Source organism: Rana temporaria, chromosome 8 (assembly GCF_905171775.1).
Source record: "Rana temporaria chromosome 8, aRanTem1.1, whole genome shotgun sequence".
In the NCBI taxonomy this organism is placed as follows: Eukaryota; Metazoa; Chordata; class Amphibia; order Anura; family Ranidae; genus Rana; species Rana temporaria.
In genome coordinates, this window is record NC_053496.1 from 174,613,955 (window position 1) to 174,856,538 (window position 242,584).

Below are 242,584 nucleotides of genomic sequence, written 5' to 3' on the forward strand. Positions count from 1 at the left end.
TCAGTGTATGAATGTCAGGTAGGTCAGTGTATGTATGTCAGGTAGGTCAGTGTATGTATGTTACTACCGTCAGTGTATGTATGCCATTACGGTCAGTGTGTCAGGCAGGTAAGTTCAGTGGTCAGCATTGATGGGCACTGGTAAACCAGGCAGCAACCAGCAAGTGAGCTTCCCCCCCCCCCCCCCCTCCGCCCCACAACCCAGCCAAAAACCTCACGCCACTGGTCATTTTGCCACGTAGCAACGCCCCTGATTGGGACACCTGCCTTTACACACGCATGAACTTTATTCAAGTGGCGATTCAGGGGGATTTGTGTTAGGAGGGGGATAGGAGAAGAGGACTTGTGCTAGGAGGGGATCTGGGGGGGGGGGGTTGTACTAGAAGAGGTGATATAGAGGGGGGAGGGGATTTGTGCTAGGAGGAGAATTTTTTTGGGGGAGGAGTTGTGCTAGTACGGGTGATTTGGGGGGGGGGGGTGTTGTACTAGGAGGGGATGGAGCATTTGAGCTAGATAAGGAGTGATTTTTTTTTTTTTTTGGGTGGAGGGGAGCATTTGTGCTAGGGGGAAGGAGGGGGTAAACGTATGTGCTGGGAGGTGGGATTTCAGCAGGGGGACGATTTGTACTGAGATTAGAGGGAATTTATTCTTAGGAGGTAATAATCATGCAGGATAATGCCAAGTTTTTTTTGGGGGGGGGGGGGGCATTTGCTGACACATAATGCTCATACATGTTGGGGGTGCGCAGTTTGGCATGCTTGCCCTGGGCTCTAGGTGACCTCGTCTCGGCACTGGTGGTATACTGTATATAATCTGTGTGAGTTAACAATAACGTCAGTTCCAGTTTGCACCTAAGCTAGTGTCCTCTAGTTCTTGGGTGCAAAGTTTGGCCATAATACCTGCCAGAAGCACCCAGGCTGGGTGCCCGGGCATTCCATCACAGTAATCAATTGTAACTATGCAATAATTCTGACTTTGTACTGTATTTTTCTTACATTTTCAAATAAAAAAATGTAAGTTGTAAAAAAAAAAAAAGAATTCAACAATAATGTTTAACTGTAAATAGTTGAGGGGAAAAGGGGAAGAAGGAGTTAAATAGGGTTGATTAAGGTAAATTAAGTCTTAATGAGGGGGTTAAATAAGAACACATTTTATTCAACAAAACCAACAACCTTTTTTTATCATATTGTTACTTGTCACATTGCATTTTCACATAGAGTTTGAAGCGCACTTCTTTGATCTGCAGATGAATGAAACGGAGTAAATGCAAAAGTAACAATGCTACTTTGTAGCTCTTTATCCAGCATCAGAAACATGTTTACAAACACTGTGCCAAACAGTCTGTGTTTGAAAGCATCAGCTATTACAGCTAATATATTTTGACACCTGGGAATTGCCGGAAGGTGCATGGTGGAGAGCGACAATGCAGCACAAGTTCAGAGAGTACTACACATGTTGGTTTGTAGTTTAGTTATGTTTGGGTAGGCGAGTTCACTATATTACCGAAAGTATTGGGACGCCAGCGTTTACACGCAGATTAAAGGGTCACTAAAGGCAGACATTTTTTTTTTTTTTTAAATAACAAACATGTTATACTTACCTCCACTGTGCAGCTCGTTTTGCACAGAGTGTCCCCTAACCCTGTCTTCTGGTTGTCCCTCGGCGGCTGTCTCGGCTCCTCCTCGCAAAAGCTTTCTACCTTCATGCGAGCGAGCATGGTGGAAAGCTTTTGCAAGCGCGCTCCCGCGATACAGCGGCGGGCATAGCCACCGACTGTATCACTCGGCCCCGCCCCCTGGTGCGCCGCGTCATCCGCTGTGATTGACAGCAGTGCCAGCCAATGGCTGCACTGCTATCATTCCGTCCAGCCTAGCCAATCAACGGCTAGGCTGGGAACCGAAGACGATCACATGGACGCGCACAGGAATATCGAGGGGTCAGGTAAGTAAAACGGGGGGGGGCAGTACCGTCGGGTTTTTTTTCACCTTAATGCATCCTAACATTTACCTTTACAACCCCTTTTACTTTAATGGCATCCCAGTCTTAATCTGTAGGGTTCAATATTGAGTTGGCCCACCTTTTGCAGGTCTAACAGCTTCAACTCTTCTGGGAAGGCTGTCCACAAGGTTTAGGAGTGTGTCTATGGGAATGTTTGACCATTCTTCCAGAAGTGCATTTGTGAGGTCAGACACTGATGTTGGACAAGAAGGCCTGGCTCACAGTCTCTGCTCTAATTCATCCCAAAGATGTTCTATCGGGTTGAGGTCAGTCAAGTCCCTTCACCCCAAACTCGCTCATCCATGTCTTTATGGACCTTGCTTTGTGCACTGGTGCGCAGTCATGTTGGAACAAGAAAGGGGCCGTCCCCAAACTGTTCCCACAGAGTTGGCAGCATGAAATTGTCTAAAATGTCTTGGTATGCCGACACCTTGAAAAACAGAACTAAGGGGCCAAGCTCAACCCCCGAAAAACAACCCCACATAATAATACTCCCTCCACCAAATGATTTGGACCCGTGAACAAAGCAAGGTCCATAAAGACAAGGAAGAGCGAGTTTGGGGTGAAGGATCTTGACTGGCCTGCACAGAGTTCTAACCTCCACCCGATTGAACATCTTTGGCCTAGTACACACGAGAGGATCGATCCGCGGAAACGGTCCGGAGGTCCGTTTCCGCGGATAAATCCTCTGGCGGATTTTGATCTCATGGTTGTACTAACCATGAGATTAAAATCCCCGCGGAATTCCCTCCGCGGTGACGTGTCGCGCCGTCGCCGCGATGATGACGCGGCGACGTGCGCGACGCTGTGATATAAGGACTTCCACGCATGCGTCGAATCATTACGACGCATGCGAGGGATGGATTCGGACGGATTGATCCGGTGAGTCTGTACAGACCAGCGGATCAATCCGTTGGACTGGATTCCAGCGGATCGATTTCTTAGCATGTTAAGAAATTTTGATCCGCTGGAAATCCATCGGCCCGAAAAATATCCGCGGATAAATATCCGCTGGATCGTACACACCAGGGGATCTATCCGCTGAAACCGGTCCGTGGATAAATTCCAGCGGATAGATCCTCTCGTGTGTACGGGGCCTTTGGGATGAATTAGAGGGGAGACTGCGAGCCAGACCTTCTCGCCCAACATCAGTGTCTGTGCATATAAAAGCGAGTTTCCCCATCGAAGTCAATGGAAACAAAAATATTTTGTTCCGCATTGACTTCAATGGCATGCAATACTGTGTGCGGCTAGAGGCGGGGGGGGGGGGGGTGCCGGAGAGCCTCAGAAACAGATGGAAAGGCCCAGGGACAGTTCGGCTGACCTCGCAAACCTCGGAAAGAGCCTTTCCGAGGTCAGCCGAGCTTTCCTCTGGCCTTTCAGTGCATTTCCGAACGGCGCCCCCCCCCCCCACCTCAGGCCAAACGCTGTACTGCACACTGCTTTGGCCTGAATCCTGCTCGTGTTGCGAGACAACATTCAGCAAACCGAGTTAGGATATTTTAAAAATACAGTGATCGTATTGTGAAACGCTCGTTAAACGTGTTACTCGCAATCCAAGGTTCCACTATAACTTGTTTTGTCTGTAAATTCCCATGGGAGTTGGTCTTTTTGTTTATGCAGCCATATGTAAGCTAGCTTCTGGAAAAGAAAAACGCATAAAAATGTGCATTATGCGTGTTTTTTGCATTTGTTTATTTTTTTTGCCCTTTTACAAGTACTTCCATTGTAATCTACTGGGGCCAAAATGAACGACTCTCTCTCAAAAGAAGCTCATCTACTTTTTTAAGCGTCAAGCTTCAAGCGATGCTGCTCTCAGGTGTGAACAAGGCACTATTGAATATAATGGACAAACCATTATAAGGCGTTGAGCTTTATAAAGCTTCTCGGAAAGCTTCAAATTGATCAGGTCCCTAAGGTAAGTCACTGCCAAGATGTACCTTGCTGCGTCTTGTAGTCCTATCATAGTCCTCTACAGCGGCTAATAAAGCTACTGCATCTCGTAGTCCTCCACAGCTGTGAATAAAGTCTCTGGGATTAGTGGAAAATGTACTACATTTCATAAATTGAGCTCCTTTTTATTCACAACATTTTCCACTAATCCTAGAGATTTTATTCACAGCTGTGGAGGACTACGAGACGCCTTCAAATGGGCCGCAGTTTTCATATTCTCCACAAGGTGGTGAACCCTTGTAGTCACAGGAACCTAAAGAGAGGAAATAATGTCTGGTACAGACAGGAAGTGATGTCACTTATAAATAGGAAGTTCCGGGTGAAAAGTACGTTTGGAGGAAGTAGAGAGGAGACAATGCTGGAGCTGGCAGAGGAGGTACTAAGATATTATTTTATATTTACACCCAGTAACCCTCCCGTCATGTCCGTCCTCTTCCTCCGTAGTCACTGTGATGTCTTTTATAGTTTATAGACCGGATACATCCTAAATATAGAGCCATTTATCCAACTGTCCATCCAGAGCCTCTGGTTTATAGACCTGATACATCCTAAATATTGAGCCATTTATCCAACTGTCCATGCAGAGCCTCTGGTTTATAGACCGGATACAGCCTAAATATAGAGCCTTTTATCCAACTGTCCATCCAGAGCCTCTGGTTTATAGACCTGATACATCCTAAATATTGAGCCATTTATCCAACTGTCCATGCAGAGCCTCTGGTTTATAGACCGGATACAGCCTAAATATAGAGCCTTTTATCCAACTGTCCATCCAGAGCCTCTGGTTTATAGACCGGATACAGCCTAAATATAGAGCCTTTTATCCCACTGTCCATCCAGAGCCTCTGGTTTATAGACCAGATACATCCTAAATATAGAGCCATTTATCCAACTGTCCATCCAGAGCCTCTGGTTTATAGACCGGATACATCCTAAATATAGAGCCATTTATCCAACTGTCCATCCAGAGCCTCTGGTTTATAGACCGGATATATCCTAAATATAGAACCATTTATCCAACTGTCCATCCAGAGCCTCTGGTTTATAGACCAGATACATCCTAAATATAGAGCCATTTATCCTGCTAAGAAACAAGTTTGTTTTTTGGAAACTTGGATTCTTTTTTTTATTCAAAGTTCTATTGGATTAATTAAACATACATCGATGTTACAAATGACTAATGATGTATATTAGGGTTGTCTCGATACCACTTTTTTGAGACCAAGTACAAGTACCAATACTTTTTTTCAAGTACTCGCCGATACCAATTATCGATACTTTTTTTTATAGTCATGTGACAGTGGCAGTATTTAAATTGTATTTTTTTTACAGTGATTTTCTTCTTTTTTTCTTTAAGTCCTCGGGGAAATGCTCGGTATCGGTACCGATACTAGTATCGGGACATCCCTAATGTATATAACATGACATCGCATTCGCAACCCATAAAAACTCAGTGAAGAAAAACATTGGCTGAGGTTCATGTACTCACTACATTGTGAGATCTTACTTATCATGACTGAAATGTACAGGCAGGAAGTGATGTAATTACCAGACAGGAAGTTTCCGGGTGAGAGGTGAGTCGGGAGGAAGTAGAGAGGAGACAATGTTTGAACTGGCAGCAGAGGAGGTAATAAGATCCTATTTTATATTTACACCCAGTAACCCCCCCCCCCCCCGTCATGTCCGCCCTCTTCCTCCATAGTCACTGTGATGTCTTTTATCTCTAACAGATACTACATATATATATATGCAGTGTATGTGTTTATGAAATGATTGTATGATATGTAGCGCCTGGGTATTTTATGGCAGTGGTCATCAACCCTGTCCTGCAGGGCCCACTAACAGGCCAGGTTTGCAAGATAACTGAAATACATCACAGCTGATATCATTTGCTCCTCAGTGATTGCAGTATTCTAGACTGCATCTCCCCAAGGTAATACATAAAACCTGGCCTGTTAGTGGGCCCTGCAGGACAGGGTTGATGACCACTGTTTTATGGTACTGGTGCTAGTTAAATTTATAGTGTAGTTAAACTCTGATCCAAATTGTTATGTACAAAACAGGGTCTCTGTCTCAGCTTGGCTGTTCTGTGGGCTCATTCTGTTGCGCTGGGGTGTTCTTCCAACCCCGGTGCTGCAGGTGGCAGCAGTGCAGTCAAGGTTTGGGTGCTCTTTCCCAGCAGCCAATCAGGAGGGTTTGGCCTGACTGGCTGGTCAGGGGTATTTATGAGGCAGACGCCATTTGGTTCTGGGTCTTCTTCTTCGAGTGTGGCACCCACCTTTCGGGTGATCACATCACGGCGCCCCAGCGTTTAGGCCTACCGGGGCGTGCGTGCCACGTGGTGTTCCTGGTTCCGGGTCCATGTTGGCCCAGAGCATCTGAACAGCGACGGGGACCCAGTGAGCTACTGGGTTCCCACCTTTGAGGATCTCAAGCTGTATTGCTGTTCGGTGGGGAGTACGTCTGAGGAGCGCCATTGAGAGGCTGGCGATCCAAAAGGGCCTTGACAAACCACCGGGGATCAAGGTAGCCGGACACTGAAGGATTGATCACCTGTCAGTCGGTACCTGGGCGACAAGTTGAAGGAGATCCAGGTGTAATTCATTTAAGGAGGATCATCTCCGTAACTACAAATCAGAGAGGTGCCTGTGGCAGAGGTGTCTTCCTGACGTTCACCAAGGAGGGTCTGTGGCAGAGACTTTATCCTACAAATGTTCGAGTGTCACTCCGGCAGTCAGGTCAGTGAGAGAGGCCTGTCCGGGTACGCTAAACCCACTCACATAGGAGTGGCGCAGGGAAAAGTGTTACGCTTGGGAGCAGGACTGTTTCCCTATTATTATTATTATTATTATACAGGATTTATATAGCGCCAACAGTTAACGCAGCGCTTTACAACATCAGGGAAGACATTATAGTTACAGTACAATTTAATACAGGAATGATCAGAGGGCCCTGCTCGTTAGAGCTTACAATCTAGAAGGGAGGGTGAAGTGGAACAAAGGGTAGTAGATGTGGGGGGTGATCAGGTGGGCAAAGTTAAAATACAGTTGTTAGATGTGGGTAGGATAGGCTTCTCTGAAGAGGAGGGTTTTCAGGGAAAGAGAAGGAGATAGACATCACGCCTGAATCTGCAGTTCTCCTTTCTTCTTCAACTTCACTTTCCTCACCACAAGTTTATTGTTTTTACCCGGCTGGGTAATAAAGAGCACAGCAAAGAGCACCTGTTGCGGACATTCCTTTACTTCTCCCAAATGCAATACGCATCATTCACCCCTAGGAATTCGGGGAAGCCATGAGGTAAATGTGCTACCGGAAACAACCAGCAGCTTCTCCGAGGGTAGTGCTACAGATATATACTTTATTTCTCACATTTCGTCAATGAGATAAAAAAAATATATACTTCTTAGAATTTTTTGGGATATGACTACCAAATATTAAGAAGATAAGGTAGAGAAAAAACTTTTCAATGCATATTTTGTATTTTATTCTTATTCTCCCTCCAGACCACCGTCCAGAGCACTGTGTTCATAACAGGCCTCCCCTCAGACTATCGTCCAGAGCACTGTGTGCATTACTGGCCTCCCCTCAGGCCACCGTTTAGAGCACAGGGTATGGGGCACATCAAGGTACTGGGCACAGGGTATGGGGCACATCAGGGTACTGGGCAGGGCACAGGGTACATCAGGGTACTAGGCATGGCAGGGTACTGGGCACATCAGGGTACTGGGAAAATCAGGGTACTGGGCAGGGCACAGGGTAATGGGCACAGCAGGGCACACTTTCCTTTCAGTTTCCTTTTAAATGCAGAGTAGCGCAGGAAGCAGCTCACATCTGTAATAAGTTCTTACTGTCCTCTCTCATGTTGCGCTGTTCCCGGCGGCTCCTCCTCTCGTCCATCTCACATGATGTCGCAAGCAGATACAGAGACAACGAGAGGAGAGGAGGGGAGGGGCCGCCGGGAACCTTGCGTCATGAGAGAGGACAGTAAGAACTTATTACAGCCGCTTATTACCCGCTGAGGACTGCTCTTCTCTCCGCCCCCGCCCACTCTCCGCCCCGCTCTCTCCGCCAGCCGCTCTCTTGTCAATAGAGAAGTATCGGACAGGGCATCTGCAGCATTTGCGTGAGTACAAGTACTCGCGCAAATGCTAGGTATCGATACCGATACTAGTATCAGTATCGGGACAACCCTACTGGTGACCATGGGTCAAGTCAGACACTGCATTGTGGTGTAGCACTACCCCCTGAAGGAGCTGCTGGTTTGTTTTGGTTACCTCTGTTTCTCCGCCGTCTAGAGTACTTATTGAGAGTTGTAGTAAATGGGATGTCCACACAACAGGTGTCTTTTCTGTGCTTTTATTACCCAGCTGGGTAAAAACTGTAGAACTTGGTGAAGAATAAAGAGATAGCAGAAATGGAGGATAACAGATTCAGGTGTATGTAGATGGGAAACAGTCCTGCTTCCAACGACAACTTCTGTTTCACCACTCTAGCTGGAGTGGGTATAGAGCATCCGGACAGGCCTCTCTCACCAACCTGGCAACCGGAATGTCACTCGGAACTTGGTGTTAAGTCTCTGCCACAGACCCTCCCAATGGTTGAAAATAATGGAGATAATAATGGTCCGGAATCCTCCTTAACAGATTCAGCATCCGGATCTCCTTCAGGTAGTTTTGGTTAGGTTACCGACTGATAGGCGACCACATCCAGCCTCTGAGTACCCGGTTTCCCTGGTCCCTGATAGATGGTCAGACCCCTCTTGGAACACCAGCCTCTCTTGGCACTCCTCAGGCAGACTCTCCACCGGACAGCTTCCTCCAACAGAACGGACAGCTCAGGACCTCATCAGATTGGGGACCCAGTCGATCACTGGGCACCAGCCGCAGATTAAATGCTCCGAGCCAACATGGTCCCGGAACCAGGAACACTGCGTACACCCCGGCCCGGAAGGCCATTTGTTTGGGTGCCGTGGTATGGCTACCCTAAAGGTGGGTGCCACACGGGAAGAAAACTCAAGAAAATGGCGTCTGCCCCATAAATACCCCTCCCCATCATGCACATGCAACACTCCTCCTGATAGGCTGCCGGGAAAAAGTATCCAAACCCTTGACTTCACTGCTGCCACCTCTTGGCCTGGGGTGGGACCAGCACCCCAGAAACGACAGCATGAAGCCACAGCACAGACAAAACTGGGACAGAAGCTCAAAATTTAAACAGATTAACCTGGTCAGAGTCACTTAACTCTCTGACTCCCTCTAAATTTACACTAGCACCGGTTCTGAAAAGTAACCAGGCGCTACAGTGGTTTAAAAAAATTCACTTGCAGAATGCAGACAAAAAATTTGACAGAAATATCAAATGTCAATTCCTATGAAAACTTGCCACAAGTCTTGTGTTATCATTGCCACCAATAAAACCGCAGAAGCTTCCAATATTATATTTGTTGAACTTGGCTCGACGTTTTAAACAATGTCGTTTTTCGGGTTGTAAAAAATGTGTGTGGGCTAAAACGACGTTAAAAACCCGCGCATGATCAGAAGCAAGTTATGAGACGGGAGCGCTCGTTCTGCTAAAACTAGCGTTCGTAATGGAGTAAGCACATTCATCACGCTGTAACAGACAGAAAAGCGCGAATCGTCTTCTACTAACACAAAATCAGCTAAAGGGTGACGTCATCCGAATGGAACTTCCCCTTTATAGTGCTGTCGTACGTGTTATACGTCACCGCGCTTTGCTAGAGCATTTTTTTAAAACGATCGTGTGTGATCAACGTCGTTTTAATGATGAAGTTGGAAAAAACGCAGTTTTTTCTACATGCCGAAAAATTATCGTGTGTACGCGGCATTAGCCTTAAAATTGAATGTCTAATCTTTCTTCCGTTGTTCTAATAAACAAGACCCCCAAAATGGTAATACAAGCAGAATGTACTATGTTGGAATGCTGTTCAGATAATTCTCAGTTTGTTATCCGTCTACAGAGAGGAGCGTCCTGTTTAGATCACATGACCACATCATCGAGGATGGACATAGACCCAAGTCCAATGACCAAGAGGATATTAAACCTCACCCTGGAGATCATCTTCCTGCTGACCGGAGAGGTGAGGAGGATTCTGGGAGGTCACATAACATTGTTTCTATCTCTTTTAATAAAACACAGACATTAATGGAGAGGTGCGTTGGGTTCTGAAACTCTTTATTGATGTATAACACAGAACTGCACTGTCGTTTTGAAGACTTTGCTTGAGAATAATAAAAAAGGGAGAAGTTACCAGGTGTTCCCAAGACTTAAGGAAAGTGCCATCACAGTACCTCCACTTCCATTCCTGACCCCTGAGAGAACCAACCAGAAGAAGATTCTAGAAGTCACCAAGAAGATCACTGAGCTGCTGACAGGAGAGGTGAGCGGTGCCGGGAATTCTGGGACATTATCCAGTAACAGACAAGGGATGTGTCTGGATGGTGACGGTATCATTGTGTGTGTCAGGTTCCTATAAGGTGTCAGGATGTCACTGTCTATTTCTCCATGGAGGAGTGGGAGTATTTAGAAGAACACGAGGATCTCTACAAGGACGTCATGATGGAGAGTCAGCCGCCCCTCACATCACCGGGTAAGAGGAGACTTTATTACATCTAGATAATGTTTAAACAAAGAAAGTATTCTTATTTTAATGTAGAAAATCCCACATATGAGCTGCAGATGAACAGGGAACTGCTCCTGCTCAGGCACACCGAATCTTCACAGGCACTTAAAGTCAGAAAACAGTCCGTAGCTTTGTCCTTTCTTGTGTCTTTGGCAAGATCCTTCCAGCACCTGAGCCCTGGCCTAAGGCAGGACACCCCCCCCCCCAGACTAGGGGGTACCCCTCAGTGCCACCAACAGCCTCCTCAACACTGCATCTCCATCTTCCACCCGACTGCCCCTGTTGACATGGCCCATGTCCATTTATGAGGTTATCTCAGTCTCCTGCCAGACCACTACTGGGGATTGGCTGAGGCCTCATAAATATGCATGGTAGCTCCTTCTAACGTTCGCCCTCTAATTCTAGAAGGTTCTCCAACCTTCCAGACATCACCTGGCGGCACCAGAGAACTGCCAAGATGAGTCATCCAGCCCTGGACTCCAATAACCCTGACCCAATTATAGACTCACAAATTGACAATGAAAATTGATCAATCACAGCTGATGATCGCGTGAACCAGGATGTGCCGGTAAACAGCTTTCCTTGGTTCACACTGACAGGGAGAGCCGATCTGCGGCTTTCCTTGTCAAAGGGGTGTTCTGTGCTGATAATCAGCACATTGATTGTCACATTTTGATGGGGGCTGTGCTGATAATCGGTGCCAAACACCTGCCAGCCTGTCCCTTTTTAAATGCCCATGAGTGCCTTATCAGTAATGCCTGTCAGTGTCACTCAGTAATGCCTGTCAGTAGCGCCTCATCAATGCTGCCTATCCAGTGCCACCTATCAGTGCCCATCTTTTCTTTTTCCGTTAAATTGTCTGTATTTTTTTGTTTATAGCGCAAAAACTAAAAACCGCAGAGGTGATCAAATACCACCAAAATAAATCTCTATTTGTAGGAAGAAAATTATAAAATTTTAGTTTGTGTGCAGCGTAGCATGACCGCGCAATTGTCATTCAAAGCGTGACAGCGCTGAATGCTAAAAATTGTCCTGGGCAGGAAGGGAGGAAAGTGCCTGGTATGGAAGTGGTTAAATATAGTGTTGTACAGTATATTATTATTTTATGACTACAAATACCATTCTGTCTGCACAATAACTTTTATTATAACATTGCTTTCTAACAGATGGGCACCATGTCCAGAACTCTTCGGGGGGAGATCTTCTTTTATTTCCAGATTGTAATGCAGACAATGATGACATTGCACAATGTTCTCCAGAAGTAAATCCCATTACTCAAACTATACACGAACCTTACCATTTGGAAACATCTATGGAGCCCTCTAAACCTGAAGAATCTTCTGATCAATCGTATACTGTTCCTTCAGACATCCATTTCAGTTTTGGCAATTCAGATACATCAACCGTTCCCCCTATTCCCAAGGAATTTTCTGGTCAGTCACATACTGCTACATCAGGTATTCCTCTGAGACCTCAAAGTTCACGTAGAGCATGCGATCCCTCAAATCCTGAAGAACCTTCTGGCCAACCGCATACTATTACGTCGGACATCCGTTTTAGTTCTGACCTATCGCATACTGTTATATCAGGTATTCCTCCGAGATCTCAAAGTTTACGTAGATCATCCGGTCCCTCAAATCCTGACGTATCTTCAGACCCATCACATACTGTTATATCAGGTATTATGAGATCTCAAAGTTCATGTAGAGCATCCGATCCCTCAAATCCTGACGTATCTTCTGACCCATCACATACTGTTATATCAGGTATTCCTCCGAGATCTCAAAGTTCACGTAGAGCATCCGATCCCTCAAATCCTGAAGAACCTTCTGGCCAACCACATACTATTACGTCGGACATCAGTTTTAGTTCTGACCTATCACATAATGTTATATCAGGTATTCATCTGAGACCTCAAAGTTCACGTAGAACATCTGATCCCTCAAATCCTGACGTATCTTTTGACCCATCACATACTGTTATATCAGGTATTATGAGATCTCAAAGTTCATGTAGAGAATCCGATCCCTCAAATTGTGAAGCATCTTCTGACCCATCACATACTGCTATATCAAGTATTCCTCTGAGATCTCAAAGTTCACTTAGAGCATCCGATCCCTCAAATCCTGAAGAACCTTCTGGCCAACCAAATACTATTACGTCGAACATCTGTTTTAGTTCTGACCTATCACATACTGTTCTATCAGGTATTCCTCCGAGATCTCAAAGTTCACCTAGAGCATCCGATCCCTCAAATCCTGACGTATCTTCTGATCCATCACATATTGTTCTATCAGGTATTCCTCCGAGATCTCAAAGTTCAGATACATCAATGGATTCCTCAAAACCTGAAGAACCTTCTAGCCAACCACATACTATTTCGTCAGACATCTGTTTTAGTTCTGATAGCCAGAGATCAACAGTCACATCTAATCCTATGGAATCTTCTCTAAGCCACGAAGGAGTTCGCATCGGGGAGAGTATCTACTCCTGTTTGGGGTGCGGGAAATCTTTTAATAGGAAATCTGAACTTCGCACACACCTTAGATCCCACACCAGTGTGACCTTCTCATGTTTACAGTGCGGGATATCTTTCACTGAGGAAAGCAAACATCTAAGCCACCAGAGACTTCATAACGGTTGGAATCCTTATTCATGCTCTGAGTGCGGGAAATCCTTTGCTAGGAAAGCGCACCTCGTTTTACACCAGAGGAGTCACAAGGGAGAAAGCAGCTATTCATGTTCGGTGTGCGGGAAAGGTTTTATGGAGAAAGTAAACCTTCTTAAACACAAGAGAAGTCACTCGGGGAAGCTTCCATTTTCATGTATAAACTGCGGGAAAGGTTTCTTTGATAAAGATGACCTTACTATACATAAGAGAGTTCATACGGGTGAGTACCCTTATTCGTGTTCAAAGTGTGGAATATGTTTTACAAGTATAAGATATTTCATTAGACATCAGAAAACACACACCTGCTGATACTGTGGAGCAATCTACGGCGACGTTTTACATGATAATTTGTCCAGTCCATAAAAAAACTGTATGATGAAAATTAATTTTTCAATCCAGTTAATTTCTAATAAAATAACAAAATTATATAAAATGTTTCTAGTTTATTTCTATTTCATGGACACTATACTTGTGATATTTGAAGTCTTGGCACATTGTCTGCGGTTCTTGGCACTCTTCCCGCACACCTTGAAGGGAGCAGGCATTCCTTTTTTGAATCAATTTACACATGCATTGTAGACAGCCTATAAACATCGGTGCTTTTCCTCTCCAGACCAATGAGGTGGTAGATCGTCAATATATTCTCAATTCACCACGACAGCAACCAGACTTCCCCATACAGGGACGGGACAAGGGGTGGGCAGGAGGGGAAGCTGCCCTTGGCAATGTGATGTGCGTGGGGGGCACCATGACATTGGGGAGGAGGAAGACTTGTGTTGAAAGGGGGAATTTGTGGGGCGACGGCGTAAGTATTGCTCTAGGAAAGCAAATTTGGGGGGGGGGGGGGGTGTTAAGAGTGGTGATTTAGGGAAACTTGTGTTGGTAGGGGGGATGAGGGGAAGAAGATTTGTGCTAGGAGGGGGGATTTGATGGGGCGACAGGGGGTAAGTATTGATCTAGGAGGAAAAATTTAGGGGATGAAGATTTGTGCTAGGAGGAGGGATTTGAGGGGGCATGTTAAGAGTGGGGATTTGTGTTGGATGGGGGGGAGAAGATTTGTGCTAGGCGGGGGGATTTGTGCTGGGAGGGGGAAATTTGAAGCAGAGGGCAGAAAATGTGTACTAGAAGGGGACATTTGATTTAGGAGATTGGGGAGGAGGGGATTTGTGTTGGAAGGGGGAATTTGTGGGGCGACAGGGGGTAAGTATTGCTCTAGGAGGGGAAATTTGGGGGGGGGGGGTGGTGGAAGAGTAGTGATTAAGGGGGACTTGTGTTGGTAGGGGGGATGAGGGGAAGAAAATTTGTGCTAGGAGGGGGATTTGAGGGGGCGTGTTAAGAGTGGCGATTTGTGTTGGATGGAGGGGAGAAGATTTGTGATAGGCGGGAGCATTTGTGCTGGGAGGGGGAAATTTGATGCGGGGGGGGAGGAAATGTGTTCTAGAAGGGGACATTTTAGGGGTAGAGGATCTGTGTTAGGAGGGGTGAGTGGGGGGGCAAAGATTTGTGTTGAGAGTGGGTATTTCAGCAGGGGGCAGATTTGTACCGGGGGAGGGGGGAATTTATGCTTACGGGAAAAGCATGCAGATTAGCGCTCAGTGTTTTTGTGGGAGAATTTTTGATGACAATGCTCATAAATCTTTGTGAGGGGTGGGGTGCAGTTCGGCATGTTCGCCCTGGGCTCTAGGTGACCTTGTCCCGGAACTGCCCCCATATTACTGCACGGGGAAACAGATGCCGAACAAACCATACATTTAGAATCATACCTGGGCTACTGAAATACAGATGTTGCGCCCTCCTGGTTAGGTTGCAAGGAAGATAGGCAAATTTAGTTCTGTTTGCTTCCTATGTAGTCAGTGAAGCAAGCAGCTGTTGAATGCTTTTGGCTGCTCTGGTTCTCACAGACTGCTGGTTTGATTGCTCTCCCCTGACTTCCAGAGGCTTCTGGAACATGCTGTAGAGGATTGGGCAAGGCAAATCTCAGCCTAAATATTTATGCTCCAGCCTCGTTCTGTAGGTTCGTAAAGATTCGTAATTTCGTAAGACACAAGTTTCCCGATCCGGACCCATTCGTATTTTCATAACAGTTTTATTTTCGTTTATACTGAATGATTCGTAAAATCTGTCTAATTTATTTTCGTTGATTCGTAATTTTGTTAATTTTCGTTAAATGGATTCGTAATTTTGTACTTTCGTAAATACATCGCGGCACGGTCATTCGCAATCTCGTATTTTCATTTTCAGGACGGGTGATCTGTCTATCAAAGACAAGGGGGAGGGACTATATATGACGAGGCGCGGCGGGGAACACATCAACTAGACGGCAGCGGGGGGGGGCTTGGCTTTCTATTTGGGGGGCACAAGGCTGCATTTAGGGACAAGGCTGCATTTGGGGACACAAGGCTGCATTTGGGGACATGGCTGCATTTGGGGACACATGGCTGCATTTAAAAAAAATATTTCTCTTATCGTCCATGGACGGACACAGCTCCTTAAATCTTGACAAGTGGGTTATGTTCCCTGTTTACAGGAGAGGACTAGGCAGAAACATGTTAAATAGTTAAATACATGTTACATTAACAGAGTTGAACAGCCCCGCCCAGGGGGCGGTCCCTCCAGACATAACCCTCCTCACTGCAGCTTGCAGCCTCAGTTTCGTTCTGCCTAGCAAAGGAGAAGGACGTATGGCTCCCTTTGGGCCCAGCGCCCTGAGGAGAAATTTTATTTTATTTTATTTTACTTTACTTTTTCTTGAAGAACTGTGTTTTTTCTTTTTTGTATTGGGCTTTCCTGTGAGGTAAAAAGCCCTGTGATGAGCACAGATGTTTATGATTATACTTCAGCAGACGCTGACTGATTGGTGACACCTGTAATGGTTTTGCTTTTTATGCTGTATCTGTGTCTTATCCTTAAATAAAACAGCCCTATGAGGCTTTTCCTGTTTAAACACAGGTCCCTGCAAAAGTTACCTCACGGTTCTTTTCCTCACAGGCAGCGCTGTGCAGTCTCCTCCTGAGGGAGTCCCCTGGTTACCCCTGGTCAGCGCAGCAAGTGGGTGAGAGGCCCTGAATAGGGCTCTAGGAGCTTTTGTCTATTTGTATGGACAGGTGTGCATATTATAATACACACTATATGTAAATATTGGAGTCAGTATCTGGCCTTCCCCACATGCTGGTGGTGGCAGCAGGTGTTAGCACCTGTGATTCCCACAGAGTTTTTATTGTTAGTCCTGGACACAGTTGTGCCAGGGTGGGGGTGGACTGCGGGCGGGCGGTAAAAGAGTGCCCCCTTCCCCCGTTATCCCCTGGGGAATGCTCTGTTATGGAGCCATGGACTAGGTACCTAGTTGAAAAAAAAAAAAAAAAAAAAAAAAAAAGGCAGAATAAGGCATTTATGGGTGCGCTTTTTACTGCTGCAAGGGACTCTCCTAAGCTGCATAGTGCAGCTGGGTTTCCGCTGAGGGCTCGGTCTTTTTTGGATCACACAAATCAGACCGCTGTGTAGGTTTTTTCCTTCTGTGCCCTTCTTTGATAATTTCTGAGATGCGGAATGAGAAAAGCCACTGAGGGCTTTTGTAGTCCCTCACCGCCGGGCGGGAACCCCTACTTGTATGGATCTGACTGATAGAAGATCCGAAGTACTGACCCGTTCCATGTTTACCATGCTGCGGCCTATTGTGGCCACTACACTGGGGTCTCAGTGGTCGCTGGCGCTATTTTTTGGGAGATTTTTCAATTACATTGAAGACTCCCATTGGCGCCCATTTTGTCGTAGCCACGCTATGGCGCAGCTTACATTGTGCTGGCCTTTTTCCTGTGGCCGCGTTCTGAACGCTCGGCGGCCATCTTGGAGTAGTCCTGACCCCTAGTGCTGTATACAACTCACAGAGTGAGCATTTTGCACCAGACAGTGGAGGAGCACCGACTCTCTCCTGAGGTTATTAGCCTAGCGGACCAGCTGGTCCAGGGCCTCATATAGGTCTGTGATGCTTCATTGAATGCTGCGCCCTTGTTATCCAGGGCGTCTGTTTCAGAATGGTTTTATGCACACGGTGGTGTAGTGCTTAACTCCATTACTTGGCAGCAAAAGAGTCATTGGTTCGAATCTGCACACTGACGCCAATCTGCACACTGACGCCAATCTGCCTGGAGCTTGCATTGTCGCTCCCTGTGTCTGTGTGGGTTTCCTCCGGGTACTCCGGTTTCCTCCAAAGACATGTGTGCATACACCTACATAATATACATACACACTATGTGTGTGTATTATTTAGGGGCAACCCTCCCAGGCCGTCAAAGGCCCAGCTGGGGGACTAATCTGTCCCTGGGTGCATAAGCCGATCACGCCGGCACCCAAATCCTGCCAATGTATATAGCCTTCCCTCCCTGTCTCTAGGTGGGAGGGGCGGCTTGCAGGTTCACAATTCAGTGAAACCTCCCTGCTCTCCGACTAGTGGGTCTGCGAGGTGGTCTCTTCGGAGTACTAGATAGGGTTTCCTCCTATCCACAGAACAAAGTTCTGTCCTTGTGTCTTCCCCTCCCGGCACGTCGGTCTGCCTTGGGCAGTGTGGGATTTGCTAAGCTGCAAGGTAATTTTACCTTTCCTGCAGGACGAGAGTTTTGGGGTTTTCTATGGGCCTCAGGCCCTAAATACCTTTGTGAACGTCGGGTAGTTCCGCATGGAATCCATTTGTTCGGTGGTAGCTGCGCTTCATCCGGGGGATGTCCTGACGTCCTCGGACATCAGGGACGCATACATGCATGTCCCGTTTTGCACATGTCACAGTGTTTTTTTCTGTGCTTCGTGATGAGAGAAGGGTCTCTGTCAGCCTGTGGCCCTCCCTTTTGATCTGGCGTCAGCACCATGGGTTTTCAGCTAGGAGCTCGCACTTATTTGAATTTTGTTGGGACAGCGAGGCTTTGCCTCATTGGCTACTTTGACGACTTTCTTCTGAGAGCAGCTTCTGTCTCCGACCTAGTGGATGGGTTATTCCCATTCAGACCCTCCGAAGATTCGGGTGGATGTTAAACGTTTAGGCCAGAAAGTGTAGCTCAGTGGCAGCAAGCCTGCCCTACATGTGTGCGACCCAGGGTTCAAATTATGGGCATGCTAGGTTCCGACTCAGCGTTGGAGTATCTAGTGTTGATCCAGACTCCTCAGTGGCAAAGGTCCTTCTTCCCCTGGAGAAATTGCAGACTCTTCAGTCTGCGGAGAAGGTATTGGCATCACGCAATCGGTCTTCTCTCCGGGCGCCTGCTGGTTCAGGGTCTGTGGGTAGCCTCCTTCAAGGTGGTACTGTATGCCCAGTTCCACACCCTGGTTTTCCAGTGGAACTACTGTCCAGGTGGTAAAAATCTCTTGTCTCTGAAATCATTAGATTCCTGTGCGCCACCTAGTCAGAGTCTCTCTGAGTTGGTGACAGAGATTCCCGACTCTTCGGTCCGGGAAGTTGTTCCTTCCTTCCAGTGGTCGGTGTTTACGACGAATGCCAGCTCACGGGTTGTGAACCTGGAGGTTCACAAAACTGGGGGGTCCAGTCGGCCCTGAGTCGCTGGACTTGCGTGGACCTATGACCACACCTCCTTGAATGTGTCTGGTCTCGGTAGCTACCCAGGGTCGGGCCTGGCTAGTGCCTGGTGGAAGACCGCCTGGGAATACCAGGTGCTGTCTACTGTTCATTGTCCTACTATTTTAGGCGATCAGGCTATGCTTCTCCTTGTGGTCGACCAATCTGGTTTCAGCCGGACAACGCCACGGCCGTGGCTTCAGTCTACCATCAGGTATGCCGGCAGGCAGACTACTGGAGTCGCCAGATGCTGGACCAGGGCGACTGGTCTTTGTGCTTGGGGTGTTTCGGCTCCCTTGCAGGAGGTGAGCCTCACATGGCATGGATCTCCTGGCAGCTTGTCTCCGCCGCAAGGGTGTCAGTTAGTGGCCAGGTCTAGTGATCTTGTACAGACGCGTCAGTCGCGCTGGTGGCCCTGTGTTGTCTGTATCGGTGATTTTTTGCCATTCCTCCATGGTAATTGCTTCCTCGGCCGCTCCACAGAGTGGATGCTGAGGAGATCCCGATGATTCTAATCACTCCAGATTAATCTCGGCGTCCTTGGTACGCTGATATCGGGCGCCTGGTAGCGGAGGCACCCTGGCGATTGCCAGGGCAGGAGGTTCCTGTCTCAAGGTCCCATACTTCCTCCTGTTGTACAGTCACTGACTTGCTTAACATGGTTATTGGAAGCCAGACTTTAGGTGACCAGGGTCTGTCTGACTCGGTCATCTCAACAGGGCACCGTAGTCTTCTTCCGGAGGATCTACCGTCGCACCTCTCTTGGTGCGAAGGGATGGAGTGACGTCCACGGGCGTACTTTCAATGTCCAGGGTCCTGCTGTTTTTAAAGCTTGGATTGGATCTAAAAATTGCTTAAAGCACCGTTTGGGGGCAGATTTCAGCCTTGGCTGTGTTCTTTTAGTGGCCTTTTTGCGGCCCGTTCCCTGGTGGGTCCCCTTTTTTTTGTGCGCAAGGGGTTTGTCATATACTTTCCCCTCTTGGCCCATCTCTTCCCCCATGAGTTTTGACTCTGGTGCTCTCGGTTCTTCAGGAACCTTCCTTTTGGAAACATCAGAGATTTTCTCTTGACACTATCTCAGAAGGTGGCCCCTTTAGTGGCCTTTACCTCTGTTAGAGGGGTTTCTGAGTTGGCGGTCTTGTCTTGCAAGCCGCCATGCTTGATCCCCCATAAGGATTAGGTGATGGTGCGCCCGCGACCTTCCCTTCTTCCGAAGGAGGTTTCGGCCTTTCATACTTTAGGCGTGGTACGCGCTTTGCGGGTATACCAGCCTACTACGGCTCCATTTCGGAGCTTCTGACTCTCTTTTGTGTCAGGTGTCTGGTCCACAAAAGGGCCTGGCGGTCTCGTCGACCACCATTTCTCGGTGGATCGGGCAGGCCGTCATACAGGCCTATGCTCCTAAGGGCGGGCCCCCCTTTCCGGTCACGGCACTTTCGACCAGGGCAATTGGTGCTTCCTGGGTTTTTTTTTTTTTTTTTTTTTTTTTTTTTTTTTTTCCGACATCATGCGTCGGTCTCACAGGTGTGCGAGGCGGCGATTTGCTCGTCCGTTCACGCTTTTTCCAGAATTTACATGGTTGCTGTGAGTGCATCTTATGATGTTTTTTTCAGCCGCTAGTTTTTGCCGGCGGCTGTTTAAAGTTGCACCTCCTCCGTTGAGGAGCTCTGCTTGTTTTGGGGTGAAGTTAAAATTGTTTTTACTGATATATTTCCCACCCCTCGTTTTTTGACACTGCTTGGGGACGTCCCACTTGTCAAGATTTAAGGAGCTGTGTCCGTCCATGGACGATAAGAGAAAATAGGATTTTTTGTACTCACCGTAAAATCCTTTTCTCTGAAGTCCATGGACGGACACAGCTCCCACCCCTCCTTTTTAGGTTTGTACTGCTTGTTACGAACTGAGGCTGCAAGCTGCAGTGAGGAGGGTTATGTCTGGAGGGACCGCCCCCTGGGCGGGGCTGTTCAACTCTGTTAATGTAACATGTATTTAACTATTTAACATGTTTCTGCCTAGTCCTCTCCTGTAAACAGGGAACATAACCCACTTGTCAAGATTTAAGGAGCTGTGTCCGTCCATGGACTTCAGAGAAAAGGATTTTACGGTGAGTACAAAAAATCCTATTATCGGTAATCGGCATCGACGAGTACATGAAAAAAAGTATCGGTACTTGTACTCGGTCCTAAAAAAGTGGTATCGGGACAACCCTAATTCCTACACAAGTTCCAAATCCAAAATCCACACCAAACCTTTAACCTGGAAATGCAAGGGGAGAGCGAGCATGCATCCCCCCCTACTGAATCATATCAGGCCACATTATCCTCAACGTGTATATGGTACTTTTCCCATTAGGGACCCCCTGGCAAAGTACCTTGTCCCCATGTTGATGAGGACAAGGGCCTTTCCCCCACATCTCTGGCCTAGTGGGTGTAGAGGACAAAGAACTTTGGACTAGATTCAGGTAGGGCGGCGCATTTGTACGGCGGCGTAGCGTATCGTATTTGCGCTACGCCGCCGTAAATCAGAGAGGCAAGTGCTGTATTCACAAAGCACTTGCCTCCTAAGTTACGGCGGCGTAGCGTAAATGGGGCCGGCGTAAGCGTGCCTAATTCAAATGAGTATGAGGGGGGCGTGTTTTATGTAAATGGGTGGTGACCCGACCTGATTGATGTTTTTTACGAACGGCGCATGCGCCGTCCGTGTACATATCCCAGTGTGCATTGCTCCAAAGTACGCCACAAGGACGTATTGGTTTCGACGTGAACGTAAATTACGTCCAGCCCTATTCGCGAACGACTTACGCAAACAACGTAAAAAATTAAAAATTTGATGCGGGAACGACGTCCATACTTAAACATTGCATACGCCTCATAGAAGCAGGAGCAACGTTACGCCGGAAAAGCCTTACGTAAACGACGTAAAAAAATTCCGCCGGGCGCACGTACGTTTGTGAATCGGCGTATCTAGGTAATTTGCATATTCTACGCCGAAAACTACGGAAGCTCCACCTAGTGACCAGCGTAAGTATGCACCCTAAGATACGACGACGGTGTAAGAGACTTACGCCAGTCGGATCTTAGCCTAATTCCGGCGTATCTTGCTTTCTGAATACAGAAAGAAGATATACCGGCGCAGCTTTGAATTTACGCGGCGTATCTATCTATAGATACGCCGGCGTAAATCAATACTGAATCTAGCCCTTTATTTAAAAAAAAAAATGCCCCCTGATGTAAACCCATGGCCAACAACGATGAACGAAGCCTGGTGACCCATTAGGACAATCCACTCCCGAAGGACTCTTTGACCCAACCTACTAAGCTCCTTTTCTCAGGGAGAAAGCCTTGCAACAACGTCGATGAACTCTACTTTGCTGTGCAAGAAAGATTATCAATTCCATTGTTTACTGGATTGTAAAAATGGATACTATTTGATAAAGAAATGTAAGAAATGAAAAGCAGCAGGTTAATTACATGTGTTTCTGTGCAGCACTACCAGATACTTTTGGCACGCATACATTATTACAATAGGAGTGGATTATGCTTTTGGGGTTATTAGCAATTTTTTTTTGTGCTGATTCAATTTTATTTATTTATTAATATTCGAATGATTTGATGTATAACCAACACGTTACATGTTACCCACTTGCGGACCGCCCGTCCACAATGTACTGCGGACGAGCAATGGCTAGTATTCTATACAGCCTAACGTAGGAATGTTCCACAAATTAAAGATGTAGTTATTGTAATCTCCACAAGGTGGTGATCTCGCTTATTATAAGGGGACCACACAGCCAGGAAGTGATGTCCGGTCCAAACAGGAAATGATGTCGGGTATAAAAAAGGAAGCTAAAGGTAAGAGGTTAACGGAGAGGAAGTAGAGAGGAGACATTGCTGGAACTGGCAGCAGAGGAGGTAATAAGATTTTATTTTATATTTACACCCAGTAACCCCCGTCACGTCCGTCCGTCCTCTTCCTCCATAGTCACTGTAATGGTATATATCCAGATACATCTTAAATTTAGAGATATTTATACAACCGTACATCCAGATATCCTGGTTTCTAAGTACATCCTAAATATAGAACCATTTATCCAACTTTTACTCAAGAGCCTCTGGTTTATATACCGGATACATCTTAAATATAGAACCATTTATCCAACTGTCCCTCCAGAGCCTCTGGTTTATGGACCGGATACATCCAAATATAGAACCATTTATTCAACTGTCCATCCAGAGCCTCTGGTTTATGGACCGGATACATCCAAATATAGAACCAATTATCCAATTGTCCATCCAGAGCCTCTGGTTTATAAACCACATACATCCTAAATATAGAACCATTTATCCAACTGTCCATCCAGTGCCTCTGGTTTATAGACCAGATACATCCTAAATATAGAACCATTTATCCAACTGTCAATCCAGAGCCTCTGGTTTATATACCACATACATCCTAAATATAGAACCATTTATCCAACTGTCGATCCAGAGCCTCTGGTTTATAGACAAGATACATCCTAAATATAGAACCATTTGTCCAACTGTCCATCCAGAGCCTCTGGTTTATAGACCAGGTGCATCCTAAATACAGTGGAACCTCGGATTGCGAGTAATGCGGTTAACGAGCGTTTCGCAATATGAGCCCTGTATTTTTGAAAATGGTAACTGGGTTTGCGAGTGTTGTCTCGCAAAACGAGCAAGATTCGGGACAAAGCGGTGTGCAGTACCGCTTTTGGCCTGAGGTGGGGGGCGTCGGAGCGGAGCAGAGCCGAACGTCGCCGATCGGAAATGCACAGAAAGGGCTGAGGACAGCTTGGCTGACGAAGGGAACAAAGTCTTTCCGAGGTTTGCCGAGGTCAGCCGAAGTGTCCTCGGGCCTTTTTGGACGTTTCTGAAGCTCTCCGGCGCCCCCCCCCGCCTCTGGCCACATGCGGTATTGCATGCCATTGAAGTCAATGTGGAACGATTTTTTTTTTGTTTCCATTGACTTCAATGGGGAAACTCGCTTTGATATGCGAGTACTTTGGATTACGAGTATTCTCCTGGAATGGATTATGCTCGTAAGCCGAGGTTCCACTGTATAGTGGAATTTATCCGACTGTCCATCCAGAGCCTTTGATTTATAGACCAGATATATCCTGAATTCAGAGCAATTTATAATACTTTTACCTCAGAACCTCTGGTTTATAGCTGTTACTACCTAAAATCTGTAAAAATCACAACATGATCTACTGACAATGGAAGAAGGCTCTGGAGATGTTATTCCAGTACAGTGGAGATTATTCTCAGTGTATCTGTCTACAGGGACGAGAGTTCCGTATAGATGATATGACCCCCTCAGAGAGGATGGAGGAGGACCGAAGTCAAATAACTGAGCGGATATTAAACCTCACCCTGGAGATCGTCTACCTGTTGAATGGAGAGGTAAGGCATATTCTGGGAGATCACATGACATCACTATTAAAAAAAACACAGACCTGACCAGAAAGGTTAGAAGGGTTTTGGAAAAAATTACTTTAATTTTATAGTTTGCATCTCTTACTATACAGGGTTATGAGGTAGTAAAGAAGACACACAGTGAACCATTGATCCTTGGAAGCAGTCTCAATGTATCATCTCCACCTCCATCCTTGACACACGGGAAAAACAATAAGCAGAAAATTCTGGAAATCACCCAGAAGATCATTGATCTGCTGACAGGAGAGGTGAGCGGTGCCGGGAATTCTGGGACATTATCCAGTAACAGACAAGGGATGTGTCTGGATGGTGACTGTATCATTGTGTGTGTCAGGTTCCTATAAGGTGTCAGGATGTCACTGTCTATTTCTCCATGGAGGAGTGGGAGTATTTAGAAGGACACAAGGATCTCTACAAGGACGTCATGATGGAGAATCAGCCGCCCCTCACATCACCGGGTAAGAGGAGACTTTATTGTAAAGGAGAGAGCAGTACGGAGGCTCCACCTAGATCCCCCATCATCTGATAAAGAAACAATGTATTCAGTCAGTGTGTGTGTTTCCTACAGATGGATCCAGTAATGGGAACCCACCAGAGAGATGTCCCTGTCCTCTGTATTCCCAGCTAACAGTGGGGCCCAAACTGTATGGTGGTGCTCATTATTGTAAAGGAGAGAGCAGTACAGAGAGTCCACCTAGATCCCCCATCATCTGATAAACACATAGAAACAATGTATTCGGTCAGTGTGTGTCTTTCCTACAGATGGATCCAGTGATGGGAACCCACCAGAGAGATGTCCCTGTCCTCTGTATTCCCGGGATTCCACACAGGAAGGTCACACCACCTCTCACCATCATCAGGTAGATGACGAGAACTCAAGAATGACTACTGTATGAGATAATACTCATCTATGTAGCCTGGTGGTCCTCACATTTAGATTTTTTATCATTCTGTTGGTTTAGTGCCAAGAACAGACATATATAAAAGTTGAGGTTAAAGAGGAAGAAGAGGAGATGTCTTTGATTCATCAGCAGTCTACGGAGGAAGTTGGGCTGATGGAAAAAATTAAACAGGAGGATCCTTCTTTATATATCAGCAAAGGTAAGTAATGAACACTAAATACAGAAACGACTCCTGTATATGGATTGATGACTGAGGATATGTCGATTTTCACATAGTCAGGTAAATAGATTTCTACAAAACATCATGATGGAGAATCAGCAGCCCCTAACATTATAATAATAGAGTAGACTTTATTGTAAAGGGAAAGCTGTACGGAGGCTCCACTTAGATAGACTTCACATGCAGAAACTAAAATGTAATTTGCATTCATCAATTTAACGCCATGATCTCCCAAAATGCGGAGGAACTACTGTATACCACATGAAAGGCCCATCTTCATTCTTCAGTATAACGTCATGTTCCCAACAAATGAGGAGGAGATACTGTACACCATATGAAAGGTCCATCTCCATTCCTCAATATAACATCATGTTCCCAACAAATGAGGAGGAGATGCTGTACACCATATGAAAAGTCCATCTGCATTCCTCAATATAACGGCATGTTCCCAACAAATGAGGAGGAGATACTGTACACCATATGAAAGGTCCATCTCCATTCCTCAATATAACGTCATGTTCCCAACAAATGAGGAGGAGATGCTGTACACCATATGAAAAGTCCATCTGCATTCCTCAATATAACGGCATGTTCCCAACAAATGAGGAGGAGATACTGTACACCATATGAAAGGTCCATCTCCATTCCTCAATATAACGTCATGTTCCCAACAAATGAGGAGGAGATGCTGTACACCATATGAAAAGTCCATCTGCATTCCTCAATATAACATCATGTTCCCAACAAATGAGGAGGAGATACTAAGATGGCTGGCTTAAATCAGGTTTGGTCTCCACCCAGAGACTGGCCACATTAATCACCTTGTAGGCGGACAGACAGACATGAAGAAGGCCATATGAAAGGTCCATCTCCATTCCTCAATATAACGGCATGTTCCCAACAAATGAGGAGGAGATACTGTACACCATATGAAAGGTCCATCTCCATTCCTCAATATAATGTCATGTTCCCAACAAATGAGGTGGAGATACTAAGATGGCTGGCTTAAATCAGGTTTGGTCTCCACCCAGAGACTGGCCACATTAATCACCTTGCAGGTGGACAGACAGACATGGAGAAGGCCATATGAAAGGTCCATCTCTATTCCTCAGCATAACGTCATGTTCCCAACAAATGAGGAGGAGATACTGTACAACATATGAAAGGTCCATCTCCATTCCTCAATATAACGTCATGTTCCCAACAAATGAGGAGGAGATACTGTACACCATATGAAAGGTCCATCTCCATTCCTCAGTATAATAATGTCATCAATGTAGACTGCTACTCAGTGTTGGTTTGGATGTCTTGTATACTTGTCCTGAGTTGTTAATATCGTCATGTATGATTGGTGAGGACAGAATGTAAAAAATATTTTTCTTTTTAATTTTACTTTTATTTCCTAACAGAAGAAGATCCTGGTGGTCGCACCTCGGAAGGAGATCTTCTTCTTTTATCTCCAGATTGTGATGCAGAAAATGACATTGCACAATATTCTCCAGGAGGAAACCTTCTCTCTCAGATTACCCCCCGCAGACCATATCATGTGGAGACATCAATGGATCTCTCTAATCCTGAGGAATCTACTGACCAATCACATTCTGTTACTTCAGACGTTATTATAACATCTCACAATGTAGATTCATCAACCAATCCATCTAATCCTGAGGAATCTTCTCTAAGTCATGAAGGAGTTCACACGGTTGACAGTTCTTTGTCATGTTTGGTGTGCGGGAAATCTTTTACGATCGAGTCTGAACTTCATAGACATCTCAGATCTCACGCCAGTCCGACCTTTTCATGTTCCGCGTGCGGGAAATCTTTCACAGAGGAAAGCAAACTTCTCATGCACCAGAAAAGTCACACAAATGAGCGTCCTTTCTCATGTTCAGACTGTGGGAAATGTTTTAAAGAGAAAGGGGAGCTTTTTATGCACCAGAAAGTTCACACAATTGAGCGCCCTTATTCATGTTTAGAGTGCGGGAAATGTTTTACTATGAAAAAGAAACTTCTTACACATCAGAGAATCCACACCGGTGAGCGCCTGTTTTCATGTACAGAGTGTGAAAAATGTTTCACTCAGAAAGGAGAACTTCTTAGGCATCAGAGAATTCACACGGGTGAGCGTCCTTATTCCTGCTCGGAGTGTGGGAAATGTTTCACTCAGAAGGGAGAGCTTTTTAGGCACCGGAGAATTCACACGGGTGAACGTCCTTATTCATGTTCAGAGTGCGGGAAATGTTTTACTCAGAAAGGACACCTTCTTTCACATCAAAGAATTCACACAGGCGAGCGCCCGTATTCATGTTCAGATTGCGGGAAATGTTTCACTGTGAAAGGAAGCCTTCTTAGACACCAGAAAAGTCACACAGGTGAGCCTACTTGTTCCAGTTCAGAGTCGGGGATATGTCTCACTGTGAAAGGAATGTTCCTTGCACCCCAGGAAACTTACACAGGCGATCGTCCTTATTCATGTCCAGAGTGCGGTAAATGTTTTACTAAAAAAGGAAACCTTCTTAGACACCAGAAAATTCACACTGGCGAGCGTCCTTTTTCATGTTCAGAGTGCGGGAAATGTTTCATTCAAAAAGAAAAACTTTGTATACACCAAAGAGCTCACACTGGTGAGCGTCCTTTTTCGTGTTCAGAGTGCGGGAAGTGTTTCCCTCAAAAAGGAAAACTACTTATGCATCAGATGATTCACACAGGCGAGCGTCCCATGTCGTGTTTCGAATGCGGTAAATGTTTTATTCAGAAAGAGGAGTATTTCGAACATAGGAGAATTCACACAGACAGAGTTCATGCTCTGAGTGCGGGAAATGTTTCTTAAATCAAGGAAATCTAATTAGAAATTTCAGGAAACACACCTGCCCCAGGCTGTTGACAAATGTACTGTGGCTTTATTAGGTTATATTATTCATTCTGTAGAACAAATGTATAATAATACATGCATTTAAAGGGCCACATCCCAGTTGGCTCATTCATCTGCTGACTTCTATTGTCCAGAAACATTAGATCCTCCTCCCTCTTCCGTTCTGTGAAGCCCTCCGAGGTTTGTTAGAGAACCTTAGTGAACAAACTGCATCATGAAGGCCAAGGAACACACCAGACAGGTCAGGGATAAAGTTGTGGAGAAGTATAAAGCAGGGTTAGGTTATAAAAATATATCCCAAGCTTTGAACATCTCACGAAGCTCTGTTCAATCCATCATCCGAAAATGAAAAGGCGTATGGCACAACTGCAAACCTACCAAGACTTGGCCGAACACCTAAACTGACCAGGCCGGGCAAGGAGATCATTAATCAGAAAATCAGCCAAGAGGCCCATGGTAACTCTGGAGGAGCTGCAGAGATCCACAGCTCAGGGGGGAGAATCTGTCCACAGGACAACTATTAGTCGTGCTCTCCACAAATCTTCCCTTTATGGAAGAGTGACAAGAAGAAAGATATTGGTGAAAGAAAGCCATAAGAAGTCCAGTTTGCAGTTTGGGAGAAGCCATGTGGGGGGGACACAGCAAACACGTGGAAGAAGGTGCTCTGGTCAGATGAGATCAAAATTAAATTTTTTGGCTTAAAAGCAAACCGCTATGTGTGGCGGAAAACGAACACTGCACATCACCCTGAACAAACCATCCCCACCGTGAAACATGGTGGTGGCAGCATCATGTTGAGGGGATACTTTTCTTCAGCAGGGACAGGGAAGCTGATCAGAGTTGATGGGAAGATGGATGGAGCCAAATACAGGACACTCTTAGAAGAAAACCTGTTAGGCCGCGTACACACGATCAGTCAAAACCGATGAAAACGAACTGAAGGACCGTTTCATCGGTCCAAACCGATCGTGTGTGGGCCCCATCGGTCAGTTATCCTTCGGTCAAAAAAAAGAGAACTTGCTTTAAAATTTGACCGAAGGACGCCTAACCGATGGGTCAAAACCGATTGTTAGTATGCAAAAGCATCGGTCAAAAGGCCGCGCATTCTCAGAATCAAGTCGACGCATGCTTGGAAGCATTGAACTTCATTTTTTTTAGCACGTCGTGTGTTTTATGTCACCGCGTTCTGACATGATCATTTTTTTAACCGATGGTGTGTAGGCACATCAGCAATCAGTCAGCTTCATCGCTTAACCGATGAAACGGTCCTTCAGTCCGTTTTCATCGGTTTTGACTGATCGTGTGTACAGGGCCTTAGAGTTTGCAAAAGACTTGAGATTGGGGCCGAGGTTCACCTACGACCTTAAACATACAGCCAGAGCTACAATGGAATGGTTTAGATCAAGGTCTATTCATGTGTTAGAATGGCCCAGTCACAGTCCAGACCTAAATCCCATTGAGAATCTGTGGCAAGACTTGAAAATTTGCTGTTCACAGACGCTCTCCATCCAATCTGACAGAGCTTGAAATATTTTACAAAGAAGAATGGGCAGAAATGTCCCTCTCTAGATGTGCAAAGCTGGTAGAGACATCCCCAAAAAGACTTGCAGCTGTAATTGCAGAGAAAGGGGGTTCTACAAAGTATTGACTCGGGGGGGAGGGGGGGGGGTTGAATATAAATGCACGCCACACTTTTCACATATTTATTTGTAGAACATGTTGAAAACCGTTAATCATTTTCCTTCCACTACACAATTATGTGCCACTTTGTGTTGGTCTATCACATAAAATCCCAATAAAATACATTTACGTTTTTGATTGTAACATGACAACATGTGAAACATTTCAAGGGGTATGAATACTTTTTCAAGGCTCTGTAAAATACATTGAAAATCTGGTAGGGAACTTTTGAAGCTCTTGTAATTGCCATGGTAGGAATTCAGACCCAGGAACGAGAGAACAGACATCTCACCACCTTTTAAGTGGTTGAACTCTCAAGCATCTACTAAACCCTTAAGCCAGCCATACATGGGTCGAATTCCAAATGAATTTTCCTTAGAAAATCATAATTAAGAACTTTCGTTTGAATTTCGCACCATTAGTGGGCCACAGCAATGGCCAATTTTCGTGTGGGCATCGAAGTTGAGTGATTGGACAATTTTTTGGAAAAAACAAACAAATTTCTAATCAATGATGGGAGAATCATGCGAGAAATGTAATAGAAAAAGAAATGTGCGTGACTCCTAGAAAAGAAAAGAAGATTCCCGTCCACAAAAATTATTTTCTGTAGCAAGATGAGGTGAAATTTGAAGGTTTGGTTTGTCTAATTTCGAAATCAATGGTAACACCATAGGATTACAAAATGCCCAAGATTTCTGATTTTCGCCCAAAAAAAAAGGTCGTTCAGAATTCGACCCTTGTTTGGTCTGAATAAGGCTCCATTCACACCAAATGCCGCATACACACGATCGGAAATTCCGACAAGAAAAGTCCGATGTGAGCTTTTTGTCGGATATTCCGACTGTGTGTATGTCCATGATTCTGTAATCACGGGCAAGATTCCGCCCTTGATTCCAGTACGCTCAGGCGTGAATGGAGCCTTACGGATCTCACCATTGGTCTGCATTGTCCATCTCACTGTCGGTCAATCTGATACCGATCTCCAATTCTCCGTTACTGGAGGCTATGAAACCAATTATTTTTTTATTGGTAACACCCACAACAGTCGTTAGATCCTCCTTCTACTGATATAGTGGGCAGTCTGTTTACTGTATTTTGTTTTAAAGCTGTCTTAGGCCGCGTACACACGGTCGGACAAAACCGATGAGAATGGACCGAGGTTCAGTTTCATCGGTCCAAACTGACCGTGTGTATAGCCCATCGGTCTGTTTTCCTTCGGTCCAAAATTTTAAAACATGCTTTAAAATCGAACCGATGGCCCGCTGCCCGATCGGTCCAAACCGATGGTTAGTACAGAAAGCATCGGTTCAAAACCCGCGCATGCTCAGAATCAAGTCGACGCATGCTTGGAAGCATTGAACTTCGTTTTATTCAGCACGTCATGTGTTTGACGTCACCGCTTTCTGACCCGATCGGTTTTTGAAACGATGGTGTGTATGCACATCAGGCCACTTCAGCGGTGAACCGATGGAAATGGCCCGTCGGACCATTCTAATCGGTTTGGAACGACCGTGTGTACGCGGCCTTAGAAGTCATCTACTACATGGTGAATAGGATGATGTTTCACCAGGATTTTTTTTTTTACGTCCTGTCAGCGCAACGCTCTAGTGAAAAAGCCCTCAGGCTTTCACACTGGAGATAAATAAGCGGCTCTTTAAGGGTGCTTTGCAGGCGCTATTTTTCGCTCAATAGCGCCTGAAAAGCGTCTCATTGTGAAAGCAACCTTATAGCGAAAAGTGGGGCTATCCAGCTCTTACACATTATTGATTGCTGTGAGGCTCCTGACCGGGTTCTAATTTGTGCAGGGCATTATGGGTCAGCAGCCACAAAGTCAAATGACATTCAATTAATTTACATTCTGGAAATCTGACAACACTAAAGGAGAACGTAGGATGCAGAATTCATATTCTCCACAAGGTGGTCATCTCTCTTACTGTTGTAGGAACAGGCAGACAGGAAGTGATGTCAGGTACAAACAGGAAGTGATGTAGGTACTGACAGGAAGTTATGGATCACATGATTTGGAGAGAAGACATTGTTGGAACTGGCAGCAGAGGAGGTAATAAGATATTTTATATTTACACCCAGTAACCCCCCCCCCCCCCCGTCATGTCCATCCTTGTCCCTCAAATTCACTGTTATGTGTTTTACCTCTGCAGATGTAACTACATAGAACTGTTATATCTGCACAGATACATTCTAAACTAAGAACCATTTATCCAACTGTCCATCCAGAGCCTCTGGTTTGTAGACCGGATACATCCTAAATATAGAGCCATTTATCCAACTGTCCATTAAGAGCCTCTGGTTTATAGACCAGATACATCCTAAATATAGAGCCATTTATCCAACTGTCCATCCAGAGCCTCTGGTTTATAGACCAGATACATCCTAAATATAGAACCATTTATCCAGCTGTCCATCCAGAGCCTCTGGTTTATAGACCAAATACGTCCTAAATATAGAGCCATTTATCCAACTGTCCATCCAGAGCCTCTGGTTTATAGAGCAGACACATCCTAAATATAGAGCCATTTATCCAACTGTCCATCCAGAGCCTCTGGTTTGTAGACCGGATACATCCTAAATATAGAGCCATTTATCCAACTGTCCATCCAGAGCCTCTGGTTTGTAGACCGGATATATCCTAAATATAGAGCCATTTATCCAACTGTCCATCCAGAGCCTCTGGTTTATAGACCAGATACATCCTAAATATAGAGCCATTTATCCAACTGTCCATCCAGAGCCTCTGGTTTATAGACCAGATACATAATAAATATAGAGCCATTTATCCAACTGTCCATCCAGAGCCTCTGGTTTATAGAGCAGACACATCCTAAATATAGAGCCATTTATCCAACTGTCCATCCAGAGCCTCTGGTTTGTAGACCGGATATATCCTAAATATAGAGCCATTTATCCAACTGTCCATCCAGAGCCTCTGGTCTATAGACCGGATACATCCTAAATATAGAGCCATTTATCTAACTGTCTATCCAAAGCCGCAAGTGTATAGTCCAGATGGGTTTTAAATAAAGCTGGTACATTGATCGGTGGTCTCGATTGACTTCCTTAGAGCAGGGATGGGCATGCGTTGATCGAATTTTAACCAGTGCCAGCTGAACCAACCTGAATTTCAATCCATTCATAGTAAGCTTTAGAGACTATTTATCTTTCTTGCATTCCTTCATCTCCGTTTTGTAATATGTTCAGAGTTATTTTGTTGAACGTGACTCTCAGGGTGATCTCCTCTCCATTCCCATTCTGCTTGACATCTGTCACTTCAACAAAGGTTCTAATCCCCCCTCCCCCATCCCCATCCAAACTTAACATAATATGTTCTTGCTGAATTTAGACTTTACATAAAATCTCGGTTTTTATCTTGAGTAAATAAGACCTCTAATCTGATATAACAAGCAATATCAACTCTGCAGACATTATTCATCCCAGTACAGTCCAGATAATTTTCAGTTTATTATCCGTCTACAGAGAGAAAGAGTCCCGTATAGATCACATGACCACATCAATGAGGATGACAGACAAAGACCAAAGTCACATGACAGAGAAGATATTAGACTTCACCCTGAAGATCATCTACCTGCTGACCGGAGAGGTGAGGAGGATTCTGGGAGGTCACATGACATCACTCTTATCTCTATTAATAAAACACAGACCTGACTGGAGAGGTGAGGAGGATTCTGGGAGGTCACATGACATCACTCGTATCTCTATTAATAAAACACAGACCTGACCGGAGCGGTGATAAGGATTCTGGGAGGTCACATGACATCACTCTTATCTCTATTAATAAAACACAGACCTGACCGGAGAGGTGAGGAGGATTCTGGGAGGTCACATGACATCACTCGTATCTCTATTAATAAAACACAGACCTGACCGGAGAGGTGAGGAGGATTCTGGGAGGTCACATGACATCACTCTTATCTCTATTAATAAAACACAGACCTGACCGGAGAGGTGAGGAGAATTCTGGGAGGTCACATGACATCCTGTATCTCTATTATTAAAAAATGTATCTGACCAGTGAGCTGAGGTGAATTCTGGTAATATTACACAATCATCTTAATATTCATTAAAAAAAGGGTTTACATTTATCAGGAGAAGATGATGTGACCTGATATGGAGGATATTCTTGGAATGTGACAACCTTGGTTTAGTAAGCATTCACATTTCTCTTGATGTCTCTCTATAGGGTTACACAGTAGTGAAGAAGACATCTGGTGAGTATGTGACCTCCAGTAGACATCACGGTGTATCAGAAGGACGGAGAGGATCCCCGAGACACATCACTGTCCCTTCATCTGTGTCCCTGACTACTTTATGTGACAAGAAGAAGATTCTAGAAGTCACCCAGAAGATGATTGATCTGCTGACAGGAGAGGTGAGCAGTGCCGGGAATTCTGGGACATTATCCAGTAACAGATAAGGGCAGGGCTCGACAAAATCCGGGCGCCCAGTGGCAATTGCGACAAGAAATAGCGACCTGGCGCCCGGGGAAGCTTAGGCCTGCAGAAGGCCGCAAAGCCGTTGCCTCAATTACCGGCTGGCGCGGGCCTGCCGCGATTGCGCGGCGGGGGAGGTGGGGGTGCACGGAGACACAGGATGGGGTATCCTGTGTCTCCGTGCGCCCCCACCTCCACCGCCGCGCCGGCCGGCAATTGAGGCAGCGGCTTTGCGGCCTTCTGCAGGCCTAAGCTTCCTTCTGTGATCTGGCGCCATCTTGTGGTGGCCGTTGGCATGACACGTAAAACAGCAATTCTATTGTGTTTTTCACTGTGTTTTCACTGCCATCTCCTTCCATCTAATTAGAGCCCCCAAACATTATATATCTTTTATTCTAACACCCTAGAGAATAAAATGGCGGTCGTTGCAATACTTTCTGTCACACCGTATTTGTGCAGCGGTCTTACAAGCGCACTTTTTTGGGGGAAAAAATACACTTTTTTTAATAAAAAAATAAGACAACAGTAAAGTTATCCCAATTTTTTTTTTATATTGTGAAAGATAATGCTACGCCGAGTAAATTGATACCCAACATGTCACGCTTCAAAATTGCGTCCGCTCGTGGAATGGCGACACACTTTTACCCTTTAAAATGTCCATAGGTGATGTTTAAAAAATTCTACAGGTTGCATGTTTTGAGTTACAGAGGAGGTCTAGGGCTAGAATTATTGCTCTCGCTCTACCATTCGCAGCAATACCTCACATGTGTTGTTTGAATACCGTTTACATATGCGAGCACTACTCGCGTATGCGTTCGCTCCTGCGCACAAGCTCGGCGGGACAGGGCACGTTTTCTGGCTCCTAACTTTTTTAGCTGGCTCCTAGATTCCAAGCAAATTTGTCAAACCCTGGACAAGGGATGTGTCTGGATGTTGACTGTATAATTGTGTGTGTCAGGTTCCTATAAGGTGTCAGGATGTCACTGTCTATTTCTCCATGGAGGAGTGGGAGTATTTAGAAGGACACAAGGATCTCTACAAGGACGTCATGATAGAGAGGACCTTGAATGATGAAAAATTTGGAAAAAAAATATTTTTCTTAAATGAGATGATATTGACTCTCACCCTGGAGATCGTCTACCTGCTGACCGGAGAGGTGAGGAGGATTCTGGGAGGTCACATGACATCACACTTATCTCTATTAATAAAACACAGACCTGACCGGAGAGGTGAGGAGGATTCTTATATGTTTATTGCTTTATATCACAGGACTGCGCTGTAGTCATGAAGACATCTCTTGAGAATATTACAAAGAGGAAAAATCACCATTCGTATACAAGGAGAAAAATACTTCACCCCATCGCTACGTCTCCACCAACCTCCCTGACTCTTGAGAGAAAGAGCAAGAAGAAGATTCTAGAAGTCACCAAGAAGATCACTGATCTGCTGACAGGAGAGGTGAGCGGTGCCGGGAATTCTGGGACATTATCCAGTAACAGACAAGGGATGTGTCTGGATGGTGACTGTATCATTGTGTGTGTCAGGTTCCTATAAGGTGTCAGGATGTCACTGTCTATTTCTCCATGGAGGAGTGGGAGTATTTAGAAGGACACGAGGATCTCTACAAGGACGTCATGATGGAGAATCAGCTGTCCCTCACATCACCGGGTAAGAGGAGACTTTGTTATAAAGGTACAGAGGGGCTTTTCTTTGATCATTTTGAGGCATTTTGGGTGACTTGCAGCAATTAAACTTTAGTAATGCAATCTACATCCAGTGATTTGGGTATTTTAAATGTTGGGTTCCTTACCATCAAAAAACAATGTTTTTTTTAGATCTGTGCCAATTATAGAAGTCTGCATTGTCTATGCTGACCCTGTCCAACATATAAAAATACATATCCTGTTGTAATAAATGCTTGAGAAGTGCTAACATAAAATTATCATCAAAGTACCATTAAGTTCAACCAATTTGTATTGACCACAGTTCCCAACAAATGCGGAGATACTGTACACCATATGAAAGGTCCATCTCCATTCCTCAATAACGTCATGTTCCCAACATATGAGGAGGAGATACTGAGATTGCAGGCTTGGCTGGCTTAAATCAGGTTTGGTCTCCACCCAGAAACTGCCCACATTAATCACCTTGCAGGTGGACAGACAGACATGGAGACGGCCATATGAAAGGTTCATCTTCATTCCTTAATATAACGTCATGTTCCCAACAAATGAGGAGGAGATACTGCACACCATATGAAAAGTCCATCTCCATTCCTCAATATAACGTCATGTTCATAACAAATGAGGAGGAGATACTGTACACCATATGAAAGGTCCATCTCCATTCCTCAATATAACGTCATGTTCCCAACATATGAGGAGGAGATACTGAGATTGCAGGCTTGGCTGGCTTAAATCAGGTTTGGTCTCCACCCAGAGACTGGCCACATTAATCACCTTGCAGGTGGACAGACAGACATGGAGACGGCCATATGAAAGGTCCATCTTCATTCCTCAATATAATGTCATGTTCCCAACAAATGAGGAGGAGATGCTGTACACCATATGAAAGGTCCATCTCCATTCCTCAATATAACGTCATGTTCCCAACAAATGAGTAGGTGATACAGTGGAACCTCGGATTACGAGCATAATCTGTTCCAGGAGAATGCTTGTAATCCAAAATTACTTGCATATCAAAAGCGAGTTTCCCCATTGAAGTCAATGTTAACGAAAATAATTTGTTCCGCCTTGACTTCAATGGGATGCAATACCGCATGCGGCCAGAGACGGGGGGCGCCGGTGAGCCTCAGAAACACCAAAAAAGGCCAGAGGACACTTCAGCTGGCCTTGGCAAACCTCAGAAAGACTTCCTACCTGAGATTTGCCAAGGTCAGCCGCGCTGTCCTCTGGGCCTTTCCATGCATTTCCGAACGGCGACGATTGACGTTCGGCTCTGGCGTCCCCCCTCAACCTCAGGCCAAAAGTTGTACTTCATAGTGCTTTGGCCTGAATTGTGCTTGTTTTGCGAGACGACACTAGCAAACCGAGTAACAATTTTTTAAAATACAGTGCTCGAAATGCTCGTTAACCGTGTTACTCCCAATCCAAGGTTCCACTGTACTGTACACTATATGAAAAGTCCATCTCCATTCCTCAATATAACGTCATGTTCCCAACAAATGAGGAGGAGATACTGTACAACATATGAAAGGTCCATCTCCATTCCTCAATATAACATCATGTTCCCAACAAATGAGGAGGAAATACTGAGATTGCAGGCTTGGCTGGCTTAAATCAGGTTTGGTCTCCACCCAGAGACTGGCCACATTAATCACCTTGCAGGTGGACAGACAGACATGGAGAAGGCCATATGAAAGGTCCATCTCCATTCCTCAATATAATGTCATGTGAGGGCAGAATGTGAAAAATAATTATTGTATTTTATTTTTGCTTTCTAACAGAAGAACGTCATGGTGGTAGATCTTTGGTGGGAGGTCTTTTTTTACCTCCCGATAATGAAGAAGAAAATGATGACCTCGCACATCATATAAACCACAGGTCATTTTATCCGAAGAACCCAAAGGAAACCCTCAATGCTGAGAAATCTTCTAACCAATCACACACAGTTACATCAAACATCCTTATAAGATCTCACAATACAAATTCATGGAGTGACCCAACTAAGGAAACTTCTCTAAGCCATGAAGTCCACACAGCTGAGAGATCATTGTCATGTTTGGTGTGCGGGAAATCTTTTAAGACTAATTCTGAACTTCATAGACATCTCAGATCTCACACCAGTGTGACATTTTCATGTTCAGAGTGCGGGAAATGTTTCCCAGAGAAAGAAGACCTTCACAAACACCTTAGGAGTCACATTGGCGAGCAGCCTTATTTATGCACAGTGTGCGGGAAACGTTTCGCTTCGAAACAAGTACTTTTAAGACATCAGAGAAGTCACACAAGTCGACGTTCTTATTCATGTTCTGAGTGTGCGAAATGTTTCTCTCTGAAAAAGAAACTTCTTACACATCAGAAAATTCACAGGGGTGAGCATCGATATTCATGTTCAGAGTGCGGGAAATCTTTTGTTCATAAAGGGAACCTTCATATACACCAGAGAATTCACACAGGGGAACGTCCTTATTTGTGTTCAGAGTGCGGGAAATGTTTTATTCATAGGGGAGACCTTCATAGACACCAGAGAGTTCACACGGGTGAGCGTCCTTATTCATGTTTAGAGTGCGGGAAATGTTTCACTCAGAAAAGATACTCTCTTACACATCAGAAAATTCACACAGGTGAGCATTCTTTTTCATGTTCAGAGTGCGGGAAATGTTTTATACTGAAAGGAGCACTTCTTAGACATCAGAGAGTTCACACAGGTGAGCGTCCCTTTTCATGTTCAGAGTGCGGGAAATGTTTCAGTCAGAAAGAACACCTTCGGGCGCACCAAATAATTCACACGTGTGAGCGTCCCTATTCAGGAGAGTGTCTTTATTCATGTACAGAGTGTGGGAAATATTTCCTTCAGAAAAGAGCGCTTCTTATACACCAGAGAATTCACACAGGAGAGCGTCCTTATTCATGTTCAGAGTGCGGGAAATGTTTTACTCAGAAAGGTGAGCTTACTAGACACCAGAAAATTCACACTGGTGAACATCCTTATTCATGTTCAGAGTGCGGGAAATGTTTCATTCAAAAAGCACACCTTCTTACTCACCAGAGAATTCACACGGGTGAGCGTCCATATTCATGTTCAGAGTGCGGGAAATGTTTCACTGTTAAAGCGAGCCTTCTTAAACACTCGAAAAGTCACGCAGGTGAAAGTTCAGCATTGGATAAATGTTTTGCTGTAAAAGGAGCAACGATTGGACAGCAGGGAAGTCACACAGGCGAGCGTCTTTATTCATGTTCAGAGTGCGGGAAACATTTCACTCGCAAAGGAAGCCTCCTTTATCACCAGAAAAGTCACAACGGTGAGCGTCCATATTCATGTTCAGAGTGTGGGAAATGTTTTATTAAAAAAGGGAGCCTTCTTACACACCAGAGAACTCACACAGGCGAGCGTCCTTATTCATGTTCAGAGTGCGGGAAGTGTTTCGCTCAAAAGGGAAACCTTCTGTTACACCAGAGAATTCACACAGGCGAGTGCCCTTTCTCATGTCCCGAGTGCGGGAAATGTTTCATGTGGAAAGCAGATCTTCTTTTACATCAGAGATTTCACACAGGTGAACATCCATATTCATGTTCAGAGTGCGGGAAATGTTTTAAACATCAAGGATTTCTAGTTAGACATCAGAAAAGACACACCTGCTGAATCTGATGTGAAATTTATCGTTACAAAAGAGTTTCCTGCAAAAGTGACAGTTTCAGTGTTTTGGAGGACCGGGGGTTGGCACTTTGATCTGTTGGCTTCACAGAATCTCCAATGGTGAAATCCGCCCGCTACATTTCCTGGTTCTCTTCGCTTGTTGTGCATCAGATGCCTGCGCCATAGGCGTGCGCTGCCAATCGCATTAGGGTGGGCACTCCAAAACTCAATCAAACATGCGTGTGGGTATATATATATATATATATATATATGTATACCGTATATAGAGAGACATACACTCTTTAAAGCAAACATTTTGAAATGTATAAAAACACTTTTTTAAATCTTTTAATGCATTTAATATCTTATGGAAGAGACAATTAGAGGGTGAAAGAGAGAGAGGAATGAGATAGAGAGGGAGGTGAGAGAAGGGGGGGGGGGGAGAGAAAGGGAGGTGGGAGAGGGGGGTTAGAGAGAGGGGGGTTAGAGAGAGAGGGAGGGGGGTTAGAGGGAGGTGGGAGAGGGGGTTAGAGAGGGAGGGGGTTAGAGGGAGGTGGGAGAGGGGGGTTAGGGAGAGGGGGGTTAGAGAGAGAGAGAGGGGGGTTAGAGAGAGGGAGGTGGGAGAGGGGGGTTAGAGAGAGAGGGGGGTTAGAGAGAGGGAGGTGGGAGAGGGGGGGTTAGAGAGGGAGGTGGGAGAGGGGGGTTATAGAGAGAGGGGAAGTGGGTTAGAGAGAGAGCGGAGAGGGGGGTTAGAGAGGGAGGTGGGAGAGAGGGGTTAGTTGGAGAGAGAGGGAGGTGGGAGAGGGAGGGGGGTTAGAGAGGGAGGTGGGAGAGGGGGGTTAGAGGGAGAGGGGGGTTAGAGAGGGAGAGGGGGGTTAGAGAGAGAGGGAGGTGGGAGAGGGGGGTTAGAGAGAGAGGGAGGTGGGAGAGGGGGGTTAGAGAGCGAGGGATGTGGGCTAGGGGGGTTAGAGGGAGAGAGGGAGGTGGGAGAGGGGGGTTAAAGAGAGAGGGAGGTGGGAGAGGGGGGTTAGAGAGAGAAGGAGGTGGGAGAGGGGGTTAGAGAGAGAGAGAGTGATTAATACTGGGCTATATATACCTGGATTTCAACTGCAGACATTGCATGTGAGCCAGGGTCCCAGGACATGTGCATCACCATGTACATACGTGTAAGTTGACCTGTGTAAACTCTACCAAGCTCATTATAGCCCTTTCTCCTCCCTTTGTTTGAACCTTGTTCTTACCTTTATTTATGCTCTGTTATACAGGTAGTAATGCTGCCTTTGAACCAGTGAACCGGTCACATAAGCTTCACCTGCCTGCTTACTATCTTACACTCACCAGAGAACGCTCTGTGCGTTCTCACCCTACAGGACTAACTGTCCTGGGACCCCCACTTCATTACCTTGATACGCTCCTTTTGGGTAACCAGGTAACATTTTATCCATCCCCACCACCCAATCACACACAACCCTGCCCTTCACATCCCCCCATTTTTTGCACCTTTTACCCTCTGACATATACTTCCATCACTAGGTCACTTCTAGGATTTTCCTTTGCGAACCCCCAATTGTTGGTTGCTCTAGGACTTTGCTGGGAGACCCAGACGCTGTGCCCATAGGTAGGCAACATGATCTTCAATCCCCTTACTTACTATGCCTTGGCCTACAGAGACGGTCCACCCGACATGTTTCCACTGGCCTTAGTTATAATTATATGTGTTTCTTGTTAATGATCCTTTTTCTTTGTACTCCACCTTGTAGATCGTCTCCTGACGAAGCGATTAATAAATCGCGAAACTAGTCGAGACCCGAGACTTTTTTTTTTCTCATGGCGCTTTTGGTCTACCCGTACCCACTCCTCCTTTCTGAAGGGATTGCACATCTGGTGACCTAATCGCTTTATATGTACTGTATTCTAAATGTATTGTCTGTTTTTTAAAAAAAAACTTTTTTTATGTTTACTATGTGAATAAATTGTTTTAAAACTACCCTTTTGCATCACTCTAGTTGAGTATAAACACTTTATTTTGTACCGGTATAGTCCTCCCCGCTTATACACTTCCTAAAGGTTTTCAGGGTTCTCTGGGGATTCCCTGAACCCGTCATTTATATCACTAGAGGGGTCACCAGCAGGAGGTCCCGATTCCTCTATATAGATCTTTATTATCACTAGAGGGATCACCAGCAGGAGGAAGGAGGTCCTGATTCCTCCATATAGATCTTTATATCACTAGAGGGGTCACCAGCAGGAGAAAGGAGGTCCTGATTCCTCTATATAGATCTTTATATCACTAGAGGGATCACCAGCAGGAGGAAGGAGGTCCTGATTCCTCTATATAGATCTTTATATCACTAGAGGGGTCACCAGCAGGAGGAAGGAGTTCCTGATTCCTCCATATAGATCTTTATATCACTAGAGGGATCACCAGCAGGAGGAAGGAGGTCCTGATCCCTCTATATAGATCTTTCTATCATTAGAGGGATCTCCAGCAGGAGGAAGGAGGTCCCGATTCCTCTATATAGATCTTTATATCATTAGAGGGGTCACCATCAGGAGGAAGAAGGTCCTGATTCCTCTATATATATCTTTATATCACTAGAGGGGTCACAAGCAGGAGGAAGGAGGTCCTGATTCCTCTATATAGATCTTTATATCACTAGAGGGATCTCCAGCAGGAGGAAGGAGGTTCTGATTCCTATATATAGATCTTTATATCACTAGAGGGGTCACCAGCAGGAGGAAGGAGGTCCTGATTCCTCTATATAGATCTTTATATCTCTAGAGGGATCACCAGCAGGAGGAAGGAGGTCCTGATTCCTCTATATAGATCTTTCTATCATTAGAGGGATCTCCAGCAGGAGGAAGAAGGTCCTGATTCCTCTATATAGATCTTTATATCTCTAGAGGGATCACCAGCAGGAGGAAGAAGGTCCTGATTCCTCTATATAGATCTTTATATCTCTAGAGGGATCACCAGCAGGAGGAAGGAGGTCCCGATTCCTCTATATAGATCTTTATATCACTAGAGGGGTCACCAGAAGGAGGTCCTGATCCCTCTATATAGATCTTTTATATCACTAGAGGGGTCACCAGCAGGAGGAAGGAGGTCCTGATCCCTCTATATAGATCTTTATATCACTAGAGGGGTCACCAGCAGGAGGAAGGAGGTCCTGATCCCTCTATATAGATCTTTATATCAGTAGAGGGGTCACCAGCAAGAGGAAGGAGGTCCTGATTCCTCTATATAGATCTTTATATCACTAGAGGGGTCACCAGAAGGAGGTCCTGATCCCTCTATATAGATCTTTTATATCACTAGAGGGGTCACCAGCAGGAGGAAGGAGGTCCTGATTCCTCTATATAGATATTTCTATCACTAGAGGAGTCACCAGCAGGAGGAAGGAGGTCCTGATTCCTCTATATAGATCTTTATATCACTATATATATAGTAAAAGACAAAACATAGATCAGCGGGCAAATGGAAGAAACACGACGTAGGTTGCAGTTCTTACACTCACCACAAGGTGGTGAGCTCACTTCGTGTAAATGGAGCGCAGAGACAGGAAGTGATGTCAAGTATAAAAACATATTCCAGGTGAGAGGTCAAATGGGAGGAAGTAGAACAAAGACATTGCAGGAACTGGCAGCAGAGGAGGTAATAAGATATTATTTTCTATTTATACCCAGTAACCCCCCCCCCCCCGTCATGTCCGTCCTTTTCCTCCGTAGTCACTGTGATGTCTTTTATCTTCAGGAGATTCTCACATAGAGACAGTTATACTGTAATAGACATCCTAAATATAGAACCATTTATCCAACTGTCCATCCAGAGCCTCTGGTTTATAGATCGGATACATCCTAAATATAGAGCCATTTATCCAACTGTCCATCCAGAGCCTCTGGTTTATAGACCGGATACATCCTAAATATAGAACTATTTATCCAACTGTCCATCCAGAGCCTCTGGTTTATAGACCGGATACATCCTAAATATAGAACCATTTATCCAACTGTCCATCCAGAGCCTCTGGTTTATAGACCGGATACATCCTAAATATGGAACCATTTATCCAACTGTCTATCTATGTCCCCACATAGGATTCCACTCACTTCTTGTTTTGTCTTGCACAGGTCAACTGAACAGTTAGGGGTATTCTGTCTAACAAGATGACAGGCAGAAAAACAACCTCCATAGAAGTTATAACCCTTCTCCTGGCTATCCAAGCCTAAAATAAGAAGTTTGCCTAGAGTTTGGCTTTACCTTCAATGGGACAGATGAATGCGGCCTGCAGTATGGAATATTAACCCATTTGGGATGTAAGAAGACTGTCGTTAGTCATCCCAGTACAGATCATTCTCCTCCAGAGAGAAGAGCCGGCTATAGATCATATGATGACCATAATGAGCATGGAGAAGAGGATATTGGACCTCACCCTGGATATCATCTACTTGCTGACAGGAGAGGTGAGGAGGATTCTGGGAGGTCACATGACATCACTCTTATCTCTATTAATAAAACACAGACCTGACCGGAGAGGTGAGGAGGATTCTGGGAGGTCACATGACATCACCCTTATCTCTATTAATAAAACACAGACCTGACCGGAGAGGTGAGGAGGATTCTGGGAGGTCACATGACATCACTCTTATCTCTATTAATAAAACACAGACCTGACCGGAGAGGTGAGGAGGATTCTGGGAGGTCACATGACATCACCCTTATCTCTATTAATAAAACACAGACCTGACCGGAGAGGTGAGGAGGATTCTGGGAGGTCACATGACATCACTCATATCTCTATTAATAAAACACAGACCTGACCGGAGAGGTGAGGAGGATTCTGGGAGGTCACATGACATCACTCTTATCTCTATTAATAAAACACAGACCTGACCGGAGAGGTGAGGAGGATTCTGGGAGGTCACATGACATCACTCTTATCTCTATTAATAAAACACAGACCTGACCGGAGAGGTGAGGAGGATTCTGGGAGGTCACATGACATCACTCTTATCTCTATTAATAAAACACAGACCTGACCGGAGAGGTGAGGAGGATTCTGGGAGGTCACATGACATCACTCTTATCTCTATTAATAAAACACAGACCTGACCGGAGAGGTGAAGAGGATTCTGGGAGGTCACATGACATCGCTCTTATCTCTATTAATAAAGCACAGACCTGACCGGAGAGGTGAGGAGGATTCTGGGAGGTCACATAACATCACTCTTATCTCTATTAATAAAACACAGAGCTGACCGGAGAGGTGAGGAGGATTCTGGGAGGTCACATGACATCACTCATATCTCTATTAATAAAACACAGACCTGACTGGAGAGCTGAGGAATATTCTGGGATCGTTGCTCAACCAACTCTCTATTTATGAAACATAGATCTGACTGTATTAGGTGAAGGTGATAGTTACATGACGTGACCTGATATGGGGGAGATTCTGGGGATATCACAGCCGGAACTTGGTAATCATTTACATTTCTCATGACATCTCTTGATAGGGTTACACAGTTGTGAAGAAGACATCTGGTGAGAATGTGACATCTGGCGGCCATCAGATAGGGAGCCATAGACACATCACTGAGAGAAACGGCGATGAGAAGATTCTAGAAGTCACCCAGAAGATGATGGAGCTTCTGACAGGAGAGGTGAGCGGTGTCGGGAATTCTGGGACATTATCCAGTAACAGACAAGGGGTGTGTCTGGATGGTGACTGTATCATTGTGTGTGTCAGGTTTCTATAAGGTGTCAGGATGTCACTGTCTATTTCTCCATGGAGGAGTGGGAGTATTTAGAAGGACACAAGGATCTCTACAAGGACGTCATGATGGAGAATCAACGGTCATTCAGTTATGTAAAAAAAGAAAACAATACATTTAGTTTGGAGGAGAAGATATTGAACCTCACACTGGAGATCATCCACCTGCTGACCGGAGAGGTGAGGAGGATTCTGGGAGGGTCAGATGACAGCACTCATTGCTATTAATAAAACACATTATGCTCATAATATTATATGTATTGTTTTATAATACAGGAGAGTGTGCTGGTCAAGAAGACATCTTTTGAGAATAATACAAATCACCACTTGGTCACAAAACTGAAAGAAAGTCAGAGCTCCGTCAACGTTCCTTCACTCCCCTTCCAAACCCTTAAACGAAAAACTAAGAAAAAGATTCTAGAAGTCACCAAGAAGATGATTGAGCTGCTGACAGGAGAGGTGAGCGGTGTCGGGAATTCTGGGACATTATCCAGTAACAGACAAGGGATGTGTCTGGATGGTGACTGTATCATTGTGTGTGTCAGGTTCCTATAAGGTGTCAGGATGTCACTGTCTATTTCTCCATGGAGGAGTGGGAGTATATAGAAGGACACAAGGATCTCTACAAGGACGTCATGATGGAGAATCAGCCGCCCCTCACATCACCGGGTAAGAGGAGACTTTATTGTAAAGGAGAGAGCAGTACGGAGGGTCCACCTAGATCCCCCATCATCTGACTCAATGATCTGACCGCCCTTACGCGTTGCGTCCAATCAAGCATTTATTGTCCATTGTTTATTAAGAGGTCTCTAAGCAGTGCTTTGTATTCAGTCAGTGTGTGTGTTTCCTACAGATGGATCCAGTAATGGGAACCCACCAGAGAGATGTCTCCGGCCTCTGTATTCCACACGAAAAGATCACAACTATGCAAAAAATAGTCAGGTAGAAACCTAATTTAAAGTTCATATACATTTTTTTTATTATAATTTGTAAATTTTCTAGATTTTTACAATTAATACTGTTTTTTATTATATATTCAGAATAAACGCCTAAACTATTGTGAAGTGATAATTAAAAAAGAGGTAAAAGAGGAGAATGAAGAGGTTGGAATTATGAAGGACATGGATTGTTTAGAAGGACACAAGGATCTCCGCAATGAGAATCAGCCGTCCCTTATATCACCGGGTAAGAAGAGAGAGCAGTACGGAGGGTCCAACTGGGTACACTGTTAACATTTTTAGCTTCTGTGAATATACAGTATGTTGTCTGACCAAAAGTTTGGGAAGTTTTGCTGCTAGGCCTTTTGGCTAAGATCAAGTGTAGTATCTGTTCTTATCAGTTGCCAGTAGGTGGTGCTATGCTAACCGTCCTGAGTACACGGCAAGGTGGAAAGCGATGGCGGTTGGCAGATGCTAAACCTGCTGGCGTGGAGGTGGAAGACTTCTGATTTGGACGGAGAAACACAAGGTCGAAGCTGAGGGGCCAGACCCCTGGCCTTTGGCCTGGATTTTGTGGTACCTACCCCAGTCAGTTTTTCGGGAGAGAACACTTGCTCCTTTTTTTGTTGGGGGGAGCAGTTAGTATTTCCCGAACGTGATTAGGAGGGAGTGATGGGAGTAGCCTGCTGAGGTAGGCTCTCCCCAATCTTTTAGAGCTCCTACCTTCCTGGCTGGGAAGGGTGCTGCTGGTCCAGGCTGTGGCCCGGGGTCCGTTGAAAAGCCTGTGGAGATAGTGCCCCTGGAGTGGCAGTCCAGGGGTGCCATACCTTGCACAAGTGTTTGAGAGGGCACTTACTTGTATGGCACCTTGACCATGTCTCCACAATCACCCTTTTCACACCTGCCTCTAGGGCCGGGCCTTTTGGCTGGGACCAGAGGAATTTGTGTTTCCTGGCCGGAGGGTCGGCCATCGTATTGCACGATGGTCACTTTCTACTCACATCTCCCACCTTCCTTCTCCCCCACTTTCTTTTTTATTTGACCCCGTGTGTGTCACTTTTGTCTTTTTTTGTTGGTGCACGTTTTTACAACTTGTGTGTGATTAGTAGGGTGCCAGTCCTCGGGCCAGACCTGAACGTCTTGGGAGTGGGTGGACATGGCCTTCTGGCTTAGTTCGCCTGCTCTCATGGGGTCTCCCTTCGGGGAGCCCCACCTGGGAGGGTTCTGTTTCGACAGACCCTCCAAGGAAGTTGGATTACTCTAGTCCCCATCTGGAGCCTAACGCCCCGGGGGATCAGGGTCGGGCCCTTCGTGAGGAGGGTCATTTGACGCAGCACCCGTTGCACGTTTTTGTGATTACACTCTTTATGTGTGTGCACATTTTTTCTGCACCGGGTGGAGTTTTTGGGTTGTGTTTTGCACGCCACAGGCTTTTCAATAGAAAAAAAGTTTGGGAAGATTAGCTGTGCTTTCTTTCCTCAGATTAGATGAAGGAATCATCTTTTCTTCATTATATTAATACTCATGGGATTAGGCAATATAATGGGTCTAGTGTAGCTTCACTGTGTCTTAAGCCCCATGTCTCTTAAGACAAGCAGGTCTATTGGTACTTGGTTGTCCCAAACTGTATACACAATGCTAGTTTCATTGACCAGGAAGCATAGGGGACTGAGCAATAGGTAAACAGAGTACCTGTAGTACCAGGGGTACAAATATCCACAGAGGATAACTGGGATTGGTCCCTCGGTAGGAACACGATCAGTGGAATTTGCAGATAGTAGGCTGTAACATGGCTAGAAAACAGGCAAAGAGTTGGTCCAGGCAGCAGACAGATATGTGGCCAGTAAACAGGTAAAGGGTCAGTCCAGGCAGCAGGCAATAACATGGCTAGAAAACAGGCAAAGTGTTGGTCCAGGCAGCAGACAGATATGTGGCCAGTAAACAGGTAAAGGGTCAGTCCAGGCAGCGGGCAATAACATGGCTAGAAAACAGGCAAAGAGTTGGTCCAGGCAGCAGACAGATATGTGGCCAGTAAACAGGTAAAGGGTCAGTCCAGACAGCAGGGCAAAATCATGGCTAGAAAACAGTCAAAGGGTTGATCCAGCAGGCAGGCAGGCAGATCCATATGAAAGGTCCATCTCCATTCCTCAATATAACGTCATGTTCTCAACAAATGAGGAGGAGATACTGTACACCATATGAAAGGTCCATCTCCATTCCTCAATATAACGTCATGTTCCCAACAAATGAGGAGGAGATACTGAGATTGCAGGCTTTTCTGGCTTAAATCAGGTTTGGTCTCCACCCAGAGACTGGCCACATTAATCACCTTGCAGGTGGACAGACAGACATTGAGAAGGCCATATGAAAGGTCCATCTCCATTCCTCAATTTAACGTCATGTTCCCAACAAATGAGGGGGGGATTCTGTACAACGTATTTTATTCTATATCAGATTTTTCTTAAATGACTGTTGACTTCAAGAAGTGACATTTTTTTTGCATTGATTACAATATTTCTTTCCATCAGATGGACGATATGTCCGGAATGTCGGGAATAACTCGGAAGAAGATCTTCTCCTATCACCATCTCCTAATACAGAAGATGACGGCATCACACAATGTTTTCCAGAATTAAACCCCATTTCTCCATCCACACCCCATGGACCGTGTCCTCTGGAGACATCAACCGATCCCTCCAATCCTGAAGAACCTCCCGACCAATCACGTACCGTTAAATCAGACGTTCATCTTATCTTTTGCAGTGCGGATACGTCTTCCAATCCATCTAATTCCCATGAATCTTCTGTCAGCCAAAAGGAAACTCCCACAGAGCAGAGTTCTTTGTCATGTTTAGTGTGCGGGATATGTTTTAAGGCGAAATCAGAACTTCTTCTGCATCTCAGATCTCACACCAGCGTGTCTTTTGCATGTTCTGAGTGCGGGAAATCTTTCACTGACAAAGGAGCACTTGTTATACACCAGAAAACTCACACAGGTGAGGAAAGTCCTTTCACGTGTTCGGAGTGCGGGAAATGTTTTACTGAGAAAAGTGAACTTTTTACACACCAGAGAACTCACAGGGGTGGGAACCCTTATTCCTGTACGGAGTGCGGCAAATGCTTTACTCGAAAAAGAAATCTTCGTATACACCTGAGAATTCACACGGGTGAGCGTCCTTTTTCATGCACAGAGTGCGGGAAATGTTTCAGTGATAAAGGAAGTCTTCTTAGACACCTAAGAATTCACACGGGTCAGCGTCCTTACTCATGTCCAGAGTGCGGGAAATACTTCAGTAAGAAAGGAGAACTCCTGAGCCATCACAGAATTCACACGGGTGAGCGTCCTTTTTCATGTTCAGAGTGCGGGAAATCTTTCACTCAGAAAGGAGGTCTTCAAAGACACCAGCGAAGTCACACGGGTGAACGTCCTTATTCATGTGTACAGTGCGGGAAATCTTTCACTCAGAAAATAAATCTTCTTAGACACCAGAAAAGTCACACAGGAGATCGTCCTTATTCATGTTCAGAGTGTGGGAAGTGTTTCATTCGGAAAGGACAACTTCTTATACACCAGAGAGTTCACACGGGTGAGCGTCCTTATTCATGTTTAGAGTGTGGGAAATGTTTTACTCAGAATGGAGAGTTTATTAGACACCAGCAAATTCACACAAAGCGTCCTTTTCTATGTTCAGAGTGCGGGAAATCTTACCCTGATGTAACTTCACTACTCGCACATCAGAGAATTCATGCGGGTGAGCATCCTTTCTCATGTTCAGAGTGCGGGAAATGTTATTCTCAGAAATCAGACCTTCTTGTACACCAGAGAATTCACACAGGTGAGCGACCTTATTCATGTCCAGAGTGCGGGAAATGTTTCACTCAGAGAGGAAGCCTTCTTAGACACCGGGGAAGTCACACCGGCGAGCGTCCTTTTTCATGTCCTGAGTGCGGAAAATACTTTACTAACAAAGAAGGCCTCATCAGACACCAAAGAAGTCACACAGGTGAACATCCTTTCTCATGTTCAGAGTGCGGGAAAAGTTTCAATCAAAGAGGAAACCTCCTTACACACCAGAGAAGCCACAAGGGCGAGCGTCCTTATTCGTGTTCAGAGTGTGGAAAATGCTTCACTCGCAAAGAAAAACTTCTTTCACACCATAGGATTCACACAGGGGATAATCTTTTTCCGTGCCCTGTGTGCGGGAAAACTTTCACGGAGAGGTTTGCACTTCTTAGACACCAGAAAAGTCACACGGGCGAGCGCCCTTTCTCGTGCGCAGAGTGCGGGAAATGTTACACTCGGAAAGCCGAACTTCTTATACACCAGAGAAGTCACACAGGCGAGCGCCCTTTTTCTTGCGCAGAGTGCGGTAGATGCTTCAGGCGGAAGAAAGAACTTATTAGACACCAGAGAATTCACACGGGCGAGTGCCCTTTTACCTGTTCAGAGTGCGGGAAGTCTTTCACTCAGAACGGAGACCTTCTTCGGCACCAGAAGATCCATACGGAAAAACGTCCACATTCGTGCTCGGAGTGCGGGAAATGTTTCTCTCAAAAGGGAGCGCTTGTTAAGCACCAGAGGATTCACTCGGGAGAGCGTCCTTTTTCGTGTTCGTTGTGCGAGAAATGTTTTACAAGTAAAGGAAACCTACTTAGACACCAGAGAACACATACCTGCTGATGATGCTCCATACATCCCACAACTCTATGGTATCGGTTTTGAAATGGGTCACGTGCCTCGAAGAGCGACATGAAGCCATTATTTCGTAGACACTTCAGTGGTGAGATCTTCTGCAGTTCCTAGTTCTCTTTCCACACATCCCGGGGTATCCCCATTCTTCTTCATACTATATTATCAAAAGTATTGGGACACCTGCCTTTACACGCACATGAACTTTAATGGCATCCCAGTCTTAGTCCGGAGGGTTCAATATTGCGTTGGCCCCCGCCCTTTGCAGCTATAACAGCTTCAACTCTTCTGGGAAGGCTGTCCACAAGGTTTAGGAGGGTGTCTATGGGAATATTTGACCATTCTTCCAGAAGAGCATTTGTGAGGCCAGGCACTGATTTTGGACAAGAAGGCCTGGCTCTACTCTAATTCTTCTCAAAGGTGTTCTATCGGGTTGAAGTCAGGACTCTGTGCAGGCCAGTCAAGTTCCTCCACCCCAAACTTGCTCATCCATGTCTTTATGGACCTTGCTTTGTGCCCTGGTCCAAACCATTTGGTGGAGGGGGGATTATGGTGTGGGGGTTGTTTTTCAGGGGTTGGGCTTGGCCCCTTAGTTCCAGTGAAGGGAACTCTTAAGGTGTCAGCATACCAAGACATTTTGGACAATTTCATGCTCCCAACTTTATGGGAACGGTTTGTTACCCTGTGGGTATGTGAAATGACAGTCTCAGCCAAGCCATGCCCTCAACGTGTTTTACTCCGCCCCGGCGCTTAAAGTGGATTTAAACCCACTTCTCATCTTTTCTAAACTACTGCCATAGTGCTGGTCTATAAGGATATACATGCCTCCTGCGTGTATCCTCACCTGTCAAATGCAATACTTTCTGTCGCACCGTTTTTGCGCACAAGCACACTTTTTTGGGAAAAAAATACACTTTTTTTAATTAAAAAAATAATACACCAGTAACGTTAGCCCAATTTTTTTTTTATACTGTGAAAGATAATGTTACGCCGAGTAAATTGACACGTTTCAAAAATTGCGTCCGCTCGTGGAATGGCGACAAACTTTTACCCTTTAAAATCTCCATAGGCGACGTTTAAAAAATTCCACAGGTTGCATGTTTTGAGTTACAGAGGAGGACTAGGGCTAGAATTATTGCTCTCGCTCTACCAATCGCGGCAATACCTCACATGTGTGGTTTGAACACAGTTTACACATGCGGGCGCCACTCGCGTATGCGTTCGCTTCTGTGCGCAAGCCTGATGGGGCACTTTTTTAGCTGGCTCCTAGATTCCAAGCAAATTTGTCAAGCCCTGCTCTAACGACTGGGTGCTATCTCTAACGACTGGATCCCATCTCTAACGACTGGATCCCATCTCTAACGACTGGATCCCATCTCTAACGACTGGGTGCTATCTCTAGCGACTGGATCCCATCTCTAGCGACTGGGTGCTATCTCTAACGACTGGATCCCATCTCTAACGACTGGATCCCATCTCTAACGACTGGATCCCATCTCTAACGACTGGATCCCATCTCTAACGACTGGGTGCTATCTCTAGCGACTGGATCCCATCTCTAGCGACTGGGTGCCATCTCTAACGACTGGATCCCATCTCTAACGACTGGATCCCATCTCTAACGACTGGATCCCATCTCTAACGACTGGATCCCAACTTTAACGACTGGATCCCAACTTTAACGACTGGATCCCAACTTTAACGACTGGGTGCTATCTCTAGTGATGGACAGTGGTTTTTCTTCGAGATACACCACACGTGAAATAATTTGGTGTCCTTTGTTACATTTTATCTTCGCAGTCTCTTACGATAAATATATGATGTTTTTAAAAGTTGGTCCTCACAGAATCATTGTAAACCTGCAGGAAGTCATAACACCCAATCAACTTACCTTTCCCAGAAAACCCTTTAGGTTGGTTGCTCTTTTGTTTGTCCTTCTCATGGCTCTGCTTTCCTGAAGGTGTCGACTCCTCAATGGTCCACTCGATACATAATTATTGAGTTGGTTGGATTTTGGACATTAGTATTTAAGTATTTAAGACTTGATATAAGTCAAGTCTTGATTTTATTTTGTGTCAATGAATTGTTCTGTAAAAGAATAAAAAGGCTCAATGTACGATATCCTGTTTCGACTCCCTTCTTTATAAGTGACCATAATTCTTAGATAATCGGTGATTGGAATGTGTTGTCCTCATAGAGAGTCATCCATTGGTATTTTATTAAAATACATATTTAAGGTCATAAATATATCAACAGCCAATTCTTGAATATCCCGGGGGGTGTCAAGGTGGTCCCTGTGAAGAGGTTGACATGTTTTGCAAGAAACCCTCACTTGGTTCTTTAAATATGTAAACAAGGAAGTGCCCTGACAGAGTGTGTGGCGAGGAGAGGCGATCAGCGACATCTCCTAGCAGGGGAGAACAGGGAAGGTAATTAGTGTACTGACTACAGGAAAGCTGCAGCAGTGCCACCAATCAGTGCCCATCAGTGACACAAATCAATGCCCATTACTGGTGCTAGTCAGTGCTGCCTTTTATTGCCTATCTGTGTTGCCCATCAATTCCCATCAGTGCTGCTTATCAATGCCCACCAGTGCCGCCTATCAGTGCCCATGAGTGCGGCATAATAGTGCCACCGCTCAGTGCTGCCTATCAGTGTGGCATAATAGTGCCGCCCATCAGTGCTGACGATCAGTGCCACCTCATTAGTGCTGCCTATCAGTGCAGCATAATAGTGCCTCATCAGTGCCTATTAGTGCAGCCTATCAGTGTGGCATATTAGTTCCTCCTCATCAGTGCCGCCTCATTAGCGCACATCAATGAAGGAGAAAAATTACTAATTTACAAAATAAACCAAGAAAGCTCTATTTGTGTGAAGAAAATGATTAACAACGTCATATGACTGCGCAATTGTCATTCAAAGTGTGACAGCGCTGAAAGCTAAAAAATGGCCTGGGCAGGAAGGATGGGGGAAGTGCCCGGTATTGAGGTGGTTAAACTGGGTGAGGAACAGCCAAACTCTGCTACTAAGGTGAGGTTGTGGAAGAAAGTTTGATGTCACAGGTCATACACCATGGCAAGACTGAGCACAGCAACAAATCACAAGGCAGTTATTCTGCATCAGCAAGGTTTCTCCCAGGCAAAGATGGAGGGGGTGAGTTGAGGAGTGGAGAGGTAGATCTGGGTGTGGTGGTATTGGAAGCCATGGGAGGTTATCAACTGGCCCAGGGAAGAGGTATAGAGAGATATTATATATATATATATATAATAATATGTGTAAAGCGCTGCGTAAACTGATGACACTATAGAAGTGCCCTTATTAAATAAATGCACTGCAAGGCAGCAAAGTACCAAAATACAGCATAGGCTGCAGTTTTTATGTTCTCCACAAGGTGGTGATCTTGGAAGCTACAGGCAGGAAGTGATGTCAGGAGCAGACAGGAAGCAAGGTCGGGTATAAAAGGGAAGTCTCGGGTGAGAAGTGAGACAAGTGTGAGGAAGTGAAGAGGAGACATTGCTGGAACTGGCAGCGAAGGAGGTAACAAGTTATTATTTTCTATTTACACCCAGTAACCGCCCGTCCTCTTCCTTCATAGTCACTGTGACGTTGTTTTTCTACAGTAGATGTCGATACACACATATATTTGGATGGGTACAATCTTGAGACAGATATGATCTAAATATAGAGCCAAGTTTGGACTGGAGACCTGTTGGATCGCAGGAGTCGTTTTCAGCCATGGAAGCCTCCATCTTGGCCTCTGTTTGATCTTCAACTGTCATGGTGCCACACATGTAGTCAGTTATGACACCAGCCATTTGGCGGTTTGACAGTTTAGTTGGGAGCACAAACAAATGTGACAGTTACATTCCTGGCACATGCCAGATATTTAACTTTTTTTTAAACTGTAAAATCGATGGGTTGAGTTCCACTTTATAAGGCGAGCGCCTGTGCCCGCCACCTTAGTATAGACCAGGGGTCTCCAAACTTTCTAATGAAAATGGACAGTTTACTGTCCTTCAGGGTTTAGGGGGGGGCGGATTGTGGGCAGTGAGAGTAGAAAATGCACTGGCATCAGTGCCCCATCATTGGTCTTAATAGGGGGAATATTGCCCCATAGTTGATATCAGTGAGAAGAAGAGTGTCCTGTTGATGGTGTCAGTGGTTGGAATGGTGCCCTATCATTGGTGTCAGTGAGAGGAATAGTGGCCATCATTGGTGTCAGTTGGTGGAATGGATCCCCATGGAATGGAGGAATAGATCCCCATTGTTGGTATCAGTGGTTGGAATGGTGCCCCATTGTTGGTGTCAGTGGTTGGAATGGTGCCCCATCATTGGTGTCAGTGAGAGGAATAGTGGCCATCATTGGTGTCAGTTGGTGGAATGGTGCGCCATCGTTGGTGTCAGTTGGTGGAATGGTGCGCCATCGTTGGTGTCAGTGAGAGGAATAGTGGCCATCGTTGGTGTCAGTTGGTGGAATGGTGCGCCATCGTTGGTGTCAGTTGGTGCAATGGATCCCCATGGAATGTAGGAATGGATCCCCATCGTTGGTGTCAGTGGTTGGAATGGTGCCCTATTGTTGGTGTCAGTGAGAGGAATAGTGGCCATCATTGGTGTCAGTTGGTGGAATGGTGCGCCATCGTTGGTGTCAGTTGGTGGAACGGATCCCCATGGAATGGAGGAATGGTGCCCCATCGTTGGTGTCCGTGGTTGGAATGGTGTCCCATCGTTGGTGTCAGTGGTTGGAATGGTGCCCCATTGTTGGTGTCAGTGGTTTGAATAGTGCCCCATCGTTGGAGTCATTTGGTGGAATGGTGCACCAAGGGCCAGATAAAGGTAAGCAAAGGGCCACATCCATATCAGAGACCACTGGTATAGACCCGCCGATCCCTCTTTCATAATAAATAGTCCAATATGGTGACCTAGTTAACCACAACATCTATAACACTCAGTAAATGTACAGCTACATATAGTATGTATGTACGTAAACCCCCACAACAAACTTCTCTCATCTGCTCCCTTCTAGTCTGTTGGCTATACCATTCATAGCGTTTTGTTATATCTGTTCAGTAATGTATAAATGTCCTTTCTCGGAAATTCCAGTGAGCCGACAACTTCCTGTGATCTCTGCCTGTGCTCCACCCTTATCAGTTCTAATGAACTACAGAGCTCCTCCCATCTATGTGATGGACAAGAGGAGAAAGGGAGGATCTGGTAGTCCTTTCTTCTGGTCCTGATTTAACGATATTGATGCCAATCTGCCTGGGCTCAGATTGGGGACAGTTTCTCGAAACTTGCTCAAAGTTTGGAAATGTTATTCTTGGGCCTCATGCAGATTAGATGTTTTTGATACTGCTCCTAGGGGCCTTTTTTTTTTTTGAGTGGGGGGTTGCCTATAAACTTCCCCTTATATGCTAGCCTATGTTTCCATGTACCCATAGGTGTTTAGAGGCAGCAAAAAAAAAAAACAGAGCCAGTGCTTCCAAGAGCAGCGGCACTTTGGCAAAAAAAAACAAACAAACATGTAAACGCACGTTAACGCTAATAATAACCAATTACCGTATTTATCAGGCTATAACGCGCCCCGGCGTATAGCGCGCACCCCTGAATTTGAAGAAGGATTCCTGCAAAAAAAAAAAAAATACTTAGTTTGGATGCCCCTCGTCGGTGTCTTGCGCGTCCATCGGCGGCCTCGTCTGGTCCGGCGTCCCGCGCTCTGTTCGAACCACTGCGCCGACATATATACCGAGCGGAGTACACTCGTGTATAGTCGGGCGGGCTCGGCTCCTCTCGCGTAAACGACGTACAGTACGCACACGACGTGACCGCGAGAGGAGCCGAGCCTGCTCGACTAAACCCGAGTGTACTGCGCTCGGTATATGTCGGCGCAGTGGTTCGAACAAAGCGCGGTATACGCCGATAAATACGGTATTCTAGCCAATAAAATGAATTCATGCGCAAGCTGTTGCCGCTACAGGCATTCCCCACAATGGTAAAGCCACCCTAGTGGCTGATTAGCTGCTCTCCCGTTTAAACAGGAAGCCGGAGATCCGATGCTGCTGCTGCTGGTGGGTTACCACAGAGCTGGCTGAGGACCGGATGTTCCCTGCCCATCTCTATGTCCCTGGGAGGCCGGAAGCGACGTCATGACATCACTTCCGGCTCTGGCAGATGTAAACTCTGCCATTTTTTTTTTCTAGACAGCTCAGATCAATTTTGTTTCTACCTTTTCAGGGTAGAGAAGATATCTGGGGTCTTATAGACCCCAGATATCTCCATAAAGAGGACTTGTCATGCTTTATTCTTAGTACAAGGGATGTTTTACATTTCTTTTGATGGGAATAAAAGTGATAAAGAAAAAATATATATATTTTTTTTAATTCGCTCCTATCCCCTTGCAGACGCATACGTAGGTCATTCCCACTTTTGTAAACAGTTTTTGCAACACACGTGTAGTATCACCGCGAATGTTAGAGCGAGGGCAATAAGACCCCCTCCCTGCTTTGGATTACGGGGGACCTTTTTGGAGGGGTCTGTTTGCTGTAGATGTCACCTTAGCTGTAGAACATCCTATAGCAAAAATGGGGAGAAACAAAAAAAAGAAATCCTGCAAAATGCATACCAGACACTTTTTTTTTTTGTGGAGACTTCCCCTCACTTCCTGTTCTGTCACACACTCGTCACCTGGACAGGAAGTGAAATCTCCCCCAATGGGGACACAGAAATCAAAACTGAACAGGGCTCCTAACTCTTCCCCTCTCTATCCAAACCAAAGTTTATCCCAGTACAGATCAGATAATTATCAGTTTATTATTCATCTACAGAAAGGAGAGTCCTATATGGATCACATCAATAGGAATGGACAAAGACCAAAATCACATGACTGAGAGGATATTGAACCTCACCCTGGAGATCATCTACCTGCTGACTGGAGAGGTGAGGAGGATTCTGGGAGATCGCATGACATCACTCTTATCTCTATATATAAAACGCAGAGCTGACCGGAGAGGTGAGGAGGATTCTGGGAGATCGCATGACATCCCTCTTCTCTCGATTAAGGAAGGAAGTAAAGCCTGTTAACCCCCCCAAGAATAAAAACCTGCAAGGCAAAGGCATAATGTGCTAGTATGACTAGCATACCAGCTCATTATGAATTACTTACCTTAGATCGAAGCTCCCAAAGCCGTCCTCGTCTCCCCCTATGGCTGAAGACCTCTCTCCTGGAGTTTACTTCCAGGTATCGCGGCTTCGCCACTGTGATTGGCCGGAGACACGATGACGTCGCACCCGCGCATGCGCACGGGAGCCACCAGTAACGGCACATGCTAGGGAAGAAACTGCACGGAGGTTTGTTTCTTCCCAGCGCATGTGCTGTTTACATTATCGGCGCACTACAGGTGAAATATATCCTAAATGGCGCACGTTTAGGAGATATTTCCACTACCTATAGGTAAGCCTAGAATTGAAAGTCAACAAAAGGGGTTTACAACAGACCTGACCGGAGAGGTGAGGAGGATTCTGGGAGGTCACATGACATCACTCTTATCTCTATTAATAAAACACAGACCTGACCGGAGAGGTGAGGAGGATTCTGGGAGGTCACATGACATCACTCTTATCCCTATTAATAAAACGCAGACCTGACCGGAGAGGTGAGGAGGATTCTGGGAGGTCACATGACATCACACTTATCTCTATTAATAAAACACAGAGCTGACCGGAGAGGTGAGGAGGATTCTGGGAGGTCACATGACATCACACTTATCTCTATTAATAAAACACAGACCTGACCGGAGAGGTGAGGAGGATTCTGGGAGGTCACATGACATCACACTTATCTCCTATTAATAAAACACAGAGCTGACCGGAGAGGTGAGGAGGATTCTGGGAGGTCACATAACATCACTCTTATCTCTATTAATAAAACACAGAGCTGACCGGAGAGGTGAGGAGGATTCTGGGAGGTCACATGACATCACTCTTATGTCTATTAATAAAACACAGAGCTGACCGGAGAGGTGAGGAGGATTCTGGGAGGTTACATGACATTACTCAGCCATTTTTCTATTTATGAAACAAAGTTCTGACTGTATTAGGTGAAGATGACAAATAAGATGACGTGACCTGATATGGGCGAGATTCTGGAGATATCACAACCTGAATTTAGTAATCGTTCACATTTCTCATGGCGTCTCTTGATAGGGTTACACAGTAGTGAGGAAGACATCTGGCAGCCATCAGATAGGGAGCCATAGACACATCACTGTCCTGTCTTCTGATATAAACAGCGATGAGAAGATTCTAGAGGTCACCAAGAAGATGATGGAGCTTCTGACAGGAGAGGTGAGCGGTGCCGGGAATTCTGGGACATTATCCAGTAACAGACAAGGGATGTGTCTGGATGGTGACTGTATCATTGTGTGTGTCAGGTTCCTATAAGGTGTCAGGATGTCACTGTCTATTTCTCCATGGAGGAGTGGGAGTATTTAGAAGGACACAAGGATCTCTACAAGGACGTCATGATGGAGAATCAGATGTTCAGCTATAAAAATCCAGGAAAAAATAAATCTTGCTTGAATGAGATGATACTGAAGCACACCATGAAGATCATCAACCTTTTGATCGGAGAGGTGAGGAGGACTTTGGGAGGGTCACATGAAAAGTTAATAGAACGCAAGGTGAGGTCAGGAGTATCCCGATATTATACTTGTTTTATATTACAGGAATGTACCATAGTTATGACATCATCTCTTGAAAATAATGTAACAAGGAGAAGTCACCGCTTGCTCAAAAGACTAAAAGAAAGACAGTGCCCCATCACAGTGCCTCCCCTTCCCGTCCTTAGTCTTGGGAAAATTAACAAATGTAACATCCAAGAAGTTACCACCAAGATCATTGGTCTGCTGACAGAAGAGGTGAGCGGTGCCGGGAATTCTGGGACATTATCCAGTAACAGACAAGGGATGTGTCTGGATGGTGACTGTATCATTGTGTGTGTCAGGTTCCTATAAGGTGTCAGGATGTCACTGTCTATTTCTCCATGGAGGAGTGGGAGTATTTAGAAGGACACAAGGATCTCTACAAGGACGTCATGATGGAGAATCAGCCGCCCCTCACATCACCGGGTAAGAGGAGACTTTATTGTAAAGGAGAGAGCAGTACGGAGGATCCACCTAGATCCCCCATCATCTGATAAACACATAGAAACAATGTACTAAGTCAGTGTGTGTGTTTCCTACAGATGGATCCAGTAATGGGAACCCACCAGAGAGATGTCCCCGTCCTCTGTATTTTCCAGCTAAAAGTGGGGCCCAAACTGTAGGGTGGTGCACATTATTGTAAAGGAGAGAGCAGTACGGAGGGTCCACCTGGATGAACTTTAAATGCAGAACATATTTATAGTTTCATTTTACTTCCATTATGTAACGACACCCCATCTATGAGAGGGTTAACGTCGTTTAGGATATTCCATTCCCGAACACCAAGGCAGCTACCAGACACTCCAATCGGGTGAACAAGAAACCCATACGAATAATTCTCCCCCAAATACGAGACGACACTCCGTGTTGAGGTTCAAGTAGGAATCACACTTTTTATTAAGGAATACAGACTCTTATATACAGAAAAAGAGGAGGTTCCTACAACCTGCTCATACTACTCCAGCAATACACCTGTGACCAGGAGCCCAATTTAACATGAGCTCATTAACTAATCCCTTAGACAGCATAGGTGACTTATAGGCATGACCTTTCAGGTCCTAGTCTTGCTGTCTCCTAGACTACAATACACATTATCCTACATATCAACACAGAACTCCTTCACACAATTACAGGGTCAAATAGCACAAGCAACAATGAAAGACCCTTAGCAGTTATCCTAGACCCATTTACATTATAACAGATAGACATAGGGTTGCCAACTCATCCCTTTAAAACAGAACACATATGAATTACACAGGTTCTGATGCTAATTTAATGCAAATAAGGCACCAAGTGAGTTTAATTACCTCCTTAATCGGCCACAGAACCTGTGTAATTAATATGTGTTCTGTTTTAAAGGGATGAGTTGGCAACCCTAGATAGACAGGTAGTTGCAGTTGATAAAATTAGCATCGTTAAGTAATAGATGGTCGGCCAGTTACATTGAACTTCCTGGAATGCCCAAATAAGGAGTTATAATTCCTGGGCATAGCCCTCACAGTGTACAGGGGATAACATCTTCATATTTCTTGAGAGAGATTGTTAATTAATATTACTACCCCATTTGAAATAATCCAAGATATATTTTCTCAGTCAGCCTATGCCCCCTAATGGACACAGGGTGATTTAGACGTAAGAGGTGCATGGGGAGCTGAAGCAGGGGTATCCCATACTTTCTAAGGGATTTTGGATTCCACGGGCCCTCCCATTACACATTATTATTAAGACATGTTGCTTCACCAAAGAGAAATCACCAGAGAGAATTGGCGCAGACCTTGCCACCATGCAGTAAGATTGAGACTTAATTATTAATGGCTGGCGAGTAATTTTGGAAAATCTGTTAAAGATGAAGCTAAAGGTGTTGTCTTTTCATTATTAAATTTTAAGGAGGTGGGGGGCAGTTTCAACAAGTCTATACTGTACACCATATGAAAGGTCCATCTCCATTCCTCAATATAACGTCATGTTCCCAACAAATGAGGAGGAGATACTGTACACCATATGAAAGGTCCATCTCCATTCCTCAATATAATGTCATGTTCCCAACAAATGAGAACTATAGTCACATGATCTATGTACAGTCATTTGGTTTGTAAATGATTGGTGTCTTGGTAATGCAAAATGATAATGAAAAGATTATTTTCAGTCTATAAGAACATCGTCAACGTATCTACGCCACCACAGCACATTTCCAAGAAATATTGTAGAGAGAGGTATTTAAAATCATATGGGAGACGGATAGAAAGTTAACTGCTGTACTTGCCACTCTACCCAACGTTCTATACACCATATGAAAGGTCCATCTCCAGTTCTCAATATAACGTCATGTTCCCAACAAATGAGGAGGAGATACTGTACACCATATGAAAGGTCCTTATTAGTGTTGCTCACGAATATTCGCATTGCGAATATTCGACTCGAATATAGCATATTCGAGAAATCGCGCTATATTTCGAATTTCGCGGTGAATATTCGCAATTCCGAATATTCGCATTTTTTCAATTTGATTTTTAAAACAGATCACATCCTATCGACGTCTAAAAGCATTGCTGGTATGATTAGAGACCCTGGGCCGAGTAGCTAAGCTGAGGCGATCCTTTTATGTTGCCAAATTGAAAAAAAAAAAATTGCGATTTTTCGCTATTGCGAATGCGAAAATGATTGCGAATTTTCGATAACTGTGGTAGGAGAACTCTGATTGTCTCTGATGCAAAAGGGGGGGGCTTTGTGTATGTGTATGTTATGAATATTTGTATGTTTGATATTATTATTTTTTGTAAGAAGGAAAAAATTGCGCATACCTTAAAAAAGGGGAGAATACAGCAGCAACTCAAAAATGTTATACAACATAAATTAATACAAGACAGAAAATGGAGTCGCTCTACAAGAATAAAAAATATGTCTAGTGACAAGACATGTGGGCAAATTATAAAATAAGCAAGTGCAAATAACTTGTGAAATACACAGTGAAACAAATATATAAAGAAATATAGTCCCAATAATAGAAAAATAATCTTTCATAAAAATGTCTTTGATATGTGAAGTGAAAAAAAGTCCAAAGCATGCAGCATGAACGTGTTCAATCTTTAAGGTGTTTGATTGACAAACGGCTGTGACAGATGGATAGAGTAAAGAATCACCACCAATGCAAAACACTTTTTATTTTCTATTGTAAAATATCAAGAATATTCTGAGCCAATCAGAGTGCTCCTTCCGCATTTGCCGAATATTCGCAATTATTTTGTATTGTAAAATATCAAGAATATTCTGAGCCAATCAGAGTGCTCCTTCTGCATTTGCCGAATATTCGCAATTATTTTGTATTGTAAAATATCACGAATATTCTGAGCCAATCAGAGCGCTCCTCCAGCATTTCTCGAAATTGCGCAATAAATATCGCATTCGCATGTTGCGATATTTCGATAAAATATCACGAATATTCTGAGCCAATCAGAGTGCTCCTACCGCAGTTATCAAAAAATCGCAATTATTTTCGCATTCGCAATAGCGAAAAATCGCAATCATTTACTTTCGATAAAATATCACGAATATTCGAATTTAGCGAATATATCTCGAATATTCGAATATATATTCGAGATATATCGCGAAATCGAATATGGCATATTCTGCTCAACACTAGTCCTTATCCATTCCTCAATATAACGTCATGTTCCCAACAAATGAGATACTGAGATTGCAGGCTTGGCAGGCTTAAATCAGGTTTGGTCTCCACCCAGAGACTGGCCACATTAATCACCTTGCAGGTGGACAGACAAACATAGAGAAAGCCATATGAAAAGTCCATCTTCATTCCCCAATATAACGTCATGTTCCCAACAAATGAGGAGGAGATACTGTACACCATATGAAAGGTCCATCTCCATTCCTCGCCATAACAAAGCAGTACACAATCGCGCTTACTCACATGGCAGGGCTTTGTAGACTGAAACATGAGCATAATACTGTATGTGGCTTCTGACTAAAATGTGAAAGTTCCATTCATTTTATTCCATAATTCCTTTTCACCAGGAGGACACTTTCTCCAGAATCCCTCGGAGGGACGTCACAATATATCTGCAGACAATAATGTGGAAGATGACGGTTTTGCACAATATTATGTAAATGCTGTTACTCCATATATACATCACAGACCTTACTGTTTGGAGGAATCAATGGATCCCTCTAATCCCGAGGAATCTTCTGCTCGATCACCTCATTGGACTCCAGACATCCACCTTCCATCTCACGGTGCAAATAGAGCACCAGACTCCTCCAATCCTAATCAATGGTCTTTCAGAAACAAAGTACTAAACACCGTTCAGAGTTCTTTGTCATGTTTGGAGTGTGGAAAATCTTTCAACTTGAAATCGGAACTTCAAATCCATCTTGGAGGTCACACCAAGGTGGCCTCTTCATCTTCAGAGTGTGGGAAGTCTTTCACCGAGAAAAGTGAACCTCTTCCACACCAGGAAAGTCCCGCTGACGAGAAGCCGTTTTCATGTACAGAGTGTGGAAAATGTTTTGTTCTAAAGAAAAATCTTCTTAAACACCAGAACACATGCCAGCATTCTTATTCATGTTCAGTGTGCGGGAAATGTTTCGCTGTCAAAGCAAAACTTCTTATCCATCATAGAATTCATACAGGTGAGCGTCCTTTTTCGTGTTCCGAGTGTGGGAAAGGTTTCGATTTCAAAACCCAACTTCTTGAGCACCAGAGAGTTCACACGGGTGAGCGTCCTTATTCTTGTTCCGAGTGCGGGAAAGGTTTCGCCGTCAAAGCAAAACTTCTTATCCATCATAGAAGTCACACAGGTGAACGTCCTTATTCTTGTTCCGAGTGCGGGAAAGGTTTCACCGTCAAAGCAAAACTTCGTATCCATCATAGAATTCACACGGGTGAGCGTCCTTTTTCGTGTTCAGAGTGCGGGAAAGGTTTTTCTCGGAACACAGAACTTCTTAGACATCAGATCGTTCACACCGGTGAAAATCCTTTTTCCTGCTCAGAGTGCGGGAAGTGTTTTAATGTGAAAGGAAACCTTGTTCAACACCAGAAGATTCACACAGCTGAGCATCCTTTTGCATGCTTGGAGTGCGGAGAAAGTTTCAACTGGAAAAAAAACCTCCTTCGACACCAGAAGAGTCACGCGGGAGAAATTCCCTTTGAATGTTCAGAGTGCGGACAGTGTTTCACCCGGAAGTTGAACCTTCTGAGGCACCAGAAAAAGCACACCGATGGAGGTCCTTTTTCATGTTCGGAGTGCGGGAAATGTTACCAACGTAAATGTAATCTAGTTAGACATCAGAAAACACACACACCTGCTGATGCTATTGACTAATGTATGGTAACCAATGAAATGTTGAGTTGTTCGATTTATAGAACAATTGTATAATAAAGCTGAGGTGAAGATGAGTGGGTTGTCTCCTTGCAGAGTCTATTGATGAGATGGTGGAAGTCGGCCATGACACTAAATGAGATCCTTATTCTTTAAATGTCCTCCACACATCCACTACTAGACATGTTTCGGTCCGAATTTGTGCTTGTTCAGAGATTTAGGATGTATCCGAAACTCCGAAATTCATTTTAATTTCGCTTTGTTATATTTGTTTCCTAACAAATTCCACATTTTCACGAACGGTTCCAGTTTGCATCAGTCGAAAAAAAAAAAAAAAAAACGATCGACTGATTCAAACACTGTCTGAAGAATAGTTGGTTGTTAACCGCTTAAGGACCGGGTCACGCATATATACGTCGACACCATGGGCGTCCGCTGAAATTTTTTCAGGGGGGGAGCTTCAGGAGCGGCGATACACAATCGCATTTAACCCTTTCTTCAAAAACTAGCGGCGGTTAAAAGCGCCTGAATACCGCAGGTAAAATGATGGTAAAGCGCCGCTTTTTAGCGGCGCTTTACCGATAATGCGGCCAGCTGGCAGTGTGAAATAGCTCTTCAGATAATTCAGCTTCACTCCATGCCCATATAAATATAGCCTAGAGAATGTACAGACCCCCCTTCAGCACAGACCCCTCCAGCACAGATGGACCGCCCCATTCAGCACAGACCCCTCCATTCAGCACAGATGGACCCCCCATTTCGCACAGACCACCCCTTCAGCACAGATGGAACCCCTTTAAGCACAGACCCCCCTTCAGCACATACCATCCTTCAGGATGGACCCCCCCCTTCAGTACAGACCCCCCTTCAGCACAGATGGACCCCCCCCCCCGCTTCAGTACAGACCCCCCCTTCAGCACAGATGGACCCACCATTCAGTACAAACCCTCTTCAGCACAGACGGACCCCCTACCTCCCCCATCCCATTCAGTACCTCAGATCAGCACGGTACAGGCAGCAGGTTCCCTCCCCCTGTTGACACACTGGAGGGGGAGGCAACTTCACTCTGCTCACTGTGCCTGTGTGACATCCAGCCCAGGGACTGCTCAGACAGCCCACGGCCGCGAGACTCTTCACGATTTTTTAGGGGGGGTCAATTGCCCCCCCTTGCCCTATGGAGTGAACGCCCATGGTCGACACAATGACTTCTGTCGGCAGATCGACGTGTATATATACATCCCCTTTAAGATGCAGTTGTGTGGGCACGCGCCCGCCGCAAACTCCGTGAGTCCAACCGCGGGTCCCACGGACTCTATGTCCGCAGGGATACCCGCGATCATCTCACGGAGAGGAAGAACAAGGAAATGCTAATGTGAACAAGCATTTCCCCATTCTTCCTAGTGACAGGACACTAATCTCCGCTCCCTGTAATCGGGAGCGGTGATCAGTGTCGTGTCACACATAGCCCTCACAGTTAGAATCACTCCCTACGACGCATTTAAAGCCATTGTTCCAGCTGCAATTTTTTTTTTTTTAAGTCAGCAGCTACAGTGTTTTAATAAGAACACTTACTTATCCTAGGCGCCCACGATGTCAGCCCCCGAGGCCAATCCCTCGATCGTGGCAGGTCCCGGCGCCGCCATCCTCACTAAGAGAAATTGGCAGTGGAGCCTTGCGGCTTCACTGCCCGTTTCCTACTGTGAATGCGCGAGTTGCGCAGCGTTTTCTGAATTGGCGGCTGTTCTCTGGGATACACACAGTTCCCAGAAGACGGTTCGCCCCATTCCCCAGCAGACAACGCGAGGAGGACAAGAATAAGACCAGCTGCGGACTAGGAAGAGGCAGATTAGGAAGATCTGCCTAGCAACCACAATTCCTGGTAAGTAAAAAAAAAATTTTTTTTTTTGGAGCATTTTTATGTATTTTTTAGGGTGAACCTCTGCTTTAACCCCTTCACTGCCAGTGTCATTTTTACAGTAATCAGTGCATTTTAATAACCCTGATCGCTGTATCAATGACAATGGTGTCAAAAGTGTCCGATGTGTCCGTGATAATGTCGCAGTCACAATAAAAATCGCTGATCGCCGCCATTACTAGTAAAATAATATATATATTAATAAAAATGCTATAAATCTATCCTCTATTTTGTAGACGCTATAACTTTTGGGCAAACCAATCAATAAACTCTTATTGCGATTTATTTTTTATTTTTACCAAAAATATGTAGAAGAATACGTATCGGCCTAAACTGAGGAAAAAATAAATAATTTTATGTTTTTGGGGGGATATTTATTATAGCAAAAAGTAAAAAATATTGATTTTTTTTCAAAATTGTCGCTCTATTTTTGTTTATAGCGCAAAAAATAAAAACGGCAGAGGTGATCAAATACCACCAAAAAAAAGCTATATTTGTGGGGGGAAAAAGGACGGCAATTTTGTTTGGGAGCCACATCGCACGAGCGCGCAATTGTCTGTTAAAGCGAGGCAGTGCCGAATCGCCAAAAATTGGCCAGGTCCTTTACCTGCCTAAAGGTCCGGGTCTTAAGTGGTTAATTTGCAGGGATTTCCTCTCACTTCCTGTTTGGCTATGGGACAGGAAGTCAGGGGAAATCTCCACAATAGAACACAGATGGTAAAAAATAATTGAATAGGGGTTCTAACCCTCCTTTACTCTATCCTAAATGAAAAACATTTTTTTTGTATTTACTAAGAATAACTATGACAGATACTAAATACATTAGTCTTGTGCTAACGATGATCAAACTATTTTTTATTTATTTTTTTAGCTGTCGGCATATGAATTATTATGCAGTGTTAGCTATACATTTTACATGAATGCACTTGGAATTCATGTTTCTGAATTTAAGAACTCTATCAAATATTTATTTGTTTTTAATGGTATGTTTTATGCTTACACTATACGAAAAATCAGGCAAAAATCGGTCGTTCAGACAGTTCGTTCGTTTTTCGTACAGTTAATGGGCACAAAATTGATAATCGTTGGGACGTTTCTGAGCCGAAAAAACGAAGGACAAGTTTGGAAATTTTCTGCCGAACGAACGATAAATCGGAAGGTTAATGTGTTTCCCGTCCGAACTTTCTGCACTAGGTATATGTAAAAAAAAAACTAACCAAATTTTTTTTATTTATGTCCACTGAACGATTTATCGGTCATTACATAATGGCACTATCGTTTGCGCTCACGACCGAATGTTCGTTTTTCGAAAGTTCGTTCGGAAGATTTTTCGTGGGTTGTATGGCCAGCATTAGTCATTGTTAAGCTAAAGTATAATGGGGTAGATTCAGGTACATTTGCGCATTTTTTACGGAGGCGCAGCGCACCGTTTTGCCGCGGCGCCTTCGTAAATTACCTGCGCTACGCTCGATTCACGGAGCAGTAGCTCCGTAAATTGCGTGGGCGCTCCTGAAAAATGTCCGGCGTAATTGTGCTTAATTTAAATGATCCCGTAGGGGGCGTGGATCATTTAAATTAGGCGCGTTCCCGCGCCGAGCGTAGTGCGCATGCTCCGTCGGGAAACTTTCCCGACGTGCATTGCGGTAAATGACGTCGCAAGGACGTCATTTGCTTCAAAGTGAACGTGAATGGCGTCCAGCGCCATTCACGATTCACTTACGCAAACGACGTAATTTTTCAAAAACGCGACGCGGGAACGACGGGTATATGTAGCATTGGCTGCACCTGCTAATAGCATGGGCAGCCTTACGCAAAAGCCGACGTACGCAAACGACGTAAATTGCGTACGCAGGGTGCGTGTACGGTTGTGAATCGGCGTTAGTATGCAATTTGCATACTCTACGCTGACCACAACGGGAACGCCACCTAGCGGCCTGCGTAAGAATGCAGCCTAAGATATGACGGCATAAGGAGCCTTATGCCAGTCATATCTTAGGCTGCAGTCGGCGTATCGAGGTTCCTGAATCAGGAGCATTCGATACGCCGGGGCAAGTAAGCAATTGCGCTGCGTAACTATGGTTACGCAGACGCAATTGCTCTCTGAATCTACCCCACTGTGTTTGCTTCATTATGTTGCATGTTTATTACATAGAGGTCAAACAATGAAAAAACAACATGAACTGCAGTTATAATGTTCCCCACAAGGTGGCAATGTAATCTACAATAGCTGGAACGCACACACACAGGAAGTGTTAGGGGCAGACAGGAAGTGATGTCAGGTACCAACAGGAAGTTCTGGTTGAGAGACGCGCTCAAAGAAAATAGAGAGGAGACATTGTTGGAACTGGCAGCAGAGGAGGTAATAAGATATTATTTTATATTTACACCCAGTAACCCCGTCATGTCCGTCCTCTTCCTCCATAGTCACTGCGATGTCTTTTATCTCCAGCAGATGATGACGTAGCTCCCAGCTGTCCCTGATTTTGAGGGACTGTCCCTGATTTGAAGCAATGTCCCTCTGTCCCTCATTCCTCCTCATTTGTCCCTCATGTTGCTCTGATCTACAGAGTTGTATATAAAATGCACTTTTTATCTTTCAAAAAGTGTTTCCCAGGGCTAAACCTTTCATCCAAATTCTAAATTGCTGCATTTGTACACTTTAAAAGCCAATATAAGGGAATAGTAATGGTAAAAAAAAGTCCTTGTGGATTTAATTATTTTTTTTTTGTTAATTCTCCTTTAAGGGGGTGTGTCCTATGCCTACATACATTTGTTAGTAGGTGTCCCTCATGCCCATCTCAAAATGTTGGGAGGTATGTGATGATATACACATATAGCCAGATTCACGTAGATTGGTGCATATTTGTGTCGGCGTAGCGCATCTCATATGCGCTACGCCGACGTAACTCTGAGAGACAAGTGCAGTATTCACAAAGCACTCGCTCCCTACGTTGCGCCAGCGTAACGTAAATTGGCCGGCGTAAGCCCCGCCTAATTCAAAGTAGGAAGGTAGTGGGCGTGATACATTTAAATTAACCGTGACCCCATGTAAATGAAGGGCCGAACGAACGGCGCATGCGCGCGCATGCTCAGAATCACATTGCAGGAGCTGCGGTGGCTCAACGCGATTGGCACTGCGCTGACAAGCCATTCACCTCTGCAGCTAGGGGTTCGGATCCCGGTCTCGGCTACATGTGAATTGAGTTTGGTGGTCTCAGCCCGGCTCCCAGTGGGTGTGCTATGCGAGGTAAGCCTGCGCTTAGTACGCCCACCCCCCTCCCACAAAAACCACCACACTTACACGCACTCGAAATTGGGTTAACATGCACGCACTTTGACCACGCGGTCTCTAAAAAAGAGAGGCGAAGGACTAACGGGGCTGGTTGAGCGGGCTAGATCCTCTCACTCCCTTATAGGGAGTCCCTCTGCCCCGTTGGGCTTCAAAGCGGAGCAGGTAGGGCGGGCTGTGTGGGAGGACCCCCTCACACACCCGCCATTGCCACCCGGGGCATGGAGAAAGGTGGCAGATTGCCTCTGGGGGAGGCCTGCCTACTCCCAACTCCTGCAGTCCGGCTCCTCTCTCGAGTACACGCACAAAATACACTTAAAAGAATCACGTTGCATATACTCCCTAAGATACGACGGCTCAATGCCTACGACGTGAACGTAACCCACGCCCAGCCCCATTCACGTACGACATAGGCAAACGACGTAAAATACGACGGCTGTTCCCTGGTCCATGCCCTAACATGACTTACACCTGCTTTAGGTGGAATAACTTTACGCCGGACGTACGCCTTACGTAAACGGCGTAGATTACAGCGACGGGTACAAGTACGTTCGTGAATCGGCGTATCTCGGTAATTTGCATATTCGACGCGTAAATCAATGGAAGCGCCCCTTGCGGCCAGCGTAAATATGAGCCCAAGATATGACGGCGTAGGAGACTTACCTCGGTCGGATCAAGCCAAAATTCAGGCGTATCGAGAATTAGGCGCACAGATACGATGGCGCATCCGAGAACTTACGCGGCGTATCAGAAGATACGTCGGCGTAAGTCCTTACTTGAATCTGGGCCATAGAGTATTTTAAATTGTGCCTATAACCATTTATCCAACTGTTTAAAGTCCAGATACATCCCAAATATAGAGCTATTTATCCAACTTTCCATCCAAAGCCTCTGGTTTATAGACCGGATACATCCTAAATATAGAACCATTTATCCAACTGTCCATCCAGAGCCTCTGGTTTATAGACCAGACACATCCTAAATATACAGTGGGGAAAATTATTATTTTAGCCCCTGCAGATTTTGTAAGTTTGCCCACTTACAAAGAAATGAAGGGTCTATTTTTAATTTGGGTGCAGGGCTTACCTTAATATCTATATAAGACCCAATTTGGGCTTGTAATGAGGGGGAGGGGGGGGGGGTAATGACCTGGGGGTGGGGCCCATGCAATTTTTCCCAATGATTTTCATCCATATTGCAGGGACCAGACATTACATTAAAGCCGCAAGCGGTTTTAAATGAATTTTTTCCTATATAAATGTCACTTTGTGCAGGGACAGTTCTAAACACGGGAAACATGTGCCACTTTACGGGCATACTATAGACACCCAGCAGGCACAATATTTTTAAAGGAATATTTCACTTTTTTTTTCACTTTAAGCATCATTAAAATCGCTGCTCCCTTTTTTTTGCATTGAAATATGTTCCCTGGGGCAAGACCCGGGTCCCCAGACCCTTTTTAGGACAATAACTTGCATATCAGCCTTTAAAATTAGCACTTTCGATTTCGAACATTCGAGTCCCATAGACTTTAATGAGGTTCTAAAGTTTGCGCAAACTTTCGGTCCGTTCGCAGGTTCTGGTGTGAACCGAACCAGGGGGTGTTCGGCTCATCCCTATTGCAGAGACGTTGGTTCATAGACCAGATACAGAATATTTCTTGAAATGGACTTTAAACTCATTATACGTGTGACATTGTATTGGCTATAAACTGAGTGTAATGATCTTTGACTGACCCAGGGCATGTAGTTCATCGCAAAAAAAATCTTCATGTCTTAGCAGAATTTGGACGTTGCCTCTCAGGTTGGGGTATTAGAATGATCCCTTCACAAGGAGTCCTGTAATATTGTATAAGAAGCAGTGTAGACATTGGTCACCCCAGTACAGTACACATAAATCTCAATTCATTATTGGTCCACAGAGAGGAGTGTCCTGTATAGATCACATGACCACATCAATGAGGATGGAGAAGGACTGGAATCACATGACTGGGAAGATAATGGACCTCACCCTGGAGATCATCTACCTGCTGACCGGAGAGGTGAGGAGGATTCTGGGAGGTCACATGACATCACCTTTACCGCAACTACTAAAATACAGATTTGACCGGAGAGAGGTAGCACTATCAGGCCCTCTGAATTTTTCTCCTACCCATAGGCCCGGATTCACAAAGCACTTGCGGCGACGTATCTCCAGATACGCTGCGTAAGTGCAAATATGCGCCGTCGTATCTATGCGCCGGACCCACTGACTAAGATTTGCCTAAAAACAGGCTTCATCCAACCGACGTAACTTGCCTACGCTGGCGTAGAGTGGGCGCATATTTACGCTGGACGCATTTGGCGCTCCCATCGATTTTCTATTCAAATATGCAAATGAGGGAGATGCAGCGATTCACGAACGTACGTGCGCCTGACGCAAGTGCGCGTAAGTTATACGTACGTCGTAAAGTTATGCCCCATAAAGGAGGTGTAACTCAGCAGCATCCATGCAAAGAGCTGCACCAGGGAACACAAGCCGGCGTAGTTTACGTTGGACGTGAATATGGCTGAGCGTAGGTTACGTTCACGCCGTAGGCAGTGATCCGGCGTATCTTAGGGAGTAGTTCCGACGTGATTCTGAGTATGTGCACTGGGATGCGTCCACGGGACGGCGCATGCGCCGTTCGTTATACGTATCTGTCTGACGCTCGGCCCATCATTTGCATGGGGTCACGCCTCATTTGCATGGCTTACGCCCACTTCCACCTACGCCGGCTTACGCCTAGGAAACCCAGCGCAGTTTTGGGAGCACTGGCTTTGTGAATTCAGTGCTTGCCTCTCTGCGCTGCGACGGCGTAGCATACAAAAGATACGCTACGGCGGCATAAATGTGCGCCGCTGTCTGTGAATCCGGGCCATACTGTCCACTGTCATATCCTTCACACTCCTGTCCTGTGCATACCGCCTAAGAACTTTTTATTGCTTCAGTAAGTGATCATGGAAAGAAAAAAAAGACGCCAACCTGTTTCGGGTGTCCAAAGTTCTCCCTCTTCCTCAGGTCTTTGGACTTCTGAAACGCGTTGGATATCTATTGTACTTTCCATAGTCACTGAATTATTAAATATTTTTTTGGACTCTTAGATCGTTTGGTGCTTTTTCTGGTGCAACTGTATGTAGACTACTTAGTTTGGATGACCCCTACATTTTAGGGGGCTGTGCTTCTCTTTGTAGAGGGCTGATGAGCTCAAGACGTTTGGTTCCATTAAGAACTTAATTTTCACTTGTAGAGGATTCCTGTCTAGTGTCAAGCCCCCGCCTTGTCTTTAAGGCAGGAGGGGAACACTGGACGTGTTTGTAGTAATTTGTTCTGCTTCTCTCCACTCAGGATCATACGGTAGTGAAGAAAACATCTGGTGGGCCATTGACACCCAAAAGCGGCCTTCACAGGACATCACCCATCACAGTGTCTCCACCTCAATGCCAAAGAATGCCAAAAAAAAACAATGCTAAGAAAGTTCTTGATGTCACCAAGAAGATCATTGAACTGCTGACAGGAGAGGTGAGTGGTGCCGGGAATTCTGGGACATTATCTAGTAAGAGACAAGGGATGTGTCTGGATGGTGACTGTATCATTGTGTGTGTCAGGATGTCACGGTCTCTCTGAAGGCATATTTGGAAGGACCCAAGCACCTCTCGAAGGACGCCTCGACGAAGAATCAGCCGCCCCTCACATCACCGGGTAAGAGGAGACTTTATTGTAGAGGAGAGAGCAGTACGGAGGGTCCACCTAGATCCCCCATCATCTGATAAACACATAGAAACAATGTATTCAGTCAATGTGTGTGTTTCCTACAGATGGATCCAGTAATGGGAACCCACGTGAAAGATGTCCCCGTCCTCTGTATTCCCAGCTAACAGTGGGGCCCAAACTGTAGGGCGGTGCACATTATTGTAAAGGAGAGAGCAGTATGGAGGGTCCACCTAGATCCCCCATCATCTGATAAACACATAGAAACAATGTATTCAGTCAGTGTGTGTGTTTCCTACAGATGGATCCAGTAACAGAAACCCACCAGAGAGATGTCCCTGTCCTCTGGATTCCACGCAGGAAGATAACACCATCCCTGACCATGTTCCGGTAGGTGGTGATGAGGGTCTAGGACTCAAGAGTCACTCCAATCTTTAAGAGATTATTTCCTTCGGTGTGTTTTTTTTGGTTATTAGAATTCATTTTCGAGATGTTATTTTCTGTCCTTTTGTTGGTTTAGGATGAAGACATTGTTACCATGAAAATCAATATTAAAGGGGAAAATGAAAATGACACGGATGATGAAGTGACCACCGTGACAATTAAAGAGGAGGAATCTGATCAAGAAGACATCGGCACGGGTAAGTAATGCGGAGATCTTTCACATTTTAATTTTAATCCAGCAAGTATAAAGTGTACAGATTTAAATCCACAGACCTTCTCCTAATCTGTGAAGAGGAGAATAGATTATAAATGGTGGATCACTGTCAATTTCATCCGAAAAAGTCACGATATGATAAGCGTGAGAAAATTGTGTCAGCCTAAATTTTGCTTTCCCTGGTTCCTCTCTCTCCTGTCCTCATCAACATTCTAATGAAACTTTTACATAAAACCTTTTTGCATCAGGTACAACAATCACAGACACAAATTCTTCACAGGCATATATGTATCTTCTCCAAGAATCAATTCTATTTGTCAGCAGCACAAAGCACCCCATAATAGTGTAGTACGTGTAGAAGTTGGTGTATTGTAAGATAAAGCAGGTTATTCAAATAAAAACAATGTAAGAGTAGAACCAGAGAGAAAAACTCCCAGAGAAAGCCACCGCCGACCCAGGATCGTGCAGCATTGAGACTCTGCCTTTACGCGTTTCGTCCAATCTGAGGTTTTCCCGGTTTTATGTTTTTGTTATTATTATAATTCAGGATTTCTATAGCATCAATAGTTTGTGCAGAGCTTTACATTATAAATACAAGAGGAATAGGAGGGCCCTTCTTCTAAGAGCTTATACTCTAATGCCGCGTACACACGATCGGACATCCCGACAACAAAACCGTGGATAATTTTCCGACGGATGTTGGCACAAACTTGTCTTGCATACACACGGTCACACAAATTTTGTCGGAGATTGCGAATGTCAAGAACGCTGTCACGTACAGCACGTACGACGGCACAATAAAACGGAAATTCCATACCAATTGCGCCACTCTTTGGGCTCCTTCTGCTAATCTTGTGTTAGTAGAAGTTTGATGAGAGACGATTCGTGTTTTTTCAGCTTTGTGCTTTTCAGTCCGTTACAGCGTGATGAATGTGCTATCTCCATTACGAACGCTACCAGACCGAGCGCTTCCGTCTCTTACTTGATTCAGAGCATGCGGGGAATTTTGTGCGTCAGAATTGTCTACACATGCTCGGAATTTACGAGAACGGATTTTGTTGTCGGAAAATTTGAGAACCAGTTCTCAAATTTTTGTTGTTGGAAATTCCGACAGAAAATGTCCGATAGGGCCTACACACGATCGGAATTTCCAAGCTCCCATCGAACATTTGTTGTCGGAAATTCCAAGCGTGTGTACGCGGCATAAGAGAAACCATATGAAAGGTCCATCTTCATTCCTCAATATAACGTCATGTTCCCAACAAATGAGGAGGAGATACTGTACACCATATGAAAGGTCCATCTTCATTCCTCAATATAATGTCATGTTCCCAACAAATGAGGAGGAGATACTGTACACCATATGAAAGGTCCATCTCCATTCCTCAATATAACGTCATGTTCCCAACAACTGTGCTATGGCTCATTGAAGATTCCGGGGAATGGGCGTTCCTATGGTGAGAGAAGGTGATTGACGGCCGGCCCTGGCACGTCACGCTTCTCCGGAAATAGCCGAAATAGGCTTGGCTATTCACGGCGCCTGCGCATAGCCTGTGCGCAGGCGCCGTGAAGAGCCGAGACCTACTCCGGCTGTCTTCGGGGAGCGTGACGTGCCAGAGCCGGCAGTCAATCATCCTCCCTCTCCATAGGCACGCCCATTCCCCGCGGGAGTCGGATTCTTCAATGATCGATAGCACAGTGAGTACGGGGATTAAAAATTTAAGACCGGCATACCGTAGCTCGCGCTACGATGCCGAATGTAATGGTATAATGATGTGAAGGAGGGTGAACCACCGCTTTAGTATATTGCACACTTTATCTGATTTGCTTTTTTATATTTTAGTGTCATAAATGCACACATTTGCATTGCTGAGCTTTGTAGAACATCTGACCGCTTGACAAATACTGTATACAATGGAACCTTGGATTGCGAGTAACGCGGTTAACGAGCGTTTCATAGAACGAGCACTGTATTTGCTAAAATCCTAACTCGGTTTGCGAGTGTTGTCTCGCAAAAAGAGGAAGGATTCAGGCCAAAGCGGGTGCAGTACCACGTTTGGCCTGAGGTGGGGGCGCTAGAGCCGAATGGGGCCGATCGGTGGCGTTCGGAAACGGCCGGTAAGGCCGAGGACAGTTTGCCTGACCTCGGAAAGGCTTGTGAACAAAGTCTTTCCAAGGTCAGCCGAACTGTCCCCGGGCCGTTCCGAGGCTCTCTGGCACCCCCCCCCCCGCATGCGGTATGGCATACAATTGAAGTCAATGCGGGGAAAAATATATTTTTGTTTCCATTATGCTCGTAATCCAAGGTTCCACTGTCTATCCTTTCTGCCTGAAACAAACTTTAACTTTTATTTAAAAATTGCTTCCCAACAGACGGACACTATCTCCAGAATCCATCAGAGGAATCTTCTGATAATCCACAAAATCTGACTTCAAATAGATCAAAAGATCCATCCAATGCCAAGGAATCTTCTTCGAGCTGTAAAGGAGTTCAAAATGGCGAGGACCCGTCTTGTCTGGCGTGTGGGAAAACATTTAAAACTATATCTGAACTGCTAGTCCATCTTAAATCTCACACCAATTTGCCTGCGACACAATCGGAGCCTGAAAAATATGAACTTTTTGCGCACCACACATGTGCTCGTCCTCATTCATGTTCGTTTTGCGGGAAAAGTTTCTACGAGAAAGGAAAACTTGTTATTCATGAGAAAATTCACACAGGTGAGCGGCCTTACTCGTGCTCGGAGTGCGGGAAATGTTTCCTTCGGAAGGCAGAACATCGTATACACCAGAGAATTCACACAGGGGAGCGTCCCTATTCGTGTTCAGAGTGTGGGAAAAATTTCTCACGGAAAACGGACCTTCTCACACACCAGAGAATTCACACAGGTGAAAGTCCTTATTCCTGTTCTTATTGTGGAAAACGTTTCAATGTGAAAACAAACCTGATTACACACGAGAGAAGTCACACTGGGGAGCGTCCTTTTTCATGCTCGGAGTGCGGGAAATGTTTTACACGGAAAACAAGCCTACTTAATCATCAGGAAAAACACAAAGACGAAGGTTCTTTTTCATGCCCAGAGTGTGGGAAAGGTTTTACACGGAAAGGAAATCTAATTAGACATCAGAGAACACACACATTATCTGAGAGTCCCCACCCTAGTCCCCCCCTTACATCAGGATCCCCACCCTAGTCCCCCCCCCTTACATCAGGATCCCCATCCTAGTCCCCCCTTACATCAGGGTCTCCCACTTAGATCAGGGTTGCCATCAGAGTCCCCCATTACATTAAAGTCTCCCCTTACATCAAGTTCTCTATCGGGAGCCCCATCATTGTCCCCCTTACATCAGGGATTCTTTTAGAGTCCCTATTTGCATCAAGTTCCCCATCAGAGTCCCTCTTTACATCAAGATCCCTATTAAAGTCCCCCCTTACGTCAAGTTCTCCATCAGGGTCCCCATCATAGTCCCTCTTACATCAGGGTCCCCATTTGCATCAAGTTCTCCATCAGAGTCTCCCTTTACATCAGGATCTCCATCAAACCTCAAACTCCCCCCCTCATATGAAGTTCTTCATCAGAGGCTCCCCTTACATCAGGCTCCCATCAGAGTCCTCCCATACATCAGGGTGCCCAACTAAGCCCCTAACCTCAATCCCACCTGTTAAACCCTTACAATGCCCCTTTTATTTTACAAATATTCGCAGACTGATACATGAGTAGCCTCATCAGAGTCCCCTATTACATGAGGATGCCCATCAAGGTCCCCCCATACATCAAGTTCCTCATCAGAGTTGACCTTACATCAGTTTCTTTATCAGAGTCCCCCCTTACATCAGGGTTCCCATCAAAGTCCCCCTTTTACATAATATTCTTCATCATAGCCCCCCCCCCCCCCCTTACATCAGGGTTCTCATCAGAACCCCAAACTTCTGTCCCACCTATTAAACCTTTCCGATGTCTCTTTAACCTCTGGCTGGACATTAGCTTTAAAAAACCAACAGGAGCAGTCTGATTTCTTCATAATCCATGAGATTGGAGAATGCAGACCCAGGATCTACCAACAGGAGGGGTCCAAGCTCTTCATAATCTTTGAACTCTGAGAATGCAGACCCAGGAACTACAACAGGAGGAGTCTGAGTTCTTAATAATTTTCAAGCGCAGTGAATGCAGACCCAAGAACGCCCAATAGGAAGAGTCCGAGCTCTTCATAATCCTCGAGATTGGAGAATGCAGACCAAGGAACTTCGAACAAGAGGAGTCTGAGCTTTCATAATCTTCAAACTCTGAGAATGTAGACCCAGGAACTCCAACGGGAAGAGTTCAAGCTCTTCATAATCCTCAAGATCAAAGAAGGCAGACTAATGAAATCTTAATAGGAAGAGTCCGAGCTCTTCATAATCCTCGAGATTGGAGAATGCAGACCAAGGAACTTCGAACAAGAGGAGTCTGAGCTTTTCATAATCTTCAAACTCTGAGAATGTAGACCCAGGAACTCCAACGGGAAGAGTTCAAGCTCTTCATAATCCTCGAGATCAGAGAAGGCAGACTAATGAAATCCCAACAGGAGGAGTCCAAGCTCTTCATAATCCTCAAAATCAGAGAATACAGAATAAGGAACACCCAACAAGAGGAGTTTGAGCTCTTCATAATCTTCGAACTTCGAGGGTGCAGACCCAGGATCTCCAATAAGCGGAGTCCAAGTTCTTCATAATCCTCGAGATAGGAGAATGCAGACCCAAGAACTCCTAACAGGAAGAGTACAAGCTCCTTATAATCCTCAAGATCAGAGAATTCAGACCCAGGAACTCCAACAGGAGGTGTCTGACTTCTTCATAATCCTCAAAACCGGAAAATGCAGACCAAGGAACTCTTAAAGTGGAGTTCCACCCAAAAATGTAACTTCCGCTTTTCGGAACCCTCCCCCCCTCCAGTGACACATTTCACACCTTTCAGGGGGTGGGGGTGCAGATACCTGTCTAAGACAGGTATTTGCACCCACTTCCGGGAATAGAATCCCATGGGAGTCTACGCCACTTCCCATCCCACCCGCTGTCTCCTGGGAAACACACTGGTCCCAGGAGAGAGCGGGGGCCAGTGATGGTGCACCGCGCTACTCGTGCATGCGCAGTAGGGAACCGGGCAGCGAAACCACAAGGCTTCACTTCCTGATTCTCTCACAGAGCATCCGAGGACCGAACGATTGCTCAGTTTTGTCTGCCGACATCGCGGGCGCGCTAGACAGGTAAGTGTCCATTTTTTAAAAGTCAGCAGCTTCAGTGTTTGTAGCTGCTGGCTTTTAAAAAAAAAAATTCGGGTGGACCTCCGCTTTAACAGGAGTCGTCCAAGCTCTTCATAATCATCAAGTTCGGAGACTGCAGACCTAGGAACTCCAACAGGAGGAGTCTGAGATTTTCGGAATCCTCGAGATCGGAGAATGCAGACCCAAGAACTCAAGAGCAGATATCTCATCATCTTCAATGTGAAAGCAATTTTATTTGGTTGACTCATGCATCTACTGGATCTCACTTCTAGATTGATGGACCATCTGACAACAGGATATCTGGTGGTATGAATGTGGCTTTTGAATCTGCATTTCTTGAAGATCACGGCACCCAAAAATTGAGTGTTGACTTCCAGAGTCCTTCAGCGGATTGACCCTTTTCCTACTAACAGTGGGCAAGTCGGACATTGTTTTTTTTTTTTTTTTTTTCAAGCTGCCCTAACTGATGCGAAGTAACCCAAGGAATAATGTTCCTCTAGCTTCTTATTTACTGTATATGTTCCTAAAGTTTGTTATAAATAGATGACATGCTGATATTATTTTTGTAGTTTCTTTAACGTTTAACTGCTATTTTGCCGCCTTCCCTGGTTCCTTCCTCAACCCCCACAACATCATGCTAATTAAAAGTTTAAATAAATCCTGTTTTTGTTACATACCTTATTTGGCATCGTGCTTACTGCACAATGCATTGCATAAAGAAGCACAGGGATTCGGTGATGTAATCATTATGCAATGAGTTTTGCAATGGATCATAGCTGGTGGGAGGGGTCGGCAGGGTGGTGTACATAGCTTGGTGGGCAAAAAGAGAAAATATCCAGTTGTGTGGAGGAAAATGCCTTGTTGAGGTCTGAGGAGAATAGACAGACTAGTTTGGGATGATAGAAAGGCAACAGTAACTGAAATAACCACTCATTACAACCAAGATTTGCAGAATACCATCTCTGAACGCACAACACAAGAGAACAGAACATTGGGAAACGTTGCCTGGTCTGATGAGTCTGGATTTCAGCTGCGACATTCAGATGGTGGGGTCAGAATTTGGTGTAAACAACATGAAAGCATGGGTCCATCCTGCCTTGTATCAATGGTTCAGGCTGGTGGTGGTGGTGTAATGGTGCGGGGGATATTTTATTGGCACACTTTGGGTCCCTTAGTACCAATTGATCATCAGTTAAACGTCACGACCTACCTGAGTATTGTTGCTGATCATGTCCATCCCTTTATGACTACAGTGTGCCCATCTTCTGATGGCTCCTTCCAGCAGGATAATGTCACAAAGCTCAATGCATCATGAATAAGCAGCCGACAAATCTGCAGCAACTGTGTGATGCTATCGTGTCACTATGGACCAAAATCTCTGAGGAATGTTTCCAACACCTTGTTGAATCTATGCCACGAAGGTTGAAGGCAGTTCTGAAGGCAAAAGGGGGTCTAACCCAATAGGTGTACCTAATAAAATGTCTGAGTGTGTGCTGTATGTGGATGCTGCAGTGCCCACGTCAAGGCTCCTCTGTCCATATTATAGTTCTGATAGTTCTGAGAGTCTCCAAGTTGGAGCACTTATAGCAGTCCACAGATTGCTCTTGCTGGGTGTCCAATGCGTCTCTGTGCCTTTTAAGGAGGGGTGGTATACCGTACATGGTATCACAGCCTAATATGATGAGGAAGGTCTCTCTTATAACTCTGATTTAGGGCCCCTGATAGTGTGACCAGAAGGTGCAGGAGTGCAGAGTGGCACAAGTGCCTGCAAGTCTTGCTAGCAAAACAGGTGTCAAGGCTAGGCAGGGATAGTCACCAGAGCTCTTCAGGGAGGCAGGCTGGGTGGCAGCTGATGAGCAGCAGACCAAAGCAGGTTGGTACTGGCAATAGCAGACAGGCAAGGCGTATACTGGCAGCAGACAGTAGGTAAGCAGGCACAGACGGTTGTCCGGTAGATCCTGGTGACAGTAGGAGGAATAGCAGAGTCAGGCAGGTTGAGTCATACACGTGTAAGACAGATCAGGTACAGGGGCACAGGCAAAAGCTTGGTCGAGGTACAAGCCGGGTGTAACAGCTCTGGTGAATGGGAGTGAACCACAACTGCGGTTAGCAAGCACTTCAATGCACTTCGCTATGTGAGAATTCAGTATTGGACCCCAGGTGTCACTCCAATCAAAGAACAGGAGTTTGGGGGTTCTCTACATCATCATCTCTCTCACATAAGGGAATGTATTGAGCTACTAAGGCTGGACGTATTACAACATGCGACCAAACCTTAGCCTTTAAAAGTATACAATACACGTGAAGATTCCAAATGCACTTCTGAATGCAAGTGATTATCAGTACGGGACCCCAGGCGTCACTCCAATCAGAGAACAGGAGTTCGGGGATTCTCTACATCATATCACTTTAGCATAGAGAAGTGCATTAGGTCACTAAGGGAGCAGGTATAAAATACCTGCAACCCTTAGCATAGAAAAGTTGAGGCGAACATGTTCAGTAACTTAGGACATGGGCCCATAAACAATTAACAACTTATGTCAAGCACGTAGTAAATAGGGATTGTGAAGGCAACTAATAATTGCGTAAGAGAGGCAAATATACTCTCAAATTAGCTGAACTATATGTCCCTTTAAGATGTTCCTCAGCCAACAGCCATAGGCACAACAGTCTGTCCCAAGTAGTATGTTAAAAGCTACAAGCCAGCGTTAATAACGGCAATTGTTTTAGGAGCAATATATGCAGCAGATCTTTCTATAGCACTACAAGTGAAACAATTGCTACCTCTCTGTTTGCAGGGCTTGAGTGTAGCAGCAAGGGATTCCGTAGTGTAGGCTGTCAGCAAGGAAGATCTCTCGGTTGTCCCCAGCAATGGCAGCCTGATGCAGTTAAGGTAACAGCAGATAACGCTGGAGTTGCAGCCTGGATTCGTTTGCAGCACGGGGAGCGATGGCACCAGTGTTTGTAGAGTGGCCAAGCGACGGCTCACAATAATAGAACGGCGTGTATCATACAGGCTGTTCTGTTTATAGTAGAGCAGCATGTGTGCCGAATGCAGAGCTAATTGCAGGACTGAAAAGCACAAAGACTGAAAAGCGTGAATCGTCTCTCACCAAAACTTTTACTAACACGAAAGCAGCCCCAAGGGTGGCGCCATCCGAATTGAACTTCCCCTTTATAGTGCCGTTGTACGTCCCCGCGCTTTTCTCTAGCATTTTTTTTCACGATCGTAAATCACGTCGAAAAACAACGTTTTTTTCTAGAACATTAAAAACGGTTGCGTGTACACGGCTTTAGAGTGCACAGACAGCATACAGCTAAGCTGACTAATACTACACTAACAGATCACAAAACACAGCAAAAAGAATTCAGGAAATCACTACATCCCTACATTATCAACTATTTATAATTTAATTCTTGAGAGTAGGTGCATAAATTGAGAAAGGCTGGTAGGGAGGGGCCCATTGCATTACTTTGCCCAGGGGCCCATGATGCTATTAAAGTGGAGGTTCACCCAAAAAAAAAAAAAATTAACATTACATTCAGCCGAGTTGTCCTAATGACAATCGGCTATTTTTTTTCCCGTACATACCGTATTTTCACCGGCGCTTCCGGGTATGTCGTCTGCGGGACGGGGCGTTCCTATTTGATTGACAGGCTTCCGACCGTCGCATACTACGCGTCACGAGTTGCCGAAAGAAGCCAAACCTCGGTGCGCAGGCGCCGTATAGAGCCGCACCGAGGTTCGGCTTCTTTCGGCAACTCGTGACGCGTAGAATGCAACGGTCGGAAGCCTGTCAATCAATTAGGAACGCCCAGTCCCGCAGACGACATACCCGGAAGCGCCGGTGAAAATACGGTATGTACGGGAAAAAAACAAAAAAAACAGCCGATTGTCATTAGGACAACTTGGCTGAATGTAATGTTAAAAAAATTTTTTTGGGTGAACCCCCGCTTTAAGAAGGCCCTGCTGAGGTCAAACAAACGTATATTATGTATTTCACATTATTGTTTTACACAGAACGTAAAGTGCGGTGTAAACAGTCCATGTTATATAAGTACCTGTAATCCTGTAATAAATAAATGCAACATATCAGTAAATGCATTGTGGGGCCGTGGTCAATGTATCAAAAAAAGTGGGAGTTCTCACATCTTCCACAAGGTGGCAATCTCAGGTATTGCAAATGGAACGCACAGACAGGAAGTAAAGTCAAGCATAGAGAGGAAGTGATGTAAAGTATAAACAGGAAGTTCCAGGTCAGATGTGAGTCGGGAGGGAGTAGAGAGGAGACATTGCTGGAACTGGCAGCAGAGGAGGTAATAAGATATTATTTTATAGTTATACCCGGTGACCCCATACTTGTCAAGTCTCCCAATCGTTTTAAGATACGCCTGACTTTTCTCTTCCCTCTAATGGTCAACTGAAGCTTCCCGTTCATCCATATTTGCAGAGTAATGCAGAGAACCTTTTCTACGATGGCCAGTCACTGTAGACCACAGCTTTGTTAAGATGTTACGAACTTGGAGCTACAAGTCAAAGATTTTGGGAATCCATTATTTTCGCAGAGTTCTTTGACTTTGGGATTGGGAGGGGATTCAAGTCTTATATCGGGCTTGGAAGTCTCTGTTTTCTATTTGTATAATGGCACGTGAATGCCGGATGAGCCCCCCCATACCCTACCCTATATCAGGTATTCTCAACCAGGGTTCCTCAAACTGTGGCTGATTGAACTCTCATTTAATGTTGAACCTTCATAGTTCCAGGTCCAACCTTACTTGGTAAAGCCAGCAGCTGGACACCAATTATGTTTTTAGCTATATGTAAGGGTGGCATTCTTCCTACTGACTTAGGGTAATTTTTTCCTTTTGATCCCAGATTAACTGGTTTTAGTAAGCTTTCCCTGGGACCTGAGATGCATTTAAGGGGTTCCTTTAGAGTAAAAAAAAAGTTGAGAAAGGCTGCCCTACATCATAGGCACAGGTGTGCGCAGCCTATTGCATTAGGGTGTGCACCCCAAAGCTCAAACACACTCTACCGATCACTCACGATCTTAATTCAGAAAGGGAAGGGGCCAATAAATTACATACTTACCGGCCTCTTCCCTCCACTTATTATAAAACATCCCCACAGCAACAGCCGGCAGGAGAGGAGAGGAGGAAAGCCAGAAGGGCTGTAGGAAGAAGCTAGAGCAGTAGGGGAATTTTTCGAGATAATTGTCAGATAAATATCTCTTTACAGAGAGTCGTATATGGATCCCATGACCACCTTATTGAGGATGGAGGAAGACCAGAGTCACATGACTGAAAGGATATTCGACCTCACCCTGGAGATCATCTATGTGCTGGCTGGAGAGGTGAGGATTCTGGGAAGATCTCATGACATCACTCTTATCTCTAATAATAAAACACAGACCTGACCGGAGAGGTGAGGTGAGGAGGATTCTGGGAGGTCACATGACATCACTCTTATCTCTAATAGTAAAATGCAGACCTGACCGGAGAGGTGAGGAGGATTCTGGGAGGTCACATGACATCACTCTTATCTCTAATAATAAAACACAGACCTGACCGGAGAGGTGGGGAGGATTCTGGGAGGTCACATGACATCACTCTTATCTCTATTACTAAAACGCAGACCTGACCGGAGAGGTGAGGAGGATTCTGGGAGGTCACATGACATCACTCTTATTTCTATTAATAAAACACAGACCTGACCGGAGAGGTGAGGAGGATTCTGGGAGGTCACATGACATCACTCTTATCTCTATTAATAAAACACAGACCTGACCGGAGAGGTGAGGAGGATTCTGGGAGGTCACATGACATCACTCTTATCTCTATTAATAAAACACAGACCTGACCGGAGAGGTGATTTTAATGAAGTGTCAAGTCATTTTTATATTTGGCCTCTTTCATTAGGGTTACATGGTAGTGAAGAAGCCCTCTGGTGAGTATTTGACATCCAGTAACCTTCAGAAAGAAACTCGGAGACATGGCAGTGTCCCTTCATCTGTGCGCCTGATTCCTGAAAGAAACAATGATAAGAAGATTCTAGAAGTCACCAAGAAGATGATTGCTCTGCTGACAGGAGAGGTGAGCGGTGCCGGGAATTCTGGGACATTATCCAGTAACAGACAAGGGATGTGTCTGGATGGTGACGGTATCATTGTGTGTGTCAGGTTCCTATAAGGTGTCAGGATGTCACTGTCTATTTCTCCATGGAGGAGTGGGAGTATTTAGAAGGACACAAGGATCTCTACAAAGACGCCATGATGGAGAACCAACAGCTTCTCAGTTGTATAAAAGTGCCAAAAAATTATTTATTAACAAATGAGATAATGAACCACGTCATGGAGATCATCTGTCTGCTAACTGGAGAGGTGAGGAGGATTCTGGGTGGGTCACATGACATCATATTTATCTCTAAATATAATGAAACACAAAGTTGATAGGAGAGGTGAAAACATTCTGATATGATATTGCTATATAATGCAGAACTGTATCATGGTTTTGAAGACATCAGTTGACGATAATACAATAATAAACCAAGAACACGTGTCCACAAGAGTGAAAGGAAAACAGAATCCCACTACCGTGACTCTACTTCCCCTTCTGACTCTTGAGAGAAACACCAAGAAGGAGATCCTAGAAGTCACCAACAAGATCATTGAGCTGCTGACAGGAGAGGTGAGCGGTGCCGGGAATTCTGGGACATTATCCAGTAACAGACAAGGGATGTGTCTGGATGGTGACTGTATCATTGTGTGTGTCAGGTTCCTATAAGGTGTCAGGATGTCACTGTCTATTTCTCCATGGAGGAGTGGGAGTATTTAGAAGGACACAAGGATCTCTACAAGGACGTCATGATGGAGAATCAGCCGCCCCTCACATCACCGGGTAAGAGGAGACTTTATTGTAAAGGAGAGAACAGTACGGAGGGTCCACCTAGATCCCCCATCATCTGATAAACACATAGAAACAATGTATTCAGTCAGTGTGTGTGTTTTCTACAGATGGATCCAGTAATGGGAACCCACCAGAGAGATGTCCCCGTCCTCTGTATTCCTGGGATTCCACACAGGAAGATCTCGCCATCCCTCACCATCATCAGGTAGGTGGAAGGTCTAGAACTTACAAGCAATTCTGAACTGTATGTGAAGACATTCTTCTTCATTGTTGTCCATGGTTTTTAGTGCTTACTTTTACAGATGTTATTAATTTGGTATTTAGAGTGAAGACCTGATATACGTGAAAGTTGAGGTAAAGGAGGAAGAGATATCCACAGAGCCGTCTACAGAGGATGGGATGGTTATCAAAAGTAAACAGGAGCTACCTTCTTTAGATATAAACACAGGTAAATATTGAATATTAAATGCAAAATCTGTTACCATTTTAATTTTTTTCTCTAACAGGCTAGCCAAAAGTTCACCAGTATGAGCAAACCTTGATATTATCGGGTAAGATTAGAGTTATCAATGGTAGATCAACAGATCTATGATTGAAGTTGGTCTCCAAATCTCAATATAATGTCATGTTCCCAACAAGTGAGGAGGAGATACTGTACACCATATGAAAGGTCCATCTCCATTCCTCAATATAACGTAATTTTTCCAACAAAAGAGAAGGAGATACTGAGATTGCAGGCTTGGCTGGCTTAAATCAGGTTTGGTCTCCACCCAGAGACTGGCCACATTAATCACCTTGCAGGTGGACAGACAGACATGGAGAAGGCCATATGAAAGGTCCATCTCCATTTCTCAATATAATGTCATGTTCCCAACAAATGAGGAGGAGATACTGTACACCATATGAAAGGTCCATCTCCATTCCTCAATATAATGTCATGTTCCCAACAAATGAGGAGGAGATACTGTACACCATATGAAAGGTCCATCTCCATTCCTCAATATAACATCATGTTCCCAACAAATGAGGAGGAAATACTGAGATTGCAGGCTTGGCTGGCTTAAATCAGGTTTGGTCTCCACCCAGAGACTGGCCACATTAATCACCTTGCAGGTGGACATGGAGAAGGCCATATGAAAGGGTTATCTCCATTCCTCAATATAATGTCATGTTCCCAACAAATGAGGTGGGGGTGGATTTATTTCTTGGTGTTATTATACTATGTGAAGAACATATTTATCGTTTATCTTACAAATTGTTTTTCAGAGGGACATTATGTCCAGAATTTCTTGGAGGGAGATCCCGTTATATTCTCAGATGTTAACAATAATGGTGACGCAGCATTTTCTCAAGAAGCCAATCCGGTTATTCGATATTTACATCACAGACCTCACCATACGGGGAAATTAATGGATCCTGTTAATTCTGAGGAGTCTTCTCTAAGCCATGAAGGAGTCTACACAGGCAATGGTTTGTTGTTATGTTTGGGGTGTGGGAAACTGTTTATAATGAAATAAATCCTTTTTTTTATATCTTGGATCTAACACCATTGTGATCTTTGAATTTTTAGATTGTGGGAAATCTTTCACTGAGAAAAGCGAACATGTTATGAACAAGAGAAGTAACAAAACTGGGCGTCATTCATGTTCAGAATGCGGGAAATGTTTTACGGGAAAAGGGAACCTTCTGACACACCAGAGAAGTCACACGGGTGAACGTCCTTATTCGTGTTCCGAGTGCGGGAAATGTTACACCGGAAAAGGAAGCCTTCTTACACATCAGAGAAGTCACAAGGACGAGCGACCGTTTTCATGTTCATGGTGCGGGAAATGTTTCACTCAGAAAGGGAGCCTTCTTAGACACCAGAGACTCCACACAGGGGAACATCCTTTTTCCTGTTTAGAGTGTGGGAAATGTTTTGCTGATAAAAGAGCACTTTTTAAACACCAGATAATTCACACGGGCGAATATCCTTTCTCATGCTCAGAGTGTGGAAAATGCTTCACTCAGAAAGCGGACATGCTTACTCACCAGAGAACTCATACGGGAGAGCGCCCTTATTCATGTTCAGAGTGCGGAAAATGTTTCACTCAAAAATCGAACCTTCTTAAACACCAAAGAAGTCACTCGGGAGAGCGTCCTTTTTCATGCTCAGAGTGCGGGAAATGTTTCTTTCAGAAAGGAAACCTCCTTAGACACCAGAGGAGTCACACGGGAGAACGTCCTTTTTTATGTTCAGAGTGCGGGAAAGGTTTCTTATTTAAAAGGCACCTCGTTTTACACTTAAGAATTCACACTGGTGAGCGTCCCTTTTCTTGCACAGAGTGCGGGAAATCCTTCACTGAGAAAGCAAAACTTTTTAAACACCAGAGAGTTCATACTGGCGTGAGTCCTTTTTCCTGTCCAGAGTGCGGAAAATGTTTCACTCAGAAAACAGACCTTTACAGACATCGGAGAATTCACACGGGGGAGCGTCCTTTTTCATGTTCAGAGTGCGGAAAATCTTTTACCCAGAAAAGCAGTCTTCTCAAACACCAGGGAATTCATACTCGTGAAGGGCCTTTTTCCTGTGAAGAGTGCGGGAAATGTTTTATACATAAAGAAAAACTGATTGGACATCAGAGAACACATGCCTGTTGATGCTTTTGGCAAGTAAATGGTGTAAATTGAATGGCCTAAATTCCATAGATGAAATGTATAGTAGAATTAGAACATCCCGGTCACATTCCACTTATCGGAGGAGTTTGGTTGGCTTGGTCACCTACTGATGGCAAGATTTTCCCTTATTTAGAGCTCCTGGCTCTATTACTGCACACCTTAGGTTGTCATTGTTCCTTTTTTTTTTCCTAATAAAAGATAAAAACATCCAACAATGAGAGTGGAGACCAGGGCCGGACTGAGAATGAAAACCAGCCCTGGAAATAATTTCATATCAGCCCCATAGCATTATTATACCAGCCCAACATCATAACGTCATGCGCTTTGCCGGTGGTATAGCTGCGGTGCCCATTCATTTCAATGGGCAGGAGCGGTGGAGGAGTGTGAGGAGCGGCTCTTTCAGGGTGCTTTGAAGGCGCTATCTTTAGCGTCATAGCGCCTGCAAAGCGTCTCAGTGTGAAAGGGGTCAAACTCTGATATAAAGGGGGGGGCACTGGTGACCAGAGACCCCACTTATATGAGAGTCCACTGCATTCCCCTTTACATCAGAGTGCCCCCTTGCACTGTAAGGTTGAATCCTGCAGACTATGATGTAAAGGGGAACTCTGGGAATGTGGGGAGGACTCTGGTGACCAGAGACCACCTTCCGCAGAAAGTGAACACTAAGGTAAGGGGCTTTACTGATATAAGGGGAAAAACCTTTAGATCAGTGCCCCCTTACAATATTGTATTGATCCCCCGCTCAGACTGGCCTGGCGGTGCTGTCACTGACCTCCTCTCAGGTGCACCGGTGCGGGGCTCAGTCAGTCGTCTCCAGCTTGGTGGATCTGGTTTTATCCCATAGTTTCCTCTCCACAGTCCATACATGTCTGACTTCTCCCATGACGCCCATCCTGGCAGCACTCCCTCTCTCGACTCCTCTCCAGACCTGATATAAGACAAGAGATGGTCAGAGGCTGCAGATGGTACAGGGGGGGGTCAGAGGATGCGGATGGTACAGGGGAGGTCAGAGGCTGCAGATGGTACAGGGGGGGTCAGAGGCTGCGGATGGTACAGGGGAGGTCAGAGGGTGCGGATGGTACAGGGGAGGTCAGAGGCTGCAGATGGTACAGGGGGGGCAGAGGCTGCGGATGGTACAGGGGAGGTCTGAGGCTGCGGATGGTACAGGGGAGGTCAGAGGCTGCAGATGGTACAGGGGAGGTCAGAGGCTGCGGATGGTACAGGGGAGGTCTGAGGCTGCGGATGGTACAGGGGAGGTCTGAGGCTGCGGATAGTACAGGGGGGGTCAGAGGCTGCGGATGGTACAGGGGAGGTCAGAGGGTGCGGATGGTACAGGGGAGGTCTGCGGATGGTACAGGGGGGGTCAGAGGCTGCGGATGGTACAGGGGGGGGTCAGAGGCTGCGGATGGTACAGGGGAGGTCAGAGGGTGCGGATGGTACAGGGGAGGTCTGAGGCTGCGGATGGTACAGGGGAGGTCAGAGGCTGCGGATGGTACAGGGGAGGTCAGAGGCTGCGGATGGTACAGGAGAGGTCAGAGGCTGCGGATGGTACAGGGGAGGTCAGAGGCTGCGGATAGTACAGGGGAGGTCAGAGGCTGCGGATGGTACAGGGGAGGTCAGAGGCTGCGGATGGTACAGGGGAGGTCAGAGGCTGCGGATGGTACAGGGGAGGTCTGAGGCTGCGGATGGTACAGGGGAGGTGGGAGGCTGCGGATGGTACAGGGGAGGTCAGAGGCTGCGGATGGTACAGGGAGGTCAGAGGCTGCAGATGGTACAGGGGGGGGGGGGTCAGAGGCTGCGGATGGTACAGGGGAGGTCTGAGGCTGCGGATGGTACAGGGGAGGTGGGAGGCTGCGGATGGTACAGGGGAGGTCTGAGGCTGCGGATGGTACAGGGGAGGTCAGAGGCTGCAGATGGTAGAGGGGGGGTCAGAGGCTGCGGATGGTACAGGAGAGGTCAGAGGCTGCGGATAGTACAGGGGAGGTCTGAGGCTGCGGATGGTACAGGGGAGGTCAGAGGCTGCGGATGGTACAGGGGAGGTCTGAGGCTGCGGATGGTACAGGGGAGGTCAGAGGCTGCGGATGGTACAGGGGAGGTCAGAGGCTGCAGATGGTAGAGGGGGGGTCAGAGGCTGCGGATGGTACAGGAGAGGTCAGAGGCTGCGGATAGTACAGGGGAGGTCTGAGGCTGCGGATGGTACAGGGGAGGTCTGAGGCTGCTTACACTTTTGGATGGAATGTCCATATGAGGTTTGACATTTTAAACATAAGAACCAATTTTCGAGCAGTAATGCCGCGTACACACGATCTATTTTCGGCTTGTAAAAAAACGAAGTTTTTCAGCCTCTAGAAAAAAAACGTTTTTACCAACTTTATCATTAAAACGGCGTTGCCCACACACGATCGTGAAAAAAAATTCTCTAGCAAAGCGCGTTGATGTACAACGGCACTATAAAGGGGAAGTTCCATTCGGATGACGCCACCCTTTGGGCTGCTTGTGTATGCAAGGCAGGCTTGAGAGGAATCACGTAGAGAAAAACTTAGTTTTTTTCAATGACATGAATAACGGTCGTGTGTACGCGGCAGTACTGTTTGGTTCTTCTGGCTAAAATGTCAAGTGTCAGATCGTCATTCCATCCAAAAGTGTAATGCCGCGTACACATGATCGTCGTTTTTTTTCATGCCGAAAAACGATCGTGTGTACGCGGCATTAGAAACCTCCATACACTCCAAACGTCACTTCTACCCGATGATGGAAAAAATAATAGTGACAGAAACAAGCCAAAGAGATTGTGCAAAAGGACCTAGCTAATCAGTAGGTGGCAGAGAGGTAGGTATAGTTGCTGGAACTCACAGTATAAGTCCTCGACAGAGAGTCCGGAAGGTCCAGTTACAGGACTCCAGAAGGCCCAGTTATAGGAGTCCAGAAGGTGCAGTTCCAGAAGGTCCAGTTCCAGAGTCCAGAAGGTCCAGTTCCAGAAGGCCCAGTTATAGGAGTCCAGAAGGTCCAGTTCCAGAAGGCCCAGTTATAGGAGTCCAGAAGGTCCAGTTCCAGAGAGTCCAGAAGGTCCAGTTCCAGAAGGCCCAGTTACAGGAGTCCAGAAGGTCCAGTTACAGGAGTCCAGAAGGTCCAGATACAGGAGTGCAGAAGATCCAGATACAGGAGTCCAGAAGGTCCAGTTACAGGAGTCCAGAAGGTCCAGTTACAGGCAGTTCAGAAGGTCCAGTTACAGGAGTCCAGAAGGTCCAGATACAGGAGTGCAGAAGGTCCAATTACAGGCAGTTCAGAAGGTCCAGTTACAGGAGTCCAGAAGGTCCAGTTACAGGCAGTTCAAAAGGTCCAGATACAGGAGTCCAGAAGGTCCAGATACAGGAGTGCAGAAGGTCCAGTTACAGGAGTCCAGAAGGTCCATATACAGGAGTCCAGAAGGTCCAGTTACAGGCAGTGCAGAAGGTCCATATACAGGAGTCCAGAAGGTCCATATACAGGAGTCCAGAAGGTCCAGTTACAGGAGTCCAGAAGGTCCAGTTACAGGAGTCCAGAAGGTCCAGTTACAGGTGTCCAGAAGGTCCATATACAGGCGTATAGAAGGTCCAGTTACAGGCAGTCCAGAAGGTCCAGTTACAGGAGTCCAGAAGGTCCCGTTACAGGTGTCCAGAAGGTCCATATACAGGCGTATAGAAGGTCCAGTTACAGGCAGTCCAGAAGGTCCAGTTACAGAAGTCCAGAAGTTCCGGTTTCAGAGAGTCCAAGAAGGCAAAGCCAAGCCAGATAGATTGTGCATGCAGCAGGCAAAAGGACCTAGCTCATCAGGAGGTGGCAGAAATGTAGGTATAGTTGCTGGCACTCACAGTATAAGTCCCGGACAGAGAGTCCGGAAGGTCCAGTTACAGGATTCCAGAAGGTCCAGTTATAGGAGTCCAGAAGGTGCAGTTCCAGAAGGTCCAATAGTACCCACCAGTAATGCCAATCAGTGTCCATCAATGCTGCCAATCAGTGCTCATCAGTGCTGTCAATCAGTGCCAATCAATGATGCCAATCAGTGCCCATCACTGCTGCCAATCAGTGCTGTCAATCAGTGCTACCAATCAGTGCTGCCAATCAGTGCCTCCTCACCAGTTCTACCTATCAGTGCCCATCAGTGCTGCCTATGAGTGCCCAGCAGTGCAGCCTATAAATGCCCATCAGTGGCACCTATCCGTGCCCATCGGTGCCTCCTCATCAGTCCCCATCTTTGATCAATTTCTCGACCACTTTCCGACCGCACTATAGCCAAAAGATGGCTACACTGGGGTCTCCAGTTCCTATTGGCATCCTCCCAAAGCCCCGAACCCCTGCATGCCCCGGGGGCGTGCATTGGGTGTGCTCTGTGGTCGAGGTAAAGGGACAATCACAGCAGCCCATTACCATGTGATCAGCTGCATCCAATCACAGCGGATCCCATGTAAACAAATGGCAGTTTTCAGCATTTCCTTTCCTGAGCGCTGTCACCGTATGAGGGGAAAAAAATCCAATAACCAGTTTTCTTGTGACAGCATGCATTTACACTGGTGATCAGTGCCAGTCAGTGTCCATCAGTGCCCATCAGTGTTGCCTCATCAGTGCAGTCTATCAAAGTCCATCAGTGAAGCCTCATCAGCACACATCAGCGAAAAAAGAAAAATTTCTTATTTGAAATTTTATAACAGAAATTAAGAAAAAAAATTATTTTTTCAAAATGTTCGGTCTTTATTTATTTGTTGAGCAAAAAAAAAACTGTGGTGATTAAATGGCACCAAAAGAAAGCTCTATTTGTGTGAAAGAAATGATAAAAATGTTATATGGGTACAGCATTGCATGACCGCGCAATTGTCATTCAAAGTGCGACAACTCTGAAACTCACTCACTCACTTCCTTGTATTGCGGCTCCGGCGCCGTGACTGGCTGGAGTTGCGATGACCTCACTCCTGCGCATGCGCATGGGAGCCGGCACTTACAGCTTCATAGCATTCACTCACGGCTGGCTCAGGGCGCCTGCGCAGTTGTCTACAATGTGCATGCGCCGTAGACATCGGTGCCCGTTTTTGGGGAAATATCTCCTTAACCGTGTAGGTTAAGGAGATATTTCTTGCTCCTACAGGTAAGCCTTAATCGAGGCTTACCTGTAGGTCTGAGAACACAACTTAGGCTGCACTTTTTACATTCTCCACAAGATGGCGATCTTTCTTATTGTCAGTGGAAAGCGCATACAGCAAGTGATGTAAGTTGCAGACAGGAAGTGATGTGTTAAAACAGGAAGTTCCGGGTCAGAGGTGAGTCGGGAGGAAGTAAAGAGGAGACGTTACCGGAACTGGCAGCAGAGGAGGTAATAAGATATTATTTTATATTTACACCAAGTAACCCTCCTAGTTGTGTCTTTAATGATCCTCTATAGTCACTGTGATATCTTTTTATCTCCCTTGTATGCTATTATGTGATTATTTACCATGGAGATCTGGGCTCCAGTAGGAAGGCCATGTTAGCATAACAAAGACACTCCTTTATTGCTGTTCTTCTCGCTTCCAAATCCTCGTGTCCACAATTCCTTATACCCATCTACAACATGACGCGTCCATAGTCCTCCGCATGTCATTGCATACCCTCCGACATTTCATATCGAATAATAGGTACATCTATGCTGCACCGCCCGTAGGGTTGCCACCTCATCCCTCTAAATCCAAATACATACGAATTACACAGCTTCAGTGGCTGATTGAGGTGGTAATTAAACTCACTTGGTGCCTTATCTGCATCATATTTGCGTAATTCATACGCGTTCATGTTTAAAAGGGATGACGTGGCAACCCTAACCGCCCGCCACGTGCCACAAATAGAGGGCGCAGCTCAAAAGGACATGGATAAGCGAGTCCTGAGCTTATATAAAGTATACACGGCACACGGTGCAGTCTTTTGTACCCACAAAACACACTTTAACCGCTTCCGGATCGCCCACCGCATATATATACCGCGGCAGGGCGACCCGGCAGCGCAAAATGACGTACCTGTACGTGATTATGCGTTCGCTTCTGCTCGCGAGCTCGTTGGGACGGGGCGCGTAAAAAAAAAAAAAAAAAAATATATTTTTATTTATATAACTTTTTATTTTCGCATTTTTACAAAAATGTAAGAAAAAAAGTTTTTTCTTCGTTTCTGTCAGTGGATGTTTGTAAATAAGTAATTTTCCTCCTACACTGATGTGCGCTGATGAGGCGGCACTGATCAGTCTGCACTTTTGGGCAATATCTGGCACTGATGAGGCGGCACTAAAAGGCACTGATTAGGATGGCACTGATGGGCACTAATATGTCGCACTGATAGGTGGCACTGATGAGGTGGCACTAAAAGGCACTGATTAGGTGGCACTTATGGGCACTAATATGTCGCACTGATTGGTGGCACTGATAAGGAGGCACTAGTATGCCGCAATGATGGGCACTAATAGGTGGTGCTGATGGGCACTGAAAGTGTGCTCTGATTGGTGTCACTGATGGGCACTGATTGGTGTCACTAATGGGCACTTATTAGTGGCACTGCTGGGGCTGTACTGATGATAAGTGCCCTGATTACCTGTACAGGTCTCCCCTGCAAAGAGGTGCAGCTGATGGGCTCTCTTCTCCTCACACTCTGTCAGTGTGAGGCGAGGAGAGCTGATAAACTGCCCTTCCGTGTTTACATGTGACCGGCTGTAATTGGACACAGCCAATCGCATGTGTAAAGAGCCCCGTTTTCGGCTCCTTAACGAGATCAGGGTCGCGCCGTGTCCTAGGAACACAGCCGCCGTCATTTTACTATACGGCGGGCAGGAAGTGGTTAATGTTCCTCTGAGGCTGGGCAGACCGTGAGCCAAAACGTGTTTATTTTACCGGAGCTGGCTTAATGTTGACAATATCAGTTTACTAACCCCATCTGCCGTGTTGCTGTAAATCGAAATGGGTGCAATTTGCCTCCAGTCATCTTCTTCTCTTTTCATACAAAACAGGATATAGGAGGAGAACTCTGTATATTGGAGGGGCCATCTTATTGCTGAAACGAACCCTAAGAAATATTGTGAAGAAACACCGGGAAGGCCATAGAAGTCACGATATAAGCTTCTCACAGGAGAGGTGAGCAGTGCCGGGAATTCTGGGACATTATCCAGTAACAGACAAGGGATGTGTCTGGATGGTGACTGTATCATTGTGTGTGTCAGGTTCCTATAAGGTGTCAGGATGTCACTGTCTATTTCTCCATGGAGGAGTGGGAGTATTTAGAAGGACACAAGGATCTCTACAAGGACGTCATGATGGAGAATCAGCCGCCCCTCACATCACCGGGTAAGAGGAGACTTTATTGTAAAGGAGAGAGCAGTACGGAGGCTCCACCTAGATCCCCCATCATCTGATAAACACATAGAAACAATGTATTCAGTCAGTGTGTGTGTTTCCTACAGATGGATCCAGTAATGGGAACCCACCAGAGAGATGTCCCCGTCCTCTGTATGCCCGGGATTCCACACAGGAGGGTCACATTATCCCTCACCCTCATCAGGTAGGTGTATAGCACTCAAGAGACTGTAAGCTTTATGCAATTACATTTTTGTTTCCATGAAGTCTGTTCTCATTAGTGCTTAAATTTTACTTATGTTATTTTCTATTGTGGGTTTTTTTTTTTGGAATAGGGTGATGACCTTATTTGTATCAAAGTTGATTTTAAAGAGGAGGAGGAGGAAGATGAAGAATTAGAAACAACGACTTTTGTGGTGGGTGATCAGTCTATGGAGGAGGATGACACCAAGCAGGAGGACTCTTCTCTAGAAATTGGAAGAGGTAAATAATAAACATTTCACTCAGGCTGTTGAAGTTTTTTTTTTTTTTTTTTACTTTTATGAAAGTTGTGACCAAACATTCTGGAAAATTGGCAGACCTTCATTTCATCAAATAAGAAATGATGAACTGATGATGGCCAAAGAGCCTGAAACAACTGTATACAGTTTTGAATAAATGGCTCTATATTTAGGCCGTATCTGGTCTATAAAGATGCTGTACACCATAGAAAAGAGCCTTCTCCATTCAATATAATGTCATGTTCCCAACAATTGAGGAGGAGATACTGTACACCATATGAAAGGTCCATCTCCATTCCTCAATATAACGTCATGTTCCCAACAAATGAGGGGGAGATACTGTACACCATATGAAAGGTCCATCTCCATTCCTCAATATAACGTCATGTTCCCAACAAATGAGGGGAGATACTGTACACCATATGAAAGGTCCATCTCCATTCCTCAATATAAAGTCATGTTCCCAACAAATGAGGAGGAGATACTGTACACCATATGAAAGGTCCATCTCCATTCCTCAATATAACGTCATGTTCCCAACAAATGAGGAGGAGATACTGTACACCATATGAAAGGTCCATCTCCATTCCTCAATATAAAGTCATGTTCCCAACAAATGAGGAGGAGATACTGAGATTGCAGGCTTGACTGGCTTAAATCAGGTTTCGTCTCCACCCAGAGACTGGCCACATTAATCACCTTGCAGGTGGACAGACCGACATGAAGAAAGGCCATATGAAAGATCCATCTCCATTCCTCAATATAACGTCATGTTCCCAACAAATGAGGAGATACTGTACACCATATGAAAGGTCCATCTCCATTCCTCAATATAATGTCATGTTCCCAACAAATGAGGAGGAGATACTGTACACCAAATGAAAGGTTCAATACTCAATATAACGTCAATAAATGAAGAGATACTGTACACCATTAGGGATGGGCGAACGGTTCAGCCCAAGCATAAGTTCGGACAAACTTTGGTTGTTAGGATGTTCTGGTGATCACCGAACAATATGCTGAGTTTGTGGAAAATTCAACAGCAACTGGATTTTAACCAGGTGGGGGAGGGGGCGGGGCTGCTCTCTTGTCCTCCCCTCTTTTTTTTGTGGCCTTCCAGGTTGTGTGCTCGGATAAGGGTCTGGTATGGATTTTTGGGGGGCCCCCTATGCCTTTTTTTTTGGCGCAGGGTTCCTCTTAAAATTTTGAGGGGGACCCCTACTCCATTTAAAAAAAAAAAAATTGGCGCAGGGTTCCCCTAGTCCATGCCGTTTTTTTTGGTGGTATTTGATCACCTCCTGCGTTTTTAATTTTTTGTGCTATAAACGAAAAAAGAGGGACAATTTTGGAAAAAAGACAATATTTTTTACCTTTTGCTATAATAAATATCCCATTTTTTTTTTTAACTAGTTTTTTTTCTTAGTTAAGGCCGATACATATTCTTCTTGTACATATTTTTGGTATATAAAAAAAATCGCAATAAGCGCATAGTGACTCGTTTGCGCAAAACAAAATAGGGGACATAATTATGGATTTTAAATTTTTTTTTTACTAGTAATGGTGGCGATCTGCGATATTATTATTTTTTTTTTTTTTATTGGGACTGCGACATTATGGCGGCCACATCGGACACATTTTTGGGACCATTCACATTTATACAGCAATCAGTGCTATACATATGCACTAATTACTTTATAAATGTGACTGGCAGAGAACGGGTTAACACTAGGGGGCGAGGAAGGGGTTAAATGTGTGCCCTGCATAGTGTTTCTAATTGTGGGGGGGGACTCACTGGGGGAGGTGACCGATCTGTGTCCCTATGTACAAAGGACACAGCATCGGTCTCCTCTCCCTGACAGGACGCGGCGGGTGCACGCGCCCCCTAGTGGCTCTGAAGGACGAGGACGTCATGTGATGTCCTTCCAGAACAAGAGAGCTATCGTGCCGCCGTCAATTGACGGCGGCCGGTAGTAAGGAGGTTAAATGTCCTTATTTCTTCTGAGAAATCCTCACTTCCTGTTCTTCTGTCTGTTACTCCACACAGTAATGCAAGGCTTTCTCCCCAGTGTGGAGTGTCATGCTCGCCCCCTCCCTTGGACTACAGGAGAGTCAGGACGCCCACTAACACACAGCTCCTTTCTCTGTCCGCAACGTATAGAGCGTCCTGACTCTCTTGTAGTCCAAGGGACGATACTCCACACCAGGGAGAAAGCCTTGCATTGCTGTGTGTAGTTACAGACAGAAGAACAGGAAGTGAGGATTTCTCAGAAGAAATAAGGACATTTAAAAGCAAAATGGAAGGATGAGGTAAGTGAAGGAGGACTGCACTAAGGGAAAGGAAGCTATTTAGGGGAAAAAAATTGTACCTTTACAACCTCTTTAAATCAAGAAATGTAACTCCTAATGGCAAAACATGACAAATACCTCCGAATGATTTCCTTAAAAATTGATTCCCATCACAGATGGAACCTATCTCCGGGATGCTTTGGAAGGAGATCCTGAATTTTCGTCAGATCTGGAAGATAATGACGCAGCACAGAGTTCCCCAGGAACATATTCCAATGCTCGGAATACAGATCCATCCGGTTCCAAGGATTCTTCTACAAGCCGCGCAGCTCACACAGGTAAGAGTCCATCGTCATACCGGGGACATAGAAATCTTATAAGATGAAATCTGAACACCCTATAAATCCGAGATCTCACACCAGTGTGGCCTTTTCATTTTCAGGGAGTGGAAAATCTTTCACTGAGAAAAAACCACAGAAGAGAAATCACAACGGTGAGCGTCCTTATCCATGTACAGAGTGCGGCAAATGTTTCATTCACAAAGGAGACCTTTATAGACACCAGAGACTTCACTCGGGTGAGCGCCCTTTTTCGTGTTCACAGTGCGAGAAAACTTTTGTCGAGAGAACCGGACTTGTTATACACCAGAGAAGTCACACAGGTGAGCGCCCATTTCCATGTTTACAGTGCGGGAAATGCTTCACTCAAAAATCACATCTTCGGACCCACCAGAGAGTTCACACAGGTGAACGTCCTTTTTCATGCTCGGATTGCGGGAAATGTTTCACTGGAAAAGAAAAGCTTCTAAACCATCAGAGACTTCACACTGGCGAGCATCCTTTTGCGTGTTCTGAGTGCGGGAAACGCTTTGTGACGAAAGGAAGCCTTCTTAGACATCAGAGAACACACTCCGGTGAGAATTTTTTTTCATGTTCAGAATGTGAGAAGAAATTTGTAGAGAAATCCTCACTTATTATACACGAGAGAATTCACACGGGCGACTATCCTTTCCCATGTCTAGTGTGCGGGAAACGTTTCAATAAGAAAGTATACCTTCACACACACGAGAGAAGTCACACGGGGGAGCGTCCTTACTCGTGCTCAGATTGCGGAAAAGGTTTCACGCAGAAAGGAAACCTTGTTAACCACCAAAGAATTCACACAGGAGAACGTCCTTTTTTATGTAAAGAGTGTGGGAAAACGTTCACATTTAAAAGTCACCTTCTGTTACATCATATAACTCACACCGGTGCCCATCCCTTTTCCTGCAAAGAGTGCGGGAAGAGTTTTTCAGAGAAAGGAAAACTTATTATACACCAAAGAATGCACACAGGCGAGCGTCCTTTTTGTTGTCCAGAGTGTGGGAAAGGTTTCACCCAGAAAACGGTCCTTAATACGCACCAGAGAATTCACACTCGTGAGCATCCTTTTAAGTGTTCGAAGTGCGAGAAATGTTTCACGCAAAAGGGAAATCTGCTGAGACATCAGAGAAAATACACACACTGATGCTGGTGACGAATGATGGCCTTTATCCGATCAAATTGTCCAGTCCCTACAAATAGGGGCCCTCACCGTGTCTGAGGGATGGAGGAGGACCCAGAGACTCATCACTCTGCCTTCATCTGTGTTCCTGACTCTTAAGACACATCCTGAGATTAGAATTTAAGCCATTAACAATGTCGTGGAGATGCTGACCGTAGAGGTGAGCGGTGTCGGGAATTCTGGGACATTATCCAGGAACAGACAAGGGATGTGTCTGGATGGTGACTGTATCATTGTGTGTCAAGATGTCTCTAACGTCTCCATGGAGGAGTGGGATCCTCTTCTAAAATGTTCTATTTCTTGTAAATTCAAGTGTTGATGTGTTCCCATTCCTCTGTTGCATACCGTATTATATCAAATAAAGTAAACTAAAATCATTTTGGGTGACGTGACAACCGAGGTCGTAAATCTTGGCCGTGGAGATGCCTCGTTATGTCCGTGACTAGTTTGTAGACCCTCCATTGCGAAGATCTCACCGTCTTCAAAATATAGGAAATTGGGTGCATCAGTACCAACCAAACAATGAGAATAATTTTTTTTTTGATAGACTGGCCATTTAAAGTAATAAATGATGACCTTAGGATCTTGGAAATATATTGTGATGACCATGGTAGGTGTGAAGACCCAAGACATTAAGGCCAATTCCTGAACCACTTTTCGAGAGCTAAGAAATTGTTGGGTAGTTTAACGCTTCAGCATCTACCAAACCATAAACATCATGTTTGGATTGATTGGCCACCTGAGATTTGTAAATTTTGACCTTGGAGATGTCTCGTAATGTCTTTGACAGATGTGTAGACCCAGGACACCATCTTCAAGATCCAGTGGAACCTCAGATTGCGAGTAACGCGGTTAACGAGCGTTTTCGCAATACAAGCCCTGTGTATTTCCTAAAATCCTAACTCGGTTTGCGAGTGTTGTCTCGCAACACAAGCAGGATTCAGGCCAAAGCGGTGTGCAGTACCACGTTTGGCCTGAGGTGGGGGGGCGCCGATCGTTGTCGTTTGGAAATGCATGGAAAGGCCGGAGGACAGCTTGGCTGACCTCGGAAAGGCTCAAGAGTCCTTCCAAGGTTTGCCGAGGTCAGCTTAACTGTCCTCGGGCCTTTCCGGCCGCTTCCGAGGCTCTCCGGCACCCCCCGCCTCTGGCCGCATGCGGTATTGCATGCCATTGAAGTCAGTGCGGAACAAATTATTTTCGTTTCCATTGACTTCAATGGGGAAACTCACTTTGATATGCGAGTACTTTGGATTACAAGCATTCTCCTGAAATGGATTATGCTCGTAATCCGAGGTTCCACAGTATAAGAAATTAGGTGCATCAGTATTGACTAAACAATGAGAATCAATTTTTGATGGACTGGCCACCTGATATCATAAATTATGATCTTGTGCTCATGGAAATGCATGGTGATGATGACCATAGTATGTGTGAAGACCCAAGACTTCAAGGCCAGATCCTTCACCACTTTTAGAGAGATAAGAAATTGTTGGGTAGTTTAACGCTTCAGCATCTACCAAACCATGAATATCATGTTTGGATTGATTGGCCATCTGAGATTTTGTAAATTTTGACCTTGGAGATGTCTCGTAATGTCTTTGACAGATGTGTAGACCCAGGACCTCAATTCCAAAGATCACACCATTTTCAAGAAATAGGAAATTAGATACATCAGTAACAGTATTGACTTAACAACGAGAATCAGTTTTTGATGCAATGGCCACTTGATATCATTATGATCTTGGGCTCGTGAAAACGTATGGTGATGACCATGGTATGTGTGAAGACCCAAGACTTCAAGGCCAGATCCTTCACCACTTTTAGAGAGATAAGAAATTGTTGGGTAGTTTAACGCTTCAGCATCTACCAAACCATGAATATCATGTTTGGATTGATTGGCCATCTGAGATTTTGTAAATTTTGACCTTGGAGATGTCTCGTAATGTCTTTGACAGATGTGTAGACCCAGGACCTCAATTCCAAAGATCACACCATTTTCAAGAAATAGGAAATTAGATACATCAGTAACAGTATTGACTTAACAACGAGAATCAGTTTTTGATGCAATGGCCACTTGATATCATTATGATCTTGGGCTCGTGAAAACGTATGGTGATGACCATGGTATGTGTGAAGACCCAAGACTTCAAGGCCAGATCCTTCACCACTTTTAGAGAGATAAGAAATTGTTGAGTAGTTTAACGCTTCATCATCTTACAAACCATTTGATGCCATCAAATTATGATTTTGGGCTCATGGAAACAATGAGAATCCATTTTTGATGGACTGGCCATCTAGTATCATAAATTCTGATCTTGGGCTCATGGAAACGTATGATGATGGCCATGGTATGTGTGAAGACCCAAGACTTCAAGGTCAGATCCTTCACTTTTTGAGAGATAAGAAATTGTTGGGTAGTTTAATTCTTCGGGATCTACCAAACCTTGAATATCATGTTTGGATTGATTGGCCATCTAAGATTGTAAATTTTGTCTTTATGTCTTTAACCGATGTGTAGACCCAGGACCTCCATTCCAAAGATCACACCATCTTCAATATATAGGAAATTGGGTGCATCAGTACCAGTATTGACTAAACAATGAGATTCATTTCTTTGCTAGACTGGCCATTTGATGTAAAAAATAACGACCTTAGGATCTTGGAAATATATTGTGATGACCATGGTAGGTGTGAACATCCAAGACTTTTTGAGAGATAAGAAATTGTTGGGACGTTTAACTCTTCTTCAGCATTTACCAAACCATGAATATCATGTTTGGATTGATTGGCCATCTGAGATTGTAAATTTTGACCTTGGAGATGTCTCGTAATGTCTTTGACAGATGTGTAGACACAGGACCTCCATTCCAAAGATCACACCATCCTCAAGATATAGGAAATTAGGTGCATCAGTACCAGTATTGACTAAACAATGAGAATCCATTTTTGATGGACTGGCCATCTGATATCATGAATTATGATCGTGGGCTCATAGAAACGTATGGTGATGACCATGGTATGTGTGAAGACCCAAGACTTCAAGGCCAGATCCTTCACCACTTTTCGAGAGATAAGAAATTGTTGAGTAGTTTTAACGCTTCAGCATCTACAAAACCATTAATATCGCGTTTGGATTGATTGGCCAACTGAGGTTGTAAATGTTGGCCTTGGAGATGCCTTGTAAAGTTTTTGACAGGTGTGTAGATACAGGACCTCATTTCAAGATATGGGAAATTATTAGGTTCATCAGCCTCACCACCTACTAAATAGTGAGATGGTCTGAACATCTAATGTAGTAAATTTTGACCAAGTATGTGGAAACTCCTAATTAAGGATGAGCTCTGGCGTGTTCGCATAGAACACGTGCAGAGCCCGCCAGGAAGTGTGCACGGCTCTGTGCTAATCACAGCCAGGGAGACATTGTCCCGATGCTCGGCTGCAGGGATCATGAAATGTCTCTCTGGCTGTTATTAGCGCAGCGCCGTGCACACTTCCTGGCGGGCTCTGCACGTGTTCTATGCGAACACGCTGGAGCTCATCCTTACTCCTAATGATGACCATGATATGTGTGAAGATCCAGGACCTCAAGGCCAGATTCTTCACCACTTGTTAAGAGATAAGAAATTGTTGGGTAGTTTAACTCTTCAGCATCTACCAAACCATGATAAGCATGTTTTGGATTGATTTGACCAACTGAGGTTGTAAATGTTGGCCTTGGAGATGCCTTTTGTTTTTGACAGTTGTGTAGACCCGGGACCTCAATTCCAAAGATCTCGCTAAGATGAAATAAATTATTAGGTGCATCTTCACCTACTAAACAGTGAGATTGACTGACCATCTGATGTAGTAAATTTTGACCTCAAGTATGTGGAACCTATTAATGACCATGGTTTGTGTGAAGATCCAGGACCTTAAAGCGGAGTTCCGGCCCCAATTTCACTTTTTAAATATAAATACCCCTGTAATACACAAGCTTAATGTATTCTAGTAAAGTTAGTCTGTAAACTAAGGTCCGTTTTGTTAGGTTGTTACAGCATTTACACACTTTATAAAATAGAAATTGACTGGGGCCATCTTAAGTGTGGGCATCATGAAGCCAGACTGTATGACTTCCTGGATTTCAGCCTTGCAGATCTCGCACATGCTCAGTGCTGCGCAAGCAGTGTCAGATCAGGTTTCAGCACCTGTGCTGTCCAAGTCACATGATTCATGATTCTTTGAGACTGGGCAGTGCACAGACTCCTGGAAAGTTACACCCACTACATTCCCAGGAGTCTGTGCGGTGTAGGTTAGGAAGCATTAAGCACCTAGGTGCAGGAAGTGGGAAGATTAACTATTCTGCCTAGCAACAACACTTTGAAGGCATCTAAAAAAAAAAAAAAATTCGTAAAGGACTAATGACATTTTTTTAAAACTACTGATGTAATGTTAATTTAATGGGTGGAACTCCACTTTAAGGCCAGACACGTTACTCTTTAAGATTTTTGGCAGTTTAACTCCATCGTTTATCAAATACTGAATATCAATTTTGGTTGGACTGACCATTGGAAACTTTGGCCTTTAAAACAATTTTTTTGAATCTCTTTTTCTGAAAGACACCTGTATTTTAAGATTTTAGAATTGCTACTCAGTGATTGGGACCTATTTTCTAGTGATCGAGCAAGCAATCCAACAATTGTACTTCAATTCAAGTGGCCACATGGCTTCTAACACATGGAGAACCAGTTGTTTCATATACGGTTTCTGATCTAGTTTTTCGGTAATACAAGACATGCCAATGTTTGTTTTTTACTTCAAAATGTGTGTATGTATCTAGTCTACTGGATGTACAAAGAATACCTGTAAAAATGCATTAACCTATCGCACCCAATCCAAATATTTTCACTGATTTCTAAATTTGTTGGTTGAAGCTCGTCACTGTTGTATGTTCTGCTTTATTTAGCCATTGATACTAATAATATTTTAAAAATATATTTTCTATAATTAGATTTTTACTTTATACAATGTTTGATTTAGGTTTAGTCTTCGTTTTATTGTGTGATCATTATTCTTGTTTTCGCGAGTAAACATAAAAGTTCGAAAAGATCTGTTTTGGCTTTTTCTTTTTTGGAAAGATCCTAATTCTTCGATGATCGGTGATTGGAATGTGCTCAAGTCATAGAGTCATCAATTGGTGTTTTGTTAGTGAGATGGAGAATTCAGAAGGGCCAATTCCACACGGGTGTCTAAGGATACATGGACAAGATGTAGAATTACCTGGTGTCTGAGACTCAAGGGCACCATATCCCTTAACCACTTAATCCATGGACGTCCTTGGCTTTGTGCTGTGATATCTGAATGATATCGCCATCTTCAGTCGCCAATTCTGTGAACGATAAGAAAGATCAAAGCGGCAGTTCCACCGCTTGATCGTTCTTATAGGCAGCGGGAGGGGACACCCCCCTCCCGCCACCATCCGGTTCTTCTCCACGCTCTCCCGTGCCATCGGGGGCCCGTAGAGCGAATTGGCCGGCGCTGCTGGGAAGCATAGAGATGACTGGTGACCTTCGGAGGCCCGGGCGCGACGTTATGACGTCACGCCTGGTACCCGGAAGTAAACAAAGCCACAATCGTGGCTGTTGGCTTTTGTGATCAGTGAATTTGTTTTCACTGATTTCATGCTTGTAAGAGGACCTGTCACAGTGATTCCTATTACAAGGGATGTTTACATTCCTTGTAATGGGAATAAAAGTGACCAAAAAAAAGTGTAAATAAAAAAAAATGAAGTAAAATATATATTTTTTAAAACGCCCCTGTCCCTGTAGCTCGCGTGCAGAAGCGAACACGCATGCAAGTCCCGCCCACATATGTAAACACTGCTCAAACCCCACATGTGAGGTATCGTCGCGTGCAACAATTCTAGCACTAGACCTCTGTAACTCGAAAATGGTAACCTGTAAAAAAATTTAAAGCGTCGCCTATGGAGATTTTTAAGTACCGAAGTTTGGCGCCTTTCTATGAGTGTGCGCAATTTTAAAGCGTGACATGTTGGGTATCTATTTACTCGGCGTGACATCGTCTTTCACATTATACAAAAAAATTGGGCTAACTTTACTGTTTTGTTATTTTTTTTAATTCATGAAACATGAAAAATTATTGCGCAAATACTGTGGGGGAAAAAAAAGTTGCAATGACCGCCATTTTATTCCCTAGGGTGTCTGGTAAAAAAATAAATATATAATGTTTGGGGGTTCTGATTAATTTTCTAGCAAAAAAAATTTGATTTTTATATTAGAGAGAGAAGTGCCAAAATAGGCCCGGTGATCAAGTGGTTAAAATAAATGTGAGAAGTATGTATAGAGAATGGAATGGGATTTGAAAGGTGCCGACACACATTTTTCCAACATTTTATTATAAATATATGTTTAAAAATAACAATTTCATATAAAACCATCAGAGTATACATGCGGCTATACATATGCATTGGCTTCAGCTCAACGTGTTTCGTCAATCACTGGCTTCCTCAGGAAACTTTAGAAATACTGCATGCTAAATCACTAAAGATAGAAAACAATACAAAGAGGTATATACATCAAATCTGGACATTTATGGTAATACATCAGAAATATATTATTGCTAAAATAAATGATACAGGTTAAATGTACAGAAATGCCTATGGATCATCTGGGAGTCTCTCTCTCACCTGGGGTGCTCATTAAATATTCTAATAGGCCACAAAAGGGGACTTGGATCTTGCGCCAACGGGATAATCCGTGGGGATACCAGTAGACCATAGGATACAATTTTGATTATTTTCATAACAATTGTCGGCACCTTTAACCACTTCAATACCCGGCATTTTCACCGCCTTTCTACCCAGACCAGTTTTCAGCGCTGTTACACTTTGAATGACAATTGCACGGTCATGCAATACTGTACCCATATGAATAGAGCGCCAATTTTGAAAAAACCCCAATATTTTTAACTCCTTGCTATAATAAATATCCCATTAAAAAAACACAAAATAATTTCCTCAGTTTAGGCCGATATATATTCTTCTACATATTTTTGGTAAAAAATCGCAATAAGCATATACCTCCTACAAGCAAGAGGAAAGTTAAAAACTAACCTCAGAAAGTATTATTTTACAGAAATAGTAGTTGATGCTTGAAACAGACTTCCAGCAGAGGTAGTGAGTCTGTCAACAGTAAGTGAATTCAAACATGATGAGGACAAGCAAAGATTATACTCAGACACAAAGGTTAAAAAGCAAGGGTTCAGTCTCGATTAAGTTCACTTGGTCTTTTTCTGAAGTCACTCTTCTATATACAGATGTAATTAAAAAAATGCACCTGAGAAATGCCGACAATGAGGCAGCGGTGCCTGAACCCAGAGTACAAATACTGGGGAGTATCGCCTCACTACCAAATTAATTAAATAAACCAAATATTGGAAATTACACCTTCTTACAGAAGATGTAATTTCCAATATTTTTTTGGGTGAAATCCCTCTTCTATATGCCCATGGCGTGTGAAACTCAAAACTTCACCCGGTGCCAAAAAAATGTGCACAACATAAAGAGGTGACACAAAAACATGCAACGGGTGTACACAAGCCCTCTAAAATCAGAGGGCCTTGCCCTGAATCCCCTGGGGCGTTAGGCTCCAGACGGGGACAAGGGTACTTACACTTGGTCCATCTGGCCAAAACTAGACGGACCCTTTTCTCTGGAGGGTCTGCCGAAACAGTACTAGGTGGGGCTCCCCTGAAGGGAGACCCCATGAGAAAGGGCGAACCAAGCCAGAAGGCCATGTCCACCCCCTCCCAATACTTTCAGGGCAGGCTAGAGGACCTACACCCTACCGTTCACACGTACAAACAAAAAAATACAAAAACGTAACAAAGGGAATACATAAAAGAAAGTGGGGGAGAAGGAATTAGAGGAGAGTGAAAAGGTGGCCATTGAGTAATACAATATCCAGGACCCTCTAGTCAGGAATAAAAAATTCCTCCGGTCCAAGCCAAAAGGCTCGGCACAGGAGGCAGGTGAAAAAAGTGTGTAATATGGTGCAGTGACCGTGGTGCCATAAATCAAAGTGGCCCTAACTCACAGTGATTGTACGGCACCCTTGGACTGTCACTCCAGGGGCACATACACCATAGACTTTTAGTTCCCTATCCAACCCCCCCCCCCCCCCCCGACCGGATCAGTGCAGCCCTCCGTCTCTGCCAAACAGAGAGGGCTTCTAGGTTTTCTCAGGGAGATCTGCCGGATACGTAACGGCCTCCACTGGTACTAGCCCTTCCAGGCCCTCATCAATCCGGTGGATTTGCATGGCACCCACCCCGACCTCAAAAGGGTGGTGCTCCTACTGGACACTGACAGGAACAGCACCCACACCAACACCAATGGCCGACAGACCTCGGACCCTCTGTTGCCTTACGTGGCTCACAGTGCCATTGGTAGGCGTCACCACCCTGACGCCACCATGGGATCCTCTGTGGGTCCCCCCCCTCCTGGGACACCCGCCAGCGGAGGGCAGCTTGGCTCCTTCGAGAAACCCTCAACCAGGGCTCCCCTTCCCGGAGGCCCCCTACCTGTTGCTACACAACCTTATTCAAGTAGGTCCAATTCGTCCATACCAGTGCTCTTCCGTCGCCATCCGGTACCCTATGTGGTGACAACGGCCCTCTCCGCCTTTTTTGCGCGGGGGCTTTTAGACTTTCTTCTGATGAAGCGGCTCTAGCCGCGAAACTAGTAAAGATGTTCGATACGACTTTCAACCCACTGTTCTTCTCCCCCTTCTGGGATTACTACACTGGTGTTATGTTGGTCATTTATTGTACTTTTAACTCTTTATTGTCCAATTATGTTTTTTATTGATTTTGTATTCAATAAAATGTTTGTTATTATATACCTGTTCTTTTTTTATATTTCATACCTTGCTAATAGTAGGGGTGTTGAATATAATCGATGCATCGATGCATCGCGATTCGAGGCCCCCCGATTCGGCATCGATGCATGTGACCCCAATAATCGATGTCGGGTGACGTCATCCCGACTTGCCCCGCCCCTCCCGGGAGATCGCTCCGAGCAAGGTCTTTTAAAATGTTTTTTTTTTAATAAATGCGCGTTGTAATCCATTAAGTGGCAATCGCTCTGTGTGCTTTTTTTTAATTTATGCAGATTCATACCTCGTAGCTCCGTGTGTAGTAACTGTACATGCGATCATGTGACTCCATGGTCCGGCCCGCCTCTCTCTTCCTCTGTCCTCTCACATCCCTCGTCTCAAAGTCTCTTCTGATGTCAGCCCCGCCCGCCTCTCTTGTGATCTGTTACTTTAGCTAAAGACGATGGGCGGGGCTGAGAACGGACATCAGGGGAGATGAGAGGAGAAAGAGGCAGGTCTGAGCATGGAGTCACATGAGGGGAATGTAATATACACACAGAGACATGAGGTATGATTCTGCATATGTTGTAAAAAGCACCTTACAGCAGTGGCTATAACAGCATTTAGTATCACAGGCAGGCCCGTCGGAACTAGACAGGCAAAGCAAGCAACTGCTTGGGGCCCCAAGCTGGCCAGGGGCCCCCAAGCAGGAACCCGTTCGTACCGCTGCGGGGATGGGGGCTTTCGTTTGCTGAGGGGAGAGAAGCAGGGGCGGAATGGGCTGTGTGGCAGGCCGGATATTTAATCCCAGCGATTTACGGCCGTAGCGATGTCTGTTACTTTAATTATTTTTTTTTCGTCAGTGACCAGTCTCCCCCTCTGGTTGGTTGAGCAGAGCAATCGTCAGGGGGGGGGGGGCGGGGGCTGGGGCTTGGGGGCCTCCATGTCCATTTTTCTTGGGGCCCCCAAATTCCTTCAAACGGCCCTGATCACAGGTATTTTATCAGCAGTCTGATTCCTACGCGTGCTCTGCCTGTGCAGGCATTTCTTTGCACATTCCACTGTGTTAACTCCTAGTGTGCTGGAATGTGCAAAGAGTCAGAGAAATTTCAGCAGACAGTGCAGTGCAGTGAAACTCACAGGGCTCTGTCAGTTGTAGAATCTAATCCCTGAGTCCTGACCCCCCAGCAGCCATGTGTGTATTCCTGTGCACTTTTTAAAGGGGAGTTTCACCCTATTTACACCCTTTAAAAATGCACAGATGACAATGAACCCTCAATAAAAAATATCAGTACAGCGAGGACTAGGGAATGTGTTAATTGTAATAGAAAATAAATAACACGGTAGTCCTCGCTGTACTGATATTTTAATTGCGGGTTCATTGTCATCTGTGCATTTTTTTTAAAGGGCGTATTGATGACAATGTCAGCACATAAAAACACACTGAAAATGCACAGGCAAAATCATGTATTTTTCCTCATTGTTCCCTCCAATCATCCTGTGTGCGCACTGCGCAGAACAGCATGTAAGTACTGAGGAGGAGGGGGTGCTGTTATCCGGGGACACAGGGGGGGTACGGGCATGTAGTGGAATCTGATGTGTCACCTGTGATAAGTCATTGTCACTGCAGGGACTGGGCTGTATGGAGGAGAAATATAGACCATCTCCTGTCCACAGTCTCTGATCATCTCCTGTACTATGTCCGCAGTCTCTGATCATCTCCTGTACTATGTCCGCAGTCTCTGAACATCTCCTGTACTATGTCCGCAGTCTCTGATCATCTCCTGTACTATGTCTGCAGTCTCTGATCATCTCCTGTACTATGTCTGCAGTCTCTGATCATCTCCTGTACTATGTCTGCAGTCTCTGATCATCTCCTGTACTATGTCTGCAGTCTCTGATCATCTCCTGTACTATGTCTGCAGTCTCTGATCATCTCCTGTAGCATGTCTGCAGTCTCTGATCATCTCCTGTAGCATGTCTGCAGTCTCTGATCATCTCCTGTAGCATGTCTGCAGTCTCTGATCATCTCCTTTAGTATTTTGGGGGGAGAGCCATGCGCACTTGCGCTGCAATCGTGATGCATCGTGATGCATCGCCGAATCGAATCGAATCGTGGATAATTGTAATCGCATCGAATCGTGAGACCGGTGAAGATGCGCAGCCCTAGCTAATAGTACCGCGATAGTCCAACCATGGCCCCCACAAAACCCCCTTGTATTTGGCTCCTTGTCTGGGGACCTTAGAGCCATTTCCTCTATATATATATATATATATATATAAAACACCAAACAGAGGTCGGAAAAAGACCCAGACAAAAGGCCAGACCCGATGCAGCACTCATCCTTACCAGGAGCACCCTTCTGGATGGTTTAGACTCGACCATGGCTGGCCCCCAGTATGTCAGGGCGCAACAGGCATGAATCCCTACCAATACCGCCCTTCCAGGTGCAATGACACCATTGGATTTGCATCTGCCCACACTTGGGAGTAGCATAGCACCTCCTCGGGCAACTGATAAGAACAAATACTACACTTGATCTTAGCCAAAAGGCCGAGAAGCGATGCCTGATTATTAATGTAGGCAACGTAACAGAAGAATGTACCACAAGGCAGTGGTCGATATCCTGAAAAACAACATAGGAGGCTGTTTCCAACTTCAACACCAGATGGCGACCTTGCTCATTGTGTGTGGAACGCACAAACAGGAAGTGGTGTCAGGCATAGACAGGAAGTGATGTCAGGTATAAAACAAGAAGTTCTGGGTTAGAGGCGCTTTGGGAGGAAGTAGAGAGGAGACATTGCTGGAACTGGCAGCAGAGGAGGTAATAAGATATTTTTTTATATTTACATCCAGTAAAACCCCGTCATGTCCGTCCTCTTCCTCCATAGTCACTGTGATGTCTTTTTATCTTTACAACTACGATAAATGTTTACATTATGTCCCCAAATTTAGTCTAAATATCCATCTTAAATAATTTATCCAACTCTCCATCCAAAGCCGCTAGTTTATACATAAAAGAATATAAAAAGGAAGAGACAAAGAATAAGTGGCTTCTGAAGAAACATGGTTTGAGCCTTTCAGGAATTGTCTACCCGATCTCTTAACTTAATTAAATATGCGCTTGATACCGGCAGAGGAAAATGGTGATATGTGGCTCTAATCGTGGCCATACATCGAACAGTTCTTCACAGAATTGAACAATATGATCGAACCTCTGAGCTTTCGTAAAGGCACATTCCCGTCTGACAGCTGAACGTACTGCATAGCGAAGAGTCCATTGTAGGGTTACCACCTCATCCCTTTAAACCCAAACATTTAATAATTACACAGGTTCTGAAGCTAATTTAATGCAGATAAGGCAATAAGTGAGTTTAATTACCACCTTAATCAGCCACAGAACCTGTGAAATTAATATGTGTTTGGGTTGAAGAGATGAGAAGGCAACCCTAGTTCATGGTTGTTAGGGCGCTGAAGGCCTCTGGCCAGGAGCCCTGAGGGGGAAGCAGTCACTTTCCGCACATTTCGCAGCAGTAGAAATAGCTGGCAATTTTGAAGATTGCCAGGTGCAGTCCTTAGTAATAGCAAACATGTCATACTTACCTCCACTGTGCAGTTTGTTTTGCACAGAGTGGCCCTGATCCTTGTCTCTTGGGGTCCCTCGGAGGCAGTCTCAGCTCCTTCCCATTCTGGGAAGCGCTCTCCCAAGGGGGGGTTAGCTTGCGGGCGCGCTCCCATGATACAGACGGTGGCTTTAGCCGCCGACTGTATCATTCGGTCCCGGCGCATTGCGTCATTGATTTGATTGACAGCATTGGGAGCCAATGACTGTGCTGCTATCAACCATCCAATGAATGAGCCGAGAAGAGCCGAACAGCCCGGTCGAGAATCCTGTTTTTTCACCTTGATGCATTAAGGTGAAAAAACATGACCTTTACAACCCCTTTAACCCCCACCACCAGAAAATCACTGCATCATCTAAAAATAAATTGATTCGTTTTTTTCCCAATGGGGCATAAATAAAATATCAATAGAGGTTTGTAAACTTTACCTACTCTCTCTAAACCTAAAAAAAAAAATCTTGTTAGCTAGAGTTGGGTTTAAACCCTGGTTTTGTTTTGGTTGACTCGATACAGCTTGGTATATACTAGAATAAGCAATCGGAGGTGTTAGAACTATGGAAGAACTCTGTGCAGACATTATTCATCCTGGTACAGTCCAGATAATTCTCAGATTATTGTCCATCTACAGAGAGTGTTGTATGGATCTCATGACCACATCAGTAATGATGGACGAAGACCAGTGTCGCAGCAAAAGGATATTAGACTTCACCTTGGAAATGATCTACCTACTGAATGGAGAGGTGAGGAGGATTCTGGAAGGGTCCATTACAAAAACACAGAGCTGACCAGAGAGGTGAGGAGGATTCTGGGAGGTCACATGACATCACTCTTATCTCTATTAATAAAACACAGACCTGACCGGAGAGGTGAGGAGGATTCTGGGAGGTCACATGACATCACTCTTATCTCTATTAATAAAACACAGACCTGACCGGAGAGGTAAGGAGGATTCTGGGAGGTCACATGACATCACTCTTATCTCTATAAATAAAACACAGACCTGAAAGGGGGAGGGAGGAGGATTCTGGGAGGTCACATGCCATCACTCTTATCTCTATTAATAAAACACAGACCTGACCGGAGAGGTGAGGAGGATTCTGGCATTATTGCACAATTGCCTTTCTATATATATTTATTAGAGACCTGACTGTATCAGATGAAAAACATTCTGAAGACGATGTGATCTGATATGGGGGTGATTCTGGGAATGTGACAACCTGAATTTAGTAATCATTCACATTTCTTATGATGTCCCCCAATATCACAAGCCCAAGATTGCAGGCTTGGCTGGCTTAAATCAGGTTTGGTCTCCACCTAGAGACTGGCCACATCAATCACCTTGCAGATAGAGAGAGGAGAGGAGATAATGACCATGCTACACGCACCTGACACTGATATGGGGAATATTCTGAGAATTCCATGGACTGAATTTAGTAAATGTTAACGTTTTTTGTGATGTCTCTCTATAGGGTTACACAGTAGTGAAGAAGACATCTGGTGAGTATGTGACCTGCAGTAGACATCACGGTGTGTCAGAGGGACAGAGAGCGACCCCGAGACACATCACTGTCCCTTCATCTGTGTCCCTGACTACTTTATGTGATAAGGAGAAGATTCTAGAAGTAACTCAGAAGATCATTGGTCTGCTGGCAGGAGAGGTGAGCGGTGCCGGGAATTCTGGGACATTATCCAGTAACAGACAAGGGATGTGTCTGGATGGTGACTGTATCATTGTGTGTGTCAGGTTCCTATAAGGTGTCAGGATGTCACTGTCTATTTCTCCATGGAGGAGTGGGAGTATTTAGAAGGACACAAGCATCTCTACAAGGATGTCATGATGGAGAATCAGCAGCTGCTCAATTGTTTTAATGTAGGAAAAAAACATTTTCTTTCGAATGAGATAATACTGAATTGCACTCTGGAGATCATCTGTCTGCTGATTGGAGAGGTGAGTAACATTTTGGAAGGGTCGCATTACTTCAGGCTTATTTCTGTTACAATGAAATATGATACAGGTAGCAGAGGGGAAGCAGGTTTTGACACTATTATATTTATCACTGTATAACTCAGGACTGTGCTGTAGTAATGAAGAAATCAGCTAAGAAAAACATCGGAACGCGTAGCCACCACTTGTCCAAAGAACAAAAAGAAAGGCAAAGCTCCATCCCCATACCTCCACTGATACTTCAGAAAAAGGACAAGCAAAAATTTCTAGAAGTCTCCAATAAGATTATTGATCTGCTGACAGGAGAGGTGAGCGGTGCCGGGAATTCTGGGACATTATCCAGTAACAGACAAGGGATGTGTCTGGATGGTGACTGTATCATTGTGTGTGTCAGGTTCCTATAAGGTGTCAGGAGGTCACTGTCTATTTCTCCATGGAGGAGTGGGAGTATTTAGAAGGACACAAGGATCTCTACAAGGATGTCATGATGGAGAATCAGCCGCCCCTCACATCACCGGGTAAGAGGAGACTTTATTGTAAAGGAGAGAGCAGTACGGAGGCTCCACCTAGATCCCCCATCATCTGATAAACACATAGAAACAATGTATTCAGTCAGTGTGTGTGTTTCCTACAGATGGATCCAGTAATGGGAACCCACCAGAGAGATGTTCCCGTCCTCCGTATTCCACACAGGAAGATCCCACCATCCCTCGCCATCATCAGGTATGTGGAACGGAGCATCTGAAACTTCAAAGTAGTTGCAAACTGTATGAGATAGCTGTTATCTACTGTATGCATTCTCTTATTTTGTTTACCTTTTAATACATGCTATTTTTTATAATTTTGGGGTTTAGAACAAAGACCTTATATACGTGAAAGTTGAGGTTAAAGGGGAAGAAGTAGGGACAGATGCGGGTGGTGATCAACAATCCAAGAGGAAGTTCAAGAAGATTGTGAAAAGTGAACAGGAGGAACATATCAGCACAGGTAAGTTTGTATTTTAGGTTTTACATTTTTTGTTTTTGTTCCTTGTCATCATAAAATTATGGGGCCAAATCCACAGATATGCAGCCTAACTTAACTTTTCAGAGTTAAGTTATACTGCCGCAATTTTACGAAGTTAAGTACCGATCCTCAAAGCACTTACCCGGAAAATTGCGGCAGCGCAACTTAACTCCGTCCATCGTAAGGCGTTCCTAGTTTAAATGGGCGATTCCCATTTAAATTAGGCGCGCTCCCGCACCGGACGTACTGCGCATGCGTGTGACGTCATTTTTCCCGACGTGCAGCGTGCAAACGTAATTTATGCCGGGCTTTGTGGATTGCGACGGGACAATAAAGTTGCGACGGGTGAAAGAAAATTTACGCGCCGGGAAAAAAAATTCAAATTTAAAAAAAAATTGCGGCGATCGAAAAAAAGGTCTGGTTTTACATGGTGTACTAACTTTACACATTGTAAAACCAGCCCTAATTTTACGCGTGCAAATCGTAACTTACGCAGAAAACACAAAGCTTAAAAGCTTTGTGGATCTGCTTAAGTACTCATTTGCATACGCTAGGCGGCATTTCGACTCGAAATGCCCCCAGCGGCGGATGCGGTACTGCATCTTAAGATCTGACAGTGTAAGTGTCTTACAGATGTCAGATCTTCTGCCTAACTTTGGAAAAATCCTTTTGAGGATCGTTTCCAAAGTTAGGCACAGAGATACGCAGGCTGAACAGCAGTTCCGCCTGCGTATCTCTTTTGTGGATTTGGCCCATAATTTCTAGATCTCTGTCAACCTGTGTGATCATTGTTCAACATAGAAATTAACTTCACATCATTTATTAAGGAAAAGACTGAGAAATATTACCTGCTGACTATACGAACATCATTAATGTTCCCAACAAATGAGGAGGAGATATTGAGATTGCAGGCTTGGCTGGCTTAAATCAGGTTTGGTCTCCACCCAGAGACTGGCCACATTAATCACCTTGCAGGTAGACAGACATGGAGAAGGCCATATGAAAGGTCCATCTCTATTATTCAATATAACGTCATGTTCCCAACAAATGAGGAGATACTGTACACCATATGAAAGGTCCATCTCCATTCCTCAATATAACGTCATGTTCCCAATAAATGAGGAGGAGATACTGAGATTGCAGGCTTGGCTGGCTTAAATCAGGTTTGGTCTCCACCCAGAGACTGGCCACATTAATCACCTTGCAGGTGGACAGACAGACATGGAGAAGGCCATATGACAGGTTCATCTTCATTCCTCAATATAACGTCATGTTCCCAACAAATGAGGAGGAGATACTGTACACCATATGAAAGGTCCATCTCCATTCCTCAATATAATGTCATGTTTCCAACAAATGAGGAGGAGATACTGTACACCATATGAAAGGTCCATCTCCATTCCTCAATATAACGTCATGTTCCCAACCAATGAGGAGGAGATACTGTACACCATATGAAAGGTCCATCTCCATTCCTCAATATAATGTCATGTTCCCAACAAATGAGGAGGAGATACTGTACACCATATGAAAGGTCCATCTCCATTCCTCAATATAACGTCATGTTCCCAACAAATGAGGAGGAGATACTGTAGACAGGGGTGTCCAAACTTTTTTCAAAGAGGGCCAGATTTGATGAAGTGAACATGAAGTGTGTTCGTTCGAGCAACTAATACACGGCCCAACAAGAATCCTCTTGCCTTTGTGGCTGTGTGTGTGTAAAGAGATGAGCTCAGGCTTATTATTTGGATATACAGGGGGTCCCCGAGTTACGAACTCCCGAGTTACGAACTTCCCCTAGTTACAAACCGGGTGCTGCGGGGACCCTCTGCCATTTTCCACGGACCGTCTGCTGTTCTGCGCATGCATGGCCAGACGGAGCCTCGGGAAATGTTGGAAATTTCTGTAATTGGCCGCGCATGCGCAGAGCGGCATTTGACGGAACTTTAGAAATGTCCGTACTTGCCGGTCTGCGCATGAAAGGTCCATCTCCTTTCCTCAATATAATGTCATGTTCCCAACAAATGAGGAGGAGATACTGAGATTGCAGGCTTGGCTGGCTTAAATCAGGTTTGGTCTCCACCCAGAGACTGGCCACATTAATCACCTTGCAGGTGGACAGGCAGACATGGAGAAGGCCATATGAAAGGTCCATCTCCATTCCTCAATATAACGTCATGTTCCCAACAAATGAGGAGGAGATACTGTACACCATATGAAAGGTCCATCTCCATTCCTCAATATAACGTCATGTTCCCAACAAATGAGGAGGAGATTCTGTACACCATATGAAACATTGGACTGTTAGACCTACAAGCACGACTACTGACTAAAAAACATAAAAGATGCTTACATTTTTTCCAATACCTTTCCAGATGGACGTGTCCCGAATATTATTGAGGGAAATTCCGAGAAATCGTCTAGAAAACCCCTTACTATGATTCCAGATTTCCCTCACAGTGCTGATAGACCAGCAGATTCGTCGATCACCAAGAAATCTTCTTCAAGCCGTGAATCCGTTACCACAGGCGAAACTTCATTGTCTTGTTTGGGGTGCGGGAAATCTTTTAGAATGAAGTCTGAACTCCTTATACATCTCAGATCTCACACCAGAGTGACCTTCACGTGTTCAGAGTGCGGGGAATCTTTCACTGACAAAAATGAACTTGTTACACATCAGAGGAGTCACAAGGGTGAGCGTCCTTATTCATGTTCAGAGTGCGGGAAATGTTTCACTGAGAAAAGTGTACTTCTAACACACCAGAGAATTCACACGGGTGAGCGCCCCTTCTCTTGTACGGAGTGCGGGAAAAGTTTTGCTCAGAAAGCACACCTTCTTACCCACCGGAGAGTTCACACGGGTGAGCGTCCTTTTTCATGTTCACACTGTGGGAAATCTTTCTCTGGTAAAGGAAAGCTTCTTACACATCAGAGAAGTCACACAGGTGAGCGGCCATATTCATGTTCATGGTGTGGGAAATGTTTCTCTGTGAAAGGAAACCTTCTAACACACCAGAGAAGGCACACCGGAGAGCACCCTTTTTCATGTTTAGAGTGTGGGAAAAGTTTCACTGACAAAAGAGCACTTTTTAAACACCAGATAGTTCACACAGGCAAGTATCCTTACTCATGTTCAGAGTGCGGGAAATGTTTCACCGAGAAAGCATATCTTCTTACACACCAGAGAATTCATACAGGTGAGCGCCCTTACTCATGTTTAGATTGTGGAAAATGCTTCACTCAAAAAGGAAACCTTCTTAAACACCAAAGAAGCCACACCGGTGAGCGTCCTTTTTCATGCACAGAGTGCGGGAAATGCTTCATATTGAAAAGACACCTTTTGCTACACCAGAGAATTCACACAGGTGAGCGTCCTTTTTCCTGCTCTGAGTGCGGAAAATGTTTCACCGAGAAGGGAAAACTTCTTACACATCAGAGAATTCACACGGGGGAGCGCCCTTTTTCCTGTCCGGAGTGCGGGAAATGTTTCACCCAGAAGGCAGATCTTAACCGACACCAAAAAAGGCACAGGGGTGAGCGGCCATATTCCTGTTCAGAGTGCGGGAAATGTTTTTCTGAGAAAAGCAGCCTTCTTTATCACCAGAAAATTCACTCTCGGGAGGGACCTTTTTCCTGTTCAGAGTGCGGGAAAAGTTTTATACATAAAGGAAATCTAATTAGACACCAGAAATCGCACACCTCCTGATTCTGTTAACAAGTGGATGGTGGCGGCTTGAACTCTTCATCCATAAAAGTGATCAAAAGTTTTGTACTGAAGTAAATCCCTGCAATGTTTCAGGTATAGGCCAAGTCTGATTGGCTGAACCACCTGCTGGATTTCTATATATTTTGGAGACACGAGTGGTGGGATTTGTCTGTCAATGTTCCTGGCTCTCTTACTAAAGACCTTGGGTCAAACACAAGGCCCGAGGGCTGAATCCGGCCCGCCAGGCCTTGTCATGTGGCCCTCGCACCCCAGCTGGAACGTGGTGCAATTCACCCTCTGCTCCCACACCCTGCTGTCTCTTGTAGACAAAGAAGCCTTCTATACTTACAAGGGACGGCTTTGCTCACTGCGGGGACAGATCTTCAGAGAGGGCCAGAGAGAATGATCTCCCTGCAAGGCGGGCCACCTTTCCAGGGAGGTATTAGAGCTGGGCCAGGCAGAGGAGAGAGATGCGAGGATGCTTTGGGGGTGGAGTTGGGGTTGTGCCTCCTGCACTCTGTAGGTAGCGCACTCCTGAACTCTGCACTCTGTACGTAGCGCATCCCTGAACTCTACACTCTGTACGTAGCGCACTCCTGAACTCTGTATGTAGCGCACTCCTGAACTCTGCACTCTGTACGTAGCGCATCCCTGAACGCTACACTCTGTACATAGCGCACTCCTGAACTCTACACTCTGTGCGTAGCGTACTCCTGAACTCTGCACTCTGTACGTAGCGCATCCCTGAACGCTACACTCTGTACATAGCGCACTCCTGAACGCTACACTCTGTAGCGCACTCCTGAACTCTGTACGTAGCGCATTCCTGCACTCTGTACGTAGCGCACTCCTGCACTCTGTACGTAGCGCACTCCTGAACTCTGCACTCGGTACGTAGCGCACTCCTGAACTCTGCACTCTGTACGTAGCACATAAATGAATTCTGTACGTAGCACATAACTGAATTCTGCACTCTCTTGAACTCTGCATTCTGTACGTAACACACTCCTGAACTCTGCATGTAACACACTCCTGAACTCTGAACGCTGCACTCTGCATGTAACACACTCTTGAACTCTTTACTCTGCATTTAACACACTCCTGCACTCTGTACGTAGCGCACTCCTGAACTCTGCACTCAGTACGTAGCGCACTCCTAAAATCTGCACACTGTATGTAGCATACTTCTGCACTCTACGTAACACACTCTTGCACTCTGCATGCAACACACTCCTGAATTCTGCACTCTGTACGTAGCACATTACTGAATTCTGCACTCTCTTGAAATCTGCATTCTGTACGTAGCACACTTCTGAACTCTGCACTCTGCATGTAACACACTCCTGAACTCTGCACTCTGTACATAGCACAGTCCTAAATTCTGCACGTTGTATGTAGCACACTTCTGCACTTTACGCAACACACTCTTGCACTCTGCACGTAACACACTCCTGAACTCTGCACTCAACACACTCCTGAACTCTGCACTCTGTACGTAGCACACACCTGAATGCTGCACGTAAAACACTCCTGAGCTCTGCACTCTGTACATAGCACACTCCTGAACCTTGTACTCTGCACGTAACACACTTCTGAACTCTGTACATAGCGCACTCCTGAACTCTGCACGTAAGGCAATCCTGAACTCTGCACTCTGTACGTAGCACACTCCTGAACTCTGCACTCTGTACGTAACATGCTCCTGAACTCTGCACTCTATACATAACACACTCCTGATCTCTGCATGTAAAACACTCCTGAACCCTGCACTCTATGCGTAGCACACGTCTGCACTCTGTATGTAGCACACTCCTAAACTCTGCACTCTGTACGTAACATGCTCCTGAACTCAGCACGTAACACACTCCTGAACCCTGCACTCTGCACGTAACACACTCCTGAACACTGCACTCTGTACATAACGCCCTTCTCAACTCTCAACTACAGTAGTACACTCCTTAATACCCCAGATACAACAAGCCCTTTGAGGGCAACCATACTGCAGATGCAGCCGGCGATTGAATAGAGTTTGACACCCTTGCCTTAGGTTGTCCCAAATTCTCTATTTGCATAGCAAAGCAAAGCATCCAGCAGGAAAAATGGGATCTCCTGGTAAAGTTCATGGAAGGTGTGAAGAACCAGGACATCTCTCCACCGTTTAGATATTATAATTTTTTGCATCTTTATTTCTTCACATAATGATTGGCTGGTCACTTGTGGTTGCTGTTCGCCATTGCTCTATGTTCTGCTTTGCTGAAGAAACTGACTATTAACTGGTCCAATCGATTTTTTATTATATAATTTGACTTTTCTTTTAATATACACAATCTGATTTAGGCGTCTTTTTTTTATCTTGTGTGTTATTCATGTATTCTGATATGTTGAAGTAAATATGAAAGTTTCACACTTTATATTTGTTTCGAATTCCTTCTTTATAAGGGACTGTAATTGTATGATTTGGTGATGGGAATGTGCTCTGTTCATAGAACGTTTTATGAGTGAGACGGGGCGGGGACTAGAAGGTCCAGTTCCACATATGATATTCTATGATATATGACAGGGGTCTCCAAACTTTCTAAGCAAAGGGCCAGTTTACTGTCCTTCAGAGTTTACGAGGGCCGGAAAGTTGTCAGTGGGAGTCGAAAAGGTCCCAACATCAGTGGGAAAAATTAACGCCCCATTGTTTGTTTCAGTGGGAGTAATTGTGCCCCATCATTGGGTCCCATTGTTGGTGTCATTAAGAAAAACTGTGGTGTAAGTGGGTGGAATTGTGCCCCATCATTAGTGTCAGTGGGAGGAATTGTGCCCCATCGTTGGTGTCAGTGGTAAGAATTGTGACCCATCGTTGGTGTCATTGGGCCCCTTTGTTGGTGTTATTGAGAAAAACTGTGCCCCATTGTTGGTGTCATTGTGAGGAATTGTCCCCTCATCCTTGGTGTCATTGTGAGGAATTGTCCCCTCATCCTTGGTGTCGTCGTGAGGAATTGTGTCCCATCCTTGGTGTCATTGGGAAGAATTGTGACCCATCGTTGGTGTCATTGGGCCCCTTTGTTGGTGTTGTTATTGAGAAAAACTGTGCCCCATTGTTGGTGTCATTGTGAGGAATTGTCCCCTCATCCTTGGTGTCATTGTGAGGAATTGTCCCCTCATCCTTGGTGTCGTCGTGAGGAATTGTGTCCCATCCTTGGTGTCATTGGGAAGAATTGTGACCCATCGTTGGTGTCATTGGGCCCCTTTGTTGGTGTTGTTATTGAGAAAAACTGTGCCCCATTGTTGGTGTCATTGTGAGGAATTGTCCCCCCATCTATGGTGTCATTGGGAAGAATTGTGACCCTTTGTTGGTGTCATTGGGCCCCTTTGTTGGTGTCATTGGGCCCCATTGTTGGTGTCAGTAGGAGTAACTATGACCCATTGCTGGTATCAGAGGATGAAAAAGTGCCCCAAGGGCCAGATAAAAGCAAGCAAAGGGCCGCATCTGGCCCCCGGGCAACAGTATGGAGACCACTGATATATGATATCCCTGCTGGTGTTGTATCATCTTTGGGGCGCAGTACTGGTCTCCACCAGCGGATGGATCCTGGCAGTGTGGAGCGTACTGCTCTTCCTGCGCTCAGGTGTGACTTGAAGCCAATTACTGACATTCCTATTTATACCCGGCGAGTGCAAACACACCTCGCCTTGGTATCTCTCTCCCTGACCTGGCGTTCCTGATTTCTGAGCCTGTATCTGATCTGACCTGACCTGATCCCTATCCCGAACCCATCCTGGACATGTCCTTCCTGCTTCCCCATTACCTTGGATGCCTGACCACTTGTTAGCGCGCCGGCCGGTAATTGAGACCGTGGCTTTGCGGCCTTCTGCAGGCCCATCTTTCCTTCCCCAGGCGCCATTTCGCTAATTCTAGTTGCAAATTGCGACCTGGCGCCCGGACTTCATCGAACCCTGGTCTGAGGATACATAGATCCAATACAAATACCACATAAAAAATGTCCAGAAGATGACGCGGCGACGTGCGTGACCCTGGAAGGTCAATGCTTCCACGCATGCGTCGAATCACTTCGACGCATGCGAGGGCTTTCGACCGAGCGGACATATCCGGTGAGTCTTACAGACGCCCGAACATGTCCGACGGACAGGCTTCCAGCGGACATGTTTCTTACCATGCTAAGACACATTTGTCCGCTGGAAACCTGTCCGATCCGCCGGAAAATTGTCCGGTCGGCCGTACAGACGACCAAACATGTCCGCGGACCAGTTTCAGCAGACATGTTCGGTCGTGTGTACGAGGCCTTAGACCACTACAACTTCCAGATAGAAAATTCCCACCACTTGCATTGCTGGTTATCTTCCTCATAGCCACAGTGATAGGTTCCATAACCTCACACTGGGCACCTGTCCACATAAGGGCACTGATATCATAAGCATCCTGCCCATTAGTTCACTACAAATTCCAGACAGAAAGGTTCCACCACTTTCATTGTTGGCTATTCTCAGGGCTGGACTGGGACAAAAATTTGGCCCTGGACTTCATCCAGACTGGCCCACTTTGACATGTCTCTCTTATGGCGGCCGGACAACTCCCGCACCCCCAGCCACCCAAGCCCCCTCTCCCCCTTCACTAGCCACTAGCTGTTCTACTTTATTAGAGTAGAGCGGCTGGTACTGGTACTCTTATAGGCCGTACCAGTGGGGAAGCTAGAAATTATTTCACCCGGGGCAAAGAATCAGTTCGGTGCCCCCCCCTTATGGGACAAGATTAGGCAGAAGTGAGAAACTCCCTGGCCATAGCTGTTGAGTCAGATGTCTGTCCCCTCCCCCATGCTCCTCTGTCGTCCCCCCCTGCTCCTCTGGTCCTCCCCCTTATTCTCTGTTCCCCCTAGGTGAGCGCTGCAAGAAGGGAGGGGAGGTGAGCTCTGCGGGGAGGGAGAGACAGAGGAGCGGAGGGGGGCAGCTGTCCGCTGTCACTGAAGCCGGCCCACTGAGCCATCGGCCCACTGGGAAACTCCCTGTAGTCCCAATGGCCAGTCCATCCCTGACTATTCTCCTCATAGTCACAGTGTTAGGCTCCGTAATCTTACACTGGGCACCTGTTTACATAAGGGCACTGATATCAGTGGCATCCTGCCCCTTGGATCACTACAACTTCCAGATAGAAAATTCACACCACTTCCATTGTTGATTATCCTCCTCATGGTCACGGCGATAGGCTCCACAATTTCACACTTATCCACATAAAGCCCACAGCATAGCCCTGGGTGCCAAAATGTGGTACAGAGGGCAGCCAATTCGAGTGCGCGTTGTGCTGAAACGCATGAACAAGACGTAATAAGATGCATGCGGGAAGGCGTGTTCCCGCTACACCTAGTGTGAATGGGGCCTCTTTATTCTCTTTTACTACAAATAGAAAGATAATGTGGATTAAACAAAGTGATTATATATCAATAATATAAAAATGTACATAGATGGGCTATAACAAAAAAATATTAATCATTTTACATATTTCAGAATTTTAGAACATTATCAAATTATTGTTCATTTTATTTATATTTTTTTCCTTTGTTTCAAGTTTCAACTGAAATATGATATACATATGTAAGAATCAGCTGTCAAAGTACTAAAAAAAAAAAAAAAAAAGCAAAGCCTGCAGTTTTTATGTTCACCACAAGGTGGTGATCTCACTTGTTGTCAGGGGCATGGGCAGACAGGAAGTGATATCACATGCATACAGGAAGTGGAGTGAGGTACCAAAGAAAGTTCTGTGGTGATGAGAGTTTAGAGAAAGTAGAGAGGAGACATTGCTGAAACTGGCAGCAGAGAGGGTAATAAGATATTATTTTATATTTACACCCAATAACGCCCCTTTATTTCTGTCATTACCCATATTTAGTGTGGTGAGACATTTATCCAGCTGTCTACCCAGAGCCTCTGGTTTATAGACCAGATACATCCTAAATATAGAGCCATTTATCCAACTGTCTACCCAGAGCCTCTGGTTTATAGACCGGATACATCCTAAATATAGAACCATTTATCCCACTGTCCATCCAGAGCCTCTGGTTTATAGATCAGATACATCCTAAATATAGAACCATTTATCCCACTGTCCATCCAGAGCCTCTGGTTTATAGACCGGATACATCCTAAATATAGAGCCATTTATCCAACTGTCTACCCAGAGCCTCTGGTTTATAGACCGGATACATCCTAAATATAGAACCATTTATCCCACTGTCCATCCAGAGCCTCTGGTTTATAGATCAGATACATCCTAAATATAGAACCATTTATCCAACTGTCCATCCAGAGCCTCTGGTTTATAGACCAGATACATCCCAAATATAGAGCCATTTATCCAAATTTTACTCCAGAGCCTCTGGTTTATAGTACAAATTTTGATTTGGTCCAAACACAGGTTCAGAGTGAACTTTGCCTGTTCTGGATTTTTCTGACACACGTCCCATAGGAGTTTCCTCTATGTTCATGCTTCCGCTGTGTACTACAACTGTAGGTAAAGCATTCAGAGTGCCACATACATACGCAGATTATGAGAAGCCCCCCCCCCCATCGCAGACCACCGCAACAACTGGGCCATGGGTCCTTGTCCTCATCAACATAGACACAATGAGATCCCCCCTAACAAGGTCTCTCCCTCCACATGATTGTCTTTTCCTTCATTCCTGGTCAACCAGTCCAATTCCCTGCCTTCCTCTGCTCATTCTGTTGGCCAATCTGCCACCTAAGCTTCCTCCTTCCTTCCTCTTTCCTGCCCAGAGGGTAATATTCTGCTACAAAGCCAGGTTTCATAGGCATAATTTTTGGTCCTATTGAGGCCATGGATAGCAGGAGTCACAACTGTGCTCCTTTGACCTCCTGAATCAGTTTTTGACTTAAGCCCTTGAGCCAGATACCTTACCTGAGGAGGAGGTGATAGTTAACCACTTAAGGACCCCTTACCGACGATATACGTCGGCAGAATGGCACAGCTGGGCACAATCACGTACCTGTACGTGTCTCTTTAAGGCCCAGCCGTGGGGTCGTGAGTGCGCCGCAGCCGGAGCGCTCTCGACCCGATCCGAAGCTCCATGCCCGCGGACCCGATCGCCGCCGGTGTCCCGCGATCGGTCACCGGAGCTGAAGAACAGTGAGAGGTGGATGTAAACTCACCTTCCCCGTTCTTCATTGTGGCAGTGTTAGTGCATTTTTTTTCAAAATTGTCGCTCTATTTTTGTTTATAGCGCAAAAAATAAAAAACGCAGAGGTGATCAAATACCACCAAAAGAAAGCTCTATTTGTAGGGGAAAAAAGGGCGCCAATTTTGTTTGGGAGCCACGTCGCACGACCGCGCAATTGTCAGTTAAAGCGACGCAGTGCTGAATCGCTAAAAGGGGCAAGGTCCTTAACCTGCATAATGGTCCGGGTCTTAAGTGGTTAAAGGAGAAGTCCAGCCTTTTTAGGCTGGGCTTCTCCTCTGGGTCACAGAAGTGCAATTCGTTTTGCACTCCTGTGACCCATTTTCAGCGGAGAGCGGTCTGAAGTCCGATCTCCGCTGGCGTCACTGCCATCAGTTGGGGCAGAGCGTCATCACGACTTTCAATTCGGGATCCACTAGCTGCCCTGATTGATGGCAGTCTCAGCGAGCCGCCGAGGCAGCCTCTTTTGCCCCTCCACTGCTCAGTGATCCAATGAGCGTGGAGAAGCAGAGAGGAAAGACGCTGACTGACAGTGGAGGAGTGAGAACCGAGCCATCGGCGGTGTTCGGTGGCTCAGTTCTCAGTGCAGAGATGCCGGGGGACAATTGGAGCATCAACCGAGGTAAGTATGAATATAAAAAAAAAAATGAAAACCCATACTTCTGTTTTAAGGATGATTCCTCTCCCTATGAGGAATGGGATCTAGTTGACATGCTGGAAGTTAAAGCGGGGGTTCACCCTATTAAAAAAAAAAAAATGTTTTTTTTTATTATACCATTACATTCGGCATCGTAGCGCGAGCTACAGTATGCCGGTCTTACATTTTTTATCCCCGTACTCACTGTGCTATGGATCATTGAAGATTCCGGGGAATGGGCGTTCCTATGGTGAGAGAAGGTGATTGACGGCCGGCCCTGGCACGTCACGCTCCTCCGGAAATAGCCGAAATAGGCTTGGCTCTTCACGGCGCCTGCGCATAGCCTGTGCGCAGGCGCCGTGAAGAGCCGAGACCTACTCCGGCTGTCTTCGGGGAGCGTGACGTGCCAGAGCCGGCCGTCAATCATCCTCCCTCTCCATAGGCACGCCCATTCCCCGCGGGAGTCGGAAATTTCAATGATCGATAGCACAGTGAGTACGGGGATTAAAAATTTAAGACCGGCATACCGTAGCTCGCGCTACGATGCCGAATGTAATGGTATAATGATGTTAAAGCGGTAGTTCACCCCCCCCCCGACACATTTTACCATCGAGACAGGCATTGTAGCGCGAGCTACAGTATGCCTGTCCCGATTTTTTTAACCCCGGACTCACCTTGTTCTCGTAGATCGTATTTTTCGGCTCCCGCGGGGAATGGGCGTGCCTATGGAGAGGGAGGATGATTGACGGCCGGCCCTGGCACGTCACTCTCCCCGAAGACAGCCGGAGTAGGTCTCGGCTCTTCACGGCGCCTGCGCACAGGCTATGCGCACGCGTCGTGAAGACCAAGCCTATTTCGGCTATTTCCGGAGAAGCGTGACGCGCCAGAGCCGGCCGTCAATCATCCTCCGTCTCCATAGGCACGCCCATTCCCCGGTATCTTCAATCTACGAGAACAAGGTGAGTACGGGGGTAAAACATTCGGGACAGGCATACTGTAGCTCGCGCTACAATGCCTGATTTTATGGTAAAATAAAAAAAAAAAAATTTTTCGTCGATAGGGTGAACCCCCGCTTTAAGGAGGGTGAACCACCGCTTTAAGAGTTCATCCAAGCTTAATTATACTATTGCTACCTTTATTTAAGCTGTAAACTTCTGCTTAGCATTAGAGGAGCCTGACTTTCTCACCCCAAAGTATAAGAAGCAGTCTGAGATGTAAGAACTATGAAAGAACTCCAGACAATTTTCATCCCAGTATCGTCCAGATAATTCTCATTTTATTATATATCTACAGTGAATAGCGTCTTTTATAGATTACACGTCTATGTCAATGAGTATGGATAAGAACCATGTGACTGAAAGGATATTGAACCTCACCCTGGAGATCATCTACCTGCTGACGGGAGAGGTGAGGAGGATTCTGGGAGGTCACATGACATCACTCTTATCTCTATTAATAAAACACAGACCTGACCGGCGAGGTGAGGAGGATTCTGGGAGGTCACATGACATCACTCTTATCTCTATTAATAAAACACAGACCTGACCGGAGAGGTGAGGAGCATTCTGGGAGGTCACATGACATCACTCTTATCTCTATTAATAAAACACAGAGCTTACCGGAGAGGTGAGGAGGAATCTGGGAGGTCACATGACATCACTCTTCTCTCTATTAATAAAACACAGACCTGACCGGAGAGGTGAGGAGGATTCTGGGAGGTCACATGACATCACTCTTATCTCTATTAATAAAACACAGACCTGACCAGAGAGGTGAGGAGGATTCTGGGAGGTCACATGACATCACTCTTATCTCTATTAATAAAACAAAGACCCGACCGGAGAGGTGAGGAGGATTCTGGGAGGTCACATGACCACTCTTATCTCTATTAATAAAACACAGACCTGACCGGAGAGGTGAGGGGGATTCTGGGAGGTCACATGACATCACTCTGATCTCTATTAATAAAACAGAGATGAGGAGGATTCTGGGAGGTCACATGACATCACTCTTATCTCTATTAATAAAACACAGACCTGACCGGAGAGGTGGTTTGTAGAGATAACAGTTAAATTGTCTCTTTTCTCAGGAGATCAGTGTAGTGAAGAAAAAATCTGGCGAGCCATTAATCCCCAGCAGCTCCATCCAACAGACGTCACCCATCACAGTGCCTCCACCTCACTGTCACTGTCTGACAACAAAGCTAAATATTAACAAGAAGATTTTGGAAGCCACCAAAAAACCTGATCTGCTGACAGGAGAGGTGAGCGGTGCCGGGACTTCTGGGACATTATCCAGTAACAGACAAGGGATGTGTCTGGATGGTGACTGTATCATTGTGTGTGTCAGGTTCCTATAAGGTGTCAGGATGTCACTGTCTATTTCTCCATGGAGGAGTGGGAGTATTTAGAAGGACACAAGGATCTCTACAAGGACTTCATGATAGAGAATAAGCCGCCCTTCACATCACCGGGTAAGAGGAGACTTTATTGTAAAGGAGAGAGCAGTACGGAGGGTCCACCTAGATCCCCCATCATCTGATAAACACAAGGGGCCAGATTCACAGAAGAGATACGATGGAGTATCTCAGATACACCATCGTATCTCTGATTTTTACTGGTCCTATCTATGCACCTGATTCATAGAATCAGATACGCATAGATAGGGCTGAGATCCGACAGTGTCACACTGTGTTACACTGTCTGATCTTTTTTTGGATTTAAAAATGGCGCCGGGGGCGTTCCCGCTGATTTACACTGAATAATATGTAAATCAGCGAGATACGCGAAATTCACGAACGTACGCGGACCCGGCGCTGTGTTCTTACGTCGTTTCCATAGCGCGGTACCCGTCGTATACTTACCCCTGCTAAAAGCAGGGGTAAGTATTGTTAAGTATGGCCGTCGTTCCTGCGTCGAATTTGAAATTTCCTACGTCGTTTGCGTACGCCGATTCACGAACACGCGCGTCGCAAGTCCCGCTCACGTCGCAACCACTGACGTCCTATTGACGTCAGTGGGAGCAATGCACGCCGGGAAATTCCCCGGACGGCGCATGCGTATTTAAATCGGCGCGGGAGCGCGCCTGATTTAAATAGTACACTCCCCCAGCCGCGGAATTAGAATTCCGCCGGGGGAGTTAGGATCCGCCGTCGCAAGTTTGGAGGTAAGTGTGTTGTGAATTTGACACTTTCCTCACAAACTTGCGAGGGCGGATCTTAAAACACATAGGTTACACGGATCTAAAGATCCGCTAACCTTTGTGAATCTGGCCCATAGAAACAATGTATTCAGTCAGTGTGTGTTTCCTACAGATGGATCCAGTAACGGGAACCCACCAGAGAGATGTCCCAGTCCTCCGTATTCCCGGGATTCCACACAGGAAGATCACACCATCTCATGTAACATTAAAGACAAGATAAAAAAGGAGGATGATGAGGTTGATGTGATGGAGGAGTTTTCAAAGGGACAAAGAGATCCCTCCAAGGATGTCAAGAGGGAGCCATTCGGTGACACAAATCCACCAGAGAGATGTCCCCATTCCTGGGATTCCACACAGGAAGGTCTCACTATCCCTCACCATCATCATGAGGTATGTGGGACTGAGCATGTAGACCTAAAGTGTGTTAGGCCCCGTACACACGACCAAACATGTCTGCTGAAACTGGTCCGCGGGCCAGTTTCAGCAGACATGTTCGGTCGTGTGTAGGCCCGAGCGTGCAGGATTCCAGCAAACATTTGCCCGCCGGGCCTTTTCCCAGCGGGCAAATATTCCTGGACTTGTTTTAAAACAGTCCGCTGGAATCCTGCCCGCTCGGACATGTTCGGTCGTCTGTACAGACCTACCGTACATGTCCGAGCGCCCGCCATCCCTCGCATGCGTCGAATGACTTTGACGCATGCGTGGAAGCATTTAACTGGCAGGCCCGCCCACGTCGCCGCGTCATCGTCGGGGCGACGCCGCGGACACGCCCCGCGTAGTGTTTACGCGCGGATTTCTGTACGATGGTTAGTACAGCCATCATACAGAAATCCCCGGCCAGACATGTACGGTGAAAACGGTCCGGCAGACCGCTTTCATCGTACATGTTTGGTCGTCTGTACACGGCCTTAGAGTCTCTTGTTCCTTTCTACGAATGTATTCTAACATGACATCTTTGGAATTTAGAGTGTAAAACTGGGAGATTTGAAAGTTGAGGATGAAGAGGAAAAGGAGACGTTGGTGAGTTTTCTCACTAATTATTAATTATCTTACTATTAAATAATATTCTCCTGTGAAGTCCATTGTTGTTAGCACTTTTTTTTTTACAGATTTTTTTATACATTTTTTATAATTTTGGAGCTTAGAATGAAGACTTGATATATACGACAGTTGAGGTTAAAGAGGAAGAAGAGATAGATGTGGGTGCCAATCAGCAGTCTACAGATAAGGATGGGGAGATTTTAATAAGTAAACAGGAGATTTTATCTCCTGATATTGGTACAGGTAAGCGATAAAGAATTCCTTAGGCTGAAAGGGTCACCTATTCTCAGCAAGTTTTTTCAGTTGTTGCAATTGATATGGTCTAAACACTGTTCATTTACTTATTAAAGCGTTTTCTATTTTGATAAACATATGGTTACTAGATCTGTATCAGTCACCCAATTCTGCATGCTCTGTGCTGTCCTTGTCCAATGTTATATTGTACAGAGTGTAGAAGGGAGTTCTCTATTGCTGAAATAAGAACATCATCAATGTATCTATCTCACCACCTAATGTTCCCAAAAAAGGAGGTGCACATACTGTACATCATATGAAAGGTCCATCTCCATTCCTCAATATAATGTCATGTTCCCAACAAATGAGGAGGAGAAACTGTACACCATATGAAAGGTCCATCTCCATTCCTCAATATAACGTCATGTTCCCAACAAATGAGGAGGAGATACTATACACCATATGAAAGGTCCTTCTCCATTCCTGAATATAATATCATGTTCCCAACAAATGAGGAGGAGAAACTGAGATTGTAGGCTTGGCTGGCTTAAATCAGGTTTGGTCTCCACCCAGAGACTGGCCACATTAATCACCTTGCAGGTGGACAGACAGCCGTGGAGAAGGCCATATGAAAGGTCCATGTCTATTCTTCAATATAACATCATGTTCCAAACAAATGAGGAGATAATGTATACCATATGAAAGGTCCTTCTCCATTCCTCAATATAATGTCATGTTCCCAACTATTGAGGAGGAGATACTGAGATTGCAGGCTTGGCTGGCTTAAATCAGGTTTGGTCTCCACCCAGAGACTGGCCACATTAATCGCCTTGCAGGTGGACAGACAGACACGGAGAAGGTCATATGAAAGATCCATCTCCATTCCTCAATATGACGTTGTGTTTCCAACAAATGAGGAGGAGATACTGTACACCATATGAAAGGTCCATCTCCATTCCTGAATATAATGTCATGTTCCCAACAAATGAGGAGGAGATACTGTACACCATATGAAAGGTCCATCTCCTTTCCTCAATATAACGTCATGTTCCCAACAAATGAGGAGAAGATACTGTACACCATATGAAAGGTCCATCTCCATTCCTCACCAAACATTATCAGTGCACTGCACAGACCCAGTTCCCCCATACTTGGGTTAGATGTCTCAGTCCTGTTAGACTAGTATACAGTGCAGATTCGTAAAGATATTTTAATGATTTTTATTTTATTGCCTTCCAACAGATGGAGGACGTCTGAGGAGCACCTTGGAGGAAGATCTTATTTTAACCTCTGATGGCAATGCAGAAGATAATGGCAAAGTACAATATTCTCCAGCAGTAGATCGCATCGCTCACAATATACACCATCCTGAGACATCAATGGATCCCTCTAATCCTGAAGAATCTTCTGACCAATCACATTCTGTTACTCCAGATGTCCATCGAAGGTTTCACGGTCCAGAAAGGTCAACAGATCCACCTCATCCCAAGGGATCTTCTCCAGGCCATGAAGGAGTTCACACAGCAGAGTATTTATTGTCGTGTTTGGGGTGCGGTAAATCTTATAAAACAAACTCTGAACTTCATCTACATCTCAGATCTCACACCAGGGTGATCTTTACGTGTTCTGAGTGCGGGAAATCTTTCACTGAGAAAAAGGAACTGCTTACACACCTGAAAATTCACGAGGCTGAAAATGTTTACTCGTGTTCCGAGTGCGGAAATTGGTTCACCAAGAAAGCTGCACTTAAAAGGCACCAGAAAGTACACACGGGCGAGCGTTCCCATACGTGTTCGGAGTGTGGGGAACGCTTTTCTGAGAAAAGGACCCTCCTCATGCATCAGAGGATTCACACGGGGGAGCGCCCTTTTTCCTGTCCAGAGTGTGGTAAAAGTTTCATTCAGAAACCAGAGCTAAACCGACACGTTAAAAGTCACAAAGAAGTGCGTCGCTACACGTGCTCAGAGTGCGGAAAATATTTTCATGAAAAAATCAACCTTCTTGATCACCAGAATATTCACGCTCCTGTTCAAGGTGCGGGAAGTGTTTTCGTTCATGAAGAGAATGTGAAAACACACACCTCCTGATTCTGATGGCAAAGGCGTGGTGGAAAATGTTAGCATTGCATGGTTTTTAATGTTTCAGTTTATGGTTGGCGTCCATAATCCTGTTCAGAGTGCGGAAAATGTTTAATTGAGGGAAGAAAATACCCTTTTCTGTGTGGGAAAAGTATGAGAAAAGCAGACCTCAACTGACACCAGAAACTGCACAAAGGTGAGCACTCGCGTTTTTTTTCCAAAAGAGGCCACCTTTTTTATCGCCTCAAAAGTCACACTTGGGAGGGCCCTTTTTTTTACCTGTTTAGAGTGCGGGAAATGTTTAATATTAAATAAACACCTTGGGCTAGATTCAGAAAGAGATACGACGGCGTATCTCCTGATCCGCCGTCGTATCTCTGAGATCCGACGGTCGGATCTATGCGACTGATTCATAAGAATCAGGTTACGCATAGATCTCCCTTAGATCCGACAGGTGTAAGTGACTTACACCGTCGGATCTTAGGCTGCAATCTCCCGCTGGTCGCTAGGTGGCGCTTCGGTTTTTTACGCGATGAATATGCAAATCCCGATTTCCGCCGATTCAGAAACGAACGCCCGCCCGTCGCTTTTTTTTTTTACGTCGCTTGCGTTCGGCTTTTTCCGGCGTATACTTACCCCTGCTGTGTGCGGGGTATCCTATGTTAAGTATGGCCGTCGTTCCCGCGCCGAGTTTTGAATTCTTACGTCGTTTGCGTACGTCGTTTCAGAATTCGGCCCGACGCAAGTTACGCTCACGCCGAAACCAATGACGTCATTGGGAGCAATGCACGCCGGGAAAATTTGCGGACGGCGCATGCGCATTTAAATCGGCGCGGGGACGCGTCTGATTTAAATGCTACACTCCCCCTAGCCGCGGAATTTGAATTCCGCCGGGGGATTTACGATCCGCCGGCGCAAGTTTCGAGGTAAGTGCTTTCTGAATACTGCACTAGCCTCGCAAAATTGCGCCGGCGGATTGTAAATCAGATAGATTACGCGGATCTAAAGATCCGCTAATCTATCTGAATCTACCCCCTTCTGTTACATCAGAGAATTCACAAGGGTGAGCACCCTTATTCCACTTTCAAGTGCGGGAAATGTTTTTAATGAGAATGCAGACCTGAATAGACACCAGAAACTGCACAAAGATGGGGGTCCATACTCATGTTCAGAGTGCGGCAAATGTGTCGTATTAAATACACACCTTCTGTTACATCTGAGAATTGACAAGTGTGAGAGGCCTTTTTCCTGCTTTGAGTGTGGGAAAAGTTTAATTGAGAAAGTCTACCTCAATAGACACTGCACAAAGGTGAGCTTCCGTACTCGTGTTCATAGTGCGGGAAATGTTTCATATCAAATAAACATCTTCTGTTACATGAGAAAATTCACAAAGGCTAACGCCATGATTCCTCGAGGCGACTCTACAAGACTTCAGTTTTAGTTGCCGGGTATTTATTTATTTTCTTGTCTTGATTTTGTTCTTGTTCAATTATTCTGATGTGTTGAAATAAATATAAAATCTCTACAATATTTGTTCTGACTCCCTTCTTTATAAGTGAATGTAATTAACCACTTTAGGACCGCCTGCCCTCAGTGTACTGCAGGCGGGTGGCCTGTATAGGCACAGCAAAGTAATGGTACGTCGCTGCCTGTTTTCGGGTTCAGGGCGCGTACACACACGCAATGATTCATGGCCAGGACCTGCTGATCGGCTGTGTCCAACCAACACAGGGCTCTGAAAAGAGGGAACGATCTCTCTGTTTCTTCTCCCTGCAAAGCAACACAGGGCTCTGTACAGAGGGAACGATCTCTCTGTTTCTTCTCCCTGCAAAGTAACACAGGGCTCTGTGCAGATGGAACAATCTCTCTGTTTCTTTTCCCTGCAAAGCAACACAGAGCTCTATACAGATGGAACGATCTCTCTGTTTCTTCTCCCTGCAAAGTAACACAGGGCTCTGTATAGATGGAACGATCTCTCTGTTTCTTTTCCCTGCAAAGCAACACAGAGCTCTATACAGATGGAACAATCTCTCTGTTTCTTTTCCCTGCAAAGCAACACAGAGCTCTGTACAGATGGAACAATCTCTTTGTTTCTTTTCCCTGCAAAGCAACACAGAGCTCTGTACAGATGGAACGATCTCTCTGTTTCTTTTCCCTGCAAAGCAACACAGGGCTCTATACAGATGGAACGATCTCTCTGTTTCTTTTCCCTACAAAGCAACACAGAGCTCTATACAGATGGCCACGATTTTGATGTGTCTGGAAACAATGCCTGTGTATTATTGAGGTCTATGGACCTCAAGTGGCGTCAAAGTGGAACCAAAGTAGTGCAGGGACTACTTTGAAGTCGCACAGATATTAACGGTACTCATTGCAAATCATGCAACTTTGCAGTCCCAAGTCGCATGATAAGTCGCATTAGTGGAAACCGAGCCTAATGCCGCGTACATACGACCATTTTTAATGGTCTAGAAAAAACAAATATTTTTTTTACCTGATTCTTGTCAAGCCTGCCTTGCCTACACACAACGACCCGGTCCGAAGCTCCGTGGCCGCGGGACCCGCGGACCCGATCGCCGCTGGAGTCCCGCAATCGGTCCCCGGAGCTGAAGAACGAGGAGAGCCGTGTGTAAACACTGCTTCCCCGTTCTTCACTGTGGCGCCGTCATTGATCGTGTGTTCCCTAATATAGGGAAGCACGATCAATGACGTCACACATCCAGCCCCGCCCCCCTACAGTTAGAAACACACATGAGGTCACACTTAACCCCTTCAGCGCCCCCTTGTGGTTAACTCCCAAACTGCCATTGCATTTTCACAGTAAACAATGCATTTGCATTTTTTGCTGTGAAAATGACAATTGTTCAAATGTGTCAAAATTGTCCGATGTGTCCGCCATAATGTCGCGGTTTTACGAAAAAAATCGTTGATCGCTAGGCATGTGCAATTTTTTAAGTTACGAATACGTTTTCCGTAAATTTTCGTTATTTTAGTTGATTCGTTAACATACGAATGAACGAACGGTTTAGCGCAATTAATAACGAATAACGATATTTTCAAAATAACGAATATGAAAAACAACGAAGATACGAAAGATGAAAGAAACGAAAACATAGAAACAACGAAAATACCGAACCCAAAAAAAAAAATAATTACGAAAAACAAAATGAACGAAAATGCAAACTTACTAATATTCGAAGACCGAAAAGAAAACAACCGAAATGCCGAACAAAGAATAAAAACCGAAAATCAAAACTAACGAAAATTAAATTACGAATCTTCGGAAAATGGAAATGAAAACAACGAAAATACAAAATAATGTAAATTAGCTTTCGTTAGTACTGAAATATTTCTGGACATTGACCAATAGCCACTGAGCGCTGTCCCTTTCCTCTGAAGAGGTTTGTTCCTTCCCCCAATGAGCTTCTTTCTCATTACCTCCTGGCTCCTTGTGTCTTTTTCTGTGTTAGACTGCAGTGCATCTCATTTCTAGATTTGTATTGGTAATATCTGACATATTTTAGTTTTCTTTTACGTCAGACTTCATTCTGGACAGGGTGTGTGTGCTAACTAAGACAGTCAAGTCAATCACAGTAAAGTACAAATTACAAAATGACGACGAGTAGTGTGTCGAATAAACGTAAAATGTATTCTAACAGAATTACGAATGCAATAAAATCTACAAAAGTACATTTTTACAATCAAAGGAAATTAGGCACGAAAATACGAATGATCATAAAGCAACAAAGATATATTTCTTACGAAAATACGAATGCGGCATGATGGAAAATATAATGTAAATACGAATAGCAAAACAACGAGAATTAAACTAACGTAAAAACGAAGAAACAAATAAAATCATTTTAAAAATACGAACGCGGCAGAATACAAAATATAACGAAAATACGAATCTTGATTCAATGAAAAATAAACTAACAAAAAAAACGGAAACGGAAAAAAGAGTTTTACGAAAATACTAAAGAGTGCGAATACGATAACTAACGTCTTACGAAATTACGACTCATTACGAATCACGATAAACGAACAGAAACGAAACAGAAATAAACAACAATTTTTGCTGTGCACATGTCTATTGATCGCTGCCATTAGTAGTAAAAAAAAAACGTATTAATAAAAATGCAATAAAACTATCCCCTATTTTGTAAACACTATAAATGTTGCGCAAACCAATCCATAAACGCTTATTGCGATTTTTTTTACAAAAATAGGTAGAAGAATACGTATCGGCCTAAACTAAGGAAAAAAAAAGATTTTTTATATATTTTTGGGGGATATTTATTATAGCAAAAAGGAAAAAATATTGCATTTTTTTCAAAATTTTCGCTCTATTTTTGTTACCAATCGTGTGTGGGTCCCATAGGTTATTTAACCATCGGTTAAAAAAAAGCCAACTTTCTTTAAATTTAACCGATGGATTCCTAACCGATAGGTCAAAACCGTTCGTCAGTAGGCACAAGCATCGGTTAAAAATCCACGCATGCTCAGAATCAAGTCGACGCATGCTTGGAAGCATGTCGTTTTTTCAGCACGTCGTTGTGTTTTACGTCACTGCGTTCTGACACGATCGTTTTTTAACGACAACGATCCTTCAGACTGTTCTCATCGGATGGACTGATCGTGTGTACGAGGCTTTAAACAACACTACTGTATATAAATAATAAGTTGTGAAGGTAAAAGTGTAAATATATCAAGATGGACTATAGCAAATTTAAACAAAATGTCTTGTATAGAGTTTAAAAAATATATATATATTTTTTAGAACGCTTTCAAATTATTGCTTTTTCATTATATTTTTCCCTTTTTTTTTTTAACTAAAGCATAATGTGCATATCTAATACACTACCGGGTAGTTGTCAAAGTAAGAACAAAACGGTATAATCTGCAGTTCTTATATTCACCACAAGGTGGTGATCTCATTTATTGTCAGTGGAACGCACAAACAGGAAGTAATGTCACATGCAGACAGGAAGTGATGTAAGATGCCTACAGGAAGTTTTGGGTGAAAGGTTGAGCTATGAGGAAGTGGAGAGGAGACATTACCGAAACTGGCAGCAGAGGAGGTAATAAGATATTATTTTATATTTACACCCAGTAACCCTCCCGTTATGTCCGTCCTCTTCCTCCATAGTCACTGTGACAATCCATTTATCCAACTGTCCATCCAGAGCCTCTGGTTTATAGACCGGATACATCCTAATTGGATAAATGGATCTATATTTAGGATGTATCTGGTCTATAAGCCAGAGGCTCTGGATGGACAGTTGGATAAATGGCTCTATATTTAGGATATATCTGGTCTATAAACCAGAGGCTCTGGATGGACAGTTGGGGAAATGTTTTTATAACGGTCCATCCAGAGCCTCTGGTTTATAGACCGGATACATCCTAAATATTGAACCATTTATCCAACTGTCCCTCCAGAGCCTCTGGTTTATAGACCGGATACATCCTAAATATAGAGCCATTTATCCAACTGTCTATCCAGAGCCTCTGGTTTATAGACTAGATACATCCTAAATATAGAGTCATTTATCCATCTTTCATAAAGCTGTCTCGGGTTGTTGGCTCTCATTCTCCAGATTTAGTCGAAGTCCCATCTTTTCACTTAGTTGTTTAACATTGATTATGTGGCTTTTGAGGTTCTCCAATTTTTTTAGCTATGAATGAAATGTCATCAGAATACTTCGATCATCAATCATGAAACCTTTATTTTCTTTCTCCAGCCCTGCTTCTCTCACTATATGGTTAGCATTCATGTTGAATACGTTTGTGAGAGTATGAAACCTCGTCTAACTCCTTTTCCTCCTTAGTTTGATGATTTTTCTTTAGGTCGCCTTTCTTTGAAAATGGAGGAGGACCAAAGTCATGTGACTGAGAGAATATTGGACCTCGCTCTGGAGATCATCTACCTGCTGACCGGAGAGGTGAGGAGGATTCTGGGAGGTCACATGACATCACTCTTATCTCTATTAATAAAACACAGAGCTGACCGGAGAGGTGAGGAGGATTCTGGGAGGTCACATGACATCACTCTTATCTCTATTAATAAAACACAAACCTGACCGGAGAGGTGAGGAGGATTCTGGGAGGTCACATGACATCACTCTTATCTCTATTAATAAAACACAGACCTAGCCGGAGAAGTGAGGATTCTGGAAGGTCACATGACATAAGACTTATCTCTATTAATAAAGCACAGACCTAACCAGAGAAGTGAGGAGGATTCTGGGAGGGTTTGTAAAGATACCTTTTGCATTTTCTCGTTACACAGGAGATGAATATAGTGAAAAAAACATCTGGAGATCCATTACCACCCAGCAGCCGTCTTCACAGGACATCCCCCATCACAGTGCCTCCACCTCACTGCCTGACAACAGAGGTAACCAGTGCCAAGAAGATTGTAGAAGTCACCAACAAGATGATGGTGCTGCTGACAGGAGAGGTGAGCGGTGCCGGGAATTCTGGGACATTATCCAGTAACAGACAAGGGATGTGTCTGGATGGTGACTGTATCATTGTGTGTGTCAGGTTCCTATAAGGTGTCAGGATGTCTCTGTCTATTTCTCCATGGAGGAGTGGGAGTATTTAGAAGGACACAAGGATCTCTACAAGGACGTCATGATGGAGAATCAGCAGATTCCTAGTTGTGTTAAAATGGAAAGAAAATATTCTCTCTCAAAAAGGTTAATACTGAATCACACTCTGGAGATCATCTGTCTGCTGACTGGAGAGGTGAGGAGGAATCTGAGAGAATTACATGGCATTACTTGTATCTCTTGCAATACAACCCAAACTTAATAGGAGAGGAAAGGAAGACTCTGACATTATATTCAATTTTGTATAACACAGGACTGTGCTGTAGTTATAAAGACTTCAGCTGAGAATAATATTGAAAGGAGATGTCACCACGTGTCCACAAAAGAAAAAGAAAACACCACCACAGTACCTCTACCTCCCATTCTGACACTTCAGAAAAAGGACAAGAAGAAGATCCTAGATGTCACCCAGAAGATCATTGATCTGCTGACAGGAGAGGTGAGCGGTGCCGGGAATTCTGGGACATTATCCAGTAACAGACAAGGGATGTGTCTGGATGGTGACTGTATCATTGTGTGTGTCAGGTTCCTATAAGGTGTCAGGATGTCACTGTCTATTTCTCCATGGAGGAGTGGGAATATTTAGAAGGACACAAGGATCTCTACAAGGACGTCATGATGGACAATCAGCCGCCCCTCACATCACCGGGTAAGAGGAGACTTTATTGAAAATGAGAGAGGAGTACGGAGGGTCCACCTAGATCCCCCATCATCTGATAAACACATAGAAACAATGTATTCAGTCAGTGTGTGTGTTTCCTACAGATGGATCCAGTAATGGGAACCCACCAGAGAGATGTCCCCGTCCTCTGTATTCCCGGGATTCCACACAGGAAGATCATATCCTCCCTCACCATCATCGGGTAGGTAGGATTGAGGATCGAGGATTAGAACATTTATCAGAATTATGAGATGATATTCTTCTATACAGTCCATTGTTATTAAGACTTGTTTTTTTCTCTATCATTTTGGGTGCTCAGGAAGAAAACTTGATTTATATGAAAGTTGAGGTTGAAGAGGAAGAAAAGACATATATGAGTACCAATCAGAAGCTTAAAGAGGCGAATGGGACGATTTTAAAAAGTGAAAAGAATTCGCCTTTTGATATTGGCACAGGTAAGTGAGAAAGATGGCAATTTGAAAGTGTCCTTTGTGGGCCGAAGCCCCTCATTCCCACTGTACACCATATGAAAGGTCCATCTCCATTCCTCAATATAATGTCATGTTCCCAACAAATGAGGAGGAGATACTGAGATTGCAGGCTTGGGTGACTTAAATCAGGTTTGGTCTCCACCTAGAGACTGGCCACATTAATCACCTTGCAGGTGGACAGACAGACATGGAGAAGGCCATATGGAAGGTCCATCTTTATTCCTCAATATAACGTCATGTTCCCAACAAATGAGGAGCAGATACTGTACACCATATGAAAGGCCCATCTCCATTGCTCAATATAACATTGTGTTCCCAACAAATGAGGAGATACTGTACACCATATGAAAGGTCCATCTCCATTCCTCAATATAATGTCATGTTCCCAACAAATGAGGAGGAGATACTGTACACCAGATGAAAGGTCCATCTCCATTCCTCAATATAATGTCGTTCCCAACAAATGAGGAGGAGATACTGTACACCATATGAAAGGTCCACCTCCATTCCTCAATATAATGTCATGTTCCCAACCAATGAGGAGGAGATACTGAGATTGCAGGCTTGGCTGGCTTAAATCAGGTTTGGTCTCCACCCAGAGACTGGCCACATTAATCACCTTGCAGGTGGACAGGGAGAAGGCCATATGGAAGGTCCATCTTTATTCCTCAATATAACGTCATGTTCCCAACAAATGAGGAGCAGATACTGTACACCATATGAAAGGCCCATCTCCATTTCTCAATATAAAATTGTGTTCCCAACAAATGAGGAGGAGATACTGTACACCATATGAAAGGTCCATCTCCATTCCTCAATATAACGTCATGTTCCCAACCAATGAGGAGGAGATACTGAGATTGCAGGCTTGGATGGCTTAAATCAGGTTTGGTCTCCACTCAGAGACTGGCCACATTAATCACCTTGCAGGTGGACAGACAGACATGGAGAAGGCCATACGAAAGGTCCATCTCCATTCCTCAATATAATGTCATGTTCCCAACAAATGAGGAGCAGATACTGTACACCATATGAAAGGCCTATCTCCATTCCTCAATATAACATTGTGTTCCCATATTCCATGTCGAAGCCCTAATAAACCACTACTCTGAGAGGCGATCGTTAAATTCTTTTAACATTTGAATAAAAATGATCTTTTACAGATGGACTCTACATCAGGAATACCTCAGAAGAACATCCTATTGTGACTTCAGATTGTAATGCAGAAGATAATGGCACTTCACAATTTTCTCCAGCAGTAAATCCCGTTACTCAAAATGCTCATCTCGGACCTTTCTGTTGTGAGACATCAATGGATCCCTCTAATCCTGAGGTATCTTCTGACCAATCACATTCTGTTACTCCAGAAATCCATCTCCATTCTCACAGTCCAGAAGGAGCAACAGATCCACCTAATCCTAAGGAATCTTCTCCAACCCGTGATGGAGTTGACACAGGAGAATGTTCATTGTCATGTTTGGGGTGCGGGAAATCTTTTAAAACAAACTCTGAACTTCTTATACATCTCAGATCTCACACCAGGGTGACCTTTACATGTTCAGAGTGCGGGAAATCTTTCACTGAAAAAAGTGAACTAATTGCACACCAGAAACTTCACAAGGCTGAAAATCCTTATTCGTGTTCAGAGTGCGGGAAAACGTTCATTGAGAAGAGCGCACTTAATACGCACCAGAGAATCCACACAGGTGAGCGCCCGTACTCATGCCAGGAGTGCGGAAAATGTTTTACTCAGAAAGCGCACCTCCTTAGACATGAGAGATGTCACAAGGGCGAGCGTCCTTTTTCCTGTCCAGAGTGTGGAAAATCTTTCACTGACAAAAGCGTGCTGCTCATACACCAGAGAATCCACACAGGTGAGCGTCCTTTTTCATGTTCACAGTGCGGGAAAGGTTTCACAGAGAAAAAAAAACTTATCACGCACCAGAGAATTCACACGGGCGAGCGTCCTTTTCAATGTACAGAGTGTGATAAAGCTTTCATACGAAAAAGCCAACTGGTTACCCACCAGAGAAGTCACACAGGGGAATGCCCCTTCTCCTGTTCCGAGTGCGGGAAAGGTTTCCCTGAGAAAAGAAAACTTCTTGCGCACGAGAGAAGTCACACAGGCGAGCGTCCTTATACTTGTTCAGAGTGCGGGAAATGTTTCACTCAAAAAGGAAACCTTCTTACGCACCAGAGAATTCACACGGGCGAGCGCCCTTTCTCATGTTCAGACTGCGGGAAATGTTTTACTGAGAAAGGAAAACTGATGGCACACCAGAGAATCCACACAGGCGAATATCCTTTTTCATGTTTGGAGTGCGGGAAATGTTTTTCTGAGAAAGCCCACCTGGTTAGACATCAGAGAAGTCACACTGGCGAGCGACCTTTTTCTTGTCAGGACTGTGGGAAGGGTTTCACTCAGAAAGCCAACCTTCTTACACACCAGAGAATTCACACGGGGGAGCGTCCTTTCGCGTGTTCAGAGTGCGGGAAATGTTTCACTGAGAAAAGCGCACTTCTTGCACACCAACGGAGACACACGGGCGAACGTCCTTTTTCGTGCTCAGAGTGCGGGAAATCTTTTCCGGAGAAAAGAAGCCTTCTTTATCATCAGAAGACTCACAATCGGGAGGGTCCTTTTCCATGTTCTGAGTGCGGGAAAAGCTTCACACATAAAGGAAATCTAATTAGACATCAGAGTACACACACCTGAGGACATGTTGACACATATATGGCTGCGATTAGAAGTTTAATCTGTTTAGTCTATAGACATCTCTACAGCCTCAGATGAATGAATGCAAAGAGACTTCCTGTTCCTTTACAAACTGAAGCAAAGTAAACACAGCTTACTATACTTCAGTGATGAATGAACACAGGAGCAATCGGTACCAATCGCTCTCTGTGTTCTTTCAGGAGAGGAAGGGGCTGGTAAACTGGGCCCAATTTGGACATTTTCACTTAGGGGTGTACTCTTGTTGCCAGTGGTTTAGACATTAATGGCTGTGGGCCAGATCCACGAAGCGCTGCGCTTCTTTACGGCCGGCGTAGTGTATCTCAGATACACTACACCGCCATAACTTACAGCGTATTTCCCGTATTCTCAAATAATTTGCGCCGTAAGTTACGGCGGCGTAGTGTAACTGTCGGCGTAAGGGCGCACAATTCAAATCGATGTGATGGGGGAGTGTTTTATGGTAATACGTCTTGACCCGACGTAAATGAAGTTTTTTCTGAACGGCGCATGCGCCGTCCGTGGGGGTATCCCAGTGCGCATGCTCGAAATTAACCCGCAACAAGCCAATGCTTACGACGTGAACGTCATTCTACGCAAAGCCCTATTCGCAAACGACTTACGCAAACGACGTAAAATTTTCAAAATTCGACGCGGGAACGACGTCCATACTTAACATAGGATACGCCTCATATAGCAGGGGTAAAAAGCCTTACGGAAACGACGTAAAAAAAAAATGCGCCGGCCGGACGTACGTTCGTGGATCGCCGGATCTAGCTAATTTGCATACTCGATGCGAAAATTGACGGAAACGACACCTAGCGGCCAGCGGAAATATGCACCTTAGATCCGACGGCGTACTTAGACGTACGCCAGCCGGATCTAGCCCAGCTTCAGGCGTAAACGCTTCGTGGATCTGGCCCTGTGTGTTGAGTTTTTTTGAGGGGACAGCAAATTGACACTGTTATACAAGCTGTACACTCACTATGGAAATGGAATCTCGCGCCAATATAAATAAGATAAATTAAATTAACAATATGTGAATAGCCAAGCTGCTCTCTGTGAAATTGCATGAATGCAATTGTGAACAGTGGAGTAAAATTTAGAGGCGCTAGCTGATAGTGTGTGTACACTAAATAAAAAATAATAAATTGTATGCATCAAATAATCAAATATAAATGAGTGGATGAATCAATAACATGTGAATAAATTGTGACCATCTATATAAAGAAACCACAATATTGATTGAAATTCAAAATGTGAACGTGCACAAAAAAAAAAAAAAAAAACCAAACTAATTGTGCCAAAACTAAAAATAAAGTCCATATATATATGTGATGAATCTTCAAAACCATAGACAGAAGATCTTCCACCTTCACCAAGATAAAGAAAGACCACCAAAAGTGCTCATAGATGGCACCTTACCGCAAATAATGGACCACTTTAATTAAAAAGAGGTCAATCAGGCAGATAAAGATAGTATTCCAGACCCAGATCTCTCAGTCACGGTAGTCTTGATAAAAGCAATACTCCACGCCACATGGGATAATTAAAGCAAAAGAGAGAAAATCGCCATAGAATAATATTGTTTTTATTGGGTAAAAACAGAGAAAACAAACGCCAAATGGCCTCTTACTTGATGGGGTGCCTAGCCCCGGCACTGAGGTTGAGGGCGTGGATGTAAATGGGAGAGTAGATGGGGTCCCGTAGCCAGCATGGAAACCGTGCAGAGCCGCACTGAACGCTGTTGGCGTGCGTTCCACCCTCCGAGAAGAGAGAGCCAGCGGGACCAGGAAGTGGGTGGGTCGAGCGTGACCTGTAAGCCTCGACGTACGTTTCGTGATGATGTCACGTCGTCAGGAAGCATGACGTCTTCCTGACGACGTGACATCATCACGAAACGTACGTCGAGGCTTACAGGTCACGCTCGACCCACCCACTTCCTGGTCCCGCTGGCTCTCTCTTCTCGGAGGGTGGAACGCACGCCAACAGCGTTCAGTGCGGCTCTGCACGGTTTCCATGCTGGCTACGGGACCCCATCTACTCTCCCATTTACATCCACGCCCTCAACCTCAGTGCCGGGGCTAGGCACCCCATCAAGTAAGAGGCCATTTGGCGTTTGTTTTCTCTGTTTTTACCCAATAAAAACAATATTATTCTATGGCGATTTTCTCTCTTTTGCTTTAATTATCCCATGTGGCGTGGAGTATTGCTTTTATCAAGACTACCGTGACTGAGAGATCTGGGTCTGGAATACTATCTTTATCTGCCTGATTGACCTCTTTTTAATTAAAGTGGTCCATTATTTGCGGTAAGGTGCCATCTATGAGCACTTTTGGTGGTCTTTCTTTATCTTGGTGAAGGTGGAAGATCTTCTGTCTATGGTTTTGAAGATTCATCACATATATATATGGACTTTATTTTTAGTTTTGGCACAATTAGTTTGTTTTTTTTTTTTTTTTTTTTTTTTTTTTTTTGTGCACGTTCACATTTTGAATTTCAATCAATATTGTGGTTTCTTTATATAGATGGTCACAATTTATTCACATGTTATTGATTCATCCACTCATTTATATTTGATTATTTGATGCATACAATTTATTATTTTTTATTTAGTGTACACACACTATCAGCTAGCGCCTCTAAATTTTACTCCACTGTACACTCACTACACAACATTGTAGCAAAGGGTAATTTCTTCAGTGTTGTCACATGAAAAGATAGAATAAAATATTTACAAAAATGTGAGGGGTATACTCACTTTTGTGAGATACTGTGTATACTAGCCTCCGCCCTCCATCCTGAAATGACCCCCCCGTGCAGAAGGCAGAGGAAAAAAGGGAAACCAGCAGTGCTGCAAGGAAGAGGGTACGCAGTGGGGCCCAGACAGCAGGTGAAAGGGGAGCTCACAGAGGGGCCCCAACAGCAGGAGAGTGGGGGTGATCAGAGCAGTGGAAGGGGGGTGGTGGGGGCGCATATACTTAGAACTGATCCCCCTGCAACACAGCTAGAGAGGAGAAGCCGGAAGTGTTGCAAGAGAAAGGGTACACAGCGAGGCCTATACAGCAGGTGAAAGGGGGGGCTCACAGAGGGACCCCAACAGCAGGGGGTGGAGGTGATCAGAGAGGTGGTGGGGGTGCTGCCTTATCAACAGCCCTGATCCTGCAATTTATTGGAGGTGTTGCAAAAGGTAGTTAGGGGTGTAGTTTGATTGTTATAGGCCTCAAGGGAATAAATTACAGTAATATGGTCCTTAAAACCAACAGCAATGGTTTGGCCCCACCCTCATACAGGCACCTCCGTAACACTAAACTGTGGAAATCTGACAGTATTTGGGCAACAGCCAATGCATTATTAAAACATTTATAACACTTGTACTTCAATTATACAAGATTTCAGTAAAGGTTTGTCTTTATGGTGTGTTAATCACTTCTGATTTTCTAAAATAAACCAGAAAGTTCTACACTTTACAATGTTCTGTTCTGAGTAACTTTTTTTCGACTAAGCAACAATGTGCTCAGTTCATTGAAAGTAATCAATGATATTTTACAATGTGTATCAATGAGATGAAGAGTTCAGAAGGTGCAGTTCCATATGTGACGGAGAGGTGTCGGAGAATGTAGTGTGGATGGTGGGAGGAGAGCTGTCGGAGAATGTAGTGTGGATGGTGGGAGGAGAGCTGTCGGAGAATGTAGTGTGGATGGTGGAGGACAGCTGTCAGAGAATGTAGTGTGGATGGTGGAGGAGAGCTGTCAGAGAATGTAGTGTGGATGGTGGGAGGAGATCTGTCGGAGAATGTAGTGTGGATAGTGGAGGTGAGCTGTCAGAGAATGTAGTGTGGATGGTGGAGGAAATCTGTCGGAGAATGTAGTGTGGATGGTGGAGGAGAGCTGTCGGAGAATGTAGTGTGGATGGTGGGGGAGAGCTGTTGGAGAATGTAGTGTGGATGGTGGGAGGAGAGATGTCGGAGAATGTAGTATGGATGGAGGAGGAGAGCTGTCGGAGAATGTAGTGTGGATGGTGGAGGAGAGCTGTCGGAGAATGTAGTGTGGATGGTGGGAGGAGAGCTGTCGGAGAATGTAGTGTGGATGATGGAGGAGAGCTGTCGGAGAATGTAGTATGGATGGAGGAGGAGAGCTGTCGGAGAATGTAGTGTGGATGGTGGAGGAGAGCTGTCGGAGAATGTAGTGTGGATGGTGGAGGAGAGCTGTCGGAGAATGTAGTGTGGATGGTGGAGGAGAGCTGTCGGAGAATGTAGTGTGGATGGTGGGAGGAGAGCTGTCGGAGAATGTAGTGTGGATGGTGTAGGAGAGCTGTCGGAGAATGTAGTGTGGATGGTGGAGGAGAGCTGTCGGAGAATGTAGTGTGGATGGTGGAGGAGAGCTGTCGGAGAATGTAGTGTGGATGGTGGAGGAGAGCTGTCGGAGAATGTAGTGTGGATGGTAGAGGAGAGCTGTCGGAGAATGTAGTGTGGATGGTGGGAGGAGAGCTGTCGGAGAATGTAGTGTGGATGGTGTAGGAGAGCTGTCGGAGAATGTAGTGTGGATGGTGGAGGAGATCTGTCGGAGAATGTAATGTGGATGGTGGAGGAGAGCTGTCGGAGAATGTAGTGTGGATGGTGGAGGAAATCTGTCGGAGAATGTAGTGTGGATGGTGGAGGAGAGCTGTCGGAGAATGTAATGTGGATGGTGGAGGAGAGCTGTCGGAGAATGTAGTGTGGATGGTGGAGGAGAGATGTCGGAGAATGTAGTATGGATGGTGGAAGAGAGCTGTCGGAGAATGTAGTGTGGATGGTGGAGGAAAGCTGTCGGAGAATGTAGTGTGGATGGTGGAGGAGAGCTGTCGGAGAATGTAGTGTGGATGGTGAGGAATAAAATAGCAATGATGATGGGCTCAAGTGTCAGAGAAAATGTGGATGTGAAGGGAGGTGTGGAGAATGTAGAAGAGAAGGGTTGAGCTTTAAGAGAATGTAGTACAGATATTGGGGACAGATGTACAACAGGGGTGAAAAGAGTGTTTAGTGATGTGGACACCATTTCTAATAAATGTGGTGGACATGTAGACTGGCCTGGACAGGAAGTGGGTAAAAATGCCCGGTAGGCAAGTGGTTAAATACACTTCCTGCTACAAGCATCAGGTGATGACATGAGATGGGTTAAGGGGGGAATTGTGGGACTTTGAATGAAGCACACTGCTACATAAAGATAAAATTGCATTTATGTTTATTGATTTATTGGTACATAATAATATAATGGTAAAACCGGTAATGACAGTAACAATGGATAACAGGTAAATGGTTCTTATATATACACATATATTCCAACATAGTTGGGAATGGTGAACATATACATATGACCATAGGTGGCCGTATACACTGTAAACAGTTGAAATCTTGAACATAGTTCTGCAAAGGAGTAGCATGTAACAATCGTTGAGTAGCTCTACGCGTTTCATGGGTATTCCCAATCATCAGGAGCGATTAAAAACAAGTTATCTATAATAAAACAAAAATTGATGGGGGTAAGTGCAAACTAATACCATAGGCAGGGCAAGGGGGAATAGTTGGAAGAGGGGGAATGAAAGCATTTCCCAAGCACTCTTACCTGGGGGTAATATATGATACATGTAACGAGACCCTTGCTCACTCGCTTCTGCTCTCCCGACACTCCTCTGCTACTAGTGAGTCAGCTTGCAGATCGCAACGTCTGATGGTTCGGTCATCCAAGGCACCGGGATCCGAACTACAGCTATGTGCCGTTCGGAATCCATTAGAATAAACACCAGGCAGGCTGTATGTAAGTTCAAACAGGAAGACCTTTATTGGAAGTACACAACACACTTTTATACAGAATTTGGAACATCCCGCCCCCAACCACCGCTTTCCTATTGGTCAATTGTAAAGTACATGGAGTTCTCCTTCAGGTCCTCATAGCCATGCAAATGAGGGCTTGAAAATGAGTCAGCAGGGATTGGTCCGATAGCTTGAATGGAGGGACTGTTATGTGTAATGAGACAGAAGCCCCAGGGGGCAATCATTGTACACAATAGCCAGACACAGAACAATGCTTTTCCTCCAGACCATGGAGACGTCTGGAGGGGGGGTTAGCCTTAAGACAGGGCAGAAGACCCCCCACTGTGTAACAGATTTCAAAGAGATACACTTTAGTATTCCAAGGTCCATGACAATACATATAGTTATGTTGATGGCTGGAGGAACCACAATTGTAACATCCCCCCGGGGCTGAGGCAACATAGTCCAAGGCTGTGCTGGCTGACCAAAAACGTATTGTGACCATGTGAACGTGGGTATAAAACCCATGGAGCAGGATACATAATATAGGCAAGTACTGTATAGGATTGCCAGAAAGTATCTGTGGGGAAGACAAGGTAAAAATGAATAATACAGCCTGCTACATGGGCGGGGGAAAGAAAGATGAGCCAGGAGGCAAGACGGGGGGTTTATTGAAGACTAAAAAATGCTTACACGCATAAAAATATCAAAGCGCTGGATAACTCAGTGTTCCGGTCGGACGGGGTTCCGCGTCACTTCCGGTCACGTCCAGCTATCGTTCCGGTCGGACGGGGTTTCCGTGTCACTTCCGGTCACGTCCAGCTATCGTTCCTCTAGCTGGACGTGGCCGGAAGTGACGCAGAACCCCGTCCGACTGGAACTCTGAGTTATCCAGCGCTTTGATATTTTTATGCGTGTAAGCATTTTTCGTGTTTAATAAACCCCCCTTCTTTGATATACTTCACGATGGAAGTCTCCATGTTTGTGTTCTTTTCTGGCTAATACCTGTACTCTACAGTGAGCCTCCAATGTTGTGAAGACCAGGGTCTACAATACAGCGCCCAGAACGTTTTGCATTTTTCATCTATCTGGTTGGAGGTTATTCCAGGCGATTTCCCCACAGGAGGGAGGTAAGCGCTCTGTGAGCCCACCATTTAGGAAGACACGTCTGTGTTACCATTTCATTTGCCAGCTGTTCTCGATTGGACTTTTTTTCACTGGGAATTTATTTATTCACACACTATTCCCATTCGGAACATTTATTCTTTTGCACATAGGATTGCACTGAATTTTTAATTCATTTTATTTTTATTTTTGATCAATTTTGACAGTTCGGTGTCAATTTTTATTATATTTTATTTTTTATTGGTTTGAAATTTATTTATAAATTTTTACTTGATTATAGTTTATCCACGCATTGTTTGCACTTATATATCTATATATATATTTACTTATGGGATCATTTATAGATAGATAATAGATAATTAGATTAATAATGTTAAAAATATATGAGAAGACCGTGTCATGTCACACACAGGTATATGGGGATATAGATCTGTTTTTTTTAAAAGATCAAATGATTGTTTTTCATTAATTTATTGATTCAGTTTTAATTGCATTGTAATGTTTGTTTTTAATATAATACGCACAACATCAAGGGAGAAGGTGGCAGAAGAGGGAAGAAATTAAAACGAGTAGAACATAGGATGCAGTTTTTAAATCACACCTAGGTGGCAATCTCACTTATTGTGAGTGGATCGCACAGACAGGAAGTGATGTAGATGTATAAACAGGAAGTTCCGGGTGAAAGGTGAGTTGGGAGGAAGTAGAGAGGAGACCTTGCAGGAACTTGCAGCAGAGGAGGTAATAAGATATTATTTTATATTTACATTCATTAAACCCCGTCATGTCCGTCCTCTTCCTCCATAGTCACTAAAGTGGTGTACACACTATAAGAAATTTAGATTAATGATCATCCGATTTTCTTTGTTGTTTCATAGCAAGTCTGAATCAAGGAAATAGTGTATAAAATTTTTCGTACAACAAAAGTTTTTTTTTTGTTTATCGTTTCTGATCATGCGCAGTCTTTCTTTTCAGATTTTTCTTGTATGAAAACGCTACACATTTAAAAAAAAATAGTTTGATCTGTTCGAAATTTTGGAGTTGGTCCGTTCAGAAAGTCGCAATCGGCTGTCGAACGTTGTGTACACAATATCATAAATCGTTCCTCGGACGAAAATGTTTGCCCGATTTTCTTATAATGTGTGCGAGCCTTAAGAAGTTAGAGGCAAAGGCCCGGATTCAGAAAGACTTACGACGGGCGTATCTGTAGATACGCCGTCGTAAGTCCGAATCCACGCCGTCGCAACTTTAAACGTGTGCTCAAACTGAGATACGCTTAAATGTTGCTAAGATACGACCGGCGTAAGTCTCCTACGCCGTCGTATCTTAACTGCATATTTACGCTAGCCGCGTGTACGCTGATTTACGCCTAGAATATGTAAATCAGCTAGATACGCCTATTCACGAACGTACGCCCGGCCGTCGCAGTACAGATACGCCGTTTACGTAAGGCTTTTTCCAGCGTAAAGTTACCCCTGCTATATGAGGCGCAGCCAATGTTAAGTATGGACGTTGGGCCAGCGTCGAATTTTCCGTCGATTAAGTCGTTCGCGAATAGGGCTGTGCGTAATTTACGTTCACGTCGAAAGCATTGGCTTTTTGCGGGTTAATTTGGATAAATTTACATAAAACACGCCCACATCTTCCACATTTGAATTAGGCGGGCTTACGCCGGCCTATTTACGCTACGCCCCTGCAACTTGCGGAGCAAGTGCTTTGTGAATACTGCACTTGCCTGTCAAAGTTGCGGAGGCGTAGCGTAAATAGGATACGTTACGCCCTCACTCAAATACACGCAATTTTTTTTACAGTTCTGTTCTCAATTGGAGCCACGTTTCTAAATGCTTTCTAACCATAGTTATGCGCAGGGCTGTGGAGTCGGAGTCGGGGGAAATTTTGGGTACCTGGAGTCGGAGTCGGCAAACAATACTACATTTAGATTGGAATAAAAAAAAAAGCAAGTTTAAATGTCCCAATTCACAAAAAGTTATAATTAATGACTTCTCTACTGTAAGAATAAAGACCAATGCATGAATAAAATAATAAAGTCTGACTTAAGAGCCTCTATGAAAGAGGATCTGGCAGAGGCAATTCTCTTCCTTAGAACTCTACATTGAATTGATCTGCATTTGCTAAGCCTATAACTACATTTCAAGATTACTATAAACCATTTCTAGGTTTTACAGATTTTGTTTTTGGTTCATTATAGATAAGCTTTGTTTTTGTTCTAAAACAACCAAATAATGTGGTTTGTATTTTTTAACTGGTAAAGATCCTGTTCCTGATGTTTATGCCTGCTGCTACTATCCAGCCACTTGATTGATTGATTAATAAAAAAAAATTAATAAAACGTTGTTTTCATTGTGTTTGTCTTTTGCTTAAACTGTGCAATACAGTAGACTGTTGGCTTCCCAGCCAGTAGTCCTGTGGTAGGTTGCGTTTCTTTCCCTCAAGGAATGTATAAAATACATTTGCATATTAATACAGAGGAGTCGGGGAGTCAGAGTCGGAAGTACATAAAACTGAGGAGTCGGAGTCGGCCCATTTATCTACCGACTCCACAGCCCTGGTTATGCGGTTTGACCTGCCCCCTCTCCTCCTGCTGTGGACGATTGAAAAACAGCCTTGAAGAAGACGGCTGATTCGTAGGTGTATCTTGTCTTGGCTGTGAACACTTTGTTATAACAAGCAATGGCAAATGGAATGCAGAGCCTGACACGCCCCCATCCCGCTGCATTCCTCTTAAAATTGTTTCAGGGAAGTGCCGGGAATTCTGGGACATTATCCAGTAACAGACAAGTGATGTGTCTGGATGGTGACTGTATCATTGTGTGTGTCAGGTTCCTATAAGGCAGTGCTTCTCAAATAGTGGGGCGTGCCCCCCTGGGGGGCCGCGAGGCTCCATAAAGGGGGGCTCGTTTGACCTCGGCAAATACTGCATACTGCAGAGAGAGGGAGCAGCGCGACCCGATCACTTGAGATTGTCCCAGCGCAGCCCCAGTAGCAGCCCGATGCGGAGGACCACGTGACCCTTTCGAGGAGAACAGACCCGATTGGATAGACATAATGCTCTATCCTGATTGGCCAAACCCACCCGTGTGACTCTTTGTAGACACGAAGTGTAGCAGACCCTCAAGTGACATCATGGAAATTTTTTTAACAGGGATGAGAAGACAGGCGGAGAGAGAAGGAGATAACAGAAAGTCTCCCGAAGGCTAAGACGAGGAAATATGACGAGGCGTATGTAGCGAGGCGTATTCTTTTTTGTAAATTGATCCACATTTCTTTCTTTTTTTATTCTCTTATACGTTAATAAGGATACGGTGTTATGCAGAGGTGTACTTATAACAATTTTATAGACAAATGATACTACTTACAGTCACGCGGGGGGGGGCGCGAAATGTTTTCTTCTTCCTAGGGGGGGCATGACAGAAAATAATTGAGAAGCACTGCTATAAGGTGTCATAATTTCACTGTCTATTTATCCATAGAAGAGTATTTAAAAGGACACAAGGACTTCTACAAGGACGTCATGATGGAGAATCAGCCGCCCCTCACATCACCGGGTAAGAGGAGACTTTATTGTAAAGGAGAGAGCAGTACAGAGGGTTCACCTAGATCCCCCATCATCTGATAGACACATAGAAACAATGTATTCAGTCAGTGTGTGTGTTTCCTACAGATGGATCCAGTAATGGGAACCCACCAGAGAGATGTCCCCGTCCTCTGTATTCCCGTGAGTCCACACAGACATATCACACCATCTCATGTAAAGTTAAAGAAGCGATAAAAATGGAGGATGAAGATGAGTTTGATGTGATGGAGGAGTGTACAAAAGGACACAGAGATCCATCCAAGGATGTCAAAAAAGAGCCATTCAGTGACACAAACCCACCAGAGAGATGTCCTCGTCCTCTGTATTTCCGGGATTCCAAAAAGAATAACCAAACCATTTGTCACCATGATCAGGTAAATTAAAAGGATCAGAAGGATCTACTTGCTCCTTGTTCCTCCTTTCTTCCCCCTGTGCTCCATGTAGAGAGCAGATACTTGTTTATTATTCTACCCGTTGCCCCCTGAATATGTCTCTAGGCCAGGAACAGGGCTGTTCTGCAGTAAACGTTTGGGGGAGTATTTTGAATGTTGAATGTGTTTCACCTAAGTGGAGGGTTCCTTAAAATATATTGATTGAAAATGGTCTTCTACTGTCAGTAGTGGTGCAACAGATCACAGTTGATCCGTGATCCGAACGGGTCACCCCATTCGGATCGGCACACACTGTGACCCGCGGATTGCCGCGGCTCCGGAGCTAGGCCGAAGCCACGGCCTTTCCTAATGTTATGGCCGCGTCTCCGAAACTAGGCCGAGGCTGCGGCCTTTCCTTATGTTATGGCCGTGGCTCCGGAGCTAGGCCGAAGCCGCATTCATAACATTAGGAAAGGCCACGGCTTCGGCCTAGCTCCGGACCCGCGGCCATAACATTAGGAAAGGCCGCGGCTTGGTCCTAGCTCTGGAGCATTTTTATTTTTTTTCCGATCCGAAAAATGATCCGATCCGTGACTCCTGACCCAAGGAACGATCTGAACCGTGAGTTTTTTGAGGTGTTCCAGGATGTGTCTTACTAGGAGAAAACTGATCTTTAAGTTTTCTCTCTAGGACTGGCAAATCCTGTTGGCTCATGGAGGCTTTGTAGAGTATTGGGTGAGATAAGGCCTCCAACCTGGGTCCATGTTTTGATGGTGACCAACACTTGCTGATTGTGCAGTTGTGCACAGGCCTTATGATATGGAAGCTGACTGAGGGTCAGGTCTCCTCCCTCCCAAGGAGACCATTGTGCTGCCAGGGAACAGAAGGTGTAAGAAGATATTAGGTATGTGTGTCTGTCTGCACTGGCCAGGCTGACACCTGGAGCTAGAGTTGATGCAGGAGTAGCATGTGAACACCGTAGTGTTCTGGAATGAATTTTCTAATAGACTAAGATCCATGACACCAACTAAAAAAACATTTTAGTGCTAGACCCAGGGGAAATCTTCCATCACACTTCTTTCTAGAATGCCCACCAAGGGTGCAGCCCTCCTTGTTATAGCGCAAAAATTAAAAACCCCAGTAGTGATCAAATAGCAAAAAATACCGCCAAAAGAAAGCTCTATTTTTGTTCAAGAAAAAAATTAAGAAATTTTAGTTTGGGTAGAGCGTTGCGTGACTGCGTAATTGCCAGTTAAAGTAGAGCAATGTTGAAAAGCAAACAATGGCCTAGTCATGAATGAGGTAAAACCTTCCAGGGGGTCAATTGGTTAATTGTATCCTATCGTCTTTTGGTGTTTAGAGTGATGAACTGAAAATTATCAAAGTTGAGATCAAAAAAGAAGAGGAGGAGATGTTGGTGAGTGGAGATCAGCAGTCTATGGAGGAGAGGGAGATGGTTATGGAAAGTAAACAGGAGGAACCTTCTCTATATTTAGACACAAGTAAGTAATAAACGTCATATTTTTATTTTTAGTTCATATGTTAAATGTACATTTTAGGCCTGAAGATTAGGTAAAACCCTATGGCCTGGATTCTCAGAGGACTTACGACGGCGTAGCGCCATGTACGCCGTCGTAAGTCCGAATCCGACCCATCTATGCGACTGATCCTTAGAATCAGTTACGCATAGATATCCATTAGATCCGACAGGCGTAAGTCTCTTACGCCGTCGGATCTTAACTGCATTTTTTTTTTTTGACCGCTAGGTGGCGCTTCCGTCGAATTCCGCGTCGAGTATGCAAATTAGCTAGATACGCGAATTCCCGGACATACGCGCGGCCGACGCAGTAAAGTTACGACGTTTACATTAGGCTTTTCCCGGCGTAAAGTTGCCCCTGCTTTATGAGGCGCAGCCAATGTTAAGTATGGCTGACGTAAATTTGAAAAAGTTACGTCGTTTGCATAAGTCGTCCGTGAATAGGGCTGGACGTCATTTACGTTCACGTCGAAACCAATGACGTCCTTGCAGGGTACTTTGAAGCAATGCACACTGGGAAATTCCATGGACGGCGCATGCGCCGTTCCGCAAAAACGTCAATCACGTCGGGTCACAGTAGTTTTACATAAAACACGCCCCCCCTTATACAAATTTGAATTAGGCGGGCTTACGCCGGCCGATTTACGCTACGCCGCGGCAACTTACAGAGCAAGTGCTTTGAGAATACAGCACTTGCCCGTCTAAGTTGCGGCGGCATAATGTAAATTGGATACGTTACGCCGCTGCAGAGATACGCCGCTGGACGTGAATCTGGGTATGTGTATATGTGTGTGTGTGTATGTGTATATATATATATATATATATATATATATATATAATAGATTTATTTTTATTTTTACCAAAAATATGTAGAAGAATACGTATCGGCCTAAACTGAGGAAAACATTTTTTTTTCAATTTTTTTTTTTTTGGGGGGGGGGGGGGGGATATTCATTATAGCAAAAAGTAAAAAAATTATTGCATTTTTTTTCAAAATTGTCGTTCTATTTTTGTTTATAGTGCAAAAAAAAAAATGCAAAGGTGATCAAATACCACCAAAAGAAAGCTCTATTTAAAAAATGACGTACATTTTGTTTGGGAGCCACGTCACACGACCGCGCAATTGTCAGTTAAAGCGACGCAGGGCCGAATCGCTAAAAGTGGCCTGGTCTTTGGTCCAGGGGCTGAAGTGAGGCTGATTTTTCATTATTATGAAAAAAATCTCTTATAGCTCAACTCGTTGAGTCTCCATGAGTCTGCTCTTTTAACTGGAAGCTAGAGACACGCCAGTTAGGTTTCTTCCTAGGTTTTATTTTTTCTAGTGTAACTAAAATGGGAGAGTGATCTGAAAAACCCCTGGTCAAGTATTGTATGTTTGACACCCACTGAAGAATTGATTGCATGCCTTTTTTTTTTATTATTATGTTAAATGTACATTTTGGGCCTGAAGATTAGTTAAAACCCCCAAATATATATTTTAATATAATAATGGTAGTTGAAAATGTTTATATCGCGTGATATTAGCGTAACTGTTTCTCAAATATTTTCAAGAAAATACACTAAAATAATTGTGGTGCACATAAATCCAATATAATACCCATTTATTGTAACATACTGTATAAAGGATGAGGTTGCATCAAGTAAATAGATTCCCAAAGGGTCAAGACTTAAAATCATGTTGTTGTTTTTTCAGTGGGAATGCATTTCCGGCACCTCTAGCGCTGAATGTACTGTATATAATGGCAAGGGGTGTGCTGGAGAGTCTATTGATGTTGGCTGTTGCGTCATCTAGTGTTGCTGAGGGGTCATTTACTCCTGGGAGGGATGTATGTTTGAGGGACGGGTCAACTGTTTATGGCTCCTTGAGGTTCCTATAAAAAGGTGGAGATGCTGTACATGATATGAAAGGTCCATCTCCATTCCTCAATATAACGTCATGTTCCCAACAAATGAGGAGGAGATACTGTACACCATATGAAAGGTCCATCTCCATTCCTCAATATAATGTCATGTTCCCAACAAATGAGGAGGAGATACTGTACACCATATGAAAGGTCCATCTTCATTCCTCAATATAACGTCATGTTCCCAACAAATGAGGAGGAGATACTGAGATTGCAGGCTTGGCTGGCTTAAATCAGGTTTGGTCTCCACCCAGAGACTGGCCACATTAATCACCTTGCAGGTGGACAGACCGACATGGAGAAGGCCATATGAAAGGTCCATCTCCATTCCTCAATTTAATGTCATGTTCCCAACAAATGATGAGGAGATACTGCACACCATGTGAAAGGTCCATGTCCATTTATCCTTTATCTGTTTTTGTATTAATATTTTTGTGTTAACCCCCTTTCAGATGAGAAATTCAATCGGAAGGTAGTCCGGTTATACCTGGCCACCCATAGAGCAGACGGGCTGAAACTGAACAGACACAGATGTGTGATCCGCCCGATCTGCTCCGATCAGAAGGAGATCTGTCAGCGGATTCCCTGCTGATCGGAACGGAATCCACCTCATCTGAAAGGGGCCTTACAGTTGCACCCAATTCCATGCCAGAGTTCTGTGAAACTGTTGGCTGTTTAATTACTGACACCTTCAACATTTATTTAAAAATTGCTTTCCAACAGATGGACGCCGTGTCAGGAATTCCTCGGAGAGACGTCCTAAATCATCTGCAGATTGGAACTCAAAAGATGACGGAATAAGACCGACTTCACCAGAAGTAAATCCCAATGCCCAGAATATCCCCAGACCTTACCATTCATCTACATCAATGGATGTCTCTAATCTTGAGGGATCTTCTGATCAATCACAAACTATTTCTTCAGACGTCCAGCTTAGTTCTCACAGTGCAGAAACATCTACAGATCCATCTAATCCCGGGGAGTCCTCTTTGACCCAGGAAATGGTTCAGGCAAGTGAGAAGCCGCTCTCATGTTTCGGGTGTGGGGCATCTTTCAAAACAGGATCTGAACTTAATGTACATCTTAGGTCTCACACCAGCGTGTCCTTTTCATGTTCAGAGTGCGGGAAATCTTTCACTGAGAAAAGAGATCTTCTTACACACCAGAATACTCACACAAGTGAGACTCATTCATGTTCCGTGTGTGGGAAATGTTTCCCTGAGAAACGAGAACTTCTTATACACCAGAAAACTCACAAAAGTGGGAACTCTTATCCATGTTCAGAGTGCGGGAAATGTTTCCCTGAGGAAAAAAGACTTCTATCCCACCAGAGAACGCACACGGGTGATCGTCCTTATCCATGCACAGAGTGCGGGAAATCCTTCACTATGAAAAGTGTACTTCAAACACATCTAAGAACTCACACGGGCGAACGTCCATTTTCGTGTTCAGAGTGTGGGAAATCTTTTGTTCAGCAAGGAAGCCTTATTAGACACCAAAGAAGGCACAAAAACGAGTTGCCTTTCTCTTGTTCAGAGTGCGGGAAATCTTTCCTTGAGAAAGCACAGCTGATTGGACATCAGAGAAGTCACACGGGCGAGCGCCCTTTTTCTTGTCAAGACTGCGGGAAGAGTTTCACTCAGAAAGCCAGCCTTCGTGCACACAAGAGAACTCACACGGGGGAGCGCCCTTTTGCGTGTTCAGAGTGCGGGAAATGTTTCACCGAGAAAGGCGCACTTCATGTACACCAACGGAGACACACAGGCGAACGTCCTTTTTCATGTTCAGAGTGCGGGAGATATTTTCTGGAGAAAGGAACCCTTCTTAAACATCAGAAGACTCACAATCAGGAGGGCCCTTTTATATGTTCTGAGTGCGGGAAAAGTTTCACCTATAACGGAAATCTAATTAGACATCAGAGTACACACATCTGAGGACATGTTGACACATATATGGCTGCGATTAGCAGTTTGAACTGTTTAGTTCATAGGATAACTGTCCATGGGCATAGATTCCACCATCTACTTCTCTACAGCCTCAGATGAATGAATGCAAAGTGCTCAGAGACTTCCCGTAAACGCTGTGTATTTTTTTGCTTTCATTCCACATGTACAACAATGTGGTGTTTTTTTGCTTTAATAAACATTTCTTCTGTTTTAAAAAAAAAAAAAAACATTTATAACATTTGTACTTCAATTATATAAGATTTCAGTGAAGGTTTGTCTTGTATATTAATCACTTCTGATTTTCTAAAATAAACCAGAAAGTTCTAGACTTTACAATGTTCTGTTTTGAGTAACTTTTTTCTAAAAATGACCTAATGCCGCGTACACGCGATCGTTTTTCAGCATGTCCAAAAAAACAAAATTTTTCCAACTTTATCATTAAAAACGATGTTGCCCACACACCATCGTTTTTAAAAAATGATGAACAAAGCGCGATGACGAACAACACTTATAAACGGAACTCTTAGGACCCTTTCACACGGAGCGGATCAGTAATGATCCACTCCGTGTGTCCGCAAAGCTCAGCGGGGATCCTCCGTAAAATCCCTGCTGAGCTGGCAGCTGACAGGGCGGTCCTCGCACATTGTGCAGGGACCGCCCTGTGTTTCCTCCGCTCTCCCCTATGGGGGATCGGATGAACACGGACCGTATGTCCGTGTTCATCCGATCCGGCAGACGGAAGAAAAATAGTATTTCTTCCGTCTGCAAATGCAGATCTTTGCGGAGGCGGACAAATTACGGGTGTCAGCGGATGTTCATCCGCTGACACCCGTAATCACATAGGGACCCATGTATGTCCCGTTTTCATCCGCAAACGGACAGATGAAAATGCGGACATACGGTCCGTACGTGTGAAAGGGCTGTTAGGCCTTGTACACACGATCAGTCAAAACTGATGAAAACGGACTGAAGGTCCGTTTCATCGGTTAACCGATGAAGCTGACTGATGGTCTGATGTGCCTACACACCATCAGTTCAAAAACCGATTAAGTCCAACGCGGTGACGTAAAACACGACGTCGTGCAGAGAAAAATGAAGTTCAATGCTTCCAAGCATGCGTCGACTTGATTCTGAGCATGCGTGGGTTTGGCACCGATGCTTTTGCGTACTAACCATCGGTTTTGACCTATCAGTCAGGTGTCCATCGGTTCAATTTTAAAGCAAGTTCTCTTTTTTTGGACCGAAGGACAACTGACCGATGGGCCCACACACGGTCGGTTTGGACAGATGAAACTGAACTTCAGTCCAAACCGATGAAAACGGACTGATCGTGTGTACAAGGCCTAAAGGGGAAGTTCTATTCGCCTTTGGGCTGCTTTTAGCTGATTCCTTGTTAGTAAAAGACGATTCACGCTTTTTTGTCTGTTACAGCGTGATGCATGTGCTTACTCCATTATGAACGGTAGTTTTACCTGAACGAGCGCTCCCGTCTCATAACTTGCTTCTGGGCATGCGCAGGTTTAAAACGTTGTTTTTGCCCACACACGATCATTTTTTACAACCCGAAAAACGTCATTTTAAAAAACGACGTGAAAAAATGCAGCATGTTCGAATTTTTTTTTTGTCGTTTTTCAGAAGCCAAAAAACTATGTCAAACCCACACACGATAATTTTAAATTACGTTTTTAAAAACGTTTTTTTTTTTAATGCCGAAAAACGATCGTGTGTACGCGGAATTAATGTGTTCAGTTTATTGAAAGTCATCATTTTAGTATTTTACAATGTGTGTTAATGGGATGAAAAGTCCAGAAGGTGCAGTTCCACATGTCAGCTGATATTCTACGGATACACGGAGTTGCTACGAATGCCACATAGAAAATTATCATTGGTGTCCAGGGTAAGAATGTTTCTTACATTGGTGTCAGTGGGAAGTATATCCCTTACGTTGGGTCTCTGACTTTCTTTCGCAGCAGCAGTACGTTTTTCTCTTCTTTGTTCTTGGAAACTGCAGAAACAGCACAAGGTGTTCAGTTCATCACTTGTTCTCCTGCTTGGTCCGCTGCTGTACTACAGGTGAAACTCTAAAAATTTGAATATCGTGCAAAAGTTCATTTATTTCACTAATGCAACTTAAAAGGTGAAACTAATATATAAGATAGACTCATTACATGCAAAGCAAGATAGTTCAAGCCGTGATTTGTCAAAAATGTGATGATTTTGGCCTGCAGCTCATGAAAACCCCAAATCCACAATCTCAGAAAATTAGAATATAACATGCAATCAAAAAAACAAGGACTGTACATAGAACAATATCGGACCTCTGAAAAGTAGAAGCATGCATATGTACTTAGTACTTGGTTTGGGCCCCTTTTGCAGCAATTACTGCCTCAACGTGGCGTGGCATGGAAGCGATCAGCCTGTGGCACTGCTGAGGTGTTATGGAAGACCAGGATGCTTCAATAGCGGCCTTCAGCTCTTCTGCATTGTTGGGTCTCATGTCTCTCATCTTTCTCTTGGCAATGCCCCATAGATTCTCTATTGCAGTGGTCATCAACCCTGCCCTACAGGGCCCACTAACAGGCCGGGTTTTATGTATTACCATGGGGAGATGCAGTCTAGAATACTGCAATCACTGAGCAGCAAATGATATCACCTGTGATGTATTTCAGTTATCTTGCAAACCTGGCCTGTTAGTGGGCCCTGTAGGACAAGGTTGATGACCACTGCATGGGGTTCAGGTCAGGCGAGTTTGCTGGCCAATCAAGCACAGTAATTCCACGGTCATTGAACCAGGTTTTGGTGCTTTTGGCAGTGTGAGCAGGTGCCAAGTCCTGCTTGAAAATTAAGTCGGCATCCCCATAGAGCTTGTCTACAGAAGGAAGCATGAAGTGCTCCATAATCTCCTGGTAGACGGCTGTGGTGACCCCGGACTTAATGAAGCACAGTGGACCAACACCAGCAGATGACATGGCTCCCCAAATCATCACTGACTGTGGAAACTTCACACTGGACTTTAAGAGTCTTGCAGTGTGTGCCTCTCCATTCTTCCTCCATACTCTGCGTCCTTGGTTTCCTCCATTCTTCCTCCATACTCTGGGTCCTTGGTTTCCAAATGAGATGCAAAATTTGCTCTCATCAGAAAAGAGGACTTTGGACCCCTGAGCACCAGAGCAGGTCTGTTTTTAAAATGAATCTGATTGGTTCTGAGGAGTTTTAGACACACAGTAATGACAGCTTAGACCACCGTGAAAATCTCCCAGTATGATGGTTATAAGGAAACAGGCAACCAGGATGTGTGGAGATCACAGCAGAATTACAGCTACTTCAAAGCAAAAACGAACAATGAGGACATGAAACCAGTACTGCAGTAAGGTAAAGGAAGCTATTTAGCTAAAAAGAAAAAATCCTTTAGTGACCCTTTAACTACGCCTCCATCATCAGAGGCTGATGGTTCACATGAGTTTTCCGCGGCTCTTGTTTTCCTCCAGCAATTCAGTAATAGCAGCGTGGATCGGAGGGGAGAATGGAAAAGCGGACTTCATAGACTGACATATACAGCTCTGACATGAAGAGTGAGTGGATTGTTTTTAAACATATATTTTATTAAAAACTTCCGCACCAGCCTGTCGCCTCTCTCTCTCCCTTATGTTTTGACTGATCTGTATTTGCACCCCCCTCCTCTGTAATTGCCCTATTTCTGTAATTGCCCCCCATACCCACCGCTCTGATCCCCCTGCTGTCCTGGCCCCCTGTGTGCTGGGGCCCCATGGTTAGAGTTGCCACCTCATCCCTTTAAAACAGAACACATATGAATTACACAGGTTCTGAGGCTAATTTAATGCAAATAAGGCACCAAGTGAGTTTAATTACCTCCTTAATCAGCCACAGAACCTGTGTCATTAATATGTGTTCTGTTTTAAAGGGATGAGTTGGCAACCCTACCCATGGTACCCCCTGTCGGCTGCCATGGGGGTATTGAAGGGAGGAGGATTTGTGCTGCTAAAGTGTTTAGGTTTGGCTTGAAGAAAAGGTGGCAACCCTTCCATGGGGTCTGAGAAAGTTTTGTGATTTCTCGAAGTAATCTCTTCTCTGACATCAGAGCGAGTAGTGTTTACCTGAGGTAACATCGACCACCCCCCCCCCCCTCCCCAAAAAGAAATCTGAGCAGGCTGTGGGATTTCCTTAGGTAAGTGCAGCGATGGGAGAATACGAGGTCGAGAGTGTTGCCGTTGGAGTGAGTGGTGGTTTGTGTCCATTGTGTTAGGTTAAAAGAGGAGGTTAGGTTGAGTAGTTTAGAAGTGGTAGCAGTATTAACATTGACTGGAATGTTAAAGTCACCTAGGATGATGGCAGGCGCTTCAGATGAGAGAAAATAGGGTAGCCATTTAGAGAAGTCATCCAGGAAGCGTGACACTGGTCCAGGAGGCTGATAAATGACTGCAACCCTCAGACAAGCTGGAGAGAAAAGACAAATGCAGTTCCTTTACGAAAGAACAGGGGGAAAGAGAGGAAGGTGAGGGAAGTACCGGAAAGGTGCATTGTGGGGAGAGGAGAAGTCCGACACCACCTCCTTTGTGTCCAGTAGATCTGGTGGAGTCCAGAGGAGGCCACTGTGGGACAGGGCAGCTGGAGAGGTAGTGTCGAATTCCTGGAACCAGGTTTTGGTTATAGCATCAAGGGAGAAGGTGGCATAAGAGAGAAGAAATTAAATCGAGTAGAACATAGGATGCAGTTTTTAAATCACTACTAGGTGGCGATCTAACTTATTGTGAGTGACTCGCACAGACAGAAAGTGTTGTAAGGCATAGACAGGAAGTGATGTAGACGTGTAAACAGGAAGTTCCGGGTGAAAGGTGAGTTGTGAAGAAGTAGAGAGAAGACATTGCTGGAACTGGCAACAGAGGAGGTAATGGGATATTATGTTATATTTACATTCAGTAACCCCCTGTCATGGCTGTCCTCTTCCTCCATATTCACTAAAGTGGGGTACAGACTATAGGAAATTCAGACGAATGATCATCCGATTTTCTTTGTTTCATAGCAAGTCAGAATCAAGGAAGGAAATAGTGTATGTAAATTATCGTACAACAAAGGCTTTTTTTTTGTTGTTTATTGTTTCTGATCATGCACTGTCTCTTTCTTTTCAGATTTTTCTCATACGAAAACGGTACACATTAAAATAAAAATAGTTTGTTCTGTTGCGAATTTTGGAGTTTGTCCGTTTGGAAAGTCGTAATCGGCTGTCGAAAGTTGTGTACACACTACCAGAAAATCGTTCCTTGGACGAAAATGTTTTTCTTGTAGTGTGTACGAGCCTTAACAAGTAAGAGGCAATCTCTTTAAAGAAGATCTATCATTGTCGTTTTTTACAGTTCTGTTCCCAATTGGAGCCATGTTTCTAAATGCTTTCTAACCATAGTTATGATGTTTGACCTGCCCCCTTTCCATCTGCTGTGACCGATCTGACAACAGCATTGAAGGAGATGGCTGATTCATAGGTGTATCTTGTCTTGGCTGTGAACACTTTCCTGAAACAAGCAATGGCAAATAGAATGCAGAGCCTAACATGCCCCCTCCCGCTGCATTCCTCTTTCAGGTGCTTGTTTCATGAAAGTGCTCACAGCTGAACACGGTGTCCTCATGTATCATTGTGTGTGTCAGGTTCCTATAAGGTGTCAGGATGTCACTGTCTATTTCTCCATAGAAGAGTATTTCGAAGGACATAAGGTTTTCTACAAGGACGTCATGATGGAGAATCAGCCGTCCTTCACATCACCGGGTAAGAGGAGACTTTATTGTAAAGGAGAGAGCAGTACGGAGGCTCCACCTAGATCCCCCATCATCTGATAATAACATAGAAACAATGTATTCAGTCAGTGTGTGTGTTTCCTACAGATGGATCCAGTAATGGGAACCCACCAGAGAGATGTCCCCACCCTCTGTATTCCCAGAATTCCACACAGGAAGATCACACCATCTCATGTAACATTAAAGAAGAGATAAAAAAGGAGGTTGATGTGATGGAGGAGTTTACAAAAGAATATAGAGATCCCTCCAAGGAGGTCAAATGGGAGCCATTCGGTGGCACCCACCCACCAGAGAGATGTCCTCATCCTCTGTATTCCTGGGATTCCAAAAAGAATAACCAAACCATTTGTGACCATGATCAGGTAAATGAAAAGGATCTACTTGCTCCTTGTTCCTCCTCTTCCCCCTGTGCTTCATGTAGAGAGCAGATACTTGTTCTTTATTCTACCCGTTGCCCTCTGAATATGTCTCTAGGCCAGGAACAGGGCTGTTCTGCAGTATGGTAAAGGTTTGGGGGAGTATTTTGCATGTCGATCTAATGTCTTTATTTTCACCTAAGTGGAGGGTTCTTTAAAATATATTGATAGAAAATAGTCTTTGTGACGGTATCGGTATGATATCCCCGTCAACGTTCCCTTCTTCCCATAACGAAAATCACCCCAATATTCCACGAGGAGGGATATCCCTGGAATCGCCCAGAAAGCCACACATGAGACCAGCTTACTGCTTGAACAACACAGACTTTAATGTTATAACACACAGCTTATATGTCATTTCCAAAACTGTTACAATGACAAATCTCCGCCCCCCTCACACTGGGGCTTCCATACAGATTATAGGTAGACACGACGGGGCCGATGCTGAAACACATTTTCTTTAGACAATGACATCAATGACGCTGAGCACTAGCTGTACTGAATACATCAACCAGACCGCTCGACCCCGCATATAGAGAGATAATTACCACAATGAAGCAATCAGAATAATTAACACAAGCCACTTAAACCCAGCTCTCCTTCACACAACACAATAGATCAATTAACCTTTAGAAATAGTGAGGGGACATTAGCACATCAATAACCTGGCTAGCAGGGAGCAGTAAACTGAGACATATAGGCAAATGTATCACAATGGCCCCCCTTTTGCTCCCTGCTCCGGCAAACCCGGTTGGACCTTCCCTGGTCCAGTAGGGTTGACGGGTTCAGAGCTATTAGTCAGAGGTTAACTCCGTTTGGCATGACTGACCTCCCTTGGCAACTGCTTCAGACTCAGGTATGTCACCGGGTCGTCAGATCACACGCCGGTCAGTCCCCAAGTCTTTGTGCGATCTGCAAAGTCACCAGAAGTCAGTGTGAAGACAGCGAATGGGTCTGTGCGCCGCCGTCTAGGTGTCCCGCTATGGGAGGGGGCAGGTTATGGCTCTGAAGTGACAATCCCAGGAGATTCATAAAAAGAAAAAGTTATATTTGTTGTAGCACTGGTGCTCAGAGTCCGGGGGGGGGGGGAGAGAGGGGACTCAGAGCCCCATAAGGTCAGCCACCCCCTGCTCCCTCCGCAGCCGCCGGTTCTCCTCTTGGAGCTTCTCCAGCTCCATCTCCAGTTCATGGAGCCTGGGGGGGTCAGCCTGCTGTGACCTCAGGTGGTTGTTCTCCTCCTCCATGCGGCTTATGCACTCCTCCAGCTCTATGTACTCACGGATCAGCTCCTGCTTGCTCATGACCTGCAGGCTCTCCACGTGGTCCTTCATCATCAGGAACTGGGTGGTGGTGTAAGGGGCCACCGGTGGGCCCTTGGCGAACATCTCGGCACGCATCTGGGACGCCCGCTGCGACTCCCTCTCCTCCAGTCGCTTCTTCTCCTCCCAGGTCAGCTTGTTATACGGATTCCAGGACCTCTTCTTCTTGAAGGGTGGCCGGCGGTGCCTCTTTCTGCCCAGCTCCCTCCAGGGCCCCTCCGGCTCAGGGCTGTCGCCCATGACCAGCTGACAATGGTGTTCCCTGTTGTCCGTAATAACAGATTGTACCATGAGGGCTTCGTAAGGGGTGCCCAATGGTTCTTCCTGACCCAGCTCCTTTGGATCCCAAGCCGAGTCTACACAATGGGCTGCTGCTGGTGGGCGGTACCCAGGTTGAGACCAATTTGACCTGGTGTTGTCATTCATGGGGCAATTCTGCTTGAAGTGACCCAGCTGTTTGCACCGGAAGCAGCGTTGTTCGTTGCCCTCCTGGCGATGATAGCGAGGGCTAGATGTCACCGGTCTGTTAGGAGGTTGGTATCTAGCGGTTGGTGGGTGTGAGGGCACCGTTTGTGGTGGAGGTTGTTCCTGTGGTGTGACCTGGTTCATCTTGCGAGTATCTGCATATTCATCCGCCAACTTCGCGGCCTCTGGTAGAGTCATGGGCCTGCGATCTCTCACCCAATCCTTGACGTCCGTCTGGATGTGATTGTAAAATTGCTCCAGGAGCATTAGTTGCAAAATGTCCTCTGCGGTGGTGGCCTGGCTGCTGTTAGCCCAGTTAGAGGCCGACCGGGACAATTGGCATGCCCATTCCGCATAAGAGTCTTTCGTGGTTTTGCGTGAGTCCCTGAACTTCTGTCGGTGGGACTCTGGGGTTACTGCATAACGAGCCAGGAGCACTTCTTTAACCCGGGCGTAGCTATGGATATCCTGATCTGGCACGGTCCGGAAAGCATCAGAAGCTTTGCCTGACAGTTTGCCTGACAATATTGAAACCCAGTCTCCTCTAGCTATTCGGTGCAGGTTACATTGTCGCTCAAAATCCGCCAGGAAGTTATCAATCTCACAGTCCTTTTCATCAAAAGCTTTAAAAGCGCTAAACGGAATCTTCCTTGCGTCTGCTGTGCTGTACTCACTGTTCGTAGAAGGTGCGGCTGCTTGTTGGACTGCTGCCAGTTTTAACTGTAGCTCTGCGTCCCTTATTTGTTTATCCTTCTGTAGCTCTGCGTTTACTAACATGTCCATCACTTTCAGTACCACATCTGGCGTTGGGTTCGGGCCGAACCACGCTAGCTTCTCTCTCATTAGCTTGTTGGCTGGCGATTCCTCCTCCTGAATCACTGGTGTCTCCATCTCTTGTACTGCTGGCGTTGCTGCAATCCCGTCCTCCTGGTCTAGCTCCATTGATTCTGCTATGATGACCCGCTTGGTTTTGTTGCTAGCAATCCTTCCACGAACTTCCAGTAGTTCTTCCAGTGTCTGCTTGGAATCCGGGTGTGAAGGGGAATAGAAGGGAAAAATCCCACTGCTACCAACCAATTGTGACGGTATCGGTATGATATCCCCGTCAACGTTCCCTTCTTCCCATAACGAAAATCACCCCAATATTCCACGAGGAGGGATATCCCTGGAATCGCCCAGAAAGCCACACATGAGACCAGCTTACTGCTTGAACAACACAGACTTTAATGTTATAACACACAGCTTATATGTCATTTCCAAAACTGTTACAATGACAAATCTCCGCCCCCCTCACACTGGGGCTTCCATACAGATTATAGGTAGACACGACGGGGCCGATGCTGAAACACATTTTCTTTAGACAATGACATCAATGACGCTGAGCACTAGCTGTACTGAATACATCAACCAGACCGCTCGACCCCGCATATAGAGAGATAATTACCACAATGAAGCAATCAGAATAATTAACACAAGCCACTTAAACCCAGCTCTCCTTCACACAACACAATAGATCAATTAACCTTTAGAAATAGTGAGGGGACATTAGCACATCAATAACCTGGCTAGCAGGGAGCAGTAAACTGAGACATATAGGCAAATGTATCACAGTCTTCTACTGTCAGCAAGAAGCATATAGTTCTTTTGGTGGCTATGAAAGAAGGATTGAGTGTGTGTGTGTGTATATATATATATATATATATATATATATATATATATATATATATATATATATATATATATATATATATATATATATTTATATTATTGTGACTGGGCTGTGTGGTGTCATGGTGTAATAAGGGTTTGGTGGCACCCAAGGTTCTCACCAATGCAGGTTGAGGTGCTCCAGGATGTGTGTCTTAGGCCTCGTACACACGACGGGACATGTCCGATGAAAACGGTCCGCGGACCGTTTTCATCGGACATGTCCGCTGCCGGATTTTGGTCTGATGGCTGTACACACCATCAGACCAAAATTCCCGCGGACAGCGAACGGGGTGACCTTGCCGCGACGATGACGCGCGCGACCCTGGAAGGTCAATGCTTCCACGCATGCGTCGAATCACTTTGACGCATGCGAGGGCTTTCGACTGAGCGGACATGTCCGGTGAGTCGTACAGACGACTGAACATGTCCGACGGACAGGCTTCCAGCGGACATGTTTCTTAGCATGATAAGAAACATTTGGAAACCTGTCCGATCCGCCGGAAAATTGTCTGGTCGGCCATACACACGACCGAACATGTCCGCGGACCAGTTTCAGCAGTCGTGTGTACGAGGCCTTACTAGGAGAAAACTGAGCTTCCAGATTTCTCTCTAGGACTGGCAAATCCTGTTGGGTCATGGAGGCTTTGAAGAGTATTGGGTGAGATGAAGCCTCCAACCCTGGGTCCATTGTTGATGGTGACTAAAACTTGCTGATTGTGCAGTTGTGCACAGGCCTTATGATATGGAAGCTGTCTGAGGGTCAGGGCTCCACCCTCCCAAGGAGACCATTGTGTTGCCAGGGAACAGAAGGTGCAAGAAGATATTAGGTATGTGTGTCTGTCTGCACTGTCCAGTAAGGATGAGCTCTGGCGTGTTCGCATAGTACACGTGCAGAGCCCGCCAGGAAGTGTGAACGGCGCTGTGCTAATCACAGTCAGGCTGTGATTAGCGCAGCGCCGTGCACACTTCCTGGCGGGCTTTGCAGGTGTACTATGCGATCACGCCAGAGCTCATCCTTACTGTCCAGGCTGACACCTGGAGCTAGAGTTGATGCAGGAGCAGCATGTGAACACTGTAGTGTTCTGGAATAAATGTTCTAATAGATTAACCACTTAACCCCCGGACCATATTGCTGGTCAAAGACCAGAGCACTTTTTGCGATTCGGGACTGCGACGCTTTAACTGACAATTGCGCGGTCGTGCGACGTGGCTCCCAAACAAAATTGGCGTCCTTTTTTTCCCACAAATAGAGCTTTCTTTTGGTGGTATTTGATCACCTCTGCGGTTTTTATTTTTTGCGCTATAAACAAAAATAGAGCGACAATTTTGAAAAAAATGAATATTTTTTACTTTTTGCTGTAATAAATATCCCCCAAAAATATATAAAAAAACATTTTTTTTCCTTAGTTTAGGCAGATACGTATTCTTCTACATATTTTTCGTAAAAAAAAAATCGCAATAAGCGTTTGATTGGTTTGCGCAAAAGTTATAGCGTTTACAAAATAGGGGGTATTTTTATGGCATTTTTTTACTAGTAATGGCGGCGATCAGCGATTTTCGGTACTGCGACATTATGGCGGACACTTCGGACACTTTTGACACATTTTTGGGACCATTGGCATTTTTATAGCGATCAGTGCTATAAAAATGCATTGGATTACTATAAAAATGCCATTGGCAGTGAAGGGGTTAACACTAGGGGGCGGGGAAGGGGTTAAGTATGTCCCTGGGTGTGTTATCTTACTGTGGGGGGGGGGGTGGCCTCACTAGGGGAAACACTGATCCTCGGTTCATACATTGTATGAACAGAAGATCAGCATTTCCCCCCCTGACAGGACCGGGAGCTGTGTGTTTACACACACAGCTCCCGGTCCCCGCTCTGTAACGAGCAATCGCGGGTGCCCGGCGGCGATCGAGCCCGCCGGGCACACGCACGGGAGTCGGGGGTGAGCGGGGGGCGTGCACGCGCCCCTAGTGGCGGCTCGAAGAGCGGACGTATAGCTACGGGCTCTCGCCCAGGAGAGCCGACCTGCTGCCGTATAATGACGGTGGCTGGTCGGCTAGTGGTTAAGATCCAATGTAGTGCTAGACCCAGGGGAAATCTTTCATCACACTTCTTTCTAAAATTCTCATCAAGGGTGCAGCCCTCCTTGTTTATATCGCAAAAAAGAAAAACCCCAATGTTGATCAAATACCGCCAAAAGAAAGCACTATTTTGTGTACAAAAAAATAAAAATTATATAAATTTAGTTTGGGTACAGCGTTGCATGACCACGCAATTACCAGTTAATGTAGAGCAATGCTGAATAGCAAAAAATGGCCTAGTCATGAAGGGGGTAAAGCCTTCTGGGGCTCAAGTGGTTAATTGTATCCTATCACCTTTGGGGTTTAGGGTGAAGAACTGAAAGACATCAAAGTTGAGGGTAAAGAGGAAGAAGAAGAGACCTTGGTGAGTGGAGCTCAGCAGTCTATGGAGGAGGACGTTCCCCTCTCGTATTCCCGGGATTCCAAACAAGAATATCACAGCTATACACACCATGATCAGGTAGGTGGGACTGAGCAATATAACTCAAATAATATTAAACTATGAGGTGACATTCTATGTAATCTCTTGTTATTTGCAGTAATGGGCCAGATTCTTGTAGACTGGCGTATCTTTGCGGCGGCGTAACGTATCTGATTTACGTTACGCCACCGCAACTTACACGGGCAAGTGCTGTATTCTCAAAGCACTTGCTCCGTAAGTTGCGGCGGCGTAGTGTAAATCGGCCGGCGTAAGCCCACCTAATTCAAATGTGGAGGGGGGGGCGTGTTTTATGTTAATCTACTGTGACCCGACGTGATTGACGTTTTTCACGAACGGCACATGCGCCGTCCGTGGAAATCTCCCAGTGTGCATTGCTCCTAATACGCCGCAAGGACGTATTGGTTTTGACGTGGACGTAAATGACATCCAGCCCCATTCACGGATGAGTTACGCAAACGATGTAACTTTTTAAAATTTTGACGCGGGAACGACGGCCATACTTAACATTGGCTGCGCCTCATATAGCAGGGGCAACTATACGCCGGGAAAAGCCTAATGTAAACTTCGTAACTTTACTGCGTCGGTCGCGCGTACGTTCGGGAATTCGCGTATCTTGCTAGTTTGCATACTCGACGCGGATTTCGACGGAAGCGCCACCTATCAGGCCAAAAAAAAATTGCACTTAAGATCCGACGGCGTAAGAGACTTACGCCTGTCGGATCTAATGGATATCTATGCGTAACTGATTCTAAGAATTAGTCGCATAGATACGACGGCTCAACGCAGAGATACGACGGCGTATCTGGAGATACGCCGGCGTATCTGGAGATACGCCGTCGTATCTCGGTTGAGAATCTGGGCCAATGTTTCCAGATGTTACATTTTATCATCTTTGGGGTTTAGGGTGAAGAATCGAAAGACATCAAAGCTGAGATTAAAGAGGAAGAAGAAGAGATGTTGGTGAGTGGAGATCAGAAGTCTATGGAGGAGGGGGAGATGATTATGGAATGTAAACAGGAGGAATCTTCTCTACATATGGACACAAGTAAGTAATAAACTTCATATTTTCATCATACTTTTTTTTTTTTTTTTTACATGTGTTGAAGGTACATTTTAGGCCTGAAGATTAAAGGGTCACTAAAGGAATTTTTTTTTTTTAGCGAAATAGCTTCCTTTACCTTACTGCAGTACTTGTTTCATGTTCTCATTGCTCGTTTTTGCTTTGAAGTAGCTGTAATTCTGCTGTGATCTCCACACTTCCTGCTTGTCTGGCTCCTTATGGTGAGCTTCTCATGGTGGTCCAAGCTGTGTGTCTAAAACTCCTCAGAACCAATCAGATTCATTTTAAAAACAAAACACTGCCCTGGATTTGTTTGTTTTTGTTCTGTGTGTCTCTTTACTTCACAAAAACATTAAACCAGGTTAAAAGTGAAAGTGAAACTACAGGCACATTATAGGATAGAATTTAATCTATTTTTAATCATTTTTAAAAAGGAATCAGTTAACTTTTATGTCTCTATACCCTGTACACAGTCATTTCAGCAAAACATTTTTTTTCCTTTAGTGACCCTTTAATTAAAACCCCCAAACATATATTTTAATAAAGTAACGGTAGTTGAATTTTTTTATCTCACGTGATATTAGCGTAACTGTTTCTTAAATATTTTCAGGGAAAATACACTAAAATAATTTTAGTGCACACAAATCCAATGTAATACCCATGTTTTGGGTGCATCAGGTAAATAGATACCCAAAGGGTCAAGACTTAAAATTAATTTTTTTTTTTTATTCAGTGGGAATGCATTTCCGGCTCCTCTGGCACTCACTTAGGCCTCGTACACACGACAGAGTTTCTCGGCAGAATTCGGCGAGAAACTCGGTCAGAGCCTGATTCTGCGGAGAAACTCTGTTGTCTGTACACTTTCGGGCCGTTGGAGCCGCCGAGGAACTCGTCGAGAAAATAGAGAACATGTTCTCTATTTTCTCGTTGTTCTATGGGAGCTCATCGGCGGCTTCAGGGCTGAACTCGACGAGGAACTCGACGTGTTTGGCACGTCGAGTTCCTCGGCCGTGTGTACGAGGCCTTACAGTTGCACCCAATTCCATGGCAGAGTTCTGTGAAACTGTTGGCTGTTAGAACAACATCCATGATTTCTTATTTACTGACACCTTCAACATTTATTTAAAAATTGCTTTCCAACAGATGGATGCCGTGTCAGGAATTCCTCAGAGAGATATCCTATATCATCTGCAGATTGGAACTCAAAAGATGACGGAATAAGACCGACTTCACCAGAAGTAAATCCCAATGCACAGAATATCCCCAGACCTTACCATTCATCTACATCAATGGATGTCTCTAATCCTGAGGGATCTTCTGATCAATCACAAACTATTACTTCAGACGTCCAGCTTAGTTCTCACAGTGCAGAAACATCTACAGATCCATCTAATCCCGGGAAGTCCTCTTTGACCCAGGAAATGGTTCACGCCAGTGAGAATCCAGTCTCATGTTTGGGGTGTGGGGCTTCTTTCAAAACAAAATCTGAACTTGTTGTACATCTCAGGTCTCACACCAGCGTGACCTTTTCATGTTCAGAGTGCGGGAAATCTTTCACTGAGAAAAGAGAACTTCTTATACACCAGAAAACTCACAAAACTGAGAATCCTTATCAATGTTCAGAATGTGGGAAATGTTTCCATGAGGAAAAAAGACTTCTGTCACACCAGAGAACGCACACGGGTGATCGTCCTTATTCATGCTCAGAGTGCGAGAAATGTTTCACTGAGAAAAGCTCACTTCTATCCCACCAGAGAACTCACACGGGCGAGCGTCCATTTTCGTGCTCAGAGTGTGGGAAATGTTTCACTCAGCAAGGGAGCCTTTTTAGACACCAAAGAAGGCACAAAAGTGAGTTGCCTTTCTCTTGTTCAGAGTGCGGGAAATTTTTCCTTGAGAAAGCACAGCTGGATGGACATCAGAGAAGTCACACAGGCGATCGCCCTTTTTCTTGTCAAGAATGCGGGAAGGGTTTCACTCAGAAAGCCAATCTTCTTGCACACCAGAGAATTCACACGGGGGAGCGCCCTTTCGCGTGTTCAGAGTGCGGGAAATGTTTCACTGAGAAAGGAGCACTTCTTGTACACCAACGGAGACACACGGGCGAACTTCCTTTTTCGTGTTCAGAGTGCGGGAAATCTTTTCTGCAGAAAGGAAACCTTCTTAATCATCAGAAGACTCACAATCAGGAGGGCCCTTTTCTATGTTCTGAGTGTGGGAAAAATTTCACATATAAAGGAAATCTAATTAGACATCAGAGTACACACACCTGAGGACATGTTGACACATATATGGCTGCGATTAGCAGTTTGATCTGTTTAGTTTACTAGACTTCAGTGATGAATGAACACAGAAGCAATCTGTACCAATCACACTCTGTGTTCTTTTAGGAAAGGAAGGGGCTGGTAAATAGGACATATACAGTATGACCTGTAAATGGTTAGTGTCCCGCTCAGGTTCAGTAGAAGGGGGTATGCAAACCAGTGCGTCCACGACTGCTGCTCAGAGTGCCAGCAAGGGTTGAAGCCTGCCCTGGCACCTGCAATAGCTCAAGGGAAGATGGGTGACCCCTGAATGCCGCACATCCATAGTGTCCGGAGCTTAGTCATGGGGATCTTGGTGTCATAGAGAGCCCCGTGACTAAGCTCTGGAGGGCAGAGCGAAAAAGCATTGGGGCTTGGAGTGGAGGTTGCCACTCCACTCATTTCTGTAGGAGGCTATGGATGTGCGGCATTCAGAGGCCACTCTTCTTCCCTCTAAATAGGACTTCTATACCAGCCTCCGCCCTCCATCCATAAATGATCCCCCTGTGTGCCCTTAGCTTCCGGCAGGAGGGAGAGGGAAGTGGGTAGTGCTACAAAGGAAAGGGTACACGGCAGGTGAAGGGAGGCCCAGAGAGGGGCCCCAACAGCAGGGGGTGGGGGTAATCAGAGTGGTGGAATGGGGGTGGGGGCGCAGATACTTAGAACCATACCCCCTGCAGCACAGCTGAAGGGAAGGAGAGGAGGAGAAGCCGGAAGCACTGCAGGGGGAGCTACAAGAAGATCGGTGTCAGCAATAAGGCAGTACAGCCAGCCCTCCTACTTGGCAGGTGCCTGGAACTCCCTTTAGAAGTAATGGGGCCTGGGACCGGTATAGAAGGGCTGGCTGTGCTACCTTATCAGCAGCTCTGATCCTGCAATTTATTGGTTGTGTTTCAAAAGGTAGTTGGGGGTATAGTTTGATAGTCATAGGCCTCAAGGGATTCAATTACAGTAAAATTATTCCTAAACGTAACAGAAATGGTTTGGCCCCACGCTCGTACAGGCACCTCCATAACACTAAACTGTGGAAATACATGGACAATCTGACAATATTTAGGCAACACACTGGCAACTTTGATAGAAAGCTGGCTTTTCATTGGTCCAGCCAATGCATTATTAAATCTTTTATAACATTTGTACTTCAATTATATAAGATTTCAGTGAAGGTTTGTCTTGTATATTAATCACTTCTGATTTTCTAAAATAAACCAGAAAGTTCTAGACTTTACAATGTTCTGTTTTGAGTAACTTTTTTCTAAAAATGACCATAATGTGTTCAGTTCATTGAAAGTCATCATTAGTATTTTACAATGTGTGTTAATGGGATGGAAAGTCCAGAAGGTGCAGTTCCACATGTCAGCTGATATTCTAAGGATACACGGAGTTGCTACGAATGCCACATAGAATATTATCATTGGTGTCCAGGGTAAGAATGTTCCTTACATTGGTGTCAGTGGGAAGTATGGGCCAGATTCAGGTAGAATCGCGGTGGCGTAACGTATCGTAGATATGTTACACCGCCGCAAGTTTTCTGATTCACCAAGCACTTGCGTGAAAACTTACGCTGGCAGCCTCCGGCGTAAGCCCGCGTAATTCAAAAGGGCGTGTGCCATTTAAATTAGGCGCGCTCCCGCGCCGGACCTACTGCGCATGCTCCGTTTTGAAATTCCCGCCGTGCTTTGCGCGAAGTGACGTAATTTTTTCGAAGGGCGACGACGTGCGTAGCATACTTTCGTATTCCCGGACGTTATACGCAAAACAAATTTTTTTTTCAATTTCGATGCGGGAACGACGGCCATACTTTAAACAGCACATACGTGTGCTGTCTAAAGTTAGGGCAGGTCAAACGACACCTAAAATTGCGACGGGAAACTAGACTAGCGACGACGTACCGAACACGAAAATCCGTTGTGGATCGCCGTAACTGCTAATTTGCATACCCGACGCTGGAATACGACGCGAACTCTCCCCAGCGGCAGCCGCGGTATTGCATCCTAAGATCCGACAGTGTAAAACTATTACACCTGTCGGATCTGAGGGCTATCTATGCGTAACTGATTCTATGAATCAGTCGCATAGATACTCTGAGAGATACGACGGAGTATCTGAGATACTCCGTCGTATCTCCGCTGTGAATCTGGCCCTATATCCCTTACATTGGGTCTCTGACTTTCTTTCGCAGCTGCAGTAAGTTTTTCTCTTTGTTCTTGGCAACTGCAGAAACAGCACAAGGTGTTCAGTTCATCACTTGTTCTCCTGCTTGGTCCGCTGCTGTACTACAGGTGAAACTCAAAAAATTTGAATATCGTGCAAAAGTTCATTTATTTCACTAATGCAACTTAAAAGGGGAAACTAATATATGAGAGAGACTCATTAAATGCGAAGCAAGATAGTTCCATCTGTGATTTGTCATAATTGTGTAGCACTACCCCCGAAGGAGCTGCTGGTTTGCTATCTACTATTAACCAGCTGATCAGCCCGCCCTGACTTGTTGCTGCTTATTTAAATGTGGACTGTTATTCTACTTCTTCAACTTTTTCCCCTCTGTTTAGATGATCCTCCTTATGCTATCTCAGCTGTTATTTATTACTAATCTATCCTGTATGTGATATCTGCTATGCTTATTTTTGAATGTCAGTATATGTATTTGGTCTGTCTAGCGCTTAGGCGCAGTTCATGAACTGTATTTGGCGCTTTACAAATAATAAAATCAAATTAAATCAAGGAGCATTGTGAGGAGAGGAGAAGTCCGACACCATCTCCTTTTAGTCCAGTGGGTCTGGTGGAGTGAGTCCCGAGGAGGCCACTGTGGGACAGGGCAGCTGGAGAGGTAGTGCCGAATTCCTGGAGCCAGGTTTCAGTTATAGCATCAAGGGAGAAGGTGGCAGAAGAGAGAAGAAATTAAATTGAGTATAACCTATGATGCAGTTTTTAAATCACCACTAGGTGGTGATTTAACTATTGTCAGTGGATCGCACAGACAGGACGTGATGTAAGGCATAGACAGGAAGTGATGTAGACGTATAAACAGGAAGTTCCGGGTGAAAGGGGCGTTGTGAGGAAGTAGAGAGAAGACATTGCTGGAACTGGCAGCAGAGGAGGTAATAAGATATTATTTTATATTTACATTCAGTCATGTCTGTCCTCTTCCTTCATATTCACTAAAGTGGGTTACAGACTAAAAGAAATTCGGACAAACAATCATCCGATTTTTCTTTGTTGTTTCATAGCAAGTCAGATTTAAGGAAGGAAATAGTGTATGAAAATTATCGTACAACAAAGGCTTTTATTTGTTGTTTATTGTTTTTGATTATGCAGGTCTGTCGGCTGTCGAAAATTGTGTACACACTATCAGAAAATCATACAATCGTTCCTCGGATGAAAATGTTCGCCCAAATTTTCTTATAGCGTGTATGAGCTTTAAGAAGTTAGAGGCAATTTCTTTAAAGAGGATCTATCATTGTAATTTATTACAGTTCTGTTCCCAATTGGAGCCATGTTTCTAAATGCTTTCTAACCATAGTTATGAGGTTTGACCTGCCCCCTCCCCATCTGCTGTGGCCGATCTGACAACAGCCTTGAAGGAGATGGCTGATTCATAGGTGTATCTTGTCTTGGCTGTGAACACTTTCTTGAAACAAGCAACGGCAAACGGAATGCAGAGCCTGACACGCCCCCCTCCTGCTGCATTCCTCTTGCAGGTGCTTGGTTAAGGAAAGTTCTCACAGCTGAACATGGTGTCCCCATTGCAAGACTTCCCTCTATTCCTGCTCCAGTGACAATGCAACTTTTACTATTTTCTCTCACTATAAGTCCTGGCTACAATAGTCACCAGGACAAATGGGGATGATAAATCTCCCCAGCCAGGACATCAAACGCAAACAAGGGTTATAATCCATTTCTTCTGCATCCAAAACAAAAATACTTGGATCTGATCACAGACCAAAATTAATAGATTGAAAGGATTCTAGGTAGCTTGTTGTGACTGTTACATTCTATCTTTACACAAAATTATAGATAAACAAAATAACATATGATCCAGCATCTGACCCAGCATCTGTTTTCAGAGGATATCACCCATCACAGCGCCACCACCTCACTGCCTGGCCCCAGAGGTAACCAGTGCTAAGAAGATTCTAGAAGTCACCAACAAGATCATTGATCTGCTGACAGGAGAGGTGAGCGGTGCCGGGAATTCTGGGACATTATCCAGTAACAGACAAGGGATGTGTCTGGATAGTGACTGTATCATTGTGTGTGTCGGGTTCCTATAAGGTGTCAGGATGTCACTGTCTATTTCTCCATAGAAGAGTATTTAGAAGGACACTAGGATCTCTACAAGGACTTCATGATGGAGAATCAGCCGCCCCTCACATCACCGGGTAAGAGGAGACTTTATTGTAAAGGAGAGAGCAGTACGGAGGCTCCACCTAGATCCCTCATCATCTGATAAACACATAGAAACAATGTATTCAGTCAGTGTGTGTGTTTCCTACAGATGTATCCAGTAATGGGAACCCACCAGAGAGATGTCCCCGTCCTCTGTATTCCCGGGATTCCACACAGGAAGATCACACCATCTCATGTAACGTTAAAGAAGCGATAAAAAAGATGGATGATGAGGTTGATGTGATGGAGGAGTTTACAAAAGAATACAGAGATCCCTCCAAGGATGTCAAAAGGGAGCCATTCGGTGACACACACCCACCAGAGAGATGTCCTCATCCTCTGTATTCCTGGGATTCCAAAAAGAATAACCACACCATTTGTGACCATGATCAGGTAAATGAAAAGGATCATAAGGATCTACTTGCTCCTTGTTCCTCCTCTTCCCCATGTGCTTCATGTAGAGAGCAGATACTTGTTCATTATTCTACCTGCTGCCCCCTGAATATGTCTCCAGGCCAGGAACAGGGCTGTTCTGCAGTAAGGGATGGGGGAGTATTTTGCAGGTCGACCTAATGTCTTTATTTTCACCTAAGTGGAGGGTTCTTTAAAGGGTCACTAAAGGAATTTTTTTTTTTAGCTAAATAGCTTCCTTTACCTTGCTGCAGTCCTGGTTTCATGTGCTCATTGTTCGTTTTTGCTTTGATGTTGCTGTAAATCCTCTCTGTTCTGGACACTTCCTGGTTGCCTTTTTCCTGATAACCACAGTACTGGGAGATTTCTCACGGTGGTCACTAATCAAGGAGCTGTGTGTAAAACGAAACTGGATTGGTGCTGAGGAGTTTTAGACAAAGTATCACTGCTCTCTATTGGCTGACTGCCCTCTAGTGGCTCTCTGTACATCAGAGAACCAGCAAACAACAGCAAAAACGAAACTAAACTGCAGGCACATTAAATGATTGTTTTTTTATCTATTTTTAATCATTTTTAAAAGGAATCAGTTAACTATTATGTCTCTATGCCCTGTAAACAGTCATTTCAGCTAAAAAAAAATTTTCCTTTAGTGACCCTTTAAAATATATTGATTGAAAATAGTCTTCTACTGTCAGCAAGAAGCATATAGTTATTTTGATGGCTATGAAAGAAGGATTGGGTGTATGTACAGGTGTGTGTGTGTGTGTGTAAAATATATATATATATATATATATATATATATATATATATATATATATATGTGTGTGACCGGGCTGTGTAGTGTCATGGTGTAATAAGGGTTTGATGGCACCCAAGGTTCTCACCAATGCAGGTTGAGGTGTTCCAGGATGTGTGTCTAAAGCCTCTTACACATGATCGGACTTCCAACCAACTTTTCCGTGGATTTTGGTCCGAAGGGCATTGGCCGTGAACTTGGTATGCGTACACACGGCACAAAAGTTTTACCCAACATTCACCAAATCATGTGGTTTTTCAGCTCTTTACCGACACCCTTTGGGCAACTTCTGCTATTGTTGTCTGATGTTTAGCATTGGTTTGGAGCATGCGTGTTTGTACATTTGAATTTAGTTGGACCAATTTGTGTTCACATGATCGGATAAACTGACATAATCGATTTACTGCCCAAAAGTTGGTGAGCATGAACAGCCATATTTTTTTGTCGTTAATTTAGCCAATTGTCTGATGGAGCATAGACACGGTCGGATTATCCGACAGAACACGTCAGTCAGACAATTATGGCCATAAAGTTGGATCATGTGTACGAGGCTTTACTAGGAGAAAACTGAGCTTTCAGTTTTCTCCAGGACTGGCAAATCCTGTTGGGTCATGGAGGCTTTGTAGAGTATTGGGTTAGATGAAGCCTCCAACCTGGGTCCATGTTTTGATGGTGACCAACACTTGCTGATTCTGCAGTTGTGCACAGGCCTTATGATATGGAAGCTGACTGAGGGTCAGGGCTCCACCCTCCCAAGGAGACCATTGTGTTGCCAGGGAACAGAAGGCACACGAAGATATTAGGTATGTGTGTCTGTCTGCACTGGCCAGGCTGACACCTGAAGCTAGAGTTGATGCAGGAGTAGCATGTGCACACCGTAGTGTTCTGGAATGAATTTTCTAATCGGCTAAGATCCAATGTACGACACCAGCTAAAAAAAAATGCTCTAGACCCAGGGGAAATCTTCCATCACACTTCTTTCTAGAATGTCCATCAAGGGTGCAGCCCTCCTTGTTATATCGCAAAAATTAAAAACCCCAGTAGTAATCAAATACTGCCAAAGGAAAGCTCTATTTGTGTGCAAGAAAAAAAAAAAAGAAAAATTATATAAATTTAGTTTGGGTACAGCATTGCATGACCATGCAATTGCCAGTTCAAGGAGCACAATGCTGAATACCAAAAAATGGCCTAGTCATGAAGGGGGTAAAACCTTCCAGGGCTCAAGTGGTTAATTGGGGTTATCATCTTTTGGGGTTTAGGTTGAAGAACTGAAAGACATCAAAGTTGAGGGTAAAGAGGAAGAAAAAGAGACATTGGTGAGTGGAGATCAGCAGTCTATGGAGGAGGACGGTCCCCTCTCGTATTCCCGGGATTCCATACAAGAATATCACAGCTATACACACCATGATCAGGTAGGTGAAACTGAGCAATAGAACTCAAATGATATTAAACTATGAGGTGACATGCTTTTATGTAATCTCTGTTATTTGCAGTAATGTTTCCAGATGTTACATTTTATCATCTTTGGGGTTTAGGGTGAAGAACCGAAAGACATCAAAGTTGAGATTAAAGAGGAAGAAGAGGAAAGGTTTGTGAGGGGAGATCAGCAGTCTATGGAGGAGGGGGGGATGATTATGGAAAGTAAACAGGAGGAATCTTCTCTACATATGGAAACAAGTAAGTAATAAACTTCATATTTTCATTGTACTTTTTTTTATTTTTGTTCATATGTTAATTTTAGGCCTGAAGATTAGTTAAAACCCCCAAACATATATTTTAATATAGTAATGGTCCCACTGGTCAATCCAAGTGGATGCCAACATGGGGCCCTCGAAGAAGTAGGTTTGACTGCATTCCACGCAAAGATTTGTGGGGTACAGCATAGCGTATTTGAGGTGTAGAGCGCGGAGGTGCCGCTTAACATTTTGGAACCTGGACCGTTACCGTTGTATCTCATTGGAGAAGTCCGGGAAGACGGCCACATGTGTGTTGGTATGGGGGATATTTCCCTTCTCTCTGGTCAGGCAGAGGATCTTGTTGCGGTCGCTGAAGTTGAGAAACTTCGCTATCAGGGTACGTGGTGAAGCTCCTTGGGGAGGAGGGCGGGCAGGGATTCGATGGGCTCTCTCCACTGCGAACATTACTGAGAATGCGTCCCTGCCAAAGGTTGATGTCGGGAGGTTTTCAAGGAAGCTCGCCGAATCATTGCCCTCCGTACTCTCAGGAAGGCCGATGAAGTGGAGGTTACATCTCCGGAGACGATTTTCCATGTCGTCCTGTTTCGCGCTAATCTGTTGTCGCTGGCGGCGTATCTCGTCAGTGGTATGTTGCAGGGGGTGCAAGATATCTTCCGCTCTGCTAATGTAGGTCTCCGTCTCGCGTTCCCGAAGAGTAGAGAGGTACTGCCGGATAAGGGACATATCAATTTTGACCTCCTCAATTTTGGTGGTGAGCGTGCTCTGGCACAGGGTGAAAGCATCCAGTACTTTGTTAGTAGCCACCACAGAGTGTTCCGTGTCTGGGGAAGCATCGTCGCAATCTTTGGCCTGTTGGTCTTCTTCAAACCGGCGGTATTTGGCTAGCTTGTCGGAGGCCTCGGAATTATTTTTAGTAGGGGCGGTAAGGAGGATCCCCAAGTGTACCAAGATGGCCGCTGCTTACTAGGCCGGATCCTCTATGTCCCACTTCCCACCCCCCGCAGGCAGCGACTAGGTAGCTGTACGGTCCGGAGGCTGTATCGGGGAGCTTGGGGTGGTCAGGGAGGCCTGTGATACTTGCCCAGGCCATCGCTGGGTGGAGCAAGATGGCCCCCACTACGGGAGTTAGATCGGGGCCACGGTCTGTCCCAGAGCAGGGGTAGGGAGGCGCTGCGGTAGCCGCTTCAGGCAGGAACTGCGGGGGAAGCAGGGCAGGTCCCCGGGAGTAGATGATGGCAGGAATCGAGCAGGAATCAGGCAGGATAGTAAAGAGAGGAGTATGGGCAAGCGGAGCTCACTCTACATGTGACCTATCCCATTTCTCTCCAGGCAATGGTAGTTGAACATTTTTATATCACGTGATATTGGCTTAACTGTTTTTCAAATATTTTCAGGGAAAATACACTAAAATAATTTTAGTGCACACAACTCCAATTATAATACCCATTTTTTAAATATTTTGTATAAAGGACAGTGTGCCTTGTCATCTGCCGACTCAGCGGGGATTAACGGAGCGATCCCCGCTGAGCAAGCGGGTGTAAAGGGGTCTTAAGTTGCATTCGTAAAATCAATGAACTTTTGCATTATATTCTAATTTTTCGAGTTTCATCTGTATGGTTTAGGGACAGGTCAACTGTTAATGGCTCCTTGAGGGTCCTATAAAAAGGTGGAGATACTGTACCATCTCTATTCCTCAATATAATGTCATGTTCCCAACAAATGAGGAGGAGATACTGTACACCATATGAAAGGTCCATCTCCATTCCTCAATATAACGTCATGTTCCCAACAAATGAGGAGGAGATACTGTGTACACCATATGAAAGGTCCATGTCCATTGACCCTTTATCTGTTTTGTATTGATATTTTTGTGTTGAGCCCCCTTCAGACGAGCAATTCGATCAGGTTCGCCTCTCAGTTTTTTCAGGCCTGTTTGGATGGTCCATGCATGCCTTTGGACAGGCGGGTGTAAACAGACTTTGGATTGGAAGGTAGTCCGGTTACCCCGGCCGCCCATAGAGCAGACAGGGCTAAAACTGAACGGACACAGATGTGTCATCCGCCCGATCTCCTCCGATCAGAAGGAGATCTGTCAGCGGATTCCCTGCTGATCGGAACGGAATCCACCTCATCTGAAAGGGGCCTTACAGTTGTACCCAATCATGCCATAGTTCTGTGAAATTATTGGCTGTTAGTACGACATCCATGATTTCTTATTTACTGACACCTTCATCATTTATTTTAAATCTGCTTTCCAACAGATGGACGCCATGTCAGGAATTCCTCGGAGAGATATCCTATATCATCTGCAGATTGGAACTCAAAAGATGACGGAATAAGACCGACTTCACCAGAAGTAAATCCCAATGCACAAAATATCCCCAGACCTTACCATTCATCTACATCAATGGATGTCTCTAATCCTGAGGGATCTTCTTATCAATCACAAACTATTCCTTCAGACGTCCAGCTTAGTTCTCACCGTGCAGAAACATCTACAGATCCATCTAATCCCGGGGAGTCCTCTTTGACCCAGAAAATGGTTCACGCAAGTGAGAATCCAGTCTCATGTTTCGGGTGTGGGGCATCTTTAAAAACAAGTTCTGAACTTTTTGTACATCTCAGGTCTCACACCAGCGTGTCCTTTTCATGTTCAGAGTGCGGGAAATCTTTCACTGAGAAAAGAGAACTTCTTACACACCAGAAAACTCACAATAGTTCATGTTCAGAGTGCGGGAAATATTTCTCTGACAAAAGCAAACTTCGATCACATCTAAGAACTCACACTGGCGAGCGTCCATTTTCGTGCACAGAGTGTGGGAAATGTTTCACTCAGCAAGGGAGCCTTATTAGACACCAAAGAAGGCACAAAAGCGATTTGCGTTTCTCTTGTTCAGAGTGCGGGAAATTTTTCCTTGAGAACTCGCACCTGGTTACACATCAGAGAAGTCACACGGGCGAGCGTCCATTTTCGTGCTCAGAATGTGGGAAATCTTTCATTCAGCAAGGGGACCTTATTAGACACCAAAGAAGGCACAAAAACGATTTGCGTTTCTCTTGTTCAGAGTGCGGAAAATTTTTCCTTCAGAAAACACACCTGGTTAGACATCAGAGAATTCACAAGGGCGAGCGCCGTTTCTTGTCAAGACTGCAGGAAGGGTTTCACTCAGAAAGCCAACCTTCTTACACACCAGAGAATTCACACGGGGGAGCGTCCTCTCGGGTGTTCAGAGTGCGGGAAGAGTTTCACTGACAATAACTGAAAAACTTATTCCACACCAACGGAGACACACGGGCGAATATATTTTTTCGTGTTCAGAGTGCAGGAAGGGTTTTACACACAAAGATTATCTTATTATTTTCTATATCCCGGTTTTATAACTGAGCCTTTTACCACTGTGCCTACTTTATATTTTGCACTGATGTCAGTTTATTTTTCTATGTTTGAGTGTATTGCCTAACGTTTATGACCAGGTTGTCTGGTGGTATTGTTGTTGTTTTTTGTATGTTTTATTTCTGTTTGTTGGTTTGTCTTAAACCTAATAAAAATATCTTAAAAAAAAAAAAGATTATCTTATGAGACATATAAGTAAAGACACTTGCTGATACTGTTAATAAACATATGGTGGCAATAAACTGGTGGTTTTGTTCAATTCACAGAATGATAAAAAATTATTTGTATAGATATTCCTGCAAAAGTGTCTTTGGTGTGCTGAGTCACCTGCTGATTACTTACACTATATGACTAAAAGTATTGGGACACCTGCCTTTACACAAACATTAACTTTAATGGCATCCCAGTCTTAGTCCGTAGGGTTCAATATTGAGTTAGGCCACCCTTTGCAGTCGTAACAGCTTCAACTCTTCTGGGAAGGCTGTCACAAGGTTTAGGAGTGTGTCTATGGGATAGTTTGACCATTCTTCCAGAAGCGCAGGTGTCTCTTTCACTTCTGGCTCAGGGCCCCTAGTAATTTAACAGGAGGCACCACAGCATGGCGTGGCATGAGTACCTGGAAGTTCTTGTGGTCACAGGTGTGGATGAGTCATCTATACATTCCTGGCGGCAGACTGGACCACGGTTGCCAAGCAGAAGAGATGATAGTCTGTGGGGAATGCGGTAGAGACTGGCAGGTCACCGTAGACAGACAGCAGGCACAGGCAGACTACTGGGTAGCCGGGTACAGGTTGGCAGGCACATGTACTGAGCAGAGAGTTCATTAGCAGAGTCAAGCAAGCTGAATTGGTAACTGGTGGACAGATCAGGTGTAAGCGGAAGACATAAGAGCAGTCAGAGTCCAGGCCAGGGTCAGTAACCGTGAGACATATCAGCATTAGAAAGTAGGCAGAGACATAATCCAGACAGAAATTAGCAGCGTTACTGATACAGAGGCTAGGATAGGCACATTTTTGGAGTAAAAGCTAAATAAAAGAGAAAAATCTGTACAAATTAGACTTAAATATAATATCACTAACAAATATGATCTCAGAAGCACTCACCAATTGTTGCTAGACCTGATGTCCTGTCAAGAGAGGGTGACCCGGCCAGTAGCTGTACAGCCGTTAGTCTTCCCTTTGAGGTCTGAGCAGACTGTGTGATCTCTTGAGGTAATCTCTCCTCTAAAGTCTGGGCAGGCTGTGTGTTTTCCTGAGGTAATCTCTCCTCTGAGGTCTGAGCAGGTTGTGTGAATTCCTGAGGTAATGTCTCCTCTGAGGTCTGAGTAAACCGTGAGCCATATCAGCATTAGAAAGCAGGTAGAGACACAATCCATACTAAAATTGCTCCTGAGTAACTAGCAGTGACAACAAAATAAAAGCCCAGTTGAGAAATTAGCAGTGTTACTGATACAGAGGCTAGGATAGGCACATTTTTGGCGTACAAGCTAAATAAAAGAAAAAAATCTTAAATATAATATCACTAACAAATATAGGCTCAGAAGCACTCACCAATTGTCGCTAGACCTGATGCCCTGTCAGGAGAGGGAGACCCGGCCAGTAGCTGTACAGCCGTTAATCTCTCCTTTGAGGTCTGAGCAGACTGTGTGATCTCCTTGGGTAATTTCTCCTCTGAGGTCTGAGCAGCTTGTGTGAATTCTTGAGGTAATCTCTCCTCTGAGGTCTGAGTAAACTGTGTGACTTCCTGAGGTAATTTCTCCTTTGAGGTCTGAGCAGGCTAGCCTCGTGCATACGACCGGTTTTCCCGGCAGAAAAACTGCCAGGAAGGCATTTGGCCGGGAATCCCCAACAGGAAAACTGCCCGGGAAAAATAGAGAACCTGCTCTCTATTTTCCTGTCAGGATTCACAGCAGAGTGTTTCCTGCCGAGAAAACCAGTCGTCTGTATGCTTACCTGTCCATGGTAAACCTACGCATGCTCGATAAGACTTTGACGGGGTGTAGCAAGATGGCGGCAACGGCATTGAATGTGATGAGCGCTGGCTTGTCGTAGTCGATGACGTCACAGCGTTCTTACCATTCAAAAGAACGGCGGTTCTTTTGAATGGCCGTCTGTATGCATGGCTTAGCAAGGCAAGCTTGCAAGGAATCTTGTCAAGAAAACCAACGTTTTTTTCCTGACGGGATACCCGGCCGTGTGTACAGGGCTGCTGTGTGATTTCCTGAGGTAATTTCTCCTCTGAGGTCTGAGCAGGTTGTGTGATCTCCTGAGGTAATCTCTTCCCCTGAGGTGTGAGCGGTCTATGTGAATTTCTAAGGTAATTTCTCCTCTAAAGGTTTGAGCAGGCTGTGAGAGTTCCTGAGGTAATCTCTCCCCCTGAGGTCTGAGCAGGTTGTGTGATTTTCTGAGGTAATCTCTCCTCGGGATGATGGTGTCATGTCATACACAGGTATATGGGGTTATAAGGGAAGATGGTGTCATGTCACACACAGGAATATGGGGTTATGTATCTGAGGCTTTAAAAAGATCAAATGAGTGTTTTTAATATATATATTCATTAATTTATTGTTTCAGTTTTAATTGCTTTGTAATGTTTGTTTTTAATACACAACATCAAGGGAGAAGGTGGCAGAAGAGAAAAATAAATAAATAAATTAGAGTAGAACATAGGATGCAGTTATTAAATCACAACTAGGTGGCGATCTCACTTATTGTGAGTGGATCGCATAGACAGGAAGTGATGTAAGATAAAGATAGGACCCTGTATAAGTTAGAGACAGGAAGTTCCGTGTTAGAGGTGATTTGTGAGGAAGCAGAGAGGAGACATTGCTGGAACTGGAAGGAGAGGAGGTAATAAGATATTATTTTATATTTACATTCAGTAACCCCCCGTCATGTCCATCCTCTTCCTCTATATTCACTAAAGTACACACAGAATCAAGGAAGGAAAATTCTCATACAACAAATGCTTTTTTTTTTGTTGTTTATTGTTTCTGATTATGCGCAGTCTTTCTTTTCAGATTTTTCTCGTACGAAAACGGTACACATTAAAATAAAATAGTTTGTTCTGTTCTGAATTTTGATGTTTGTCTGTTCGGAAAGTCGTAATCGGCTGTCGAAAGTTGTGTACACAGTATCAGAAAATCGAAAATCGTTCCTCGGACCAAAATTTTCGCCCAATTTTCTTATAGTGTGTACGAGTCTTAAGAAGTTAAAGGGAATCTCTTTAAAGAAGATCTATCATTGTCATTTTTTTACAGTTCTTATCCAAATTGGAGCCATGTTTCTAAATGCTTTCTCACCATAGTTATAAGGTTTGAACTGCCCCTCCCCTCCTGCTGTGGTCGATCTGACAACAGCCTTGAAGGAGACGGCTGATTCATAGGTCTATTCCTGCTCCAGTGACAATGCAACTTTTACTATTTTCTCTCACTTTAAGTCCTGGGTACAATAGTCACCAGGACAAATAGAGATGATAAATCTCCCCAGCGGGGACATCAAAAGCAAAGAAAAAAAAACTGATAAGGGTGATAATCCTTTTCTACTGCATCCAAAAGTAAAACACTTGGATCTGAACACAGACCAAAATGGATAGATTGGAAGGATTCTGGGTAGCTTGTTGTGACTGAAACTTTCTCTCTTTACACAAAATTATAGATAGACAAACTAACAGATGATCCATTAACACCCAGCATCAGTCTTCACAGGACATCACCCATCACAGCGCCTCCACCTCACTGCCTGACAACAGAGGTAACCAGTGCCAAGAAGATTCTAGAAGTCACCAACAAGATCATTGAGTTGCTGACAGGAGAGGTGAGCGGTGCCGGGAATTCTGGGACATTATCCAGTAACAGACAAGGGATGTGTCTGGATGGTGACTGTATCATTGTGTGTGTCAGGTTCCTATAAGGTGTCAGGATGTCACTGTCTATTTCTCCATGGAGGAGTGGGAGTATTTAGAAGGACACAAGGATCTCTACAAGGACGTCATGATGGAGAATCAGCCGCCCCTCACATCACCGGGTAAGAGGAGACTTTATTGTAAAGGAGAGAGCAGTACGGAGGTTCCACCTAGATCCCCCATCATCTGATAAACACACAGAAACAATCTATTCAGTCAGTGTGTGTGTTTCCTACAGATGGATCCAGTAATGGGAACCCACCAGAGAGATGTCCCCGTCCTCTGTATTCCACACAGGAAGATCACACCATCTCATGTAAAATTAAAGAAGAGATAAAAAAGGAGGATGAAGATGAGTTTGATGTGATGGAGGAGTTTTCAAAAGGACACAGAGATCCCTCCAAGAATGTCAAGAGGAGGTCATTTGGTGACACAAATACACCAGAGAGATGTCCTCATCCTCTGTATTCCTGGGATTCAAAAAAGAATAACCACACCATTTGTCACCATGATCAGGTAAATTAAAATGATACAAAAGGATATACTTGCTCCTTGTTCCACCTCTTCCCCCTGTGCTCCATGTAGAGAGCAGATACTTTTTAATTTTTCTACCCGTTGCCCCCTGAATATGTCTCTAGGCCAGGAACAGGGCTGTTCTGCAGTAAAGGTTTGGGGGAGTATTTTGCATGTCGATCTAATGTATTTATTTTCACCTAAGTGGAGGGTTCTTTAAAATATATTGATTAAAAATAGTCTTTTACTGTCAGCAAAAAGCATATAGTTCTTTTGATGGCTATGAGAGAAGGATTGAGTGTGTGTGTATATGTGGCGGTGTGACCCTGTGCGACCTTAAAGACATTTGGTTTACGCCAGATTTTGGAGAGAAATGTACGCTATTTGCACAGCTGTGTTTTGGGTTATTTAGTTCTGACCTGACTATGTCTCAGGGCCCCACCCAACAGATGGGAAGTCTGTTCCTGGGAGTCACGTGGACTCCCATCCCTCTGAGAGAGGAGTCAGACGCTGCATGGGTGCAGCCAGAGCATGCATGTCTGCAGGAGGCAGATTTTATTGGTGATTGAGCAACAAGGCGCTGATCAGGAGCAAGCTAGGAGAGAGCTTAACTCTAGAAAACTTTGTTCTGAGGAGCAGACCTAAGGCCTAGGCAAAAGGCCTGAAACAGCACGATGGCAAGAATGAAAGCCAGGAGGCTAAAGTGTTGAGTATGCAAGATACAGTAATGGTGGAATCCCCCTGCAAGGGCTACTGATGTATTTGTGAACTTTTTGTGCTTTTAAATAAAAGTGGGCTAAATATAGTTCCTGACTGTCTTGAATCACTGAAAAAACACATTTTCCATGAGCGCTAACAACCCCCCTCCCACTATATATATATATATATATATATATATGTGACCGGGCTGTGTGGTGTCACATAAGGGTTTGGTGGCACCCAAGGTTCTCACCAATGCAGGTTGAGGTGCTCCAGGATGTGTGTCTTACTAGGAGAAAACTGAGCTTTCAGATTTCTCCAGGACTGGCCAATCCTGTTGAGTCATGGAGGCTTTGTAGAGTATTGGGTGAGATGAAGCCTCCATCCTGGGTATATGTTTTGATGGTGACCAACACTTGCTGATTGTGCAGTTGTGCACAGGCCTTATGATATGGAAGCTGACTGAGGGTCAGGCCTCCACCCTCCCAAGGAGACCATTGTGTTGCCAGGGACCAGAAGGTACACGAAGATATCAGGTATGTGTGTCTGTCTGCACTGGCCAGGCTGACACCTGGAGCTAGAGTTGATGCAGGAGTAGCATGTGCACACCGTAGTGTTCTGGAATGAATTTTCTAATAGGCTAAGATCCAATGTACGACATCAGCTAAAAAAAAAAAATTAAGAGCTAGACCCAGGGGAAATCTTCCATCACACTTCTTTCTAGAATGCCCATCAAGGGTGCAGCCCTCCTTGTTATAGCGCAACAATTAAAAACCCCAGTAGTGATCAAATACCGCCAAAAGAAAGCTCTATTTGTGTGCAAGAAAAATTATATAAATTTAGTTTGGGTACAGCGTTGCATGACCACGCAATTGCCAGTTAAAGGAGCACAATGCTGAATAGCAAAAAATGGCCTAGTCATGAAGGGGGTAAAACCTTCCAGGGCTCAAGTGGTTAATTGTATCCTATCACCTTTTGGGGTTTAGGGTGAAGAACTGAAAGACATCAAAGTTGAGGGTAAAGAGGAAAAAGAAGAGACATTGGTGAGTGGAGATCAGCAGTCTATGGAGGAGGACGTTCCCCTCTCGTATTCCCGGGATTCCATACAAGAATATCACAGCTATACACACCATGATCAGGTAGGTGGGACTGAGCAATATAACTCAAATGATATTAAACTATGAGGTGACATTCTTCTGTGTAGTCTTTTGTTATTTGCAGTAATGTTTCCAGATGTTACATTTTATCATCTTTGGGGTTTAGGGTGAAGAATCGAAAGACATCAAAGTTGAGATTAAAGAGGAAGAAGAGAAGAGGTTGGTGAGGGGAGATCAGCAGTCTATGGAGGAGGGGGAGATGATTATGAAAAGTACACAGGAGGAATCTTCTCTACATATGGACACAAGTAAGTAATAAACTTCATATTTTCATTGTACTTTTTTTTTTTTACATATGTTAAATATACATTTTAGGCCTGAAGATTAGTTAAAACACCCAAACATATATTTTAATACAGTAATGGTCCCACTGGTCAATCCAAGTGGATGTCAAATCGGGGTCCTCGAAGAAGTAGGTTCGACCACCACATTCCACACAAAGCTTTGTGGGGTACAGCATAGCGTATTTGAGGTGTAGATCGCGAAGGCGCCGCTTAACATCTTGGAACCTGGACCGTTACCATTGTACCTCATTGGAGAAGTCCGGGAAGACGGCCACATGTGTGTTGGTATGGGGGATATTTCCCTTCTCTCTGGTCAGGTGATCTTGTCGCGGTCGCTGAAGTTGAGAAACTTCGCTATCAGGGTACGTGGTGGAGCTCCTTTGGGAGGAGGGCGGGCAGGGATTCGATGGGCTCTCTCCACTGCGAACATTACCGAGAATGCGTCCCTGCCAAAGGTTGATGTCAGGAGGTTTTCAAGGAAGCTCGTCGAATCATTGCCCTCAGCATTCTCAGGAAGGCCGATGAAGCGGAGGTTACATCTCCGGAGGCGATTTTCCATGTTGCCCTGTTTCGTGCTAATCTGTTGTCGCTGCAGCGTACCTCGTCAGTGGTATGTTGCAGGGGGTGCAAGATATGTTCTGATCTGCTAATGTGGGTCTCCGTCAGGGGTCCCGGAGGGTAGAGAGGTCCTGCCGGATAAGGGACACCTTAATTGGCCACCTCAATTTTGGTGGTGAGCGTGCACTGGCACAGGGCGATAGCATCCAGTACTTTGTTAGTAGCCACCACAGACTGTTCCGTGTCCGGGGAAGCGTCATCGCCATCTCTGGCCTGTTGGTCTTCTTCAAGCCGGCGGTATTTAGCTAGCTTGTCGGAGGCCTCGGAATTCTTTTTTGATAGAGACATACTGTAGGGGCGGTCAGGAGGATCCCCGAGTGTACCAAGATAGCCGCTGCTTACTAGACCCGATCCTCTATGTCCCACTTCCCACCTCTGTCTAGGGGTGTCCCAATGTGAGCTGCAGGCAGTGACTAGGTAGCTGTGCGGTCCGGAGGCTGGATTGGGGAGCCTGGGCTCTAGGTGGTCAGGGAAGCCTGTGATACTTGCCCATTCCGTCGCTGGGTGGAGTAAGATGGCCAGAGCAGCTGCAGGGTAAGGAGGCGCTGCGGTAGTGGCTTCAGGCAGTCCGGAGGCTGTTGCAGGAGGGGATGGAGCACAGGTCAGACAGGAAGGCCAGGAGAACTCGCTGGGGCCGCCACCGGGTGGACCAACATGGCCGCTGCTCCAGGAACTAGGCCGGTGCCGCGGCCTTTCCTAAGGCAGATGACCGGGAAGCCCTGCATTGGTGGTGCCGGCAGCGTTCTAGCAAGCTGGCAGGCTTCAGGAAGTTAGGGGGAAGCAGGACAGGTCCCCGGGAGTAGATGATAGCAGGAATCAAACAGGATTTAGGCAAGATAGTAAAGAGAGGAGTATGGGCAAGCGGAGCTCACTCTACATGCGACCTATCCCATTGCTCTCCAGGCCACACCCCCCTTAATATAGTAATGGTAGTTGAAAATTGTTATATCGCGTGATATTGGCTCAACTGTTTCTCAAATATTTTCAGGGAAAATACACTAAAATTATTTTAGTGCACACAACTCCAATTATAATACCCATTTTTTGTAACATACTGTTAAAGGATGAGGTTGCATTGGGTAAATAGATGCTCAAAGGGTCAAGACTTAAAGTCAGGTTTATTTTCAGTGGGAATGCATTTCTGGCACCTCTAGTGCTAAATGTACTGTATGTAATGGCAAGGGGTGTGCTGGAGAGTCTATTTATGTTGGCTGCTGCGGCATATATTATCGTGGGAGATCTGTTGTTGCTGGGAGGTCTATTGATGCAGGGGGATCTATTGTTGCTGGGAGGACTTTGGGAGTGATGTACAGGTGAAATTCAATGTTTTTTAATATTGTGCAAAAGTTCATTTATTTCACTAATGCAACTTATAAGGTGAAACTAACATATGAGAGAGACTCATTACATGCAAAGCAAGATAGTTCAAGCCATGATTTGTCATGATTGTGATGATTATGGCTTACAGCTCATGAAAACCCCAAATCCACAATCTCATAAAATTAGAATATTGTGAAAAGGTGCAATATTCTAGCCTCAAAGTGTCCCACTCTAATCGGCTAATTAAGCCATAACACCTGCAAAGGGTTTCTGAGCCTTTAAATGGTCTCTCAGTCTGGTTCAGTAAGAATCACAATCATGGGAAAGACTGCTGACCTGACAGTTGTGCAGAAAACCATCATTGACACCCTCCATAAGGAGGGAAAGCCTCAAAAGGTAATTGCAAAAGAAGTTGGATGTTCCCAAAGTGCTGTATCAAAGCACATTAATAGAAAGTTATGTGGAAGGGAAAAGTGTGGAAGAAAAAGGTGCACAAGCAGCAGGGATGACCGCAGCCTGGAGAGGATTGTCAGGAAAAGGCCATTCAAAAGTGTTGGGGACTTTCACAAGGAGTGGACTGAGGCTGGAGTCCGTGCATCAAGAGCCACCACACACAGACGGATCCTAGACATGGGCTTCAAATGTCGTATTCTTTTTTTAAGCCTCCTGAACAACAAACAATGTCAGAAGCGTCTCATTGGAAAACCAAGGAGCCGGAGTATGGAGGAAGAATGGAGGGGCACACACTGCAAGATGCTTGAAGTCCAGTGTGAAGTTTCCACAGTCAGTGATGATTTGGGGAGCCATGTCATCTGCTGGTGTTGGTCCACTGTGCTTCATTAAGTCCGGGGTCAACGCAGCCGTCTACCAGGAGATTCTGGAGCACTTCATGCTTCCTTCCGCAGACGAGCTCTATGGGGATGATGACTTTATTTTCCAGCAGGACTTGGCACCTCCCCCACACTGCCAAAAGCACCAAAACCTGGTTCAATGATCGTGGGATTACTGTGCTTGATTGGCCAGCAAACTCGCCTGACCTGAACCTCATAGAGAATCTAAGGGGCATTGCCAAGAGAAAGATGAGAGACATGAGACCGAACGATGCAGAAGAGCTTAAGGTCGCTATTGAAGCATCCTGAGTCTTCCATAACACCTCAGCAGTGCCACAGGCTGATCGCTTCCATGCCACGCCGCATTGAGACAGTAATTGCTGCAAAAGGGCCCAAACCAAGTACCAAGTACATATGCATGCTTATACTTTTCAGAGGTCTGATATTCTTCTATGTACAATCCTTGTTTTATTGATTGCATGTTATATTCGAATTTTCTGAGATTGTGGATTTGGGGTTTTCATGAGCTACACAATTATGACAAATCACATGACTTTCACACATACGGACAATATGTCCGTATTTCATCCATCCGTTTTCGGATGAACTACGGACATACATGTATCCCTATGGGATAGCGGGTGTCAGCGGATGAACATCTGCTGACACCCGATCTCATCGGTCCCAGGTATGGTCCGATTCTGCAGACAGAGGAAAATCTGTCTGAGGACTGACGGTCCGTGTTCATTCGATCCCCCCATAGAGGAGAGCGAAGATCTGACAGGGAGGTCCCTGCACAGTGTGAAGGGACCGCCCTGTCATCTGCCGACTTAACGGGGATCAATGGAGCGATCCCCGCTGAGCAAGCGGGTGTAAATTGGTCTTAAGTAGCATTAGTGAAATCAATGAACTTTTGCATGATATTCAAATTTTTCGAGTTTCATCTGTATGGTTGAGGGACTGGTCAACTGTTGATGGCTCCCTGAGGGTCCTATAAAAAAAGTGGAGGTGGAGATACTGTACATCATATTAAAGGTCCATCTCCATTCCTCAATATAACGTCATGTTCCCAACAAATGAGGAGGAGATACTGTACACCATATGAAAGGTCCATCTCCATTCCTCAATATAACGTCATGTTCCCAACAAATGAGGAGGAGATACTGTGTACACCATATGAAAGGTCCATGTCCATTGACCCTTTATCTGTTTTGTATTAATATTTTTGTGTTGAGCCCCTTTCAGACGAGCAATTCGATCAGGTCCACCTCTCAGTTTTTTCAGGCCTGTTTGGCTGGTCCATGCATGTCTTTGGACTGGCGGGTGTAAACGGACTTTAGATTGGAAGGTTGTCCGGTTACACCCGGCCGCCCATAGAGCAGACAGGGCTAAAACTGAAAACTGAACGGACACAGATGTGTAATCCGCCAATTCTCCTCCAATCAGAAGGAGATCTGTCAGCGAATTCCCTGCTGATTGGAACGGAATCCACCTCATCTGAAAGGGGCCTTACAGTTGTACCCAATTCCATGCCAGAGTTCTGTGAAACTGTTGGCTGTTAGAACAACGTCTATGATTTCTTATTTACTGACACCTTTAACATTTATTTAAAAATTGCTTTCCAACAGATGGACGCCATGTCAGGAATTCTTCAGAGAGACATTCTATATCATCTGCAGATTGGAACTCAAAAGATGACGGAATAAGACCGACTTCACCAGAAGTAAATCCCAATGCACAAAATATCCCCAGACCTTACCATTCATCTACATCAATGGATGTCTCTAATCCTGAGGGATCTTCTGATCAATCACAAACTATTCCTTCAGACGTCCAGCTTAGTTCTCACCGTGCAGAAACATCTACAGATCCATCTAATCCCGGGGAGTCCTCTTTGACCCAGGAAATAGTTCACGCAAGTGAGAATCCAGTCTCATGTTTGGGGTGTGGGGCATCTTTAAAAACAAAATCTGAACTTGTTGTACATCTCAGGTCTCACACCAGCGTGACCTTTTCATGTTCAGAGTGCGGGAAATCTTTCACTGAGAAAAGAGAACTTCTTAAACACAAGAAAACTCACAAAACTGAGACTCATCCATGTTCAGAGTGCGGGAAATGTTTCTCTGACAAAAGCATATTTCGATCACATCTAAGAACTCACACGGGCGAGCGTCCGTTTTCGTGCTCAGAGTGTGGGAAATGTTTCACTCAGCAAGGGAGCCTTATTACACACCAAAGAAGGCACAAAAACGATTCGCGTTTCTCTTGTTCAGAGTGCGGGAAATTTTTCCTTCAGAAATCACACCTGGTTACACATCAGAGAACTCACACAGGCGAGCGTCCATTTTCATGCTCAGAGTGTGGGAAATGTTTCACTCAGCAAGGGAGCGTTAGTAGACACCAAAGAAGGCACAAAAAATGATTTGCGTTTCTCTTGTTCAGAGTGCGGAAAATTTTTCCTTCAGAAATCACACCTGGTTGCACATCTGAGAAGTCACAAGGGCAAGCGCCCTTTCTTGTCAAGACTGCGAGAAGGGTTTCACTCGGAAATCCAGCCTTCTTACACACCAGAGAATTCACACGGGGGAGCGTCCTCTCGTGTGTTCAGAGTGCGGGAAGAGTTTCACTGACAAAGGCGCACTTCTTCCACACCAACGGAGACACACGGCGAATATCTTTTTTCGTGTTCAGAGTGCGGGAAGGGTTTTACGCGCAAAGATTATCTTATTTGACATATAAGTAAAGAGACTTGCTGATACTGTTAATAAACATATGGTGGCAATAAACTGGTGGTTTTGTTGAATTCACAGAATGATAAAAAATTATTTATATAGATATTCCTGCAAAAGTGTCATTGGTGTGCTGAGTCACCTGCTGATTAGTTACACTATATTACCAAAAGTATTGGGACACCTGCCTTTATACAAACAGGAACTTTAATGACATCCCAGTCTTAGTCCGTAGGGTTCAATTTTGAGTTGGCCCACCCTTTGCAGTCGTAACCGCTTCAACTCTTCTGGAAAGGCTGTCCACAAGGTTTAGGAGTGTGTCTATGAGAATGTTTGACCATTCTTCCAGAAGCGCATTTATGAGGTCAGGCACTGATGTTGGGCGAGAAGGCCTGGCTAGCAGTCTCCACTCTAAATTCATTCCAAAGGGGTTCTATCAGGTTGAGGTCAGGACTCTGTTCAGGCCAGTCATTCTCCTCCACCCCAAACTCGCTCATTTATGTCTTTATGGACCGCTGCTGTCTGACATTCAGGGTTGTGAGAGGGCAATCAGCATCCAGCCATGCAATACAGGGCCAGCAGTCCAGCATTGTACAGCATGGCATGAGCAGGGCTTTTTTTCAGGGGGAACTTGGGGGAACTCAGTTCCACCACCTCTGGCTCAGACCCTTTGGTGCCTGCTCACCACAATCACTTGTAAACACAGAAGTCTGGTTTCTGTATTTACAAGTGATAGCTCTGCCCTCTGTGTGTAACCCCCTGAACTCTGCATGTGATGCAATCCTGGCATTTAATGCCCCTTTAAGACCCTTCTACTGTTTTTGAAATCTGAACGGGGTCGTAGTTGAGTTCCTGCACCTATTTTCTGAGAAAAAAAGCTCTGGGCATGAGGGAGCTGTAACCAGTCAGGCAGTGAACAGAAGAGGATTCGGTGCACCGGATCCACCATGAGGACAAAGCCTATTGGTGGAAGTATTATTCCCTTCCAGCCCAGCCCCAGCGTCCCTTTAATAGAAGAATTGGGCGTTCACGTGACCACTTTAATTGACTATAAATGTAAAAAGCAGTGCAGCGCTAATATAAGTGATAAATGCTTATATGCAATTAAGTAATAGCAGTGAAACCAAAAGAAAAAAATTGTTCTTTGAGAAGAGACCAAATAAGTAAAATAAATAAAATAAATATGTGATGGAAAAGACAGCAAAGTCCGTTTGGAAACCCAATTATAAAAAATGTGTCTCAATCAAGTGAAAAAGAGTCCTTAATTAGCAAAATGTGATGAGATCTTGATTGCTGTGAAAAAGGTGTTCACCCATGCAGTTTGTGAAAGGAAGATTGGCCGCTTACCAGAGGTAAAGACTGTTTTCCACCAGTCTTATGAAGCCTATGGGAAGTCTGGTCTCCCAATACCTTTTCTGCAAAGTTAAACCTCAGTAATCGCTCCGGATATCATAAATTGGAATAAAAGAAACTTTTCATAGTGCATACCGTTTAAACCAGATGTAGGATTTAATAAAAGTAATGCACTTACAGTTATGTTGCCAAAAAACTGTATATAAATGGACAAGGGAAAGAGAGAGCGCTTCAGCTGTAGTGTTCCGATGCTCCTCGCTACTCAATCTGCAACCACGGCCAGCGTTCAGGACGGAACGCAATGACGTCACGGCACCCAACAATTGTTTCGTCGCAAGGGGACTTCTACGGGGGATTAGCCGGATTAATTGACTATCACAGTGGTTACATGATCGGGAGTCGAACTCGCTGGCTCCTGATCATTAGTACAGACCAAGAGCTGTCTTTGGCAGCTCATTCACTGTGCCAGAATTGCGTAGTGAGCATTCTTTCAGCACAGAGAGCTATGCTGGCCATGTATTCATATGTGTAGGTGTAATGTCCACCTCTTTTATGCCACATACCTGTATGTGAATGTGTTACATGGGTTGGACCACCTGGTGGTGGAGTCTGACATGGAGAGGCAGGTGTCTCTTACACTTCTGGCTCCAGGTCCCTAGTAACGTAACCGTAGGCACCAGAGCATGTCGTGGCATGAGTGCCTAGAAGTTCTTGTGGTGACAGGTGTGGATGAGTCATCTATGCATTCGCGGCGGCAGACTGGACCAGGGTTGCCAAGCAGCACAGATGATAGTCTGTGGGGAATGCGGTAGAGACTGGCAGGTCACAGTAGACAGACAGCAGGCGCAGGCAGACTACTGGGTAGTCATGTACAGGTTGGCAGGCACATGTACTGAGCAGAGAGTTCGTTAGCAGAGTCAGGCAAGCTGAATTGATAACTGGTGGACAAATGAGGTGTAAGCGGAAGACATAAGAGCAGTCGAGCTCAGGCCAGGGTCAGTAACCATGAGACATATCAGCATTAAAAAGCAGGCAGAGACATAATCCAGATTCTTGCTAAAATTGCTCCTGAGTAACTAGCAGTGACAACAAAATGTATGTTACTGATACAGAGGCTAGGACAGGCACATTTTTGTAGTAAAGGGTAAATAAAAGACAAAAATCCTGTACAAATTAGATTTAAATATAATATCACTAACAAGTATAGGCTCAGAAGCACTCACCAATTGTTGCTAGACCTGGTGTCCTGGCAGGAGAGGGAGACCCGGCCAGTAGCTGTACAGCCGTTAATCTCTCCTCCTGAGGTCTGAGCAGGTTGTGTGAATTCCTAAGGTAATTTCTCCTCTGAAGCCTCGTACACACGACCGAGAAACTCGACGGGAGAAACACATAGTTTTCCTCGTCGAGTTCCTTGTTAGGCTGTCGAGGAACTCGACAAGCCAATTTTCTCCATTCCGTCAAGGAAATAGAGAACATGCTCTTTTTTTGGCTTGTCGAGTTTCTCGACAGTTTCCTCGACGAAAATGTACACACGACCGGTTTCCTTGGCAAAAAAAATATCTCCCAGCAAGTTTCTTGCTGGTTTTTGCCGAGAAACTCGGTCGTGTGTACGAGGCTTTGAGGTCTGAGCAAGCTGTGTGATCTTCTGAGGTAATTTCTCCTCTGAGGTCTGAGTAAACTGTGATTTCCTGAGGTAATCTCTCCTCCGGTCTGAGCAGGCTTTGTGATTTCCTGAGGTAATTTCTCCTCTGAGGTATGAGCAGGTTGTGTGAATTCCTGAGGTAATGTCTCCTCTGAGGTCTGAGTAAACCATTGGAAAGCAGGCAGAGACACAATCCAGACTCTTGCTAAAATTGCTCCTGAGTAACTAGCAGTGACAACAAAATAAAAGCCCAGTTGAGAAATTAGCAGTGTTACTGATACAGAGGCTAGGATAGGCACATTTTTGGCGTACAAGCTAAATAAAAGAGAAAAATCTGTACAAATTGGACTTAAATATAATATCACTAACAAATATAGGCTCAGAAGCACTCACTAATTGTTGCTAGACCTGATGCCCTGACAGGAGAGGGAGACCCGGCCAGTAGCTGTACAGCCGTTAATCTCTCCTTTGAGGTCTGAGCAGACTGTGTGATCTCCTTGGGTAATTTCTCCTCTGAGGTCTGAGCAGTTTGTGTCAATTCTTGAGGTAATCTCTCCTCTGAGGTCTGAGTAGGCTGTGTGATCTCCTGAGGTCTGAGCAGGCTGTGTGATTTCCTGAGATAATTTCTCCTCTGAGGTCTGAGTAGGCTGTGTGATCTCCTGAGGTCTCAGCAGGCTGTGTGATTTCCTGAGGTAATTTCTCCTCTGAGGTCTGAGCAGGCTAGCCTCGTACATACGACCGGTTTTCCCGGCAGAAAAACTGCCAGGAGAGCATTTGGCCGGGAATCCCCAACAGGAAAACTGCCCGGGAAAAATAGAGAACCTGCTCTCTATTTTCCTGTCAGGATTCACGGCAGAGTGTTTCCTGCCGAGAAAACCGGTCGTCTGTATGCTTACCTGTCCATGGTAAACCCGCGCATGCTCGATAAGACTTTGACGCATGCGCGGTAGCATGCAAGTTTAGTGTGGGCTGTAGCAAGATGGCGGCGACGGCATTGAATGTGATGAGCGCCGGCTTGTCGTAGTCGATGACGTCACAGCGTTCTTACCATTCAAAAGAATGGCGGTTCTTTTGAATAGCCGTCTGTATGCACGGCTTTGCAAGGCAAGCTTGCAAGGAATCTTGTCAAGAAAACCAAAGTTTTTTTCCTGACGGGATACCCGGCCGTGTGTACAGGGCTGCTGTGTGATTTCCTGAGGTAATTTCTCCTCTGAGGTCTGAGCAGGTTGTGTGATCTCCTAAGGTAATCTCTTCCCCTGAGGTGTGAGCGGTCTATGTGAATTTCTAAGGTAATTTCTCCTCTAAAGGTTTGAGCAGGCTGTGAGAGTTCCTGAGGTAATCTCTCCCCCTGAGGTCTGAGCAGGTTGTGTGATCTCCTGAGGTAATCTCTTCCCCTGAGGTGTGAGAGGTCTATGTGAATTTCTAAGGTAATTTCTCCTCTAAAGGTTTGAACAGGCTGAGGTAATCTCTCCCCCTGAGGTTTGAGCAGGCTGTGTGATTTTCTGAGGTAATCTCTCCTCGGGATGATGGTGTCATGTCATACACAGGTATATGGGGTTATAAGGGAAGATGGTGTCATGTTAAACACATGAATATGGGGTTATGGATCTGGGGCTTTAAAGCGGGAGTTCACCCAATTAAGTTTTTTTTTCTCTTTTCCCCTTAGATGGATGCTCGTTTTGTCTAGAGGAATTGGCAAGTTGTTTTAAAATATGAGCCGTACTTACCGTTTTCGAGATGCATCTTCTCCGTCGCTTCCGGGTATGGGTCTTCGGGAGCGGGCGTTCCTTCTTGATTGACAGTCTTCCGAGAGGCTTCCGACGGTCGCATCCATCGCATCACTAGTAACTGAAAGAAGCCGAACGTCGGTGCGGCTCTATACTGCGCCTGCGCACCGACGTTCGGCTTCTTTCGGAAAATCGTGACGCGATGGATGCGACCGTCGGAAGCCTCTCGGAAGACTGTCAATCAAAATAGGAACGCCCAGTCCCGCAGCCCATACCCGGAAGCGGCGGAGAAGATGCATCTCGTAAACGGTAAGTACGGCTCATATTTTAAAACAACTAGCCGATTCCCCTAGACAAAACGAGCAGGAATCTAAGGGGAAAAATAGTTATGTATGGGTGAACCTCCGCTTTAAGAAGATCAAATGATTGTTTTTAATATATCTTTTCATTCATTTATTGATTCAGTTTTAATTGCTTTGTAATGTTTGTTTTAAATATAATACTCACAACATCAAGGGAGAAGGTGGCAGAAGAGAGAAAAAAATTAAATAGAGTAGAACATAGGATGCAGTTATTAAATCACAACTAGGTGACAATCTCATTTATTGTGAGTGGATCGCACAGACAGGAAGTGATGTAAGATAAAGACAGGACACTATATAAGGTAGAGACAGGAAGTTCCGGGTTAGAGGTGATTTGTGAGGAAGTAGAGAGGAGACCTTGCAGTAGAGGAGGTAATAAGATATTATTTTATATTTACATTCAGTACCCCCCCATCATGTCTGTCCTCTTCCTCCATATTCACTAAAGTGTGGTACACACTAAAAGAAATTTGCATGAACGATCATCCGATTTCCTTTGTTGTTTCATAGAAAGTCAGAATCAAGGAAGGAAATGGTGTATGAAAATTCTCATACAACAAATGCTTTTTTTTGTTGTTTATTGTTTCTGATCATGCGCAGTCTTTCTTTTCAGATTTTTCTCGTACGAAAACGGTACACATTAAAATAAAATAGTTTGTTCTGTTCTGAATTTTGGAGTTTGTCCGTTCGGAAAGTCGCAATCTGCTGTCGAAAGTTGTGTACACAGTATCAGAAAATCGTAAATCGCTCCTCCGACCAAAATGTTCGCCCAATTTTCTTATAGTGTGTACGATATGTGTCGTTATTTACAGTTCTTATTCCAATTGGAACCATGTTTCTAAATGCTTTCTAACCATAGTTGTAAGGTTTGACCTGCCCCCTCCCCTCCTGCTGTGGTCGATCTGACAACAGCCTTGAAGGAGACGGCTGATTCATAGGTGTATCTTGTCTTGGCTGTGAACACTTTCCTGAAACAAGCAATGGCAAATGGAATGCAGAGCCTGACACGCCCCACGTCTATTCCTGCTTCAGTGACAGTGCAACTTTTACTATTTTCTCTCACTTTAAGAGTCCTGGCTACAATAGTCACCAGGGCAAATGGAGCTGATAAATCTCCCCAGCCAGGACATCAAAAGCAAAAAAATAAAATAAAAAAACTGATAGGGGTGATAATCCTTTTCTACTGCTGCATCCAAAACTAAAACTCTTGGATCTGAACACAGACCAAATTGGATAGATTGGAAGGATTCTGGGTAGCTTGTTGTGACTGTAACTTTCTCTCTTTACATAAAATTATAGATAGACAAATTAACAGTTGATCTATTAACACCCAGCATCCGTCTTCACAGGACATCACCCATCACAGCGCCTCCACCTCACTGCCTGACAACAGAAAAAAATAGTGGCAAGAAGATTCTAGAAGTCACCAACAAGATCATTGATCTGCTGACAGGAGAGGTGAGCGGTGTCGGGAATTCTGGGACATTATCCAGTAACAGACAAGGGATGTGTCTGGATGGTGACTGTATCATTGTGTGTGTCAGGTTCCTATAAGGTGTCAGGAGGTCACTGTCTATTTCTCCATGGAGGAGTGGGAATATTTAGAAGGACACAAGGATCTCTACAAGGACGTCGTGATGGAGAATCAGCCGCCCCTCACATCACCGGGTAAGAGGAGACTTTATTGTAAAGGAGAGAGCAGTACGGAGGGTCCACCTAGATCCCCCATCATCTGGTAAACACATAGAAACAATGTATTCAGTCAGTGTGTGTGTTTCCTACAGATGGATCCAGTAATGGGAACCCACCAAAGAGATGTCCTCATCCTCTGTATTCCCGGGATTTCAAAAAGAATAACCACACCATTTGTCACCATGATCAGGTAATTTAAAAGGATCATAAGGATCTACTTGCCCCTTGTTCCTCCTTTTCCCTCTGTGCTCCATGTAGAGAGCAGATACTTATTACCGTTTTTTTCCGGTGTATAAGACGACCTTTTACAAAAATATGGCTCAAAAATCAGGAGTCGTCTTATACGCCAGATGCAGACTGCGGGTGTCCATTTTTTAAAACCCGCGCCTCCTCCTTGTGGTGTTCCGTGATAGGTGAAACACTCAGTTTCCCAGCAGAGCCTGTGTTTAGTGTTCCGCCTATCACCGACATCGTCTCGTCCTCGGACAAGAGGACGTCTGTGATAGGCGGATCACTGAACACAGGCTCTTCTGGGAAACTGAGTGTTCCGCCTATCACGGAACAGCACGAGGAGGAGGCGCGGCTTTTTAAAAAATGGACACCCGCAGTCTGACTCGCTTTGCCATGCATAAAAGAATGAAGATTGGCGAATTGATTTGAGGCAATGGCACGGTGAGGCAATGGCACAGTGAGGTGAGGCAACGGCACTGTGAGGTGAGGTGAGTCAATGGCACAGTGAGGGGGAAAGGAGGTCGTCTCATATGGCGAGTATATCCCAAAGCCCAAATTTTAGCTGGAAAATTAGGGGAGCGTCTTATACACCCAGTCGCCTTATACGCCGGCAAATACGATAATTTTTCTACCCGTTGCCCCCTGAATATGTCTCTAGGCCAGGAACAGGGCTATTCTGGAGTATGGTAAAGGTTTAGGGGAGTATTTTGCCTGTCAATCAAATGTATTTATATTGTGCCCGGGCTGTGTGGTGTAATAAGGGTTTGGTGGCACCCAAGGTTCTCACCAATGCAGTTTGAGGTGCTTCAGGATGTGTGTCTTACTAGGTGAAAACTGAGCTTTCAGGTTTCTCCATGACTAGCCAATCCTGTTGAGTCATAGAGGTTTTGTAGAGTATTGGGTGAGATGAAGCCTCCATCCTGGGTATATGTTTTGATGGTGACCAACACTTGCTGATTGTGCAGTTGTGCACAGGCCTTATGCATACCTCCCAACTGTCCCTGATTTTAAAGGAATGTCCCTGATTTAGAGCAATGTCCCTCTGTCCCTCATTCTCCTCATTTGTCCCTCATTTTGGTCTGTTCTATATAGATGTATATAAAATGCACTTTTTATCTATCAAAAAGTGTTTTCCAGTGCTAAACCTTTCATCTTATTTCTAAATTGCTGCATTTTTAAATTCCAAGAGCCAATATAAAGGAATAGTCGTGTTAAAAAAGCACTTGTGGGTTTAACCAATCGTATGTTTTTGTACAATTCTCCTTTAAGGGGGCGTGGCAATGGGTGTGTCCTATGCCTGCATACCTTTGCCGATAGGTGTCCCTCATTTCCATTTTAGAAAGTTGGGAGGTATGCCTTATGATATGGAAGCTGATTGAGGGTCAGGGCTCCACCCTCCCAAGGAGACCATTGTGCTACTAGGGAACAGAAGGTACACGAAGATATTAGGTATGCGTTTCTGTCTTCACTGGCCAGGCTGACACCTGGAGCTAGAGTTGATGCAGGAGTAGCATGTGAACACTGTAGTGAATGTTGGAATGAATGTTCTAACAGGCTAAGATCCAGTGTACGACACCAGCTAAAAAAATAAAAATTTAAGCGATAGACCCAGGGGAAATCTTCCATCACACTTCTTTCTAGAATGCCCATCAAGGGTGCAGCCCTCCTTGTTTATATCACAAAAATTAAAAACCCCAGTAGTGATCAAATACCGCCGAAAGAATGCTCTATTTATGTGCAAGAAAAAAAAGAAAAATTATATAAATTTAGTTTGGGTACAGTGTTGCATGACCACGCAATTACCAGTTAAAGTAGCACAATGCTGAATAACAAAAAATGGCCTAGTCATGAAGGGGGTAAAACCTTCCAGGGCTCAAGTGGTTAATTGTATCCTATCACCTTTTGGGGTTTAGGGTGAAGAACTGAAAGACATCAAAGTTGAGGGTAAAGAGGAAAAAGAAGAGACATTGGTGAGTGGAGATCAGCAGTCTATGGAGGACGTTCCACTCTCGTATTCCCGGGATTCCATACAAGAATATCACAGCTATACACACCATGATCAGGTAGGTGGGACTGAGCAATATAACTCAAATGATATTAAACTATGAGGTGACATTCTATGTAATCTCTTGTTATTTGCAGTAATGTTTCCAGATGTTAAATTGTATCATCTTTGGGGTTTAGGGTGAAGAATCGAAAGACATCAAAGTTGAGATTAAAGAGGAAGAAGAGGAGAGGTTGGTGAGTGGAGATCAGCAGTCTATGGAGGAGGGGGAGATGATTATGGAAAGTAAACAGGAGGAATCTTCTCTACATATGGACACAAGTAAGTAATAAACTTCATATTTTCATTGTACTTTTTAATTTTTGTACATATGTTAAATGTACATTTTAAGCCTGAAGATTAGTTAAACCCCCCAAACATATATTTTAATATAGTAATGGTCCCACTGGTCAATCCAAGTGGATGCCAACTTGGGGTCGACCATCGCATTCCATGCAAAGCTTTGTGGGGTACAGTATAGCGTATTTGAGGGGTAGAGCACGGAGGCGCCGCTTAACATCTTGGAACCTGGACCGTTGCTGTTGTACCTCATTGGAGAAGTCCAGGAAGACGACCACATGTGTGTTGGTATGGGGGATACTTCCCTTCTCTTTGGTCAGGCGGAGGATCTTGTCACGGTCGCTGAAGTTGAGAAACTTCACTATCAGGGTACGTGGTGGAGCTCCTTGGGGAACAGGGCGGGCAGGAATTTGATGGGCTCTCTCCACTGCGAACGTTACCGAGAATGCGTCCCTGCCAAAGGTTGATGTCAGGAGGTTTTTAAGGAAGCTCGTCGGATCATTGCCCTAAGCAGTCTCAGGAAGGCCGATGAAGCGGAGGTTACATCTCCGGAGGCGATTTTCCAAGTCCTGTTTTGCGCTAATCTGTTGTAGCTGGTGGTGTACCTCGTCAGTGGTATGTTGCAGGGGGTGCAAGATATCTTTCACTCTGCTAATGCGGGTCTCCATCTCCGCCACGTGGTCCCAGAGGGTAGAGAGGTCCTGCTGCATAAGGGACACATCAATTTTGACTTCCTCAATTTTGTTGGTGAGCGTGCTCTGGCAAAGGGCGATAGCATCCAGTACTTTGTTAGTAGTGGCCACAGAGTGTTCCGTGTCTGGGAAAGAATCATCGCCATCTCTGGCCTGTTGGTCTTCTTCAAGCCGGCGGTATTTGGCTAGCTTGTCAGAGGCCTCTAAAGTCTTTTTTGATGGACACATACTGTAGGGGCGGTCCGGAGGATCCCAGAGTGTACCAAGATGGCCGCTGCTTTCTAGGCACAACTCCAATTTTAATACCCATTTTTTGTAACATATTGTATAAAGGATGAGGTTGCATTGGGTAAATAGATGCCCGAAGGGTCAAGACATAAAGTCAGGTTTTTTTTCAGTGGGAATGCATTTCCGGCATCTCTAGCGCTGAATGTTCTGTATGTAATGGCAAGGGGTGTGCTGGAGAGTCTATTAATGTTAGCTGCTGCGGCATATATTATCCTTGGAGATCTGTTGTTGCTGGGAGGTCTATTGATGCAGGGGGATCTATTGTTGCTGGGAGGACTTTGGGAGTGATGAAACTCGAAAATTGTTAATATTGTGTAAAAGTTCATTTATTACACTAATGCAACTTAAAGGGTGAAACTAACATATGAGAGAGACTCATTACATGCAAAGCAAGATAGTTCAAGCCATGATTTGTCATAATTGTGATGAATATGGCTTAACGAAAACCCCAAACCCCAAATTAACAATCTCATAAAATTAGAATATTGTGAAAAGGTGCAATATTCTAGGCTCAAAGTGTCCCAATCTAATCAGCTAATTAAGCCATAACACCTGCAAAGGGTTTCTGAGCCTTAAAATGGTCTCTCAGTCTGGTTCAGTAAGAATTACAATCATGGGAAAGACTGCTGACCTGACAGAAAACCATCATTGACACCCTCCATAAGGAGGGAAAGCCTCAAAAGGTAATTGCAAAAGAAGTTGGATGTTCCTAAAGTGCTGTATCAAAGCACATTAATAGAAAGTTATGTGGAAGGGAAAAGTGTGGAAGAAAAAGATGCACAAGCAGCAGGGATGACCGCAGCCTGGAGAGGATTGTCAGGAAAAGGCCATTCAAAAGTGTTGGGGACTTTCACAAGGAGTGGACTGAGGCTGGAGTCGGTGCATCAAGAGTCACCACATACAGATGGATCCTGGACATGGGCTTCAAATGTCATATTCCTCTTGTCAAGCCACTCCTGAACAACAAACAACGTCAGAAGCATCTTACCTGGGCTAAAGAAAAACACACCTGGTCTGTTGCTCAGTGGTCCAAAGTCCTCTTTTCTGATGAGAGCAAATTTTGCATCTCATTTGGAAACCAAGGACCCAGAGTATGCTTGAAGTCCAGTGTGAAGTTTCCACAGTCAGTGATGATTTGGGGAGCCATGTCATCTGCTGGTGTTGGTCAAGTGTGCTTCATTAAGTCCAGGGTCAGCGCAGCCGTCTACCAGGAGATTTTGGAGCACTTCATGCTTCCTTCCGCAGACGAGCTCTATGGGGATGATTACTTTATTTTCCAGCAGGTCTTGGCACCTCCCCCACCCTGCCAAAAGCACCAAAACCTGGTTCAATGGCCGTGGGATTACTGTGCTTGATTGGCCAGCAAACTCGCCTGACCTGAACCTCATAGAGAATCTATGGGGCATTGCCAAGAGAAAGATGAGAGACATGAGACCGAACAATGCAGAAGAGCTGAAGGCCGCTATTGAAGCATCCTGGCCTTCCATAACACCTCAGCAGTGCCACAGGCTGATCGCTTCCATGTCACGTCGCATTGAGGCAGTAATTGCTGCAAAAGGGACCCAAACCAAGTACTGAATACACATGCATGCTTCTACTTTTCAAAGGTCCGATTTTGTTCTATGTATAATCCTTGTTTTATTGATTGCATGTAATATTCAAATTTTCTGAGATTGTGGATTTGGGGTTTTCATAATCCTCACAATTATGACAAATCACGGCTTGAACTATCTCATATATTAGTTTCACCTTTTTAAGTTGCATTGGTGAAATAATGAACTTTTTCACGATATTCTAATTTTTCGAGTGTCACCTGTATGGTTGAGGAATGGGTCAACTGTTGATTGCTCCTCAAGGTTCCTATAAAAAGGTGGAGATATTGTACACCATATGAAAGGTCCATCTCCATTCCTCAATATAATGTCATGTTCCAAACAATCGATGTGGAGATACTGTACACCATATGAAAGGTCCATGTCCATTGACCCTTACAGTTGCACCCAATTCCACGGCAGAGTTCTGTGAAATTATTGGCTGTTAGAACAACATCCATGATTTCTTATTTACTGATGCCTTCAACATTTATTTAAAAATTACTTTCCAACAGATGGACGCCATGTCAGGAATTCCTCGGAGAGACGCCCTATATCATCTGCAGATTGTAATTTAAAAGATGACGGAATAAGACCGACTTCACCAGAAGTAAATCCCAATGCACAAAATATCCCCAGACCTTACCATTCATCTACATCAATGGATGTCTCTAATCTTGAGGGATCTTCTGATCAATCACAAACTATTCCTTCAGACGTCCAGCTTAGTTCTCACAGTGCAGAAACATCTACAGATCCATCTAATCCCGGGGAGTCCTCTTTGACCCAGGAAATGGTTCACGCAAGTGAGAATCCAGTCTCATGTTTTGGGTGTGGGGCATCTTTAAAAACAAGTTCTGAACTTTTTGTACATCTCAGGTCTCACACCAGCGTGTCCTTTTCATGTTCAGAGTGCGGGAAATCTTTCACTGAGAAAAGCGCACTTCTATCACATCTAAGAACTCACACGAACAAACGTCCATTTTCATGCTCAGAGTGTGGGAAATGTTTCACTCAGCAAGGGAGCGTTATTAGACACCAAAGAAGGCACAAAAACGATGCACGTTTCTCTTGTTCAGTGTGCGGGAAATTTTTCCTTGAGAACTCGCACCTGGTTACACATCAGAGAACTCACACAGGCGAGCGTCCATTTTCGTGCTCAGAGTGTGGGAAATCTTTCACTCGGCAAGGGAGCGTTATTAGACACCAAAGAAGGCACAAAAACGATTTGCGTTTCTCTTGTTCAGAGTGCGGGAAATTTTTCCTTCAGAAATCACATCTGGTTAGACATCTGAGAAGTCACAAGGGCGAGCGCCCTTTCTTGTCAAGACTGCAGGAAGGGTTTCACTCGGAAATCCAACCTTCTTACACACCAGAGAATTCACACGGGGTGTTCAGAGTGCGGGAAGAGTTTCACTGACAAAAGCGCACTTCTTCCACACCAACGGAGACACACGGCCGAATATCTTTTTTCATATTCAGAGTGCAGGAAGGGTTTTGCATGCAAAGATTATCTTATTATTTTCTATATCCCGGTATTATAACTGAGCCTTTTACCACTGTGCCTACTTTATATTTTGCACTCATGTCAGTTTATTTTTCTATGTCTGAGTGTATTGCCTAACGTTTATGACCAGATTGTCTGGTGGTATTGTTGTTGTTTTTTGTATGTTTCTTTCTGTTTGTTGGTTTGTCTTAAACCTAATAAAAATATCTTTAAAAAAAAAGATTATCTTATGAGACATATAAGTAAAGAGACTTGCTGATACTGTTAATAAACATATGGTGGAAATAAACTGGTGGTTTTGTTCAATTCACAGAATGATAAAAAATGATTTGTATAGATATTCCTGCAAAAGTGTCATGTGTGCTGAGTCACCTGCTGATTACTTACACTATATTACCAAAAGTATTGGTTCACCTGCCTTTACACAAACATGAACTTTAATGGCATCCCAGTCTTAGTCCATAGGGTTCAATATTGAGTTGGCCCACCCATTGCAGTCGTAACAGCTTCAACTCCTCTGGGAAGGCTGTCCACAAGGTTTAGGAGTGTGTCTATGGGAATGTTTGACCATTCTTCCAGAAGCACAGGTGTCTCTTTCACTTCTGGCTCCGGGCCCCCAGTAGTGTAACAGGAGGCACCACAGCATGGCATGGCATGAGTGCCTGGAAGTTCTTGTGGTGACAGGTGTGGATGAGTCATCTATACATTCCTGGCGGCAGACTGGACCAGGGTTGCCAAGCAGCAGAGATGATAGTCTGTGGGGAACGCAGTAGAGACTGGCAGGTCACCGTAGACAGACAGCAGGCGCAGGCATACTACTGGGTAGCCGGGTACAGGTTGGCAGGCACATGTACTGAGCAGAGAGTTCATTAGCATAGTCAGGCAAGCTGAATTGGTAACTAGTGGACAGATCAGGTGTAAACGGAAGACATAAGAGCAGTCAGAGTCCAGGCCAGGGTCAGTAACAGTGAGACATATCAGCATTAGAAAGCAGGCAGGTCTGAGCAGGTTGGGTGAATTCCTGAGGTAATCTCTCCTCTGAGGTCTAAGTAAACTGTGATTTTCTGAGGTAATCTCTCCTCTGAGGTCTGAGCAGGCTGTGTAATCCCCTGAGGCAATTTCTCCCCCTGAGGTCTGAGCAGGCTGTGTGATCTCTTGAGGTAATTTCTCCTCTGAGGTCTGAGCAGGCTGTGTCATTTCCTATGGTAATCTCTCCTCTGAGGTCTGAGTAAACTGTGTAATTTGCTGAGGTAATCTCTCCTCTGAGGTTTGAGCAGGCTGTGTGATTTCCTGAGGTAATCTCTCCTCTGAGGTCTGAGCAGGCTGTGTGATTTCCTGAGGTAATCTCTCTTCTGAGGTGTGAGCAGGCTGTGTGATCTCCTGAGGTAATCTCTCCTCTGAGGTCTGAGCAGGCTGTGTGATTTCCTGAGGTAATCTCTCTTCTGAGGTGTGAGCAGGCTGTGTGATCTCCTGAGGTAATCTCTCCCCCTGAGGTGTGAGCGGTCTATGTGAATTTCTATTGTAATTTCTCCTCTGAGGTCTGAGCAGGCTGTGTGATCTCCTGAGGTAATCTCTCCTCGGGATGATGGTGTCATGTCATACACAGGTATATGGGGTTATAAAGGAAGATGGTGTCATGTCACACACGGGTATATGGGGTTATACGGCAAGATGGTGTCATGTCACACACAGGAATATGGGGTTATGGATCTGGGCCTTTGAAAAGATCAAATGATTGTTTTTCATATATTTTTTCATTGATTTAGTTTTAATTGCTTTGTAATGTTTATTTTTAATATGATACGCACAACATCAAGGGAGATGGTGGCAGAAGAAATAAAAAAATAAAATTGAGTATAACATAGGATGCAGCTATTAAAGCACAATTAGGTGGCAATCTCACTTATTGTGAGTGGATCGCACAGACAGGAAATGATGTAAAATAAAGACCCAACGCTATAAAAGGTAGAGACAGGAAGTTCTGGGTGAGAGGTGAGTCAGGAGGAAGTAGAGAGAAGACATTGCTGGAACTGGCAGAGGAGGTAATAAGATATTATTTTATATTTACATTTGGCAACAACAAGCCCCCGTCATGTCCGTCCTCTTCCTCCATATTCACTAAAGTGGGGTACACACTATAAGAAATTCGGACAGACGATCATCCGATTTTCTTCGTTGTTTCACAGCAAGTCAGGATCAAGAAAATTCTCGTACAACAAAGGCTTTTTGTTGTTGTTTATTGTTTCTGATCAAGAAAAGCCTGGAGCAAAAATAAATAAAATGCATAGGCGGAGGGCTGGCATGACAAGGGAAACAGGGGACAGTATGTTAAAGGGATGTTGATAGGTGGCTTAGTGTGTGGGAGGGGGGACAGTGCAGATAAATTAGGAGACTCCGCGAGACCCCTCTGGACCGAGCGCCGTGGTGCCACACAGCAATAGAAAAAACGTCTAAAAGCCACCCGGTAATAGGTACCACCATTAAAGTATGCGCTAGACTACTGACACAAACGCACCTCTCGTCGGGGATCTCACCATTACGCCCAATACTGGGGAACCCCTCCTTCGAACCAGGCATGAGAGACGCGAAATTCTCCGAGCTGAGAGATACTGGCCTATTCCAGGCCTCTCACTTTAGTGTGGCGGGCCGGTGGAGATCTCCCTCAGAGCTAATGGCTCCAACGGGCCGATTCCATCTAGATTTCTTGCGAGCGCATCAACTCAACCATTTTCTAAAAACATTGACTCCCCCCGCCCGAACTGACCGACCCCTTACGAACTTTGAAGAGCTATGCTCAGAATCGGGCGTGCTACCGCATGCCCTATCCCTTATTCACACCATGCTGATCACACCATTAGCGGATTACCAAATTCCAAGTCTAGCTAAGTGGGAGTGAGACCTGAACTGTAAATTCTCTTCCGGGCAGGTAAAACACATCCTCATGTTTGCACACAAGTCATCGATCTGCACTAAGATGCAGGAAACCAACTATAAGATCATGACGAGGTGGTACAAGACCCCGACTCTCTTGCACAAGATTTTCCCGACAACATCAGACCTCTGTTGGCGATGCCATACAGATAGAGGCACACTGCTACATGTCTTTTGGACATGCCCAGCCAGGCCCGGACTGGGACAAATAATAGGCCCGGGCATTTTAGATTGATCAGCCCATACAGTCATGGACTGACAACTCATGGGGCCCTGGGGCAATAGGAGATCATGGGGCCCCCTGTGTCCCCGCCCACACTCAAGCCACAGCTACACAATCTCCAACTACATATTGCAGCTAAGCTGCATAGAGCGGACATTTAAATATTAACTGCAGCATAGCCTAAATGTAATTTACCAGCCCCTGTCTTTACTAAAAGAACACAGTGAGTGATCGGTACGGAGGGGTGTGGAGTGTATGGAGGTGGGAGGTATGTATATGAGAGGGGTACGGAGTGTATGGCGGTGGGTGGTATGTACATGAGAGGGGTGCAGAGTGTATGGCGATGAGTGGTATATACATGAGAGGAGTGCAGAGTGTATGTTGGGGGGTAGTATGTACATGAGAGGGGTGCGGAGTGTATGTTGGGGGGTAGTATGTACATGAGAGGGATGCGGAGTGTATGGAGGGGGTAGTATGTACATGAGAGGGGTGCGGAGTGTATGTTGGGGGGTAGTATGTACACGAGAGAGGTGCGGAGTGTATGTTGGGGGGTAGTATGTACATGAGAGGGGTGCGGAGTGTATGTTGGGGGGGTAGTATGTACATGAGAGGGGTGCGGAGTGTATGTTGGGGGGTAGTATGTACATGAGAGAGGTGCGGAGTGTATGTTGGGGGGTAGTATGTACATGAGAGGGGTGCGGAGTGTATGTTGGGGGGGGTAGTATGTACATGAGAGGGGTGCGGAGTGTATGTTGGGGGGTAGTATGTACATGAGAGAGGTGCTGAGTGTATGTTGGGGGGTAGTATGTACATGAGAGGGTTGCGGAGTGTATGTTGGGGGGTAGTATTTACATGAGACGGGTGCGGAGTGTATGTTGGGGGGTAGTATGTACATGAGAGAGGTGCGGAGTGTATGTTGGGGGGTAGTATGTACATGAGAGGGGTGCGGAGTGTATGTTGGGGGGTAGTATGTACATGAGAGGGGTGCGGAGTGTATGTTGGGGGGGTAGTATGTACATGAGAGGGGTGCGGAGTGTATGTTGGGGGGTAGTATGTACATGAGAGAGGTGCGGAGTGTATGTTGGGGGGTAGTATGTACATGAGAGGGGTGCGGAGTGTATGTTGGGGGGGTAGTATGTACATGAGAGGGGTGCGGAGTGTATGTTGGGGGGTAGTATGTACATGAGAGAGGTGCTGAGTGTATGTTGGGGGGTAGTATGTACATGAGAGGGGTGCGGAGTGTATGTTGGGGGGTAGTATTTACATGAGACGGGTGCGGAGTGTATGTTGGGGGGTAGTATGTACATGAGAGAGGTGCGGAGTGTATGTTGGGGGGTAGTATGTACATGAGAGGGGTGCGGAGTGTATGTTGGGGGGGGTAGTATGTACATGAGAGGGGTGCGGAGTGTATGGCAGTGGGTGGTATGTACATGAGAGGGGTGCGAAGTGTATGGGGGTGGGTGGTATGTACATGAGAGGGTTGTGGGGTGTATGGGGTGGGTAGTATCAAATACACCACTGGCCACTGATGCATTGGTGGTCAGTGGCGATTAATTAACCCCTTTGTGCTGCATTAGTGACACCAGTGTCAGTGTTTATTAACCCTTTCATGCTGCACAATATAGGGGTTAATAAACACTGACACTGGTGTCACTAATGCAGCACAAAGGGGTTAATTAACTGCCACTGGTCACCAATGCATCAGTGACCAGTGGCAGTACATTAACCTCCTCCATGCTGCATATTATAAAATACCATTGTAAATTAAACCCCCCCCCCCCCCCCCAAAGAGTTAATCACTTTAGGCAAATAACACAGCAAAGCCACTGTGACAACAGTGCCTTAGGTAAGGTTTTTAACCTCTTCTAACTTACTTGCACTGTTGCACAGGCACGGCGCTTCACAGGTCTTTGCAGCAGCCTCTCCTCGGCTCATCCCGCCTCCCAGCCTGTGAATGACATCATGCGGCCGGGACTAGGAAGCTCCTGTCGGGCGGAGATCGCTACGCCTGACAGGGAAGACAGACAGCAAGTAACACTTCAGTCCAGGAAGTGTCCCCCTCTCTCTCCTCACAGCCCGTTCTCGCCATCCATCCCACGGCTGGAGTTCCCTCTGCATGCCTCGGCCCACAGGTACTCAGCCAAAGAGCCTGAATGGTCAGTCCACCCCTGGGGGGCGGGCCTGTCACCGAGCAGCCACGGCCGGCCGGCGCTGCTCGCTCGGCAATGCCTCGTCCCCCCAGGAGTTGGAAGAAGATGCTAGAAGGCCGGGAGAGGAGTGGAGGAGGCATGAGAGATCTAATTTAGAACAATCGGCCTGACAGCCAGGCGGCCTACCGGGCAAATGCCCGGTATGCCCTATGGCCAGTCCGGGCCTGTGCCCAGCTCTTCGACCATACTGGGATGAAGTACGGAAAATCTCACAAAACTTTACCGACAGGGAGATACCCGACGACCCAGCGAACTTCCTACTACACGCAAACAATGTACCTTTGCGAGTATATAAGAAATCGGTCATACGCCACCTTCTCGACGCCGCCAAGGCGTGTATTCCAATATGTTGGAAGTCTCCGCACCCCCCGACGGTCCCTATGTGGATGCGGAAAGTGGACGATATCAGCAGACTGGAAGACCTGGTCCTCACAAGTCAAAATAGGAACGAGACATACTCCAAGACCTGGCAGCTCTGGAATATGTTTAAGTATTCGGAGGAAGGTCAGGCCCTCAGAGGAGGACTGTAGTGACCGCCGACGGACCTTCTCGACCCGACTGCTTCTGACATGCTGCGTGTCCCTTTCTGCCAATGCGCCTCATCAGACATGACGGATGTCCATGTCCGCAGACTCCCCTCCCCCCCCCCCTACACCTGTTTTTTCTCTCTCCCCCCACCTTGCAGGGATCTTCCCTGCGCCTCTCCGCCATTCCCCTTAATATTCTTTCTAAACTTTTTTTCTTAGGCTGAACTAGCTTATTTCTCTTAAAAAAAAAAAAAAAAAAAAGGAGCGGGGGACGGACCCACGGGTCCATGGTGAATTGCCTGCCTGATGCGTAGTTGGACAACTGATTATCTGTATGGAAACATGCGAACAAAGTAGATATCCTGTCATACGGCAATGTAATAGGTGGGACGTATGCCCCTCCCTGTCTGTAATGAGCTTCTTTGTATTCTCCTGTCCACAAGCAGCTGTTTAACCTGTACTTTTTGCCGATGTGGCCCCTGTGGGCTTGTTACCTGTTCTTAATAAATAAAAAAATTTGAAAAAAAAAAAATTAGGAGACTCCTCCCACCAGGGTAACACAGCCCAAGGGAAAGTTCCCGTCCACCCTCCACTAATATGAGGTTTCAGGGATTTGTGTGTGTGTGTGTTTCTTTTTCCTTTCATGTGCAGATTATGACGTTGCCGATGTCGTGGCAGTGGCAGGTGTCTGGTCTTTGCAGGGGAAGGAAGATACCTTGGAAAGAAGGGTTCAGGACCTGTCATTGGTATGGGTCCTGATGATGGGCTTTCAGTTAGCGGAGGCTTAGCTGGAAGCATTGGGAAAGGGTGCACTGCGGTTATGGTTGTCTCTGAGCCAGCATGTCGGCTTTAGGCCTATCCGCGGATTTAGGAGGACCGCAGTGCAATAATGTACCGGAAGTTTTAATTAAGGTTTTCCTGCAAAGATTGACACTAGTTGACTGATGGTTTTGATAACTGAGTTTTGAGGTTCATTGTTAAATTAAATAGAATTTTAATAAAGGAGGCTGCTACGGCCATGTTTTCTCCAACACCCTGGTGTGGTCTCATTACTTAGGTATATGGAAGAAATGGGTAAAAGGGGTAAGTAAATACAGAAGGGACATATGTTATACGGTAGTCATGTGTGATCTTTCTTTTCTGATTTTTCTCTTACGAAAATGGTACACATTAAAATAAAATTGCTTGTTCTGTTTGGAATTTTCGAGTTTGTCCGTTCGGAAAGTCGGAATCGGCTGTCGAAAGTTGTGTACACACCATCAGAAAATCGTACAATCGTTCCTCGGATGAAAATGTTAGCCCAATTTTTAGTGTGTATGAGCCTTTAGAAGTTAGAGGCAATCTCTTTAAAGAAGATCTATGAGTGTCAATTTTTACAGTTCTATTCCCAATTGGAGCCATGTTTCTAAATGCTTTCTAACCATAGTTATGAGGTTTGACCTGCCCCCTCCCCTCCTGCTGTGGCCAATCTGACAACAGCCTTGTAGGAGACAGCTGATTCATAGGTGTATCTTGTTTTGGCTGTGAACACTTTCTTGAAACAAGCAATGGCAAATGGAATGCAGAGCCTGACTCAACCTTCTCCCGAGTCCTGCTGCATTCCTCTTGCAGGTGCTTCTTTCAGGAAAGTGCTCCCAGCTGAACACGGTGTCCCCATTGGAAGACTTCCCTCTATTCCTGCCCCAGTAACAACTTTTAGTATTTGCAACTTTTACTATTTTCTCTCAGTTTAAGTCCTTGCTACAATAGTCACCAGGACAAATGGAGATGGTGAATCTCCCCAGCCAGGACATCAAAAGCAAAAAAAACTGACAGGTTATAGTCGTTTTCTACGGCATCTAAAACTAAGACACTTAGATCTAAAGACAGACCAAAATGGATAGATTGGAAGGATTCTGGGTAGCTTGTTGTGACTGTGACTTTCTTTACACAAAATCTATATATATAAAACTCAACGTGTGTATGTGTGTATGTATGTATGTTCCAGCATCACGTCCAAACGGCTAAAGATATTAACATGAAACTTGGCACACATGTTACTTATATGTCAGCAACAAACATAGGATAGGTGGTTTAACCCTTACCCACCCCCATTTGCCATGGTCGGGGTTTTTTTTTAAAGTCCCATTCAACTCTATGGGAAATACATGTTACTTCATGTTCCAGCATCACGTCCAAACGGCTAAAGATATTAACATGAAACTTGGCACACATGTTACTTATATGTCAGCAACAAACATAGGATAGGTGGTTTAACCCTTACCCACCCCCATTTGCCATGGTCGGGGTTTTCCTTTAAAGTTCCATTCAACTCTATGGGAAATACATGTTACTTCATAACTTCCAAACGGCTGTAGATATTTCGATAACACTTGGTCACATGTTACTTATATGTCCACTTAAACTATAGGATAGTTAATTTATCCCTTAACTACCCCCATTTGTGAGGGTCGGGGTTTTTGTTTAAAGTCCCATGCAAATCAATGGGAAATGTATGTTCCCACATAACTTCTGTACGCCTGGAGATATTTCAATAATACCTGGTACACATATTACTTATATGCCAAATAAAAATATATGACAGTTAAATTAACCCTTACCTACACCCTTATATAAAAGATGGGTATATTTATATTACTATGATTTTCCTCCCCAAAAGGTTAAGATAGGAAGACCGGGCAACGCCGGGTATTCAGCTAGTTATAGATAAACAAACTAACAGATTATCTATTAACACCCAGCATCCATCTTCACAGGACATTATCCATCACAGTGCCTCTAACTCACTGCCTGACAACAGAGGTAACCTGTGCCAAGAAGATTCTAGAAGTCACCAAGAAGATTCTAGAAGTCACCAAGATCACTGATCTGCTGACAGGAGAGGTGAGCGGTGCCGGGAATTCTGGGACATTATCCAGTAACAGACAAGGGATGTGTCTGGATGGTGACGGTATCATTGTGTGTGTCAGGTTCCTATAAGGTGTCAGGATGTCACTGTCTATTTCTCCATGGAGGAGTGGGAGTATTTAGAAGGACACAAGGATCTCTACAAGGACGTCATGATGGAGAATCAGCCGCCCCTCACATCACCGGGTAAGAGGAGACTTTATTGTAAAGGAGAGAGCAGTATGGAGGGTTCACCTAGATCCCCCACCATCTGATAAACACATAGAAACAATGTATTCAGTCAGTGTGTGTGTTTCCTACAGATGGATCCAGTAATGGGAACCCACCAGAGAGATGTCCTCATCCTCTGTATTCCCGGGATTCCACACAGGAAGGTCACACCATCTCATGTAAAGTTAAAGAAGAGATGAAAATGGAGGATGATGAGGTTGATGTGAAGGAGGAGTTTTTAAAAGGACACAGAGATCCCTCCAATGATGTCAAGAGGGAGCCATTTGGTGATACAAACCCACCAGAGAGATGTCCTCATCCTCTGTATTTTCGTGAAAAGAAAAACCATACCATTTGCCGCCATAATCAGGTAAATGAAAAGGATCATAAGGATCTACTTGCACCTTGTTCCTCCTCTTCCCCCTGTGCTCCATGTAGGGAGCAGATACTTGTTCATTATTCTGCCCGTTGCCCCTGAATATATCTCTAGGCCAAGAACAGGGCTGTTCTGCAGTAAAGGTTTGGGGGAGTATTTTGCATGTTGATCTAATGTATTTATTTTCACCTAAGTGGAGGGTTCTTTCAAATATATTGATTGAAAATAGTCTTCTACTGTCAGCAAAAAGTATATAGTTCTTTTGATGGCTATGAGAAAAGGATTGTTTTTTTTTTTTTACACATATATAGTGACCGGGCTGTGTGGTGTAATAAGGGTTTGGTGGCACCCAAGGTTCTCACCAATGCAGGTTGAGGTGCTCCAGGATGTGTGTCTTACTAGGAGAAAACTGAGCTTTCAGATTTCTCCAGGACTGGCCAATCCTGTTGAGTCATGGAGGCTTTGTAGAGTATTGGGTGAGATGAAGCCTCCATCCTGGGTATATGTTTTGATGGTGACCAACACTTGCTGATTGTGCAGTTGTGCACAGGCCTTATAATATGGAAGCTGACTGAGGGTCAGGTCTCCTCCCTCCCAAGGAGACCATTGTGCTGCCAGGGAACAAAAGGTACACGAAGATATTAGGTATATGTGTGTCTGTCTGCACTGGCCAGGCTGACACCTGGAGCTAGAGTTGATGCAGGAGCAGCATGTGAACACTGTAGTGTTCTAAAATGAATGTTCTAATAGGCTAAGATTCAGTGTAAGACACTAGCTAAATAAAACATTTTAGCGCTAGGCCCAGGGGAAATCTTCCATCACACTTCTTTCTAAAATTCCCATCAAGGGTGCAGCCTAAATAGCAAAAAATGGCCTGGTCATGAATGGGGTAAAACAGGGCTCAAAATTTCAAGTCCTGAGCTACTAGCCAGGCCTCAAGGGTTACTCGCCACCAGTTGCCCTGCCCAACCCCTACCATGTCCCTCCCCCTAATCCCGCCCCTAGACACGCCCTCATAAATTATCTCATGAAATGACACTTAAATGTTTTATGCAGAATTAAGTTATAAAAATAAATAATAAGAACAAATGCAGCCTGCCCATGTCTACCAATGCAGCCCTGTGTCCCCAGTGCAGCCATGTGTCCCCAGTGCAGCCATGTGTCCCCAGTGCAGCCCTGTGTCCCCATTGCAGCCCTGTGTCCCCATTGCAGCCCTGTGTCCCCATTGCAGCCTGTGTCCCCATTGCAACCTGTGTCCCCAGTGCAGCCTACCTGTGCTGGGTAAGAGAGAGGAGATCCGCCGCCGTCACTGCCGCCACCTGGTTGTTCAAAGCGTGGGGAACATAACAGCTTTCAATTCAATAGCTGTGTTTCCTGCCGCGGGCCGTCATATACAGCCTTTCCCCTCTTGTCTGGGAAACTTTGATAGACAGATCACTCGTCTAATTCTGGGATGGGTGATCTGTCTATCAAAGTGCCCGGACAAGGGGGAGGGGCTGTATATGACGGCGCACAGCGGGGGACACAGCTATTGAATTTAAAGCCGTTATGTTCCCCACGCTCTGAACAACCATGCGGCGGCAGCGGCGACTCTCCTCTCTCTTCCCCTATATTCACTTCTTGCTCGCCCCCCCCCCCTGCTCCCAGGCAGCCCACACTCGCCAGCCCTTTAAAATGCACTCGCAAAATGCGAGCAGGCGAGTATAAATTTTGAGGGCTGGGGTAAAACCTTCTGGGGCGCAAGTGGTTAATTGTATTCTATCATCTTTGGGGTTTAGGACGAAGAACTGAAAGACATCAAAGTTGAAGGTAAAGAGGAAGAAGAAGAGACCTTGGTGAGTGGAGATCAGCAGTCAATGGAGGACGGTCCCCTCTCGTATTCCCGGGATTCCATACAAGAATATCACAGCTATACACACCATGATCAGGTAGGTGGGACTAAGCAATAGAACTCAAATGATATTAAACTATGAGGTGAAGTTCTTTTATGTAATCTCTTGTTATTTGCAATAATGTTTCCAGATGTTATATTTTATCATATTTGGGGTTTAGGGTGAAGAACTAAAAGACATCAAAGTTGAGGTTAAAGAGGAAGAAGAAGAGAGGTTGGTGAGTGGAGATTGGCAGTCTATGGAGGAGGGGGAGATGATTATGGAAAGTAAACAGGAGGAATCTTTTCTACATATGGACACAAGTAAGTAATAAACTTCATATTTTCATTATACTTTTTTTTTTTTTGTACACATGTTAAATGTACATTTTAGGCCTTAGGATTAGTTTAAACCCCCCAACATATATTTTAATATAGTAATGGTAGTTAGGGTTTTTTTTATATCACGTGGTATTAGCGTAACTGTTTTAGTGTATTTTCCCTGAAAATATTTGATAAAGAATTTTAGTGCACACAAATCCAATATAATACCCATTTTTTGTAACATGCTGTATAAAGGATGAGGTTGCATCAAGTAAATAGATACCCGAAGGGCCAAGACCTAAAATCTTTTTTTTTTTTTTTTCGTGGGAATGCATTTCCGACACCTCTAGCACTGAATATATGTAATGGCAAAGGGTGTGCTGGAGGGTCCATTGATGATGGCTGCTGCGGCATCTATTGTCGCGGGAGATCTGTTGTTGCTGGGGAGGTCTATTGATGCAGGGGGATCTATTGTTGCTGGTGAGGGGGGGGGTCTTTAGTTGCTGGGTGGGGTCATTTAATCCTGGGAGGGATGTATGGTTGAGGGATAGGTCCATCTCCATTCCTCGATATAACGTCATGTTCCCAAGCAATGAGGAGGAGAAACTGTACACCATATGAAAGGTCCATCTCCATTCCTCAATATGACGTCATGTTCCCAACAAATGAGGAGGAGATACTGTACACCATATGAAAGGTCCATCTCCATTCCTCACTATAACGTCATGTTCCCAACAAATGAGGAGGAGATACTGTACACCATATGAAAGGTCCATCTCCATTCCTCAATATAATGTCATGTTCCCAACAAATGAGGAGGAGATACTGTACACCATATGAAAGGTCCATGTCCATTGATCCTTTATCTGTTTTGTATTAATATTTTTGTGTTTAAGCCCCTTTCAGACGAGCAATTCAATCAGGTCCCCCTCTCAGTTTTTTTCAGCAGACCTGATTGGATGTTCCATGCATGCCTTTGGATAGGCGAGTGTAAATCGACTTTGGATTGGAAGGTAGTCCGGTTACCCCGGCCACTCATAGAGCAGACAGGGCTGAAACTGAATGGACACAGATGTGTCATCCGCCCAATCTGCTCCGATCAGAAGGAGATCTGTCAGCGAATTCCCTGCTGATCGGAAGGGAATCCACCTCAAAGGGGCCTTACAGTTGCACCCAATTCCATGGAAGAGTTCTGTGAAAATATTGGCTGTTAGAACAACATCTATGATTTCTTATTTACTGACACCTTTAACATTTATTTAAAAATTGCTTTCCAACAGATGGACGCCATGTCAGGAATTCCTCGGAGAGACGTCCTAAATCATCTGCAGATTGGAACTCAAAAGATGACGGAATAAGACCGACTTCACCAGAAGTAAATCCCAATGCACAAAATATCCCCAGACCTTACCATTCATCTACATCAATGGATGTCTCTAATCCTGAGGGATCTTCTGATCAATCACAAACTATTCCTTCAGACGTCCAGCTTAGTTCTCACAGTGCAGAAACATCTACAGATCCATCTAATCCCGGGGAGTCCTCTTTGAACCAGGGAATGGTTCACGCAAGTGAGAATCCAGTCTCATGTTTGGGGTGTGGGGCATCTTTCAAAACAAGATCTGAACTTGTTGTACATCTCAGGTCTCACACCAGCGTGTCCTTTTCATGTTCAGAGTGCGGGAAATCTTTCACTGAGAAAAGAGAACTTATTGTACACCAGAAAACTCACACAACTGAGACTCATCCATGTTCAGAGTGCGGGAAATGTTTCCCTGAGAAAAAAAGACTTCTATCACACCAGAGAACTCACACGGGTGATCGTCCTTATTCATGCTCAGAGTGCGGGAAATGTTTCTCTGAGAAAAAAAGACTTCTATTGCACCAGAGAACACACACGGGTGATTGTCCTTATTCATGCCCAGAGTGTGGGAAATGTTTCACTGAGAAAAGCTCACTTCTATCACATCTAAGAACTCACACGGGCGAGCGTCCATTTTCGTGCTCAGAGTGTGGGAAATGTTTCACTCAGCAAGGGAGCCTTATTAGACACCAAAGAAGGCACAAAAGCGAGTTGCCTTTCTCTTGTTCAGAGTGTGGGAAGGGTTTTACCAGGAGAGCCAAACTATTTTCTCATCAGAGAAGCCACACTGGTGAGCGTCCCTTTTTCTGCTCAGTGTGCGGGAAAAGTTTCACATTGAAAGAAAACCTTAATAGACACCAGAGAAGTCACATGGGCAAGAATCCTTTTTCATGTTCCGAGTGTGGGAAATGTTTTACACGCAAAGATTATCTTATTAGACATAAATGTAAACACGCTTGCTGATACTGGTAATAAACATATGGTGCAAAAAACTTGTTGTGTTGTTCAATTCACAGAAGGATAAAAAATTATTTTGTATAGATATACATTCTTTCAAAAGTGTCATTGGTGTGCTGAGTCACCTGCATTACTGCAATATATTACCAAAAGTATTGGAACGCCTGCCTTTACACACACATGAACTTTAATGGTATCCCAGTCTTAGTCCGTAGGGTTCAATATTGAGTTGGCCCACCCTTTGCAGCTTTAACAGCTTCAACTCTTCTGGGAAGGCTGTCCATAAGGTTTAGGAGTGTGTCTATGGGAATGTTTCTTCCAGAAGCACATTTGTGAGGTCAGGCACTGATGTTGAACGAGTAGGCCAGGCTTGCAGTGTCCACTCTAATTCATCCCAAAGGTGTTCTTTCAGGTTGAGTTCAGGACTTGTGCAGGCCAGTCAAGTTCCTCCACCCCAAACTCGCTCATCCATGTCTTTATGGACCTTGCTTTGTGCACTGCTGCACAGTGATGTTGGAACAGGAAGGGGCCAAACTGTTCCCACAAAGTTGGGAGCATGAGGTTGTCCAAAATGTCTTGGTATGCTGACACCTTAAAGCGGGAGTTCACCCATTTGTTAAAAAAAAAAATTTCTCCCCTTAGATTCCTGCTCGTTCGGTCTAGGGGAATCGGCTATTTGTATTAAAATATGAGCAGTACTTACCCGTTTTCGAGCTGCATCTTCTTCCGTCGCTTCCGGGTATGGGTCTTCGGGAGCGGGCGTTCCTTCTTGATTGACATTCTTCCGAGAGGCTTCCGACGGTCGCATCCATCGCGTCACTCGTAGCCGAAAGAAGCCGAACGTCGGTGCGGCTCTATACTGCGCATGCGCACCGACGTTCGGCTTCTTTCGGAAAATCGTGACGCGATGGATGCGACCGTCGGAAGCCTCTCGGAAGACTGTCAATCAAGAAGGAACGCCCATTCCCGAAGCCCATACCCGGAAGCGACGGAGAGGATGCATCTCGTAAACGGGTAAGTACTGCACATATTTTTAAACAAATAGCCGATTCCCCTAGAGAAAACGAGCAGGAATCTAAGGGGGAAAAGTGCCCTCTAAGGGTGAACCCCCGCTTTAAGCATTGTACAGGATGGCACGAGGGAGCTGTAACCAGTCAGGCAGTGAACAGAAGAGAATTTGGTGGACCGGGTCTGAGGTTTTTTCATTGAGGTCTGAGCAAGCTGTGTGATCTCCTGAGGTATTCTCTCCTCTGAGGTCTGAGCAGTCCACATGACTTCCTGAGGTAATTTCTCATCTGAGGTGTGAGCTGCCTGTATGATCTCCTGAGGTAATCTCTCTTCTGAGGTCTGGGAAGGCATTATGATCTCCTGAGGTACAGAAATTGCTCCTCTGAGGTCTGAGCAGGCTAAGGTAAATATCTTCTTCCCGAAGCTCGCATCTTGCAGATAAAATCTGGCTGAAGAAATTACAGATGATCTGCTGAAAGATATGAGATTCCGCAATGAACAGTTGACAGAACAATGGTGACAGGACTTCCCTCCAAAATGAGCTCAGCCAATCACAGGTAAGGGCAGAATCTTCCTTAGCTTAGTAACAGCCTCTCCCTGACAGCACTCGGTACATCTGAGGTGGCATTCTGACCAGACAGAGGAGAGCAGCAGTATATGGCCCAGAAGAAGAACCTGACCTAAAATAGATGAATAGAAGAATTAGTAGGGATGTTAGTGCAAATTTACTATGAAAGGACACACCTCATATACAGATATATATATATATATATATATATAAATATATATATTGTGTGTGTGTGTGTGTGTGTGTATGTATATGTGTGTATGTATATATATATATATATGTATATGTGTGTGTGTGTATATATATATATATATATATATATATATATATATATATATATACATACACAAACACACACCCACTTTATTATGTACACTTTGCTAGTACCGGGTTGGACCCCCTTTTGCCTTCATTCTTGGTGGCATAGATTCAACAAGGTGTTGGAAACGTTCCTCAGAGATTTTGGTCCATAGTGACATGATAGCATCACAAAGTTGCTGCAGATTTGTCAGCTGTAAATCCACAATGCCAATCTCCCGTTCCACCACATCCCAAAGGTGCTTTATTGGATTGAGATCTGATGACTGTGTCATAAAGGGATGGACATAGTCAGCAACGATATTTAGGAAGGCCGTTTAACCACTTAAGGCCCCCTTCACGGCGATATACGTTGGCAAAAGGGTGCGGCTGGGCACAAGCACGTACAGGTACGTCGCCTTTAACCACTACACTACCTTCCCTGTTCTTCTCTGAGGCTTGTCGCTGATCATCTGTTCCCTGTCATAGGGAACGACGATCAGTGAAGTCACATGTCCAGCCACGCCCCCCTACAGTAAGAAACACACAATAGGACACACTTAGCCCCTTTAGCGCCCCCTAGTGGTTAACCCCTTCACTACCATTGTCATTTTGACAGTAATCAGTGCATTTTTATAGCACTTTTCGCTGTGAAAAAAATGACAATGGTCCCAAAAATGTGTCAAAAGTGTCCGCCATAATGTCGCAGTCATGAAAAAAATCGCTGATCATCGCCATTACTAGTAAAAAAAAAAATATATATTAATAAAAATGCCATAAAACTATCCCCTATTTTGTAAACGCTATAACTTTTGTACAAACCAATCAATAATTGCTTATTGAATTTTTTCTTTACCAACATATGTAGAAGAATATGTATCGGCTTAAACTGAGGAAAAAAATAGTTTTTTTTATATATTTTTGGGGGATATTATAGCAAAAAGTAAAAAATATTGCATTTTTTTTAAAATTGTCGCTCTATTTTTGTTTATAGCGCAAAAAATAAAAACCGCAGAGGTGATCAAATACCACCAAAAGAAATCTCTATTTGTGGGAAAAAAAAGGACACCAGTTTTGTTTGGGAGCCACGTAGCACGACCGCGCAATTGTCAGTTAAAGCGACGCAGTGCCGAATCGCAAAAAGGGGCCTGGTCCTTTTAGCTGCATAATGATCTGGGACTTAAGTGGTTAATAATACACCCAACATCATACCTCCCAACATTTTGAGATGGAAATGAGAGACGCCTACTAGCAAATGTATGTAGGCATAGGACACGCCCCTGCCACACACCCTTAAAGGAGAATTGCCCAAAAAAAAGGTTAATTAAATGCACAAGAGCTTTTTTTTTACCACTACTATTCCTTTTATATTGGCTTTAAAATTTTACAAATGCAGCAATTTAAAATTTGGATGAAAGGTTTAGCACTGGTAACACTTTTTGAAAGATAAAAAATGCATTTTATATACAACTATGAGAATCAGAACAAAATGAAGGACAAATAAGGAGGAAAGAGGGGCATTGCTGCAAATCGGGGACAGTCCCTCAAAATCACGGAGAGTTGGGAGCTATGCCCAACATCACGGGAGAAGGTGGAAGCCGAGAGATAAAAAATGAATTCTAACTTAAGAGGCAGTTAATAAAATCACAACTAGGTGGCAATCTGAATAATCATGAGTGGATCGCACAGACAGGAAGTGATGTTGTTAATAAACAGGAAGTTCCAGGTCAGAGGTGAGTCGGGAGGAAGTAGAGAGGAGACATTGCAGGAACTGGCAGTAGAGGAGGTAATAAGATATTATTTTATATTTACACCCAGTAATCCCCCGTCATGTCCGTCATCTTCCTCCATAGTCACTGTGACGTCTTTTATCTCCAGCAGATGCTCATACATTCATAAATACTTTGTATAGTTATTAAAAGGAGTCCTCAGAACAAAATGAAAACATAGGTAGATGTATCGCTGTATATCCTTTCTATTTCTGCCAGCACTAAAAATATCCCACCCATTTGGCCACCACTGTCCACAACCATTTCCTCTCCAGGTCCATTCACACCTCAGGTGATCACGGCATGGAGGTAATCTACCTGTCGATAGAGAAGAAGCAAGGACGACTATGGGAGGTCGCATGATATTATTCTGATCTCTGAACTTATACTGTATTTAAACCAAAAGTTCTTCTTATTTAGGATAAAGAAGAGACTGGTTATAACCCTTTAAATATTGTATTGCTATGTGCCCCATTAGTAAGATTTAACTTCACTTCCTGTTCAATAGATCTAACAGGAAAACGAGAGGCAATCTCTTTAAAGAAGATCTGTCATTCCATTTTTTGCAGTCCAGTCCCCTTTTAGACAAAGTACATGTAGTACATTCTCCCATGCTTTTTAAATATAACTAAACTTTTTTTTTAGTTTTGGATAAAATGAAGAGGAATTAGGACACCTGTCATTTGCTGTCTGTGTCCCCGCTAAGGAGATTCATCCTTTCTATTTGTCCTGTTTACCACTATTTTGAAAGTGAAAGTAAATGAAAATCTCAGATTCTGGGTTGTCCCCAGAAAAGTAATAGAGGGGAAATCTTCCAATGGGTACACTAGTTCTGGTGCCCTTGGGGTCCCCAGGTAATTCCCCTTATGTTCAGGGATTTCCTCTCACTTCCTGTTTGGCTATAGGACAGGAAGTGAAGGTAAATCTCTGCTATAGGACGCAGATGGGGAAAAAATAATCTAACAGGGGTTATAAATCTCCCTTACTCTATATAAAAAAAATAAAAAAAAAGTTTTGCCTTTATTTCTACTTTAAGTGCTTTCTAACCCTAGTTATGAGGTCTGGCCTACCCTCTGATCCAACCACGGTTTTGAAGGAGACAGCTGATTTATAAATACAGCTTCACAGGACATCACCCATCACAGCGCCTCCATCTCACTGCCTGACAACAGAGGTAACCAGTGCCACGGAGATTCTGGAAGTCACTCAGAAGATCATTGAGTTGCTGACAGGAGAGGTGAGCGGTGCCGGGAATTCTGGGACATTATCCAGTAACAGACAAGGGATGTGTCTGGATGGTGACTGTATCATTGTGTGTGTCAGGTTCCTATAAGGTGTCAGGATGTCACTGTCTATTTCTCCATGGAGGAGTGGGAGTATTTAGAAGGACACAAGGATCTCTACAAGGACGTCATGATGGAGAATCAGCCGCCCATCACATCACCGGGTAAGAGGAGACTTTATTGTAAAGGAGAGAGCAGTACGGAGGCTCCACCTAGATCCCCCATCATCTGATAAACACATAGAAACAATGTATTCAGTCAGTGTGTGTGTTTCCTACAGATGGATCCAGTAATGGGAACCCACCAGAGAGATGTCCCCGTCCTCTGTATTCCCGGGATTCTACACAGGAGGATCCCACCATCCCTCCCCATCAGGGTGAAAAACTGAAAGACATCAAAGTTGAGGTTAATAACGAAGAGGAGATGTTGAAGAGTGGAACTCAGCAGTCTATGGAAGGCGGAGGTCCTCTATCTTCCCGGGATTCCACACAGGAATATCACAGCTATACACACCATGAACATGTAGGTGGGACTGAGCAATAGAGCTTGTTTTTTGCAGTAACTTTCTCCAGATGTTATATTTTATCCTCTTTGGGGTTTAGGATGAAGAACTGAAAGACATCAAAATTGAAATTAAAGAGGAAGAAGAAGAGAGGTTGGTGAGTGGAGATCAGCAGTCTATGGAGGAGGGGGAGATGATTATGGAAGGTAAACAGGAGGAATCTTCTCTACATATGGACACAAGTAAGTAAACATTTTTATTTTTTTATTGTATTTTTACTTTTTGCACATGTGTTAAATGCACATTTTAGGCCTGAAGATTAGTTAAAACTCCCAAAACTCTATTTTAACCACTTGACCACCGGAGGGTTTTACCCCCTTCATGAACAGGAAATACAGGTCATACAACACTACCCAAATGAACTTTACAGTATATCATTTTTTCCCACTAATAGAATTTACTTTTGGTGGCATTTGATCATCACTGTTTTTTTGTTGTTGTTATTGTTAATTATATAAATAAAAAAAGACTGAGAGCCGGTTCACACAGGGGCAATACAACTTTTTGCACGACTTGGACATGACTTGAGTGTGAACCACAGTGCGACTTGAGGCGACTTACAACGCGACTTGAAGTCGCCCCCAGGACAGTGGAATTTGCCAGTGGCTTATCATGAGGGAAAAACTCCACACCAAATTTTAAATAAAAATCCGGCATGGGTTCCCCCTCCAAGAGCATACCAGGCCCTTAGGTCTGGTATGGATTTTAAGTGAACCCCCACCACCGAAGAAATGGCGTGGGGGTTCCCCCAAAATCCATACCAGACCCTTATCCCAGCACGCAGCCCGGCCGGTCAGGAAAGGGGGTGGGGACGAGCGAGCGCAACCCCTCCTGAACCGTACCAGGCCGCATACCCTCAACATGGGGGGTAGGTGCTTTGGGGCACCCCAAAGCACCTTGTCCCCATGTTAATGAGGACAAAGGCCTCTTCCCGACAACCCTGGCTGTTGGTTGTCGGGGTCTGCGGGCGGGGGGCTTATTGGAATCCAGGAGCCCCCTTTAATAAGGGGGCCCCCAAATCTCGGCCCCACCCTATGTGAATGAGTATGGGGTACATCGTACCCCTACCCATTCACCTGGGGGAAAAAAGTGTCACACTACACAGGTTTTTAAAGTAATTTATTAGGCAGCTCTGTGGGTCTTCTTGCGACTTCTTCGCTCTCTCCGGCGTCTTCTCCTGCTCCCCAGTGCCTTCTCCCGGGCTCCTCCGCTATCTTCTTCCAGCTCTTTTACTAGCGGCGGCCCGGTCTTCTGTGTCCCTTTCTTCCCTCTTCTCTTCTTCCGATGTTGACTCGACGATCTCTCCAGCTGTAATGCCGTTTGCGCAACGATTTATAAAGGCATGGGGCGTGGTCACTGGGTGATGTCACCCGGTGACCCCGCCCCTTATGACGTCACAGTCCCATCATGACACTGGCTGGGAGAATCATTAACGGACACTGATATTGCTAGTGACAATAATACAGTGATAGAGGTGATACTGTACACCGTATGAAAGGTCCAGCTCCATTCCTCAATATAACGTCATGTTCCCAACAAATGAGGAGGCGATACTGTACACCATATGAAAGGTCCATCTCCATTCCTCAATATAACGTCATGTTCTCAACAAATGAGGAGGAGATACTGTACACCATATGAAAGGTCCATCTCCATTCCTCAATATAACGTCATGTTCTCAACAAATGAGGAGAGATACTGTACACCATATGAAAGGTCCATCTCCATTCCTCAATATAATGTCATGTTCCCAACAAATGAGGAGGAGATACTGTACACCATATGAAAGGCCCATCTTCATTCCTCAATATAATGTCATGTTCCCAACAACTGAGGAGGAGATACTGATATTGCAGGCTTGGCTGGCTTAAATCAGGTTTGGTCTCCACCCAGAGATTAGCCACATTAATCACCTTGCAGGTGGACAGACAGACATGGAGAAGGCCATATGAAAGGTCCATCTCCACAACTTTTGATAGGTCTATCTTCCTTTATTCTTCATCTTATTTGTGTTATCATTGGCCAGAGCTCTGACAACCTGTCAAATGCTTGACCAACTTACATCACTCAATTAAAGACACCTTTAACATTTTACAAAATTATTTCTCTTATCGTCCATGGACGGACACAGCTCCTTAAATCTTGACAAGTGGGTTATGTTCCCTGTTTACAGGAGAGGACTAGGCAGAAACATGTTAAATAGTTAAATACATGTTACATTAACAGAGTTGAACAGCCCCGCCCAGGGGGCGGTCCCTCCAGACATAACCCTCCTCACTGCAGCTTGCAGCCTCAGTTTCGTTCTGCCTAGCAAAGGAGAAGGACGTATGGCTCCCTTTGGGCCCAGCGCCCTGAGGAGAAATTTTATTTTATTTTACTTTACTTTTTTCTTGAAGAATCTTCTTTCAACTGTTGGCTGAGAGACAGGCTGGATATTATAGATCCTTGTAGTCTACTCAGTCCGACCAGCAAGCGTGGGCACACCTTTGCAAAGAGGCTTGGTCTGCCACGCCATACCTCATGACTCCTGAGGTGGCCGGTGAGCTTTGCTCCGAGGTCCACATATGACTGAGCTGTGGTGTTGCCTCAATCACAGTGGACCGGGCCGACAGCTACCTCCATTGCGGTTGTAGGTCTGTCAGGAATGCGTCAGCGAGTCCTCGCTCGGACGGGTAAGTACAGTCCCTCCTGCTTCGGTGGGTTGGTACGGCTGGGCATTCCTGGGGTTCGGGGGTCCCTTCCCCTTACTTCCCTGCTCCTTTCCCTTGCTGCATTGCTAACATTGCCGCTGTCAGGGGGGAGGGGGCCTTCCTGAGGGGACTGTGTTATCTGGCCTGTGTTTTTTCTTTTTTGTATTGGGCTTTCCTGTGAGGTAAAAAGCCCTGTGATGAGCACAGATGTTTATGATTATACTTCAGCAGACGCTGACTGATTGGTGACACCTGTAACGGTTTTGCTTTTTATGCTGTATCTGTGACTTGTCCTTAAATAAAACAGCCCTATGAGGCTTTTCCTGTTTAAACACAGGTCCCTGCAAAAGTTACCTCACGGTTCTTTTCCTCACAGGCAGCGCTGTGCAGTCTCCTCCTGAGGGAGTCCCCTGGTTACACCTGGTCAGCGCAGCAAGTGGGTGAGAGGCCCTGAATAGGGCTCTAGGAGCTTTTGTCTATTTGTATGGACAGGTGTGCATATTATAATACACACTATATGTAAATATTGGAGTCAGTATCTGGGTCCTTCCCCACATGCTGGTGGTGGCAGCAGGTGTTGGCACCTGTGATTCCCACAGAGTTTTTATTGTTAGTCCTGGACACAGTTTGTGCCAGGGTGGGGGTGGACTGCGGGCGGGCGGTAAAAGAGTGCCCCCTTCCCCCGTTATCCCCTGGGGAATGCTCTGTTATGGAGCCATGGACTAGGTACCTAGTTAAAAAAAAAAAAAAAAAAAAAAAAAAAGGCAGAATAAGGCATTTATGGGTGCGCTTTTTACTGCTGCAAGGGACTCTCCTAAGCTGCATAGTGCAGCTGGGTTTCCGCTGAGGGCTCGGTCTTTTTTGGATCACACATCAGACCGCTGTGTAGGTTTTTCCTTCTGTGCCCTTCTTTGATAATTTCTGAGATGCGGAATGAGAAAAGCCACTGAGGGCTTTTGTAGTCCCTCACCGCCGGGCGGGAACCCCTACTTGTATGGATCTGACTGATAGAAGATCCGAAGTACTGACCCGTTCCATGTTTACCATGCTGGGGTCTGGCTTGCGGCCTATTGTGGCCACTACACTGGGGTCTCAGTGGTCGCTGGCGCTATTTTTTGGGAGATTTTTCAATTACATTGAAAACTCCCATTGGCGCCCATTTTGTCGTAGCCACGCTATGGCGCAGCTTACATTGTGCTGGCCTTTTTCCTGTGGCCGCGTTCTGAACGCTCGGCGGCCATCTTGGAGTAGTCCTGACCCCTAGTGCTGTATACAACTCACAGAGTGAGCATTTTGCACCAGACAGTGGAGGAGCACCGACTCTCTCCTGAGGTTATTAGCCTAGCGGACCAGCTGGTCCAGGGCCTCATCTCATATAGGTCTGTGATGCTTCATTGAATGCTGCGCCCTTGTTATCCAGGGCGTCTGTTTCAGAATGGTTTTATGCACACGGTGGTGTAGTGCTTAACTCCATTACTTGGCAGCAAAAGAGTCATTGGTTCGAATCTGCACACTGACGCCAATCTGCCTGGAGCTTGCATTGTCGCTCCCTGTGTCTGTGTGGGTTTCCTCCGGGTACTCCGGTTTCCTCCAAAGACATGTGTGCATACACCTACATAATATACATACACACTATGTGTGTGTATTATTTAGGGGCAACCCTCCCAGGCCGTCAAAGGCCCAGCTGGGGGACTAATCTGTCCCTGGGTGCATAAGCCGATCACGCCGGCACCCAAATCCTGCCAATGTATATAGCCTTCCCTCCCTGTCTCTAGGTGGGAGGGGCGGCTTGCAGGTTCACAATTCAGTGAAACCTCCCTGCTCTCCGACTAGTGGGTCTGCGAGGTGGTCTCTTCGGAGTACTAGATAGGGTTTCCTCCTATCCACAGAACAAAGTTCTGTCCTTGTGTCTTCCCCTCCCGGCACGTCGGTCTGCCTTGGGCAGTGTGGGATTTGCTAAGCTGCAAGGTAATTTTACCTTTCCTGCAGGACGAGAGTTTTGGGGTTTTCTATGGGCCTCAGGCCCTAAATACCTTTGTGAACGTCGGGTAGTTCCGCATGGAATCCATTTGTTCGGTGGTAGCTGCGCTTCATCCGGGGGATGTCCTGACATCAGGGACGCATACATGCATGTCCCGTTTTGCACATGTCACAGTGTTTTTTTCTGTGCTTCGTGATGAGAGAAGGGTCTCTGTCAGCCTGTGGCCCTCCCTTTTGATCTGGCGTCAGCACCATGGGTTTTCAGCTAGGAGCTCGCACTTATTTGAATTTTGTTGGGACAGCGAGGCTTTGCCTCATTGGCTACTTTGACGACTTTCTTCTGAGAGCAGCTTCTGTCTCCGACCTAGTGGATGGGTTATTCCCATTCAGACCCTCCGAAGATTCGGGTGGATGTTAAACGTTTAGGCCAGAAAGTGTAGCTCAGTGGCAGCAAGCCTGCCCTACATGTGTGCGACCCAGGGTTCAAATTATGGGCATGCTAGGTTCCGACTCAGCGTAGGAGTATCTAGTGTTGATCCAGACTCCTCAGTGGCAAAGGTCCTTCTTCCCCTGGAGAAATTGCAGACTCTTCAGTCTGCGGAGAAGGTATTGGCATCACGCAATCGGTCTTCTCTCCGGGCGCCTGCTGGTTCAGGGTCTGTGGGTAGCCTCCTTCAAGGTGGTACTGTATGCCCAGTTCCACACCCTGGTTTTCCAGTGGAACTACTGTCCAGGTGGTAAAAATCTCTTGTCTCTGAAATCATTAGATTCCTGTGCGCCACCTAGTCAGAGTCTCTCTGAGTTGGTGACAGAGATTCCCGACTCTTCGGTCCGGGAAGTTGTTCCTTCCTTCCAGTGGTCGGTGTTTACGACGAATGCCAGCTCACGGGTTGTGAACCTGGAGGTTCACAAAACTGGGGGGTCCAGTCGGCCCTGAGTCGCTGGACTTGCGTGGACCTATGACCACACCTCCTTGAATGTGTCTGGTCTCGGTAGCTACCCAGGGTCGGGCCTGGCTAGTGCCTGGTGGAAGACCGCCTGGGAATACCAGGTGCTGTCTACTGTTCATTGTCCTACTATTTTAGGCGATCAGGCTATGCTTCTCCTTGTGGTCGACCAATCTGGTTTCAGCCGGACAACGCCACGGCCGTGGCTTCAGTCTACCATCAGGTATGCCGGCAGGCAGACTACTGGAGTCGCCAGATGCTGGACCAGGGCGACTGGTCTTTGTGCTTGGGGTGTTTCGGCTCCCTTGCAGGAGGTGAGCCTCACATGGCATGGATCTCCTGGCAGCTTGTCTCCGCCGCAAGGGTGTCAGTTAGTGGCCAGGTCTAGTGATCTTGTACAGACGCGTCAGTCGCGCTGGTGGCCCTGTGTTGTCTGTATCGGTGATTTTTTGCCATTCCTCCATGGTAGTTGCTTCCTCGGCCGCTCCACAGAGTGGATGCTGAGGAGATCCCGATGATTCTAATCGCTCCAGATTAATCTCGGCGTCCTTGGTACGCTGATATCGGGCGCCTGGTAGCGGAGGCACCCTGGCGATTGCCAGGGCAGGAGGTTCCTGTCTCAAGGTCCCATACTTCCTCCTGTTGTACAGTCACTGACTTGCTTAACATGGTTATTGGAAGCCAGACTTTAGGTGACCAGGGTCTGTCTGACTCGGTCATCTCAACAGGGCACCGTAGTCTTCTTCCGGAGGATCTACCGTCGCACCTCTCTTGGTGCGAAGGGATGGAGTGACGTCCACGGGCGTACTTTCAATGTCCAGGGTCCTGCTGTTTTTAAAGCTTGGATTGGATCTAAAAATTGCTTAAAGCACCGTTTGGGGGCAGATTTCAGCCTTGGCTGTGTTCTTTTAGTGGCCTTTTTGCGGCCCTTTCCCTGGTGGGTCCCCTTTTTTTGTGTGCAAGGGGTTTGTCATATACTTTCCCCTCTTGGCCCATCTCTTCCCCCATGAGTTTTGACTCTGGTGCTCTCGGTTCTTCAGGAACCTTCCTTTTGGAAACATCAGAGAGATTTTCTCTTGACACTATCTCAGAAGGTGGCCCCTTTAGTGGCCTTTACCTCTGTTAGAGGGGTTTCTGAGTTGGCGGTCTTGTCTTGCAAGCCGCCATGCTTGATCCCCCATAAGGATTAGGTGATGGTGCACCCGCGACCTTCCCTTCTTCCGAAGGAGGTTTCGGCCTTTCATACTTTAGGCGTGGTACGCGCTTTGCGGGTATACCAGCCTACTACGGCTCCATTTCGGAGCTTCTGACTCTCTTTTGTGTCGGTGTCTGGTCCACAAAAGGGCCTGGCCGTCTCGTCGACCACCATTTCTCGGTGGATCGGGCAGGCCGTCATACAGGCCTATGCTCCTAAGGGCGGGCCCCCCTTTCCGGTCACGGCACTTTCGACCAGGGCAATTGGTGCTTCCTGGGTTTTTTTTTTTTTTTTTTCCCGACATCATGCGTCGGTCTCACAGGTGTGCGAGGCGGCGATTTGCTCGTCCGTTCACGCTTTTTCCAGAATTTACATGGTTGCTGTGAGTGCATCTTATGATGTTTTTTTCAGCCGCTAGTTTTTGCCGGCGGCTGTTTAAAGTTGCACCTCCTCCGTTGAGGAGCTCTGCTTGTTTTGGGGTGAAGTTAAAATTGTTTTTACTGATATATTTCCCACCCCTCGTTTTTTGACACTGCTTGGGGACGTCCCACTTGTCAAGATTTAAGGAGCTGTGTCCGTCCATGGACGATAAGAGAAAATAGGATTTTTTGTACTCACCGTAAAATCCTTTTCTCTGAAGTCCATGGACGGACACAGCTCCCACCCCTCCTTTTTAGGTTTGTACTGCTTGTTACGAACTGAGGCTGCAAGCTGCAGTGAGGAGGGTTATGTCTGGAGGGACCGCCCCCTGGGCGGGGCTGTTCAACTCTGTTAATGTAACATGTATTTAACTATTTAACATGTTTCTGCCTAGTCCTCTCCTGTAAACAGGGAACATAACCCACTTGTCAAGATTTAAGGAGCTGTGTCCGTCCATGGACTTCAGAGAAAAGGATTTTACGGTGAGTACAAAAAATCCTATTTTTCACCAGATGGACAGTATATTTCAGAGGGAAATTGTATATTACCTGCAGATTTTAAATCCGAAGAAAATCGCTTAATACAGTCTTCTTCAGGAGAAAATTCCATCACTAAAATGATACATCACCGCTACTGTTTGAAGACATCAATGGATTCCTCTTATCCTGAGAAATCTTCTGATGAATCACATACTATGAATTCAGACATCAATCTCTGTTCTCCCAGTGTGGATAGAGCAACATATCCATCTGATCCCAAGGACTCCTCATTAGGTAATGAAGGGATTCACATAGAGGAGAATCCATACTCGTGTTTGGGGTGTGGGCAATCTTTCAGGATGAAATCCGAACTTCTTGTACATCTCAGGTCTCACACCAGCGTGACCTTTTCATGTTCAGAGTGCAGGAAATCTTTTACTGATGAAAAAGAACTTCTTTTACACCAGAAAACTCACAAGAGTGAGAATACTTATTCGTGTTCAGAGTGCGGGAAATGTTTCACTGAGAAAAAAGGACTTCTATGGCACCAGAGAATGCACACGGGTGAGCGTCCTTATTCATGTTCAGCCTGCGGTAACTGTTTCACTAGGAAAAACGCACTTCTACAACACCACAAAATTCACACGGGCGAGCGACCGTTTTCTTGCTCGGAGTGTGGGACATCTTTCACCCGGAAAGGAAGCCTTACTATACACCAGAGAAGCCACAAAGGCGAGTGGCCCTTCTCTTGTTCAGAGTGCGGGAAGTGTTTCACCGTGAAAGCCAAACTGCTCGCACACCAGAGGAGCCACACCGGCGAGCATCCTTTTTGCTGTTTGAAGTGCGGGAAAAGTTTCACATGGAGAGGAAGCCTTAATAGACACCTGGAAAGTCACAATGGAGAGCGTCCGTTTTCATGTTCAGAGTGCGGGAAATGTTTTATACGTAAAGAACATCTAGTTAAGCATCAGTTTACACACGTCTGATGATACTGTTAATAAATGTATATTGGCATTAACCAGGTGGTTTTGTTCAGTCAACTTAACAACTGTGTGTACCTGTCTTCATACCCACTGTCAAGGTCTGGGATCAGGCTCGGAGGCCAGTGGCTGTAGCAGTAGAGAGATTCGCTCACTAGTCAGCTACACAAGCAGATCCCCCTGACAGATGATGCAGGCTCACCCAAGGTGTGGGTTCTAAGCACTAGCTGGTCTTCACCTGATGGTGGAGATGGGTTTCACTCCATGCTCATGCCAGGCCACGGGCCTCTAGATTCCCCCAGAAGGAAGACAGCAAGTGGGGGTCAGGTAGCAAATCAAGCTGTTGGGGAACATGCAGAAAGGCTGTCAATAAACAAACCAAAAGGTCAGTAATGAGTAGTAGCTAAATGGTATCAGGCAGAAACGTAGTCAGTAAACAAGTCAAAGGTAATGAAGATAAAGACAATAGCAGGTATGCAGAGTAACATATTGGCTGGAGAGAGCACAATAATCTGGCAAACAGTGTAAAGGTATGGCTTAAATCAGGAAGTTCATGGGTGGAGCAAAGAGTTTAAAGTTCACCAGAAACCAGATACAAGGAAAGGTTGTCCAAGGAATTGGGCAGGTAGCTGTTCAGAACCTTGGGTGAAGAGCCACAGCCAGACACTGCAGAGGTCCCAGGTTCAGATCTGGATCCTGATGCCCACTTTCTTTCATTTTAGCAGTCACCATAATTCGTAAAGTTTTTCATAGGGAGGAACGGTTTAACTAATGTACACACATACACATGTGCATCCCTTTTCCACTTGATTGGCTTTAAAGTCAAATTTTAGGCAAAACGTAACCGCTCTTAATGCACCCTCCCAACTAGGGATGAGCTTCGAGTTCGAGTCGAACTCATGTTCGACTCGAACATTGCCTGTTCGGCGAACAACGAACAATTTGGGGTGTTCGCGGCAAATTCGAAAAGCCGCGGAACACCCTGTTAAAGTCTATGGGAGAAATCTAAAGTGCTAATTTTAAAGGCTAATATGCAATTTATTGTCCTAAAAAGTGTTTGGGGGCCTGGGTCCTGTCCCAGGGGACATGTATCAATGCAAAAAAAAGTTTTAAAAATGGGCGTTTTTTCGGGAGCAGTGAATTTAATAATGCTAAAAGTGAAACAATAAAAGTGAAATATT

At 45.0% G+C, this 242,584-nt stretch overlaps 15 protein-coding genes, 5 long non-coding RNA genes and 1 pseudogene across 23 annotated transcripts; 20 read left to right on the top strand and 1 right to left on the bottom strand.

The window, feature by feature from the left end:
- The first annotated feature begins 10,523 nt into the window (after positions 1–10,523).
- On the top strand, positions 10,524–13,697 carry LOC120909472 (zinc finger protein with KRAB and SCAN domains 7-like). The gene is made up of 3 exons (XM_040321248.1): positions 10,524–10,557; positions 11,757–12,047; positions 12,357–13,697. The coding sequence occupies exons 1-3, from the start codon at positions 10,524–10,526 to the stop codon at positions 13,568–13,570; spliced, it is 1,539 nt and encodes a 512-aa protein (XP_040177182.1). The 3' UTR covers positions 13,571–13,697.
- An 11,407-nt stretch (positions 13,698–25,104) lies between these two features.
- On the top strand, positions 25,105–28,506 carry LOC120910739 (gastrula zinc finger protein XlCGF26.1-like). Its single transcript, XM_040322476.1, has 3 exons — positions 25,105–25,137; positions 25,240–25,378; positions 26,809–28,506. Exons 2-3 carry the CDS (start codon positions 25,291–25,293, stop codon positions 28,227–28,229), a joined length of 1,509 nt encoding a protein of 502 aa, XP_040178410.1. The 5' UTR covers positions 25,105–25,137; positions 25,240–25,290; the 3' UTR covers positions 28,230–28,506.
- A 2,357-nt stretch (positions 28,507–30,863) lies between these two features.
- On the top strand, positions 30,864–41,005 carry LOC120910510 (zinc finger protein OZF-like). The gene is made up of 4 exons (XM_040322267.1): positions 30,864–30,980; positions 34,168–34,356; positions 37,865–39,132; positions 41,002–41,005. The coding sequence occupies exons 1-4, from the start codon at positions 30,864–30,866 to the stop codon at positions 41,003–41,005; spliced, it is 1,578 nt and encodes a 525-aa protein (XP_040178201.1).
- Positions 41,006–46,141: 5,136 nt separating this feature from the next.
- LOC120909473 (zinc finger protein 260-like) lies at positions 46,142–51,363 on the top strand. Of its 2 annotated transcripts, XM_040321250.1 has the most exons (5): positions 46,142–46,176; positions 46,361–46,449; positions 46,548–46,692; positions 48,974–49,013; positions 49,080–51,363. In XM_040321250.1, exons 1-5 carry the CDS (start codon positions 46,143–46,145, stop codon positions 51,124–51,126), a joined length of 2,355 nt encoding a protein of 784 aa, XP_040177184.1. In that variant the 5' UTR covers position 46,142; the 3' UTR covers positions 51,127–51,363. The 2 variants fall into 2 exon arrangements, with proteins under 2 accessions (XP_040177184.1, XP_040177183.1); XM_040321249.1 differs by having other exon boundaries at positions 48,974–51,363.
- Positions 51,364–60,218: 8,855 nt separating this feature from the next.
- On the top strand, positions 60,219–65,241 carry LOC120909480 (gastrula zinc finger protein XlCGF52.1-like). Its single transcript, XM_040321257.1, has 2 exons — positions 60,219–60,257; positions 63,861–65,241. The coding sequence occupies exons 1-2, from the start codon at positions 60,224–60,226 to the stop codon at positions 65,165–65,167; spliced, it is 1,341 nt and encodes a 446-aa protein (XP_040177191.1). The 5' UTR covers positions 60,219–60,223; the 3' UTR covers positions 65,168–65,241.
- Positions 65,242–69,187: 3,946 nt separating this feature from the next.
- Positions 69,188–77,983, top strand: LOC120909478 (oocyte zinc finger protein XlCOF8.4-like). Its single transcript, XM_040321255.1, has 7 exons — positions 69,188–69,438; positions 72,290–72,409; positions 73,735–73,908; positions 73,995–74,088; positions 74,399–74,487; positions 74,618–74,738; positions 77,129–77,983. The coding sequence occupies exons 1-7, from the start codon at positions 69,352–69,354 to the stop codon at positions 77,947–77,949; spliced, it is 1,506 nt and encodes a 501-aa protein (XP_040177189.1). The 5' UTR covers positions 69,188–69,351; the 3' UTR covers positions 77,950–77,983.
- A 6,260-nt stretch (positions 77,984–84,243) lies between these two features.
- LOC120910511 (zinc finger protein 250-like) lies at positions 84,244–93,169 on the top strand. Its single transcript, XM_040322269.1, has 10 exons — positions 84,244–84,334; positions 85,257–85,371; positions 85,937–86,110; positions 86,197–86,397; positions 86,513–86,704; positions 86,791–86,824; positions 87,273–87,371; positions 88,190–88,393; positions 88,494–89,499; positions 92,437–93,169. Exons 2-10 carry the CDS (start codon positions 85,267–85,269, stop codon positions 93,167–93,169), a joined length of 2,748 nt encoding a protein of 915 aa, XP_040178203.1. The 5' UTR covers positions 84,244–84,334; positions 85,257–85,266.
- Positions 93,170–94,883: 1,714 nt separating this feature from the next.
- Positions 94,884–96,830, top strand: LOC120909495. The gene is made up of 3 exons (XR_005741275.1): positions 94,884–94,925; positions 96,579–96,702; positions 96,789–96,830. It is a non-coding gene; the product is annotated as an uncharacterized LOC120909495 (long non-coding RNA).
- A 75-nt stretch (positions 96,831–96,905) lies between these two features.
- On the top strand, positions 96,906–101,626 carry LOC120909481 (gastrula zinc finger protein XlCGF57.1-like). The gene is made up of 5 exons (XM_040321258.1): positions 96,906–96,912; positions 97,029–97,126; positions 97,257–97,404; positions 99,884–100,045; positions 100,150–101,626. Exons 3-5 carry the CDS (start codon positions 97,353–97,355, stop codon positions 101,211–101,213), a joined length of 1,278 nt encoding a protein of 425 aa, XP_040177192.1. The 5' UTR covers positions 96,906–96,912; positions 97,029–97,126; positions 97,257–97,352; the 3' UTR covers positions 101,214–101,626.
- Positions 101,627–112,517: 10,891 nt separating this feature from the next.
- LOC120912529 lies at positions 112,518–112,685 on the bottom strand (annotated as a pseudogene).
- A 1,612-nt stretch (positions 112,686–114,297) lies between these two features.
- Positions 114,298–161,882, top strand: LOC120910512 (paternally-expressed gene 3 protein-like). The gene is made up of 20 exons (XM_040322270.1): positions 114,298–114,483; positions 115,213–115,401; positions 115,814–115,996; positions 116,352–116,411; positions 116,543–116,675; positions 119,069–120,396; positions 130,316–130,489; positions 132,394–132,447; positions 132,573–132,711; positions 133,945–134,768; positions 141,073–141,243; positions 141,651–141,836; positions 142,378–142,513; positions 143,713–144,423; positions 152,093–152,172; positions 152,904–152,937; positions 155,688–155,762; positions 155,879–156,165; positions 157,523–157,664; positions 160,327–161,882. The coding sequence occupies exons 1-20, from the start codon at positions 114,298–114,300 to the stop codon at positions 161,535–161,537; spliced, it is 6,303 nt and encodes a 2,100-aa protein (XP_040178204.1). The 3' UTR covers positions 161,538–161,882.
- On the top strand, positions 131,555–134,985 carry LOC120909490 (gastrula zinc finger protein XlCGF49.1-like). Of its 2 annotated transcripts, none has more exons than XM_040321267.1 (2): positions 131,555–131,817; positions 133,945–134,985. In XM_040321267.1, the coding sequence occupies exon 2, from the start codon at positions 134,082–134,084 to the stop codon at positions 134,787–134,789; it is 708 nt and encodes a 235-aa protein (XP_040177201.1). In that variant the 5' UTR covers positions 131,555–131,817; positions 133,945–134,081; the 3' UTR covers positions 134,790–134,985. The 2 variants fall into 2 exon arrangements, with proteins under 2 accessions (XP_040177201.1, XP_040177202.1); XM_040321268.1 differs by lacking the exon at positions 131,555–131,817 and adding an exon at positions 132,389–132,447.
- Positions 161,883–166,413: 4,531 nt separating the features above from the next.
- LOC120909498 lies at positions 166,414–167,478 on the top strand. Its single transcript, XR_005741278.1, has 3 exons — positions 166,414–166,455; positions 167,254–167,328; positions 167,445–167,478. It is a non-coding gene; the product is annotated as an uncharacterized LOC120909498 (long non-coding RNA).
- Positions 167,479–173,699: 6,221 nt separating this feature from the next.
- LOC120909479 (zinc finger protein 501-like) lies at positions 173,700–177,371 on the top strand. The gene is made up of 3 exons (XM_040321256.1): positions 173,700–173,812; positions 174,698–174,839; positions 175,998–177,371. Exons 1-3 carry the CDS (start codon positions 173,738–173,740, stop codon positions 177,125–177,127), a joined length of 1,347 nt encoding a protein of 448 aa, XP_040177190.1. The 5' UTR covers positions 173,700–173,737; the 3' UTR covers positions 177,128–177,371.
- Positions 177,372–184,054: 6,683 nt separating this feature from the next.
- Positions 184,055–187,912, top strand: LOC120909483 (zinc finger protein 501-like). Its single transcript, XM_040321260.1, has 3 exons — positions 184,055–184,165; positions 184,289–184,430; positions 186,712–187,912. The coding sequence occupies exons 1-3, from the start codon at positions 184,091–184,093 to the stop codon at positions 187,701–187,703; spliced, it is 1,209 nt and encodes a 402-aa protein (XP_040177194.1). The 5' UTR covers positions 184,055–184,090; the 3' UTR covers positions 187,704–187,912.
- A 2,683-nt stretch (positions 187,913–190,595) lies between these two features.
- Positions 190,596–191,776, top strand: LOC120909493. 2 transcript variants are annotated; one of them, XR_005741274.1, is made up of 3 exons: positions 190,596–190,693; positions 191,551–191,659; positions 191,746–191,776. It is a non-coding gene; the product is annotated as an uncharacterized LOC120909493 (long non-coding RNA). The 2 variants fall into 2 exon arrangements; XR_005741273.1 differs by having other exon boundaries at positions 190,615–190,693; positions 191,501–191,659.
- Positions 191,777–193,986: 2,210 nt separating this feature from the next.
- LOC120909488 (oocyte zinc finger protein XlCOF8.4-like) lies at positions 193,987–199,954 on the top strand. The gene is made up of 3 exons (XM_040321265.1): positions 193,987–194,098; positions 194,223–194,364; positions 198,797–199,954. The coding sequence occupies exons 1-3, from the start codon at positions 194,024–194,026 to the stop codon at positions 199,588–199,590; spliced, it is 1,011 nt and encodes a 336-aa protein (XP_040177199.1). The 5' UTR covers positions 193,987–194,023; the 3' UTR covers positions 199,591–199,954.
- Positions 199,955–206,626: 6,672 nt separating this feature from the next.
- On the top strand, positions 206,627–208,857 carry LOC120909497. The gene is made up of 3 exons (XR_005741277.1): positions 206,627–206,649; positions 206,766–206,863; positions 208,818–208,857. It is a non-coding gene; the product is annotated as an uncharacterized LOC120909497 (long non-coding RNA).
- Positions 208,858–208,895: 38 nt separating this feature from the next.
- LOC120910513 (zinc finger protein 2 homolog) lies at positions 208,896–227,260 on the top strand. Its single transcript, XM_040322271.1, has 6 exons — positions 208,896–208,967; positions 209,089–209,230; positions 222,428–222,705; positions 224,490–224,639; positions 224,764–224,905; positions 226,186–227,260. The coding sequence occupies exons 1-6, from the start codon at positions 208,896–208,898 to the stop codon at positions 227,229–227,231; spliced, it is 1,830 nt and encodes a 609-aa protein (XP_040178205.1). The 3' UTR covers positions 227,232–227,260.
- Positions 227,261–230,843: 3,583 nt separating this feature from the next.
- LOC120909492 lies at positions 230,844–232,225 on the top strand. The gene is made up of 3 exons (XR_005741272.1): positions 230,844–230,884; positions 231,920–232,104; positions 232,191–232,225. It is a non-coding gene; the product is annotated as an uncharacterized LOC120909492 (long non-coding RNA).
- A 273-nt stretch (positions 232,226–232,498) lies between these two features.
- Positions 232,499–241,441, top strand: LOC120909485 (oocyte zinc finger protein XlCOF6.1-like). Its single transcript, XM_040321261.1, has 3 exons — positions 232,499–232,672; positions 232,753–232,894; positions 240,457–241,441. Exons 1-3 carry the CDS (start codon positions 232,574–232,576, stop codon positions 241,407–241,409), a joined length of 1,194 nt encoding a protein of 397 aa, XP_040177195.1. The 5' UTR covers positions 232,499–232,573; the 3' UTR covers positions 241,410–241,441.
- Positions 241,442–242,584: the final 1,143 nt, after the last annotated feature.

Coding starts and splice junctions, on each gene's coding strand:
- LOC120910510 (XM_040322267.1), top strand. CDS start 30,864: ATGGAGCCTTACGGATCTCACCATTGGTCTGCATTGTCCATCTCACTG. Junction 30,981..34,167: donor AACCAATTATTTTTTTATTG/GTAACACCCACA, acceptor GTCTCTCTATAG/GGTTACACAGTAGTGAAGAA. Junction 34,357..37,864: donor TTGATCTGCTGACAGGAGAG/GTGAGCAGTGCC, acceptor ATTATTGTATTT/TATTTTTGCTTTCTAACAGA.
- LOC120910511 (XM_040322269.1), top strand. CDS start 85,267: ATGGATCCCATGACCACCTTATTGAGGATGGAGGAAGACCAGAGTCAC. Junction 86,705..86,790: donor TTGAGCTGCTGACAGGAGAG/GTGAGCGGTGCC, acceptor TGTGTGTGTCAG/GTTCCTATAAGGTGTCAGGA. Junction 89,500..92,436: donor GGGCCTTTTTCCTGTGAAGA/GTGCGGGAAATG, acceptor TGGAACTCACAG/TATAAGTCCTCGACAGAGAG.
- LOC120910512 (XM_040322270.1), top strand. CDS start 114,298: ATGGAAGAACTCTGTGCAGACATTATTCATCCTGGTACAGTCCAGATA. Junction 115,402..115,813: donor TTGGTCTGCTGGCAGGAGAG/GTGAGCGGTGCC, acceptor TGTATAACTCAG/GACTGTGCTGTAGTAATGAA. Junction 144,424..152,092: donor ACACCAGAGAATCCACACAG/GTGAGCGTCCTT, acceptor TGTACTCTACAG/TGAGCCTCCAATGTTGTGAA.
- LOC120909490 (XM_040321267.1), top strand. CDS start 134,082: ATGGATCCCTCTAATCCTGAAGAATCTTCTGACCAATCACATTCTGTT.
- LOC120909485 (XM_040321261.1), top strand. CDS start 232,574: ATGTTGAAGAGTGGAACTCAGCAGTCTATGGAAGGCGGAGGTCCTCTA. Junction 232,673..232,752: donor GCTATACACACCATGAACAT/GTAGGTGGGACT, acceptor TTTGGGGTTTAG/GATGAAGAACTGAAAGACAT. Junction 232,895..240,456: donor TTCTCTACATATGGACACAA/GTAAGTAAACAT, acceptor ATTTTTCACCAG/ATGGACAGTATATTTCAGAG.
- LOC120909478 (XM_040321255.1), top strand. CDS start 69,352: ATGTCAGGTACCAACAGGAAGTTCTGGTTGAGAGACGCGCTCAAAGAA. Junction 72,410..73,734: donor TCTACCTGCTGACCGGAGAG/GTGAGGAGGATT, acceptor CTCTCCACTCAG/GATCATACGGTAGTGAAGAA. Junction 74,488..74,617: donor CCATCCCTGACCATGTTCCG/GTAGGTGGTGAT, acceptor TTGTTGGTTTAG/GATGAAGACATTGTTACCAT.
- LOC120909479 (XM_040321256.1), top strand. CDS start 173,738: ATGGAGGAGGACGTTCCCCTCTCGTATTCCCGGGATTCCAAACAAGAA. Junction 173,813..174,697: donor GCTATACACACCATGATCAG/GTAGGTGGGACT, acceptor TTTGGGGTTTAG/GGTGAAGAATCGAAAGACAT. Junction 174,840..175,997: donor TTCTCTACATATGGACACAA/GTAAGTAATAAA, acceptor GCTTTCCAACAG/ATGGATGCCGTGTCAGGAAT.
- LOC120909488 (XM_040321265.1), top strand. CDS start 194,024: ATGGAGGAGGACGTTCCCCTCTCGTATTCCCGGGATTCCATACAAGAA. Junction 194,099..194,222: donor GCTATACACACCATGATCAG/GTAGGTGGGACT, acceptor TTTGGGGTTTAG/GGTGAAGAATCGAAAGACAT. Junction 194,365..198,796: donor TTCTCTACATATGGACACAA/GTAAGTAATAAA, acceptor GCTTTCCAACAG/ATGGACGCCATGTCAGGAAT.
- LOC120910513 (XM_040322271.1), top strand. CDS start 208,896: ATGGAGGACGTTCCACTCTCGTATTCCCGGGATTCCATACAAGAATAT. Junction 224,640..224,763: donor GCTATACACACCATGATCAG/GTAGGTGGGACT, acceptor TTTGGGGTTTAG/GGTGAAGAACTAAAAGACAT. Junction 224,906..226,185: donor TTTTCTACATATGGACACAA/GTAAGTAATAAA, acceptor GCTTTCCAACAG/ATGGACGCCATGTCAGGAAT.
- LOC120909480 (XM_040321257.1), top strand. CDS start 60,224: ATGATGGAGAATCAGCCGCCCCTCACATCACCGG. Junction 60,258..63,860: donor GCCGCCCCTCACATCACCGG/GTAAGAGGAGAC, acceptor CCTTTTCACCAG/GAGGACACTTTCTCCAGAAT.
- LOC120909483 (XM_040321260.1), top strand. CDS start 184,091: ATGGAGGAGGACGGTCCCCTCTCGTATTCCCGGGATTCCATACAAGAA. Junction 184,166..184,288: donor GCTATACACACCATGATCAG/GTAGGTGAAACT, acceptor TTTGGGGTTTAG/GGTGAAGAACCGAAAGACAT. Junction 184,431..186,711: donor TTCTCTACATATGGAAACAA/GTAAGTAATAAA, acceptor GCTTTCCAACAG/ATGGACGCCATGTCAGGAAT.
- LOC120909473 (XM_040321249.1), top strand. CDS start 46,143: ATGATGGAGAATCAGCCGCCCCTCACATCACCGG. Junction 46,450..46,547: donor ACTATGCAAAAAATAGTCAG/GTAGAAACCTAA, acceptor TTATATATTCAG/AATAAACGCCTAAACTATTG. Junction 46,693..48,973: donor GCCGTCCCTTATATCACCGG/GTAAGAAGAGAG, acceptor TCTTTCCATCAG/ATGGACGATATGTCCGGAAT.
- LOC120910739 (XM_040322476.1), top strand. CDS start 25,291: ATGTCTTTGATTCATCAGCAGTCTACGGAGGAAGTTGGGCTGATGGAA. Junction 25,379..26,808: donor TTCTTTATATATCAGCAAAG/GTAAGTAATGAA, acceptor ATTTCCTAACAG/AAGAAGATCCTGGTGGTCGC.
- LOC120909472 (XM_040321248.1), top strand. CDS start 10,524: ATGATGGAGAGTCAGCCGCCCCTCACATCACCGG. Junction 10,558..11,756: donor GCCGCCCCTCACATCACCGG/GTAAGAGGAGAC, acceptor GCTTTCTAACAG/ATGGGCACCATGTCCAGAAC. Junction 12,048..12,356: donor GTCACATACTGCTACATCAG/GTATTCCTCTGA, acceptor CTGTTATATCAG/GTATTCCTCCGAGATCTCAA.
- LOC120909481 (XM_040321258.1), top strand. CDS start 97,353: ATGGAGGAGGATGACACCAAGCAGGAGGACTCTTCTCTAGAAATTGGA. Junction 97,405..99,883: donor TTCTCTAGAAATTGGAAGAG/GTAAATAATAAA, acceptor TTCCCATCACAG/ATGGAACCTATCTCCGGGAT. Junction 100,046..100,149: donor AAGCCGCGCAGCTCACACAG/GTAAGAGTCCAT, acceptor TTTCATTTTCAG/GGAGTGGAAAATCTTTCACT.